The sequence below is a fragment of the Emys orbicularis genome, chromosome 7 (genome assembly GCF_028017835.1).
Source record: "Emys orbicularis isolate rEmyOrb1 chromosome 7, rEmyOrb1.hap1, whole genome shotgun sequence".
Taxonomy (NCBI): Eukaryota; Metazoa; Chordata; order Testudines; family Emydidae; genus Emys; species Emys orbicularis.
In genome coordinates this window covers 55,601,597-55,852,500 of record NC_088689.1, presented here as the reverse complement: position 1 = coordinate 55,852,500, position 250,904 = coordinate 55,601,597, and the positions used below count along the sequence as shown (strand labels likewise).

The 250,904-nt window shown below is 41.1% G+C and overlaps 5 protein-coding genes and 1 non-coding gene across 9 annotated transcripts; 2 read left to right on the top strand and 4 right to left on the bottom strand.

The window, feature by feature from the left end:
- Positions 1-8,172: 8,172 nt before the first annotated feature.
- On the bottom strand, positions 8,173-134,479 carry PARG (poly(ADP-ribose) glycohydrolase). 2 transcript variants are annotated; one of them, XM_065407576.1, is made up of 18 exons: positions 134,269-134,479; positions 131,635-131,701; positions 128,227-129,240; positions 122,475-122,661; positions 119,453-119,575; positions 117,503-117,586; positions 111,053-111,127; positions 80,992-81,084; positions 68,113-68,270; positions 46,341-46,420; positions 42,524-42,584; positions 39,088-39,163; positions 32,949-33,096; positions 22,208-22,286; positions 21,244-21,352; positions 16,230-16,335; positions 9,528-9,656; positions 8,173-8,615 (listed from the first exon to the last, which is right to left on the bottom strand). In XM_065407576.1, exons 1-18 carry the CDS (start codon positions 134,477-134,479, stop codon positions 8,455-8,457), a joined length of 2,961 nt encoding a protein of 986 aa, XP_065263648.1. In that variant the 3' UTR covers positions 8,173-8,454. The 2 variants fall into 2 exon arrangements, with proteins under 2 accessions (XP_065263648.1, XP_065263650.1); XM_065407578.1 differs by lacking the exons at positions 131,635-131,701; positions 134,269-134,479 and having other exon boundaries at positions 122,475-122,658; positions 128,227-129,026.
- Positions 134,480-134,931: 452 nt separating this feature from the next.
- TIMM23B (translocase of inner mitochondrial membrane 23 homolog B) lies at positions 134,932-175,282 on the top strand. The gene is made up of 7 exons (XM_065408606.1): positions 134,932-135,079; positions 136,332-136,390; positions 144,210-144,303; positions 144,567-144,651; positions 154,222-154,280; positions 161,978-162,088; positions 174,683-175,282. The coding sequence occupies exons 1-7, from the start codon at positions 134,971-134,973 to the stop codon at positions 174,796-174,798; spliced, it is 633 nt and encodes a 210-aa protein (XP_065264678.1). The 5' UTR covers positions 134,932-134,970; the 3' UTR covers positions 174,799-175,282.
- On the top strand, positions 149,437-149,637 carry LOC135882009 (small nucleolar RNA SNORA74). The gene has a single exon (XR_010561567.1). It is a non-coding gene; the product is annotated as a small nucleolar RNA SNORA74 (small nucleolar RNA).
- Positions 175,283-180,046: 4,764 nt separating the features above from the next.
- NCOA4 (nuclear receptor coactivator 4) lies at positions 180,047-203,859 on the bottom strand. Of its 3 annotated transcripts, XM_065408603.1 has the most exons (11): positions 203,774-203,859; positions 192,767-192,830; positions 188,890-189,044; positions 187,175-187,315; positions 186,895-186,983; positions 186,130-186,238; positions 185,174-185,245; positions 184,042-184,188; positions 182,835-183,848; positions 182,462-182,551; positions 180,047-182,012 (listed from the first exon to the last, which is right to left on the bottom strand). In XM_065408603.1, exons 3-11 carry the CDS (start codon positions 189,028-189,030, stop codon positions 182,007-182,009), a joined length of 1,809 nt encoding a protein of 602 aa, XP_065264675.1. In that variant the 5' UTR covers positions 189,031-189,044; positions 192,767-192,830; positions 203,774-203,859; the 3' UTR covers positions 180,047-182,006. The 3 variants fall into 3 exon arrangements, with proteins under 3 accessions (XP_065264675.1, XP_065264677.1, XP_065264676.1); XM_065408605.1 differs by lacking the exon at positions 192,767-192,830; XM_065408604.1 differs by lacking the exon at positions 203,774-203,859 and having other exon boundaries at positions 192,767-192,856.
- A 2,970-nt stretch (positions 203,860-206,829) lies between these two features.
- LOC135880912 (elastase-1-like) lies at positions 206,830-217,014 on the bottom strand. Its single transcript, XM_065407301.1, has 6 exons — positions 216,918-217,014; positions 215,548-215,657; positions 213,869-213,963; positions 211,112-211,392; positions 209,867-210,030; positions 206,830-207,006 (listed from the first exon to the last, which is right to left on the bottom strand). Exons 1-6 carry the CDS (start codon positions 217,012-217,014, stop codon positions 206,830-206,832), a joined length of 924 nt encoding a protein of 307 aa, XP_065263373.1.
- Positions 217,015-223,402: 6,388 nt separating this feature from the next.
- On the bottom strand, positions 223,403-225,208 carry GPRIN2 (G protein regulated inducer of neurite outgrowth 2). The gene has a single exon (XM_065407096.1). It carries the CDS (start codon positions 225,206-225,208, stop codon positions 223,403-223,405), a length of 1,806 nt encoding a protein of 601 aa, XP_065263168.1.
- Between the last annotated feature and the right edge of the window lie 25,696 nt (positions 225,209-250,904).

Genomic DNA, 250,904 nt, shown 5'->3' with positions numbered 1-250,904 from the left:
TATCCCCACTAACAGGGTGGTCTGCCCCTTTAAGGGCCAGGAGTCCACGCCTCCCATTCAGAGACAGACTCCCTTTAAGAACAGGTATTTGGGCCTGCTAGAGGGGATTATAAAACCCATCTGGGAAGGGATTGGGTGATTTCTATAAAGAGCTGAAAGAACTCAGTTAAAAGGGGAGCTGTTGGAAGCATCCTGTGATAGGCAGACTGTGGAGCAGTGGGGAGAAATGTAAGAGGAAAGGCCTTTAAGCCCCTGCTGCTGATTTTAGTCAGGGCAATACCTTTGTGTTACTTTTTGAGTTTTGTGTTTGAAGAATAAACTGGCCTTGAAAGGAAGGTCTGAATAGACTTTGGGCTTCACATTTAATCCTTCCTGGAGTGGAGACAGGCCAGCAACACACCAACTTAATTCTGAAAGACCTGAATGTTAGATAATAAAGGAGAGGGTGCTCTGGAAATAAACCAAAAGAAGGAAGACAGTTGAGAGAAATCTAAACACACATACACAGAGAATACAACAGTATATTCCCATGCTAAAATCTAGACATATTGATGGTGTCACTCTGGTTCAGAACTCTACACTCCATTACAGCAACACGTGAAAACCTTTTTATTGTATTACTAATAATTTGACAAACTTTAAAAAAAAGACAAGGAATCTAAATTTTCCAGGCCCAGGAAAGGAGTGGAAAAGAAAGGTGAGGATGTATTTGGAACCTATGGAGAAGGTTCAAGCTTTCCCTTTTCCGCTTCCTTGGTATGGCCATTAACTCTGCTCAAGCCACTGTGCTAAAACAGGCAGTCTGGCCACAGCAACACAAGTAGCAGCTCAGCTAGCAGCCTGAGTACAATCACGCCCAGCTCTTTGGGTATTTACTTAAGCACTTAGCTTGAGCCAGTGTGTGTGCTGCTGTGAGCACAGTGCTCTTTTTAGCATGCTAGCTCCAGGAGAGCTACTGCATATATGTCTACCCGAGCTGGGAATTACACCTCCCAGCTGTTGTGTAGACATACCCTTCGACAAAAATTTCCCTGCTACATTCAGGCAAGACATAAAAAAAGTAACACTTTAAGGAAATATTAAGAGAAAGTGATTAGTTACCTACCTACAAAAAAGTCTTTAGAACGGCAGTTCTGAGCTACTACATGATTACCACCCCTCGTTTGTCTGTTTTAAATATAGTGAAAAATGGCAGTATCTCAGATGCTGCTGTGTGCTGACTCTTGGTAAATGTGGACTTTTTGACAACCACTTTACCTGTCTCTATTTCATGGTCTCCAGCCACTGAATGGGATATTTTTGTCTCTTAGTGCAGGATGCCGTTTTGGTGACTCTTCTCTGTATAGTAAGTGGCACAATGCTAATAAGTTCCAAACAGTAGATGGCATCTCTTCAGTAGTAGCTTTTTTAGTTCATTAGACACGGCCGCCTGCTGGGAAGCAAACTGAGAACAAGATAGAGAAAGTCACCATTGAAAATACAAATAAATCAACAAGGTGGCTATGTGGACATCTACACATGTTCTCCAAGCACTACAGGTGAGGTGTACAGGCTTCAGAAGATGCCACCTGTGGTAGAAGGGTGCCATGCACTGTGGTGCCTCAGTCACCTTTGTCATTCAGGCTCTTCTTTTCTATCTTTGTGCATAGTTATGGGAGCCCTCCCTTGTGGTTCCACTGCTCTAAGAACTTGATTGTTGGAATGGTGAGCCTGAAAGGAGACAAATCACTAGATAACAAATCTCCTATTTTACAGTCCAGTTTTCCCTTTCATTTGTTCCATCCATGGTAGGGACAATACTGGGGCAGGAGTTTTGTAGATTAGACCAGCTTCATCATTCTTTTTCATAATCTGTTTTTGAAATTAAATCCTTTGTCTGTCTGGCAGGTAGGACAGGTGGGATTTCTAAAACGCATAGTAAGATTTAGAGAATATAGACAACTTTAAAGAGAGCCAGGTAGTAAATTCAGGTCAGCCAAAGATACTACAATGAAATGGTTATTGTATATAGGAACCACTGCCCTCTACTAGATGGAATTACAACTGATCAGATGTAGACCATATACCTAGTACTGCTAACCGCTTGTGGCAATTCTTGTTTAGCTTTTGGAATAGATCTAATGTATCCCCACTGATACCAAGCAGCCACGGATGTTAATGATCGTTGTGTGTCCAAGGACCTGTCACAATACCATATCAAGTATGCTTAGAACATACTGTGGCTTCCTTTAACCGTGTACCAAGTGTCACTTATCAGAACCACATAGTTTTGTATCTCCAGCTGACAGCTCATTTAACCAGGAATTGATGTCTTACTGTAATGGAGTTATCAATGAGCGACACCTCCTACATAGCTTCCAGGTCACACTCACTTAAGCAATGATAAAGGAGTATGAAATACCGTTAATCACAAAACAAGACCATAAGTATACAGTTTTTAGTTTGCGAATCTTCAGACAGTTACAGTATCTGAGAGCCTTCTAAGGTTTTATGGAGGTTTTTAATCCTGTTAAAAACATGCCAGATAGTATCGGGTGGAAAATGCTGTTATAAACATTTTTGAAACATTTTACTACAGATATTCATAGCAAGTATTAGAGCTTGCCTGTTTTGGGGTGATAAAAACATTAAGCTGGTAAACATGAAAGTGTTTATTGCAGCTTGTTGGTATCCCAACGTCTACATAACTCCATCCTTAATCCCGTTCCAAAGCCCAAGCAAAGCTCTGTGAAATGGAAAAACACTTGGAGCGTAAATGTTGGCAGTTGTGAAATCTGTTTGCCTGAGGTTCCTATGAATAACGACAGATACATTGACTGGGAAACTGGAGGCTTGCATTTAAGCAAGAGTCAAAACCTGACTAAATCCATGGGAAAGTAGCTCTGCAACTCAGGTTAGTCCCCAGTGTTATTTACATAAATTCCTTTCTTGGAATCTTAATTTCTAGTAAGAATTAGCTGACCTTACTTCCCAAGGCTGCTGCCCCAGGGTACCATAGCATTACATCACTCTGTGACAGGGAGTGATGGCTACTTTAGGTCTTAAGATGTTGCAGGAGCAGAGTGGAAGAGTTCCTTCTCTCATACATACATGCCCGTCTAAAGTTTGCAGCATATTTCTCCCAGCTAGTCATGGACTGTCTAGGGCCCATGGGGCTGCGGCAGCTATCAATCTAGTAATCTATTCTGCTTTTTAGTTGGATGGCCAACACCAATCAGCTCCAGGTGATCTCCTCTGGTATGCTGCAGTTAGAAAGCTGGGGTAAATGATATTTGACATTTGCAAGCAATAATATGCTTTAGTGGCCATTTGCAGAAAAAATAAGTGTCCAAAGAAAACAAGAATGATAAACTGTGTCATGTGTGCTTGCAGATAAACCGAGACCACAGTATGGGGGAATTGACACAAATGGTAACTGGTGAGAGAAGGTGGAGGGCTCTCAATTGAGCATCCTGCATGTTTATGACTAGGCTCTTTTTTAAAATAGCAATGCATCCAAAGAAAAACACAAAACAAGTTTTCAGCTACCAGTGGATTTTCCATGTTAGTGTTTGCCACTACAGGTTAGCTGTGTCATCATGCAAATAGTACTACCATCGGAGAGAGCAGATGCTTCCTTTAATAAAAATATGATGAATGAAAGGGTGAATTTCTTTGAGTTACATTTGATACACATGGCCGCCGGGCTATGGCATTTACTTTTTTTAAAAGGTCATAAATAAACAAGGAAGTAGGGGGCAATTCTAGAGAGGAGCAACCACTGATAGCATCCTGACATGTAGGAGCTGCGCTGAGGGGCAGCCACTTCAACCTGCCTTTGATGCTATCTGGTTTTAAAAGATCAACTCTGCATGAATATTTACATATGCAAAATAGGAATCCAAGTTCATATGTGACAGGCTGAAGACAAGCTACAGCAAAATATTTTACCATTCAATTAAAAGGCAAATTGTCATTCACTTTCAGCAAGCTTAATCTTTGGTCCCTCATCACCCAGATAATCAAACACTTTTTCAGATGCTGTGATTTGCTGGCTACTTCCTGCTTTAATTTGGAATCACATTCCTATTTCTGCCATAGCACTTCTTAAAAGCAAGCAATAAAAACTAAGATTCCATTGCTACATCTATAAGAAAATAACCTCCCTATATGTACAGGACCATTCCAGACTGATCAATTGGGGTAAGACTTAGATGAACAGCTACATGTAATAGTAATACATTTGGGCTTGATTGATGCAGATCTTAAAACAAGTTCTAGATAGATAGACAGACAAGTTCTGCAGGGATGGTTGTTGCCTGCTAGATTAGAGTCTAAACCATTTTATATCAAACACTAAGCCTTGATGACAACATATATATATATATTCTTCTGTAATGAAGAAAATTGATTTTAAAATTCATTTAAAAGACGACTTTACAATAATCATATAGTTCTCACAGCTTTCATCTAGTGGGAATCTCAAAGTGCTTTTACAAATTGATTGGGCACACATAGGACATACACAGCATTTGCTATTTACATTTTTTCAGTTTTTTAAAATTAATGCTACTGTAGTATTTCCTACACTCGTTTTAAAGCAATGTTGTGAATACCATAATACTGTTAATTGCTTGCCAATGGAAATTAAAGAATTTAATAGCCACCTGTAAGTGCACTTGCACACTAACACACACTATTTATTCAGTTAGACGCCTATACAAAATCACTTAGCTCATCCTTGAAATGTATAGTAATCATCTTTTTAAAAAAATGTAGCAATTGTTCAACACTGCTTAGCAACAGCACACAACAGGCAAAGAAGGTTTAGCTGGACTACTTTTTGCTACAATTTAATTTAAGTCTGTTACACTACCTGGTAATTAGTTCTACATAGCCAATATTATACAATGCAAACATACTAGAAACCTCAACCCATCTCAAATTTACCTAACATGATACATCAAGATTGTAAATAATGAAGAGGACAAAGTTCTGATCATCAGATTTTTTTTTATATTTTATTCCTACAAAAATCATGTAAACATTAGCATCCAGAAAAATCAAAATATGATGCATCAACTGCAAGTTTAAGAATGTGTCAAGAATATTTCAGCAATCTGTAAATTAATATATTCAGCTATTGGTACACATAACTGGATAAAAGCACCTCCTGACTGAGGAATTTAGGTGTAAGAGCTGTAAAGTGAACAGAGGCACTCCGTCCCCCTAACCGGATTATAAAACCACACTCCAATCTAATAGACTGCCCACCATTGTTACATATTGATCATTCTATTTTGCAGCTAAAACACAGTATAAAACAGTTGTTGGGGTAGGAAGTTTAATACTTCTGTTTATTTGAACATATGTAGCAAACACTCCTATAAGAATGAAGAGAAGAGAGCATTCCACAAACAGGTTTCTAGAAGAGTAAAATTCTAACTTCCCTGACTGCAACATTAGTCCATCAGCACTCTCCATTTCTCAATATTTTGAATTCAGCACCAGAAGCGCCTCTGGCTAGATAGCGTGCTCCAGAAAGTATGGATGATGCTGATTGGGTGGGAAAGAAATTAAGATGTAGAGTGAATATTACACTGACCTAAAATTATCCTTTTGGCTTTGATGGAACATCCTGGACAGTTTAGTTTTCTCTCAGATTAGAAAGATCCTGGGAATATAATGCTCTTAACAACTTCTTAACCATGTGCTATGTTACTTCAAATCTGTACAACTAAATATAATCTTTATGCTGCACTCAACATTACATTGCAAGTGCCCTCACAGTATTCCCCTTCAAAGACCAAGTACATAAGGATACAGGAGATATTACTTCAAATTTTTCAGATGACTATATATAAATTAAATGAATTCTGTATCAACCGGTGAAAAAGCAGACAATAGTTTATTAACTACATTTTAAAAAAATATGGAGGAACATACATTAAAGAACTGAGCTTGAATAGGTTGCTCTCTCTGCTCCACCATTATTTAATTCTCCAGGATTTTAAGAAAAAAAAATCATCATAGATGTGATCACATGGATTGTCCTGGAAACATCTTATTCTCTGAATTGAATACACTATGGTACAGTCAGAAAATGAACTTGAGAAAATCATCCTATAGTTACAAATATTCTCCATTTTCATGGCTGAAGTAGACTTTCTTGTAATGACAAGACATTCATTTGGTAGAGTTTGATCTACAAAACTGATATTTCCCCCCCAAAGATGAACACAATGCTTGTTTTCATTAAGACTTATTTATTTAAAAAAGTGGGAAGTTATGCCCAACTACAGGACTTGCTGCTATATTTTCTTCCAGTTGTTTAGGCCAAATCCTGTTCACCTTTGCTATAAGTAGTAAAGTGAACAGGATTTGACATTTAGCTTCAATTTTCTGTACACATGTATGATCAGGTTGTGTTTATTATCAGCAATGCATTTGAAGTCAAATCCCAAAACATGATCCTTAGAACAAAATGCCTGGAATAAGAGTTCACTATGAGCATTAACATCTTATAGTCAGAATCTGAGCAATTCCTGGAACAGACACATTTCCTTTAGCTCTAAAGCCACAGGTATAAACAAAATAAAGGTGCTGAAATGCTATTCCAAGTCTCTTTATCAAGATTTCTTTTTCAATTTGCTCTTCAATGGATTTGGATGGACAGAAAGTACAACAGTTGGAAACTGCAGGGTTAAATCACCTGTGCCATAATGTATTAAATTACAAGGAATGCTGATGTTTCCTATTTGAACTATTAGCATAACTGTGAAGATGTTTTTACAGAGCCTCTGCACTAATCTTTTTTCAAGTCCCAAATTCCCCACTAGTTCAGCTCCAACAGTACGAGCAGCAGCAGGAGCTTTAATGTAGGCTGGACTCTGAACGTGCACCAGTATTTAAGCACCATGTTGTCTAAGCCCACTCAGAGGAGATCTACCAGACATCATGCTGAAAATGTTGGTGGCCAACAGTGCTTTATCTACTCTACAGCTTTCAGTATTACTACCACCTGTGGAGCTTAATTGGTAGCAGCAGCAGCAATAATGAGATTGGACAAAAAAAGCCTAATGGAGAGAAGGCCATACTTTCCAACTTGGGACTAAATTGCAGACTGCTTACCAGAGGCAAAACTTCCACTGAAATCAATAGAGTTTGGCCAGTATACATTCCTGGGATGTTATGCTACAGTTATGTTCCTGAAGCCTTGAAACTCATTCGTACATTTCTTTAATGTACAGCAGCAGTATGCATTTTGGACTCATGAAGATGGTAATAGCACAGTTTCTACACTACTTCCTATGACATACCCTCCATTGTTATCGCTTCCATACTTCAAAAGGCGCGCGTGCACACCCCTCCCCCCAACAGTTGCTGTTTTAATGTGGTTTTTTTTTGTTTTTTTTTTTTAGGATGGAAAGATTACTTGCCCACTGATGCCTAAGTAATTATCATATCCTCGTTTAATTTCTATTGTGTGCACATTTATACACACCTACGTGCGTATATCTGTATATATTCTAGGTAGGGGATCATTGATATGCTGTTGTAAATCTAACAAATAGCTGAATTCCAGCAATATTACAAATCACTGCAGCAAACCTTGAGTAATTTTAGATACATCATCAAGTTTAAGAACTTGTTCACTGTTTTATATAATACTTGGGTCCTACTATAGATTTTTAAGAATGTAAGTAAACGATCTGAACTTGTTCCCTCTGCTTCCTCTAGTTTTAATGTTGTTTCTTTTTTTCCTTATAACTCAGCCCCTCTTTTCCCTTTCCCAGTCTAACTTCCTGTTATCCTGCTCTCCTCAGAGTGCCAACACCAGAAGAGTAGTTGTGAGTGCTGCTTTAATTTTTGCTTCCCCATAATCCTTGCAGTTTTTAAACTTTTACTTTTTATTTAAAACATATTTAAAATTGTGAAGTTTTTAAAGCTGCAGAAATTAAGAAGTGAAAATTAAAGGCAAAAAGTACCATGGCAGTTTCTGGGATGGTCTGGAACTGTTAGAATTTCCAATAAAATGGATAATTACAGGCTTTCCTAACATCACGCCCATGAGTTACATGGCTGTGGGTTTACTAGTAATCACTTTATGTTGGAAATCGGTATATTTTATAGGTTCTCTTAAAGAGAGTTCGTACTCCTGTTCTTTTCACATAAACTGGTATTTGTTGATTCCAAAGGGTAACAAATATAGACCAAAATCTGCCGATGAACAAGAAGACATGCAAATAGGATTTACAAAACAACTCTTTATATATGTGGATGGATGGGGTTTACATTGTATAAACAGAAAATCTCACCTCTGAAAGTTTGGTTTTAGGTTGGGAGAGTTTATAGGATTACAAATGCAGTATTATATACATTGATATTAAGTTAAGCCAGTCCATATTTTACACCCAGCAATTCAAACAATATATTAGAAGGAAAGGAAAAAAATCCTCCTCATAAATTTTTATTTTAGTCATCAAAGCACAATCCTTTCTCATCTTCATCGGTGGAATCTGCATAGGATTCAAGGGTATTATATATGAAAGGGTAAAGCTTCACATCTGGTCCTGGAGTAGAACAGCTTCTGCATTCTTCATTATAATATCTGAGCAACAGCCTGTAAACATCCCCTTGAAAAGGAAAAGAAATAAAACCAATGCACGTTTCTAAAATTACTGCATCATACTATAAGTATGTATATATTCACAACCAACAACTGTGTACTGGGTGCAGGCCAGAGGATCTGCATTTACATGGATTTCAATGGCAAGGAACATTGTTTAGGGGAAGTGAAGGGACAGCAGCTCTTATTTCAGTGTGTAGGCTGGAAGTGCAGACCAAGAGGGACTGTGCCATAACCTGTGGTTTGCGAGCTAGTTGAAAACAAGGGTTTGGGTCCCCCTCAACTTCTCAGTTCCTTGCACGAAATCCATTGCTTGCACAACTCCTTGCACAAAATTACCTGAGCTCTGAGCAAGGAGTGGTGAATTTCACAGTAACTGTATGTATATACACTTTATAATTTTAAACTACAAAACCATTACAGAATGGGTTATTTTTTCAACTGATTTGGAAAGACCTAAATTTAGAGTTCTGTTTCCCACAAAAAGTTAGAGACACTACTATCAGCAGGGCAATGAATGTAGCTTCTCCTGTACTGCAAGTCCCAATGACTTCAAATCTGGCTACTTAGGTGTATCAGGGCTTGTAGGATAGGGATCATAATACCATAACAGAATAGTACGAGGGACAAAAATGTAGGTCTTATTTTTTTAAAAAGACAGAAAAGCATTTCAAATTCTATTTAGAGCTCTGGCAGGCCTTTAGTTACCATAAACTAACTTATATGATGGCACATGTTTATTATCTACCACTTTTTCAGGAATAGCTTCTTGCATAGACCTGTAATGTTGAGGTTTCCTTTACTTAAATTCAGCACTTGTAGACACTAGGATCATAAATTTCTTACTGTTCAACTTTCACTGGAAATGGATTTATTCCTCTTCGTATTTCACAGGGGAGAGAGATTGTTTTATGCTTACCTACAGTTTGGCCCTTCTCAGTGAGAAAGGTGTGCATGCTGTAAATCTCTCTCATCAGCTCAGCATCTCCAAATGTAAAATAAACCACATCTCGCCCAGCCTCCGCAGCTGCAAGGATTTGTATTAAGGCTGCAGCACATAAATAAATAAATAAATAAATAAATAAATAAATAATAAAAAAAGAGGTAAATATAGCATAAGACAATTTATTAAAGAAGTAGAGTAATTTGTGCTCTAAATTTAAGGTTGGGAGCTTTCACAACTAATAATCACACCATATAGTATTCTTCATCTGGAGATCTTAAAGCCCACTTTTTGTAAAATTGCAAGCATCATTCCACTTAAAACAAAATACAACCAGAAACTGAAGCTCAAAGCAGGTTTTTTCATATGGAAAATAGGGAAAATACTTCCTTCTGAAGAGTAAAATGTGTAAGTATTCATGTTAAGAAACCTTACTTAGCTAGTAGTGTGATAGGCACTTTACGTATTATTTAATCACATGTTTAGCTCAATCAGCCTACAATGTTCCAAAGGATGGATCTCTGTCAACTGCTGAATCTATGGAGGGTTACCATTATTTCTTGTCTCTGGACATATACTTGTCTGAATGCTAATCTTTCCATTCACAATGTCTGTCAGGGAGATTATCCACTCTATGCTCACCAGGTGGAAGGTGATGAAGAATTTTATGTTAAACAAAAATATGACATAGGGAATTGTCCTTGCATTCACACCTGGCAGGGCAAAGCACATTAGTAAGGTATTCATTGTTCAACTAGGAGGAGGAATCTTTCCCATTTTATTTAATACAGACAAATTTAACATAGTATGCTCTTTAATCAAAGGGCCCTTTTAAACCCAGAACTAAATTATTCATTACACTCATCACATACACGATCAATCTCAATTTGGGGATGATATTTTAATTTAAATACTTAACCAACAGCCTATGGATTTGGAAACACTTCAGTAGTTCTGTTTTATAAAGGGCCTAATGAACTAACCCGCATAGGAGAACTGAATCTAATGAATCTTCACATTTAGGCCAAACGAACTATGCAACTGCACGTTGCACTAGAAGCATGAGAAGGTACTCTGTAAACTGCTTTCCACCCGAGTTTTTACTTTTAATTGCTAAAAATCTGTAAATTTGACACTCATGAAAGCGAGGGACAAACAGCGGTGACTTCAGTCAGACTTCCCACCATGCAAGCCTTCCCTTTCCCTTCTCTCACCTCTACTAGGGCCTGATCCAATGTCCTTTGAAGCTAATGGAAAAAACCTCCCTTTGGTTTCTCACTTTATTTTTTTGAACAGATTTTTTCAGGTTAGAGAACTTTTTATAAAAACACTGATCTGGGTAGTTGAGAAGTACCTCATTAAATAACATACCCCATTAAAATACATTTTCATAACACTATGAAGGTACTGAACATTTAGCATTTATTTTAGTTATCTCAGACCTTGCTCTTCCCTTTTAACTGGAACATACTGGAAAACTGGGTAAGTATTTTAAAACAATCAGGAAAGAATTCCTTTCTATACAAGAAGCATCACTTCAGATTATTCCCCCCAAAGTAGCACAATGGAACCATGAATCCTAAATCGAACCTTTTGGCAGTACTGCAATATAGGATTATGATTTTCTATTAGATTTTTCTAAAGAAAAAACTAAGTTGGCCTGGATAAAGTGTTCCAGTAGGAATCTACAGAATTAAGGGCAGATCTGCTTCATGGAACTATAGAAAAGAGTGTACAGGCCAAACAGCTCTTGTGCAAAGAAATGTATAGGACATGGGAACAACGCTGATGACTATGGCTGTTAGACTGTAGTAAGTCAGAGATCCACAGGATAATTGTGGATTATCCTGTGGATATCCTTAACGCTAATTGTGGATAATTGTGGATATCCTTAACGCTTTCCAGTGCAAACAGTACATAAAATGAACAAAAGAAAATTAGAGAATGGAAGCATGCAAATCCTCTGTGAGAAAGAATCTCAGCATTATGTGCCACACAGTGCAGTTCAGAAAGATAAACAAACAAAGCCCACTTCACAATATTAAAGCAGAATTTTTTGAAGGAGACAAAAAAGGGGCATTTCTATGAACAGCCAATTCTGTGGTGACTTTAAATCAGTTATAGCCCCACCTCAGGCTGATCACGTTTGATACAAAGTAGAAATTAATCCAAATCAAAACCTTGCCTCCAAGCACCCCAATCTTTGGGAAGATTTAGATGTAGATCCAAACTTTGTAGCTCAGTTGTATCTCTAGCTGATAGACAGACCGATATTACCACATATGTGTACACAGCCAGAAAAGCTCACCTTTTAAATATTCAAAATATCTATGCTCATAGCTTAAGATCACTGAAAAAAGTCACAAACAAGCTGAAATCTACTTCAAAAAGTCTTATTTAGCCAACATAGTATTCCTCTATTTATAATCGGGATAATTTTCTTTCTTTATACTGCAGTTTGTTGAGTTCTTAGGTCATTCACTGTGACCTTGATTCAGACTGTATTTTCAATACAATAGCTTTTCTTTAATGCGTGACACTCAATCATGCTGGAGTGTGATTAAGGCTTCTAGAACAAATGTACTATTTTGTTTTTAAAAAAATATAAAATAACCAAGTTGTCCTGAAACATCTGCAGAATCTCTTGGTAGAACATTTGGAGATGAAGACTATTTTCTTTTTTAATCATCTGTGAAAATGAATTCATATCTCAAACTTGAATCTTTGCATTTCTGAACACACATAAAAACACTGGTCAACACCAGACTAAAAAGGGTTATAAAAATACATATACAAAATATAGCCAAAAATGTCATATCAGTACACAAGTTCCTCATTTCTAAAGTTGCTTTCTCACTGCCATATATTGTCAGATTTAAGACAGCCTGTAAAGTCTATAATATCAGTTTCTTTTAGTTAATGAAAATTACAGATGACACTGATAATCTTACATGTATATAATTCCTTCCATCATGAAGGATCCTAAAGCTCTTTACAAACTTTAACCAATAGACTTTTCCCCACCACTAAAAACTGAGCTACTATTGGGATAAAACCATTCCCAAATTTCATAGTGCAAACAATGGTACATAACATTTTAGAACAAGAGGAGAAAATATATTTTGCACTTGAAATCATATAGGGAATTTGCCCAGGCAGAATGTAATAAGTAGTTTGAATTTGGCCAGGAATTACCACTTCAATTCTCAAGAAGAAAATCATGGGATTTTAAATGACCAGAAGTTGGTCAAGTTCTTAGTTTTGCCCCATTTTTTATTCAAAAAGGCTGTTTTAACCCTTCAAGTATCATATCAGCACTGACTCAGAGGAAAAAAAAAACGTCACATACTGAATCATAATACCTCTTGTGCATCACCTAGCTGTTCCCTAATTCTACCAACCAAGTACTGACACAGCCAAACCCTGGTTAGAGCCTGATCCAACTCTAATTGATGTCTTTCCACCAATTTCAGTGGATCAGCCCCAAAGTTTATAATATCTGATGGAAGCACAGCATAAGATTAGAGCAGTGGTTCTTAAACCGTGGGTCAGGACCCCAAGTGGGTCACGACTCCCTTTGAATGGGGTTGCCAGGGCTGGCTTAGACTTGCTGGGGCCCGGGGCCGAAGCCAAAGCCTGAGGGCTTCAGCCCTGGATGGCAGGACTCAGGTTGCAGGCCCCCTGCCAGGGGCTGAAGCCCTTGAGCTTCAGCTTTGCCCTCCCCCCCCCCCACCTGGAGTAGTGGGCTCAGGCTTTGCCCCCCTCCCCCTCAGGGCAGTGGGGCTTGGGCGGGCTCAGGTTGTGAGGGTGGTGAAGTAATTTTTGTTGTCAGAAGGAGGTTGCGGTGCAGATTAGAAGATACATGTGTATATTCTGATCTATATTCTCAACACAGTAGCAGCAGCAAAACTTGTTTTCAAGTGGTACTAAACTGAGAATCTCAGCTCTGAAAAATCATAGATGGACACAGAAAGTAAGGCAAATTCCACCAGTAGGTAGAGAAAGTGGCTAGTTTTCTCTTGCCAGACTAGAGATAATTATAGCACTTGGCTTACTGGAGATCAGGTTATAAACATTTTCTAACATCAAAAGGCCACAACATTAGTGAACAAAAGCCAAATAAAATTAAACTTCTGTGCATATATTGTAACTGAAGAAAAGCTTATTTATGCTTCATAACATAATTTATATTTGTTTAAACACACACACTTATAATTCTGCCATGCCCTTATACTCTCACTCTCTCTGATGTCCTCCTCTAATTTTCATCTACTAAAACACTGGATTTTTTTTTTTTTTTTAGATAATGCTTCTCTCCTCAACAAATCTGCTGGGACAGTCCTGCTTAGCCATCCCCAGACTGGACCTCTGCATGACTAGAAGAAAGGTATTTTCAATAAAGGACCATCAATTGTAAAGTTCATGTCCACTGTTGGTCCAATCATGCCTTAGTCAAGCAATCATTATTTCTAGCAGAAACCCATACATTTTGGGATTACACTGGGATATTGCATTTCAGACTAAAAAGAGCTCTTATTCAAATTAAAACATTTATTAAAACTCCGTAACTTGAACTGTCCATCAAAGATGATCACAGATTGCAGCAGATTTGGCTCTTTGTATTGATGGCCTGAACCTGGTAATCTATTTTATTTAATGGAAAACAAAAAACAGTTGTCACGAAATCAATGAGCACGGAGTGAAAAATAGGCTCTCGCTGAGTAACACACATTTGGAAAGAAAACTAATGAAGCTGGCAGCCTGAAGATCATGATGCTTACATTTAGTTTCTAACATAACCACTTAAATATTCACTAGGCCATAGTTATAAAACTAACTTTTGAAAATATTTTTTCACCCCAAACACTTGACAATAAGCAGCAAAATATGCCAATTTCTGTTTAGATTTAAATTATGTTAAATTATAACTATGCAGAACTAGATTTGGGGATTTACTAATCCAGAATCCAAACGAGTGCTTGATTTGCAGGTACCCACAAAGTGGGAAGCAGTCCCAAATTAATCCAGGACTTTGGGGTCTGCTACAGGCTGAGTGCCTTGATTAAGGGCAGTGCAAGAGAAATTGAGGGATTTGGTTGCAAGGAAGGAGAAATTTAAGAGACTCCAGGTCCCAAGAATACACGTCGCCTTTTAGGAAGGCAGAGATCAGGAGGCATTTATAGAGGCTTCAAAGGAAGCTATGTTTCCTGTCCTTTTTTGAAGATATCAAATACGTTGCACTGGCAATTGGTACCCTGTGATGAGGCAGAACCCCCCGCACCAGCCCCAGCAGCGTCAGGCTGGTAGCACTGACAGTGGAAGTCCCGCCCCGTCCATACTGAGCATGCTCCAAGTGCTCTGGGAGTATAAAAGGAGGGAGCCCAGCTTAGTCTGGGCTGGCGGCCGCAGGGGAAGGACCTGACTGGGAAGCGGGGAGGCGATTGACCTGGAGGCCCGCAGGGAACCTAGAGACTCGTGGGAGACCTCAATGCTCAAGCCGGTAGGAAGCGACCCGGGGGTGGGGTGACGGACTGGTACCTTGCCCCCGGCAAGCGTCAGCGTGTTTTGGCAGGAGAACCCCCTCCCCCGCCCCCCGGCTGAGCCAGGGGCAAGGTCCTACGCTGCAGTTAGGGCCGGAGGCTGGGACCCGATGGAGTGGGAGGGACTCTGGCCAATAGGCCATACTACCCTGCAACCCAGGGTGACCCTAGAGACTCTGGCCACTAGGCCGCATAGCCCTGCACCCAGGGGCAATTCTATGGACTCTGGCCACTAGGCCATACTGCCCTGCACCCCGGGGCGATTCTATGGACTCTGGCCAACAGGCCGTATTGCCCAGTAACCAAAGGCACAAACACATACCCTCAAAGTGGTAGGGGAGAAAATGGGGCATAAGTTCTCCTAGAATGCAACTCATTCTTATCAGCCAACAATCTCCAATATCATACTTAACATTGTACATCTTCAGAGTGCTATACAGACATTAACCCTCGTGTGGGGTAGATGGGCAGGTATCAACCCTGTTTTGCTCAGATTAGGAGTTTGCTTAAGGCAGGGGCCACTAATGCTTTTCCTGTAAAAATCGGTGCAAACATACACTGGATAAGCAAGAAAAGAATGAGAATAACTTGTAACAGATGGAAGAAACTGAGGGCGAGGCAAACTGCTTGCAAATAACTGCAGGCACTATTTTGCAACCAAAATTATTTGCACCTGCATTTTAGGTCATTTTAGTATCTAAGCACTGTACCTGCTTTGTGAGTACAACTAGGTAATTAAGACAGCTTTGTGGGCCCATAAATAAAGGTCCACTTAAGATCGGGCTCAAAGTTTGGCCCAGAGAGGTTTGGCTCAAAGCCACAGAGTGTGCCAGTGGCAGCAACGATTTAAAACTCAAATTCTTGGCTCCCACTCCCATGCTCATTCCATTTGACCTTTCCTGTCAAAATAGAATTACACCCTCCTCCCACTATAATGTGCAAAATACATGAATTTAAGATGGTTAGTACTACTCCAGCTCTTTGCTATGAAAGCTCATTTCAATTTTCGGGACTTTTTAAGAGGGAGGAATAAAAACTTATTTCCTTCTAAACCAAAGTGTCCAAGCACCTAAAACAGAAAACTTACTCCAACCTGACATTTGATTCATTCGGTCCTTAAAACATTGCTATTATTTACCTTTCAATCTGGAATCGCCACCAAAGGCACCACATCCCCAGTTTCCTGTGGCTACTGCTGAAAGATGCTGAGGGGGAACAGCAGGTCGAGCGAAGCCACAGTATGCCTGCAGGCAGACACAAGGCACATCACAGGAGGTTTTTGACAGTAGTTCTGATGCTATATTCTTAAGCTTAGATAACAGTAATCTGCATTTTTATTCTACTGTTTTCTGGTAACCTAAAATTCAATATATCTTCAGGCTGGCTTAAAAGTGAAAGTTAACACACTAGTTTGTTGGCAAATGAGCAACGATAGGCAATGGAAACATTTAAAGTGAAAATTAGATAGGAAAACAAAATCCTAGTTATTTCCCCAGCACTAATGAGGAGCAGGGAATCCCTCATGCCCTAGGTAAAATTCCAAGAATATCTGTAAAACAACACTTTACATATTTAAACGTAATGTGTACTCTATATTTAGCGAAAGCTCACTTGGTCCACTTGAAACCTTTCCGGTGAAATAGCCACACTATGCTACAATTTAGCAAAGAAAGAGGATACTTGTACTCAGTTGAAACTGGAGGGCCTATTTAGGTAAATGGGAAATAATTTCTTAAACGGAATGTGGCTGAGACACTGGGATTAACCCTACTTGTATGGAAAATGCCATGGTCTCTTTAAATTACCATACTGGTCAGGGCCTAGTTTTCGTGTCTCATCTGAAAGCAGTACAGTACTAGTACACGCCATGCTGGGGCTTCAGTTCAATATCTACTCAGAGGGAAGAGTACCACCTCCCAAACTATTATGCAGGTTCCTTAGAGGGCTTCCATCCAAGCACAGGTATTTGTAGTTTTTCTGCATAATCCCCTTTATCCTATGCAACGCCTGCTGCCCTAGGCCCTGCATAATTGTCACCTTTCAAGGATAAGGAAGTATTTCATTTCTGGTTTTCAAAAAACTAAAGGTTAGATTAGCTATAGGTTTAAAATGGTAGAATCCTTTCTTACTATGCCTCTCTCATATACCAGTACTGTAAAGTTAATACAAATTATGTCCTTTTTATTTTTTAAGGTTTTTGTTTGTTTGGGTCTTTTGACCACCCAATTGTTTCTCATAAAGGTGTAAAATCTCTTCTCATCAGAATTTAGAGAGCATGACCAAAAAAGGACCAACTTGTGATTTGCCAGCTACCATAGCAATCGAAGACAAAAGAAACTCATCTGAGCCAAGGAAACAGAATGACCTTACAAGAAAAGGAGACAAATTTTCCCAGCACTAAATTAAATGTAATGAAGCATTTTTGTGATTGCTTGTGAAGTGAAAACTTGAAAAGCCTATCACTGATCCACACATGGAATATTATGAGACCATTACAGTAGGTTAAACCACTATGTAATAGCAGGACTAATTTGTCCCATGTTCTTTAAAGCCCTGAAACTGAAAATAAAATACACAAAGCCATCTTAAAATACAGGTCTTATATAATATTAAGTGAGGGAAAGAGGGGAAAAACCTGACAGTCACTCACAAATCTTGGATAAAGTAAGATGCACCTACAAAAGACCCAGGGGAGAAAAAGGGCAAATCTCTCCATGAAATTTTTACGAAGGTACAAAATTTATTGAACACATTGTCTGGTACGGATTAGTAAACCTGGTTTTTTCGCCCCCAAGTAGTCTGTAAATTCTGACAGATATTAGTTATGATTTGGCAGTACACCATTATTCAAAGTTTACAACAGAGAGCTTACACAACAGTTCACAAATTACCTGTTCCATCAGATGCATGTGGCTTTTTAAAGTCTCTCTCAAGTCAGAAATATTGGTGTGCTCAATGACTGGAGCAGGTTTGTGAAAAATGACAGCACCTAGCAAACTATTACACAGCTGTGTGGAAAATAAATCTCCCCAGCTGAAAGAACTGGATCTGGATTGGAACAAGACAGCCATTTTGTTTCTGTGTTTGTTTGTTTATTTGCGGGAAGGAGTGGGACATGTATTTTTGAAGTACACAGAGAGAATACACGGAGAACATAGAAACTGCCTTTATATTCTCTCTCACTCTCCTATCTAACAACAGATTGAAGCGCTCCAGAAGTAGCAAACTGAGTGCCTGGAATACCTCTTATTGCTCCACAATGACCCTTATAGCCAATATAAGAGGGAACTGTCTTGGTCATAAAATATCTCAAATTTCTAAACAATGCTAAGTGATGCTCTGCTGGAAATTAAAAAGATCAAGTTGCATCTTGATAATTAAGCTATAAAGTATCACCAGGAATAGACTATTATTAACTAGCACTATTCTCAAGGGAATCATGATGATAATGCAGTAGCCCTGTGTACTATCTTACTATTACATTTCTTACATTGTATATTTGCAAATCTTAATATTGAAATCAGGCACAATGGATGCCTTAGAATTCTAAACAGCTGATCTCGGACAACATTAATCAGTTTTTTCAGGGATGGGTTAAACCAGGTGTACAGCCAGTTATATTATAGTTATCTTAAGTTTGGTTAAAAAATAATATATTTGCTTTATAGTTTGTGGCTAGTAAGCAGAAAAAGACCCTAATCAGCAAATAAAGGAAGGCTGTGAGAATAATTAGTAGTAGTAGTTGTAGTGTAGGAAGGATGTATGGTTCAAAAATAACTAATAAGCTGCAGTAGCAAGAAAAACTGCCTTAAAACCTTTTCTCTTCAAAAGAAACAAGCACAAACTTTCCCACTGTTCTGCTGGTAAGCAAGGAGATGGGAGTATACAAGAAAGGAAGGAAAAAAGGAAGGATAAATTGCTTCAAACTAGGCTTTTGCTACAGCTACCAAGTTAGCTGATGGGTATAAAGAGAGCCATGAATCTGAAAGTTCTTTGTCAGACCCTACCTGATCATTCTGGAGCACACTAGGATGAGACGGTTTTCCCTAGGTCTGACCTGTTTTTAAATATACTGATTGCATGCTTATGAACAATTTGTTACTGTATTGGTGTAGTGACTGCTTATCTTTAGGCTGTTAGGCATGTTTTGAGCAATTGTATAAATACCATTTGTCCTTTGGACTTAATAAAGAAATTTATGGTTGAATTAGTGTTTGGTGATCTCCCATATTAATATTAATTTCAAATAATATGAATAATTCCAACACCATGAGTAGGTGTCAGTCCCAACAAACTGCCTCTTGGGAAAACTGACTGACAACTAACATCTGGTCCCACCGAGATAAGTGCAGCTTAAAAAGGAGATACAATACCAACTTTTAAGATAGGCTCCTTTTAAAAGATAAAACCACTCCATTAAATGTCTCTCTCAATTATTTCCTAATGCTTAATAACAGAATAGAAGTATAACAGAACTGCAGGAGTCAATGGATACTGATCCCTATCCTATGATGGGGCGCCATTCTTGCATAAACAGATATTTGATGGCCTAAATAAATGGTCTAATTAATTAAATCATAATACATTTTAGATAAGAAGAAATTGTAACACTTATTGTTTGTTTCCACACCACACCAAAAATTAACTCTCTTTTAGATAAACTGACTGAAAACCAATGTAGACAAATACTGTTGTATAGTCTAGCAATATGTTGTCTTCAGAAGGCATGGTGATTTCTAGTATGATTTAGTATAGAATTCCTCCTTACATTTGAGTTTACCTTACTTAATGGAATGTAAAATCTATTTCACTCAGCAGTTGGCTTAGCATTTTCTTCAGATATGATTAACCTGTTCATGTTGAACTACCGCTGCCTAACAGGAGTTCTAAACAGAAGAAAATTCATGCATTTATCCTAATATATGAAAGGATTTGCATCTATCAATATGATTGATAAGTTTACTCTGATCTCAAATGCACTGGGGTGGGCGATTTAGTTTTCCAATTAAACTGTCACTGAAGTTTACTAAATTCATTTACTGTCTTTTTCAGGGCTTATTTCATTACCATCAGTGATGGAATGATGTGATGTATGTTACTTTATACAGGAAACACAGGTTTTTAAACTAAAATTAGTCTTGATTTTTTGGAAAAATTACCTTAAAAGTGGTATTTCCTTTTCAGTTGGAAGATTAATGAAAAGCTTCCTATACTTGCTTGAATTTACTTACATATCCACAATAGGACCTGATCCTGAAAGGTGCTGAATGCTTCAATTCCCACTGAAGTAAAATGGAAACTGAGGTTTCCCAGTACCTTTCACAGTAGGGCCTATACAGTACATATGTACACCTGCTAAAGATTAATTACAAGGCATAGAAATTAATGAAAAACCTGCCATGTTTATTTAAAAAAAAAAAAAAAAAAAAAAAAGAAGAGTTGCAGCTAAAGATACCTGTAGCAGGAAAGGTATACCAATAATGTAGAGTATCATCAGAATTCAATGTTTACTTGGTTTCTAGATGGGGCTAGGATCTGATCCATAATAAAGCAAGAGACTTCCCTCTCCAGTGTTTGATTGAAAATAGAAACTTAAGTTGGATACTCATTTAGAAGAGAAAAAATTAGTCCAGAATTTGGCCATGAATTAGAAACTGCGGTCAGGGGTGGGGGAGGAGGGGGAAGAGAAGGAAACAATATCAGTATTGTTAACCATCAATCTATAGAAATATGAGGTACTGTACTTTTTTTTGTTTGTTTCTTTAAAATCATAGGGTAGACTAGATTCATTACAGCTAACCAATCTTAAATATAAATTGCAGGAAATATTGGTAGTGGTAACTTTTTAGTTCTGGCCTTAGAATTTTTGAAAAACATTATTGGGAAGATTTGGACAGACCTATTAGTTTCCATTTAGAAAATTAAAAAATGTATGCCAAGACAGAAACCATTTTCCAACAAGCATTCTATCTGGCATGCTTAAACTTTCATCTTACTATTGCAAAATATGAAGGATACCTATTATGAAACGATACTGCAATTAAACAAGATGTCCCCTTCAAAGGAGTTGCTGATGCTGCAAGAACTATGGGAAAGCATAACTCCAACATTAATGAAATGGCTGTAAATAATGGGCCTTAGAAATTACTGGCCTTGTTGAGTTCTCTTCTAATTTTCTCAGGAACAAACTGATCAAGAAAACGTCTGAAGTGAAATGCATCGATAGCAACAATTTCAGTGCAGCGCCTCTGCCATTCATCCCTACATTGGGAAAAGGAGGACAGCAAAATTTTGTGTAGTCAATAATATATCGTCAAAGAAACAATTCCAAGAATTGAAGTGTGACTCAAAGCTTTATAACTCATTCAGCAGGTTAACTCTTTCAGTAAGCTAAGCTACAATTACCTGTTCTGAAATGCAAACATGGCGGAGATAATAGCACCACCTTACCTCACACTAATGTGAAAATACATTCATTATGTCTGTGAAGCACTGATATCATGGTGATGAAGGCCATAAAAAAGCCCCTTCAATGTGTTACAGATATTTTTGTACTGCAGACTCATAACTACACTGTAGAAGTTATGAGAGTATAAAATGAAGTCATAGGTAGCTGTGGCTTTTGGCACCTAACAAGGTAATGCTCAGCAGTGAAACAGTAAAATAAACTGTCATCTGATTTCAGAGTTAGCACCTTTTCTGAATAGATGCAATTTATGCCTCTCAGAACTACTGTTGCAAGCTGTACAGGCTAAGGAAGACAATACTGTTACAGTTTGCACTTGGTTCCTCTTTGAAAGGTTTTCTTTGGAACCATAACAGCTTTAAATTAATGAATAATTAGTTTATTACCTTAAACTATCCTGTTGCAAAGAACAGATTCTGTAGTAAATTGCCCCTGCCATAAAATATATGGGCCTTATCTATAACAAAGCACCTACATGTTTTCTAGCAGTTTTTAAAAACCCAATTGGTCAGATCTGTAAAAGAGAAGCTAAAAAGTACCCGAGAGCCGCAGTTCAACATTCGTGATTATTTCTGAAAAAAGAGTAAGGAAACTAAGGCTAAACTTTAATGGTAAAAATGATCTCAGCTACTCAACAGTGAATGCATTACCTTGGGGTATCATCTTCATGGCTTCTCGCCCATCGGTATGTTTCTGCATAGCCTGTATAGTCACTGTATTGCTCAGTACCTGAAATAAATCATTTGTCATGTTACACACGCAATTTGCAGATGTTTCTCTTCTTAATACATCACCTCCTCCAAGGAGTCTTCACTCCTCTGAATATATGTGCAACTTATGTTAACACTAATGGGAGCTACATATGAACATTACGAGGCAAACCAAACCCTATGTAATCAATATGAGTCTCTTTTCCATAGGGGGTAGTAAGTGTCCAACACAGGCAGTCACAACTGCAAGTCTCTTTTACCTGTGTCCACAAGTCCTAACATACATTTCTGTGTCCACAAGTCCTAACATACATTTAACTACCTGCAGTTCTCAACCTCCCCAGTCCAGAGTGAAATTCAACAGGAAAGACACCAGGCTGATGGCTAAGGATGCAGATCTTGGGAGTAGCAAGTTATTTTTTGGGGGGTGGGAGGGAAGAATGGAAGGACATGAGTTAATCCAACACAGAATTTTTCCAATAAACTATTTTTCCTTCAACTTTTACTGGTAAATGTCTATTTAACAAAGAGATCAGATGCCTTACTGACACAGGGTTTTTTTGTTTGAGACACAAAAAGAAAATTAGCTTGCAAAATTTAGTAGAGAGAAAAGACTGAGATAAGTGTCTGATTAGCATTACTGTAATGCACTGACAGCGTTATTATAAGGAAGGGAGCTGTCATGCTTGATCAACACAGAAGACCAAAATAAGGGAGCATCATCTCTGTCACTTTTCTCTGTGATGGGCACAGAATAGTTAACTATTCTTTCATACGAGCAAGAATATTTTCCCTAATTTTAATAATCGGACAATGATTTCTAATCTATATTGTTCAAAAGATCAGAAATTCCATGTCAAACTTTTCTTTATATTATATATATATATATATATATAAAAAAAAACAAGGTTTAACATATTAGAACCCATTAATATATAGTTCAACTCCTTAACATGACATGAATTATTAATTCATTTAGACCAGGACCTACATGGGCAGTAGGTTCACAGGTACATAGACATTGAAACAAGTTGACTCGCATACATATTACAATGACAATAAAATACTCCACTATTCAGAATACGTATTAAGCACCATTCACTGAAAGACTAGAATATACCCCAATGAAGGAAACATAATAAGAGGAGGAAAATGAGATCTTAGGCCTGGTCTACACTGGGGTGGGGGGGAAATCAACCTAAGATACGCAACTTCAGCTACGAGAATAGCGTAGCTGCAGTCGACGTATCTTAGTTCGACTTACGTCGCGTCCTCACGGTTCAGGGTCGATTGCCGCGGCTCCCCCGTCGACTTTGCTTCCGCCTCTCGCCGAGCTGGAGTTCAGCAGTCGACAGGAGAGCGATTGGGGATTGATTTATCGCGTCTACACTACACGCGATAAATCGATCCCCGATCTATCGATCGCTACCCGGCGGGTAGTGTAGACATACCCTCAGAGAGAAGTACATTTTCACAGGGCAACATACATTTCTCTGAAAGAAAGTCTAGAAAATGCATGAAGGTGTAAGGGCCAGAATGAAGCAATTCTTATTGCCCTGTGCCAGGAGTGGTGCAGAGCTGCATCACCCCAACAGGAGCCTTGGGCATCTAGATTGCACACCTTAAAATCAATACATCTGGTCTAGGGCTGTCTTTCACTGGATGTTTGTCATCTTGGACCTCAGAGACCCCTGACTGCTACTCCCGCTATGCCCTTACCCCCACTTGCACTCTGAGGGCACATCTTCACTAGTAATGTTAAAGCGCTCCCAGCATTCAATGGCTTCCTCTTCCACACTGCCTGGTTGCCGGCAGGGGGTCACTGACAGCATAGAAGAGAGAGTTTCCCTGCTGTCAGTTCTGGTGCCTGGCCCCACCTCAGCTCAGAGCAGCTGGGAGCAAATTACAGAAAAAGTCCTTGTGAGACCCTCAGTCTGGAGCTGGAGCATGCTCATTTCACTCTGGGGGGGAAGGCAAATAAGCAGTCCAGATAGCAGACAAGACACCCTCTGCAAAATTTCAAATCACTGCACCAAAGCATGGGGGCATTACAGCCTTTCAAGAAAAGGTCTCAAGAATTTTTTTTAACATGTGCAAAACAACATTTTTTCCTGGCTACTTTCTCTAAAATGACAATCTTTTTGGACAAACATTTTCAAAAAATCAGCCTGAGACAGACACCCCCATGGAAAATTTCAGCCCAAGTGGTTAAAGTTTGTCAAAGTTATAAGCATTTGAACTGGGTCTTATAACGGTAAATGTTGGACAACCTTTATAATAGCCAGTATTACTAGCCCCGCCCATAATAAAGCCACAGAAAATGAGATTACTAAGTAAACTGTAGTCCTCTATGCAGTTAGGTACATCAATTCACACTTGAGTACTTCCTTATATGAACCTAGACCAGGGGTGGGCAAACATTTTGGCCCAAGGGCCACATCTGGGTATGAAAATTGTATGGCAGGCCACAAATGCTCACGAAATTGGGGGCTGGGGTGCTGGGGGGGTGAGGGCTCCGGCGGGGGGGGGGGGGGGTGCGGGCTCTGGGGTGGGGTTGGGCATGAGGGGTTGGGGGTGCAGGAGGGTGCTCTGGGCTGGGACCGAGGAGTTCGGAGGGCGGAAGGGGGATCAGGGCTTGAGCAGGGGGTTGAGGCACGGGAGGAGGTCAGGGGTGCAGGCTCTGGGCGGCGCTTACCTCAAGCAGTGGCATGTCCCCCCTCCAGCTCCTACACAAAGGTGCAGCCAGGCGGCTCTACGTGCTGCCCCATCAGCAGGCCCCACCCCTGCAGCTCCCTTTGGCTGTGGTTCCCGGCCAATGGGCGCTGCGGGGGTGGCAATTGGGACGGGGCAGCGTGCTGATCCCCCTGGCTGCCCCTATATGTAGGAGCCAGAGGGGGGACATGCCGCTGCTTCTGTGAGCCGTGCGGAGCAGGGCAAGCCCCCGACCCTGCTCCCCGGCAGGAGCTTGAGGGCCGGATTAAAACGTCTGGAGGGCCGGATGTGGCCCCCGGGCTGTAGCTTGCCCACCCCTGACCTACACTGTGATCCATCCATACACCCCCACATAAATAGAGCCCGGCAAATCCGCAGATATCCACTTTATATCTGCAGATGGATGGATGCGGATCCACATTTTATATCTAAAGCCCTGCAAATCTGCAGATATCTGCTTTATATCCTCAGATGTCCTCCTCCGTGGACGCGGATATCTGCGGATCATTTTTGTGAATCATGGATCAGATGCAGATACAAATTTTGTATCCGCGCAGGGCTCTATTCATAAGTACATTGTATGGCAATCAAGCCCACAATCCTGCCAAGCACTGAACCCTGCCCCCCAAATTAATTAGCCCCTTTCCCCCCCCAAACACACACTTAGAGGTACTACCTCCTCTCTTCCATTGGGCCATGCAAGTCCATAATGTGGGAGCACAAAGCACCCGACTTCTGTCGCCTGGGTGCCTCCAGCTCCAGCTGTGGAAGGTGCCCTTTCTGGCTGAGTATACGGCTTCAGTGACCCCTCGCTGTCATAGCTCCATTCAGGGAGAAATGACTCACCTCTGGCTTCACAAAGATTGTGAAGAGCACAGCAAGCCACAGTAATGAGGACAGTACTGATGACACTGTAGACACCTCCAACAGAATTTTAATCTGCCTGATGCACATTCAACCATCATTCTACACCTGCTGAGAGTGTAATTAAACTGTGTTTTGCCAAGGCCTCTGAAATCAGGGTATGGTTTCATAAGCCAAGGAAAAAGAGGGTGCGTGAGGTCCCCCAGAATAATGGTGGGGACAGTGACCCCATTTATGACAATGTCATTTGTTGAAAATAGTGTCCCAGACTGTCCATCAACGTAGACTCCCAATCGGTGAAAAACTCAGGGATCATGAACGTTTCCAGTGTACCCACGTTGACATTCATAAATCAGCTTCTGTGGTCCACCAGTGCCTGCATAACAATGGAATAGTCCCCTTTCTGGTTTATGTACTGATGTGCTCCCTTACGAGGACAAACAATGGGTACGAGTCCCATCAATGGCCCCAGCGCAGTTAGGAAACCCAATAGTCTCAAAGCTAGCAAATACTTCAGGAATATCTTTAATGCCTGCCACTTTGGGGTAAACCACATGCCTGATTGCCTCAGAAACCACCATCACCACTTTACCCACAGTCAACTTTCCAACACCAAACTGGTTGGCAACAGGCCTGTAGCAGTCTGGGGTAGCCAGCTTCTAGATAGTTATAGTGACCCGCTTCTGGACTGGCCAGGGTGACCTCATTCATGTCTCTTTATGCTGGAGGGAGGCAAGCCGCTCACAAATCTCCAAGAATGTTGCTTTCTTCATGTGAAAGCTCTGGACCCACTGCTGGTCATCCCAGGTCTGCATGACAACATGATCCCTACAGTCTGTGCTTATGGCCCTGCGCTAGAAGCAGCAGTCTATGTAGGGGGCATCAGCGGCTATGCCAAGTGTATTGAGCAGCATAAGGGAGTGCGAGTCTGCCATGCCAGGGTACTCCCCCTCCTCCATCATGGAATCAGTCAGGTACCTTTGGTGGGTCAGAAAATGCTGTCAAAACGTCAACAAGTGCCTCACGGAAGCTTTGCCCATTTCTTGACACATGAGTGAAGAGTGCAAGCAAGAGAAGTTCTTCAAAAGGCACCTCCTCCATGTTACTGGCTCTTAGCTGGGAGCATACAGACCAAAATCACTCCTCAACAGGCTGTGTTGGTAGGCTGTTCAAACATCCTGTAACATGCAGGGTAGGCAGTAAAGTTTTCCCATAGCGCATCATGGTGAAAGGGCTAGAGAAGTCACAATTCAGAAGGACACTAGGGACTCTAGGATATGACTGGTTTGACTCGGGTGTGGATGCCAGAGCCCCAGGTTCAAGCCTGGGTTTGAAAGTCTTAACTCAGGTTTAAGAATCAGTGTAGACGCTCAGGCCCAGGAGTTTCTCCCACAGGTCAGCTAACTCAAGTCCCATTAACCCTAGGCTTACACTGAAGTTTAGACAGATCTTAAGAGTACGCTTACCATTAAAAACGCTAAGTGAATCTGGCACAGACAGTGCATTCAGTCATTCATATACACACAAATGCACACAGAAAAGACATAGCTGTGTACGGTTTATAAAGTATTAAATACAAAAGACAAACCTTATTTTGAAACATACAGACTATCAGCTTTCAATACAGGCTGTTCTTGACTCGCTTAAAATTAATATTTATTGATATGCCTGGAGAAAATGTCTGCACAAACAACAAGAAAAGCAAATGAGAGCTGACAGCTCTCTGGCAGGACAGCCTAGGAAGCCTTCAACTTTGAGAAGAACATGTTCCCTTCAGGTATAGCAGTTAGAAGGAAAGCACTGGGTTATCAGGAATGAGAAACTATACCATATCAGGATGGTTTAAAGAGTGTAGAAGTATTAGTTTTGTTTTTTAAAGGGTCATTTTCATTTGCTTTTTATGAAAATGCAACTTCTGATGACCAAAGTATGAAGAGATGAATTAATCATCAAGAGGCTCACAGAAATCACACAAAATTTAAACTCGTGTCCCAGAAACCCAGCATTAATGAAAACCATTGATTTTCATAAATGAAACTCTGGAAAGATAGACAAAAATTATTACTTGACAGGCAGTAGTCTCGCCTGTGACTCTCAGGCTTCCAAGCTGCGGTTGGAAAAAGAATCGGATCTGCAAACATTTCTGGAGAATTTCAGAGGCTACTTTATCTTCTGCCCTATTTTTTGGGTTAATTGATTAGCGTTTCCAACATCTGAATTCAAATGAAAGTATACACAATAGCACACTGCAGAACATAAGGGAAAACAACAAGCAGAGAAATGCAGGAGGCTAATTTGCCATTTACAAAGCAGAAAACAACCAAGAAAATGAGAGCAAAGAAAGAAACAAAACATGTAGGCAGAGTGCCAAGATTCAGAGGACAAGCTACAAAATAAGATGAAGGTGGTGCTTATAAAAGGAGGAAAAAAATAGATACAATACAGTAGCAAAGAATATTTCTTTAGCACTTCTATGAATTACAGAAGTCGAGGAAAACTCTGCTTGCCATATGCTAGAGCCTCTAAAAAGAACTGTGTAGGTTACTAGAAACAACATAAGGACTCAGGATCTTACTATTCTTAAGATCTAGCCATGTAAATTAAATCACTGAGCTATAGGGGAGGAGGAAAAGGGCATTGCCCCACCTTTTTTCCCCATAGTGTCTGAATGGAAGAGGATAGAACATCATACCCTCTGAGGGAAGAAGGTTAGTACCACTCGTAACCAGTAAAGCAGCAGAATAAGCAGCCTGTTTTTACTTTGGTTGAACATACTTGGTCTCACATGGTAAAGAGGCTGAATTCAGAGTATCAGGACTTGTTCACAATCTGAGTAGAAACCATAGTCTGTTAGCGGCAATCGTGGTATATAAGCTAAACAAGAAAACATAGTAGAAATATCTCACGGGAATCTCTAGCATTCCCTCTAACATTTCTGTAGGCAGACAATTCTGTGTGTGTTGAAGAACTACTTTGTTTGCATGACCAATTTCATATTAATTACAGTGATGATCTCAACCAGATGTTGCACAATCAGAACAAATTTAATTTCTTTCCAATTTCTCAGACTCTTCTGCAAATTTGAGTAGCACAGTTACATCCATTAGGCCACTGCGTCAAGATGCATCATAAAAAAAATGTAATTTATCAGGAAGATAGTGGCATACAGTGCAGACTTGCCTAAGAACCAAGATGGAAGAAAGCCAGGGATCAAATGAGGATGATGAAATGGCCATTTCCATTAAGGGAGCAGAACATCACAGATATTAATTAGAAGGCACTATAATAAAGTAAAGTGGATTGAAAAAAAAATTGGGAGAATACTGGCTGAATGAAAAAGTCACGCTTGTTTGACCCTAGCAACAAATGCTTGCATTTTTGAAGGTGAATGGCTAGCTGCCCCAACATTTTGTTTACTGTATCCAGAGATGTAGACTTCTCTTGGGAGGACTCTTTCTTTACGATCTCTTTTAGTAACCTTAACCTGGAAGAGCTAACCCTTTCCGGAGGGGAAGTAATTTAGTGCTTTAATCTTGTTAGTGCCTAACACAGGGCATTTGACTGAGAATCTGAAACTCATATCACCTTACAGCAAATGTGTTATGGCACATGAACTATATTCCTGAAGATATTTACCTACTGACACAACTATATACAAGATAATCAAATTTAAAATGAGTAACAAAACAAAGCTTCAGAGTACAACAGAACCTGAAAAATGGATATTGTACTAAACTATCTTTTGTATGAGTACATTCTTTCATTAAGTATTCTTTCAGAGGGTTTTATCAAATATGTGTTTAGATGTATTATAAACTGATAAAAAAAAAAATGTATCACCTCTGGTCTGAATTAAAATTAAAGGGAAGCTGGGTTCCATTAAACTGTAGACCTCTCACACCAACTTTGATTTCTTCTCTGCCCAAAAGAGATTCTTCCTTCCTTCCCCATCCCCAGATCCCCGACAGACTCATCTTCTACTCCTGAGTTGTCAGTCTACCTTTCCAATGATGCAGATCACCCAAGCCATCAGTTGAGCACATCATCATTGCGGGAACCCCTTCATAACTCAAAGCCCCATCTCAGCCTTCCTTCAACTCTTTGGGGCTCAAAAACCTGATTTTATCCATCCTGGTTTGGTGCTAGAAACTGTATTAACATGAGTAACAGTAAACTCCAAATTCTAAAAGGTGTAAGAGATTGCACATTTCTGTAAACAGCCTCAAAACAACATATTCCAGGCACTGTGCAGACCCTGAGCATATTCTGTCTAAATAACTTGCAAAATCAACAGTCTGAGAGGGACTTCTTGGATTGCCTTGTCTTGCTCTGCTCTTTGTGTTGATTGATTTTTTTCTTTTTGTGGTGACTATAAGCCAATTTCTTTCTTCAGACTGAGTTTTCAATCTCCCACTTTAATCAGGTTAAATGTAGCTGATTCCAGGAAGGAATTGGAAAACTGTTTTTTGACAAAATAGAAGTATTTGCTAATGCTGACTGATTGTGGCTTTTACTTACTGACTCTTCTTTGCAGTGCTCTTTAGTTAAATCTTAAAAATAGCCATGGAGACTGTTTAGGAGTCTCCAGAGACCTGTGTGTAATAAATGAGTTTTATTTCTTTTGTAGGCCTGCTGTTGGTCACTTTTTTAGTAGCTCATTCACAAAAATATTCTATGATGTATACTGGCCTTTTTCTCTGGAAATGCATAATGTGTTTTTTTTAAAAACACATGCACTATGGTACCATTTTAAAACTTCAACTTGAAATATAAACCTAAGTGAAATATTTTCAAATCAACATTCAAATGTAAAAAAAATTAAAAACATTGCAAACTATTAATTCATTTTGTTTCCACTGCTCTTTGTCTCATACAGTGACAGATGAAGAAATTTGAGATTAGGCCATAGAAAAAGAAATAGTAGTAGGGAAAAATATTGCAGGCTATAGATAGTTTAGTCTCTCCTACCAGTAATAATAAAAGCTGCATTATATTTAGTCCATGTCTAAGGCCTGGTCCACCTCCCTGTGAAGTCAATGGGAGCTGTTCAACAGACTTCAGTAAGAACCGAGACCCTAAATTAATAACTTAAGTATAAATATTCTCCTTTTATCCCTGATATCTTGGCCAATACAAATTTGGGAAACTATATTCCTGTATAGTTTTAGATCTATTTATGTATTCATATTGTGTTCTTCACAGGTATATTTAATCCAGAAAAACAGTTAACTCTTAAAGTCCTTTCCTAAATTGTTGCATACATTTCTGTGTGCTATTAAAACAACTCTGCAAACATTAAAACAGCTGTAATTTTCCAGCCCAGATGTAGCAGCACTTCAAACGACAGATGAAGTGAGGAGTGCTTTTAAAGACAGTGAAGTGCTTTGGACTCCTTCAGGATGAATGTCACAATTTCACTAAAAATATAAAGGCTTAATATGAAAAACACACAAGTTGTTAATCTGCATATCAGTTAATCATAGAATACCAGGGTTGCAAGGGACCTCAAGAAGTCATCTAGTCCAGTGGTTCTCAAACTTTTGTACTGGTGACCCCCCTCTGAGCTAGCCTCTGAGCGCGACCCCGCTTATAAATGAAAAACACTTTTTTATATATTTAAAAGCATTAAAAATGCTCGATGCAAAGTGGGGTTTGGGGTGGAGGCTGACAGCTTGCGACCCCCCCATGTCATACCCTGGCGACCCCATGAGGGGTCCCGCCCCCCAGTTTGAGAACCCCTGATCTAGTCCAACCTCCTGCTCAAAGCAGGACCAATCTCCAACTAAATCATCTCAGCCAGGGCTTTGTCAAGCCTGACCTTAAAAATCTCTAAGGAAGGAGATTCCACCACCTCCCTAGGTAACCCATTCCAGTGCTTCACCACCCTCCTAGTGAAAACGTTTTTCCTAATATCCAACCTAAACCTCCCCCACTGCAACTTGAGACCATTACTTCTTGTTCTGTCATCTGCTACCACTGAGAACAGTCTAGATGAATCCTCTTTGGAACCCCATTTCAGGTAGTTGAAAGCAGCTATCAAATCCCCCCTCATTCTTCTCTTCTGCAGACTAAATAATCCCAGTTCCCTCAGCCTCTCCTCATAAGTTATGTGCTCCAGCCCCCTAATCATTTTTGTTGCCCTCCACTGGACTCTTTCCAATTTTTCCATATCCTTCTTGTAGTGTGGGGCCCAAAACTGGACACAGTACTCCAGATGAGGCCTCACCAATGCCGAATAGAGGGGAATGATCACATCCTTCAATCTCCTGGCAATGCTCCTACTTATACAGCCCAAAATGCCGTTAGCCTTCTTGGCAACAAGGGCACACTGTTGACTCATATGTTGAATCCTATGGATCTCCTAGATATGCTAATAATGGAACCATCCTGATAAGAGCCACTCTATTCTTGACCACAATACTAACAACCAAAAATAGAGACTACCTCCAAAAGAAGCCATTTCAAGTTTTACACTGGGCTCACTGATTTACTAAGATGGAACTTTGTGAGCATAGTGAATATTCTGTACATAACTGTGCAGTGTAGACATCTCCAATAAACTTCATAACTACTAACTTCAATATCAAATCTTAGAATTTTAGTTCAAGAAACCCAGAGTAAACTGAGACATTATGTAGACTGAGTATTAATGTAGGTATTATAGCCAAGTTACAGCAGACCCTAAGAGGAATTTACAATCAGACCATTAGACTCAAAAGAGGTTGGCTTTTACTATAAAGCCTGTTCCTGAGTTATTTGAAGTCAGTGCAATTTTTAGCATAAACTCACACTGGGACATAATTAGGCAATTAATCTCTTATCACAATAATTACTCATTTAAGAACTGTCTACAAAGAGAAATATCAACAAACAGCATTGCAGTGAGTGTGAAGACTAGGAGATAGGTACACAGGACGCTTTTAAAATTTGTGATCTAAAAGAAAAATGGCATGAATAAATCAGGGTATGTATATGACTGTTGACAATGCTTCAGCTTCTATGATGTTGGAGATGTCAATTGAAATCTCTTGGCACCACACTGATTCCATATATAATAGGAAGATAAGTATTTGAAACTTTCTGCACAGAGTTAACAAAGACTAACCTGTGATTATAAGACATTCATTGTGGTCCAGGACTTCAGTGATGAGCCGAGATACTATCAGCTCTGGATTGATTAAAAAACGAATTTCTTCTTGTACCAGTCCTGCACCAGTGACGCCACCTCCAACGAAACGATTTGCAAAATCAACCTAGTAGAAAAAATGTCCTAGATGATTACAGAATAGGCAAACATCTTTACATCCTTTCTTTAATAAGATAAATAAATGCAGCGTGAGATTCATCTTTCTGTTCAGCCTTTGTTTTGTTTGCCCACTTGCATTTAGAAATGCAACTAGCAGGACTGAGCCACCTTGCCCTCACTGCATATTAAGTGGTGGGGACCTTTGTCCAGCTTGACAAAGAAAGTAAGTTGCCCCTGTTTAATTGCAAAGGTGGCTTGTCCAGCAGGCTGATAGGAAAGAGGTTGTTGCCTCTTTATGCCTCGCCCCCCGGTTACCTTCTTCACCTAAGAAGCAGAAAGCAGTTAGTAGATCATGTGGGGTGGGGTTTATTATTTGACAAAATGCTCTCAGCCCAAGATTCTTAAAAGGAACACTTCCTTTCCAAACATTTATTGGAGTAAAATATAGTTGTTTCCATTTTTACATCCCTTTATAATTTTCCCATTCTATATTTTACAGAAGTTAGAAAAATTACACATTATTAAACATTTGGCCATCAGCTGCATGTCCTAAATCATTTATAGATTGGTAATGCAACTGTACCAGCAGTTCTCTACCTACTGAGATTCACTGTTAACTATGGCTGAGGACACCTGAATGGATGAGACTTTTTGTTCAAATCAGACTGACACACTGTTTGAAATAGATAAGCTTTAAGCTCTTGTGTTTTTTGCAGGAGTAGCTTGTATTTCACTTTAAAAAAAGTCTCCATCCACAGAAATAAAGGTGGTGAACTAACACCTGTATATTAATCATGAGGTAGACTGTAAAGAAATTAAAAGTGATGGAATGGATAAAATAGAATCTATTTGGGTCAAAAGCACTTCGGGGAAAAAGGTTACCAGAGGTTCCTCTGGGTTAGTGCTTGGGGTATGCTATGGACCTCTCAGAATCTGATGTGGATATGGATAGAGACATCGTTAATATTTCTAATGAAATAAATATTACTGGGAATTGTGTGATTATGGGAGACTTTAATTTCCCAGATATAGACTGGAGAACAAGTGTTATAATAATGGTAGGGTCCAGATTCTCCTGGATGCGACAGCCGACAGATTTCTCCACCAAATAGTCACCAAACAAACAAGAGGTGATGCCATTTTAGATTTAGTATTGGTGAGTAATGAGGATCTCATAGAAGAACTGGTTGTAAGGGACAACCTTGGTTCGAGCGATCATGAGCTAATTCAGTTTAAACTAAATGGAAAGATAAACAAAAACAGATCTACAACTAGGGTCCCTGATTTCAAAAGGGCAAACTTTCAAAAATTAAGGGAATTAGTTAGGGAAGTGGACTGAACTGAAGAACTCATGGATGTGAATGTGGAGGAGGCTTGGAATTACTTTAAGTCAAGGTTGCAGAAGCTATCAGAAGTCTACATCCAAGCAAGGGAAAAAAATTCATAGGGAAGACCAAACTGGATGAGCAAGCATCTCAAACAGGTTACTAAGAGAAAGCCAAAAGCCAAAATGGAATGGAAGATAGGATGGATCAGAAAGGAAAGCTACCTTTTGGAGGTCAGAAAGTATATGGATAAAGTGAGAACTGCCAAAAGCCTAGCAGAGTTAGACCTTACAAAGGAAATTAAAACCAATAGTAAGGCTCTACAGCCGTATAAATAAAAAGAAAACAAGGAAAGAAGTGGGACTGCTAAACACTGAGGATGGGGTGAAGATTAAAGATAATCTAGGCATGGTTCAACACCTAAACGAACACTTTGCCTCAGTTTTTAATAAGGATAATGAGGAGTTTAGAGGTTGTGGCAGAGTGGCTAATAGAAATGTTGATTTGGAAGAAGAACTTATCACATCCGAGATAGAAGTCAAACTCAAACAACTTAATGGAACCAAATCAGAGGGCCCAAATAATCTCCATCCAAGAATATTAAAGGAACTGGCACATGAAATTGCAAGCCCTATTGCAAGGATTTTTAATGAATCTGTAAACTCAGGAGTCATACCCTACAAATGGAGAATAGGTAATATATTACCTATTTTTAAGAAAGGGAAAAACAGTGATCTGGGAAACTACAGGCCTGTTAGTTTGACCTTAATTGTATGCAAGGTCTTAGAACAAATTTTGAAAGAGAAAGTAAAGGACACAGAGATAAACAGTAATTGGGAGAAAATACAACATGATTTTACAAAAGGTAGATCGTGCCAGACCAACCTGATCTCTTTTTTTGAGAAGATAACTGATTTTTTAGACAAAGGAAATGCAGTAGATCTAATCTACCTGGATTTCAGTAAAACATTTGATACAGTTCCACATGGGAAATTAGTTAAATTAAATAAAATGGGGATTAATATGAGAACTGAAAGGTGGATAAGGAACTGGTTAAAAGGGAGACTAGCATGGGTCATACTGAAAGGTGAATTGTCAGGCTGAGAGAGGTTACTAGTGGAATTCCTCAGGGATTGGTTTTGGGATTAATCTTATTTAACATTTTCATTAATGACTTTGGCGCAAAAAGTGGGAATGTGATAATAAAATTTGCAGACGACAAAAGTTGGGAGGTACTGCCAATATAAGATGAGACTCAGGGAGCTCGACTTAGTTGACCTAACCAAAAGAAGGCTGAGGGGCGATACGATTGCTCTCTATAAATACAATCGGGGGATAAATACTAGGGAGGAGAAGAGTTATTTAACAGCCAATGTGGTCACAAGAACAAATGGATACAAACTGGCAATCAACAAGTTTAGGCTTGAAATTAGACAGGATTTCTAACCATCACAGGAGTGAAGTTCTGGAACAGCCTTCCACGGGGAGCAGTAGGGGCAAAAAACCTAACTGGCTTCAAGACTGAGCTTGATAAGTTTATGGAGGAGATGGTATGATGAGACTGCCTACAATAGCATGTAACCCATCTGCAACTGCCAGTAGCAAATATCCCCGAAGGCCAGAGATGGGACACTAGATGGGGAAGGCTCTGAGTTACAATAGAGAATTCTATCCCAGGTGTCTGGATGGTGGGGCTTGCCACTATTTGGGGTCAGGAAGGAATTTCCCCCCAGGTCAGATTGGCAGAGACCCTGGGGTTTTTCACCTTCCTCTGCAGCATGGGGCACAGGTCACTTGCAGGTTTAAACTAGAGCAAATGGTGGGTTCTCTGTAACTTGAAGTCTTTAAATCATGATTTGAGGACTTCAGTAACTCAGCCACAGGTTATGAATCTATTACAGGTGTGGGTGGGTGAAGTTCTGTGGCCTGCAGTGTGCAGGTCAGACTGAATGATCATGATGGTCCCCCCTGGCCTTAAAGTCTATGAGTCTACATTATAACTTAGTGACCAGCATATAATTTATAGTTTTGTTCTTTTTATAAAAAAAAAAAGGATGCTATTCCATCCTAATCTTTCAAATGCCATTATATTTTTCCACATCTCTCTTAAGATAACTGAATTCATAATAGATAATAAGAGTTCAACCAAAATGAGAGGGTGGCAGAAGAAATAAATCCCCTTGGACCACAAACTCATATTAAGTGTCAAGTCTAAAATGATTTTTAACCTCTAAAAGGCAAGGCTCTGAAACAACTAGCCAAAATAACAACAAATCCCTACCGAAACTTATGATGAAAATGTTGATAGACATTTAGTGCTTGAGGTGTTGCTAAAAGTGACTGTGGTATATAAAACTCAGATGAAAATTCTCCAAAATGTTTTGTCAGAGTTCTTAATCCAAGCAGAGGGATTACCTGCTCTGTTTATTCAGACTTAAAAAGCTAAATAGTTAAAAAAAAGGGAATATCACCACCCCTCAGAGTATATTTGTTTTAGCTGAGTTTAATGTAAATTTATACAATACATAAAAGGCATTATAAAAGTATCAGCATAATTTCCTCCTCCCTCCTGGGATTACAGAATGGGTGACTAAGGAGAGGAAGAAAAATTAATATTTCTGTGTAGTTTTTAAGTTTATCATCTCCATGCAGATTCTGGCTGCTCGGATTTAATGAAGGTACGAAGGGCTTCAAGGAGAAGAATTTTCCTCATGTTAAAATATCAGCAATCTACTTGTGGTGATGCTCTCACTTGAGACATAGGATATGCCGTGCTGGGTCACATCATTGGGTCCAGTATCGTGTGTCTGCTTGTGGCTAATATTGGAGCAGCACTAATGCCTACTGGTTATCAACTAAAATATCTTAGAGCTGCCTGGAATAACTAGTTAATTTACTATTATTATTGATAATTTGAAGAAGAATAGTATTATGTGCATACTGTGGTAGCACCCAAAGACCCCCAGTCAGGATCAGGGGCCCATTGTCCTAGCTGCTGTACAAGCAAAAAGGTAGAACATGGTCTCTCCCTACTCTGAAGAGCCTAACAGTTTAAATTCAAGACAAGACACAAAAAATAGGAGGGAGGTGAGGAGAGATAAGGGTAACACTAATAAGTTCATATGGTTACACAGGGAATTTATAGAAGTATAAATGTTTGGGAACCATCCTGTTGTGCATTTGTTAACCTATCAAACCATTATCTTCTGTGCACTCTTAATATATGCTGTCCCGTAGAAAGAGTAACCCTGGGCACATACCGTTTTATATTTATATATTTCATCTCCCCCCTTCTACTTTGCATTATTGATTCCTGTTTATTATATTTTTATGTGTGAGTGTATATATATATGTACGTATATGCACGCAAGATTTTATATACAGTAAACAGTGTGTACACACACACACACTGGATATTAGCCAGGATGGGCAGGGATGGTGTCCCTAGCCTCTGTTAGCCACAAGTTGGGAGTGGGCAACAGGGGATGGATCACTTGATGATTACCTGTTCTGTTCATTCCATCTGGGGCACCTGGCATTGGCCACTGTCGGAAGACAGGATACTGAGCTAGATGGACCTTTGGTCTGACCCAATATGGCTGTTCTTATGTTCTTGCACAATTTTCATAATGCACTCAGACAACACATGTAATAATGCCTCCTTCCTCCTGGGAGGCCACTGGGGCCCGGAGGGTTTCCTAAACTCTGCAGGAATGCATCACTGCAGGTGTCAGGTGTGAATCAGCATGGAACAGCTGACAACCCTGGAGCCTCTGAGGCGATAAAGGCACCACCTCCCTAGCACTGCTCCACAGGAGCAGGACAGACTTTCCAGACTCCATCTGGCCACTAGTGCCGGTAAGCAGGAGATGCTAGGATCTTCTTAAAGGGTCACTCCCCGTGGAAAATTCTGTGGAGGACTCCAAACCACATGGAGCTCCCCCGTTGAACACATTCCCAGATATTATCCAGCAACCTTGTAGTTCCAGTTACAAACTTTATGGATCTATTTCTCCCCTAGACAAGGACTGTATTTCCCCTTTTCAAGTGGGATTGCAAGAACGAAAAGCAACTTCAAATGACAGGATAATGTAAGCTGATAAAAGGGACAGAACACAAAGTTTTATACTAAACTATAAAAGCTAAACTTGTCACCCCTTCAAACAAAACTAAATATTTCTTTATGGATATGGAGGAGACATTCTCCTTATCAATCAGTTTTAGCTGACTGGCTCTCAGACCAAAACAACTATGCTGGCAGCAGAAAGAGCCTCTTGAACTACTGAACTGGTCACCAGATGGGGCACAGCAACAGCTTTTAAAAAATAAACTGAAAACTGACACCCTGTCAAGATCATACCCTGGAAACTCCTCTCCTGTCAATCTTCAATCCATGTCTGAACTGAAGGACCTGAAGCTGTCCAGGTCTTGTGATTTTCTGTCAAATGGTTTTGGAAACAGGGACACTTGTGAAAAACAAGGTGAGCTGGGGAATATTGACACTACTAAGGCTTTCAAAATGATCAGTTTTGTTGTTTCTTTTATCCGGTATAATATCACTACTTAAACAAAAAAACAAAAACCAAGGAGGTATATGAATAGCTTTGCTAAACTACCCAGTCATCAAAAGCGGGGCCAAAAGCACAGCATAAAGCCATATTTTTATTACTTACCTGTAGCATACCACGTCCATTGCTTTCTATAGTGCCCTCATATGTGACATACAATCTGGTCAGTTTTTTATGAGATCTATAATTTTAAAATATATATAGATACAGTGTTACCTTACAGAGAATCAATTAACTACATCACCAAATGTAAAAGTCTCCATTATAAAAATCTGCAAAAAAATAAATGAACAAAATTATGTTCTCAGTTACATTAGTGTAAATCCAAAGTAACTCCATTGACTTCAATGAAAAGCTTTGTTTGCTTTCCAAAGGGATACTCCAGATATACAACTAAGACCAGAATAACTTAGAGCAGAATTTGGCACAACGTGACAAAAGTCAGATATGAGTTAGGGAAGTGGGAGGTGAAGAAAATGAATACTCTGCATTTACATAGTACTTTCCATCCAATGATATCCGCTCCCTATGATCACATCAGTCAATCCTCACTACCACTTGGTGAATTGGGTTTTATTATTCCCATTTTATAGATGGTGAAACGGAAGTTAGGTTCCTCGCCCAAGGCCACAGAACAAGAGAATAGCAGATCTGGGCCTAGAATTCTGATACTCCTAGATGTCACTGAGTGCAGGGGCACCACCTGTGCCCCAGTACACAAAAGATTAACTACAGCTTCCCTTTTCCTTTTTGTTATACAGTAACTCATGTGAACAGCTACATAAGCAGGAATGCTGGAAAGACAGAAGAGAGGAATGTCTGTTGGAAAGCAGGACTCCACACACAGGTACTGAGGCTATGGCTACACTAGAGAGCTTACAGCGGCTGCAATAAACAATATGTGTAGCCGCTCTAAGGCGACGGGAGAGAGCTTTCCCATCAGTTTAATTACTCCAGTCTCCATGAGTGGCGACAGTTCTGTTGGCAAGAAAGCTTCTCCCATAGACATAGTACTGTCCACACCAGCACTTAAATCGGCATAAATTATGTCACTTGGTGTGTGTGTGGCTAATTCACACCCCTGAGCAACATAATTTATGTCGATTTAAGCTGGAGTATAGCCTTAGCCTGAGTGAACCCCACCTGGGGGGATCTTTTTGTTGTTGTTTTATGCTAATGGTAACTTATTTTGATCTATGCTGATAAAGATTTGCTGCTGTTGAAAAATCCTGTTGCTCGCTGCCATTTTATTTCTGCTGAACTACACTCTCCAGCTCACAACTACTCTTTGGGCTTTCACAAATTTGGACTTATTTTGATCAGAATGATCATTTTTGATCATTAATTTCCATCCAGAATTGTAAAATTAAAATAATCACTTAATTTTATGGATTGATCACCAGTGTTGTGGACAGAATATTCTAATCTACCATATACTTTTATTAACGGTATTAAATCTTTTGACTTACTGAAGAAAGTCACTGACATTTAACCATAATATAGTGGAATTTAAAAAAAAAAAAAAAAGAGAGAGGTTTAAATTAAGCTGTATTAGTTACAATCATCCATTAATAGATTTACAAGGGACATAAATCTACTCTCTACTTGAGCAGGATATTAAGAAACAGAATATTCTGTACGAGAAGCTAGTACATAAACTGAAGTAAATTCATATCAGTGATGGCTTAGATTCCTCACTTTAGCAAACAAGAAATAAAATGATGTTTCACCTTTCTGTTAAAAAAAAAAAATTAGCCATTCAGCTCCCATTGAGGTTAATGTGAAACATGTCTATATCCTCAATCACCAATTTTAAAACCTTTAATAGCATACAATTACATATTTTATACCCCTAAATAGTAGTTACACAGATAGAGCAAAGAAGCACTATGTTAATATGACAAAATCATTTAGACAGATTAGGAAAAATAATTTGGGGTCAGATCCTCATCTGAGTACATTGGCAAAGCACCAGTCAATGTCAATGGAGGTAAACTGATTTACACCAGCTGAAGATCTGACCCTTGACATATACAATTGTAAGGGTATGCAGTTTCCTGGAAGACTAGGAGAGGCATGTGTACTCTGTTATTACTAAACATGCATGAATTGATGTACTCTGAGACTTATACTAATAGATTTTTAAAAAATGTTTTGGACCCCAAAATGCCAGCATCTTTTCTGCCCAGCACATATATACCTGTTTACTTCTGCAATTCAAGGATTCTGCATTCTGAATTCTGAATTGACTCATCTTTTTTAAATGGTGGCTTAATTCTCCTTTGTCATACCTCAAAGTCTTTCTCAGTAATCATTGCATATTTATCCTGAAACCAGAGCAAGCTGAGTGCTTTTTCCTTACAATTCACTGTGCCACCATCACCTCAAGAAACCAATCTCTTTGCAAGAGACAGCACAATAACTTTTGTTGTATGCCCTTTAGGGCTTGGGGATCCATTTATCATATACTAACTATAGTATATTTAAGAACTGGTAAAACTAACAAGAAATCCATGACATGCTATTTGCAAGACACAGTATCAGACCTTTCATTCTACTATGTGTCTAACAAGGGTGCATTTTTTAGATTATAGTTAATATGCATTGTATAGCAAGTAAATTAAAAGTGAATGTACACACTAGTTATTTTAGCACATTTTAGGGGTAGTAACTATTATAACTACTACAGTTATAAGATTTTTCTTTTTTAATAAACACCAATTATTAAAGTAAGTCTAAAAAAAGAAAGAGCATGGAATAGCCAGTAAGTCTACACTGTGCTATTTAGAGTCTTGGATACAAATGTAATATATAATGTTAAATCTTAACTAGTATTTATATCTATAATCCTAAATCTACAGATTTTGATTCTAGGGTTACACACCCAATTCCCCAATTTCTTGCCTCTCTTCCCAGCCCCAAAACTCCAACATCCAAAAACTTCGCTTAAATCTAAAACTTCACATTCCCAGACAAGCAGCCACCATCTTATTTGGACTGTTTGCTAATGACATGGCACTAGCCAATGAAAAAGCTAACAAATCAAATTTTTCATGCTGGCTGTCAGCCATATTGCATTCGAGTTCCTGTCATTGCTGCTTCAGATGAACCATCACACCCAGGCTAACCTCATCCCCACATATATACTTGCAAATTTTCATGGAAATATCACTGTTTAAATATTCATTTAAATCATGAACAAACAAAATGAAATGAGGTAACTGAAGCACATAAATATGCTCAAGTTAGAAATTTATTTTACAAAATTTTAGCACTTTTGACAAAATTATCAACTTCTACAGAAGACTGAAACAACTCCCTTTTTGCTTTTGCATCGGTTCAGCTGATATTTTTTCTAGACTTGATGAATAAAAATAACAAAGATCCATAAAAAATAGTGTCCCTTGTAATGATTAAGAGCCTGACCCAACTCCCAATGAAGTCACTAGGAGTCTATGACTTTATTGGGAGTTGCATAAGGCCTTAAGTCATCACAACCAAGTAAAACAATTACTCACACTGAGAGATGTGTTTAACTTACCTTTCCCAGTCTGGAAGGTCTGGAAGACTTTGTCTTGTAAACGTCACTAATCCAGTCGGTTCTATTTAAAAAAAATAACAAAAAACAGTAAAACATATACAGCTGATAATGTATTTCAAGTTTTAAAAGCTCACCACTTAAAATCATTCAGAAACTAAGGCTACAACACATGTGGTTCTTACTCAGGAATATTTAAAACCAATTTAAAATAAAAATGATAGTTAAAATAAATGTTTGTTTCTCCTAAAAGAAAAACTGAAGTTTGATTTCCTCACTGACAGGGCCAGTGTTCAAACTGAAGGAAATATATATGATGATCAAACTTTCACCTCCTTGTCTCCGCTTCTTTTTACATCTATTTCTCTTTTTATCAGCCAGCAGAAGTAAAGTGGGGGTATGACATGTTGTTTCTCAGCTATTCCACTTAAGCTTTAATCATCATCAGACTGGCTTGGTAGCTCAGGTGAGAGCAGAATGTGTTGCCATAGGAAAAAATCAGACTTCAGACCCTGAGCAGGCTTCAGTGAGCAGGTCATGAAGCACTACATGTAGTAGTAGGGCAGCATCCTATGTTTTCAACCAAGAACCGTAGCTAATTAACATGAAGGACTGATGGATTCCAGAGGAAGGAAGTTCATTATCTCTTGAAGCATATGAGAGAGGAAATAGGAAGATTCCTGGAGGGGTCCAGCCCTCAACAGAAAAAAAGATGTGTCACAAATAGATGCATATTATAAGAGATTACCTCTATTTCTGTGACTTCCTTTTATTTCACTAAAAATGTGTTTTAGTTGCAGCAACAAAAAAAATCAGTTTTTGAATATTTGGAAGAAACTTATTTTATTCAATCTGTTCTTTGTCCAGAAAGAAATTCCCTCTTTTCTATGGAAAAGCATTTTTAGAGTAAGAGACATTAGAAACTATTAGAGACAATGGTGGTGTCATCTCAATAAAAACATATTTTAAAACTTCTATTCTCTAAGAACTCTTACTTTTGTGCAAAGCATAACATATTCCTCAGAAAGTGTTAAATATTCCTGTAATACTGTTAGAAATTTTATGAGGCTATAAAGACTTTTACAAAAATTTTTTTAGAGAGAAGGTCTTGTATTAATCAAGTGTTTCCCCACAAGGGTTCTGTGATATTATGGAGGTGACGTTTCAGAAATTAAGCATACACTTTGAGTACTAAGCTTTGGTTTACATATACTCCAATGTATTCTGTTACAAGGAACTCAATTACTATTTATAATAAAAGGGCTGGGGAATTAAACATTTAATTTCCACTCATTTCCAGAGCTAAATTACTTTAGTCTTAAATCACTATACAGAGAGAAAAAAAAAAGGGGGGGGGGGAGAGGAGACAGGGTCTGTTAGTAACTTGTATTTCACTTTCAAATTCAAGGAAGAACATTTGAGAATCCCATTAAATATTATTTGGAATTATATTGTAAAAAATTCCAATTCACCAGTTACATAGAACATAATCCCAACTGATTTTAAGTATATAAAAAGAGGCGGAGCAGCTGTATAACTTAGAAGTAGGAGGTTGCTGTAATTCAGTTTGCATGTAAACATCTTTTCACTCATGTGTAAAAATGCAATAAGCTATACACAAAGTTACATGCATGGGTCACATTCTACTCTTGACCTGTGTGAACAACATCTATTGACATCAATGAGACTTTGGTGGGTATATTAAGGATAGGATGTGATTCTACTAGTTTGCATGGTGGAAGAATAAGTCAAAAGAATGACTGAGTCAGATAAAACGGGAACCTTTTTTAGGCCCAAGTATGGGAGTAGTTTTTTAAATGCCATTTTGCACCAGAATACCTTAAAAATGTCTTTTTAAAAAAACAAATGCTTCTGACTTGGTATGAGTTAGTTATGAAGGAAAATTAGTATTCTTTACATGTTAGAACAAATGATTTTCTAAAATAAAGTTTTAAGAGTAGAAAACATCATGATGTTTATATGGAGTATGCCATCAGAAAAAACACCAGACCAAGATATGATACTTCAGATATAATTAAGATATATATTATATGAATGATTACTAAGGCTCCGTGTTTGTTATGGAGGTCGCAGAAGTCAGGGATTCCATGACTTCCTGAGACCTCCGTGACTTCTGCAGCAGCTGGTGTGGCTGACCCCAGGGCTACTCGAGCAACTGGCCCTGGGGCCAGTTGCTTGGGTGGCCTCGGGGATAGCCACACCGTCCACTGCTGGAGCAGCTCTGCAGCTAGCTGCTCGGATGGCCCTGCAGGCAGTCGCACCAGACGCTGCTGTGGCGGCCCCGGGCAGTGGCTGATGCGGCTGGCCCCGGGGACCACCTGAGCAGCAGTCCCACAGCTCAGGGGCTCCCAGCAGTGATCCTGGGGCAGCCGGAGCTACCGCTAGCTGCCCAGGACTTTCCTCCCTCCCCCAGCAGTGGCCAGAGCTGCCACTGGCTGCCCAAGGCTTTCCTCCCCCCCTAGATTTAATCAGAGGTATTTACGGTATCAGTCATGGACAGGTCACAGGCTGTGATTTTTTGGTTTTTGCCCCTGACCTGTCCATGACTTTTACTAAAAATACCCATGATTAAATCTTGGCCTTAATGATTATGCATACAACTAGAGCATCATAGGTACATGTTTATTACAATGAGTGCTCAGCCATATATATGTATTTTTACAAGTTTATGTGAATGTGCAACCCCATGACAATGTAAGAAGCTTCGATTAAGTACACTTGGTATATTAACTTGAATCTCAGATAGCTTATATAATCTTACTGGAGTGTCCAGCTACACAAATGCATTCTGAGCATCATCCTGCCAGGCGTCTGAATGCCTTAAAATCCAATTAAGTTCCACGGGAGTTGAGGGAGCCCAATATCTCGCTGGGTCGCTCATTTAGTGGGTTTATTTTAAACGTGGGTCAGCTCTCTTATGAGCTTTTGGGGAAGAAGGGGATAGAAGTGTTTGGGGAAAAAATGAAAAAAGCTGCATTATTGCAATATCAGAGCTGAGATTTTGGACGCACTTAAGCCAGTAAATTCAAAGTTATAGTTCCCTGGAAACCATTATTTTGACAGTGAGTGTGTATTTATATGCTTCTAACTGCTGCTATGTGCGTGAGTGCTCTCTCTTTCTCTTTTTATGGACAAGAAAGAGAATGGCAGTTAGCAGCATATGGAATAATTAAGATAATATATATATTTTAATTACTGAATATTCTACTAACTGCCATGCTCTCGCATATTAGAGAAACAAAGTGGCTGAGGTAAAAATCTTTTATTGGACCAACTTCTGTTGGTGAGAGAGACAAGCTTTCGAGCCACACAGAGCTCTTCTTCAGGTGTGGGAAAGGTACTCCTAGCTGAAGAAATGCTCTGTGTGGCTCAAAAGCTTGTCTTTCTTACCAACAGAATTTTATCGAATAAAAATTATTACCTCACCTACTTTGTCTTTCTAATATCCTGGAACTGACACAGCTACAACTATACTGCATCCTCTAACATACACATATACAAAGTGTTAAAGTACGTGTGTGTGAGAAAGAGAGAGCACGCGCGCGCGTGTGCATGGCAGTTAGAATCTTACATAATAATTCAACACTTTATATATTCTGTACCTCAGGGCAAAGCTACAGTTCCTGTGGGAACCAGTATTTTCAATTTCTTGACTTCTTTGTTCAAAACCTTCACCATGACATTGTATTGCTATAGGTTTTTCCATTTATTATACATTCTTTATGTGTTTGCTTTGCAGCTCAGACTAAGCTGCATTTTTCACAGCATTCAAAAGAAATGAACTAATAAGAGGATATACTTTTTTCTGTGACTCTTCTAAAGTAGCAGAAAAGGGTTTTAAGCTTCTCAGGCTTCCTTGGTGACCGCCCTTCAAACAATCTGAATAAAAAGAAAGATATAAAAGTGATTGAATTAGTTTCAATGGCACACAGAGTAATAATTAAGCTGTTTAATAACAGTGATCTGATTGGATTTTGAAAGTAATAGAGGCTTCTCTAGATGTTTAATAAGATAAAAGTGTCACAATCATTTAAGTTGAAAAGTAACATGGAAAACAAATGTGATTTCTCTGTTCAAAGAGGGCTGTAAATCAGAGGTTAGTTACATAATTTTCTCTCCTTATCAATTAGTACTACTTACACACTCTAGTTAAAATCCACTTTGCCTGCATAAAGCCCAAATACGTAAGCCGTAAGCAGATGAAGTAGAGAGACTGAGGAGAAAAAAATCCATCCAACAACTAAGTGTCAGGTTCCAAGGCCCCTCCACAGCCATTATTCCAGCCTACAAGCTCGAAACCACAGACCTTCCACAGCATTTGTATGGGGTGTGGATATACAGCCTTCCCCTGGCCTGCCCTCAGTGTTGTATTTACATGCTGGTCTATGCAGGCTGAGTGCAGAGACCTTTTCAGTAGCACCTTGGGGGCATGAGGCATACTTGCATGGTTGCTCAGCCAGTGGACAGCCTTGGGGAACCTCTACAGGGTTTAAGTGGTGCAGATAGCCTTGCACTAGCCCTCCAGAGTGGGGTTAATTTAATCCCACTAGTATTAAGTGGCTGAAACAAAAAATTATTTTGGTTGATTAATTAAATGCAAGAATACTACCATCCTTATTTTAAAGGGAAAAAAATCCTTAATGAGATAATGGTACCCAACTAAAGCTTCAGATCTCCTTGTAATCTTCAGTCCTCCAAGACACTAAACCTTTTAATATGTTATCAGTTTCCTTAGAAATAGGTGCCCTTAGAATTAGAAGTTCAGAGAAATCTGTTAAAAAACCTATAAATATATTTTCCTGTTTTTCCTCCACTTATCCTCCATTACATTATTATTTATATTGCAAAAGCACACAAAATATACCAGGAGTTGTAAAGACATACAGGAAGACAGTTCCTGCCCCTAGAAACATCTCTAATTTTTCTCAGAGAAGTATTCCCCATAGATTTTAGTAGGACTATTCAGGTGAGAAAAGTTACATGTTTGTTTGCAGGATTGGGTCCTAAAACGACAAAAGGCAGATGACAAGTGAGGAAAAGGCATACAAAATACAAACAAACTGGTCAATGTGACAAAGGGCATATGTTTCACTAGTTCTTTTTCATTCTATTTGGTTTGTAATATACAGATCATCTACAACTACTCCTCAACCTAGCCATGGTTAGTTCCTTCAAAATGCAATACAATATACATAAACTACCCCAATTGCTCTAGCATTGGTAAGTTTATAACAGCAGCTTGTAAGAGGACAGTTGTGGATAACAAATCACTTATATGATAATAAATAAAAAGTAAGTTATCCTCAACTGCCAAACTAGCTACTCATCTATGCATGACTCACTCATTCCCTAACCTGGGTTAATTAGAACCACATGTCCCACTGCCTCCCACTCCTCAAATGCCCCCTTGTGCTACAGTGGACCACAAAATGAAAGAAAGGACTAATATATAAAAAATAACATATGGAGATATACCTATCTCATAGAACTGGAAGGGACCCTGAGAGGTCATCAAGTCCAGCCCCCTGCCTTCACTAGCAGGACCAAGTACTGATTTTGCCCCAGATCCCTAAGTGGTCCCATCAAGGCTTGAACTCACAACCCTGGGTTTAAGGAGGCCAATGCTCAAACCACTGAGCTATCCCTCCCCACAGTAGAAGGCCTTGGGGCTTAAGATCTCATTTCTGAAAACCATTCTTAAAGTATAGCAAAATTGGTTGGGAATGGGAATGCAAAGTGACTGAAATAAACTTCTCCTTATTTGCTTCTGGCAACCAGAATCTGCCATCTCCGTGTTTCCTTACTGCTAACTAAAAACTGGCACCAAGGCCAATGTTTGTTCCACAGAAAAGCTGGTAAAGCATTTCTTGGACAACCACCTCATCCCTACAAGACTAAATACACCATTGCATAAAGAGACAGATCTAAGCTCATGTACATCTACAAATTCAGAAAATGGCAAACCCAACACAAACTCAATATTTTAAATTAGAGATGAATGAACTCACCAAAATGTTTTAAGAGACCATAAATTTGGGGAATTTTTTATTTATTTATTTATTATTTTTGAGAACTGAAAAACCAGAAGTTTCCAATATATCATTCTGCACCTGGAGCCACGTGGGTGGACACAGGGGCTTGTGCAGAATCCCATTGGAGTCAATCTGATTCCACACAAACACAATGGTCTACCCATACAGATCCAACAGCAGGACTGGGACCAATATTAGCACACACTTGTCCCTTGCACTTAAAACGCAGAATTTAAAAGCAGCATAAATTATGGAGTCTACCTTCTTTTCTCCAAGCTCAGGATTGACAAATATTGATGGGAGAAGTTTACACTGATATTGATATTACTTTGCTTGTTCATTTCAAAATTCTTTCATGAACTTAGTGCTCATGAAAGGTACCAGACTGACAATCGTGGAAACTAGAATCTATCTACAGAAGAGCTACAGCATGGGCAGCAGGAGTGCAAGCTTCTCTATGTTATACCACTAATACTTTTGAACTCTGAATTGTAGAGATCACGTCTGGGGTGAAAAATTCATTTGCTTGTTATATCTATTCCAGGCTTGGGATGTCTGATGAGATTGCCAACAAAAACACCAATTAGTCCTATTTACAGGGATTTTGTAATGTTAAAAAAAGAAACCTGTCCTTTGGGAATTGCAGCTGAAACTACTAACTCATTACATACTGGCTGCCTGGACAAGCAGATATTAAAGAGGGTTGGTTTTTGTTTTGTTACTGATCTGGACTGGACTGGCACTAGGAACCAAGAAGTGAAAAGCTGCAAATCCAAATCCCAATACCCTCAGCCATCCAACTCCTCCAGACAAAACTGAATTTTATCTACTTACACTTGTAATAATCATGTTAGGAACGAAAATAATGTAACATTGTCCTTCAGAAATTTCATTGCATGCGGAAGACACCACCAGCTACCCTTTCTTCTGGATTAAGAAACAAAAGAAAACCAAGAAAAGCTCTACTTTAAATTACCTAGAGGGCTACTACTGACATATAGAAATCCATTTATGAAAATCTAAGTTATAAAAAGAAACTTCCTTACTTTTAGCTATTAAGTGAATGCATTCTTTCAGTGTTAACCAAAATACTATTTTTACTGAATCATCTAGCTTCCAATAACCTGCACTTGTATTGCTTAATTTGGTTTCCTATAAAATGACATGGCATTGTTATTGGTAACACATAATGCAATTTGTCTGGAGGGAAGAACATAGGGGGCTTTGGAAGCAATATGCCTTGAGTAAGAAGTTCACTAAAGGATGTCGGATACAGTAGAACCCCTTGGGGCTTAAGATCTCATTTCTGAAAACCATTCTTAAAGTATAGCAAAATTGGCTGGGAATGGGAATGCAAAGTGACAGAATGTTATTCATCTACTTCCATGTAGCGCAAAGACAATCCTGCTTCAAAAGCAGAAAGCTTTAGGTGAATTCAGCCTTCTAGTATTGAAATAGGTTAGATTTTTCATATTTAGAAAAGACTTACATAAGAACTATGTGAAGAGGGCGTATTCAATGTGAACAGATTAATTTTACTGGGAAATTATTATTCAATAAAAAAATTAATTGGGATAGGGGGAAGAGAAGGGAAGGTTAGTCTAGTCCTGGTTTCACTAATCTTGGGGGGGGGGGGGGGGGAGGGGAGAGAAACCTGTAAACAAGGACTTCAGGAAAACAAATTTTACTTGTACCCTCCATTTTAAAATGGTATTAGCGCAGGCACTAATAAAGTACAGAGCTTGCAGAGCTAAGGAGGCAAGTTGAAGCAGCAAATCAAAGCAGCAAAATAAAAATAAATTAGGTATGTGTTAAAAGTTTTTCCTCTAAAACCTTGTGATTTTATTTTAATGTTTGTGCCCTTTATCTGAGACAGTTTATACACAAGACTAATAATGCGCACACTAGTCTTTTTCTTCTTCTTCAATTTAAATTGAAATAATGTTTAGGTTGCAAATAAATTTGTTAATCTCAACCAAATGTTCAATGGAGGCTGTCCACCTCACAAAGCCAACAATGATTCAGCATAACAGACAGCTCCTGTATAGAAAAAGCCAAGAACTGGAATAGCAGTCCTCAGTGTTGGCCTAACTTTCCCACTGAAGTAAATGGGATTTTTATCATTGATTTCAATGGAGTGGAGTTCAGGCCAACACAGAGCATCTTTTCAGAAGTATTTGGGTGGATTTCCTAAACATGAGAGACTTGCTAATCATCAAATGGACCCTTTTGGGCTTAGAATCTATGAACTGATTTCCTATTTCCTTCTCCCAGTTCCAGTATTTTTTTCCATTCTTAAAGCAATGGAGAGTTATATTTACAATCAAGAAGTTCATTTATATAAAATATTTTTTTCTTTGACAGTTTCCAATCTAATTGTTTATATTTAAGATAAAGCCTTCATTATTAGAGCTTTTTTCCATGGCGATAAGTGGAAAAAAGGATTTCATGGGCAAAGGCTAGTTAGATGAGAATGTAAATCAGTGCATCTCCCTAAGCCAGTGGTCCCATACTTACTTGTGAATAAAGATGTAACCCTGACACTAGCCCCAAATCCATGCCCACTCCAATCAGAATAATTCTGAATTCATCACAATTAATGTTGGTTCAAATCAAAGAGTTTCACAAAATGAAGTCTTGGAGTGGCAATTTAAGTGGGGGGGGGGAACCACAATGAGTGAAAATACTGGATGAATATGCTATGATTCATTTCATAATCTTGTAGGCTTATTATTAGTGAGTTTGTCAGTACAGATCTAAAATATGGTATAGCAGCCATACTTTTTAAAATCACTTAGCAATACAAAACATAGAATGAAAGAAACATTTTGGTTCTTTGCAATGTTGAGACAGTTAGAACAGGAAACTTCTATTCATCTGAGGCTCAAACATCTCTAGAAACTCAGGGCCTGATTCAAAGGCCATGGAAGTGAGTGAAAAGGTTCCTATTGATTATAGTGGTCCTCGGATAAGCCCCTAAACCAGGGGTCGGCAACCTTTCAGAAGTGGTGTGCGGAGTCTTCATTTATTCACTCTAATTTAAGGTTTCGCGTGTCAGTAATACATTTTAACGTTTTTAGACGGTCTCTTTCTATAGGTCTATAATATATAACTAAACTATTGTTGTATGTAAAGTAAATAAGGTTTTTAAAATGTTTAAGAAGCTTTATTTAAAATTAAAATTAAAATGCAGAGCCCCCCAGACTGGTGGCCAGGACCCAGGCAGTGTGAGTGCCACTGAAAATCAGCTTGCGTGCCGCCTTTGGCACGCATGCCATAGGTTGCTAACCTCTGCCCTAAACCCTTACATTTATCAGTTTATGAAAATGCATCCAAATGTAATCTTAGTATGCAGTTTAGTTCATTTTTTTTTTCAGTGTCCAAAGAGATTAAATGATCAATTTAGAAGACTTCCAAACTGCATTAAAGTTGAGCTGCACGCAGAAGGGAGGAACAGGGGAGGGAAGGAGATTTTATATATAATTTTTTTTTGCGACATTGTGATGAATGAAGATCTGAAAGATTGTTGGGGTTTTAAAGTGTTTCACATTTAAAAAGAAATTACATTGCTGGAGGGTTCCTTGAATGACTACAGAACTAGCTGGATTATAATATCAAAAGCAAGCATGAAATCTTCATGAAAAAAACCCCAAACAAATGTACAAACAACCTTTCAGGCCTTCCCTATAAATCATAAAGCAGCAGGTCATTTTTATGGCTGTAAGCTTATTACCATAGTAATAGAGAGTGAGCGTTTCAACAGCACACACCATTGCCCTAACCAAGCTTCCACTGAAGTTGGTGGGAGTTTTACAATGAACTTCAATTGGAGTAGAATTAGGACAATGATGAATGCTTGTGAAAATCCTGCCCAAAAATGTATTGGAGAGCTAAATCTCAAATTACATCTATATTAATATGTACACCCAAATCTTAACATACACTAAACAGTCTCAGTTTATTAATTAGTTTCCAAAACCAATTTAAATCCACCTACTTTTTCTTCCCACACCAGACTAGGCTGCAAAGTGCTCAAAAGGGCTGTAAGGTCAGCCACCTTCCACACATGACAAGCCAAAGGCCCTATTTTCAGAGGTGCAGAGATCCACATTTTCCCATTGACTTCAATCTGAGTTTTAGGTGCTTAGAACCTCTGAAAAAAAATAATCAGACCCTAGAGTTCTATTCTCTGTCTGAGAACGCGAACCTATTCCAGAGCCAAGTTTTCAATTGCAAGAGCAGAGCTTTTTTTCCCTGAAGGCAGGGGATAGGAAATGGACTAAAAACGCACACAAAGATTTTATCTAAATAAACACAACATTCCCTACTAAGTCCAAACAACACATGAACAAATCATGTCTCAATTGTATGATGCATATACACTTAAGTATCTTTCAAATCTCCAACATGGAGACAAAGCATTAATAGAAATTACTAGGACACTGGGAAAACATTAAGACATTTGTACAACAACCTTGAGCATCAACTGTCTCTACACAGAACCAAAAATATCAAATATTAATTTAATGGTGAGGACTCATTAATATCTGTACTTGCTAACATGAAGCTTTAAGTGAATTGGTCAATATGCAACATTATGGAAACATTTATTTCAAATACAAAGTTTTGTAGTTTTAAAAAGAATAGGTTTAGTTACGGCATGATGCATATTAACTGGATTTTTTCTTGAGCTCTTTATGACAAGATCACAAAAAAGCAATTCCCTGAGTGGAATGTAGATTATCAATTACCAATATAAGAATCCAAGGCAAGAAACCATTAATACAAATTTTAAGAATTCATCCAACTAAACTGCACTGTAAATCAAACTCAAAGCACTGCAAGCCCCATTTTAAATTGAAGTAATTGATAAATTACTTGCAACTGCATATTTTCATCCAGTAAGCCACTTTTGCTTTGTGCAAGAGTTCTGTCACGCTGCCACACAGCTACTTCAATTTAGTGAGGAGACAGATGCAAAAAGTCTGCTGAGCTGACCACTGAGGCAACCTACAATTTATCTTTGACCTCCTAGCTTCTAAGCAAATGCAGCAGGATTGCTAATCAAATTGAAGCCCTTTATATGGATATTTAGGTATTCTGAGGAACCAAAGAACAGGCAGGAGTGAAGGTCAGTAATAAAAGTAAGCAGACTTGTGGGAGCAATATAACAAAGATATTCAGTTAACAATAGCAGCCAAACAAAATGTTCTTTCTGATTTAATCTTCAACTGTTTTCAGTGTTTATGTTCTGAATATAAATCCTACACTTGATAAGAAAAAACAAAAAATTACAGTGGTTATGTTCCAACTAGGGCTGTCAAGCAATTAAAAAAATTAATCGCGATTAATCGCACAAATAAAATTAATCATGATTAATGACTGTTAAATAATAGAATACCATTTATTTAAATATTTTTGGATGTTTTCTACATTTTTCAAATATACTGATTTCAACTACAACACAGAACACAAAGTATACAGTGCTCACTTTACATTTATTTTTGATTACAAGTATTTGCACTGTAAAAAAAACCCAACACAGCAAAAGGTTGATTTTCTTTTTTGGTGGTTCAGTTCTGTAGTTTCCGCATCAGAGTGTTGCTCTTTTAAAACTTCTGAAAGCATGCTCCACACCTTGTCCCTCTCAGCTTTTGGAAAGCACTTCAGATTCTGAGGTCAAATGCTGTAGCTATCTTTAGAAATCTCACATTGGTAGCTTCTTTGCGTTTTGTCAAATCTGCAGTGAAAGTGTCCTTAAAATGGACAACATGTGCTGGGTCATCATCCAAGATTACTATAACATGAAATATAGGGCAGAATGCGGGTAAAACAGAGCAGGGGACATACAATTCTCCCCCAAGGAGTTCAGTCACAAATTTAATTAACACTTTTTTTTTTTTTTGTAACGATCATCATCAACATGGAAGCATGTCCACTGGAATGGTGACCGAAGCATGAAAGGGCATACGAATGTTTAGCCTATCTGGCATGTAAATACCTTGCAATGCCGGCTACAAAAGTGCCATGCAAACGCCTGTTCTCACTTTCTGGTGACATTGTAAATAAGAGGGCAGCATTATCATCTGTAAATGTAAATTTGTTTGTCTAAGTGATTGACTGAACAAGAAGTAGGACCGAGTGGACTTATGTAGGCTCTGAAGTTTTACATTATTTTGTTTCTGAGTGCAGTTATGTAACAAAAAAATTACATTTGTAAGTTGCACTTTCACAACAAAGACAGTATTTGTCTGAGGTGAATTGAAAAATACTATTTCTTTTATCATTTTTACAGTGCAAATATTTATAATAAAAAACAATATACACTTTGATTTCAATTACAACATATAACATAATATGTATGAAAATGTAGAAAAACATCCAAAATATTTAATAAATTTCAATTGGTATTCTATTGTTTAACAGTGAGATTAAAATTGCGATTAATCATGATTAATTTTTTGTTAATTGCATGAGTTAACTGCGATTAAACAGCCCTAGTTCCAATATTAGTTTGCCACAAAAATATATAATATGACAGAGTACGTGGCGGGATAACGATAGTGGTGAGGAGTATTTAAAATAAACAATTTCAATATTATATGGTTAGAAACAAAGAATATTTTAAAAACTGTCTTTAATTCTACACTTCGCTTAAAATTTTGATTTGACTATGAGAAAAATTAAACATGACATCACGAGATTTCGTGTTTATTGTGCAATTACTTCTACATAGAATTTACAACTTTACAATTTGTTTACAAGTAAACTTCTCCCACACCCCAACTGTTAGGTCTGCAAACTGCAGCCCCAGTTCAGGAAAAGTACTTAGAATGTGCTTAATGCAAGCAGTGGACAAAGCAGGCGGCTGCCAAACAATGTTATAAGGGAGCACTGCGCAACTTTACAAGAGCATTTTCCCTAATTGATCAGCAACGTAACAATGAAAAACGTTAACCGTGACGACTTTAAGTGAGGAGTTACTGTATCATGGTTCAGTTTCCTGACATCATATTTTATAGACCTTCATGGCAAAAATATTTGAAATATAGTGGGTCATCATGTCAATATAAGTATATTAATGTTGTAACATTACATTATTTGCTACAAAAAACTGACAGGGCATGGATTTTGTCTAATGGAAAGAAGCTGAACCTTTGAAGTAAATGGTTCTGAAAATGTTGTCTGTTTCATCAAATCAGAACAAAATCATTTAATTTTGAAACTTGGAATTCAGGCAACTCCATTATTCCTGTAAGTTTTTTCCAAAAACTGGGTCCAAATTCATAGATTTTTTTAAGGCCAGAAGGGACCCTTTTGATCATCTATTCCAATCTGACTTCCTACATAACAAAGGCCATAGAATTTCATCCAGTAATCTCTGCATCAAGATCATATCTTGTGGCTAAACTACAGTATATTTTTTAGAAAGATATCCAATATTCATTGGAGTAATGCAGATTCCACCACATCCAGAGGTGAAAGTAAGCCAGTCCAGTCTGGTGTACCGGCAAGAGCTGGTGCGCCGTACCAGACCGGCTTCCCCAGGCCGGCGATTTAAAGGGCCTGGGGCTCCCAGCAGCGGCCAGAGCCCCAGGCCCTTCAAATTGCCACTAGAGCCCCGCTGCTGGAGCCCCTGGGTAGCGGAGGCGGCCGGGAGCCCCAGGACTCGGGCAGTGATTTAAAGTGCCTGGGGCTCCATTGAGGTAGTGGTGGCCGGGAGCCCCGGGCCCTTTAAATCACCACCCAAGCCAGACTGCCAGAGCCCTGAGGTAGCAGTGGTGGGGTGCCGGCGGTGATTTAAAGGGCCAGGGGCTCCCAGCTGCGCTACCGCAGTGGAGACCCAGGCCCTTTAAATCTCCACCAGAGCCCTGAGGTAGCAGCAGCAGCCAGGAGCCCCTGGGGCTCTGGTGGCGATTTAAAGGGCCCAGCGCTCCGCTGCAGTAGCGGTGGCTGGGAGCCCGGGGCCCTTTAAATCACCACCGGAGCCCCGGGGCGCCACTGCTACCCCAGGGGCTCTGGTAGCGGGGCTCGGGCAGCGATTTAAAGGGCCCGGGGCTCTGGCTGCTGCAGAGAGCCCTGGGCCCTTTAAATCACTGCCCGAGCCCCAGGGCTCCCAGCCACCTCTGCAGCTGGTAGCTCCGGGCGTGATTTAAAGGCCCTGCCTCTTGCAGTTGAGGCCACACCCCTTCTGGTTTAGGCCCCGCCCCCTGCTCAGGACTCAGGTGTACTGGTAAGTCCTTTAAGTTACTTTCACCCTTGACCACATCCCTTGGTAAATTGTTCCAGTGGTTAATTACCCTTATAGTTAAGAGATTTGCATTTTATGGCAAGAATGGCTCAAACATAAAATCTCAATATAAAATTTCCCATTCACAGATACATGGCATTGATTGTAATTCCATGAGATTTACATGTATCCAAACACACCTGTTATGGTTCCAAACAACCTCAATCTGTAAAGTTATCAGACAGTGCAATTTAAATTCTGCAGTCAACCTTATTAATCAAGAAAAAAAATTGATCTCTGCTGATGCAGTTGAATATGAAATCAGATTACTCATGCTGTTTCCTGGATTTTAACATGCTCTCACAGTGGATGATAACATTTACTCCTGTCCAGAGGGGCAGCACATGGGGTATGTACCACCAAAGTCCTACTTAAGCCCTTAAAATAGTTTAAAATTAGATTTAAAATATAGGTCTTAAATGGAGCTGGCCATCTGCATAAAGATCCATTTCATCCTTTGAGAATAATGTGTTATTGGGACAAAGAAAGCAGCCATGCACATAAGGAATATTCACTTTTCCATTTCAAAAATATCAGAAGGATACAACACATCTTTAAGCAAAAGTTCATTTGAATGCGCAGGCTGACCAATTACTTGAACCCCAAATAATAAGCTATTAGTTTTCATAGTCCAGCTTATTGGGTGGATCTGCTTAGGAGGTAAACTATTATGCTTGTATGTACTTCGTGAAGACTGATTTAAGTCTACATAGAGATACAAGGTGGGGTAGGTAATATCTTTTATTGGACCAACTTCTGTTGGTGAGCGAGACAAACTTTCGAGCCATATAGAGCTCTTCTGTGTGTTTCAAAAGCTTCTCTCTTTCACCAACAGTTGGTCCAATAAAAGATACTACCTCATCCACCTTGTCTCTCTAACACCCTGAGACCAACATGGCTACAATGACACTTAAGTCTACATAGGTATTAAGGGCCTTATCCTTTACTATGCTAAGCACACTCAGATCCTACTGATGTCAGTGGGAGATGTGGACACTCCACTCCACTCCACAAGGCCCTAAGAGAAAAACCAGGGGTCAAATGGGAAAACACTAACAATTTATAGACTAGGCTAACTAGTGAGCATAGAAGCACTTGCTTTCAACTATCATTGCCTATTTCTTTGAACCATGCAACTTGACTTCCGGTTCTTCCTCCCTCCCCGTCCCCCTGCCCCCAACAGAATTGCTTAAGGAAAACAGAAGTGTTTTCTCTTTTCAAAACCATCTTTTCTTTCACTCATTAAAGATTTGCTAGACTTCAATTTGCATTGCTATAAACATTTGCCTGAAACCTTTCAATAAGTATTCTGTCACATCAATAGCATTATCTGACCTTTTCATTCAATTGTACTCCAAGCAACTTTAATCACATGCATCTCCAAGACCAGGGGTTCTCAACCTTTTTCTTCCTGAGGCCCCCCGCAACATGCTATAAAAACTCCACGGCCCACCTGTGTCACAATCGCAGGTTTTCTGCACATAAAAGTCAGGGCCAGCGTTAGGGGGTAGCAAGCAGGGCATCGCCTGGGGCCTGATGCCACAGGAGCCCCCGCAAAGCTACATTGCTCAGGCTTCGGCTTCAGCCTCGGGTAGCGGGGCTCAGGGTCTGGGCTTCAAACCCATGCGGCAGGGCTTCAGCTTTCTGCCCTGGGCCCTGCGGGGCAGCCCCCTAGGGGGCCTCGGACCCCTGGTTGAGAACCACAGTCCAAGACCACATACGGTTGTAAGGTTTTTGTATCAAATGTTTGGGAAAGTCAGGAGAATCTCTCTACAGAGTATTTGCAGATTGCAATATTTCTTTATATCAGTGCAGCAACTACCTTTGAAACGCTTCAGGCTAATAATAAAAGCAGTTAATTAGTATAGTATTATCATTCTAGTCACCCTTAGGCAATAGGGGTTTATTTTTTTAAACAAATATTTTCTATTTACATTTTAACATATTTTGTGTTCCATCACAGATATTGATCAAGTTCTGTAAGATGAAATTGTGCTGGAATCAGTTATTGGTCAAAGCCATCATGAACAAACAGTTACAATAAGTGTTTGCTACTGTTATTTATATTCCTATCATCAAGTGAAATGGCCTCCACAACATTCTACTAGGGCTTTTGTGGACAACAGTATGTTGGACAGCTCTGAAGTTAAGTGTCAACTACAGAGCATAGGATGGCAGTCTATAGAGATCTTCAGAAATGTAAAGAAATTTAGAATTGGAAATTCTAATCTCCAATAAAAAAGATAAAACACAGCCATACTTGCTAGCATATGTGTAAGTTCTAGAGCCACCGTAAACACTTAAAAAATGGTAACTACAAAATAATGTAGCTGAATAAAATATTTTAAAAAAGCATCCAAGTGACTTGTAAACCTAAGTCTCACTGAAAAATCAGGCTCCTAAATTTCTTAAAGAGTAAAATATTCAGTAGTATTAATGTACAAGCTGATACAGATTTTAGTAAATCACCAATACAAGGTTTTTGTGGAAAAACAGGTCTCAAATGGATTAATGATAAGAATGTTCTTTTACAGTGTCAAAATTTTACCCAACTAATTGATCTCTAATAATCCAGGTGATAATTCTGAGAAAACCTGTCATGATGAGTATCAACCAGACTGCAAATTATCACTCTTGTGGTAATGCAAGAGGAAATGCAATTATCTAACGATATTATGTTTTCTAGTGAGGAAAAACCTCAGAGCAGACTTATACAAGTCAAACACACAAGGCACTGTGAAATAAATAGATTTGGTGCTGCTGTATTTTTTTCCAGTTAATTAAGTAAATCCCACCTTTCTACATTAAAACCTGTCTTCTATTCCTCTCTTTACATAGAAAGTAGCTTAGAGGTTTGGGATTCCCTTTGGCCTCAAAGAGAAGAAACATACTATACTTCAACAATTTAACCTCACAGGCAATTTCTTCTCTTATTTACTGCAGACTATTAACTGTTACAGGTGTAAAATACTGTCAACAAAACAGACAAAACCAGAGCACTGAACAACCTGATGCATAATTAGAAATGTATCTTTAAAACAAAGATTTTTCCCCACTAAGGTTTGTTTGAACATATATACATGGAGCAATGTAATTTTTGTTGGTCAATCCAATTGCAAACACTACCCTCCCTTACTACACCCCCAAAGAAGAGGCATTTCTTATTTCTGGGTTTTTCCCATGTTGGGTAAGTAAATTGGATCAAAGAAAATAATAGCAACTGGGGATCTTTTTTTAGTCTTAAGACCCTCAAATTTACACTAAGGAGCAAATCTTGCTCTTCCTGAAGTCAGAGGGAACTGTGGGAGCTCAGTAACTGAACGTCAGGCTCTAGGTCATAAGTTAGGCACCCAAAAATTGAGGCTTTCAAAATTAGTAGATACTTGAAAATTCTGGACTAAAGGGATGTCTACACAGGAAAGAAAGACCTGCGGCTCGCCCAGGCCAGCCGACTCGGGCTGACGGGGCTTGGGTTGCAGAGGTGCTTCAGTGCTTTGTAGACTTCCGGGCTTGGGCTGGAGTCCGAGCTCTGGGACCCTCCCACAACGCAGGACCCTAGAGCCCAGGCTCCAACCCATGCCTGGAAGTCTACAAAGCAAAGAAACAGCCCCACAGCCCAAGTCTCACAAGCCCGAGTCAGCTAGTATGGGCCAGCCGCAGGTGTCTAGCTGCTGTGAAGACATACTCTAAGTGACTTAACTCACTGTATCACCCTGGGTTATAGGAAAACCAGGAATAGAACCCAGAACTCAGTTTTTAAGCTTTAAGCATTAAACCAAATTCCCATTATCCAAATATTAGTTTGCTCTACTGATCATTATAAATAATATAATAAAGAACTGATCAATATAGTTTTAGACTTTATAATAAAGAATACAAGACTTTTCATTTTAAAATTTAGACCACATTTTATAACCCAAATTCACATGTATATTTGTAAGTTGTACAGAAAATTACACATTTAAAAATAAACATTTCCATCCACAGTGAAGGTTAATAGAATACACAGCCACCATCCTAAAGGGGCAAAAAAATACTTAAAAGCAATATTCAGTTCTTTGCAATGAAATGTTGATGGTTAGGAGGTAACTGGAGCCACTTTTTATAGAAACAATATATATTCCTATTCCCTAACCAGATCACCTCAAATACACTGGATAATTTACTCCACAGAGAATACTCAATGCTATGAAATTGATGTTGTTTATGGTAAGAGACAATTGCATTATTGCTAAATCAGATTTCAGTTCCCCTGTATAAGTCTCTGTACAGTTTGTCCATTTCCTTTCCTATATTAAAAAAATCCATAAAAGATGCATACATCTTAACTAGTGTAAATTTTTTCCTATTTCAATTCACTAAAATAATTAGCTTAAAGATCCTGCCTGACATGGCTGGAGTTAAATTTAGGATACATATTGGCGGTATCAGTATTTTATATTGTCACTATTGAAAAAGTGCACCATAATTTAGATGCATTTTTTATATAACTTCATTTTACCCTCTTACTTGTGTGTCAAAAAATCTCTAGGTTTATGCTGTGTATGTACTGCTTTAAAATATGAAACTGAAGCCTATGATCTGAGCTAAGCCTATTTATGACTGGGGGCCATGCGCTTTTAATGTGCTTAGTCTCTTGTTACAGGAAAACAGGGAAGGAACTACTGTAGCAGCATACCATAGCTAAGGCCAGGTCTACACTACCGCGGTAGTTCGACAGCTGGCAATCGAACTTCCGGGTTCGATTTATCGCGTCTGGTCTGGACGCGATAAATCGATCCCGGAAGCGCTCGCCGTCGACTGCGGTACTCCAGCTCGGCGAGAGGAGTACCGCGGAGTCGACGGGGAGCCCGCCTGCCGCGTGTGGACCGCGTCTGAACCGCGGTAAGTTCGAACTAAGGTACGTCGACTTCAGCTACGTTATTCACGTAGCTGAAGTTGCGTACCTTAGTTCGAATTTGGGGGTTAGTGTAGACCAGGCCTTAGAGTCAACAGCTGCTAGCAGATCAGAACCACATAAGTAAAGTGTATGAGCTCTTGACAAGCCACTCAACCCCTCTCACAGTTATCCGGAAAACTAATTTGAGAAGAAAGCGTATTTTACCTTCATAACCTGCTTCAAACTCCATTATATTTGGGCAGTTTTTAAATAAAATTAAGGGGCTTCCCAAAGTATAGGAATTTAAGAGGCAAGTCTGATAACTCTCAATAGGAACAACAGGCAAACTCAACAGTATCACAAGCACTACAAACCCTCGTGACAAAGACCATTCTCATCTACAATCCTCACACAAAAGTAGTGAAACTGAAGAACAAAAGGTTCAGCCATACATATTTTATTTATTTATTTTACAAGAGAGTGAACGAGGAGGAATATTTTGTTCCCCAAAAGGTGCTAGATCAGGGGTGAGCAAACTACGGACCGTGGGCCAGAACCAGCCCCTCATGGCTTTGGATCCGGCCCACAGGATTGCCACCCCCGTGGCGCCGCTCCCGGAAGTGGCCAGCACCACGTCCCTGTGGCCCCTGGGGGATGGGGCGGGAGAACAAAGGGCTCCACACGCTGCCCTCTGCCCCAGGGGCCGCAGGGACATAGTGCCAGCTGTTTCCAGGAGCAGCGGCGCAGGGCAACGGCAGGCAGCGAGCCTGCCTTAGCAGTGTGGCGCTGCTGCCACCCCGGAGCCGCTCCAGGTAAGTGGCGCCAGGCCGGAGCCCACACCCCGAACCCCTCCTGCACCCCTCACCCCAACCCCCTGCACTGAGCCCCCTGCTGCACCCCTCCTGCACCCCAACCCCCTTCCCTGATCCCCCTCCTGCACCCCAACCTCCTGCCCTGAGCCCCCTCCCGCACTCTGCACCTCCTTCTGCACCCCAACCCCCTACCCTGATCCCCCTTCCTGCACCCCAAACCCCTGCCCTGAGCCCCCAACCCCCCCTCAGGCCCCTCCTGCACTCCGCACCTCTCCTTGCACCCCAACCCCTTGCCCTGAGCCCCTTCCGGCACACCGCACCCCCTACACACACACCCCACACTCCCTCCCTCCTGCACTCCAACCCCTTGCCTCAGCCCTGCGTGCAATTTCCCCACCCAGATGTGGCCCTCAGGCCAAAAAGTTTGCCCACCCCTGTGCTAGATAGATAAGCCCTGGACACAACTCAGATTCTCTATCTATTCACAGAACAGATACACCATGAGTAGAAGCAGCATAAGTTTCTTCAGCTACCCTAACAATGTGCCTCAACTATGTTCTAGAAGGATCACCTTTAGGACTGAAAAATGCAGATCATTCTCTAAGCACAGTCAGTGCTTGACCTCTCTGCAGAGTCTATCAACAAGGGTGTCACACAATAACAAACTTAATAACTATTTATTTTGTGATGGCATTTCAACCATAACACCTAAATTCCCCAATTGTCTCTCTTTAATTCAGACAAGTTAAAATGCATCTTTTCCATGTCAACTTCATCTCTCTCTCCCTTCTAAAATATTGCTTACAATATTTTTATTCACATTTTAAACGTTTTGAAAAGAAGCAGCATAGACATTGTCCTAATTACAATTCTAAGGCAACATTTTAGCATCGTAATCCTAAATGAGTCTTAGAGACAATTCCATTTTATCAGATATACTTCTAATTTATATATTATACTATTAACAACTTTAAAAGCCCACAAAGGCACATCCTTGCCAGGTTTAAAAGGGATGTATTTAATCACATTGGCAAGTGTTTTACTACTTTATTATATTATTACTTAATGGCCTCTCAGTTTGTAGGAGGAAGTACAATCTACATTTACATGAAAATGTTACAATGTACTATAAAATTAAGCACCACAAAATCAAAGATGTACTGACACATGTATATTTATTTTAGGTGACAATAGCAAGAGTTGGATTGGAAAGGACAAAGTGTAAAATGGCTTATGTTACGCTGACGTATAAGCGGTCTCCCTTCCAGATGACCATAAAGTTGTCAGCATGCACAAAAGCACTCAGGAAACTTGCCTTCATCACCACATTTGAGATGGTTTACAGGAAATAAAATAAATGGTATGTTCTCAATCTCTTGTACCAAGTATGGCTTGTTTGATAAAACAAATTGATAGCCTTGTCAAATCACAGTAGGCAAACAGTGACAATTTTTATTTAATATGTACATACCAAGTGTACCATTTCATTTTATTACCTGAAATGGCCAAGCCCTAGAGTGGAAAAGGGGGACATTTTCTGACAGCAGATTTAAAGTGTTCTAAATTAGACTTAAGACCTTTCTCAGTTTAATCATCTATGAAGTACCAATTTTTAAATGTGTTTAAAATGAATAGAGGTGAAAGGGGCATGGTTCATTCTGCAATTTGACATAAAAGCGAAATCCACACAACTATGAGGGTACAGATCATTTTTACTTTGAAACAAAAGTCCATCATTGTTAACTATGAGGGATGGATACTGTGAGGTGCATAGCACCATCAACTCCCATAGACTCCAGTGAGATACAAGATTGAATAGTAAATCATAGCATCAGGTCCTAAAATTAACAGGGTTGAAAAATACCTATATTTGGCCCATGATTCTATAGTCCTTTCCAAAACAATCACTGAGCATGTGCATACCTAGTCATTTCTTTGTAGAATAAAACAAATTAATAATAAAAGATTAGGAACATGACTGTTGTATGAAGTTAAAGACATTTGATTAAGAAATTTCTTATGCACGTGTATTTTTTACCTTAAGCTACAAATTTTATTATTTAAAGATTTGGTAGGAAGAAAAATGTGTATTATACAAATGTTGGGAAGACGGAAAGTCAGTTTAATTATGGAATAATGCATTTGTTAAAGAAAAAAAATCACAAAAATTTGCTAATATGCACACAATTATTCTGCTTCATTAAAGGAGTATAGTACATGAATTTCTACAAGCAATGGAAGTAATTCATTCAGTTATACAGAAAATAAAATGTAGTAGTTTCCACACAGTTTAAGTCTCGATGCCCTAGCATATTGCTGTGGGAAAGCAGGGTTGCTGCAGCAGAACAACTTCTAATATAGCGTTCTCTAACCACATTAGGAAAAAAGCCCCTAATATTCCTCAAAAGTGGAGTGCATTGTTATAACAATCACAAATTATGATTTTGGACACTGCCCAGTACATTTTGTACATATGCTGCCAGCTCATGAATGCTTGTTTGTATTTTCGAGTCTTAGAGAATGTAATGGGACAAATTCTGTCCTAATTACAAGCATGCAATACCACTAATGACTAAGGACATTTATTTTATTGCCCTTTCCTTCCTACCTTCAAAAAACAGGAAATGTGGAAAGAAGATGACATTGGCATTGAGGGTAGGAAGAAAATGGTGCAGACTCTGCCCTTTTCTTCCCCACCACTCCCCCTTTTCAAAATACAAACGGGGCCACGTTACAGTTAAAGGTGAGGTAGGAAACAGTGTTTCTCCTCTCGGTCAGTTTCTCCCACTGCTCATTGCTGAATGCCTCCATCCTTCAATCTGCTTTTTGCATCCTTTCCTCCGCAGCTCTTACCTTATTAATCTTTCCCTGTCTCTGCAATATTTATTCACTCTCTCCTTATGCACTGTCAGCTGCTTGTCTTCCCTCCACACCAGGTGCCCTTCCCCAGTCTATTCTTTACTGGTGCAAGGGAGATAGGAAGAAGAGTTCATGGTGGCCTAGGATATGACTACAACTGCAAGCAAATGGCTGCAGTACAGCTGATCTTTCTGTAGACATGTCACTCACAGCACTGCCTGGAGTAAGAGTGAGACAGCGACTCCATGTGGATTGGACTCTAATGCAATGGAGGAGTAGCCCAAGGACTTATGAAGGATTGCATACCCATGGTTCCACTATGTAACAAAACTAGTGGGGATAGTGGTGGGATACCTGTTCAGCCAGTCTGATGTTAATTGCACCAGCTTCAGTGGTCAAAATTTGCAAGTGTTTACCAAAACCATGACAAAACATGTTTTTTGTAAAAATCAACAGGGACTCTGATAAGCCCTGAGAACAAAGACAGTTCCACTTTTCAGGGACACTGTATATTCTCTTCCTTTCCCAAGCATAGCATCAGTAGCCTTGCATGCATGCATGCATGCATGCAAGTAAGGGCAACATTCTGTCCTCTGTAAATAAAGGGATTAGTTTGTTTTAGGGTATGACCTGAGCAGGAGGTTCGAGATACTTTGATTTAAAAAGTGGTGATGAAACAATGTAGGAATTTATATTGGTTGATGGGCAGAGAGTTTAAAGAGAAAAACGAGGGACAGGCAGGCATTAGAGGCAGACAACATGGCATAGACCAATATAATATTTAACAAAAGGTGTGAATTAAAATCAATTTAATTATTTCAGTGCAAGTTTGAGCCCATGAAGGGGAGAATAAAGGCTTGTCTACACTCAGAATTCCACTGGTTTTAGCTAAAGGTTCAATTTTAACTGACATAGCTAAACCAGTGCACAAAAGGCTGTGTGGACACACTCAGTTTAAGCCAGATTTATTTCAGTTTCACTTAAGTCTACTAGGAACAGGTTGAAGCTAAAAAGTAGTAAGGCACTCTTTAATAACAATAATTATACCTAGCTCTTATATACAGGGCTGCTCAGAGGGGGGGGGGGTCAAGTGGGGCAATTTGCCCCAGGCCCTGGGCCTCACAGGGGCCCCCAGGAGTATGTCAGAGGCTTCCCTCTGCCCCCGCCTTCCCACATCCCCCGGCGTCTCAGCTGGTAAGGGGGCGGGGCTGTGAGCTGCAGCTGAGTGGCGGGAGCTCAGGCCCCGCTGGAAACACCACGCCGCTGCAGTGCTGGACGTGGTGCACTCAGGCTCCAGGAGAGGGGGTAAGCAGCATGGAGAGGGGCCGGGCACCCCCCCGATCCCATCCCCCACAGCCCTGACCCCCAGCTCCGAGCCCAGCCCCTCTGAGCTGGACTCCCCCCGACCCCATCCCCCCACAGCCCTGACCCCAGCTCTGAGCCCAGCCCCTCTGAACCGGACACCCCCCAACCCCATCCCCCCACAGCCCTGACCCCCAGCTCCGAGCCCAGCCCCTCTGAGCCGGACTCCCCCCGACCCCATCCCCCCACAGCCCTGACCCCAGCTCTGAGCCCAGCCCCTCTGAACCGGACACCCCCCAACCCCATCCCCCCACAGCCCTGACCCCCAGCTCCGAGCCCAGCCCCTCTGAGCCGGGGGCCCCCCGACCCCATCCCCCCCCCAGTCCTGACCCCCAGTCCGAGCCCAGCCCCTCTGAGCCGGGGGCCCCCCGACCCCACCCCCCCCCCAGTCCTGACCCCCAGTCCGAGCCCAGCCCCTCTGAACCGGACACCCCCCGACCCCATCCCCCCACAGCCCTGACCCCCAGCTCCGAGCCCAGCCCCTCTGAGCCGGGGGCCCCCCGACCCCATCCCCCCCCCAGTCCTGACCCCCAGTCCGAGCCCAGCCCCTCTGAACCGGACACCCCCCGACCCCATCCCCCCACAGCCCTGACCCCCAGCTCCGAGCCCAGACCCTCTGAGCCGGACACCCCCTTGACCCCATCTCCCCACAGCCCTGAGTCCAGCCCCTGTGAGCCGGGCACCCCCCAACCCAGAGCCCAGCTCCCCACCCAGCCCTGGGCAACAGCAGCAGCACCCATCCCCATCACCCAGCAACAGCCCATTATGTAATTGCAAATGTATACATACATATATTTATACATATTTAATGTTTTTAAATAATGTATTTAGTGTATTTTCAAATTATTACAAATTAATTTTTGAATGTATTTCATTAGTTATTTTTTACATTTCCAAATACGTTATTATAGTATTGCAACTTTTTTTTAAATGGAAGGGGCCCCCAAAATTGCTTTGCCCCAGGCCCCCTGAATCCTCTGGGCGGCCCTGCTTATATAGCACTTTTCATTAAGCTTATAAATGTTCATAAATGGAAATAAGAGTGTCCACCCAGGGGGTTGCACTCATTTAATTAAACCAGTGCGTGTTTGTGAATAGATTGGGGTAGGTCAGCCTTGTTATCAAGCATTTTTTCATCCACAAGACCCTCATATTTCCCATGGATAATGTGATTAAATTGTTTCCTGTTTTTTCCTTATAATTTTAGAAGAAACCAACTACTGAATTGGTGTTAATTGCCTTTTAATTATGTGAAAGAAAAAACAGGATTCTCCCCTAAGTGACTACAATATTTTCCTTGAAGGGTCATCTGCTCCATTTATTCAAAAATGCCATACCTGTTGAAGTTAATGTCTGGATAACTAGAATACTCAGACTTCATCTTGGCATTGCGTCGTGGAAAAGTGCAGAAAAAAGCATTGGCTAGAAAACTAGCGATCTGCTCCTGTGACATTGTGATGGAGTGATTCATCTTTTGTTTCAGTAAAGGTATTGGCTACCAGAAGGGAATGAAGAAAAAAAAAAAAAAAGAGAGAGAAAGAGAAATAATTAGTTTAGCAATTCAAAAAAAACCAGGAGCACAAAATTACATTTGCTAAATTAGAGCAAGAGTAATTTAGGGCCATTGGTTGGTCCTTAAATCAGCAGCACCATTAAAGTCAAGGGTTGTTCAACTAAGATGATTGGGAACAAGCTTGTTTGACAAATAGCAGATTTCTAATCAGTAACAATAAGGCCAACAAAGCACAACTTATCAGAGAAAAAACAGGCTCCAGAGGTGGAAACAGATGGAATGTAGTAATAACCGGGCAATCTTAAAATCAAGTAAGATATATTATATTTTATTTATTCCAGCAGCTGGATTCTAAAGTTATTCTTGTGGGTAGTTCACTACTGTCTCAGCAACTCTTGTCAGGCCTGACATACTCTCTTTACCCCACACTTTGGTGTCATGATCTGTATCTAAAAGGTGTTATGTAAGATATCTATACAAACTGGTAACATACTTGTCCCAAAATCATTGCATGGTGTATGTAAGAGGTGTATACAAAGGGTAATAAATATGTTCCAGAATTATGTTCTTAAAATGTATTTGGCAAGCAATGTTTAAGCTACAACTGTTCCAAAGAAATACAATTCTGATTGCTTGAATGTCTCCCCGCTGAAAAGTAGGCAAGATGTGACCAAAGACAAAGAAAAGCACATTGACGTGCAAGATAAACAAAGCCATCAGGAGAGCAAGTGGAGAGAGAGAACCATTTAACAATCTCAATGGGGGATGAAGACTGCACCCCAGGAAGCCTGCCTATCTCTTGAAGCAGAGTCAATGAACTTTGGAAAGATATAAGCAGAGAGAAAAGGCCATTTTGGCATCCTTCACCTGAAGGGACAAAGGAACTGAGCAGTTTGAGATCTATGGCCTGGTCTACACTAGGCTTTTATGTCGAATTTAGCGCCGTTACATCGAATTAACCCTGCACCCGTCCACACCACGAAGCTATTTAGTTCGACATAGAGCTCTCTTAAATTCGACTTCTGTACTCCTCCAAAACGAGAGGAGTAGCGCTAAATTCGAAATGGCCATATCGAATTAGGCTAGGTGTGGATGGAAATCGACGGTAATAGCTCCGGGAGCTATCCCACAGTGCACCACTCTGTTGACGCTCTGGACAGCAGTCCGAGCTCGGATGCTCTGATCAGCCACACAGGAAAAGCCCCGGGAAAATTTGAATTCCTTTTCCTGTCTGGCCAGTTTGAATCTCATTCCCTGTTTGGACAGCGTGGCGAGCTCAGCAGCAGTGGCAACGATGCAGAGCTCTCCAGCAGAGATGGCCATGCAATCTAATAGAAGGAGGGCCCCAGCATGGACTGATCGGGAAGTCTTGGATCTCATCGCTGTGTGGGGCGATGAGTCCGTGCTTTCAGAGCTGCGCTCCAAAAGACGGAATGCAAAGATCTACGAGAAGATCTCTAAAGCCATGGCAGAGAGAGGATACAGCCGGGATGCAACGCAGTGCCGCGTGAAAATCAAGGAGCTGAGACAAGGCTACCAAAAAACCAAAGAGGCAAACGGACGCTCCGGATCCCATCCCCACACATCCCGTTTCTACGAGGCACTGCATTCCATCCTAGGTGCGGCCGCCACCACTACCCCACCACTGACCGTGGACTCTGAGGATGGGATATTGTCCGCGGCAGGTTCCTCGTCGGACATGTTAGCGGACGGGGAAGATGAAGAAGGAGATGAGGAGGACGAGGCAGTCGACAGCGCTGGCACCGCTGATTTCCCCGACAGCCAGGAGCTCTTCATCACCCTTACCGAGATCCCCTACCAACCGTCCCCATCCCTTACCCCGGAGACAGAATCAGGGGAAGGATCAAGCAGTGAGTGCTTTAAATATCTAAACATTTATTTTTACAAGAACTAGAATATTTATAATATTAACAATGGCTGTTTATTAAAGTGCTTAAACATGTAAACAATTAACTGCAAAAAAACTGGAATATTTACAATCGTAACAAAGGGTTTTTCATGATTTGTCTGCCTTAGGCTCTTCACAATTTAGTCCCAAGTATTTAAAATTTTTTTTACAATGTCCGGTAAGTCATGATTATGCTGCCCAAGACGCTCCACTCTTTAGTCCCAGTGCACCTATGCGAAAATCCGGTCAATATGGCCGGGGATGGAGGCGAAATCCTCATAGGAGAACTCCTCGTAGGTCTCAAGAAGGTACATTTCCAGCCTGTTCATCAGGTTCCTGGGTAGGGCGATCTTATTGGGCCCTCCGTGGTAGGACACGTTACCGCGCCACGACACCATCAGATAGTCTGGTATCATCGCCCTGCAGAGCATAGCGGCAAACGGCCCTGGTTTCTGAAGGCTTTCTCGAAACATCCTTTCCCTCTGGGACTCCGAGATCCTCAGCAGGGTGATGTCGCTCATTACGCCCTGCTTTGAATTAGGGAGGGGAATGTTAGTATTGGGACTGCTTTACAGCCACGCGGTGGAGGGAGAGGGGCAGCATACAGGGATCTTTCCCTGGAACAGCCGCGAGGGGGTGGGACAGGGGCATAGTTCATGCTGTCCTGATTGCTGGCAGCAGAGACTGGCATTGCTTTCAATGTGAAAGGAGGCCAGTGCTACTAGTACAGTTTTAAGCAGCCAGAAGTCTACGGCTTACCATGATTGCACGCTACAGAAGTTCAGGTGTCCTGCCACGCTTCTCAGATAACTGCAAGACCACTGCAGGACCCCAGGCACTGAAGGCGATGGCCGAAAATTCGACCTTGTCCTGAGTGCGCATGTGAGAGGTGCAGTGCATGGTCTTGTTCACAGAGAAAGACTAGGTTCTTTGTACACAACTTCATTTATCTGTCTCAGAAATTCACTCCATTTTTCCCATTCACACAGACACATCTGCGACTGTCTCCCAACCCAGCCTGTCAGCACACTCCCAGAGGCTAGCGCAGATTAGGAGGAGGAAGAAGAAGACGCGGGAGGACATGTTCTCAGAACTAATGAGCTGTTCCCGAGCCCAGGCAGCCCAGCAGACACAGTGGAGGGAGAACTTGTCCCAAATGCACCGAGCAGTCATGGAACGGGAGGAGAGGTGGCGTCAGGAGGACCAGCAGGCTACTGAAAAGCTGCTTGGACTTCTGAGGGAGCAAACGGACACGCTCCGGCGCCTTGTGGATGTTCTGCAAGACCTGAGGCAGGAGGACAGAGCCCCGCTGCGGTCTATCTCTAACCGCCCTCCCCCGCCACCAAGTCCCACACCCCCCTCACCCAAAGTACAAAGAAGGAGGGGCGGCAAGGGCCGTTAAAACTTTCAGTCAACCCCTGCAGACTGCTCTAGCACTAGAAGGCTCTCATTCCCCAAAATTTTAAAAGTCCTTTCCTACACACCTCACAGAAGCCCCCGTGCAAGTTTCAACCCCCACGTTTCATGTGTGGTTCATAATAAAATATTCGTTTCTGTTAATTACTGTTTCCATGATTTTATTTTGGAGGAGAGTCTGTCTGAACGAGGGGAAGGGGCATGGTAATTGGACAGGACAGTCACCTTTACCAGGGTACAGAGGCGGGGTCAGGTCCAGGATCAGGACACATACCCAGTGCAGTGACTAGTGACCCTGTTCAATCTGGGAGGTGGTTTTCGTGTTCTGGGGGGGGGGGGGGGTTGCTCTGTGACTTTGTGGCGGGGGAGGGCAGTTACAGATCTAATGCATCACAGAGCCCCGCAGCAGGGGAGCTGTAACCCTCCTCCCCCTGCCAGACAGTCACATAGCCGACACATACACGCTGTCCCGCCCAGGAGGGCTGGCAGGCTCTGTTGAAACAACCAGTCCACCACTGCGGAACCCGTCATTCCTGGAGTTTAGAAGCATCATTTGCATCACAACAGTAAACCCGCACCCCGCCACAGTCTGCGTCCCAGGTTTAAAACATTCCCGCGAAAACAGTAATAAAGACAACGGTGTTCATTAACAAAACAGAACAGATTTTATTATTTGGGAAGGGGGTGAAGGGGGTATGTAACTGGAGAGGATAGTCAACGGTAACTGGGTAAAGAAACGGTGGCAAGTTCAGGTTCTGAGTCCACAAACTTAAAATTCACTGGTGACCCTGCTCAGTCTGGAAACTGTCTTTCAAAGCCTCCCGGATGCACAGTGCGTCCCGCTGGGCTCTTCTAATCTCCCGGCTGTCTGGCTGGGAGTAATCAGCAGCCAGGCGATTTGCCTCAACCTCCCACCCCACCATAAAGGTCTCCCCCTTGCTCTCACAGAGATTGTGGAGCACACAGCAAGCTGCAATAACAATGGGGATATTGGTTTCGCTGAGATCACAGCGAGTCAGTAAGCTTCTCCATCTCCCCTTGAGACGGCCAAAAGCACACTCCACCACCATTCTGCACTTGCTGAGCCGGTAGTTGAACAGTTCTTTTTCTGTGTCCAGGGCGCCAGTATAGGGCTTCATGAGCCAGGGCATTAGCGGGTATGCTGGGTCCCCGAGGATCACTGTAGGCATCTCCACATCCCCAAGAGTTATTTTGTGGTCCGGGAAGTAAATACCTTCCTGCAGCCTTCTAAACAGACCAGAGTTCCTGAACACGCGAGCGTCATGAACCTTGCCCGGCCATCCAACGTTGATGTTAGTAAAACGTCCCTTATGGTCCACCAGTGCTTGCAGCACCATTGAAAAGTAGCCCTTTCGGTTGATGTACTGGCTGGCCTGGTGGTCCGGTCCCAGGATAGGGATGTGAGTCCCATCTATAGCCCCACCGCAGTTTGGGAATCCCATCGCGGCGAAGCCATCTATGATGGCCTGCGCGTTTCCCAGGGTCACTACCTTTGACAGCAGTACCTTCACGATTGCCTTGGCTACTTGCATGACAACAACCCCCACGGTAGACTTGCCCACGCCAAACTGGTTCGCGACTGACCGGTAGCTGTCCGGCGTTGCGAGCTTCCAGAGGGCTATGGCCACTCGCTTCTGGACAGTCAGGGCTGCTCGCATCCGGGTGTCCTTGCGCTTCAGGGCAGGGGACAGCAACTCACAAAGTTCGAGGAAAGTCCCCTTCCGCATGCGAAAGTTTCGCAGCCACTGGGATTCATCCCAGACCTGAAGCACTATGCGGTCCCACCAGTCCGTGCTTGTTTCACGGGCCCAGAATCGCCGTTCCACAGTATCCACAAGACCCATTGCCACCGTGATGTCCTCGGCACTGGGTGTCGTGGTTTCAGACAGGCGTGTGCTACTCTCGGAGTTCAGGTCCTGACCCCGGTGCCGTAGCCTCCTCGCCTGATTTCTCTCTATCTGCCTCAGTGAAAGGTCGATGATGAGCTGCGATGCGTTGACAACGGCCACAACTGCAGCGATGGTCACAGCGGGCTCCATGCTCGCAGTGCTGTGGCGTCCGCGCTGTCACTGACCAGAAAAGTGCGCGAACTGATTTCCCGCCGGCGCTTTCAGGGAGGGAGGGCGGGAGTGACGGTTGGATGACGACAGTTACCCAAAAGCACCCTCGACACATTTTTTTACCCAGAAGGCAATGGCGGCTCGACCCAGAATTCCAATGGGCAGCGGGGACTGCGGGAACTGTGGGATAGCTGCCCACAGTGCACCGCTTCCAATGTCGACGCTTGCCCCGTTAGTGTGGACTGACAAAGTCGAATTACTGTCCTTAGTGTGGACACACACGTTCGACTTTGTAATATCGACTCCACATATTCGATTTAACTAAAATCGAACTACTCTCGTAGTGTAGACATACCCTATGAAGGGTCCTGGCCAGAGTGTCTGGTCAGCCATGCTGGAAAAGAGACTTGAGAAACACTTCTTTGAACAAGAAAGTCTAGTTTGTTGAATCAGGTTTTAGTCTTAGAAGTGTATTTTTACTTTTGTTTATTTGTTTGTTTGTAACAGTTCATCCTTATTCCTTATACTTAGCATCATTCAATCCACTGCCCCTTTTGTTAAATAAATTTGCTCTGCTTTTACTATAAAACAATTCAGTGCACTGTTTGAAGGGAAAGGAGTGTTAAACCCACTTAAGCTAACAGGCTGCAGTATACTGTCTCCTTAAAGGAGCAACAAATTTAACTTCTGTTTGTTCACTAAGGAGACTGGATATTACAGGGAGATGTCTCTGGGGAAGTTTGTTACCTGCAAGGCAAGATTTGGACTGACAGAGTCCTGAAGTTTACTGGGAAGGCTGACAAGCTGGTGTGTCAGGGAGTTGTCACACTTCTTAGCAATAGCAAAACTCTCACCTGCTGAGGCTGAGAGGGTTAACACTAACTCTCAATTCTGGGAACCCCAGCATATTGTCACAATGGTGTTGCACAATTTAAAGAAAATGTATGATTACAGCAATCACCCATTTACAGCTGTAAAATGAGGGGACAAATGTCACCTTAACTATAAAAGATTTAATTACTCGACGATTTATTTTGACTCCCCCGTCCAATTTTGTGTTTTAGATAACTAGAAAAGACTCAAATATAATTTGAATTAAAGAACAAACACAACAAGCACCATTATTATTATATATTTATTTTATTACTGGCTTATCAATTTGAAAGCTTTCTTTCTGTCTCCCCACCCTATAAAATATGTGCAGTACATAAACTAGAATTTCTGTCTCTTTATGATATGCCTGAGGAGGAAGATGTTGGAGGGAGTGGAGGAGTTGGAAGGAACTTAGTTCACCATTTTTGCTGTGAGGAATCACTGTTCAAATCTTATTTGACCACAAGTGGAAACCAATTTGGAGAATCTCATTCTAAATGGGCATCTCTCCACAGCACAAAAAGCAGTCCATGATATAAAAAGGACCACACTTGGCAATACATTTACAGGACAAGACTAAAGTAAATTAGCAGAGCTGTGAATAGGCCTGGGATGAGATCAGGAATGACATGCACTGGCAAGAATGAATCGAGAAGGTTGTACAGAGCCTAGTTACAAACTATCCACATTTGTAACTTGTGTGAGTAAACCTTCATTGACACCATTTGTTACCACTTATATTCAATCCACCTTAATCTCACAATTCCATGCCACGTCCTCAGGTTGAAGATGCCTCTCTCCAAAGAATTTACAAGTCCACATAATGAATGTTATGAAGACCAGGACACCATAAATAAAGATTTAATACTTTAAGGGAAGTATAATTAGCCAGAGTGGAATAGTAACTTTTTTTTTATTATTAAAATACCCCTAATGAAGACCAAAACAAAAAAGTTTGGGGGCCAGAAAATGAAAAGAAATACTGAAAATATGAGCCACCAACTTTCAAAGTTATCCATGAAAAACCAGAAAGTCTTAAATAAAGACTAATAAAGAACAGTGTCTTACAAAGAATAATTCCCCCCCCCTCCCTAGCTATAAGCTCTCATCAAGCAAAACTAGCCTTTGGGGTTGTCCACTACAGTGGCAAAGCTGCACCACGGTAGCACGTCAGTGTAGACACTACCTACTCCGACAGGAAGGGTTCTTCTATCACTGTAGGTAATCCACCTCCCTGAGACGCAGTAGCGAGGTTGACAGAAGAATTCTTCTGTTGACGTAGTGCTGTCTATATGGGGACTTAGGTCATCTTAACAACGCCACTCAGGAGTATGGATTTTTCACACCCCAGCCTACGTAGTTAAATCAACCTAATTTTCTAGTGTTCACCGGGTCTTTGAGTCCGCTCACTATTCTGACAAGGCACTTGCTCATTAGTAATGAAACATCTATGGCCACTGAAGATGGTCCCTCCTCCTTATCTGAACACCAAACATGGCTTTTAAACTCATGGGAGTAATGTTAACAGATGCACTAAGCATATTCTGCAAGTTTTCCCCTCCACAAAATGTTCTATAGTGAACAGGAGAGAGCCTCATGGATGTCAGCTAAAGAAGAGACTAAAAAGGGGCTATAGCCCAAAGCAGACTCTCCTTGCTTGGCAGCTCCATTTGGGTGTTCTGCCAACAAATTAACAGGGGTCATACACTACAAAGAATCTTCAGTATTTGGTTTTATAATCATCATGAGCTGCATCTATGAGTTCTCTACAAGATCTGGAGAGGGGAGCAGGTTTCTGCCCCTTTATAGAAATGCTACCCTGCCCCAGACAGCAGCTACAGATTTAGGGTATGTCTATACTGCAGTCACAGGGTGTGACTGCAATTTCAGTAGACACATACTATATTAAAGCTAGCTTGGGTCCTGGAGCAACGAAGACATGACAGCACATGTTTCAGCATGAGCTGTATGAGCCCAAGAACCTGAAGTGCACACTGTTGTGGCTTCACTACTTCAGGACCCAAGCTAACTAGTTTAAAGTTAGCACAAGTATGTCTACTTGAACTGCCACCACACCTTGTGGCTGCAATACACACACACACTTAATGGAAGCATCTCTGAAAGGGTATCTTCTTTCCCTACTCCCTGCAAGCAACACACCTACAGTGAGAGGGAGATAGCTGGAAGTGTGAGGGGTGGTCTTCATCCCAGCTGGCAGCTAGGCGGGACAGCCATTTTACTGGGAGGGCTGTAGGAATTCCAGAAGGCTTGAGTGGGTAAAAGGAGAGAACCCGGGTAAGCATATTGGAGCCACTGCAGAGACTGAAGGACAGATATAGATATAGATATAAAAAACAGCTTCCCTCTCCCTAAATTATTTGGCAATATGGAGCTGCAGTAAGTGGGAAGTGGGTGTTTTTATTTGTTTGGTGGGGGGAGGGTTGAGGGAGGTTGTCTCCTCTTGATAAGTAAACCTACTGCAAAATGAGCATCCGGTTTGCACAGTGCAATTAGAAGTTTACACAAAGCTCAAAGGTGGACTATAACATTTATATAAAAACTAAGCTTTTAGTTATTACTGTTCATTATTTTATCATTAAATTCCACACCATTCAGTGAAAAAAAATGCTTTCCATTAGAACCACACCCATTTTTGCTTTGTGTTACTTCCTCCTCTATTTTCCTGTTTTTCTCCCTCCTCCTGTCTTTCCTCTTTTCTTCAATGCACATTTCCCTCCTTGTGTTAATTTCCAGTTCTCATCTCCCACGAGCTTCACTCCCAAACTCTTCCCCATTCAGTCCATGAAAATGATCAGCAATTAAGTAGTTAATGCTCACATTTAAAGCATCATCACTAGGTGTTCGAGTTAACCAATCAATTAGATGAATGGGGGTGAGGGAGTTCACACTTCTCCAAGCTATTGTTTCAAGTTCTGTGCAAAGTGATCCGTGTTTTCAATGTCTACTTTCTAACAATGAGAAACCAACTTTCCTCTTCCCCAGTAGAAGTTCAGATTCTGCAGGATGTGAACATGCCATCTCTCTCACACACACACACACACACACACACACACACTAGGAAGGCTGAATCCATGCCAGGGGCTATGTTTTTGACATTTCTGATTTAGAGTAATTATTCAGCATTAACTAGGAAATACTGCTGCAGAGCTATAAAAATGTCTTGAAAAGTTTTAGAGGGTCCTGTGGCACCTTTAAGACTAACAGAAGTATTGGGAGCATAAGCTTTCATGGGTAAGAACCTCACTTCTTCAGATGCAAGTAATGGAAATCTCCAGAGGCAGGTATAAATCAGTATGGAGATAACGAGGTTAGTTCAATCAGGGAGGGTGAGGTGCTCTGCTAGCAGTTGAGGTGTGAACACCAAGGGAGGAGAAACGGCTTCTGTAGTTGGATAGCCATTCACAGTCTTTGTTTAATCCTGATCTGATGGTGTCAAATTTGCAAATGAACTGGAGCTCAGCAGTTTCTCTTTGGAGTCTGGTCCAGAAGTTTTTTTGCTGTAAGATGGCTACCTTTACATCTGCTATTGTGTGGCCAGGGAGGTTGAAGTGTTCTCCTACAGGTTTTTGTATATTGCCATTCCTGATATCTGACTTGTGTCCATTTATCCTCTTGCATAGTGACTGTCCAGTTCACCAGCAACCATGCACCGCACCATAACAACTCTAACTCAGGAACCAACCCATGCAACAAACCTCGATGCCAACTCTGCCTACATATCTACACCAGCAACACCATCACAGGACCTAACCAGATCAGCTACAACATCACTGGCTCATTCACCTGCACGTCCACCAATGTTATATATGCCATCATGTGCCAGCAATGCCCCTCTGCTATGTACATTGGCCAAACTGGACAGTCACTATGCAAGAGGATAAATGGACACAAGTCAGATATCAGGAAATTTGACACCATCAGATCAGGATTAAACAAAGACTGTGAATGGCTATCCAACTACAGAAGCAGTTTCTCCTCCCTTGGTGTTCACACCTCAACTGCTAGCAGAGCACCTCACCCTCCCTGATTGAACTAACCTCGTTATCTCCATACTGATTTATACCTGCCTCTGGAAATTTCCATTACTTGCATCTGAAGAAGTGAGGTTCTTACCCACAAAAGCTTATGATCCCAATACTTCTGTCAGTCTTAAAGGTGCCACAGGACCCTCTGTTGCTTTTTACAGATTCAGACTAACACGGCTACCCCTCTGATACTTGAAAAGTTTTGTTAAAGAGGAGAAACTGTGCATTGGCAGAATAGAATGTGTTAGAATAAAAAGTATCAGAGATGTATCACTTTAGACAACACAAGAGAAAGCAAACCCTCAGATGTATGCAGCATTTTCACTAATGTATTAGCAGATCAATAATCTCTGCATTAAGTCCTTGGCTATCATTCTTAGTTTATAAGGAGACCTCCAAAAAGGGGCACAGATTCCCATTCATCTCTAGTAAATTGACCATTTTGTATTTTTACTAATCTATTGGCATGTCTACTATAATATTAGGAAACTAAATTGGCCCTCATCTACCATTTTGGTTTGGTAACTTGACTTCAGGAGATGCAGATTTTGCAAAGCCACATTTTCATTCGAGCAAAAGCAATTACATATCTGAAAATCAGGATGAAATTAATTATCTTAAATTTTAGAAACTGAAATCAAACTAGCAGACCCTGCTATCCTTTAATCATAGTTGACAGCATGAAAAATTTAACTGCATTAAAAGAAGTCTGAAAAATTTCCTTGATTGAGTTTTTCCCATGACACTCAAGGGATTTTATTTTAAGAACCACTTTTATATCTGATAAATAATTTTAACTTATTTTGTAATATTGTAAGTAATGGGCTAGTAGCTATTGTAATAGTCATTTAAAAAAATAATCAAATGAAAATACATTTCTTCATCCCTTCTTCTAGCTCCTCCCTCCCAATTAAACAATTGCCATCTTTGCTTCTGGTTCTCCGCAATGCAACAAGAACAGCTTCAGTGGAGCTGGGTCATTATATTTTAGCACTAGCTGTGAAGATAAATTTCCTGTGTGAACAGTGCAATAAGTAAAATTATTGGACATACAACTCTAAGAGACATGTAGTAAATGAAATCTTCATTAAGAATGTTTTGATATATTTTTATAAAATGTGAAGTTATTAAATTTATAATCACTTAATTTAGATATCTCTTTTGGCCACAGGTTTTTCTTTCTCCATATATTCATCTGTCAATCTATATTAGGGCTTTGTAAGACTGGGTTACCATATCACAGAAGAAAAAATGGAAGAAAAAGATTGAAAAATCCTGTTTCACAGAATTCAGTTTATTTAGCTAAACTATACTGCTGTTGTAGATTAAGTCATTTCGGTGTATAAAACAGATTTCAGTACTGCATCTTAAGTTCAGCTACATCTAAACTCAAAGAGTGACCTAGAGATAGTATACAACGGTCAATAACTCATCTCTCAAATAGAAACATTTCAAGGCAGTAAAACTCCTTTAAAATATGCACAATTTAATCATCTTGGTGTCCTGTGCATGCTGTACTCACTTTTAAAAGCTTTGTAGCTGTCAGAAAAGTTTTTCCAGCCAACTGACTGGTAAAAAGATCAGAAAATATTTCAATTTTCTGCAATTGTGTCCTCTGTAAACATCCTCTTTAGCATAACTAAGCAGGGCAATGCTTTTCTATTCCAATACAACCCCCTTACTTTTGAAAAAACTATTTAAAAAGTTGAGACAGTCGTGCTTACAAATCAGAGGCTCTATCCTGCAAATGCTTACTCATCTAAATAGTCTTTACTCACATGAACAGTCCTATTGAATTTGAGGTGACTATTCCCAGCAGTAAGCATAATACCAACTAAGAAGTACCTGCAGGATTTGGCCCTATTACAATAAAGTAAAACATTCATGATCATTATTGAGAACAGTATATTCGCAGATACTGTGGAGATGTAAATATAATCATGTATTTTTATAAGTAAAAGAAACAAGCCTTATCAGAAGCATTATTCACATATGATTAAAATAGCTTTAAAAGTGGTTTCAAAGCCAAAAGGGTATAAATCCACTAAAATATTTTGAACGGGGGAATTAATTCAAAGTTTAAAAATTTCATGGTCATTTCATTAGAAAGAACAACAAGACATTCCAGTATATATAGAATTTTGATTGATGGCTTAAATTAAGGTTCAGAAATGGGACAGTGAGTTTTTAATGTTCTTTTGTACAATTATGGATGTGTATTGTCCTCCCTGTTCCCTAGGCCTCAGCTAAATGTGACAGAACCACCACAGCGTTCAATAAGAAACATAACATGGCTATGTCATTTTGACCCCTGCGATTAGTTATAGTTTATATGAAATTAATCTGCCCTGGGGGTGTACCTATCTGCGCTTACTTACCTGAGTGCAGATACTAGGAAGACAAAGTGCTAGCTTCACCATATCAGGCAAGATGGACTGGAACAAATGCTGAGACTCTGCATCTTCGAGCACCTACAAAAAGAAAGATTTCTTTTGCACCAAAAATATGATTGATATTAACAAGATAAAGACTGCACAGGTCCACTTTTCACATTGGAAAATAGTTAACATTAGGCAAATTAATCTTAAAAACTATTTTGTTTAATAATTTCTGCATTCCTATAGCATCTGTAATCCAAAGTTTTCAATTAACTTTACAAACTAATTATCTTTCTCAATAATCTGTAAGGTACAGAGTAGGTAACCATTATCCACCCATTTATATGTATGATGAGAGGAGAGGTTAAGTGACTTGTCCAAGACAAAATAAGAAGTCAATGACAAGGTGAACATAGAATCCAATTAGCCACTAATTGCTCTCTAATGTAATAAAAGACAAAAAAATGGTTATCCAAAGACACTTTATAGAGTTAAATAATAAAGTTACTAAGAAATAAGAGCCAAAGGATAGAGAGACCCAAGATGTATAGGCAAGGGAGAAGAGATGTTTCTAGCTGTAATTTAAAATGAAATGAATTGCTGATGGAACATCCTTCCTCTTTCTCTCTCTCCAAGACCTCCCAACTGTCCTGGGTTTAGCTGGACGGTCCTGCTTTGATTCCAAAAACCCTCTGTCCTGGTTGAAGTGAACATTTCCTCCATTCAGGGCTGCCCAGAGGATGGAGTTTGCCCTGGACCCCCCTTTGAGAGGGGCCCCAAACCTAGTGGTGGTGGGGTGACCTGGCACACAGGGTCTCACAGCACCACTCACATTTGGTCTGTCTGCTTCTCCATCTCCGCTTCTCCACTAAATGTGATTGGTGTTGCAACCCCATGTGCTAGGTTGCAACATCAATCAAATCTTGCCAGTCTGCCCTTCCATCTCTATGTGGATGGACCAAAACCTGAATGGTGCTGCATCCCGCTTTAGCCACTTGAAATGTTGGGAGGTATATGTTCCAGAGGGAAAAACCTTCAGCAGAGAAAAACTAACACTGGCTAGACTGTGTGGAAGCTTAAAGGGGGGGGGGGGGGGCAGGGAAATCCCAGGAACTTTTCACTCAAGATAACCAATTCCCCAGTTGGTAGAAACTGGTAAAGCTCAACTGAAGTCAATAGAGCTACACTAATTTACAGCAGCTGAGGCTGTGGCCTACAATCTTTGAGGGGAAGAGGCAGGTCTGAATACATCTGGTAGTTATTCTCTGCTTTTTTTTTGCTCAGCCACTCCATCCATGTACATTTTTATTCTAGTTTAACACAAGGCGCTGAAGGAATCTGAGAGCAAGATGGTTGGGTCCCTCCAACAGGCAATTAAGATCATTACCTTCACCAACAACAATCCCCAAAATCTGGAGATCTAGTATTCTATAGTTTTGAAGCCAAACTGTCAATTTATAACATCCAGAATTGCTTTCTAAATATTTTAAATATTGTACGCACCAAAAATATGTATAGTAGCTAGTGGACTTAATATGAAAAACACTGATGAGTGTTATTTACTTTAGATATGCATAAGAGTTCAAAGATTAAATAATCAAAAGTTACAAAGAAAATATTTCTTTTTAGTCATATATTCAGTGCTTTTCCTGCTTCAAGTGTTCATTATATGATTTCACTACACAGTCTCTTTGAAACTTTGCCGATAGATTTCTTGCAAAGGAGACACTTTAGCTTCCACTGTTCCACAATATACTGCTTCAGTTCTTCTCCTTTGTGGCTTGTTTTTCCCCTTAATTTGGAGAAAACTGAAGGCAGAAGTTTTATTTCTACAGCAACTCTTATTTTAGAGTCTCCCTCACTCCTTCATGTACAGAAGATATGAAGGAATGAATATAAGTGCTTGGGAAGTTAAAGGAACTTATGGAACAAACTGAATATGCGAAAGAAAGGAGGATAATAACCTTAAAACATACATAGTGTGGTTCTAGTTTATTATTTATAACTAGGTGAAAGTCCGTGCTGTCATTCAGGTGTAAATTTGTAAAGTGTAAAAAAGCCAAAAATGGCTGAAAACTTAAAAATTGGACATAAAAGTCCATGAATTCCAGTAATGATTGAGCCTGATAATATTCTAGACAAAAAGAGCGCTCAACCATCCTTGAAGCTTTTTCCTTTGCTTTGCACTGACTCAGACATTCTAGGCTTCAGAGTGAGACACAGACAGAATGAAAATCCTGGAATCTTATAACAAGATGTTCATGGGGAAAAAAAAAAAAGATGATGTAGAGTTTTAAATTTCCATTTAACACTCTGAATTAAAGCTCTTGTTTTGCAAAGAAAGTAGAAATCTGAAGGAAATTTGGCTGCAGTGGAGCAACTGAGTCCAAGCTATACATCATAATCTATTAACAATACAGTATATTTTCAGAAATGGGACATTTACTAATAAAAATTGAATAAGGCACTTATTTCTCTGCAGTGGCTGGCTGTTGGCTGCATGTACATTTGCATTTTTGTGCAGTAAAAAACCTGGATATCAAAGATAACATCTAAAATCTAGTACCCTTCTATTTTACCAGGAAACTTTAAAGATGTTGGCTTGTTCTCCCACAGCACAAACACCCCCAAGTAATGAGATAAACAAAAAAAGTGTTGCAAGCCTGGAATTTCAGACTTCAACCCATAAAATAAAATGAATACATATATAAATTAAATCTATTCAAAAGAAGACATTTAACCTTAAGTGTCTACCAGGCTGTCAAATTCTGATATTCGCTCTCCTTTGGGTAACACTTCCTGTCTTTTAAAACTGACACATGAATAGTGGCCGCCATGCTTTGCTGACTGCCACAAACTATACAGTATCAGTTATCGGGTGACACACTATGGTACTGAACTTTGTCATAGCTGTCAACATTTCAACCTTTTGTTTATGCTCCTTTGCAAAAAAATGTAATGATAGTATGACACATATCCTTTCTGAAACAGAACCAAGGCCAGCAACTTCACAAGTCTGATGGCAAATGCATAATTAAATGAATATAAGTGCACATTTTAAACTCTGAAATTCTGCTTTCCTTTCTCCCTTTCTTTTCCCTCCTTATGCCCCTACAAGAGTATCTTCCTCCGTCTCTCTTACCTACCTATAAGTTTGATTAGGAATCCTCCTTGTACAAATCGTGGGGCGAAGTACAGACATTTATGCGCAGGAGTACTTTCACTGGGACTACTCACGTGCATAAAGTTAAGCATGGAGTAAGTGTTACCAGCATCAGGACCTAAAGGCCTAATCCTGCAGCACCTACACAGGTGAATAATTCCACTGATTATTTTAATGGAACTCATTTACTTGAGTAAGGGCTACAAGGCTGGGTGCTAAATCCACAAGCATAGGATCTCCCACCTTTTTCTCTAGGTATCATCATTGCTTTCAACCCTCTCCTTTTTACAAGGCAGAGTTCCCTAAATAGTTTTCATTATGGATGCACCGTGCTTTTTACCTAGAAAAGGGAGAGAAGGGGGGGGTGATGAAGGGGGTACTTCCCCTTTTTCCCCAGCCCACACTAGATCTTCTCAATAACATTTCTTAACTAAACCATCAAGTTTTCAGGAGGAAATAAAACACGCTAATGGGACTGTTGCAGGATGCAGACCAAGAGCACACCCCCTTATGGCCTGCCAAGGCATTGCAAATACTGTGACTCAGTTTCTCTCCTAGTTCTACCAATAATTCTCTTGGCCATCAGCACAATTCCACTGCTGAGGTGACTTAACCCTCTGGCCAAGTCACAAGAACCCCTTCTGGGCTCTCAAAGTCCAAATACACACAAAAATCTTCCACCTTGGTCCCTAGGCATAGCCATTCCTTCCCGAGGGTCTGTCTTCTCGTCACCTTAATTCCAGCCCTTCCTTCCCAGGCTCAGCAACAAGACATCCAGGGCTCTATTCAGTCCAGTCTTCCCACTTATATAAAGGGGACATTGGAGGGTGGGAGAGTGCAGAGTGGCACTACAAGTGGAACTGACACCCACCCTCTATGGGTTCCTGGCCCGGGGAACACTAAATAATTGGACTGACTGTCCCACATAACCACTACCTGTCTTGCTTCTCTTTCCCAGGGTTTCTTCTATACTACCAGCCTTCCTGACTGCCCTCCTAATTTTTTTATAGAGCACAGACTCCCAAGATTCCTCTCCCTGGAATTCCTCTCTACTTGGCTCTCTTCTCCTCTCACTGAGATACTGCCTTTAGATCTCCCAGTGCACCCAGCTCCTAGTCATCTGATTGTCACATGATTTTATTCATTTCTTCCACCTGGGGACATGGGGTAGGGCGGCCTCAGGTGTAGATGAACTCTAACCTCCTTACAGATCCACTCACTCTGTGACAGTGGCAATGAGAAAAAGTGATACAATACTTCAATTATAATAATATTGTGATCAGATTCAAATGATGAAAATCTATTCTTCTTGAGTGCAGATGCCCAAATTTTGGAACATTAAGCCATGCTCATTTGTGGATACATTTACATTATTTCCTCTTTTTCTAACTTAAGGTACAGAAGCATAAAAATTGTTGCCAACATTTTTCTTGATAGAGGGAAATAAAGAACATTAGCAATAAAAACCTATAGTTGACCAGTTAGGTCCTTACTTTTTAAATATGTACTTACCCTTTGTGGCATCTTTTGGGCAACTGGATTTGAAACTAAGTTATATAACTGAAAGAAATCTACAGTATATTTTACCTATCAAAAATTTTGAAGGAATATTTAAAACTTTAAGATCTTTTTAGGAGGGTTTCATTTCCCAGGAACGCTCCAGGGATTATTATTTACAAAACATCGGCTGCTATTTGCCAAATATAATTTGGTAATTTCATCAAGGTTTGTACCTGAGTGGTTGACTAAATGACTATGACTTAGTGATGCAAATGGTTCAATGAGTTGTAGCAGAGGTAAGAGCTCCTGGCCAAGCATACTTGACTTGCAATTTAGCAAAATGAACATTTATACTGCAGCAAAAGAAGCTTGACTAAACACTGCCATAAGTAATGACTGCTTGTCAATATAAACTGGTCCTCCAAATATAACGAACAAATGTGCCTGACAGCCCAAATGAGAAGAGGCTGAGGTAGCATGTGGTGGTAGTGATGGTACAAAGTTTAAAATCTAAATCTGACAGCCCATCAAACCAAACAAACGAAACATGCACTTAGACAACTCTATCCATCACATAAGAAGGCCAAAAAGGCAAAAACAACATGCAGAGACAGCAATAGCTTAACATTTTCTACTCGGTTGTTTTCTCTTTCCCATATTAACTTGCTGTGACAGGATGCTGACTGACTGAACAACACTTCAGTAACAAAATGAATCCTTCCTTCAGACCTGATGAAATCTGTTTCCCAACTGTAATGTATTTTGGCCATTTTATTCTTTTCTGCTCCTCAAACTGCAGTGGTATTGTTTGCAAAAAAACATTTTTCCTGTTTTAAAACATATTTTTTCATATTTGGAATCACTTTCCACAATAGTAGTTACTGTCATGACCTGCCTTTCCAGCTAAGCAGTTTCCCTAACTATTGTAACAGTAGATGCAATATAGATGGAGGTGGTAACCACCCTACAGCTGAAAAAATTATTGTGGATTTTATGTGACATTTTAATATTATGTCTACTGCATTCAACTTAAGGAGTTTTATGTTTAAATTTAGCAGACTATAATATTTCCCCCTAAACAAAATGCCCCCAATATTCCTAGTGCCTAATAAAAATCAATATAATATTCATTTCTGGATTTTACGTCTCTCTAAATAAATAAAATAAATAAAAGCGCACACTCAGTAGCCACACATACATTCTGAAGCCAGCATCAGAGAGATTTTGAATCAATAATGTAGTTCCAAGAATGAACAAAAAATATGAATGAAGCAGATTTTATTCTTGTATTTACAAAGTAAAAGACTGAAATTCTGGGTTAAAGAAGTTTAATATGAATTTTATCCCCATAAGAGAAAGTGCAGAGAGGTCATTTGAATATTAAGTCACATTCATAAAATTCAGTCCCTTTTTGTGTATCGAAGGGATAAGGGCATGGAAAATAAAATAAAGCAGAGCAATAATAATTAAAAGTAATACACATCTTTCCCATTTGTGGAAGGGACAATAAGCATTTAATTTGTCACAATCTTGTCCTGCTTATATCCATTCAAAATGCTGCTGCAAAGCTCATTTTCTTAGCTCATCGCTTCGACCATGTCACTCCTCTTTGCATCCCTTCACGAGTTCCCCTTTCTCCATCAGCTAAAATATAAGCTGCTTGTCTTCATTTTCAAGCCCTATTCCCAAAGTTACCTAATCATGTCTCATACATTACTGAGATGCTGACTCTCGCCTCCCTTCAGCCAATGATGCCAACCTTCAACATGCACTTGTTAAGCTTCCAAAAGAGTACCTTTCTTGTGCTTCGGAAGAGTTCCTTGTATACATCTGTAAAGCTACCTCGTTGTCCTCCTTCAAATACCTCCTTAAAACTATTTTTTGCAATGAAGCCTACAAAAAAAACTTGAAAATGGTTACACAGCTGGAGTCCTATGAGAACTGCCTATCACATTAACCAATACTGTCTCCTTGTTTTCTTGTGCTTCGCCTATCTGTTGTCTTTTGTCTTATACTTCAGGCCCTACTTAACTTTCGATATAGCAGAAATTGCAGATTCACAATATTAGACTTCCACAATTTTGACAGGGGGAGCCCCCGCTCTCAGACCCAAGAGGCTGACAATGGGAGCCCCAGGCACCCAACAGTGCAAAATCGAGGAAAAGTAATAATGGACTTTTCCGCAATTTTCCATGGCTTGTCCACAACTCGGCTGCAATTGTTTGACAATCATCCTGCAGTTTAAGTTGGGCCTTACTTAGACTGTAATCCCTTTGGGGGCATCGACCATCTTTTTGTTGTGTGTTTGTACAGCACCTAACACAGTTGGGTCCAGTCCATGACTGACAGTCCTAGGTGCTACCACAAAATAAACAAAACAACAATTTTCTATCATATATAAATATTTTACCAGAAAGAATAACCACCTCATCGATAACCATTCAGGACTCCCCAAGAGGCAGATGATAAATGCTAAAACAGAAGTGATTCAAAACACTGGGGATTCCTAAAAGTACTTGTGCCTATGAGTTTATTTGTAAGAACTAAAAAACATCAGACAAACTCTTCTAAGTAAATTTTTATAAACTACATATTAATCTAATCTGTTCCTGGTTTGACTGAGAAGAGATCCTTAGGACACTTTATAAACAGTGATTTAACTCAAACTGCTGTCAGTATCACATAACCCTGGCTTCTTGATTGGGAGATGATTATGATTCCACTTTGACTGCATTGTGCCAGCACACACCTACACATTTTATCAATGGTTTGTGTCAGAGACTGATGCACAGATATGAGGGTGCAGTTCTCTAATAAGTATAGATATATATCCTTGTATCATGTAAAACAAACTATTAATCATTGTCTTTACCCAAAACACTGTAGAAAGCATGACAAGAAAGCCTACAGCCTGGCAACAAAAATACAGTAAGTGTTCAACAACACTTAAAGTAAGAATAAAAATAAAAGCCTAATGAACTTCCAACACTATAGGAAAACAAAACAAAAAACAGCCAAACAAATGAACTCTCTCCTCTCCCTTTTTAAGTTATCACATGAAACTAATTAAGTAGGAAACACACTCAGCTGTCAAATTCATCCCATTACTCAGATACTTTTCTGATGAGAAACCATAGGAAGGACAAAGTAATCTTTGGAGGGATGAGAAAAAAAATCACAACACAGGATTATACAGAGAATTTTATTTGAGAAAAAGAAATGTTTCTGACATTTATCAAAACCACAAACTGACACTTTGAAAAGAGAAAGGAAGACAGGTTACAAGAGAAGTTAATTCATTTTTGTTTAATTTTTTTGAAGGCTCATATGTGTCTCCTGCCAACTGAACCCTGAAATGCTCTCTCAGGTGTATCAACCTTGACAACTGCAGCCTCATTTTTACAGTTTTTCAAATTTTTAAATAAAGTCTAAATGGTTAATGAGAAATAATTATAAAAAGTACTAAATTTATTTTTAGGACTCATTTTAATGTCCTTTTAAAAAAAACAGTTTATATTTCACCACAGTACTGGAAAGATACCATTTCCCTCATAGGTATGGACAGGATTATCATCATCAATCTGGGTGTGGGGAATGACATACTATACTTTTTACATCTCAATAACCGGTCTACGTCAGTAATGATTGAAAGTCATTGACATCTGAAGGTCACTTCTGTTAAATGACCAGCCATCTTTCTAGCTATGAAGGATTGTTCACATCAGTACTTTCCTTTGTCCAAGTGATGGGGCTTCCAATACTTACTTGGAGACTAGTCAAAAGCCTAACAGATTTCATCATCAGGCACTCTGATATTCAGTCTATATTTCCCCCCCCACTGATTTTGGTTCCATTATCCTTAAAATGTTTAATGACTTCTTTCTTTAATATATGGCCCATGAGTGGATACTAAATTTACTCAAGAAGCTTTTCTGTCATTATGAAATTGTGAGAGTAGAACTCAATCATTTTATGAGCACCAGCAGAGCCCTATGAGTGAAGCCCAAGTAATTATGTACTACATTTGAAAGATACTGGATTGAAATCATGGAGTCCGAAGTCATTATCCGAAATGAGTTGCAGCATGGGTAGCAGCAACAACGCAAGCGTCCCAACATTGACCATCCAATGTGCTCCAACCCTCACCAGAGCAGATCTCTAGAAGTCAGCTTCCATTTCTACTCAAATATTTGACACGTGTACTACTGAAACTGCCAAGAAAGCTGAGATACATCCTCTCCCACTGGCAGGAATAGTAGGTTCAACCTATTACCCTTTTGACTGTAGAATCTCAGCAATAATATTGGCTACCAGATAAGCGTGGGCCAGTTTCGCTAGAAATGTTAAATTCTATTTCTTCTCACACATTCATGCTGTACTTGGGTCAATCGTTGTTGAAAACTGACAAGAAACCATTAATGGGTAGAGTGGATGGGTAAGGGGACAATTTGGGTGTCTCAGTTGATCGCAGAGATCAGTTTCTCTTATTCGAAGAACTCCAACACTGCAATCTATTTGGTCCAGCTGCATGACATTACCTGCAACTTACGCATCTCTTTAAGGACATTTGACCCTGATGTGCTTGGAAGGACCAGAGACTTCAGAATTGTTGTTGATGTGGTGAGAGCTTAGTAAGTTCACCCAACCAACTGGAGTCCATTATGTATTTAATACTTAGTCCTGCCTTGAGTGCAGGGGACTGGACTAGATGACCTCTCGAGGTCCCTTCCAGTTCTATGATTCTATAACTTACAGGCCCTAAAGACCCTCCCTAATTTAATTGCCTGCACCATGCCAGGAACAAAGATTTGTGTATATCCTTGAACACTAGCCAATGGGGAAGTGCCTTGCAAAACATTAAAAACTCTATCCAGCAGAGAATTAGATTTCATTGATACTGGTCCCCATATAGGTTACTGTGGACAGGCCTTGCCAAAACAGACTCCGGCTGGAAATGTGGGTTTCAAAAGTTTTGCAACTGATACAATCCTTTTGGCTAGAAGTAAGTAGGAAGATTAATATGATAATAGATATCTCCTTAAAAATTACTTCCCAGCACCGTGTTTAGTAATTTATCCCTTCATCTTGGAAAATCTCCATCTCACAGAAAGCTTGGTTTTCCAGAGCAGTGCTTGAAACCAAACAACTACCTCACACCTGAGATACATTTGAAAAGATTTGCTCTAACTTTTTAGAATCTTTGATTAATCTCTACAAAATAGAAACCTATGTCACTTTTTTGCTTCCCCTCCTCCCTTTAACTGCTTTGCTCTTTTGTCTTTATTCTCTGTTCTTCTCTCATGGGGGTGGGTGGAAGCCAATAAAATAAATTTTTTTGAAAGGGTGTTAGAAAGCATTGTAATGGTGTAGTTTTTCAGAAGTCTACCAAGTACAGGCTTGACACCACAAACTTGATTTGTGGATGCCACGAAAAAGGCAATCTATATTAACAAATTTCATTCACTATTGACATGGTCCATTTTTGAATCAGTGTTCCCAGCTGCCAGCACTGGACACCTAACATGACAGAGAGCCCTCCTTGAACAATATCTCCAGTAATAAAGATGGCATGTGCCTAATCAGAACCTCTAACACCTGGTGCAAACTCACTGCCTTCAGTAAGTAGACAGCTCTTGGTAAGCAATTCTGTTGAGGATACTATAAGGAATAGAATCCAACTCACTTTCTAAGATGAAACAGCAGGAGTAAAAAAGCAATTAAAAACCTTCAGTTACAAGACTAAGCAGATAGGACTTTGAAGACAGCCTGAAATATCTGTAAACGGCACGGCCATTTTCCCCACAGCCACTTTTCAAGGTAGCACTGCACTTCAAAGTTTTGAAAGATTTTACCTTTCAAAGTTTTTCAGTGGCACAACTACTCCTGACACCTATTATCTGGAGACACTATGAAATAAAGCAAGAAGAGGAATGTTCTGATGAAAGAGCATGTAGCTCACTCATTTGTGACAAGGAATTGCTGTGGATAATGGCATAGTTTTCATACAACCTAATGATTACAGTAAAATCTGCCTAAAGCAACCACTCAAAAGAGCTGACAAAAATCTGACTGATGAGCAGAGGTGGCTTTCAAATGAAGGTTGCATATATAGGTACCTTCAAATTAATTAGATATCTAATAGGAGCAGTATCTTGCATAGTTTCACTGCATTTTAAAAATCTAAAATACACCTTTCCATATGGCTCAATGCATATGTACAAACTTTATGCACACACAACATAATTATAACTCCACATCTGTTACAAGTGAATAGCCTAATTTCCTCCACACTCCACCTAAGGCAAATCTATTTCTATGCCAGGCTCATCACCATGGTGCCTGCATATGCCATTTTTAAATAATCAGATAGATATGGAAAAATCACCTATATGCCTGTAATTCAATCCTTATTGCTATTGTCTAAAATATTTAGCCTCTACATTTTAAATCTGTACATTTCAGATAAATGCACTTCAATATTTGAGGTAACTTTTCTCAGTTCTTCACATATTAGAGATGTTTATATTTTGTTCAGTATGAGGAAAAATTCATTTCTGCTACTCTGAACAGAAAACCCTCCACCGCACATTCACAAAACCATTTCAGTTTAGATTACTCTTTTTTAATCTGATGTAATGAAATTTTTTCAAAACATCTGGACTAAAATGAAATCCAGACTGGAGCAATGGATAGGTTATTTCAGGCCTTAGGACATGTTGTTTCTTGCTTAAAAAGCTTACATTTGTAGTGCTGACCTCTCTCAACAATGCTTACTTCTGTTAGCACTGTCCAGCCAATTACGAAGATAACTTATCAAAAACCCAGTCATCAGTACAACAAGCCTGTACTTCAGATTTTCCTTTATTCTGGTTTCATTGATTACAGCACTCATTTATTCAAGCAGTCGGTTCAAACAAAAAACATATCAAGGACTATTCCAGTCTTCCCTATGTGAAGGCCTGTAGTTATACAGAAAAGTAACAGCATGAACTCTCTCTCTCTACACACACACACACACACACACACACACGTAAACAGACACTTAACTAATATTCGGTACATTTATCTTGCAAGAATGATTTGTGTGTTCTTAAGACGTACATCTTTCAAAACTAGAGTATAGTCTAGAAAATAGGACTGCTGTCAGAAGTTCTAGGTTCTAACTAGACTCTGGTACTGAATGACCATGTGACCTTTAGGCTTGTTGTTTAACTTGAGTCTCCATTTCATCATGTGTAAAGTGAGGAATTTAACACTTGTATAAGGATAAATGAGATGGGGGAGGTGGGAGAATTAATTATTTAAGGTTTGTGAAGCTCTTGGTAATCTTCCAGTGAAAGACTATAGAAGTATTCAGTATCAGGGGGTTGCCGTGTTAGTCTGTATCCACAAAAACAACAAGGAGTCCGGTGGCACCTTAAAGACTAACAGATTTATGCCCAAATAAATCTGTTAGTCTTTAAGGTGCCACCGGACTCCTTGTTGTTTTTATAGAAGTATTGTTATTACCTGGACAGGACTGTATTAATTTCATCCATATAAAGGAGGAAGCAGCTCACTGATATTTTTGACCAGACCATTCCTCTAACAGAAGAGCCATGCTAATTTGACCTTTGCTAGTCTGCATACCATCATCATTTGCACACAAGATTTGCTCCTTACTTCTAAAAGAGTTGATGGAGTGATGGCTACTAGTTGTTTAAAATATTACTACTGAAACATCAGCACTTCTACAAAATATACTGTCACATGTACTAGTACATTATGTAGCAGTATAAATCAAATGAAACTATCCTTTATCAAATATATGAACAAAGTAAATTTAGTAATGCATTATCTTGGATTGTGTGTTTTTTGTCACTAAATTAGCCAACTCAGTAACAGGTTTCCCAGAAAGTGTGAATTCGCAAAGATCTACCTCAATAATAAAATTATGCCATATTTTACATTTGTAAATAATTCTGGAGTGCAAAATATTGAATAATGGAATCAGAGGCTCATTGCAGTGGGTTCCACCACAATGAACTTGAACTTACATGGAGTCTACACAGAAAACTAAAAGAAATCTTTCTACAAGCTTGTTGTAAACAAGTACTTTGTGCACATATCTGCATAAGTATTGCAAAGCCAAAATTTAGATATTGAGATCTGTGTAAATGCAAAATGTTTGCTAGTATGATACAACATATGCTATAATTAAAACTGCTAATAATAAAGAACAAATATTAATGAAGAAAAACATGTACAGTATTTGCAGTAAAGCAATTAATTGTAATTCTTGAAAATAGGATGTATGCAATGATGTTCTAGTGAAAATTCACAGACACAGAGCTGCATGTAGAGAAAGAAAACCAGGAACATTACACCATGACAGATCCATACTTTTCATAAAGATCCAGTCGCCAGAACTAAAAGATGAGCAGGTGAGGATTAAAAGAAAAAAGAACGAATTCTTTCTTCAATCTGAACGACCAACAGGACAGGTCATTTGCTTCTGCTGCTATAGCTACTTAAAGATTTACCTATTTCCATTAACCTTTGACAAATTATGCCATATTGTTTTAGTCTGACAGCTGACACACAGTTTTCTATAGATTTTACCAGAAATTATATAATGGTGCAGCCCTTGACTGATACTAAAAATAAATTAATAAGAACAGCAGATTTTAGCATCTTAAAGCCATAAAAAAGTACATCCGAGCTGCACAGGGTCAGGAAAGAGGGAGGATTGGTTTTATGGCATGATCCTCCTTTCCCTTGACTCCAAAGATTGAGCTCTGCAGCTGGGAAGGGATGGGCCAGAAGGTTAGCCCATATCTGGGGCAATGTCACTGTCCCCAGCCTCATAAGGAATACCCAAGTAAGTGATGAATGAGTCAACATTCATTTATGCAGCTTCCCCCACACAAAAAAGGGAAACCCTATCAAAGAGGAGGATTGGGAGCCATAGAGTCCCTCCTAAAGGAACTGTGTTTAAATGGAAACTGAGAGCAAGAATAGAGGCACCTGGTCTTGAACAAATTTCCTGAGACTCTAGGCATCAGGCACAGAAATCCTCCCTTCCTAATCTGCATAACCAAATCCAGGGCTTGGAAACAGCTGGTATGTGCCCATACACCATATTGGCATCTCTCTGAAAAACCATGAGTAGCAGCAAAATCTCTCTTTTTTTTTTTTTTTAAAGGTTTCTAGCTTTTATAGTTGCTAAGAAAGCCTTAAAAATTTGAACTGAGTATAGCAGATGTGAGCTGTAGAGAGCCTGGAACAAGAGAGGTGTGAGCTGCCCACTCATCTCAACTCAGATGCCCAGTGATAGTAAACCATGTTGACATTTAAATTATTTCATTCCTCATAAGAAAGGAGAGGGTAGATCACAGGTCTTCTCAGTTTCTTGAGTGACATCATTTTGGTTCTAAAAGGGGCATTGGGGTGAACCCACCACTTCCCTTCTGAAACATCAAGAAGGAGCCCACCAAAACATGTACAAGCCCCACCAAGGGGAGCCAAGCTCAAGGAGTCTGAGCTACACTCATTTTGATTACTCACACGGGAGAAGTTTCATTTTTGTGGATGAGCTTAGAATAGTATCACCACCACTTCCACTCCCCACCTCAGTCTGACTGCTGGCCAGTTCCCACTTCTCATCTCTTTTCTCCTCAGAAAATCAGTCAGGAACTTCATGAGTCCAGACTTTCTATTTACAACCCCCTATGTAGGAATAACCTACAAAGGTTTCAATTTGTCCTTTAATGGCATGTTTACATATGAACGTTTAACCCTTTTTTTTACCGAATGATGTAACACAAACATCAATCCATTAAGTGTGCTTACTCAGTGCAACTAGACCAGGAGTAGGCAACCTATGGCACGCGTGCCAAAGGTGGCACACAAGCTGATTTTCAGTGGCACTCACACTGCCCGGGTCCTGGCCACCAGTCCGGGGGGCTCTGCATTTTAATTTAATTTTAAATGAAGCTTCTTAAACATTTTAAAAACCTTATTAACTTTACATACAACAATAGTTTACTCATATATTATAGACTTCTAGAAAGAGACCTTCTAAAAACGTTACAATATATTTCTGGCACATGAAACCTTAAATTAGAGTGAATAAATGAAGACTCGGCACACCACTTCTGAAAGGTTGCCGACCCCTGAACTAGACATTTGGCAGGTCCTGAAGTACATATACTCATTGCCTGCATGTATAGAATGACAAGACCACAGCAGACAACTGGTGTTTCACACTTCGCCCCACTCTGCAGTAGGTGATAAAGCAAGATATGATCACTGGGTCTTTTGGTTTTGATTCCTTCCTTTCATTTAAGTATAATAGGCAAGTACATTACTTATATTACTTAGCAGTTAATTTAGTCTGCAGCAAACTTTAGCAGTGGTGACACTTATTTTCTACTACTAAAAATCAAAATTAAAACCTGTAGACTTCCTTCTCAAGGAAGGAAGCCGATTCTGACTCCAGTGCTGAGCTGTTTCACCGGCGGCTTTACTGTTAGTTTAAATACTGCTGCTATGGTTGCTCAGTTTTATACAGAGGCCAGAAGCCTCTGAGCTTGACAACTCCCCTGCACAATCAGTGTAACGAGAACTTACAACTAACTCTGTGCCAACTCTTCTGCTGGTTACTCTGGGAGAGGTTCCAATGATTTTACTGAAGACTGGGTTCTGAAGCTGGAGAAAGCCTCCAATTTGTGAAATCAATGGAGCGCCAATTTGGCCCTCCTCGTTTAAATCTCTGCTACATTCTATATAACCAAAACTAAATTTGCAAGCTGGATTTTGTTTTTGCACTGGTCACTCCAACAGTTTGTACAATGGTGCCATGTCTATTTAAAATTCAAAAGTTTCTCCAACTCTTCAAAGAACAGCGCAGCCACAGGCAACAAAAGAGCAATTCACAAAGCAGCATCAGCAGTATGCTTAAGCTCAAAAAGTTTAAAAATTGTAGGAAGTAACAAAGGATGTCTTTAGAAGATATAACCCTCTTTGTCCTTTGAATTAACTTCCAATTGCTTCTGCTTTGTCTCAGGAGGTGGAGCCTTTCACAGATCTTGGGATTTTGGCTCAGGCAATCCCTTGCCCACTCAGAGAATGACAATTTGAAGTGGGATGGTAAATATACACCAAAGGAAAGGAAAAAAAAGTTACAAAAAATAAACAGAGCACTGTTTATAGGGGACCATTAAATAAAACCCACTGATTTGTTGTCATATAGTCAAGCCCCACCACCATTAGGTTATCATCTCACCTGGGGACTGCAACAGCCCCAACCCCAGCAACGTCCCCCCTTTCCACCGTCTACTCTTCACCCTTACTTTCATTGCCTACTTTTTTCCTATCACTTCGGAACTTTTCCATTTCTGTTCCTTGCCATCTGATTAGAGCCCAGCATGATTTTCAAGCAGCAAGAATTTCATGATCTAGATGACAATATTAGCAATGACATGCAAACAAATCACACACGAAGTTATCAGCCACTGTTAGAAAACAAAAGAAAACTGTGTGTCAATTCCATACACGTCAACAGAATTGTCCACCTACCAGATATCGATCCCAGGTAGCATCCATTAGGGACAAGTGAGCCATCTTGACTTAACAGGAATTCTGTGCAATACTACTTACTTATGTTTAAAAAACTTAACTTTTCATTGTAACTTAGTTTCTTACAAAATGTTTTAAGATAATGTTCCTTATTTCTGGAATGTGAGTTTTGCATTCACATATTAAATTGCATCCTGAAAGAGACTATTCCTAAAACAGTGTATGAGCTCCCTCTTGTGTTGGAAAAAACACTCGAGCTACTTGGAACATTTTGTCAAAACCAAAATGTTTCAAGGAGACTTGAGACACTAGGTGGATGAGGGAATATCTGGATGAGAGAGACAAGCGTTCAAGCTTACACAGAACTCTTCTTCAGGTCATATTACCTCACACACCTTGTCTCTCTAATATCCTGGTACCGACACGGCTACAACAATCACAGAGACTTATCAGTTTCAACAAAATTTTTGTCAGGAAAGCTGAGAGAGGGAGACTGACAGCTATAGCCTGGCGGGTAGGGGACTGGCTTGACACTTGGGAGACCCCAGAGTGATCTGGAATAAAAAATTCTGCTCTGAATCAGGCAAATCAGTAACTTGAATCTGAGTCTCTCACGTCCCAGGCCAGTTCCCTAATCATCAATCCTCTCTTCCCCACTCACTTCCAAATCCAAAAGCTCATGTTTCAAGCCAAAAGTGGAAAATTCAACACAATTCTATTTTTAGGGGACGGGGGGACGGGGACGACATTCAAAAGATTTCTTTTGATGTGGAACAAAATCAAATGTCAAAGCCTTGAAAGTTGCCACAAAATGGAATAACCATCCTCTGGCCAGCTCTAAAAACAAACAAACAAAAAACAGTCTCATTCTCAACACCTGCAGACACTCAATATGCAATTTATTTGGATTTAAACCACTTTTTCTTAGCCAGTGATATGGCAAAAAACACAAGTTAAGAACATAAGAATGGGCCTACTGGGTCAGACCAAAGGTCCATCTAGCCCAGTATCCTGTCTTCCAACAGTGGACAGTGCCCCAGAGGGAATGAACAGAACAGATAATCATCAAGTGATTCATCCCCTGTCACTCATTCCCAGCTTCTGGCAAACAGAGGCTAGGGACTCCATTCCTGCCCATCCTGGCTAATAGCCATTGATGGACCTATCCTCCATGAATTTATCTAGTTCTTTTTTGAACCCTGTTATGGTTGGCCTTCACAACATCCTCTGGCAAGGAGTTTCACAGGTTGACTGTGCGTTGTGTGAAGAAATACTTCCTTTTATTTGTTTTAAGCCTGCTGCCTATTAATTTCATTTGGTGACCCCTAGTTCTTGTGTTATGAGAAGTAGTAAACAACACTTCCTTATCTACTTTCTCTACACCAGTCATGATTTTATAGACCTCAATCATATCTTCCCTTAGCCGTCTCTTTTCCAAGCTGAAAAGTCCCAGTCTTATTAATCTCTCCTCATACGGAAGCCGTTCCATACCCCTAATAATTTTTGTTGCCCTTTTCTGAACCTTTTCCAATTCCAATATATCTTTTTTGAGATGGGGCGACCACATCTGCACATAGTATTCAAGATGTGGGCGTACCCATGGATTTATAGAGAGGCAACATGATATTTTCTGTCCTATTATCTGTCCCTTTCTTAACGATTCCCAGCATTCTGTTCGCTTTTTTTGACTGCCGCTGCACATTGAGTGGATGTTTTCAGAGAACTATCCACAATGACTCCAAGATCTCTTTCGTGAGTGGTAACAGCTAATTTAGACCCCATCATTTTATATGTATAGTTGGGATTATGCTTTCCAATGTGCATTACTTTGCATTTATCAACATTAAATTTCATCTGCCATTTTGTTGCCCAGTCACCCAGTTTTGAGAGATCTTTTTGTGGCTCTTCATAGTCTGCCTGGGTCTTGACTATCTTTAGGAATTTTGTATCATCTGCAAATTTTGCCACCTCACTATTAACCCCTTTCCCCAGATCATTTATGAATATGTTGAATAGGACTGGTCCCAGGACAGACCCCTAGGAGACACCACTATTTACCTCTCTCCATTCTGAAAACTGACCATTTATACCTACCCTTTGTTTCCTATCTTTTAACCAGTTACCAATCCATGAGAGCACTTTCCCTCTTATCCAATGGCAGCTTACTTTGCGTAAGAGCCTTTGGTGAGGGACCTTGTCAAGGGCTTTCTGAAAATCTAAGTACACTATATCCACTGGATCCCCTTGGTCCACATGCTTGTTGACCCCCTCAAATAATTCTAGTAGATTGATGAGGTATGATTTCCCTTTACTAAAACCATGTTGACTCTTCCTCAACAAATTATGTTCATCTATATGTCTGACAATATTGTTCTTTATTATAGTTTCAACCAGTTTGCCCGGTACTGAAGTCAGGCTTACAGGCCTTACAGTTATGCCCCTGAAACCACAATTTAAGAGCTGTACATGACAAAACTGAATTAACTGCATATAATATCCCATCTCCTAGAACTGGAAAGGACCTTGAAAGGTCATCGAGTCCAGCCCCCTGCCTTCACAAGCAGGACCAAGTACTGATTTTGCCCCAGATTCCCAAGTGGCCCCCTCAAGGATTGAACTCACAACCCTGAGTTTAGCAGGCCAATGCTCAAACCACTGAGCTATCCCTCCAGTCAGTCAATTAATGACTTTTTACTTTCTGGTGGCTAGAAACTACAAAATATTCATCTTTGTTTTTGTCTTAGATGTAGTTCAAAGCTGCTGTAGGAGGTTAAAAAATTTAAACTCTAAGGATCAAGTTCGTAAATAGTGTGATCAATATGACAAAGCAAAATAGTTTGTACTATATAAACCTAATGAAACATGCTCAGTGTGTATTAAAGCATGGCAATATATCAAAACGAGACAGTGAATAAGCTGCCAAGAAAGGCTGTGGAATTACTATCACTGGGGATAATCAAAACTAGACTGTACACTACCCATCCATCAGAGTAGTTAAGGGATAATTAAATTGATCCTGCCAGGATGCAGGGGAATAATTCTAGGAGAAATGGCTAACACAAATTGATGTGCATATGGATGTGTTTAATTAATATTATGGAAAAGGGGTGTTTGTTTCTTCTAGTGGATATATTTTCCAGTTGAATGCTATGGGTTCAGTGACAGAGTTCACAAGTAGGGGCTGGTCTGGGCTAGTGGAGTACTGTCCAATATGTTAAAACTCGTACTTCTAAAGTTCTGTATTTGAACAGTTCAAATGAAACACACCACTGGGTAGACGGTACATACATGTACGGCCCTCCACACAGCAAAAGTCTTTTGGTACATAGGCAAGAGAAAGTGGCATTTGGGAGGAGGTGGGTACAACAACACAGACTTGACTCTATGCTGGCTCAAAACAGACTAACATGGCATTGAGCAATCAGGAGTAAGCCACAGAAAGAGGTCACTACACTGCATTTTTGAGGAGTCAGTGGTTGTAAGACCCTGGATTTCTAACACAGGAACATGGAAAGGCAACAATTGCTATTCCAGCCTCCAGGCTGGAGCAGAACAGCCACAGAGATAGTTTCTAGGTTGCCCCCCGCCCAAAAAATAAAATAATCCAACGCTGCTTAGTCCTCCCACAAAGCCAGCAGGCTTTGTGCAAAAGAGGGAAGGGGGAAAAGCACTAAATCTCCCCCTTTGTAAACAGTAACTCCCTTCAAAGCAAATATGAATTACACAGATGCATTGAAAGCGCAACCTATATCTGTACTTAACCTATGAAACAGTGCATGCCCAAAGAAGACACATACACCATCATGCAGCTCCATGGGCGCCGCCTGCCTTAAAAAGCGTGGCACTCAAGGAGTGAAGATCCAAGGAATCAAAAGGTACCAAGAGCACTTAAATATCAAGTTGTCACTTCTTCAGCTTATATCACAGTTCAGATTTTTTAGAATAGTACAAGTAATATATAGCAGTCTCAAATAAAATGCCTCAACTGTTTTAATAAAACACACACAAAACGTAAATGTCATGCTTCGTTAGGTCTAGCTCATCTTATCTAATGGCTCTGATTAGCTCCCTTGTGGTTTAAACAGTCCTTTTTAATTAAATTAGACTGAGCTGTAAAATAATGCAGGCTGTACTGATTAAAAAACCCTATGATTCATGCTGGGAAGGAGTCCAGAAAGAGTGAGAATTTCCATTAAATTTTAAATCTGAGATTCTAAAGCACGAAGAGAAAACAAACATCAGGTGGAATCTTGTAAAAGTATGTAATATATTTGCAGTACGGACTACATTCAAAATATCTGGTTTGCAGTCATGCCTGAGGCTGTAATAAGTTTAAGAGACCACAAAACTTGCAGAATACACACCTGAAAAGGCACATTTCGATACACACACACACAAAAAATCATCAATCTTAAGCATGATAAGTCATACAAGACTGATATTTGATAACGTGCTTCCACAGCTTTACTCGCAAACAATATAAACAGCGCCCCAAGCATACATGTAAAAATCCAGTCTTTTTATTAGCATGTCTGTACTGTATATCAGTTAATTGTCACACACATATATAATGCATAAAATAGAATTCTGTAGCCCCAATCCTGCTATTCTATAGTCCCAGTCAGTCCATTAAAGGCACCAGGATTCTTCCCACACTAGCACTTGCAGAACCTTCTCCAGGATTAGGGGCTCACAATGTTGTATAGGCTTTTTGTCAATGTGTGCTGATTGACTGATCTGCATTACTTGTCTTAGGCTTTGGTGACATGCATTTCATCCGGATAGTTGAGAAAATAGTCTTTCAAAGAAAAACACCACCACTTTTTGTACTTAAAACTATTAATCAAATAAAGAACCTTAAGAGAAAATTAAACGTAAGTTTTAATGACAATAATTAGCTCTTATATTATGCACTTAAAATGTACAGACGTGCCAGGCAAACATTACTTACACCTGTCTTTTTGTGAAAGTGAAATAACTTAAACAGTTAATAGGTCAGTTTTCCTCTGAGCATGAAATCCAAGTCTCAGCTAAGTTTATTTAAATTTAAAAATGCCCTCACAGGAGCCTATTGCATAAGTATACAGAACACCAATAAAATAATAATAATGGACTGATCATCCCACCTTAACAGAAATTGGGATAATAAAATAAATCCAATCCTTCGCCCACTCAAACACTTGATGGGAGAAAAAAGACGGACTTTGCAGCATGCCCAGAAGCTTCATATATTTGGGATGGCTCCAGAGAGTGGAAGACTGCTAGAGCAAGGTCCGAGGGCCTTCCTGAAGAGTCCCCAGATAGAATCCCCCTCCCATTTACAATAAGGAAGCTGTACTGCTATCACTGGTTTCAACTGTGATAGTATAGTACAGGAAGAGAAGCATCAAACAGGACCTTAGGCATGAAATGTTCAAGTAGTCATCACAAGAGACACAATAAGGATATTTATCTAAGCAAAAATACTGAAACAGTGAATAGGTATGTCAAAATATTGCATGGATTAATTATATAGTGAACTTTATATGCTTGAAAGATATTACACTTTAATTATCTAAAGTCAACTATGAGGTTTATAAGCAGCTTGATCACACATTCATTATCTTATGAACAATAGAACCTAGGTGCTGCTAAATGATTGCTTTAAAAACAAAACAAACAAAAAACAACACAAATTTGATGTCCAGTTTATTAAAAGAAAAAATAAAATAATTCACCTGAGCTAGAACACCCAACAAAACAGAAACAGATATTAAGGAAACAGATGTCCCAATGGATTTACCTGGGGAAAATAAACATTGGATCCCCCAGTGACACATGAAAGGCAGCACTAAGTATCTCCTTCCAGTGCACATAGGTGAATTCAACAGTACATTGTTCCCCTTGCTAGTCCTACTCACTGTCAAGAGATATGTGCAAAAGTATATGCATATGCAAACGTATTTTTGTTTCTGCTATCAAATCAGTGTTTCTCAGAGCTTTACGTACGGCTACAAATTGTAATTAAGTGTTAACTCTTACTCTGTAGGTCATCTGCCATTAAGAGAAATAAATAAGCTAGAAATATTCAGGAATTCATACCACACAAGCATCTTTGTGTGTCTTTTAAAATTAGCCAGGGCTTTTATAAAATAATCTGAAAATAAAGTACAAAAATGAAGGCACCTTTATTCTTGATGAGTTGGAAAAACATCTTACTACACACTTTTCCAGATGGTCATATAATGCCAGCCATAACATAACAGATGTTTTATGCTTCAGTCCAAAATAATTAAAAAGAAACAAATCTACATAACTTCTGAGGTTAGTATCTCAGCCTTTCATGCTTACATGTGCAATTAGTGCTGTGCCTCTCAAAAGCATTTTTGACTTCTTACAAAAAACATGAGTAAAAAAATCATTCTAATTTCACCTTCAACATTTCACTATTTATGACTTGCTTTCTATCTTTCATTGTCTTTTTTTCTTTGCCCCTCACTCTACCGCTCCTTTTAGCTGTACGATACTGCAAACAATTCCATTAGACAGGAGCATCCCTTGTGGATCAGTCAGGACATAGAGGAAATGTAATTCCTACCAAACCACTTCCTCCCCAGACCAAATATATACTTTAACATGGGTTCTACTTTCCCTCACCTCAAACCACAAAAATTTATTTTAGAACTGCAGCCTCCCAAAAAGAATCCAATACATAGATTAGGAAAAGTGTGTTATGCTCAAGATTTGTTTCAATGGTTTTAAAGATAAATCCAAAACACATTACATTTTTTCTTAGAAATCCAAATAAGGTAAATCCAGGAACGCTGTGAGGAAGAAAATCCTCTATTTGGAATCAGACAGTGTTAATTCAGGTTAACTGTTTTTTAGAAGCGGTCTGATATAGAGCATTATTTCAACAATGTAAATTTCACTTTCAAATGTACTAGGCATGCAATAAGTGGTAAAATCAAAAGGACTGTCTTAAAACACAAGCTTCCAAAAGCACCCTGAATGCATTAGCACAGGCGACCTTCATTCTGTAATGTATTGTCACATATTCCTGTGAAAAATTGCCACATTAAGCATATTGATTCATTGAGAATATAAGTTATTAGGCAAGTGTTTTAGATTTAATTTAGTGGAACGCTACACAGGAGAGCCATAAAACAAAGCATATTAGTTTCTGCTGTTTTCAGCAGCTGGCAGAGAGGAAGACCAACATTAGCACTTAAAATGCAAAAAACACTAAATATTGCCACTTCAGCTCAGCACCATTTTCAATTTTCTAATCCTAGACAGAATGATAAATTGCAGTTAATATGTTCACCTTTACTTTATTCTGATAGAAATATGATTAAATCCATTACAACACACAGTCATCATTGTTTTATCTAGATAAATACTTCCTCCCTAATCCCTTTTCACTTTCTAACAACACATGAAACTGCTGAAGATTTCAACCTATAGCACTTTACAGAGTTTGGAAGGCTGGAGGGCAGTATTTTTATTTTTTAAATTCATCCACCCCTCCCTAAAAGACATCTGTATTTATAATATTAAACTAACTATCAGGATCAGATAATAAGCCTACTATACTGATCCTACACCACAGACAGGGATACAAAACAGCTCAGCTGACATACAAGCCACAATGAACCACAAAGAAAACTGCTGCTTATGTAGAATAAAATAGCTATTTTATATCCTCAAGACTTATTTATGTCTCTAAGGAGATAACTTTGGGAGTTACCTAACTGCATGCCACAAGTTCTACTTATAGGAGGCTTACTTCCTACAAATTTCCTTGTTTTTCTACATTTAAGCAAGTTCCTCTTAGCGCTGATTGCCAGGATTCTTAAATAATGTAGATACTTATATTTTTTGTTATTGGTTTTACAACTGTGTAACGAATGTTGAGAGTATAAGACACTCCCTATCTTGAAGAATTTAAATTATACTTTAAGTCAAATCCCACAAGTATAAATGAGGAAGTATGAGGGTTAACTGCAATATCTAGTCCATGTAAACATGTATTCCTACATCCAAAAACTATATAATCTCAACTTTTTTGCTTTAAAAAAATTAATACTTAGTAATACTCTTTAACAACTTTTAAGAAAAATCCTTCTATCCAAACAGATGTGAGCAAAAGAATACTAGAAATTCAAAAAACAAAAGGGATTAAAAGACTAGGTGAATATGGCAGAAGAGACACTACCTCTGTCAAAGATTGATTCAATAGAAAAAAATAAAACCCACCATATTCCCTAGTTTGAAAGATTTAAAAAAAAAAAAAAAAAAAAGTTCTCTCTCTGTGTTAAACCTTACTAACCAGCAAAATATGTTTAGCAATGCCAGGCTAATAAACAACACATCCCTGCATTGGCCTTTCAGGACATCAGTTGTCAATGGCCTTAATCCCAGAACAAAGGTTGCCTGTGCAAACTTAAACTACCTCCATTGTGTGTATGTATATATGTATTATAAACTCAAATTATAATCTGTTTTACAGGGCCCCTGAGTCATTCAGTGTGCAGAATGGACAAAGAATGAGGCAGAAAGTTTCAAGTAGAGAAAAAAGATGTTCTCTTGTGTTTAAAGCACTGGACTGGGACACAGCTGAGCTGGGACTCTGCTACTTCTGTCAGACTTTCAATATGATGTTGGCCCAGTCTATAAAAAAATACACACTATGGGGCCAATTTAAGGTTGCACAAGGAACTTAAGTTCTGCCATTTCTTAACTTTCAAGTGCTTGACTTTGCAACCTTAACATTCTTATAAATGTATTTTATATATTCTCAATGAAGGCACACACACATCTCGCAGAATCTTATCCATCTGCTTAGGGCCACCAAGTAGTAAGCTCTTGCTCCTGTCCAAGGCCCACAACTAGACTGCGTAATTTAGCCCTATAATCAGGTAAGAGACCAAGAATAGTCAATTCAAAAATACTTGGGTATTTTTTGAGGGCACCACCAAGCCACATAGATCTGATCACTTAAACACATTTCAGGCTACATATTGTACCCCCATGTACTTTTCTACAAAGTAACCATCATCCCCATCTTTTACTGTTATTTAACTGCAACAAATGATCTCCAAAAATTAAGTAGCTGTATACAGGTTGAGCTGACAGAATTATAAAATGTCAATGGACCACCTGTGCATTATCATTCTGATAGCCAACAGGGGAAGTCCCTTTAGACCTTGCCCTCCTTATATCACGCAGCCTTTGACATTAGCAACACTTTTGGCAAACTAGAACTTTGAAATTTTCCCACACAAGAATGATGAGACACTGGGCCACGTACAGGAATCTGTTTCTAAACCAGTTAAAAAAGCCAAAAGGTCTTTAATATTTAAAAACACTCATCCAAAGGTTTAATAACTGTCTTAAGTATTGTTGTTACAAGGAAAATTAATTTGGATTTTACATTTAAAAATTTAAAGAATTACCCTGTATTTTGACTATATAACTCAATTAAGAAAATCACAAGCAGATGCACAAGACAAGGATATATATGAAACAAACTAGTGGGTGAGGTGCACCGAGCACACACAAGATGCATCGGGAGATTGCAATGCCAACATTCTTTGGAATAATATTGTTAAATATTTGTTATATACAGATATGGTCTAAAAGTTACACCCAGATACAAACGGGGCCCAATGTGCCATTACAGCAGACCGGACTATCCAGAAGACAATAGTGGAATACAGTTAGAATTGTGGAGGCTCAGCTCTTCTGCAAATCAGACTGTACATGACTTGGTTAAAAACACACAGAAAGTAAGCAGTGGCTGTGAATGAAAACAAAGGTTCTTGTCTCAGTCTCCAGCTCTAACAACAAAATCACAATTTTATACTTTTTTGTGACCACTGTTCAGCAAATTATTTCCTCTTCTTAGTCAAGTGACTTGCCACCCTCTGGACTTTTATTACTACAGCTAGTTTTACTTTCATCCCATCCTCTCAAATGGACTTAGTAAATAGGAGAAAGCATCAGTCATCAGTAAAACTGTAAGTGCTAGCTCCCGAAGTCCATAGGTTCAAACTCTGCACTTCACTCCAGCTGGCATGTTTAGGTCAATCTGCAATCATCTCCACTGAGTGCCCACAGAAGCTCAGCTTTTCATTCAATAGCTCATGTGTTCTGGTACTGCAAAGTAAGCAAAAGAAGAGGTTTTGATAATTTATGGAACCTTTCAAAGTTTTCGTGTTCCTTATTCCAAAACTGATTTAAAATAATTTCTCTATCTAAAATATATAGGTTTTTTTTGTTTGCAGTGTTGTTGTAGCTGTTTTGGCCCCCGGATATTAGAGAGACAAGGTGGATGAGGTAATATAATTTACTGGACCAACCTCTCATAGTAAAAGAGACAAGCTTTTGAGCTTACTCAGAGTTCTTCTTCAGACTTGTAAGCTCAAAAGCTTGAATCTTTAACCACAAGAAGTTGGTCCAATAAACTTTATTACCTCACTCACCTATGTTTTTGGGGGAATTCAACATTTTAACATATATGAATACATGCATTTCCATGAAGTGATTTAGTTATTAAAGGAATGGGAAAGTTAGAAAGTTTGGAGAGAGAAATTTCCCTGTTCCCTAGCTCTAGACATTTAATTTCTGAACCAGGGTATAGATTTATTCCCTTCTTGTACAATGTGATTTTCATTATTCTTTGTTTAATATACCAACACACACTATTCAAGCCTGGTCTGCAGCTCAGACTTTGGTACAGCTTTCCTCAATTTCTCTGGGAATCTCACAAATAAATCACTGTTACTGTGTGACAAACTGCCTTCCGACCTTTGGATGGATTAATGCCCACTGTAGTTTATTTCCCTATTGTTCCTATCTTCTCTAGTAGCAGCTTACTGTCTCTGGCTGATGATCTCTCAGTCTGATCATCCACAGTTTTTTTTTTTTTTTTTTTTGGTAACTCCCACAGCATCACTTGCATGCATTATGACAAGCTCAGAAACAATTGTAGCTGTGCAGTATCAGTTTCAAACATTCAAGTGTATTCTTCAATAGTACTTTTGATAAAAAACATTGGGGATTGAAACAGGGTGATACTGGCCCTTTAAGAGGGAAGAGGCCAGGTCATCTGTGACTGGTCAGTTGACCCCAGTTGGGCTTAAAGGAAGGCACGTGGGCCATATATTTGGGTAGAGACAAAGACAGTGAAGGAGTCAGTCAGAAAATGGGCAGCTGAGAGCTGCCAGAGACTGCAGGAATTCCCTGAAGGAAGCTATAGGTTTCTGGGGGAAGGCTGTCAGGAGAGACGTAAGAGGGGTTTGATGACTGACCACTTAGGATGGAGAGCTAGGGCTAATGGCTGAGAGCAAGAGAGGGAGTTGCCTGCTGACTTGAAAGCGGGGCAGCCATGGCCAGAAAAGGATGAACGCAAGAAAGCAGTAAAAGGGTTTGCCAGCTGACCTCCCCAAGCCAGACAGCCAGGGCCAAAGAGCTGGAGAGGGATGAAGACAAGAAACATAGCAGAGGAAGTTGCCGGCTGACTCCCAAGCTGGAGTTGAAGGCCAAAGAGGGATGATGGGAAATAAGCAGCAGAGGAGCTTACCTGATGGCCTGTCTGAAATGAGAGGTTAATGGAACAGGGGAAGTCATGGATGCTTCCTGGATGAGGATGAATTTCCAGCAGAGAGGCTTTGTAGGGGGGAGAAGGGTGTGTTCTCTCCACTGGGAAGAACAGGGTTACATTCCTGCTGGAAGGGCTGGGATAGCTGTCCTGGCAGCACGTCAGTAGAAGACTAATGAAAGACCCAGGTGTGGTAGAACACACTGGAGTGTGGTATGTGCCAAATCAATGGACTAGAAGTCATGGAATTTTTAAAGAACTATATACACCATGGGCAAGTAATAGATGATGTTTTAAGCCTTTTGTTATGGACTAAATTGCACTAGATTTGGTAATAAACTGGCCCCAATGAGGATATTAGTGAGTAAAGAAAGCTTGTACGGAGTTGCAGGTCACTAAAGGAGGGAAACGGAGGCCAGCAGGGTTGCCCTATGTCAGGGGTTTTCCCACCCCTTTTTTATAAGTTGTTATATTTGTTGAAATATTATATTGTTTGACAATATTATAGGGAGCACCTTCAACAGACCAGATTAATTTCTGGTGGTGCAGCCAAGGTTGCAAGCCCTGAGTGGTGGAAAGCCCACCAGGAGCAAGAATGCAAAAAAAATACCCACAACAACTGCTAAGCTAGTGGCGTGAAAGCTAGCCAATGCAGCCCCAAAAGCAGATGAACTAGGACTAGGAGGGGGCAGCTCCAGAGAGACCTGAAGACAGACTGATTCAGCACCTCTTCCAGACAAACTTGACAAGGAGGGCTCCCTATGAAACCATAAGCAGTTTTTATAGCTGCCCTCCTGCAGCAGTGCCACCGCCATGTTGTCCCAGAACCAAATTCCACTCCAATCCAGCTGTCCCTATGAGCATAAGAGAGGTATTACAAAGAACAGCCTGCTTTCCCACACGGATCAAGTTGACCACACGTTTTTACACACATGTACTGTATGAGCTTACAAAAAAGCAAACACATGAACTATGAAGAAAACTACTAAACACCAATTGTTTAAATTCACAGCTACTTTTGGATACTTACTGTTTCTCCTATGAAATTTTTGCTTGTGCACATGTAAAAATTGGTCAACAAAAGAAAATACATTTTCTTCTATATTTTATAGTAAAGCAGGCATATTTCAAATTTTCTGGTATATCTTTGTAATAACTACCAAAACCTTCCCAACAAATCCATACCGGGGGGGAGAGCTCAGTGATTAGAGCATTGGCCTACTAAACCCAGGGTTGAGAGTTCAATCCTTAAGGGGGCCATTTAAGGATCTGGGGCAAAAATCTGTCTGGGCATTAGTCCTGCTTGGAGCAGGAGGTTGGACTAGATGACCTCCTAAGGTCCCTTCCAACCCTGATATTCTATGATTCTATATTAAAAATTCTTCTTTATAAAATTTATTTTTATTATAACATTCAATACAAATCAAATTCAATTTCAACCATACCTGAATTACCTACTGGAGAAGCCCCTGGCTGGAGACCCATGCATTATTTTTATCACCAAAACAAAGGTAGTCTTGTGTATTTTCTAAATACATTTCTTCCTCTCTTTCCAACTCAGAACCTGTCTTTTGTGGAGCTCTTAAACTCAAGATACAAACCCTTTCTTTGTAGTCTATTTAAGTTCTTGTACTGCCTTCATCAACATGGCATCTGAGCACTTTGCAGAAGTGCATTAAGCAATGTTACTAGCATCTGTCACCTGTAGCTCTTTCCCCCCCATCCTCTTGCCAGGGGGAAAGTCTGAAGATAGAGCAATTGCCCCAGCTTCACAAGGGTTTGTCTAAAGTTTAAAAATCAAGACCTCCCATACCTTAAAAGAAAAATATACTGCTAGACTTATAACCAGTCTATGTGTCAGGGAATGACACTGGGGAGAAACATAAAAATAACGAGTTTCTTTTTAATATAATGTTTCTTTACAAAAACACAATAGAGTTTACTAACAAATCTAGCAGCATAGCAGGATGATCACAGGTTTTTTCCTGGAAATAAAAGGTTCAGGAATGCTCTAAAACTTCTGAGCTAGTCATGCAAAATCTAGAATGAAGCAAAAGCCTAGTATGCACTAACCACTGTAGCTACCATTGCCAACCAAAGTATTACATTAGGGCCTCTTATAGATATGGGCAGCTCGTGATTCTTGATAGAAGGGAAAATGAAACAAAAAAAGTTACACAAGATATATAGTAAATATAGCCAGAATTCATTGAATTATCTTTTATATTTTCGGTTTTGAAGTAAACTTTCTTTACCTTATCACAGAAGTCAGTAAGAGCAGTAAAGTCCCACTTCTTGGCATAAGCAACATTATATCTCAATATAGCCTCCTATGGAAGAAAAACACACATACTGGAATAATAAATACAGATCCTTGGTTGGCATATGACAATTCACTGAAGTTTATCTTTTTGAAGAAACAGCACCATCTACTGGCAGAAAAGTATCTTAATACACAACAAACTTGCTATCTTGGGGCCTCACCTGCAGGCTTTATATAGGCAAAAAACGCCCCTTGTAATTGACAGGAGCTTTTGCCTGTATAGGGGACTAGAGAATCAGAAGCATAGCAAGGTTAAGCAGAACAATTAAAAACACAGAAACAAGGACCAGGCCTAAACATAATCTTACCAAAAATAATTCCAAGGAAAACTGGCTTAGTTCTTAATTTACAATATTCTCTCTCTCTCTCTCTCTCTCTCTGTGTATCTGACTTTCTTTAAGACCTCTTTTTGTCTAATCTAACTTTTTTTTTTATAACAAAGAACAATGTTTTAAAATATCAATTTTACACTGCTTCAAGAAATTGGTCAGCCACAAAACACACGCTAGGAATTGTTGACAAAAAAATAATTTAATAGTTGCTATGTCATTCATGAAACACAAAAATTGAGCATTTTCTTTAGTCATCACAGGGCATAGAGGCTTTTTTTTAAAAGTTGTTTTTAAAAAAAGGTTTAAAGCCTTCCCAGCCGCCTGAATTTTTGTGAAATAGAAATAGAAGCAGGAATTCCTGACAGCCCTGAGCTCCAACAGATTAATGTGGAGATTGGTTTTCGGAGCTGTCCATTTGCCCTGAGGCATAAGAGCATTGAGATGAGTTCCCCATCCCAACAGCGATGCATATGTTGTTTAAGTCAGTGATCTAATTGGGCAACAGAAGAGAATGCCCATGCAGATGTTGAATTGATCTTTCCACCAACCCAGGGAGTTCCTCACTTATAGAGGAACAATCACCTGTCTGTCCAAAGGTGTTTCTGAGTTTCTGACTTGAGGCATAGCCTTACATGATTAGTCACAAAAGTGCAAGCTGTTATGTATCGCAGGAGCTGAAGACAGTTCCTTATAGAGGTTCAAGGATTCCCCTGAATTGTCCATATCAAATCTGACAAGGTTATGAACTTGTCTAAGGGAGGGTAGGCCCTGGCTGTTGACAAATCCACAGAAGCCCCTATAAACAATCTTCCTTGTGGGGATTAACAGGGATTTCCTTACTTTTAGCTAAAGACCCAACTCTTGGAACAGAGCAAGGGCCAGGAGGCTGGAAGACAGCACTACTTCATAGGAATGGCCCTTGGAAGACCAGGATTGCCTCTGTCAGAGGTCAACAGCCACGACCTTGGAGAACACCCTTGGGGCAGAGGAGATACTGAAGGGAAGTACTTTGGAAATGATCCTGGTCTATAGTGATTCATAAATATTTCCTGTGCGAAGGGTGTATATGGGAATAGGCATCTTGTAGGTCGAGGGCTGAAAACCAATCTCTCTTCTCCAGTGAAGTAATTATAGCTGCCAGAATCGCCATCCTGAACTTCTGAGGCTTTACAAACTTGTTTAGAAGTCTTAGATCAAAGATCAGTCTCTGCCCTCCATCCTTCTTTTGTATGAGGAAATACTTAAGAGTAAAACCTCTTGCCCCTCTGAGGGGCAAGGACTGGCTCTATTGCTCCTAAACAGAGGGGTTCACCTTCCATCTTAATAAAAGCTCATGAAAGGGGTCCCTAAAGAGGAATGGGGAAGGGGAATTGAAAGGAGGGTGTGATGTACAATGGATGATCTAGTGTGATGTTGTGACCTCTATAACCCACTTGTCTGTAGTAATACGCCTCCAGGCATGCTGGAAATCAGAAAGGCAGTCCCCAAAGAGAGGGTGGAGGGCAAAGAGTTGCAACTGTAAAACCAGAGATGCAGGAGGATACCAACCCTCAACCAGCCTTTCAAAATTGCTGCTTAGGAGATGGTTGAGTGGTCATGGAGGGCAGGTGGGCTGTCCTTTTTCTCTGAAACTTGTGTCTTTTCCTGCGGGGTTCGGTGGACCTATGGAATCCAGAGAACTGATCAGGACGTGATCTCCAGGCAGTTTGTGACCTACTAAACTATCTCTTATTAGTAGGTGTATATATGCCCAGGGAATATGGCTCCAGAGTCCTTCAGTGTATGCAAGGACTCATCTGTGGTCCCCAAGAAAAGCCTACAATCATTGAAAGGGAGGGCCGCAACAGTTTTCAGTACTTCTCTTGGAAATCCCAAGAGCTGGAGCCATCATGCCCTGTGCATAACTACCACCATGGACATGGACCTGGCAGCAGTGTCCACAGCAACTAAGGATGTTCGAAGAGCAGTTCTGGCCAATAATTGCCCCTTTGAAATAGACTGGAATTGCTCCCTATGTTCCTATGCCATGTGTTAAATAAAAGCCATCAATTTATTATAGTTTCTGAAACGGACTGCCTGATAGTTCATGATCCTGAACTGCAGGATTGCTGATGAATAGGACTTCTGTCTAAAAAGATCAAGTCTCTTATGGTCCTTGTCATGTGTAATAGACATGGAGAAGTGCTGCCTGCCCTACTTGTTTACTGCATCCACTACTAGGGAGTTTGGTGGAGGGTGGGAGAAAAAGAAATCAGAGTCCTTAGGGGGAATATTATATTTTTTTGTCTGTCCTTTTACACATGGGTGAAATAGTAGGTGTTTGCCATACAGTCTTAGCAGGATCCAGGAGTGCCTCACTGATAGGTAATGCCACCTGGAGGGTGTTGTTGACAGTAGAATATCTAACATCTTATGATGTGTTGTGAATCCCTGACCTCTTCAAGTGGAATTTGAAGAGTGTCAGCTTTATGAGGTCTTCAAATTGCCAAAAATCAGTAGCCATGGAAGACGGTGGAGGCAAAACTGCTTCGCCTGGAGAAGAGGATGAAATTGGTGTTTGAGGGTGATTTCTGTATCTGCCCTCGACTCCTGTTCCTAAAAAGTGTCTCTTCCTGGGGTGGGGAGGTGGCTGGTTGAGGAGGAGGACAGGACTGAACAACCCTACTCTCCCTTTGAGACGGCAGTTGTAGTCTGGAGAATTGCTGTCAGTAAGCAGACCAGGGATCCTAGTATGCCCATTGAGGGGGCCCATACAGGAGTGGGGGTGGGATACAGGGTTAGTTTCACCACCCTCGATGACGGCTGCACTCTTCCCTATGACTGTCAAAGAATGGGTTCCTGAGAGTCTATGTTGGGGAACCCTGGATTCAAATAGAAGAGACCAACCAGAAGTCCCCTTCATCCTCCTCAACATTGTCCGATGGAGGAGCATAGAAAAGGATGGCGAATCCTGCGGTACCAAGGGACAACAACAGTCTGGAGACGGAGGTCTCAGTACTGAGAGACACTCAGTATCCACGAGGAACTGGGATTCCAGCTCATGTTATGGATAGGGCTCTACCAAATTCACGGTCCACTTTGGTCAATTTCATGGTCATAGGATTTTAAAAATCGTAAATTTCACAATTTCAGCTATTTAAATCTGAAATTTCACGGTGTTGTAATTGTAGGGATCCTGACCCAAAAAGGAGTTGGGGGGGGGTGTCCCAAGGTTATTGTAGGGGGGGTTGTGGTACTGCTACCCTTACCTCCCCACTTCTGCAGGTGGCGGCACTGCCCAGCTTTGAAGGCAGAACCACTGCCTGCAGAAGCGGGGAAGTAAAGATGGCATGGCATAGTATTGCCACACTTACTTCTGTGCTGCTGCCTGCGGAGCTGGGCCATCAGTCAGCAGCCGCCACTCTCCGGCCGCCCAGCTCTGAAGGCAGCAGCGCAGAAGCAAGGGTGGCATGGTATGGTATTGCCACACTTACTTCTGTGCTGCTGCTGGCAGGGCGCTGCTTTCAGAGCTGGGCACCTGGCCAACAGCCACCACTCTGGCCGCCCAGCTCTGAAGGTAGCGCAGAAGTAAGGTGGCAATACCATGACCCCCCTAAAATAACCTTGCAACCCCCCTGCAACTTCCTTTTGGGCCAGGACCCCCAATTTGAGAAACACTGGTCTCCCCCATGAAATCTGTATAGTACAGGGTAAAAGCACACAAAAGACCAGATACCGTGGTGGGAGACCAGATTTCACGGTCCGTGATGCATTTTTCATGGCCATGAATTTGGTAGGGCCCTAGTTATGGGCAAGTCCCTCACATATCTGAACTCTTGTGGTACCGATTAGGGAACCTGTACCAATGTGGTAGCCATGGACATGGTAGCCAAGGCTGACAGTATCATCGATGGCAGGCATACCAATGTAGACACTGATGGAGTCTGGCACCATTTCTTGCTCAGTACCGAGGGTGCCAAATGGGTAGGTGCCAACATGGGTCTGGACCTGACAGTACCGGACCATGGTGTTTATGCTTGCCGTCCTTCTCCATGGTAGAAGGTACCAAAGCCGTCAGAGCCATGTCTCTCCCTCGAGCTCCAGGGCTTTCTGACTCTACCAGTACCGGATGAGGAGTCTTTCAACTCAATGGTACCGAGCCAAGAGATCAAGGCTTTGGAGACTGTAGCTCTTCAAAGGGGACTGGGATTTTCTGGAGCAGGCTCTTTCAGATGAGAGTCCACACTCCTTTTTTTAGAAGCCCTTTCAGAAGCCTTCAACAACATCCACTTCTTAAGGGGAGCCTGTGCGAAGGTGGAAGGGGCCCTGGATCTGTCTGGACACAGATGTACGGGGGGGGATCTCCTGACTTGACTCAGACACTGAAGTGAGCACTAAACCATTAACAGTCTGAGCTTAATCTTCTTGTTCTTCATTATCCTCAACTTGAGGAATAGGCAGAAATTGCACTCCCCCAAACAATGGACACCCTTAGAGTGGCTATTGCTCACAGGTATTGCTCTCGGAAGGAAAGGCAACATTTGAAGCCTGGAGAGCCAGGCATGTCCTGCCAGAAAGACAAGGCTCCCCAAGGAAAAAGAGAAAAGGGGGGGAAAAACCCATCCCCTCACTACTAACACTTACTAAGTAACTGTAACTACTAACAACGACCTACGCTCACAAAACTTAAGCTATAAATAGAATTTGAAATAACCGAGGCAAGCTGAAGGAGTGCATGCAAGACCTCCACCTGAGGTAAAAAAGGAAACGAGGGCGGTTTTTCCACACATCCATCTATAGCTTCAGTGTCTGGCACAAGGAGGCATATGGTGTACATGAAGGCTGAATGAGTACTGCTACTGGAAAAATCTCCAATCAAGGGCTTGAGAAGCAAATGTGCAAGGAGGAACGTTTGGGGAAGTTACAGTGCAGCTTGCTGAGGAAAAGGCACTAGAGAAAATATTTATGAGAATTTAGAAGAAAACCACTTAAGTCTCTTACTCATTTTCAGTATCTCCATTTGCATCTGCAAACTCTTACACAAGGCCTGCTACTAGTGAGTGAAAAGCAATTCAGAGTGTTAAAAATGCCATGCTGCTCACTGAGGACTCAGAGTGGAATCTGCTCTCTGCTTGGTCCAAAATAGCCCAAATTTGGGGACCATCTTGGTACTCTGCATGTGTCCTCTGTTGACTGGGGTTTTGGAGAGGGCTGAAGACGTGCTTCCTACAACAGTGAAGGGGAAGAAAGGAATTTTTGTAGGTAGCTGATGACATGTTGAAATTATTATTTAACACTGCTGGGATTTTATTGTGTTATGGCATCTAGAGACTTGAACTAGCGTCTTTATTAGGATTTAAATAAATACAAATAACCGCATTAAAAAGAGAAACTGCCTGATCTGTGTTGTGGACCTACCTCATACAAAACAAACCAGAAAATGAAGGAAGGCGCACACACAAGCTAAATCTGACCTAAATACTAATTTTTCCAGCTTTCTTTCATGTTCGAATGGTCTAGCCTACTAAAACAATTAGATGGTAGGTTAAGATTCTGTATTCAAATTTCAAACCCATGGGCAGGTAGGATTGTTTCTTTTTAAATTGCTAAATCAAAAGTTCCTTTAAAAAGGAAAAACAAAACAAAAAACAAAAAGTGACTTAAGGATAACGCTGTTTAACCGGGTAGTGAGGAAAACAGCTCTGCTACTACACTACATAAAGGGACACCATCATTTAAAAAAAAAAAAAATTATCACATTCCTGCCTGCTATGTTTCTTTACACTAATGTTATCAAACACACCTAAGGGAACAAAGTGATTAGAGAAAAATATCTATTTTTCCAGGATCTTTACTTGGTGAATTTGACAGCACATTTTGCAGAATGAGTTTCACATTTCCCCCTGTATGGTCACTTTCTTCAGTTGTTTATGTGGGTCCATCCCTCAGCAGAGGAAAAAAAAGAAAGAAAGAAAACCGGGATTGGCAAGGGCACTCCTAGACAGATATAGGACCTGAAACTACTTATAACTCATTTTTAAATTGACTTTATTTTAGATTGCCGGCCTTACCTTCAAATCATGTGAGCTGGTGAACTTGTTAAGTAGTGCAGTCTGGATTAGCTCCCATCGGCTTCCAGCAGTCCTATCACCATTCTTTAAAAAATAAAATGAAAACACGAACAAAGCAAAGAAATCTGAAAACACTTCAGCTAATAAAATTGTATTCGACCCCCCCAAGTCAAAAAGCATGTAGCAGTAAAATATTCAGTGTCATTGACTGTATACCACAGTACAATTGTAGAGGGGAGAAAAGGAAAAGAGGTTCTCTATTTGCCTACTTTTAGAAAGAACTTATGCTTGGAGCACTTGTGTAATTTGCTAATTAATGTCTCAAATCACACTGCATTTTGCTTTAAAGAGTTTTTTTTTTTAAATTAGGACATTTGTTAAATGATATATAAAGTGCTCTCCTTCATACTAACCACACTCTTTCCTATACTACCCCATCAGCCATAAATAATGCATTAATGGTCCTTAATGCAGGAAATGGTTGACCAAAACATTATTAAAGGAGACCACTGTTGGAGGAAGTGAGCTTAATAGCTGAAGACCCTCCACCAGAAACAGTCTGCCTCTAGACCCAAAGGTTGCACATCCATGAACAGTAGGCAAAAGTGCCTCATATGCTCTCAACCACCAAAATGGTAAAGTGGCAAAGAGAAAGTCCCTAAATGAGCCAAGTCCCAAACCATGTAGGGCTTTACAGATTACAAATACCACCGTCAATCACACTCAGAATCAGAGGGGAAGCCAATAAAATTCACAAAAACAGAGGTATTCTATGCTCATTATACTGGGCAAGGAAAGGTGGTATGATCAAAGCAGTAGGAGACAAAATTGTTAGCGAAGATCTGGACCATATTGAAACGGAGGTGAGAAATGGGAGAGTTATAATTAGCAAGGAGAGAGAGATGACCAAGACTTGAACAAAGGTTTCTGCAGTAAGGATAAAGTAGATATTTGATTATGACATAATATGGCTAGAGTTATAAAATCCCCCCAAAATCTCCTTTCGCACTCAGAATATTAATTCAACAATTCATAGGGGGATTAAGGTACAGAAAAGTCTGACTCATTCTTCCACATACTCAAATTAAGGCCATATGCCTAAAGAGAGAAAAAGATATTGGGAAAAACTCCAATGCTTACTCTGTGGAAACAGGCAATTTTCATGAGACTGGTATGAGAGGGCTGAACAAGATAGTTTACCTCTTCAGAGTCATGCTAATGCTCTTGTCTAACTGGCGCCATAGGGTTTTCATGAATCCTTTTCCTATGAAGCACCAATTCATCAGTTATTAATTTTTCAGCTGCAGCAAAAATACCACAGCTGAGAAAGTCAAAAAGCCTTTAGGCTATAAAGGTGTGCACCAGCTGTCAAGAGGCAATACAATTTGGTCTCCACACAGGTAAATCTCCAAAAATGTGTTTACCTATAACTAAGGGATCTCAATCACAAGTCTCCCAAGTGGCAACATGATACTCGTATCAAAAAATCTTTAACCTAGCAAGACTAGGCCATTTATGGTTTAGCCAGTAACATAATAAAGAAGGAAAAGAAGATACACTTGAAACCTTTGAAAACTGAATACATGCACACTGAGTGACAAACTATAACTGAACCAATCATTCTGCAAGGTGTAATGATCATCCCCAATAGGATCGGGGGGGGAAAATGTCTCTCCTTTTTTCCACGCCCAACCTGCCCCTCTTTTTCCTTACCATGTATAGTATTCATCACACAGATTGCTAAATGAATTATTGGCTGGCAGAAGAGTTCTCTTCTTCCGTCTGATGTTTAGCTACCAGACCAGATAGACCAGTGTTCTAATTCAGTATGGCAAACTGAACATCTAAAACTACAGCAGAAGGCAGGGTCACAACTCCTTATTGTATCTGTCTCAGTTTTATTGCCCAAACTTTCATTCATATTTGTAAGGAAATTTTTTTTTGTCTTACCTCATCCTCTACAGGGTATAAGTTTTGTTCTGAACAGGGCATTTTAACATGTTTATTATCCCACAAATCTTTATAATGAGTTGGGAAAGGTTTTGGCACCTCTCCTTCCCTCAATAGATCTACCTGCAACAGAGAATAGAAAGAAAATTCATGCTATGCAAAGTGCTTGTGAAACCTACATAAACAATAAGAAACAGAAATCCTCTTAAAAAGTGAATGCACAGCCAAATTTTGGCCACAAATCCTTTTCCACACGTTCCATCAAGTTTAACAGCAACTATACCCAAACATCTCAGAGCAGGCAATGGCCCATATTATATAGTCTTAGACTTAGGCCTGGTCTACACTAACCCCCAAATTCGAACTAAGGTACGCAACTTCAGCTACGTGAATAACGTAGCTGAAGTCGACATACCTTAGTTCGAACTTACCGCGGTTCAGACGCGGTCCACACGCGGCAGGCAGGCTCCCCGTCGACTCCGCGGTACTCCTCTCGCCGAGCTGGAGTACCGCAGTCGACGGCGAGCACTTCCAGGATCGATTTATCGCGTCCAGACCAGACGCGATAAATCGAACCCGGAAGTTCGATTGCCAGCTGTCGAACTACCGCGGTAGTGTAGACCTGGCCTAACTCTTACCGCAGTAGTGTACACATAGCCAGTCAACCTAAGTTACGCAACTCCAGCTAGTGAATAACGACGTAGTGGCGTCGACGTAGCTTAGGTCGACTTACTGTGGTGTCGACTCCGTGCTGGGTCGATGGGAGACACTCTTCCATCGACTTACCTTACTCTTCTTGTTCCCAGTGGAGTACCAGGGTCGATCAGAGAGTGCTCTGCCGTCAATTTAGCAGGTCCTTCACCAGACCTGTTAAATCGACCCCCGGTGCATCAATCCAGCAGGAGTGTAGACATAGCCTCAGATACTCACATGCTTGTGTAACACTGCTCCTGCCTGGGCAGTCTGTGAGGATTGAACCCAGGACCTCTGGATCTAAAACAGAGTGCAGCTACTGCTTGAGCTAAAGCACCTGCTCAATTAGGTCAGCAGTAGACGACTCGAACTTCTCTAGTCTAGCCACCAGAAGGGGACAAAAAGCCACACTGTGCTGGTGTGGGTTATACTTGTTTTCAGTCTAAGACACTAGGATATTAGAGTAACAAAACAATCATTTTGGTGGAGAAGACACTTTCATTACAAGATGATCATTTTCAGGTATTTATATAACATTTTCTGAAATTATTTCTTTTTGGGCTGTAAGAGCATACTTCCTCCCCCTTTAAGAGGCAGGCTTGAGCCTACAACCAAGACAGCCTGGGTGTAATAAAGGAGGCCCCTGCCCACCTTAGGGCTTGGTAATCTAAACAGGAACAGAAAACTGAGCAGGAGGAATGGGTCTAGAAGCCATCCAGGCTGCAAAGGATAGTAGTCTCTCCCTCACTCTCCAGAGGGCTAGCCTAACCCAGCCAGAGGATTTCTTTGTCGACTTTTAGTTTGGAAATTCTGAAACAGGGTCATCCGGTAAGGGCCTATGAACTTCTGTTACAAATGCTCCCTCCCCAAGACCTTATTAAAGGGGATATACGTATGTTGTTTCAGCTTACCCTTGTCTGGATTCTTTACAGTGGATTTACTGATGGATACAGTTGGAAACATTAAGGCAGGGTCTATCTGCTGTACATACCCAGTCACAAGGGGCACATAGGGGAAGCACACACCGTTTACAGGTGAAAAGCTACTCATTTTTATACACAGCCCAAAAGTGGATTTTTTTTTTTTTTTTAATTGTACAATTTAGTTTGGCTTTTTTTGAGCCATTAAAACTCAGAAAATTATTTTTTTCGTGCTTTTACAAAATGTATTATATACTGTTCTGCTTTCTAATAACTCAAACATGGATATATTTAAAAAACTCCAGGCATAGCACATTTGTAATTCTCCATGCTGATATTACTGGGAGAGCTTCTATGGCCTGTGTTATTCAGGAGGTCAGACTATATGATCATAATGGTTCCTTCTAGCCTAACATTCTAAAATATAAAAATAAATATAAAATAAAGTGTCATCAATTTAACTTTTACTGCACTTTGAAATAAATGTAATATATGCAATCATTCCAATGTCTGATCACCTGCTAGGGATTTTTTTCCTCTAAAAATAAAAAATACTGAAAGCTATTCTAAGCCAACATGGCTGGAAATTTACATACACAAAAGTCACACAATTATGGTTCCAAATGTAGCCATATTTATGTGCATGAATAACACACTATTATTGCACATAGTGATAACTAGTTGTGGATACAGTGGGAACCATATTTAAAATTCCTGACTTTTCTGATAGTAAATTCTATTTATAACATTGCATTAACAGTTGAACACCTTATAGACCACATGCCTTTTAAGCAACATGTAAGTCAAATAAATGTCAGTTTATTGAGAATGAATGTGATTTTCTTTAGCTGTGCTTTTGTGACATGCTGCCAGTTTATCATATATTTCACTTTAACAATTATTTTACTGTACATTATTTCAAAGAGAGCGAGAGAGAGACAGACACACACATATGTGCCAGGTTAGTATGGGATGCAAGGCTAAGATTCCTTTAGACTCCTCTTCACTCATTCACTTTTATCTTTTATACCTTGAGTCCAAAATGGAGAAATTTTGAAAACAGAAAACATCGACCAATTCTGGCTACAGATATACATGCTGCAGCTCCCAAAACTTGAAGTCAAATGGTGAGGCACAAACCTATCTAAAAGAAAAGTTTGTCCCATAAGGGCCAGAATCAAAATCTTAATCATATTTCTGAAGTCCTACTCAACCAAATTATAAGACCGCTGTATCACAGAAGGCAAGTCATCTTTAAGCATATTAGATACTCTAGCTAGCTTCCTGAGAAGTCAAAAGTTTCCACAATCAGGTAAAGCTGCAAAACTGATAAATGGCAGGATATCAGTCTTATGCCATCAATTTAATAAGAAGGTTGTGTTTTCAAATATTAATTTGAATCATCATACTCTGATGGTCACTGTGTGATTGGTTGATGGTCTCAAATGAGGAAGACGAGCCCCACACATAGGCATTCTCCTCATCTCTTCAATAGGTGTCCCAAAGCATTTCTTATTAGTTGGAAGCGAAGGTGGGATATATTTAGGAATCTTCCTTCCTGGCCTTTGGTGTTTGAATTCACAAGGTTCTTTCCTGCTGTTAAAATAAAAGGAATACATTGAAGCACATCTTATTTACAGTGGAATACTCTACAGCTAAACGTATGTATTAACATTAGATTTCAAACTAAATTTGTGTCACTTAAGCAGTTTCTTTTCTTTAATCCTTTTTAACTGCATCCAAAACACAGCAAAAGCTGAATCCAGAAACACCTTGTTTTCAGCAACATGCAGTTTTCCATAGTGTTCAACAGCAGAAAAGCCATCCTCAAAACTGCTCCAAATATTGTAAACTTTATGGAATGGAACACAATCCTTAGCCAGAGGCTTTGGTCCCATTATGGTCCCCATTAACAGGAGTCTCTAAGTATCAGTTTAATCATTAACTGTACATGTTCAATGCAATATTCTATTTATACATGATGAAAAGTGCTTTTACCATATGAGCCCATCAGGACACTGTAGCGGATAACAGCTTTCTCAAGATGACGTTTACCCGTACCACCAGCTCCCCAGACACTACCGGGGGAATGGAACATATTGACTTCTAAGTCAGTAGTTTGAACAGCCTTTATATTTGTCCTCAAACAGCAGCAAAACAGTTCCAGTGTATTCCATCTGTATAGTATGGCTTAAGCAGACATTGTAGAGACCTGGTACAAATCACCAGTTGTAGAACTTCAGAGTGATTATAGATCTCAGTATAACATACAAGCAATATCCTATCTGAATACAAAAAAAAGGTATCAAAGTGGAGGCACAGACTTCAATCAGAAGTAGAGATGGATATTCAGAAGTGTTTGAGCATTCACAGCTGACATTAAAATTAATGGGAGCAGCAAATGCTCTTACACATTTCAAAATCCAGCTTTGCCTTTCTCCTTATATAGTCATTTACAGGTAATGATTTACACCCACTTTGCATGTGCGTAAGTAACTAGACAAGCTGTAGGGCAATAGTGAATTGGGCCTAACACACAAGGAAAGATTATAGAAACAAGCCCAAATTTTGTTCTCTGTTACACTGGTATTACTTCAGACTTACACAGGTAATTTAGAACAATAATTTAACTCGATTTCTTGAAGCTGGCAGGGGCTAAACTAACCAAAGAGTCACCACAAACAAGACTGATTTTGTTGAACACTTCATTATTTATTAACTCAGTGCCCAGAAGTCTGCTCAGTGCCCAACAGATACAAGAGATAGTGTCCTGAAGCTTTGTTTGAATCTAGATTTACTAATTATAACTATAATAAATTATATATAATATATACATTAACTTGTGAGGAAATTCCCCTTGTGCAAGACTTATTTGTTACGGCAAGGTGAGCATCTCTACCAGACTATACACTGAAATATAGACTATCCAGAGGTTTCTGTGCTAACCTATTTCATATAAAATCAACAGTTGTAATGGATGGATGGCCATTTATTCCATGTTCTCATTAAAATCTGGTGTACTCATTCATTATCAGCCACTGAGGCAAAAAAAATAAAATCCCAGTTTGAACTTTCTTCAGAAGTCAAAAGATCAGCATAACAATTTTGACAAACTATATTACTAATTTCTTCTGTTAGATTAGACCTCCAAGAAATTAACTAGTTCGGTTTATCAGATTTTAGCCAAGGAAATTGTTACAAATAAGCAAATGCTACCCGAAGAATGGATTTCTATATCTAGTAACTTGAATCAAAGACTAAGTACAGAAAATTTCAGAAGTTTGAGAAAGTCCTGAAAAGTAAGGGCATGTCTACACTGAGAGGTAGAGTAAAATAGAAACCGGGACTCAACCTTAAGTACAATGTGTACCATGAAGTATTGACACGATAATAAAAGTGTGCACACAGTTGTTAGATACATACTGAAGAGCCAAGCCAGAAAGCAAAGTCTTGAATTACACCTCTACCCCGATATAACGCTGTCCTCGGGAGCCAAAAAATCTTACCGCGTTATAGGTGAATCCTCATTATATCGAACTTGCTTTGATCTGCCAGAGTGCGCAGCCCTGCCCCCCCCGGAGCGCTGTTTTACCACGTTATATTTGAATTCCTGTTATATCGGGTCGCGTTATATCGGGGTAGAGGTGCATATTGTTACTCAGTAAAAAAGTCAGAAGATGTCAAGTATTCTGTTTCCACAGAATAGGCATAGCATAAAATACTCTAGTGAAGCAAGGTTACTGCTGCTTAAAAAATTAAGAGCTACTTCATTAAAAACTTACATTTCTAGTTGCACAAGTGATTTTTACCAATTGCTGCTCTTTGCTATTGAGAACAGATGCAGTGCCACTGGCAAAGATGTAGCTTAATATCTAGCTATAACAGAATATGTCATATAGTCAAGCAAAAAACACTTCTCTGAACACAAATTGCTAGTTTGTCCACTTTGTTACTCAGAATTTACACTGGTGAAGCTGAAATCAGAATCTGGCCCAAATTCATTCACTGTCCTCTCTGATCTAATTTCAACACAGTGTACAAAATCTTTTGGTTAAAGGGATCTGTTCTTCCCTCAACTCCATTAATACCAATGGGAGTTACCTGCACTTGTTAAGGAGAAACAGACTCTTTTGAAAATGCTGAATTTCTATCACATCCTGTCTTTCATGTCTGTTGTCAGTGCAAGGTACACATTGGAATTAATAGCACATTTATGACACAACCCTGCAGAATGCAAATTCACAGACCAATTGTTTACTTTGTTTTCCATTTCCTTCTTACTTTTTAAATTCTACAAGTAATAAAAAATTAGATCCATATGATGAAATAATTATGGCAATACACCATCAGCTCTGTACTGTAAGTTTTCAGCATTCATTTGCACATCTTGAGGATAGCTAAAAACCCAATTACTACAGACCTGAGCAATAAATGAGCATGCTACTAATACAGCTTTTAAAAAAAATTATAGAACTGTGGAAATAACATTTACTTTGGGAACATATGAAAGTACAATTCATTGTTTGAAGTAGAGACCAGATTTATTAAGAAGGATATGCTGCAATTCCACTTAGCCAGAATTGTTGAACAGCAAACTCAACAAGTCTCTCTATAATTTACTAACACAGTTCAGTAACCCTAAAGGTTTGAAAAATAGCTATACAAATAGCCACTTTGCCAACCTCTTTGTGTCTGCATGAGATCCATTCGCCTTCACAACCTACTACTTCTCCAAATGTTACTTTATGAACAAGAGAATTTCAAGTTGGCAGCTATTTCTGAAGAAATTGATTTATGGCCAGAATACCCACGACTCTCATATTCAGTTTCTTTTTTTAATAGAAAAAAATATTGATTAAAGGTCATTTTAGACAACATTGTTCAAGATTTCAGCTCTCCTATATTTTTAGCCACAGCATAACACCGGAATGCTGCATTCTGCAAGTACTTTTCTAAAAGAACAGAGGATATGTCCCCACATAAAGTGAAGAGTTTGCAACCTATATGCCTTATCAGGGATCAGAGTCTGCACAATGAACACCCTCAACTCACACTGATTTCAATAAGGAGGCACAGATGCCCACTATTTCTTCAACTCAGACCCCACTACCATGAGAAATAAAGACAGAGCCAGCAGTCTTTGAATTTCAATTTTCGTAACTTTGGATCTGAAACTCAAATACTTTTTTTAAAAATGTAGTTCTTTCATCCTTAGCAGTGACTGGATGACTAGCAAAGAACATCATTGTAAATAGGGAAGGAGCGGAGGCTAAAACGGGGGGGGGAGGGAGAAATAAGTTAAGAATTACTTAGGGCTTGTCTACACTTACAGCGCTGCACCAGTGCAGCTGCGCTGTTGTAGCACTTAGTGGATTTTCCATACCCCTCAGCAACACAGTTATATCAACATAAGTTTGCAGTGTAGCCCAGGGCTTAGAAAAGTTAGATGTCTTCAAGTTGGCTGGGCCTGATGTAATACATCCTAGAATACTTAGGAATTGGCTGAAGAGATCTCTCAGCCATTAGTTATCTTTGAGAATTCATGGAAGAGAGGAGAGAGATGAGAGAACTGGAAAAGGGCAAGTACAGTATCTATAAAAAGGGGAATAAGGACAACCCAGGGAATTATAGACCAGTCAGCTTAACTTGGTTGTCCAGAAAGATAATGGAGCAAACAATCAATTTGTAAGCACCTAGAACAAAATAAGGTAGTAAGTAACAGTCAACATGGATTTGTCAAGAACAATTCACGTCAAACCAACCTAATAGTCTTCTGACTGGATAAGCAGCCTTGTGGATGGGGGTGGGGAGAAGCACTAGATGTCATACATCTTGACTTTAAAAAGGCTTTTGATACTGTCTCACATGACCTCCTCAAAAACAAACTAGAGAAATATAACCTAGACAAATCTATTATAAAGCTTGTACATCTCTTTGGGGCAGCTTGTGTTTTTGCTGTATTTTTATAGCACCTAGCACAATGAGGTCTTGATCCATGACTAGGACTTCTATGCTTTATGGTAATACAAACAAAAAACAAACAGCAAGCACCATCATCACTACATTTCCCAATTATGAATATCTTTCTCAATGTTTTCTGGAATGAAATTTTCCATATTGGTTTCAACCCAAAGGTGGATATTTTGGTAAGTTTGAGCAAAACTAAGTCAGGTTTGTTTGTTTTTTAGCTGAGTAATGCAAGCACTGAAAAAACAAATAAAAAAAACAAACAAAAAACACAAAAAAACAAAAGCTCCCTTCCCCCATGTATTCTGATTGAATTTTGTAGCTTCTGCCTTCTTTGCATTAGACGAATGCACATACAAAAATCTAACATCTTTTTTTTTAATATTGATCATTGACAAAGGAACAATTGAAGTTTGAAGGAAATCTTCTTGATCAGTGGCTTACATTCTTTACCCAAAAACACCTCAAAAATAGATTATCAGTGTATTTAAGGAATGGTCCACTGGATCTCTTTAAAAGCAGATAAGAGCTACTAAATTGTATTAGATTGTGTTATAGCTCAGTAGGCCAGATTCATCCTTGCTATAAATCTATTGACTTCAATGGAATTACATTAGGAATTTAATTTGGTCCTATGATCATACTAATTCTTTAGAAAGAAAAATTTCACTTGTATTCAAGCTCATATATGTAACATTCAGAAGTCATTCCACAATTCACAGTACTCGTTTGCTAAGATATATCAAAAGAAAATACGTACCACCTCTTTATTTTAGAAGAACCCTGCTATTACAATTTACTAAACAATGAATAGTAAAGCTATTCTTTGTCAAAGATGTCCTGTGCCATCATGTGTTTCCATGTATTAAAATCTAATTATTCTAAACAATTTCTTGACAAGATATACAGAGAAGCACTTTGCATTACTCTGGCTTTAGAAGGTCAGTATTAATTCCTGACCTTAATATTTCTTCTGTGTTCTAGAAATGGCACAAGACAAGCTGTTATTGTGTAACCTTGAAATAAGGTTATATAAATATTTTTGAAATTATCTGCTGTTTTTATAGCAATGGTTTCTTCACTTTTATGTAAATTTTGCAAATCTGCTTAGAGGATAATAAAACAACTACTGTGTTATTATTGAAGAGAAATATATTTAAAAGGGAAAGAAGGAAGAGAACAAACAATGGTTACCTTTTCTCCTCTGTTCTGGGTATCCTCATGAAATGGGCAGTGATTTTCGAGTCCTTCTTCCCACAGTGTTTTGCACCTTTGCATTCTGATGAAAGAGTGGGAGAGATCCCATATGACTTTGTATGCAATTCATCCTCTTTGACAGAGTCATCCGTCCCCTCAAAATGGAGGTTATATCGAATACCTTCACAACATTTGGAAGAAAACGGTGACCTTCTCAACTCTGGGTCAGCATTCCCTTGCTGAAACCTGGAAGATTTGCTTGCAGCTTTTGATGTGTCAACATCCTCTTGCTCATCAAGAAATTGACTTGTTTCTTCATCAGCTTCTGAGCCCTGGCAGCTATTCTTGGAATTATCTACATCCATTGGTGACTCCGGTTCACTTTCTTTCTCAAAAGCACGCGAATCTCCTGAACTACTTTGATATTTGTTCAGTTTTCCTGGACCTCTGATATCAGATACACAAGTATCACTGCAAACATCTGAAAGTGGGCTTTCTGGAACTACATCCACCTCATCTTGCTCACTAGTCACACAGACTACATGGACAGGATTGCAGCTCTTTAGCTGCTGTGGATTACATGAAGTTACTTTTCCTTCTGTTTCACTGTCTTTTGATGGATGTTTGGTATTTGCCATCTTCACAGACCTGCCTGATGATAATTTCCTGTGAGTCCAATTGTCACTATTTTCTTCACTACCTCTGTGAACCTGCTTGCCAGTTTTGTGCATGTGATCAATATTGGCATTTTTAAACTGATCTCCAGACCGGGTCCCTTTAACAGGCTCTATGTCTGATGACTGATCTCTGCATGGCCCCTCTGCCTCCCATTTACACAGGTTGCCAGTCTGAGGCAGATTTACAAGTTTCGTACTCATTTCCACAGATTTTGTTGGATAGCTTTGTGGACAAATATTCTCTAGCTTTTTAACATCATGCTCACACAAGTTATCCTTTTTAACAGAAGTCATCTTGGGATCTGCTCCCGTGCTATTAGTTTTGCTCTGCAAACTGTGGAAGAAAAGATTTGAAAAGCTGGGTTTAACTGTTTTTTGCAAAATGAAATTCTTATTTGTAGATTTAAAGGCCAGAGGGACTACTACAACCACGTAAGACAAACCACAGAATTTTACCCCAGTAACATCAGCAGTAAAGTCCAATAACTTACAGCTAAACTAGAGTATATCTTTTTAAAAGATAACATGTCTCCCTTTAAAGGTTCAAAGTGAGATGATGAATTAGTTACTTCTCTCAGTCATCTGTTCCAGTGGTTGATTATCCTCACAGTTAAAATGTCACATCTTACTTCCAAATAAATTTTTCTATCTTCACTTTCCAGCCACTGAATCTTGTTATGTCTTTTCTGCCATCTTAAAGACCCTCCTAAATGAGGTCTCTTTTCTGTCAATATAGGTCATTCGAGGCCATGATCAACTCATCTCTTAACCGTGTTTTTGATAATCTAAATACAATATGATTTAGCTAGCTCAATTGAAGCTATGTTTCCCAGACCTCAAATCATTTTTGTAGCTTGTCTCTGAACATTCAGCAATTTTGCTACACCCGTTTAAAAGTATGGACACCAGAACTGGACATAATAATTTAGTTATTTTCTCACCAATGTCATATATACCTCTACTCCTACTCCACATACATCCAATTTATACATTTATGCATAATAATTCTTGGATGTAGCAGTCCTAAACAGTCTGCAGTTTAATAAAAAGTGATATTTACTAAATGTGTTGTTATTTTACAGCTAAGTTAGTTCTAGACTAAATATTACACTAAGAGTGAACAGAGACATGATCTGCTGATTAAATATCAGGTCTGTGATTCAAAAGATTTAATTTATATTCCCAGCATGCACCCAAGCAGCAATGAGCAAGTCACTTCACCTTTCTGTGCCTACATGTACTCATCTGTAAATCTGTATAAAAATACATATCTATAGCAAAGAGACGTTGTAAAACTAAACAAATGTTTATACAGAACTTTAAGATCTTCATATAGAAGGTTCTATTATAGAATTGTCTATAAGTAACATAGATCAAATGTTAGACAGTAGTTTGTTAGGTTTTTCCTTAAGCTTTCATCATCTAAAAGATAAAAAAGGGAAATTACTGATTGTTACAGTTTATAAACTCTTTGACTAAACTAATTTTGATAAGCTACTGAAAGTCAGCAGCCCCCTCAATAAATGATAATATTCTGCTGTTCTTAGAAGATACTATGGATGAATAAATGGATTACTTGTTGTGTACTATGAACTAAGCAATCCAAATAAACAGGATAAATGGGCCACTGCTAAAGACCTGACACTGAAAGCGCAGAAGCTACAAGAACACTAGTTACAACTAAAAAGAGTTTGGTGGCTTTCATCTTACAATATTCACATCTACGTCCATTAATCTGTATACCTACATCAGTTTCTCTACTCATTGAGCACTGCTTTACCGCGTTATATCCGAATTCGTGTTATATCAGGTAGAGGTGTATTTGTAATAGTGATACTGTCACACCAGCCTATGAATAAGTTTATGAAAGCAAGATTGGGCATTCATACTCAGCAAGGAGAGTATGCTCCAAACTAAACCCAGATGTGAGCAGCTACAACTTGATCACAGTCAATGGAGATGCACCACCTTATATCAGAACTAAATATGATCCTAAAAGCTGTAGGAACAGCAAAACTATTTGCTGAAAACAGGATTACACCAAGAGCTTTGATTTATTAATGCTCTATGTCAGGGGTCAGCAACCGGCGGCACGCGAGCCGATTTTTAGTGGCACTCTGCTGCCAGCCAGGGTCCCGGCCGCCGGCCCCACTCAGCCTGCTGCCGGCCTGGATGAACGGAACCCCAGGCCGGCAGCAGGCTGAGCGGGGCCGGCAGCTGAGACTCCGTCTGGCAGGAGCTGGCAGAAAGAAGGGGTCCCGGCCTCTGGCCCCGTTCAGCCCGCTGCAAGTCTGGGGTCCTGGCCACCAGCCCCCTGCCAGCTGGCTGCCGGCCTGGGATACCAGCTGCCAGCCCCACTCACCTCACTGCACTATTATTTACTTTACATACAACAATAGTTTAGTTATATAATATAGACTTATAGAGAGAGACCTTCTAAAAACGTTAAAATGTATTACTGGCACGTAAAACCTTAAATTACAGTGAATAAATGAAGTCTTGGCACCCCACTTCTGAAAGGTTGCCAACCCCTGCTCTATGTTATACCAAAATGAAAGCAGAGCCATATCTACAATAGTCCTACTTCTATTCCGGAATAAAATGATTATGTTAGTAAGTTATAATAAATCTTCTGACACAAATCTTCTTTAGAGACCGTTAAAAGAATTGTTCCATTAATTTAAAAAAAAAAAAAAATCTTTCAAGCAGTTTATAGTATAGCTTTTACCTCTTTAACTCAGTTGTCTTGGGTCCTTTATTCTCCATCCAAGTGGTAATTGTCCTTTGTTTGTAAACTGAAAAACCATAATATGTATATTAGGACACAAATTGCAATATTACCAAAAACTATGAAGTTTACATTTTGTATCAGCTACAAGTAAAACATCTAAATTAAGTTTTCATTACCATAACTGCTTCAGGCATCATCCAGACTAATGATGCAATATTACATCACATATAGATTTCACATCTGTAATTAGTTCTTGTATTCCCTATAAACTCCAGTTTTGCTTTTAGGATACAGTCACAGGTTTCTTTCCTCCCCATCCCAGGATTATCTGCAAAGCAGGGTAAGTGCATTGGCTACTTAGTATTCACAATGAATACAAAGTAATTGGCTGGACTCAATGGAATGGGTTGGAAAATTACCTTACCCATACTGCGGCTCTTGATGTATTCACTTCTCAGACATGAAAATTAGATGCTTCTGTATCTTTAGCTATTGATGCCAACATACGCCTTTAGTATATGGGGAAAAAGACACGCTCTGGATCCTTACATAGCAAAATGAAGATAGTCAGTCTTGCTTCTCTTCTGCCACCACTGCTCCAAATAAAACTATGATCAATGGCTAGGTTTAGTCTACTCTTGAAAATTATATTGGCATAGCTCTATCAGGGGTATAAAAAAACCACGTAGCTATGGCATAGAAAATTACATAGCTATACCGACATAATCCCCAAAGCAGACGCAGCTACATTGAGAGAAGAGAGTTTCTGACAACTCAGCTAACATTTTGAGGGAGGCCTACCCTAACAGGAAAACCTCTTCTGTCAGTGCAGGCTGCGTCTACTGTATGGGGCTATGCTGACGCAGTCTGTGTCGTGCACACATACCCATAAGCAGTGAACACTGACAGACACATTCTAGCCACTGAACTTTCAGAATGTGTGGGGCAGGGAGAGAAGTCAAGAAGGGGTGGAACAAGATCCTCAACACCCCCACTAAGTTGAACTTCCCTTGCTCTTACTAAAATTGTATGATCATATTATACTTGACTGATAAAGCCAATTTGTAAACATTGTACAATGAAACTTGGGCCTTGTAATACTGAGAGTATTAAAAATGAGCTGGAGCAGCTTTAGTTTATGCACTCAGTCATTCCAAAGTTCAAAATAGAGAATGCATGTAACTTGCTCATTTCTTTTTTCCTTTGTGAACGTGCAACCCATGCATCCTTTCATACCAGAAAATTTCTTGAAATGTATGTCCAGTTTTAGGAGGGACAGAATTTAAAATTTGTACTTTCAAGTGTATGTAACTGAATGCTACCATTTTTATTGTTATTTTATATTTTATATTTTAGTATTATGCAGATAAGATAGCACATAAGGAAAGGTAGAAGAGAATCTGTTTTATTAACCAAAATCTTCCAACAAAAATCAGATTTCTAAATCTGAAGTAGAATTTTAAGTTCAAAATATATTAAGGTAATTGACAATCTATATATTTGTCATAACTGGATTGCTGCTGAAAAGCCCCAAATATGATGGTACAAACCAGCAAGATTTAAATCTTCACCTTGATACAATCCACTGCATAAAGCATTTAGTTGAAGCCTTTTAACTAACTGGGCTACTCCAGTAAACAATCTGAAGTTCTGGAGGAATAAAAACCTGCAGAGCAGCCAAGAAACTCAGCAAGTTGCAAGTCACAAAGTTCTTAATTTGTTGGGGTGTAGTACTTTCCCTCCTCTGGCTTCATTTCTACTCTGTCTGTATCCCTGTCTTTTTCTTTTCATTCACCTCTACAACAACCAAATCTCATCACTGCAATGGCCTCCAATGTTTAAGTCTGACAGTCATTACTTCCTGTAATCCCCATGGATGAACATGATTTGGATGATCAGATCTGGATGAACATGAGAAACTTTTGGCTATTTAAACAGATGAATTCCTTATAATTTAACATAAGCATTGCTCTCCATTAAATTCATCACGCAGATAGCACTTTAAATATTTGAAAAGTGGTCAGTTTTCTAACTAGGTTAACTGATGCTCTCAATGTACATCTAGCAAAACTATTTTATGAAAGATTATAAAAAGTATCAAATCTTAACAAGTCTAACTCCACCAAAAAAGGGGGAAATTAACTGTTTCTATAGGCAAAATGGTGACAAGTAGGAAGTAGTAGTGAAGACACCATTTGCCCTGTTTATTTAAAGTACACCGCTACCTCGATATAACGTGACCCGATATAACACGAATTCGGATATAACAAGGTAAAGCAGTGCTCCGGGGAGGGTGCGGGGCTGCGCACTCCAGTGGATCAAAGCAAGTTCAATATAACACGGTTTCACCTATAACGCGGTAAGATTTTTTAGTTCCTGAGGACAGCGTTATATCGAGGTAGAGGTGTACATGAAAGCAAACAAAACAATCAGAAGAGTGAACAACATACTTGTCTCTGTGCACTTAGTACAATCTTGGCTTCTCCGATGGACATGGGGGTGGGGGAAATCACAGTTACACACACATACAGGGAAAGGCTTCTCCCCCCACACCAAGTCAAACAGGAGACGAAAAACAGCCACAGAAAGAGATACACAGAAGAAGGTTAAAAGGAGGCGGGTGGCACAAACCTTTGTTCCCCACCGTGGCTGCCAAGCTTTGACTACTACCGCTGCTTCTGGGCCCTCGTTCCCGTGGGGGAGGGGGAGGAGGCGGAGGCTGCAGTGTCCCTTTTCTGTCCAAGGAAGGGGGCTGCTCTTCCTCCGAGCCGCGGCTGGGGGAGGCGGGGGGGCCCAACCTGACTCTCTTCCTGGGGGTTTCACACTCAGCCCCTGCACTCATGCTTAGGAGACCCCCCGCTCCGCGCACCCCAAACGCGCTGCGGCGCTGGGCTCACCAGGGAGGAGAGGCAGCCCCCAAAGGAGAGACGGCAGGGGTCCTTCCCCTCCACATCCTCCTGCTGCTGAAGGCGCGTGGGGGGGCGAGAGCAGCTCGCCCGGCTCTCCCGCACCCCAAACCTTCCGGGAGCAGGGAGCGGACAAGGAACAGGGACCCACACGGGGGCTGGACTCAGGCCAATGGGGGAGCAGGGGCCGCGGCCACACACCTCAAAATGTCTCCCCCTCTCCCCATAGCAACAGTTCCTCCGTCGCCCCGCCTCCTTGGGCCGTAAAGCAACATGTCCCTGTCCGTCGTAAAGCGGAACAGGAGACGTGAAAGCTGCGGCGCTAAGTACTCGCTTTACGGCAGCAGTAGCAGCGGGCGAGGGAGGGGGCGCCGGGGAGGTTGTTCGTTGACTCGGTCAGGGCCAGGCCCTGTCCAAAGGCGGCTACATGGAGGGCGGCGGTGGCAACTCGAAGGGCTCAGGCCTCGGCGGCCTGTTCGGTGCTGGAGGAGCCGGGGGCCCGGGCTATTCCCACGCGGACCTGGCCGGGGTGCCGTGTGAGTATCCGCCGGCCGGGCCCGGCCTCCTGCCCTTCCCGCCACGCTCGGCCGGGGGCTCCCGCAGCCCGTGCGCCCAGCGGAGCTCTTATATCCCCGGGGACGGGCGGGACTCGAGGCCACGGGGCAGAACCGGGGCACGCGGGCGGGGATAGAGGAGGACTCTAGTAAGGGGGAAATGGGGAAGCTGGCGGTGCAGTAACCGCGAGAACATCCGCAGTAACCCTCCCGCGGGGGGCCGCCCGCACCGGTACCTGAAACTGACTCGAGCCCTGAGAAGCAGCTAGCACCAGTCACGCGGGTTGCACGGGTACCGGGCGGGGTGAGCGGCCCTCTGCGGAATCCGAGCCTTGTGCAATCGCAGAGGAGCCAGTGCCTGTGTAGGGGGGGGCGTCAAGAGCCGGCACGCAATCGAGGGTATGAGCTGAGGCCCTGGCCACTTTGACTATCTCTCAGTGTTTCCATCCGCTATTACTAGCATGGTGCCTGAGCGGGTGGCCAGTATTTATTCATACAAGCTGCTTTTGGCACAGAAACATGAAAGTGATCACATCCTTGCTGGGAGTGATAAGCAGATCACTTTCTTAGTTTAAGAAAAATTTCAGTTTGAGCTGACCTATACAAGACTTTATATATAGTTGAATGAATTTGACAGTTAACTATGACTTAAGCAATTGGCTCTATAGTAAACTTTTAATTACTTATTTTAGGGAGTCCACAGGTTGATTTTTGGACAAAATATCATCCTGCCCATCTCAGCCTGGCTGTAGATTTAAAGAATAAAATAAATGTGTAATGTTTGCACTTAAGAATAATCTATACAACTTGTACCAGTCTGTCTATAGATAAATTGATTTACAAAAATGTTTACAAAGGTAGGTAAGTATCATCATCCCATTTCACAGATGGGGAAATGGAGGCAGAAGTTAAGTGACTTTCTAAGGTCACACCGTATGTCAGTGGTGGAGTAGAGAATAGAACCCAGGTTTCCCAACAACCACTTCCTTGATCATGGTGTTTGTCTCCTCCATGTCATGCAGTATATTATTACTGTAGAAATGTGTATGTACTAGAGAGATCAAATAATAGTGATGACAGTTTTAATTAACTGAAACATGGATTTTAAATGACCGGATCAAAATAACTACTACCCTCTTTCCTCAACCATCTTCCCATCACCGTTTCTGCCTCAGTCTTGGAGATATTGCTCATACTGATTTCAGTAACAAAGTTCTTTTTCTTCCTCATTCAGTAACTGGAATGAGCCCTTTGTCTCCTTATTTAAATGTGGATCCCAGATATTTAATACAGGTAAGAAGCATGTTTCTATTTTGATCCTATTAAGTCAGTTATCTTAAATGAGTCACTGTTTCCCTTGTGCAGAGCTGCTTTTCCTAAAGTAAAGAGGTCTGATTTTTCTCTTCTGTATCAGCGACAAATTGAACTAAGCAGAAAACTTAAAACTTAATATGGTTCCATACAAATTTTATACTATTGATCACTTGAAGTCTGAGAACTGCGTTTCAGCACAGTACTTAGTACAACTTCTTGATGTCATAGTGCCTGAGAGGAGAAATCCAGTTTAGGGACAGAGTGTGAATTAGTCCAAATTAGAAATGGAATTTCTAGAATCTTAAGTCATGCTTCCTTCCAGGTCAAGATCTAGTACCCCACAAGGGATGTATCAGTTGTGAAACTGATACTACACTTAATCATTGCCCTTTGCTGGATCCTACACCCAAGAGGAGAGAGCACCTACATCAGAATTAGTTTAGTTTAAAAGTATCCCTTATAAAATAACTCACAGCTGACTTATGAAACAATAGTGTTTATAAGAAAAATGTTTTGGGAATATCCAAATATTTTAGTGTACAAGGGCAGTGTAGACTTGATGTCACCTCAAAATGCTCATCTGAGTACAACATACTTCTCAACTAAAACCACTAATATTACTAAATTAAATATAGCTTTAAGAAAGCAGGATTATTTTTAAACTAAAAATTGTCTGCAAAATTAATCTTGCAGAAAGTTAACATAAGAATGGCCATACTGGGTCAGACCAAAGGTCCATTAAGCCCAGTATCCTGTCTTTGGACAGTAGCCAATGCCAGGTGGTTCAGAGGGAATGAACAGAACAGGTAATCATCATCAAGCGATCCATCCCCTGTTGCCCGTTCCCAGCTTCGCTATTATATTTAATCTGCCCGAGATTTAGGTAATATGCAAATTCTGTAGACCATCAGAAGATAAAATCAAACTAAACAATTACAGAAAACCTCATTTGCTTCCCAGTTTCACCCAGTTGTATTCAATATGGCAAAAATATCCCAAAGAAGATAGCTGCGTCTTTATGTCCTCAATTTTGAACAGATGTTTAGTACAAATAGCTTGTAGTATGATCTTAATAAAGACACTTTGTCACATCTAAAATAGCTAGGAGCTTTGCTGGGTCAGGGGAGGGAACTGCTACTTAAGGAAATCTGTTTGGCTAAACAAGTACAGCAGTATGTGTTACTCTTCTGATCTAGCACCAGTCTTTTATTTTGCATGAGTGTTAACACGTGCTCACTCTTAAGATAGCAAAAGTAACAACTCTCTTCAAAAGAGCTTCCATTCAGTGAGTTTGGGAATTGCAAAGGTTTCAGGAGGCACACAATAAATGTTCTGTAACCTCAGTGGTGAATCAAACTTAATTTAAGTAAGAGAAAACAACACTTGTATTCTATTCAAAGATTTTATTTAAAAGTAAAAACCTGTAGTGTATAAACCAATAGAAATAGTACTTGACTTCTTACTTCCTCTTCATCTGTTATATCGACATATCTGGGGTAGTCAGTCATCTTGAATTTGGAAAATCCTAGAAGCCTTTACACCTACTGCCAGGCCCACGACTGGCAGATTTGCCTTGGTTATCTGCTCCTGGGGGAATTCTGCGCCACTGTGGATGCGCAGAATTCATGTCCCCTACATATTTCCTTGCTTCCCCGCAGAAAAATTACTTTGACAGGGAAGCCACAAGAGCGGTCATGCGACTCTCCCCAGCAGTATGTTTTGGGTGCCCAGGGCAGCTGGCAGAGAGGTAAATCACTGTGGGGCAGGGGTTGGGACTGGGGAAGACCCGGCTGGTGGCTCCTACCCTGCCCTGGGCTCAACTGCTAGTCCTGGCTGGACTGGGGAGGATGGGAATTCCTCTTCCCCTGCACAGCATCCAGGGCAGGGTCAGACCCACCCCCAGATTTCTCCCCAGGCTGCAGGAAGCTCTGAAAACTCCCTCTTCCCTGCACCCATTGCTCCTCAGCTGCAGGGGGAGGGATCACTGTATGGGGAGCTGCTCCCCCATCCGCCTAGCCCCCATGCATCCAGACCCTCTCCTACCTAGATTCTCCTGCCAAGCCTCACTGCACCCAGAACCTCTCTGCAGAGCCCCAGTCCCCCTGCACCACCTCTACGAGCCACCTGCACCGGGATCCCCACCCCACTGAGCCCCAAACAGCTGTACCTGGATCCCCACCCCACTGAGTCCCACTCCCCCAGCATTTGGGCCCCCCCACTGAACCCTCTACACCCAGACCCCCCCGCTGAGCCCCAACCACCTTCACCTGGACCCCCCTGCAGCGACCCTTTACCATTGCACCCAGAACCCCCCACCCCCCCGTACGCCCCTGTGCACCTGGATCCCCCACTGAGCCACCTACATCCAGATTGCCCCACACAGAACCCTTTCAACCCACACGTGGATCCCTCCCTACACTAAGTCCCTCCACACTTGGATCCTGCCTGCTCACACCTGGTGCACCTGGCACAGAGGGGCAGGGCCCTGGGGTGTTTCTGGGGCAGGCCCGGTCCTTGCACTGTGTCAGGGTTGGGTGCAGCCTCACCGCTGAGCCAGTGTCTGGGGAGGGGGAAGCTGCAGAGTGATCTCCCACCTCTATGCAGCTAGTAGCCTGTGCTCCCCAATGCTATGCTGGAGCCTCCACATTTATTTGACAAATAAAATTTGCAGAATTTTAAATTTTTGCGCATATTTATTTTTTTGGTGCATAAGTTTTAATTTTTTGGTGCAGAATGCCCTCAGGAGTAGTTATCAGTCCATATTGTGTTGCAGAAACTCACTTCAGAAAACTCAATTCAAAGTGTTGATGCAAAGATTCAGCAAAGAAGGAAGAAATGTTTTCTTCAGATGTCCTCTTCTCTCCCCTTTCCCTTGAAAAGTAAGGATTCTACACTGACTTCCTTAGTTCTCAACAAATGTTGCTTTGATATAACAAACAATATTAATTGAGAGAGTAGCATCATGAATCCACTGGATTGGTGCTATGCCCCCAGCTTTGGAACAGTCTCTTGGAGGAATCCCTTCAGTATGCCAGACCCCCCAAGGAGACTCATTCTTCCTTCAGAGTAAGCCACCGGGCCTCACCACCTCCTAAGACTGAACATCTGTGGCTCCAGCACTCATGTTTCACGCTGTGAGCTCTGTTCAGCAAATCCAACTGCGATAGACTCCTGGTAGAGACTTGTATATTCAGGGATTAACACACCTCACCAAGCATCTGCAGTGACCCTCAAATGGCATTGTCAAAGCAGTAGGGTTTATTAGTCAACTGGAACACAGCATAGGAAGCCCTTAGGGAGGGGGGAGGGATAGCTCAGTGGTTTGAGCATTGGCCTGCTAAACCCAGGGTTGTGAGTTCAATCCTTGAGGGGGCCACTTAGGGATCTGGGGCAATCAGTACTTGGTCCTGCTAGTGAAGGCAGGGGGCATAGTGAGCCCCATGTTCAGACTCTGGGCTTGTCTGCACTGGCGATTTACAGGGCTGCAACTTTCTCGCTCGGGGTGTGAAAAAACACGCCCCTGAGTACAGCACGTTTCAGCACTGTAAAGCACTAGTGTAGACAGTGCACCAGTGCTGGGAACTATGCCCCTTGTGGAGGTGGGTTTTTTAGAGCACTGGGAGAGCTGTCTCCCAGCGCTCTGCTGCAGCAGCGCTTTAGCGTTGCCAGTTTAGACTAGCCCTCTGTCTCTCTCTCTCTCTCTGTCTGACCTTGATCTGTTCCCAGGTGAGAGCCCAGACTCCTTCCAGCAGCTAGCTCTTATCCTCTCACTTCACACCTTCTCGGTCCTTTGTTCTCAAGATGGGGGATTCTGCTCAGCTTTCCTGTTGAGAGGTGGGAAGATCCATTTCCCTCTGGGTCATTGGTTGCTAGGTGTTAACATCCTGGTGATTTGGCTTTGCCATTGTCTTTCCAGATTCTCTATTGATAAAGGGTCTGCCTGACCAATCTTTTTTTAAATGATCCATTCAAACTCAGGGTACATCTTCACTACCCGCCGTATTGGCGGGTAGCAATCGATTTATCTGGGATCGATATATCGCGTCTCGTTAAGACGCGATATATCGATCCCCGAACGCGCTCACCGTTGACTCCGGAACTCCACCAAAGTGAGCAGCGGTAGCGCAGTCAACGGGGGAGCCACGGCCGTCGATCCCGCGCCGTGTGGACCCCAGATAATTCGATCCAAGATACTTCGACTTCAGCTACGCTATTCGCGTAGCTGAAGTTGCGTATCTTGGATCGATCCCCCCCCTAGTGTAGACCAGCCCTCAGACAGGTAGGCATATTCATACCCATCTCTTAGGCTATGGCTACACTGGCGCTTTACAGCGCTGCAACTTTCTTGCTCAGGGGTGTGAAAAAACACCCCTCTGAGCGCAGCAAGTTACAGCGCTGTAAAGCGCCAGTGTAAACAGTGCCCCAGCGCTGGGCTGTAAACTAATCCCCTCGTGGAGGTGGAGTACCTGCAGTGCTGGGAGAGCTCTCTCCAAGCACTGGCGCGCGACCACACTCGCACTTCAAAGCGCAGCTGTGGGAGCGCACCCGCCGCAGCGCTTTGAAGTTTCGAGTGTAGCCACGGCCTTAGCCTGCACTGAGAGCAAACAGTCCTCTTTCCACCACTGGGTAGCCAGCACAATATAGGGGAAACCGAGATACACATAGGATTAATAAAAATATAGAAGATTCCCACTTTGTCACAAGTAGAAGCTAGCCTACCCTAACTCTGAAGTAAAAGACCATACTTCATTTAGATATTCAGAAAGCAAAGTTAAAACATCTAAACTGCAGCAAAATAAAAGATTTTTACTAAAATATTTATGCTGAGAGCAGAATGAACATTTGGAAATCTCAGAAAAGTAGCATCTAAGCGACTGCACTAAACAAACACCATCACCTCACATGGCCAAAAAGGGGAGAGGGAGGGAAAAATCACAATTCAAAACCCAGAGAGCGCATTGGTTATTTGGCATCTGCAATTTGGATGCCTTTGACTTCATGTCAGTATAGATACTGGGTCAGCACCAGTTTAAAAAAAATTAATTGAAAAGCTCTGAATAAAGCTTAACTTTGCTATGGATTGAAAGTTTGTCAATTTTCCACTTTCATTGTAGATATTTTATTTACTGAAATGTGATTAACTATGAGCTGTTGCAGGAAGAGATTACAGGACAACATTGTTACAGCAATAGTACACAAGGGATATTTTCTAGTATGATCTTGACAAACTAGCACGCTGCATCTTCTCTACTCTTTTGTATCATTTTGTTCTTCAGTTCTTATAACGCAGAACTAAAACTGAAGGATTATGGAGACTGCCTTTGCTAAAATACCACAAAAATTAAGTGAATGCAGTATGATCTGAGATTGTAGAAAACCTAGACAATATGCTTTGTTTATAAACTATAAAGTTGAGTGCCAGGATATTGCTTACCTCTTTAGACCATTCTTAATTCAGCCACAAACTGATGCAGCTTGCTGCCCAAAAATGTCCTCTTCATCTGAATTATTATATTAAAAATCAGTAGGCTGGGCCTAGCCTCTGAGCTTACAGGTAGGTTTATTGAAACTATATTTCAAGATAATTGGTTAAATATTCTACAATATCAGTATGGCAAATTAATAATGGCTAACATGCCTAATTGCTTAAGAAATGAGAGCCTACTCTTAGAAATTAGTAGGGAAAAATGAATTTAAACACACTTATACTATTTAGGTGTCATGGTGTATGGGTGTGGCTATCTTTCATTTTGTAATTCATAGTGCGCTCAATAACATGACTGTCAGAATTTTCTAGAATTTCATCCAATGTCCCCAGTGATTTTAGGGAATAGTGAAGTTGAGAATTGTTTGGATTCCAACAGAATAGACAGGGGAAGGAGATAGTTGTTTTTTTTTAATGTTGCTTTCTGACATAAGATTTAGCAGAGACTAATCTATACAGAGAAGTTGAACTAGAGGTGTGACATTAAACTGATTAAGTTACCCAGTGCAATTATGTGTGGATGATTACGGCAGTTTGTCTGGTTTATCTGTGTAGTTTGCACCTATGCATTTCAGGTGCAAGCTAAATGGATATAAACAAAGTTTAAATTAGTGTAAGAGTGTCCAATCACAAAATGGCGCTGGTTTAACTAAATCAATTTAATGTCACATCTTTAGTTGAACTGGTGCAATTTTATGCATGGACCAGGCCTGAAGTCTGTTTTTGTTTTTTGTTTTTTTGCCAAGTCTACCCATTCTGATTGAACTAACTGACAAATTAATAAACTTCTGGAGTACAGATATCTTTGAACCAAGCAAGACATTTTCTTTCGGACAAGTCATAATGCTGGAAAAAGACAAAAGAAAATTTCCATAGATTTTGTACAAACAGTACATTTAATATCAAATGCTACAGCCACACTGTTAGGGAATATTGTGAATTCCAAACCAGAATCACCTTATGATCTATCTTTGGCAAAGGAGGAGTTTGCTAGAAAAAATATGCAGATGTTGATTGCTTTGCTCTCCCACATCTGATGTGTTGAGAACAAAAGTGGAAGCTGTTAGATGCCACATCTAGTGTCTAGAGTGAAGAAGGAAACTTCTACCTTAAAGAAAAACTTACCACGGAAAATATAAATTACCAAGGAAGATGCAATATTGACTCTCAAAAAATACAGAACTGTGAAACTACAATTTTCCTTTTTCAAATGTTAATTGGATATAGGGTAGATATTGTGCTAGACTTGTAAACTGCATAACAAATTATAAAAAAAATCTATCTTCTGAATTCTTTTATTATTGATGTGCGTGCTCCAGAGAAGCAGCTGTCATGTTGCTTTCTTCTTCCATCTCACCTTGGCAGGTCTGCATGATAAAGCCAAACAAACACTGTAATTGACCTACCTACACCCACATTTTGGCCAGGGCCAGCTCCAGGGTTTTGGCCGCCCCAAGCAGCCAAACAAAAAAACAAAAACAAAAAAGTCGCGATCTGTGGCGGCAATTCGGCAGGAGGTCCTTTGCTCCGAGCAGGAGTGAGGGACTGTCCGCCGAATTGCCACCGAACAGCCGGATGTGCCGCCCCTCTCCGAAGTGGCCGCCCCAAGCACCTGCTTGGTAAGCTGGTGCCTGGAGCAGGCCCTGATTTTGGCATTACAATTGGTTGCCATTGATGTACAGCAGATTCATCTGGAAAGATAATCAGAAACACCTCTGTGGAAAGACTTGTGGATTTCTTTGTGCATCACTCTTTGCACATTTTTAATGCTTAACCACCAATAGCTTTGTATTCCTTGCCCCTTAGCATCCTCAGAATAGATCTCTTATACTGGTCTAAGGGATTCTTTATAGTAACTGTAAAAGTAGTAGAAAAAGAAAATGAACGCTGTATTATGTTGGTATGCATTTAATCGGAGAATGCATAGGTGCTTTCAGAGGCATAAGTAATAAACATCGTACAAATGATTAATGAATGCATACTGAGTTTCTTGACTTTTTCACTTCATATTGAGTTAGCTGGAAATACTAGTTTAGGAAGAGAATCTCATCCACTTGCATATTTAAAATATCCCTTTTTTAGAATTTGTAACTAATCTATTCCATCTGAATACTTTTCTGTAACATAATTCGTGAGAAGCAAGAGTATTACTGATTTTTTTCCTCTGTGGTGTTCAGCAGCATTTATGTGGAAGTGTTTTTGTTTTTTAACCTTAGTATAGTTAAGCCAACAGAGAGAATTTGAGATGTGTCTGAAACCATGCCTATTTGGAAAGTACAAATGTATAAACACTTACCTTTTCTTCTGTTTCAGGATACAGATGAGTTTATCTTACCTACAGGAGCAAACAAAACTCGGGGAAGGTTTGAGCTGGCCTTTTTTACCATTGGAGGGTGTTGTATGACAGGTATATGGGACTATTTACTGTATATCTTAATGCAAGATTGATGTTACTGTATTAAATCCCAAGTACATGAGACACAATAAAACTGAAGAGATGTTGTCCTATAGTTTTTTTTGTTTGTTTTTTCCCCCCTGCAGACTGTATATGTATTTACATATGCAATGGCTACCTGACTCTTGTCTGTAGACTTACAAGATTGGGAATTAATGTGTTTGTCCATTTACTGTATTGTTGATAAAGTAATGGCTAGTGTTATGATTCACTAGGGGCTGCATTTGGTGCACTGAATGGTCTGCGGCTGGGATTGAAGGAGACACACAGCATGGCCTGGTCCAAACCTAGAAATGTACAGTAAGTATATAAATGTACCCACAAATGTATACTTTCACCCCATCGTTATTAGAATGGCTCAAAGCTAACTTTGAGTATATTACAATAACAAAACTAAAGTACATTTGCTTCTTCTGCGGGGCAAGTTGTACAAAGAGTAAATACAGTATTAGGTTAATTGAGTTGTGAAATGTCTTGGTTAATCTGTTAAGTGCTGATTTTACTTTTTTAATGAGCTTTGGTGGTGGTGTTTGACCCTTCTCAAAGGGGTATGGAAAGAGAATAAGTGAAGCATTAATCATTCCCGGGATGCTTATTGAAAACCCACCTATTTGTTTGTTTTTCCTCTTATCTGGAACAGAGTACTCTTTCTTCAGTACTCCCAGCCTTTGCAGGATCAGGCAGGGAGAGAGTTAGGCTATGGCCTTGGCTACACTGGCGCTGTACAGCGCTGCAACTTGCTGCGCTCAGGGGTGTGAAAACGCGCCCCCCCCCCCCTCCCCCCCAGTGCACCGCTGCAGCGCTGTGAATTGCCAAGTGTAGCCAAGGCCTATGTCTACACTACAGAGACTATGTTAGCATAGCTATGCTGGCATAGCGCCCAAGTGTAGAGACAGCCTATGCCAAAAGGAGCAGTTTTTCTTCCGGTGTAGGAACACCACCACTCCAAGTGACGTTATCTATGTAGACAGAAAGAACAGGAATACTTGTGGCACCTTAGAGACTAACAAATTTATTAGAGCATAAGCTTTCGTGGGCTACAGCCCACTTCTTCGCATGCATATAGAATGGAACATATATTGAGGAGATATATATGCACACATACAGAGAGCATGAACAGGTGGGAGTTGTCTTACCAACTCTGAGAGGCCAATTAAGTAAGTGGAAAAAAAACTTTTGAAGTGATAATCAAGATAGCCCAGTACAGACAGTTTGATAAGAAGTGTGAGAATACTTACAAGGGGAGATAGATTCAATGTTTGTAATGGCTCAGCCATTCCCAGTCCTATCAAGCATTCTTAAAACTACAATACCCACCTGCTGAAGTGAAAAAACAGATTGACAGAGCCAGACGAGTACCCAGAAGTCACCTCCTACAAGAAAGGCCCAACAAAGAAAATAACAGAACACCACTAGCTGTCACCTTCAGCCCCCAACTAAAACCTCTCCAGCGCATCATCAAAGATCTACAAACTATCCTGAAAGATGATTCCTCACTCTCACAGATCTTGGGAGACAGACCTGTCCTCGCTTACAGACAACCCCCCAACCTAAAGCAAATACTCATCAGCAACCACACATCACTGAACAAAAACACTGACCCAGGAACCTATCCTTGTAACAAAGCCCGATGCCAACTCTGTCCACATATCTATTCAAGTGACATCATCATAGGACCTAATCACATCAGCCATACCATCAGGGGCTCGTTCACCTGCACACCTACCAATGTGATATATGCCATCATGTGCCAGCAATGCCCCTCTGCCATGTACATTGGCCAAACCAGACAGTCTCTACGCAAAAGAATTAATGGACACAAATCTGACATCAGGAATCATAATACTCAAAAACCAGTGGGAGAACACTTTAACCTGTCTGGCCATTCAATGACAGACCTGCGGGTGGCTATCTTACAACAGAAAAACTTCAAAAACAGACTCCAAGGAGATACTGCTGAGCTGGAATTGATATGCAAACTAGATACAATCAATTTAGGATTGAATAAGGACTGGGAATGGCTGAGCCATTACAAACATTGAATCTATCTCCCCTTGTAAGTATTCTCACACTTCTTATCAAACTGTCTGTACTGGGCTATCTTGATTATCACTTCAAAAGTTTTTTTTCTCTTACTTAATTGGCCTCTCAGAGTTGGTAAGACAACTCCCACCTGTTCATGCTCTCTGTATGTGTGTGTATATATATCTCCTCAATATATGTTCCATTCTATATGCATGCGAAGAAGTGGGCTGTAGCCCACGAAAGCTTATGCTCTAATAAATTTGTTAGTCTCTAAGGTGCCACAAGTACTCCTGTTCTTTTTGTGGATACAGACTAACACGGCTGCTACTCTGAAATATGTAGACAGAAGTGCTCTTCAGTCAGCATAGCTGCATCTATGCTGGGATTTTTATTGGCATCATTATGTTGGTCAGGGATATGTCTTTTTTCACCCTCCTGACAGACATAGCTGTCCCATTATAAGTTTTAAGTGTAGACCAGCCTCAGAATAGAATCAGTCTCCATGCCAGCACAGAAAGCAAACAGCTGAGTCCACCTAGATTATTTTTTTTTCTGCGGGGGCAGGAGGAAGTTCCACTGTGGGAAAGTCCAAGGCACAAAATTTGTTCTGGGGTGCTGTTACTCCTGAGATCCCTGGCACTCATCTCACCTTACAGTGTGGCACATGCTATATTCTTTCCAAGTCTCTAGATTAAACTCCAGAGGCAGGGGAGGGAGGGGGAGCCTGCACGCCGAGTCCTCGCTCCTCCCCTGCCTCCTGCCCGCAGCAATCATCTGGCTTGCGAAGTTTTGGGGGCAGGAGCGAGGGGGGAGGAGCGAGGACGCAGCGTGGGAAGTAAGGGGGGAAGAGGTGGGAGGGGAGAAGAGGCAGGTCAAGGATAGGGACTTGGGGGAAAGGGGGAGAGTGGGTGGGTTGAGGGTTGAGCCCCCCGCCCCTGGTGCGTGCATAGTAGGGGAAGCTGCTGCTGCTGCGCAACGTGCTTCTAGCCTACAGCGCCTTCAGCCTCCTTGCCTGCCTCATCTCCAGTGCCAGTGGGCTGTGCCTGTGTAGGATAAGGCAGGGGCACCTCCCAACTATAGTACAGTACCTGTATTAAATTGCTTGTTTAAAATGTATATAATGCCTTTTGTCTGGCAAAAAAAAAATTTCCCTGGAACCTAATCCCCCCTATTTACATTAATTCTTATGGGGAAACTGGATTCACTTAACATCGTTTCACTTAGTCACATTTTTCAGGAACATAACTACAACGTTAAGTGAGGAGTTACTGTATTGAAAAACATCATTTTAAGTTGGCTATAGTACCTCTTCTTGAAATTAAGTCATCTGTGGGAGGAAATTAGCACTCACTAGTGATTTCCCCCCCCCCCATTGACTGCTCATGTTTGAGCATTGTTTGTGTATTCTTTTCCTTCTTTCTTCAGTGTATAAAATGAAAACATATAAACCAAATATCCTATAGTATAAATCTAAAGTTATTTTCATAATGTTTTAGAAAAGTCTAAATTTATCTAAATGATTGATTTTTAGATAAATTTTCCTTACTTTATAGATTGGGGGGGAGGAGGGCACAGTGAGCAAACTGAGGCAAGAAAATTATTTACTTTTCTTAATTGAGACTGTCATATGAAAAACTTTTACCAAGTTGAGCCAGCAGAGGGCAACAGACACACAGACTCCACCTAAGTTTGTCCTTTTATGCAAGTCCAGTGAAATAGTGTGCTCAGTTTCACCCTTTCATATTCAGCGGCAAGGGTAGACACTCCTCACACTTCTCTTTTATAAGCTGAAACTTAGTTTCATTTTGTTACATCCCCTTCAAACTACATTTTCTATTAGGTAATCACTAAGATTAAGATTCTGTCACAGATATTTTTTAGAAAAAGTCAGGGACAGGTCACGGGCAATAAAAAAAAAAAAAAAAAATCACAGAAGCCTGTCCCTGACTTTTACTAAAAATCCCCAAGGGGAGGGGGGAACTAACAGTTGGAGCACTGCCAGGGGCTGACTTCTGGTAGCTGCTCCAGCCATGCCACAGCTCAGATGGGCTGACCACTCCGGAAGAAGTCACAGAGGTCCTGGACAGTCATGGAATCCATGACCTCCGTGATAATCATATCCTTAATAATCACCATCACAAAGAATGTGAACGAACTTTTGAAAGATGTCAGAAATATCTTCTATTACTAATGTATGCCAGGAGCGTCTGTCTGTTTCTCAGGCAACACAGTCCTCTCCCACTGAAGTTGATGGAAGTTTTGACACTAGTGTCATTAGGAGCAGGACTGAGCCTGATGCCTCTGATGACTCTACACTGAAAGGTCTTTGCTTAATTTAATCTTGCTAAAATCAAATTTAATTGCTGCCAATCACTGTTTGAATGAACTACAAAGGCTTTTTCATAAATTTCTGTTCGTTGCCTGTAGTTTATTAATCTCTCTCTTTATACTGTTATCTGGTTATAACATAGACTTAAATCAAACCATACCTTATTTATGAAAGCAAGATGACCAGTGAAGGCTCCAGACATGGTCAGGGCAGACCAGTGCTGTACAGAAATATTTAGTTAGATAAGCTCACCTAACTGATTGCTTTTTTTTTGTTTAAGCAATCTACATTCTTAACTTTAAATTTATATTTATGTAAATATTTAAAAAAATAACTCAGTAATACAGCTAGAGACTTAATTTAACATTGCAGCTATTCGAAACATGTATGCAATGTATCCCAATTAACATTGCTATTCTTGTTTAATTTCCTGACTCTTTAAATTCTCAAACTTGATGTAAAATGGATAAATTGGGAAAATGGAGGGTGTTGATGTTTCAGATAGATGGATATTACTTGAGCATCTCTTCTCTATTGTACTACACCTGATAGTTTCAGCATGAACTTCTCCATACCCTTTCAACTCATTTAAATCTAGCAGCATTCAGTGTTGTCTTGTGTCTTTCAGTGAAAAGTAAGTGTAGTGTTACAAAGGAAAGTAATGGGGAAACAAGCTTGATAATTCAGAAACAAATGCATGTAAAACATGTTTTCATAGTTTGACACTGAATTCCAGTGGCAGTAAGCTGTCCAGGGCAGTACCATGCCTGTGACAGTGTTGCACTGCTGGGAGATAAAATACTGGCCATTTCATGTGTCTGTCATCACACTTCTGAAGGCAGCTGCCACCAGTGTGGAACAGTGCTGTGCTTCCCTGAGTGTGCACTAAGCATTTGCCTTCACTCTTTAATGCTAGTCTGGAACCACACACGAAATATTAAATTTCTTAAGCTTCTGTAGTGTACATGATTCTAGGGGCAACTGAATATGTAAAATTATTTCCTTTAATCTTCTAAATATACTGCAATTTTCTTTTAACCAAATATTTCCCGGCACTATCCATTGTTACTATAACATAAGTGTCAAGCCATTTCAAATGCCTCTATTTGGTAAAATAGTTTTTGTTCAAACCAGCCACCCTTCTTTCAGTCTTCACCATACTGCCTAAAGTTTGGGCATTGGTTCAGTGTTGACCTCAGCAGGAAGAGTGCCATCTGCTGGGTCCACCAGCTTCAGCTCTTGGAACACTCTGGTTTCCTGGAAGGTCTCTCGTCCAATTATTGTCAGCCTGACTATGTTTATTGTCTCGTAAGCTACAAGTGAGCACATTAAGTCAGTAATTGGATCAGAGATACCCAGTGTACTGCAGTAGTTGGTGCTGGTGATTCAGTAGGTAATGGTCTTTGAGTCAGTAATGAATAAATACCAGAGGGAGTTGAGGGCACTGGGCTACCATCATTCAGAACTGATGTAAAACCTAACCAAAGGTTCCGACAACTTGATGATTATAAAGATATCATGGCCGTTCTCGCAAGAATATGGTGTTAACTCCAGTGTCATGTCCAGAGTCTGACTTGGGGAATTACATTTCCTACCTACCATAAATCCTTCCTGTAACTTTAGCTGGATATGATAGTGTATTCTGGGGCTCAACGTTTACCAGATCCTTATTAGTCAGAGGTTGATATGAAAGGTGGGGGAACAGAAGCAAGCACCAACCAGGTTCAGAGAGCAATCTTAGCTGCTGATCAGGGGGAGAGTTTGTAGGGTTTCTACAAGTTGGTTATACCTGGAGCCAGCTTAAAATTTTATTTTTTTGTATCAGATTCTGAGGTGATAGGGTCTGAGAAAATTGAAACTTCATTCGTTTGCTGAAAGGGAGACTTTTCTTAAGCTTAGGCTACATCTACACAACAGCCAGGATCAACGCTCTGAGATTGATCCACCGGCGATCAATTTAGCAGGTCTAGTGAAGACCCGCCAAATCGACAGCAGATCGCTCTCCAGTTGACCCCTGTATTCTATCCCCAACGAGAAGAGTAAGGTAAGTCAATGGGAGAGTTTCTCCCGTTGACCCCCCACGGTACAGACCCCATGGTAACTCAACCTAAGCTACGTCGACTTCAGCTATGTTATTCACATAGCTGGAATTGGGTAGAATAGGTCGACTTACTGCAGTAGTTTAGACGTAGCCTTAGAAAGTAATCCTGGTGTTCTGCCCAGTTTTTCTTGTTAGTAACAATGGCTGCATCATTCAAGCCTGTTGGAGGTATTATATGGTGCATAATGGCTGTTGTATCTAGCTACATAATCACAGCCCTCCCAATGCATACCACACTAATTTCTAAAGATTGTTGTATTAACTATCATGAAGAAATGTCACTCATTGTACTTACAAGATTTTTTTTCAATTTTGAGTGCCTTGGTATGTTCTGTGTGGCTGGTTTGCAGCTACTGTATATTGACAGTCATGATTTTCACTGGAAAGAGCACAAATTACCCAGTGCAACTAATATTGCTATAACTAAGCTAGCAAGTCACTCACAGCTGTAGTATACTAGTGTTTTGAAACTGAGAAGTTGGATTACTTGGAGAGATACAAGCCAGATGGATGGGAATTGGAAGAAAGCTATTTTCCATTTTGTTTAGGACTTGACAGGGGCAAATACTTGAACAGTAACTCCTCACTTAAAGTCGTCCCAGTTAACGTTGTTTTGTTGCTGATCAATTAGGGAACATGCTTGTTTAAAGTTAGTGCAATGCTCCCTTCTAACGTTGTTTGGCAGCCGCCTGCTTTGTCCACTGCTTGCAGGAAGAGCAGCCTGGTGGAGCTAGCTGGTGGGTGGTTGGCACCAGGGTGAACTGGCAGCCCCCCATCAGCTCCCCTAAGTTCCCTGTGCAGCAGCTTCCCAGCAGGCTAGCAGTTGCAGCTGTCCCTCCCCCCACTGCCATGTGCTGCTCCTGCTCTCTGCTTTGGAGCTGAGACTCCTGCTTGCTGTGTGTGTGGAGGGGGGGCTAATGTCAGGGTGTCCCCCTGCTCCTGCACCCCGCTTACCCCATCTTCCATAGAGCAGGGGGGACACACGACAGAGGGAGCTTCCAGGAAGCTGCAGTCCGGTCTCAGCTTGCTGATCTAATTAACATGGCAGTGTACTTCTGACACCACTCTTCATACTTAAAGGGGAAATGTGCCACACACACACACACCGTGTGTGTCTCTGTCTGCCCTCCCTCCTTTCCTGCTGCCTTGTAGAGTGAGAGAGTTAACCCTTGAGGGCTCAGCCAATTGCTAGTTCATCATTTAGCAGTAAGGCATTCCCTGGAAAATATCCCACCCTCTGACTCCTCCACCTCAAACAAGCTTCACAATCATCATCACTGTGTACCAGTATTAAATTGTTTGTTTAAAATTTATACTGTGTGTGTGCGTGTATGTGTACACACACACACACACACATCGTCTTTTATCTGGTGAAAAAAATTTCCCTGGAACCGAACCCCCTCATTTACATTAATTCTTATGGGGAAATTGGATTCGCTTAACATAGTTTCGCTTAAAGTTGCATTTTTCAGTAACATAACTACAACGTTAAGTGAAGAGTTACTGTACTCAGTATTGAGTGGCTAATTTTTCATTTGTAGCATTTAAGGTAGAAATGACACAGCAAGAGAAAAATTTATTGGCTTCCTTGTCTAATTTCCTCATCTCATCCCCACTTCTTAAGTCATTAGGGGAGTCTAAGGCTATGTCAACACTACAGTCCTTACAGCTGTACCACTGCAGTTGTGTCACTATAAGGTCTCCCGAGTAGCCGTTCTATGCCAGAGGGAGAGCTAATTAAAACATTCCTAATGAGCGGCAGTAACTACACCAAGAGCTTCTCCTGCGACATGGCACTGAAGCTTATTTCTGTCAGGGAGGTGGGGGGTTTTTTTCCACATCCCTGACTGATAAAATTTTTACCGACAAAAGTGCTAGTATAGCCAAAGCCTAATATACCTTATGTGACTAGAAGAGGATTATTATGGTATCATTTGGAAGCATTCTAGTACAGTGTTTTTCAAACCGGGGGTTGTGACCCAGTACTGGGTCGCGGCACATAAGGCACTAGGTTACCTTGCTCCGGTCAGCACCGCTGACCGGGGCGTTAAAAGTACCGTCGACGATGCTGCCCAGCTAAGGCAGGCTAGTGCCTACCTTTTCCAACACCGTGCTGTGCCCCAGAAGCAGCCAGCAGCAGGTCTGGCTTCTAAGCACGGGGGGCCATGGGGCTCCGCGCACTGCCCCTACCCCAAGCACCAGCTCCGCACTCCTGTTAGCCGGAAACCAGCCAATGGGAGCTGAGGGGAGGCAGTATCTGCGGGCGAGAGTTGCGTGGAGCTGCTTGCGTGCCTCTGCCTAGGAGTTGGACCTGCTGCTGGGTGTTTCTGGGGTGCAGCACGCTCCACGGTGCCAGGACAGGCTGGAAGCCTGCCTCTGCACCCCGGCTGCACTGCTGACTGGGAGCCACCGGAGGTAAGTCTGTGCCCCAGCCCTGAGCCCCCCCAAACCTGGAACCCCTTCCTGCACCCCAAACTCCTCATCCCCAGCCCCACCCTAGAGCCTGCACAACCATCCCAGAGCCCTGTCCCTCTCCCGCACCCTGTCCTAGCCCTGAGGACCCCCAAACCTCTAATCCCTTTCTGCACCCCAAACTCCTCATCCCCAGCCCTGAACCCCAACTCCCAGCCCAGAGCCCTCTCCCACAACCTGAACCCCTCATTCCTGGCCCCACCCCGCAGCCCTCACCCCCGCACTCCAACCCTCTGAGGCCCCCCAAACCCGTAATCCCTTTCTGCACCCCAAGCCCCTCATTCCCAGCCCAGAGCCCCGACCCCCTCCCAAACCCCCCAAGCCCCTCATTCCCAGCCCAGAGCCCCTTCCGACACCCCAAACTCCTCATCCCCAGCTCCATTGGGTCACGGGCATCAACAATTCTCTTCAACTGGGTCCACAGAAAAAAGTTTGAAAACCACTGCACTAGTAGATGGTCATTTTCCATTTGACTGTCATTTTGCGTTTCCCAGAAGTGGAAAGCAGCATTTTTAAGTAAAGAAACAATGTTTTGAACTGAACAGCAGCACCAGAGGTCAAACCTAAGAACCTGTTTTAAACGGTCTCCAGACATGAAGACTGGCATCAGGGATGTATCATTTAAACTTGAGGCGGGCTTGTAGGAAGTCATATACATGTCTCTCTAGAGAAAAAAAAGTTTTAAGAATACATGATCTCCTCTGATGAGGGACAGGGCTCTGGGATGGTTGTGCAGGCTCTAGGGTGGGGATGGGGATGAGGGAATGGTCCTCATACTATAGTTATTACCATACTAAATATATAGAATTAAATGTGTATTCTATTGTGCTTAGTACCATGCAATCCTCATCTTGATTAGGGCCCATAGGCACCTGATTAATAAATAAGGTATTTAAGTTTTATTAAACAATGCTTTTTTTTTTTTTTTTTTTTTTTAAATCAGAATTTTAAATATGGTGACAAGGCAAGGAGCTGTATGGGCCAACACTCTGGGATCCTTGGGTAAGTCAAACTGTTATCTGAAACTAAACAATGTACAAAGGGTTTGAAGCAAATTAAAACACCTTTTGGTTTCTTGGCATAGTAAATGAGTTGATGTAGCCTATGGCTAAATTTTTCAGTCAGAGCTAGTGATTTTGGGTCTCAACTTTAAGGGTATGTGTACACTACGGGAGTAGTTCGATTTTACTTAAATCGAATATGTGGAATCGATATTACAAAGTCGAATGTGTGTGTCCACACTAAGGACAGTAATTCGACTTTGTGAGTCCACACTAACGGGGCAAGCGTCGACATTGGAAGCGGTGCACTGTGGGCAGCTATCCCACAGTTCCCGCAGTCCCCGCTGCCCATTGGAATTCTGGGTCGAGCCCCCAATGCCTTCTGGGGAAAAAAATGTGTCGAGGGTGCTTTTGGGTAACTGTCGTCATCCAACCGTCACTCCCGCCCTCCCTCCCTGAAAGCGCCGGCGGGAAATCAGTTCGCGCACTTTTCTGGTCATTGACAGCGCGGACGCCACAGCACTGCGAGCATGGAGCCCGCTGCGACCATTGCTGCAGTTATGGCCGTTGTCAACACCTCGCAGCTTATCATCCACCTTTCCCAGAGGCAGATGCTGAGAAATCGGGCGAGGAGGCTACGGCAGCGCGGTGAGGACCTGAAGTCTGAGAGTGGCACAGACCTGTCACAAAGCACGGGACCCCGCGCCGAGGACATCATGGTGGCAATGGGTCATGCTGATGTTGTGGAACGGCGATTCTGGGCCCGGGAAACAAGCACGGACTGGTGGGACCGCATAGTGCTGCAGGTCTGGGATGAATCACAGTGGCTGCGAAACTTTCGCATGTGGAAGGGGACTTTCCTCGAACTTTGTGAGTTGCTGTCCCCTGCCCTGAAGCGCAATGACACCCGGATGCGAGCAGCCCTGACTGTCCAGAAGCGAGTGGCCATAGAGACGCCGGACAGCTACTGGTCAGTCGCGAACCACTTTGGCGTGGGCAAATCTACCGTGGGGGTTGTTGTCATGCAAGTAGCCAACGCAATCGTTGAGCTACTGCTCTCAAAGGTAGTGACCCTGGGAAACGTGCAGGTCATCATAGATGGCTTCGCCGCGATGGGATTCCCAAACTGCGGTGGGGCTATAGATGGAACTCACATCCCTATCCTGGGACCGGAGCACCAGGCCAGCCAGTACATTAACCGAAAGGGCTACTTTTCAATGGTGCTGCAAGCACTGGTGGACCATAGGGGACGTTTTACAAACATCAACGTCGGATGGCCGGGCAAGGTTCATGATGCTCGTGTTTTCAGGAACTCTGGTCTGTTTAGACGGCTGCAGGAAGGTATTTACTTCCCGGACCACAAAATAACTCTTGGGGATGTGGAGATGCCTATAGTGATCCTCGGGGACCCAGCCTACCCGCTAATGCCCTGGCTCATGAAGCCCTATACAGGCGCCCTGGACAGTGAAAAAGAACTCTTCAACTACCATCTGAGCAAGTGCAGAATGGTGGTGGAGTGTGCTTTTGGACGTCTCAAGGGGAGATGGAGAAGCTTACTGACTCGCTCTGATCTCAGCGAAACCAATATCCCCATTGTTATTGCAGCTTGCTGTGTGCTCTACAATCTCTGTGAGACCAAGGGGGAGACCTTTATGGCGGGGTGGGAGGTTGAGGCAAATAGCCTGGCTGCTGATTACGCCCAGCCAGACAGCCGTGCGATTAGAAGAGCCCAGCGGGACGCGCTGTGCATCCGGGAGGCTTTGAAAGCTAGGTTCCTCAGTGAGCAGGGTAACCTGTGACTATTAAGTTTGTTTAAAGAGAAGCTGAACCTGCCCCCGTTTCTTTACCCAGTTAATGTTGACTATCCTGTCCAGTTACATACCCCGTTCCCCCCCTTCCAACACACATTTAAAAATAAAATAAATGGAACTTTGTTAATTAACACCGTTTTCTTTATTACGGATTTCGCGGTAAAGTGTTGAAACTGGGATGCAGACTGTGGTGGGGAGCGGGCTTAGTGATGGAAAGAACGCTTCTAAACTCGAGGAATGACAGGATCCTGCTCCTAGAGCGGTCCACAGTGGTGGACTGGTTGTTTCAACGGAGCCTGCCACCCCTCCTTTTCAGGACTCTGTGTGTGGGGGCTATGTGACTTTGTGGCAGTGGAGGACGGTTACAGATCCCTTGCTGCGTGGCTCTGTGATCCAGGCTAAGGACCGCTGCATAAGATCTCTAACCCCCCTCCCCCGCCACAAAGTCACATAGACACACACACACCTCACCCCCCCCCCCCCCCCCAGAACATGAAAACCACCTCCCAGTCTGACCAGGGTGCCTAGTGACTGCAATGTGTGTGTGACCTTCTGCTGAACCTGCCCCCGCCTCTGTACCCTGGTAAAGGTGACTGTCCTGTCCAATTACCAACCCCCTTCCCCCCCTTCAGACAGACTCTCCTCTAAAAGAACATGATGGAAACAGTAATTAACAGAAACGTATTTTTTATTAGCAACTACACATGAAACTGGGGGATGAAACTGGGACGGGGGCTTGGGTGAGGCGGGAAGGAAAGGACTTATCAAATTTTGGGGAATGAGAGCCTTCTGGTACTTGAGCAGTCTGCAGGGGTGGAGTGAGTTTTCACGGACTCTGCCGCCCCTCCTTCTTGGGACTTTGGGTGAGGGGGTATGGGACTTTGTGGCGGGGGAGGGCGGTTACTGATAGACTGCAGCGGGGCTCTGTCCTCCTGCCTCCGGTCCTGCAGAACATCCACAAGGCACCGGAGCGTGTCCGTTTGCTCCCTCATTAGTCCAAGCAGCGTTTGAGTCACCTGCTGGTCTTCCTGCCGCCACCTCTCCTCCCGTTCCATGTGTGATCGGTGCATTTGGGACAAGTTCTCCCTCCACTGGGTCTGCTGGGCTGCCTGGGCTCGGGAGCAGCCCATAAGTTCCGAGAACATGTCCTCCCGTGTCCTCTTCTTCCTACGCCTAATCTGCGCTAGCCTCTGGGAGTGTGATGCCAGGCTAGGTCGGGAGACAGTCGCAGCTGTGGGATGGGAAAAAGGGAGTGAATTCCTCAGATAAATATAGTTGTGAACAAAGAACATAGTCTTTCTCTGTGAACAAGACCATGCACAGCACCTATCACATGCGCACTCAGGACAAGGTCGAATTTTCGGCCTTCGCATTCAGTGCCTGGGGTCTTGCAGTGCAGATCAGAGAAGCGGGGCAGGACAGCGGAATTTGTGTAGCAGGCCGACATGGTAAGCCGTAGACTTGTGCTGCTTAAAACTTTAATAGCAGCACTGGCCTCCTTTCATGTTCAAAGCAATGCCAGTCCCTGCTGCCAGCAATCCGGCAAGCATGAACTCTGCCCCTGTCCCACCCCCTCGCGGCTGTCCCAGGGAAAGATCCCTGTATGCTGCCCCTCTCCTGCCTCCACCGTGTGGCTGTAAACTGCCGGTTACAGTTCTGTAAAGGAACAGGCAAGCAGTCCCAATACTAACATTCCCCTACCTAATTCAAAGCAGGTCACCGTGAGCGACATCACTCTGATGAGGATTTCAGAGACGGAGAAAGAAAGGATGCTTCGGGAAAGCATGCAAAGACCAGGGCCGTATGCTGCCATGCTCTGCAAGGCAATGATCCCGGAGTACTTGCTTGTCTCCTGGCGCGGAAACGTTTTCGTACCATGGAGGACCCAATAAGGCCGCTCTCCCCAGGAACCTGATGCAAAGGCTTTCCAATTACCTCCAGGAGAGCTTCGTGGAGATGTCCCAGGAGGATTTATGCTCTATCCCCGGACATATAGACCGGATTTTACTGTAGCTGCACTGGCAGGGACTAAACAGTAGAGCGCCTAGGGCAAAACAATCATGCTAAACCGGACATTGTTAGATTTTTTTTCAGTAGTTGCACTGCCAAGGACTGAAACGTGAAGCGTCTAGGGCAAACTAATCATGAAAAACCCATTGTTAATATTGTTAATATTCCTGTTCTGTTAAAAATAAATGTTTACATGTTTAAAACACTTACTGACTGATCCTTCCCCTGATTCTGTGTCCGGGTTAACGCCTGGGGACAGTTGGTAGGGGATCTCTGTAAGGGTGATGAAGAGATCCTGGCTGTTGGGGAAATCAGCATTGTAAGCGCTGTCGACTGCCTCGTCCTCCTCATCTTCCCAGTCCGCTAACATGTCCGAGGAAGCGGCCGTCGACAATATCCCATCCTCAGAGTCCACGGTCAGTGGTGGGGTAGTGGTGGCGGCCGCACCTAGGATGGAATGCAGTGCCTCGTAGAAACGGGATGTCTGGGGCTGGGATCCGGAGCGTCCGTTTGCCTCTTTGGTCTTCTGGTAGCCTTGTCTCAGCTCCTTGATTTTCACGCGGCACTGCGTTGCATCCCGGCTGTATCCTCTCTCTGCCATGGCTTTAGAGATCTTCTCGTAGATCTTTGCATTCCGTCTTTTCGATCGCAGCTCGGAAAGCACGGACTCATCGCCCCACACAGCGATCAGATCCAAGACTTCCCGATCAGTCCATGCTGGGGCCCTCTTTCTATTCTGAGATTGCATGGCCATCTCTGCTGGAGAGCTCTGCATCGTTGCCAGTGCTGCTGAGCGTGCCACGATGTCCAAACAGGAAATGAGATTCAAACTGCCCAGACAGGAAAAGGAATTCAAATTTTCCCAGGGCTTTTCCTGTGTGGCTGGTCAGAGCATCCGAGCTCGGACTGCTGTCCAGAGCGTCAACAGAGTGGTGCACTGTGGAATAGCTCCCGGAGCTATTACCGTCGATTTCCATCCACACCTAGCCTAATTCGACATGGCCATGTCGAATTTAGCGCTACTCCCCTCGTTGGGGAGGAGTACAGAAGTCGAATTTAAGAGACCTCTATGTCGAACTAAATAGCTTCGTGGTGTGGACGGGTGCAGAGTTAATTCGATGTAACGGTGCTAAATTCGACAAACTCCTAGTGTAGACCAGGCCTAAGACATCTAAAAGGCTCAGTTTTTCAGAGAGTGGTGCTCTGCACTGCCTGAAAACTAGGCCCCTTTCAGGTGTCTGAAGTTGGGCACCGAAATTCTCTAGTCCTCTGATCAGAGAGACGTTTGTAGAATTAGCTTGAACTTATTCTCTCAGCCTTTCATGTGTATTATGACAACTGCTTAGTCATTAGTCACCATTTTTTCTGTCTCTGAAAAATAAAGCAAACATTAAGTGAGAGAAATTTGAAAGTCCAAAATGGATTTTGAAGACCAAATAGCTAATAATGTAAAAATAACCAACTAAGGGGGGTTGTTTTAATATATCAGAAGTAAGAAGACTGAACAAAAATCAGTGGGCCAGCTGGATCAACAGGAGTAATTAAGGACAATAGACATCCTAAAAAGATTTCTTTGTATCGGTCTCTCTAGCATTGTAGATAGCAAAAGAAATTCAGTGTTGCTAAATGCAAAGTAGTAATGCACATTGGAGGGACATATATAGATTAGTTAATTTAGAACCCTGTATGGTGCAAAACTATGTCGGCCCAAGAAAGGGATTTAGGTGGTGTTGTAGGAAGCTCAGTGAAGACCTCCGCTTCAGCGCAGCTGCAGTTAAAGCTAACAAGATGTTAGGATGCATAAGGAATGGGATGGTGAGTAATAAAATAATGCTTTTATATAAATCAATTGTGCACCCTCATCTGGAATACTGTGTACAGTATTGGCTATCCAGTTTCTTAGGATATGTCTGCACTGCAGCTTGGAGCGATCCTCCTAACCCCGGGTAAATAGACTCAAGCTAGCAGGGCTCAGGCTGCAACTCAGGCTCTCAAGCGCACACAACCCCCTAAACTTGAAAGCCTGAGCTGTAATGTCCACATTGCTATTTTTAGCCTGCTATCACAAGTCTGTATTACCAGCTGAGAGGCTTACTCCCAGCTGCAGTGTAGACATACCCTAAAAGGACATTGCATAACTAAAAGGACTCCAGAGGAGAACAACAAGAATGATCAAGGGCCTCAAGAGAGATTGAAAAGATTGGGGTTGTTTACCTTAGAAATAAGACTAAAGTTGGGACATGATAAAAGTTGATAAAATGAGTGGTCTAGAAAAGGTAGATCAGGAACTTCTGTTCTCCCTGTTTCACACAAGAACAAGGGGATATTCAATTAAGTTGAAAGGTAGGAAATTCAAAAAAAACTGATCCAAGGGATTACTTTTCACAGAATGTGTAATTAAACTATGGAATTTGATGCCAGGAAGTTGATGCCAAGAATTTAAGATTCTAAAAAGGACTGGATAATTTTACAGATATCCAGAGTTATAATTTACACCAATTTTTGGCAGAGATATTGAACCTTAGGCTTAAATCCTGAAGCACATCTGTAACCATTAGAAATCTGGATGACACAATGTGGGGAGCAGATTATCCCACATCTGGTACTGGCCACTGTCAGACAGGATACTGGACTAGATGAACCTTGGGTCTTTTCCATTATGGCAGTTCTCTTTTAGGTTTACCTATTACCTGATTATAAAACAAAAACAATATAGATAAAAACACGTCTGAAAAAGGTGCTGCATGTTGCAGTTCAAGGTTCCAGTGTGATAAGTGATATATTAACAGATTCTTCACAGCTGTGTTTGTTTTCTTGAGTAATCTTCCTTCAGTGTTTGTTATATTGGCATGCATTCTAGTTTGCAAATTTCATATAGAACATGACCTTCCTACTTAGCATATTATAGTCCTTAAGGGTGCCAAGCAGGACATGAGTTGGTTCTGGCTTCTCCTGTGCTAGGTGCTGTAGAAGCTCCATGCTTTTTCTCCGTGTGGAGTGCTTTGTGTGTGTGTCAAAAATAAGGAGCAACCCTCTCCTCTTCCACCTTGCTGTTTGTGTTAATTTTCAAGAGTCTCTGCTAAACAGAGATGGTTCGGTAATGTTACAGTTGTCCATTCATGGAGTGATCCATTTTGAAGGATTCTGTTGAACAAGATTTTTTTCCTCTAATACTGCACATTTAAGGCCAGATTAATATCCTTGCTCATATTCAGTAGCATTTTAAGTGCGGTGGGTTTTGGAGGAGTAAAGTACAATCATGTGAGCAAAGGTATCATAATCTGGCTTTTAGAGCAGCAAGAATAACTAACAGTATTGTATCTATATTGTTTTGAGTGATATGAAGTTCTTTACTCGTCTTCGCCCTATATGAAGATTCTAGATACTGTTACGTTATACCAGGGATTAGTTTGTTTGCTGGCTTGGGCTCATGCACCCATACTATGAGTTCATAGATTCCCTTTTGCCACGGAGACAGTCCCTCAGACTGATGCTTTCCTGTTAACTAAGGGTGTAAGGTGGTGCAACACTTCAGCTTTAGGGACAAAATTATTATATGCAGACAGAAACAGAGCAGTTGAAAATTCTGAGAATCCTAATTTAGAATGAGGATAGACATAGATATCTTCCTTATAGAATAGAAGTGAGGTAATGTTAAAGACTGAAAAGGCATTAATAGCAGGAGTAAAGGGAAGTTGCAAAGACTCCACCAGAAATGGAAAAATATGAATGTAAGCTCAGGAGGGATAGCTTTGACGGCTGCATTGAGACCAGAATCCAAGGCCTGGTTAATCTTATCTCTTCTAGAACATGGATGGCAAGGTAATTTGGTGCAAATATTTTGATATTTTACCAATAACTTTAATTCCTCTTCCAGCATTGCTTTACAGCGCATTTGGAGTCATCGTAGAGAAAACACGAGGTGCCGAAGATGACCTGAACACAGTAGCTGCTGGGACCATGACAGGAATGTTATACAAATGCACAGGTAGACTGAGAAGATAATATAAATATTTTTGCCAAAGATATGTAAAGCATGAATGTAAACTTGGGTTTTTAAAGTGCAGTTCTGCTCTGAAGAGTGACTATATAAAAAGGGCATATTTGTACTCAGCAAAGTTGTTTCCACAGATACAACTCTGAGCACACACAGGACTTTAGTGTCAACCAACACAGCAAAGAATGTGAGCGGTTTTATTCCTTCATATATATTAGATTTGTTAAAAGCCTCTAAAAGACAATGTGGTACACAGGTGGCACTCAAGGCATAGTTTGGCTTGCAGAATCTATCAGTGCTGATGTATGAGAATGAAAGAAGCCATATGGAGTTTGTAGGACTGGAAAATTGCCTATGTAAACTGGGTAAATTTAACCTGGAAATCATTTAAACAGATATGAATCTCCACAGTGCTGTTTTTAAAGTCATTTTTCAGAGTAGACTTACACTTAAGAATTAGAGGATTTAGGATTTAAAAAGTATGGGAATGTTTATGGTGGAAAAATACATTCTGTGATATAGTAGATTCACAACCACTTAATTACATGTATTGTTATAATAATAACCCTAAAATCTCTGGTGCCTGTTAAGGCAAAATGAGGCCAAAGACTGAGTGTATCCTCAGCCACCTGAGAAGTAAAGATTGTTTAAGGGAACAAAGTGTTTTGGGGGGGTCTGACCTATAAAATTCTATTAGATAGACATACAGTACAAACTATTGTAGGCCTTGTTTTGGATTCCATCTTCACACAAAAAGATGACTCCTTAAATCAGCTGTTTCATGCTCCAGCATAAGTACCAGCGGTACCCCCACTCCCCCTCGATATGCCCTTCCAACTTGACAGTGAACCACTGATGATTACTCTCTGGGGACAGTTTTCCAACCAGTTATGCACCCACCTTATAGTAGCTTCATCTAGGCTATATTTCCCTAGTTTGTTTATGAGAAGATCACGCAAGACCGTATCAAAAGACTTACTAAAAATCAAGATATACCGCATCTCTTCCGCCCCCCCCAATCCACAAGGCTTGTTACATCTGTGTTGACATTACCATTACAGTACAACCCTAAGTATATATTGTTTATAATAGTAACCGAACCATTTCAAAGAAAAATGAAATTCTACAAAAATGAAAACCTAAGAATTTTAAGTAGCCTTTTTCCTTAGGCAACAGAGAATTTGGTATTGTAATTAGGAGGGTTATAAAATCACATTAGTAAACAATTAGTATATTGTAGGAGGTAAATTTTAGGAATATAATTACATCACCCTTTGTAGAGACCTTATACTGTTTCTTGTGTAACTTGTTTCCTAAGCCAGTAGGACTTTGAGTCAAACACCACTGTGAATTGCACACTGACAGTGAGCATTGGAAGATGATGGGATATTTCCTGCAGGAAGCACCACTAAGCAGGCAGGCTGGCATACTTTACACTAGCAGAAGTTTCACATTGGTTTTCAAGTGTAAAGCCATAAGAATGACCATAGTGAGTGAGACCAATGGTTCATCTAGCCCAGTCTCCTGTCTTCTGACAGTGACCAATGCCAGATGCTTCAAAGGGAATGAACAGCACAATTATCAAGTGATCCATCCTGTCATCCAGTCCCAGCATTTGGCAATCAGACGTTTAGGGATACCCAGAGCATGGGGCTGTACCTCTGGCTATCCTGGCTAATAGCCATTGAGGGACCTATCCTCCATGAATTTATCTAATTCTTTTTTTAGTCCAGTTATATTTTTGACCTTCACAACATCCCTAGGCAACAACTTTCATAGGTTGACTGGGCACTCTGTGAAGAAGTACTTCCTTTGGTTTGTTTTAAACCTGCTCTACCTATTTATTTCATCAGGTGATCCCTGATTCATATGTTGTGTGAAGGGGTAAACAACACTTCCTTATTCATTTTCTCCACACGATTCATGATTTTATAAACCTTTATCCATAGCCCCTCTCAGTCATGTCACGGAGAGTGCATTGCTTTAATCCAAATTTGGGGTGGCACAGGCATAGATAACTTGTAAGGTCACCTAGCCTTTCCCTTGCCAAGACAGGATTGTTCCTGCAGTATATCTTCAGTGTACTGATTTTCTTTAAAAAAAAAATACACACACACAGTATATACTCTTTCATTAGCCCGTTCGTTTATAAGCTGACCCCCCAAGATGGTTAGGTAAAAATATCCATAACTGTATGACCCTTTCATAAGACAACCCTATATTTCAGGGGCTGGCAAACTTTGGCTCCTGGCCCATTAGGGTAAGCCGCTAGCGGACCTGGACATTTTGTTTACCTGGAGCGTCTGCAGGCACGGAGCCCCTCAGCTCCCAGTGTCCGCAGTTTGCCGTTCCCAGCCAATGGGAGCTGCAGGAAGTGGTGCGCCACAGGGAGCTGAGGGGCTCCATGCCTGCAGATGCTCCAGGTAAACAAAACGACAGTGTATTAGATATTCAATTAAATGATTCCATAGAGTTTAAAATCATCAAATTTTGGTGTAGACCCATTTATAAGCCAACCCCCGCTCTTTGATGCGTCACTTTTTTACCAAAAATATTCTGCTTATGAATGAGTAGATACATTATATATTACTAAAAGACAAATAGGAAGAAAAAATGTTGTATTCCTTTAACTTCTAATGTCCAAAGCTACTGAGCTAATGGCAGTGTAGATAATGGTTTGCCTCTGTTCACAGCACTGTATGTACCAATATATCACTTCAGGTAATTTTTCTATACTTTGTTACATATGAAATGCCACATGCAAAAACCCCTAAGAACAATTGGGATATTAAACTCCGCTGGAGCTAGTTAAGTACAGTATTAACTGCTACACTATAGGTGTGATTGAAACTTTCCAAGGTTTATGATAAGTTTTGATTCCTTAAGTGAGAACTTCACAGATGATATTCACACTTGTTGAAGGGAATGATTTCCATCTTCACTTTCTAGGCTCTACATAGCTCTGACTCTTTCCCCTTCTCCTCCCCAGCAGTGCATGGATGTAGCACTGTGACTCAGTATCAGTGGTAGCCTTGCAGGATTGAAAATTTCTGTGTCTGCATTATGAAGCTTGCTTATTGACTGGATTTTTAAAACTGCATTGACTTAGCTTTTGATGAGGGGAAAACTGGTCAGAAATAGCTCACGGGAAGGCCATTGTTGGCATCTAGTGCATTATGCTGCTACTTAGAAAACTGATTCCCCAAGCTAACCCTTGATCTCACATTTTGCCCCTTATGAATGTTTTAAATGCACGTACAAAGATGTCACAAGGTTAAAATAGGGAACTATGTTGCAACAAAATCCTTTGCAGAATTTAGCTATTCCACACGGTCTAGATTAGCAAATGTTTAGAAATGACTAAGCAACAAAATGAATTGAACTTTGGCCAAAGAGTGCATGCTTCCACTCTGGAAAAAGTTATCTAAGCTTTTCTGTTTATGCTGTGGCATGAAGCTTAAGTGCTGTGATTAGAGATTTTTTTACAACTGGAGCTAGTTACGTGCAGTATTAACTGCTACACTACTCTTGCAGCTTGTTGGGACACATTTTGAGATCACACTTTACACTGAATGTTCTAAGTAGACGGTTAATGATAGACAAAAGGAAATCCTCTCCTGTTCCTTTTACCAGTATTATAAGGAGCAGGAGAATTGTTGGGAAAACGCTCTAGGTCATCAGGGAGCATATGCTGCTCAATTATAGACTGACTCCTCCTCCGCCCCCCCCCCCTTGTTGCCTGCCAAAAGTGGTCTTGTAAACTGATTTATAATCTCAGAAAAAGACAGGTCAACACTTCCTTCTTCCTGTTCTCTTCCCCCCCCCCCCCTTGGGTTGCATGATGTCATCATAATTTGCAGAGAAGTGGTTTAAATGAGTTCAAATTCAAAGTCTCACTTCTGTATAAACATTCCAAAGCAGAAAAGCCCGTAAACACAGTCAGGTGGTGGGTCTCTTTCTGCGCCCCTCTGTTTAAAAATCTACCTATTGGGTGTTTTGCCACTTATAAATAGGCAGAAATAAGAACTGATCTGTTATGGTCAGAATTACTGCAGTGGATGTTCTGATGCATACTGTGACAGGTTAGATCACAGTACCCCCCTTGGGAGCTGCCAACTGATGTGCCAAGACTAATTCTGCCCCTGCTTTCCTGCCCCGTCAGCTTAGGACTTCAGTGCCCTGCCTGGTTTGAGCCAGACTCGCTAGCCTGCTGCAAACCCAGACCCAGGTCTACAAAAAGAACAGGAGTACTTGTGGCACCTTAGAGACTAACAAATTTATTTGAGCATAAGCTTTCGTGGGTTACACTCCACTTCATTGGATGCATAGAATGGAACATATAGTAAGGAGATGTATATACACATATAGAGAACATGAAAAAGTGGGAGTTGTCCTACCAACTCTAAGAGGCTAATTAATTAAGAGAGAAAACTTTTGTAGTGATAATCAAGATAGCCCATTACAGACAGTTTGGCAAGAGGTGTGAAAATACTTAACATGGAGAAATAGATTCCATGTGTGTAATGGCTCAGCCATTCCCAGTCTCTATTCAAGCCTAACTTGATGGTGTCTAATTTGCATATTAATTCCAGTTCAGCAGTTTCTTGTTGGAGTCTGTTTTTGAAGCTTTTCTGTTGCAAAATTGCCACCTTTTAGTCTATTACTGAGTGGCCAGAGAGGTTGAAGTTTTTCTCCTACTGGTTTTTGAATGTTATGATTCCTGATGTCAGATTTGTGTCCATTTATTCTTTTGCGTAGAGACTGTCTGGTTTGGCCAATGTACATGGCAGAGGGGCATTGCTGGCACATATCACATTGGTAGATGTACAGGTGAACTAGCCCCTGATGGTGTGGCTGATGTGATTAGGTCTTATGATGATGTCACTTGAATAGATATGTGGACAGAGTTGGCAACGGGCTTTGTTGCAAGGATAGGTTCCTGGGTTAGTGTTTTTGTTCTGTGGTTGCATATCCCCTAACAGCTGTAGGCTTACCTGAAAGCAGCTAACAGAAGTGTTCTTGTCTTTAACACTCAGATGCCCAACACCTAATGGGGTCTAAACCCAAATAAATCCCTTTTACCCTGTGTAAGCTTTATACAGGGTAAACTCAAATTGTTCGCCCTCTATAACACGGATAGAGAGAGATGCACAGCTGTTTGCCTCCCCAGGTATTAATACATACTCTGAGTTAATTAATAAGTAAAAAGTGGTTTTTATTAAACACAGAAAGTAGGATTTAAGTGGTTTCAAGTAGTAACAGACAAAACAAAGTGAATTACCAAGCAAAATAAAATAAACACGCAAGTCTATGTCTAATACAGTGATACAACGGAGTACAGATAAGATCTCACCCTCAGAGATGTTTCAATAAGTTTCTTTCACAGACTGGATGCCTTCCTAGTCTGGGCACAATCCTTTCCCCTGGTACAGCCCTTGTTCCAGCTCAGGTAGTAGCTAGGGGATTTCTCATGATGGCTGCCACCTTTGATCTGTTCCACCCACTTATATAGCTTTTGCATAAGGCGGGAATCCTTTGTCCCTCTGGGTTCCCACCCCTCCTCACTGGAAAAGCACCAGGTTAAAGATGGATTCCAGTTCAGGTGATATGATCACATGTCACTGTAAGACCCCAGGCCTTCATTCCTCCCAGCCTGACTCACAGGAAGGCTTGCCTGCAAACAGAGCCATCCACAGTCAATTGTCCTGGTTGATGGGAGCCATCAAGATTCCAAACCACCATTAATTGCCCACACTTTGCATAATTACAATAGGCCCTCTGAGTTATATTTCATATTTCTAGTTTTAGATACAAGAGTGATACATTTATAGAAATAGGATGAACACACTCAGTAGATTGTAAGGTATCATTACAAAGCTTATAAAGACACCTTTTGCATGAAGCATATTCCGGTTACATTATATTCACTCATTAGCATATTTTTATAAAATCATATAGACTGCAACGTCACACATACATGTTCAGACTCAAGCTTATATTGAGCCTCTCTCTGTGTGGGCTCATTCATTCAGCAACATTTCTTTTGATTCAAAAACAAGGGTCACTGAAAACTTCAGTCAAGCTTAAAACAAGTTTGGCAGTTTTCAATTTACCTGTTTAGCTATAAAAGCAAAGCTCTTTGCACAGTGAATTGAGTCAGCAGGAAACTTAACCTTTAACATAAAACATGAGCCGAGTTTGTAAATGTCTTAGTGTATTTAGCTTTTTCTTTTGGGGAGGCAGCAAGGAGGCCACTAACATTTGGGAAAGGGACTCTTTCCATGTATGTGTACAACACCTAGTACAATGGGGCTGTGATCCTGATTAGAGTCTCTGGATCCTAAATCTATTGCAATAAATATATATTAATTTGTAGCAATCAGGAGGTCCATACATGTTAATAGCTAAAATGGACCAGTCATCATTTTAGAAATACAGGACACAACCCTGAAAGTCAACAAATCTTAAATTCATTAAACAGGACTAATCACTTTATTGCTACCAATACAAAGTCTGACCAGGCTAGATCTAGAGAGTAATTTGGTGTAGTTGTAATGGGCAGAAGTTCAGGCGAACTGGTCTAGCTGTAAAAGAAGCCACACAGACAAACCACAAGACAGTGAGCCCTGCAAACTGGGGCCCGATTTGTTACAGTTTCCTTGATCCAGGTCTTAGTTTTTTTGTTTTTTTTTTATAATTTAATTTATCTGCTAGGAAGTAGAGGTTCTCTTGTTTAATCCATTATGTTTCTTCAGGGAGAAACCCTTGAGGTATTTTGCAACCTGCTGCAGATACAGGCTCTGTGATATCTTGCTTGTCTTCAGAACATACATAAAATTTATTGTAGAAGATTTTGGTTCCTAGCTGTAAATTGAAATCCATTCAGATACTTTAGAAATATAATGAACAACTAGTGTGGTCTGCCTTCTTTATAGTGTCAGCATCTTGGATGCCACCTTGAGATGAGTTCTAAATGAATAAACTCAACTGAATTAGGTTGTGGACAGATTCACTCTTAATCATGCTTTGATCCAACAGATGTTCCACATCTGGTACAAGAAGGGAAGGGTATTTTTCACAAGGGAGGAGGTTCAAATACAACCCATTCAGGGGTTAAACAGTTGCCTCTGATTTATGCCTGATCTTAGTTCTCTCAAGTAGCAACAGCAGTGTAAAATAGAGCACCTTCTCAGTTTCACTGCTGCTTGCTGGGTTCTGAATATCACCAGTGGAAACACAGGAGCTAACAGACTCAGGAAGATAGCACCGCATTGGTTAATATATAGAAGGTGATGCTAACAACCATGCAGGGGCTGTAAAGTGGTTTTTGGGGGGGTTTTTTAATGAAAATTTAGTTTCTTTAGAAAATGAAGTCTGTCTCTCTTCCACCACTGCCACCAAACAAGGAGTTTCCTAGTTTCAAGTGCTGTAGCTGTGCTGTTGTAGTGTAGATACTTCCTATACTGACATAAGGGGTTTTCCCGTTGATGTAGGTAATCCAGCTACAGTGAGGAGGGAGGTCAACCTAGCTGCATTGCATTGTATAGGGTGTGAAATTGTTCACAGCCCTGAGAGATGTAACTAGGTCAACCTAAGGCTGTGTCTACACTAGCACTTTTGTCAGTAAAACTTGTCGGTCAGGGGAGTGGGAAAAACCCTCCCTGACCAATGTAAGTTTCACCGACAAAAGCACTGGTGCAGACAGCGCTATGCCAAGTCCACACAGAGCGGCTACGTGGGAGACCTTACAGCAGCACAGCTGCAGTGGTATGGCTGTGCGGTCTGTCGTGTGGACATAGCCTATGTTTTAAGTATAGACCATGCCTTAGCGTCTGGCTACAGCAGTCTGAAATCAGAGCTGTTTCTCTAGAACAGTTCATTTCTTCAGCTCTGCTTTCCCTCAGTAATTTCTATACCAACAGGCCTTTGCTACCCTGGAAACTTTTAAAAACTCCCAGGGGCAGTAGTGACCTTTTAGAAAATTTTCCTAGCATAGACCTACATTTAACTACACAAATGTGGGTTTTGTTTTGTTTTTTTTAAATGAAAAGCAGTGGGCCAGATTCAGAGATGCCAATTAACTACTGCTTCATTTTAAGTCTGTGGGAGTTGAAGGTGCTTATCACCTCTGGAAATCAGGCCCTTTAAAGCTATTTCTTCTACAGGCTGCAAAAGAAAAAAAGATTATTTCTCATTCTAAGTTCTTGGGAGGCAGATACTGGAAGCCATGAAATATTTAGATTTAACTATCTGCCTTGTTCTACTTGACATATTTTGTATGTCTAGATTTCTGGCTTAGTGTTTTTAATGTCTACCTTTTAAGGTAATAGGCAGCAGTTATCAATGTTGGCATTTTCTTCTCTTCAGCTCCTGACCCCTAGTTTTCTTTTTTAAACTTTCAGGAAATGAGGAATTAATGTTGCCTGAAACCCCTATATCTATTTGTCAGTGAAAACAATAGGCTAAAAATGTGCCTGTCCAGCTCTTTCAGCTTGAGCACATAATTTCCCCTGCTCTGTCAGCTCCACTTTTTGTGAAGAGGCAGTGAATTGGTATGAGAGTTGTGCTCTGAGTGCTGCAAGTATGCTGTGCAATAAATTGTAAGATGAACTGGGACAGAATGAGTATGCACGCTCACTGATATGGTAAGCAGACAGGATTCTTTGATAAGCTGTATCAAGCTAAAAGTATACATCAGACAACAGCTCATCTAACTTAAGGCATGGGAAATGTATCCTTAGAAACTTTGGCAATTTCCTTAAATAACTTTTGTTACTTGGCTATCCCTTAAAGATATGGTTTAATAGGATTCTAGTAAATTAAGCCCCTTTTTTGACTCTTTCAGCCTCACCTTGCACATGTCAAAGTGAGATAATTGCATAACTATGTATGTCTGAGGGGGTGTGCCAAAGCAACTTGCTATCAAGAGTAGCAGAAAGTGATTGTAGGGGAGGAGTGGGAATTCAGCCTATCACTTAGTTTGCACCCTGGGGGTGGGGGTGGGGTGATTTCTAAGCAAGGTCATCAGGTCAGAACACTTAGCATTTCCTGCCCAGTAACTTAGTTTTGTTTGGTGAAACTGCAGTTTGCTGGCTAGAGCAGAGCAGGAAGGGTTTAATGTCTTACTCAAATACAAGTCTACCCACTTGGTGGAGTGGGAGAATACTCCTTTATCATTGCGCTCCTGTGTGTGTGAATGCTTTGGATAGCAGAGGCAAATTGCACCAAACAAGTAAGCGTGAAATTGCAGAACTCAATAGTGATATCTGGAGGCTTAAGTATGCCCAGTTCCTGTGCTTTCCAGTTAGCAGGAAGGCTCATTGTACAAACCATATGCATCACTTTCCATTACATGAAACAAGCTGTTCTGCTGAAACATACTCTAAGGCTAGGTCTACACTACAACGGGGGTCCGACCTAAGATACGCAACTTCAGCTACGTGAATACCGTAGCTGAAGTTGCGTATTTTAGGTCGGCTTACCTGGCTGTGAGGACGGGGGAAAGTCGACCGCTGCCGCCGACTCCGCTGCCGCCTCTTGCCGTGGTGGATTTCCGGAGTCGACGGCAGAGCGATCAGGGATCGATTTTATCGCGTCTTCACTAGACGCGGTAAGTCGATCCCCGATAGACCGATTGCTACCCGCCGGATCGGCGGGTAGTGAAGACGTAGCCTAAATCTTTCAGCAAAGTACAAGGGGCACCAAGCTGCCCACAAATACCCACTCTGCACTGAAGCATGTGGTGGTTAGAGGATTGTAAAAGCTTGTGTGAGGCTTCGTTACTCAACTGCCTGACCTGCCTACATGAAAACTTTGGCTCTGCCTCAGATGCTCTAAGCAGTACATTGCCATGAGAATTGAAGAGTCCAAACCTGCACAAAAAAATAGCTAGACATGGCAAGTGACTCATGGCAACAACCAAATAAAATGTCTGTCTTTAAATAAATAGCTTCCTACTGTCAGAAATCAGCTCAGACCCTCTTGCAACCTCCCTCAATTGGGAGAATGGGATTTTTAGAAAGAGGAGTTACACTGTGGTTTAGCTTCTGTAGTATTTGTTCTGTGAATAGGTGAAACCTTGCAATGTCCTTTAATCTGCCTTTACACCTAACTGGTTAACGCCTTCCCTTGATTATTCTCCATGGCAAATCCTTTCCCACAGCATAAGCTAAGGTTTCATTTGGGTTTTTCCCTAGGATTGGGGGGGTGGGGGGATATTGTTCTTTCCCCGAGATGATTATTTTTGCACAAATGTCCTGTCAGCTCTTTACCTCCTCTTGTGCTATTTACCCAAGACAAATTTTCAAAAATAAGAGTCACTCCTAAATCCTGTTTTAGGTAAATAAGGATAACTTTTAATGCTGCTGAGCATTCGGCACCTCCCAAAGACTTCATTGGGAGCTGCTGGGGGCTCAGTACTTATTTAGGAGCCTAACTAGAATTGAGTTCTTGACCCACTTACCAACAAGAGATCTTGTAGCTAGGTAAGCACAGCTAGTCTGGCTGCAAAGTTATAGAAGGTAGGACTGGAAGTAAGGTTGGGTCACCGGTTATCCCCTTTGCTGTTTCCTTGTTTTATTACATGCCTAGGCCAATGCAAATAGATTTAAGACATAGCAGCTTCAGAGGGATTCTGCTTAATCTTAAAGCTCAAATAATGCCTCAATCTAGGTGAAACTAACAATTTGTCCCACTAAAAGTAACCTACAAAACCTTGAGCAGTTTAGGGGGAGACAGCTAATGACCTAGGAGGAACTAAGTATCAGAGGGGTAGCCATGTTAGTCTGTACCACAAAAACAACAAGGAGTCCAGTGGCATCTTAAAGACTAACATTTATTTGGGCATAAGCTTTCGTGGGTAAAAAAAGCCACTTCTTCAGACGCATGGAGTGAAAACTCCATGCGTCTGAAGAAGTGGATTTTTTTACCCACAAAAGCTTAGTTTTATTTGTGCATGTTAGTCTTTAAGGTGCCACCGGACTCCTTGTTGTTCTAGGAGGAACTGATTAATTGGTACAGATTACCGTGATACACATTCCTTTTTCTGTTTAAGGCTGAAGAATTTGTGAAATTCCCCTTGTACTTCTGCTAATTCCCATTTAGCAGGCAGTTCATATCTAGCTCTAAAACTGAAAGTGATCTATTTCTAAATGTCAGACTTGGTCTCTCACTTGGCTTGCTCCTGGTAAACACGGAAGGTTCCAATACTTAGTTTTCCCAACAGTTTAAGGTCATGGTCCCTAATACCATTGCATGTACAATGTGTTCCTGGAATTCTCCCAGGAAGCTTTAAGGTACTAGATATTGGAAACTGCAGAAGTCTCCATTTTACTGTTAGAATTCAGCTTTTGCCCATCTGACTGTGATTAACAGAGCAGGATGTTAAATAGGGCATAGAACTGAAATGCTAACTGTCAAATGACTGAAAACGTCATCTGATTATATTATGACCATTGAGTAGCTAAACCCACGTTTTACCATTAGTAGTAGAAATTTTTTACAATAAACTTGGCATAGGAGAGTCAATGGTTTTATTATATTTCTGTGTTACTATGTGGTGGCTAGATAAATTGTTTTTTCATTGCTTTTTCTTTGATCTCAACTGCCTGATACTAGTGAGAGTAGGGTGACCAGATGTCCTGATTTTATAGGGACAGTCCCGATTTTGGGGTCTTTTTCTTATATAGGCTCCTATTACCCCCCCACCCCCGTCCCGATTTTTCACACTTGGTGTCTGGTCACCCTAAGTGAGAGTGAAGTAAGTCAATTCAGTGATTCCCCTCAAATGCTTGATGACTGATCCTATTTCCCCAATTTATTCCAAATTACCAAAATTAGCTAAACTTTAAAAACCTAGATGCAGTCTTGTTTAACTCTCAATTTCTAATTAAAGGACTAGGGTCAGATATAAAAAAGTTCTGTTGCAGAAGTTCACATCTGTTTTTTCTGTTGTTTGCTTGTTCCCTCACCTATCTATCTATCTCATAGAACTGGAAGGGACCTTGCAAGGTCATTGAGTCCAGTCCCCTTTTTGCCCCAGATCCCTAAATGGCCCCCTCAAGGATTGAGCTCACAACAACCCTGGGTTTAGCAGGCCAATGCTCAAACCACTGAGCTATCCCTCCCCCACTTCCCCCTTAGTTACCTTATTTGACAGTCAGGATTAGGATTTCAGGTGAGCTAGAATAAACATGAGATTAATTCTAAAGCAGCAAAGGTCTCATCTGCATATCAACATCCAGTCATAAAGACAAGAGAAATATATAGAAGATATGACCTATGGAGAGTTTGTTTGCTTCAAAAGCTCTTTACCATCTGTTTAAAATAAGTAGTGCTAATAACAGTTGTATAGGCAGTTATAATGGGTCTTTCTGATTCTATCATACAGTCTAGTAAAACTACAAGTACTCTCTTTGGGAGAGCTTTGCTTTCATGAATAAGCTTACACTTTAAAGGGGGAAAAGATGCAGTCACATAGAGCATGTTGGATTTGAGATCCTCTTAGATTAAATGATGCCTAGCCAATTGCTCTAACTAAATACTTTCCCTGGGTATTATTTAATGCTATTTATTCTTCTTTTCCAGGTGGAGTGCGTGGAATAGCACGAGGAGGCCTTGCAGGCTTGATGCTTACTGGCCTCTATGCTCTCTATAACAACTGGGAGCATATGAAGGGCTCAGTACAACGACAATCCCTCTGAGCAGGGTCATGAGGACTGACTATAGGACATTTATGTAGTTCACCAATCAAATTGATTGCAAAATGTCTGGTGATGTCCCTTCATATTTTATCTACAATTAGTGTGAAACTGAATGGAAGCTATTGTACTGTGAGGAAGTTCATTGACACCATTTACCAGGACTGGCACATCTCTTCTAGCCAGCAGACTACTGGAGGCAGCAGTACCTGGTGGGTCTGCAAATGATTACAATGTGGCCATTAACTTCTCCTCAAAAGGCACAGATTGTCTCCCCAGCATCTCACTTTCTACTGGCCCTGGACATAAGCTCCAAGATCTGGTCCCCTAACTTGGCTCACGTAGACAGTGCTATGCCACCAGGTTCATTCGGTTATTTGTGTACTATGATTGTGCTACTTTCTAGCCAATAAAGTTTGAATCCCTAGAGCTAACTGCTGCAGTTCTAACATAAATAAAAATGGTTTTGTAAGCCAATGTTAATTCAGCTGGAGCAAGGTGGAGTTTGTCATTAGCAGTTAGCACAAGGCAAGGCTTGTGTTAATGGTAAAAGCACAGTGAAAACTGTTAATAGGTATATCAAGCAGTAAATAGAAGCATGGTACGAATGTGCTTTTTCTAAGCTGTCTTCTTTTACCCTGATAAGGCAAAGAAACACCCAGAGTCCCAGTGGTTTTTGTTTGATTATAAAATAGTTTTGTTCAGGAACATGTCTGGTAAAAATTGAGGGCTGTGGTAATTTTTCAAGAAATGCTGAATGACAATGCCATAACCCCCTTAATGTCCATCACTAAGTACAGTAATTTTGTCAAGTGGCCGCTGCCGTGCAACATGGTGATGCCAACCCCTGGTTTTGTTTGATGGGGCAATGTGATTAGGTCACAGAAGGACAATGCATAGGAATCGATGGAATAGAAAAGCCACAGGCCAACTGGCTCCTGCTGCTAGATAAATGGTATGGTGATAGCTTTAAAGAGGGGGTAACTGACTGGGTGTTGTATTTGTTTCTATTACAAATAGAGGGACTCATTTCTTCATGCAGGCTGTGGTGGGGATGGACACAGATCTGTGTTGTTGCAGAATATTTTCTCACTATTAAAACAGATGAGCGCTCCAGAATTAAGATGATGAGGAAACTGGTTTGGTCAGTAAATTGAAACCAAGCAACAGAACATCACTGTTTAGAAAGTAGTTTCTGTTAAACCATCTATTTCAATCTGGTAAAAATGTCTCTATGGGGTCAAGCAGGATAATGTTTATGCTTTTTGAAGAAATCTAAGCCTTTATCAGTAAAAGACAGTTTCTCTGAGAACAGTCTTCACTACACCCACACTGAGAAGCATGGGCCTGATTCTCTTCTCAGTTACACTAAAGTAAATCTGTGAGGTAACACTAGTGTGGAAAGAGGAATCATCGCTCGTATGAGTAGAACTTACAACTGGAATAGTGGATTCCTTACATTACTATACATTTACTGGTTACAAAAAATGTTACAGGAACAGCTGCAGTCTACACTTAACGTCACATGCTTACAGTTGAGTATATGCGTCAGTAAGCCACACTACAGAAGTGCATATTAATCCAGGGCATTTACAAATCCCAATATAGGACTAGGATTCTATTCCAACACACTTCCTTCTCTCCAAAATAAACCCTCTGCTTTCTCTTAACCCCATCCTCTGGCTGTTGAGATAGTCTACAGGAAGCCTCTTTACCACAGTAGTGCTCTTGCATAGTGCCAGGAAGTTATAACACAGAGAGTTGGCTCTCAGTGAAAAAGTAGTTGCTGCGAGTGGAAAGCATGGGAGGAGATTCACTGTAGGCAGCCGTCTTCTAGTTCTTCCTCTGGTGATTCTCCTACCTACCTTTACTGATAACTTTGCTGTAGCTACTCCCTGGTTCACATCCATCTGAGACCTAGTCAATTTCCTCAGGATTAAAACAAAACCCCCTATGCTATGGCAGTAAACCAGGATGAAAAAGGTACAGTAAAAGGTGACTTGAAGATATTGTGTTGTGTAGTAGCTTACCCCCCTTTTTTTTTTATAAAGTAGAGCTTGTGAATTAGTAAGCACCCCTTTGTACTGTTTGAAAACAAGAGAATCTCAAAAGCTTCCTCCTCACTTATGCAACCCCTGTGAAAGAGGTAGCTTTAAAAAAAAATACTCCCAGTTGAAACAAGAGTTCTGCATCCCAATTCATACCTCAATACAATAAGAGCAACAAAAGCAGGAAGCAGCCTCTCCCAGCTTGACTTTACCTTAGCTTCTTTCTACAAGAGGAGATGAAAGGGTGTGGCTTTTCACAGGCGTTTCTTCCCTTGAAAAGGGAGCCTCGCTTTGCCCCATAGCAAAGGTCTTTAGGACTAGCTTTTATCTAGATAGCTAACAAGCCTTATAATTGACACCAATTAACCTAAATTATCAGTCATTAGAGCACAGTACCAAGCAGGTGTTTAATACCAATGTACAACTGGCTCTAGCTGAGAGCCACAGAGCTCTGCTACTGGAGCTACTTAAAACTAGATTTTGTGTTTTTCCTTCTTGATAAGTACAGAGTAGAGTGAAAAGGAAGAGTAGCTGCTGCTGCTTCTCCCTAATTGCTCCTTTGTGATGGTGTATAAAGGAAATTTGAAATTTTGGGAGTGTTTGCTTGAAAAATATCAGGAATGTAAAGTTTCACATTTTGCTAGAGATTTTTTCAGGACTGAAATGTAAGCTCACAGATCTTAACTACAACAGAACAGGTTGTGAGGCTTTAACAAACAGCTGGACTCCTCCAGCAGCAGAGGGGCATGCAAGTTTGATAGCTGAAAAAAAAGTTTTGAAAGCAAGTGAAAATAGTTCCCCTCAATTAGATTTCAGATGCTTGATTTGTGATACCCTACTCTCTATCCAGTTAATTGGAATCCTCTTCCCCCAAAAAATTAAGACAAGGCCTCTTGTCTCCTTTGCAGGTCACCTGTAATTCATTAGATGCAAAATTAGTTACTAGCCTATATGATGTTCAAATTCACTAATGCCTTAAGGCCATAATTAAAGACTAGATTGACTGTAAATAATTTGGAGATATACCTATCTCATAGAGCTGGAAGGGACCTTGAAAGGTCCTCCAGTCCCCTGCCTTCACAGCAGGACCAAGAACCATCCCTGACAGATTTTTGCCCAGTATCCCTAAATGGCCCCCTTAAGGATTGAACTCAGAATGCTGGGTTTAGCAGGCCTATTCTCAAACCACTGATCTATCCCTCTAGTAAATCTAGCCTGCACAGAGTCTCAAACTACCTTGAAGTGGTGTCCCCACTAAAGCAAAGTAGGCTTGGGAGTTTAATTAATCAAACATACTGGAAAGGTGAAGGCTTCATATAAAATACAGGCCCTGAGACTTGACAAGGAGAGTAGTGGAGAGCAAGTGGTTTTATAGCAGCTCAAGCTGAATAATTCAAGGCAATGGTTTTAAACTGCTCACATGATTAAAGAAAGGTGGGTGATGGCTGGTAAGTGGAAAGGCAGGTGGGGGAAAACAAAAGCTTGGTTAGAGTGAAAGGGAAAAGGCCTAGAATCAGATGGCAGGCTCAGGGGTTTAAAAGCAGATGAGACCTGCTCTGTAGAAGGTGGTCATGGCAATCCTTGTTTATCTTCTCTTTGTCAAAGCTGTTTTGTCCTTTTGAAAGACGCTAATCATGCTGTCTACTTTTACTCTCCATCATAACAGAATGTGCAGAGCTGCCATCCCATGAGCAGCCAGCTCTCCGTACTCTAATCAGTTTAAGAACATTTACTTCAGCAGATTACATTTGGAATTTCCAGCCCCATAGTTCCTGGTGGAGGCAGAGTGCTTTTCTGAACCATAGGGGTATGTACATGAAAGCAGTGAAGGTGCTAACACTCCTAGCCTCTGGGCACTTGTAACTGTCAGCCCAGCTTCTCCCTGCACTAAAATGTGAGGAGGTACAGAATGATACCCCTTTTCAAAGGCCAGGTCGTTGCAAAAGATTGGACTGTGCTTCACAGCTTCTCTAGTCAAAGAGAAGGGAATTCTCACTTCAATCTATTCTGCAGGGAAGTTTAAAAGATTTGTACAGTGACTTTACAGAAGTGGGGTTTAGTACACCAATACACATGCAATTTCTAGACAGCTTAATAAGCAAAATGCAGAAAACTCCCCAGTGGCTTGCATTTTTACTCATCCCCAAGGAAGGTTTAACCTATAACCACAAGAGGCATCCCTCAGCTATGTCTTTTAAACTAATGGATTTCAAAGGTCTTGTCTATACTGCGGATTTGCCAAGATCAGACAAGCAGGGCTGACTATACCAGTGAAAGTTGCAGCTTATAGCATTTACCCTGTCTACACTAGGGCTTTTCACCACGGAATTCGTCATTGGAGTAAATGCAATGTAGACAAAGCCTCAGTAACCTTGTCTACAGCAGTGTTCTGAGTTCCATGAACCTGAGCTGCATCTTATATGAAAGATGGCTTACTTGCCGCGTGCTGATTAGAGTGGGTGGCCAGTAGATAGCCATCTTTATAAACAACTGATAAAGTAGCAAAGTAGCAGGGAGGTGAGCACCCTCTGAAATGCATTTGTAAAGGATGGGGGGGGAAAAAAAAAAAAAAAAAAAAGGATGAGCAGGCATTAAAGAAGCTTCTACCTAAAGCTGGCCTTAAGCTTTGCCCTGCCCAAGTGCCAGAATTTGGGAAGTGATGAGAAATAGCCAGGCCATGAATTGCTTTCTCTGTTTTTTTTCCACTGTCAGACAGGGGAAGAGGTCTGGTAGTGAGATGTTGTCCTCTCCCCCATGCCAAGCATGCTGTTCAAGAGGCAGCCAGGACCAGCCAACAAGTTATAATGCCTGCATGAAATAAAAGATCTTGAAGTGGCCAGTTGCTCTGCTTATGGCCATCCTTCGCTCCATCTTCCCCTCTGCAAGGGCCCTAGAACAGACCCCCCCCTTACAGCACCAGAAAGGACCTTCCAGTAGTACTCTTGAGGAGGCATTTGTTGCTGTTGCTGTGCCTCTTCTAAGTAGGTTCTGTATTAAAGAGCACCCACGTAGCCTACTGGATAGTCCCATATCAGTCAAAGGACAATATGCAAATCTGAAATGTTTGTGTTTAGAGCCTCAAATGATGAGGGTGGAGCCTGTAGGGAACAGTGAAATAATTCTAAATTACAGAAAGCTGAACAAAGTGTATAAAATTCCCCAAATACAGCTTTCCACAAAGAAATAAAAACCACCACACCCACTTTTGGCTGCAATATTTTTTAATGGAAAAGACTAATCAACACTTTACATAAATATTTATTAGTATTAACTAAATTGGGGTTCTGTGAAAAGCAAATGAATACACACCCAGAAAGTTTTAAGGGCATAATGAATTGAATATGAAGTTAGCACTCATTAACTAAGGTTAAAAGGATTTTAAAGGTGAGTTGCACATCAGACATCATTAAATTCAACTGCTAATCAAAATAGGCTATCATTGGAGTTAGTCATAGTGTAGTCTTTCCATGCAGCAACAGGCAATATGGTCCGGTAAAAACTGAAGTTCAAAAAACAATTTCTGATTTCAGTAGACAGCTCAAACTATTAAAAGAAAAGGTCTTAAGTGGTCTGCTAATCTAAAGCCCTTATAGAGTCTATTTTCAGTGTGCAAAGGGCCCAGATTTTTTTTATAAATCAGTTCACAGGCTATCTGAACATAGTGGTACACACAAATACTTTCATACTGTGTAGCACCAGGCAAGTGGTATTAAGTTTCAGTCCTTTGAACAAGATTTTCTTTCTGCACTGAAAAGCTGAGGCCATTTTTACGCCAGACAAACTTTAAGAAAACGTTATCTAAAAATCATCAGAAAAAAGTTAATGAAAATGAACAGGGGAAATTAACTGTGCAGATATTAAATAACTGCTAATTCTTCATGCAAGCTAGAAAACCTACTGCCCATTTGCACCTAGTACACCAATGGTTTCAGACAACTTATGCAGTTTCATAAGGGTTTAATAAAATGTTGTATACTAAAGGAGGTATATTCATGCTATGTCCACTGCTACAGTGATCAAAATTAATCTGACCCCACTTCCCAACTCTGATACCAAGGTGATAGTTACCTTAACTATCTAAAACAGATTGAAAAGGTGGTGGGATCCATGCAGGTCACCAGCTGGAAAACGTATTGAACAGGATTACATCATATTAGGAGGCTCTCAAGCATCCAAAGTTCCATTTTTGTTAAGCATTCTGAGAGGTTTCCATTTATAATTGTATTGGTCTATGAATTAGACAAGGAACATGACTACCAGCAGTTTATACAATATAAGTTAACTGCCAATTAGTCTAAAAATAGACATATTTGAGTCACTTTTTTGTACACCAAATTGTTTTAGTAAAATTGTAATTGTTACCTCATTAAATGCTGGGCACCTACTAGCTTCAGAGTGTATTGATTCACAAAGACTAACAGCTCTGAAAAGATTGTCAGTTCAAAAGCAATTTAAAAAGATCTGGGCCAAATCTGTCTCAGTTCTCACTAGCTGAAGATCTCATTCAAAGGAAAAATTTGACAGGAAGGTCTTCCTTTAAAAACACATCCAAGAGTTCTCATCATGTGTCAGGGGCCAAAAACAGTACATTTCTTTCAAAAACTAGAATACGTTTAACAGCCTTGGGCTGAGTTGTACATAGGATGCAAGCAATAACTGCCATCCTTCAAAGGTTAACAAAAATTTGCTTCCAACTAAGGAATAAGCTATCTTGAAAAAGATGGAATCCTTCTCAAGATAAAGTTCTAGAATTTGAAGGGCAACCTTTTGGGCAAGGAAACTGCAACACTATATAGTACAGTCCAAGCACCAGAGATGCAGATTTCACAGCAAAGACATTTCATTTTACAATTGCTCTGAGCTTCAACATGCTTGAAGTGACAACCCATAAAAGAAGCTTCACATAGGCCCATGAAAGATACAATCTTACAAATGCCTATTGTGTCAGTGTGCGTATATTCAGCAGGCCTGCTATATTCAGGAGTCATTTATAACACAAAGGCATTTTCTGCACCATAACTCAGTTACCTATAATTATAGTTTGTTTTTTAGCTAAAGCAGACTAGTCAGACACAAACACAATTATTCAGCAGACTGCAATGACATAGTATGTATGTGTGGCAATCAGCAGGAAGGTGACGTGGTTCTAATGCTTCAGGTTCTTCACTTCTAGAACAAAACAATTCAGAATGCAGAGTTATTTTATTTTGTTCTTTGGTAAAACAGAAAGTAACACTCTGTGAGAGAAGCGCGTACAAAAGGGATGTTGAAAATGCTTCACATAAAGATACTGCTTCTGAGGCTGAGTTTCTTGGTACTGATAGGTTTCTGTTCTGTAATTCACCATAAACCATACAAAGATTCAATATTTAATATCAATTTACTTAACAGTGGGAATGATTCCCTCAACCTCCCCTGGCAGAAGCGGATGAGGGAAAGAACAATGGAGGAGCAGGAGGGGTACGAATGGAGAAGAGGGAATAGGTTAAGCTGCTAAAGATAGATATAGAAAGGAAATCATATGTTGCTTTTAACATTTAAATGTAGATATCTTCAAGGATTATAGAATGCACAACTGTGTTTATTAGCAATGCATTTGTGTAATTGATTAATCTTACCTGTAAAGGAGTCTGGTACAGCCACTTTTCTCTATCTCCATTCAGTTTCATACAGGCAAAAAGTTCACAAACTGTAGGTAGGCCATAGTCCTGAAAAAGGGGACATAATTATTAAGGACATTCAAAATGCATCTAAGTTAGTTTTCCTGTGTGTCAGCAATCTTTTAAAGGGGTCAGATCAAAGAAAGTTACATCTAATATTTCTTATGAGATGAATCTTGGCTATATTTGCTTTACAAAGTTTGTTGGATTTCAATACTCTTAAAATAGTGGTTGAGCATTGAGGATTGCTGTAAACACAGGGCAAGAAGTAACACTGGTAATTATACTGTCTTAACACGTTATCTAGGAACAAACATTAAAAACTGCTCACTTGTGCCTTCTTGCGTAGAAGCCATTTATCTTCCACTGGAGGCTGGTTGACATTTTCTATATTCTTTGAAGACAACATCCAACTGTTGACATTCAGAGGAAGGTGGAATGGGGCCAGCAGGTCCAGAAAGGGACTCTTGAAGCTAACTTCTGCTTTCTCCCGGTTTGCCTTTTCTTCTGTGCTTGCTGCTTTGTGCACTGATTTGGCTAGCCAGGTTGTCAATGGACTCTCAAGCAATGCTTTTAGAGGTTCTACAACCTTCACTGAACTATCCAATTTCACTGTGGTAGTAGCTGACTCCTCTGGAAACTGCCTGGAGGGATGAAGCCAGATGTTGACAGCAGATTTAGGCTTCTCAGGCTCAGGGTTCACCACCGGTATCTGGTTTCCTGGCATGCCATTTTTATCCTTCCCCTCTTTCTTCAGGAGCCACTTACACAGAGCTTCCTTTTCACAGCTGTCATCACACACACACTCTGAAAAGCTAGTGCATGGCTCATTAGCTTTGCACACATCTTCCACTTTAAATGGAGTCTGGGGGTGCTGTAGAAGCCAGACATTGGTAGATACCGTGGGTGATTTCTTCACATCCTGATGCTCATTCAGGCACTTAAGATTTCCAAGGTTTTCTATCTCTACACTCTTGGCCTGACTGCCATGACAGTTAGTGCAGGAGTCAGCTTTGGGAAGCCAATCATTTATGTTATATTCCTCCCTAAAAGGTTTAAACACACATTTCCATTTCTCTTCTGAGGCACTACTTCCATTTTCTGGGTCAGAAGGAGTAAGCAGCCAGTCAGAAATGTCCATCTCTTCTTGCTCAAGGAACTCCAATTGATCCATCTTTTCAGTGGAAAAGAAGGAGCCGCTGGTGGAATAGGAGCTCTTGTGCTTATGGGAATCTGTTTTTTCAGAAGTTTCTTCTCTTTGCTGATTCTGCAGAAGCCAGTTTTCCAAATCTTTCAGATTTCCCCAGGCTTCCTCAAAATAACAGACTTTGGAAGAGTTTAAATCCTTAACAAACAAAAAAAATACTGTTTGTATAGTGACAGCTCAGAATATTTTGAGAATCAAGCAAGATGTAACAAGGGTAAGGCAGAGATGCAAGGAAAGTATAATGGATGTGCTCCCCACCCTTCCAATTTCAACTGCAGCATGATACCACATTCCTCTTTAATACATCTTATTTAGTATGTGAACAGCATACCTGGCTGGTCTCTGGCACATGCTTTTTCATAAGCCAGTCCTCAGGGTTGATGCTGGGAGCATATGGAGCCTGGCAATTGCTAGCAGACTTGCTTCCAAGTAGCCAGTCACTGAGTGGGGAACCCAACGTCCCAGACAATAGTTTCTTCTAAAAAAGAATGTAGGGTCTTCATGTTATAAAAATAACTATTTCATTGTGGAGGCAATTTACAGAGAATCTTAGAATGTACAGTGTGTCCAATGTATACCAATATTTATTAACCAAAAGAAGAACCACAGAAGTCCCTTCTCACACCATCTTCTCAAAAGCCTCACAGTCATCTATGTGGCAGAAAACCAGCTTACTGCTGTGTGGTTTGCTTTTCCAATTGTTTCTAATTACAGCTCTACCCCGATATAACACGAATTCGGATATAACGCAGTAAAGCAGCGCTCCAGGGGGTGGGGCTGCGCACTCCAGTGGATCAAAGCAAGTTCGATATAACGCGGTTTCACGTATAACGCGGTAAGATTTTTTGGCTCCCGAGGACAGCGTTATATTGGGGTAGAGGTGTATCTAGAAACTAGATTGAAAACAGTTGTGTGTGTAAAATTAATCGGTATGACCCACAGTAGTTCTGGGTCCTGTAAACACTGCAGCACTTTTGACTGTACAGTCTGTCAATCTACATGAAAAATACCTTGAACATAGCTGCATCTTTGTGCTGGACCCAACATGGTGCCTCCCAGCTGAACTGTTGCAATACAACTGGAATGGTTCCAAATCCCTGTCTGGCACACTTAGGACTCGACTCCATTTATCCTCTAGCATTTGGACTAGAAGAGCCAAGCTGGAGCCACCCCATTCCACCCCCATGGACAAATTAACCCAAGTTCATATTTAAGGAGCTGATGTAAGGGAAGATGGCAAAAGGAAACTAGAACATCCTCCCCAACAGGCATACTCAATTGCCACGTTGTTACTGGATACTCAACCTGCAATACACCTTGCCACATTATTACTGGATACTCAAACTGCAATACCGTAACAACTGCCATAAAAATTACCAGTTAGGAAAGCCGAGAGATAACAAGATTATGCTTATACTATCTTTAGTCAAATCCTATTTTCAGAAGACAAATATTCATTTTACCTGTTCATGTTGGGCCAGCGTGCAGTTCTGCACTGACATCCAAGGGGAGGCATTTTCTGTCTCAGGAGTTTGCTATTTAAAAAAAAAAAAAAAAAAAAAGTATGAACAATAATCACTTTCCTCATTTTTAAAACTCAACTCCATTTAATTAAAAAAACAAATGTTTAAATATTAAGACTATAATGAAGCAGCATTAAAAGCACAGTTACAACTGGTAAACTCCTTTTATACCCTGGAAACTTCAAGGTTACTGAACGGGGGAGGGGGGGGGGAAGAGGGAGGAGGAGAGAAGCCTTCAAAATAAAGATGTTATGGCAAATTTCAGGATAGAGCAATTAAGCAGAATTATTTCTGCTTTTATAAAGGTAAATGCTCCCAGAGGCTGGGGCATGTACTTTTTCCAATCGATATTGCCTACAACTGGCATCCGCTAAAGAAAGTCCCCACATTAAATTCCAACTGCTACAACAAAAAGCAAGAACACATACCCGCCGCCCTCCACCAGTCACCCTAACCTTCCAATCAACCTCTGCCAAAAACATACCTGTATGTTAATAAAATGCAGGTATACTTTAGGGAGGCTGCTGCACAAAGCTTTACATATAGACTGACTCCAAATGTAGCTGAGGAGATACTTTTGAAACTGACTTCTTGACATAGCTTGGGTTTTGTTATTGCTGTATATAAATATCACATCCCTCCCATGTGATCATAATTTATCTGATCAAGGAGTTCTACACTTTCTGAAGTTGAAAAAATGTTGAAATATGCAATGATTATTAGATTATGTGCCTAAAGCTGTAAAAATATTTGTGTATGTTTTATATTTCAACTAAAGATTTAAAATGAAACCAGTTAAATAAATGATGAGGGATCTGCAGACTCCCTCTCCCCTTAAAAATATCTGAATCAAGTACTTTCAACAGTGATCCTACTAGAAAAGCCTTGGTACTCACCATTGTTTTAATTGAGCCAAACGACGTGATGGCCTGGCGAAGGAAAGATGTATCAGCCTCAAAGTTCAGATTGGAAGACTCTTCTGGTTTGAGGGTCAGACTGCCTAGTCTAAAAGAATTAAGGAGATCTTTAATAAAAAATAAAGTTCACCCATACGTTCAGTTAAACCCTTCGCTAGCTTTAAGCTTATAAAACTGAGCCAATATTTGTATAAAAGGCTTTTAATTGGCTCTGCTGCAAACAGCCAAAAATGTAAACTAATTTGAATTATTTATTTAGCTTTTTACACAAAAATAAAAAGATATATGTCCATCCAAGGCTCTATGCAGTAAAAACAGAAAAAAGTGAAATATCCAGCAAAACAGCAATCTCCTCTCCCCACTTACTCTTCCTCCCAAATCAAATGACATCAAACCTTAACCTCTGCAGTAACCTGCACAAATAGTTGTGCTTGCATTACAACTGATGGTATCCTGACTTCTCTTTAAAGGATCAATTTAAAAATCTGACACTGAGATTTTCAAAGCAATCCTGGGTATTTAGCCATACTCGTCTTCTATCCGAGACTGTTTTGAAAATCTCACCATTAATTTTTTTTAGCAATTACCGAAAATAGCTCATAGTAAAGTATTATACATATGTCATAAAAGCTAACTATGTAGAAGAGATGGTCTACAGACATTATGACCAGAAAACAGTTTAAATTCAATGTAAAGTCAAAATGAATAGCACTCTCATTTATTCAGATTATGTAATATTTTTACCTCTCCAGGCACACAGAAATCTGATTGACTAGGTCATTACTATGGGGATGTTCCAGTTGGTGGATAAGACAATTGAACTGTCCCAGCAACTATATGAAAAATAAAACATTATTATTGCCTTAGCTCCAGTAAAGGCATCACATGTTCAAATTCATACTCTTATACTTGACACAGGATATACCTGTTCAAGATTTGTACTTTACCATGAATACATACTAGCAAGACCAGTGTATTTGAAAGGGCCAATATTGCTAAATTGAGTTAAACACACAAATCTTACCCAGTACAGTTGGTATGTTTGCTGTTGCAAGGTCTCCTCTTTGAGCTGCTGAATGAGATCTACCTGTTCAAGCAGCCAAACTTCACGACTGCGCAGACATTCCATATGACGACTTATGCAGCTGTGAATCTGAGCTTTGACCTGCAAGATAAATACCAGCTCCATTTAGTATTTCTGGAATGTCTGCTGAGTAGTTCAAAACAGAACATGCCCAATGTGTTGTGGGATTTTATTTTTTTTTGTGGGGGGGGGGGGACGAGGAGGGGGAAGAGAGAAAAAGAGAGGAAAACCCACCCACTGAAATTAAATACTAATATTTTTGTACTAAACGTAATCACCTCAAACCATAACCTGAAATTTCTTTGTTCACAGAACACACCGAAGTCACCAACCTTCACACATCACAACATACAATTCACACACAACTCGCTGGGTTAAGAAAGCTAATGCTATTGTACCCAAGTCTGAGTATTCTTTAGGACAAATGCAGATTCAATGATTAACAACAAACTTTCACAAAAGTCAAATGTGGCTACCCAATTCCACAGACAGATAATATTAAATAGTAATATTTGTCATTTATGCATACTACAGTAACACCCAGAGTCCCTTGTCAGAATATGGGCACCACCATGTATCACAGGCAACCAGAGGCAGCGGGGATAGGGGAGAAGGGGAGAAAATATATTGTGACACAAACAGACATTAGCTTTCAACCACCTTCTTCTCACCCCATAAAATACATTTAATCTACAAATACGAACCATTTTGAAATCTATGTCATTGCACGTTTATTCATCAAAGACGTGGGCTTTTACTCAACATACTTACCAGTTACCCCACTTCAAAGTTCCAAGACCATTCCCATTGAAGGAGTACCCAAACACAAAGGAGTATCAGTTTATTAAAACAGCTGTTCTACTACATATTATTTGTAGCACCTTTATATCTTTCAGTTTAAAGAAGTTATTTCCAGCAGCATAAATAGTGAATCACTAAAAAATCCCATTACAAATAAACTATTAATAAAACCCAGAGACTAACACAAAACATATGCTAGTGAGATGTTGAGAAACTGCACTTTTTATTTTACCTGGTGAGGTTAGCAATACTCAAATGCTTACGTTTTGTAAGGATTATAGTTGAGTAACAATGAGATAATGGTTAGGGCTCTGTGTCTGTCATGGATTCCATGACATTCTGCGACCTGACTTTCCACGACCTCCATCACTTCTGCAGCAGCCAGTGTGGCTAACCCCTGGCCCGCCCAAGCAGCTGGCTCCAGGGCCAGCTGCTCAGGTGGCCCCAGGGCCAGCCACACCAGCCGCTGCTGGAGCAGCTCTGCAGCCAGCCGCTTGGGCAGCCCCGCAGCAAGCCCTGGGCGGCTGGCCCTGGGGACCGCCCGAGCAGAGGCCTGTGCGGCTGGAATGGGTGCTGCTGGCCCACCTCCCAAGGCTCCCTCCCACCCCCCCAGATTTAGTCAGGGGTATTTATAGCATGAACAGGTCACGGGCCATGAATTTTTGTTAGTTGCCTGTGACCTGTCCATGACTTTTACTAAAAATACCCATGACTAAATTGTAGCCTTAATAATGGTGCTTCTAGGACAGATTGCTTATTGTTTCAGAAGACCAAGTATCTTGCAGAACTACCAATCAAAACTGTGGTCAAACACTGGCAAAACATTAGACTTTTAAAAAGTATATTTTAAATACCTCTCTCCAGTTGACTTCAATTTGTTGTTCAGCCTTGACAATTCCAGCAATAGCAGTCTCCAAGTCTTTCTTAGCTTGAAGGCACTTTACAAGGGGCTCCTTACTGCAGGAGCTTCCACTCCTATCCTGCGGTGGGCTCATTCTTGGCAGTGTTCCTAAACCACAAGGAAATTTTGTTTTAACAACAGTGAAACTTAAATATTTCCAAAAGTCCCTGAAAGGATAAGAATGAGGAGGGCATATTCTGAATAGTCATCTGCATCTGCTATCTCAGGAATACTAATTTGTTATTGAAAACACATTTGAAATGTAATTTTTCTAAAGGTCAAGAGACCAAATACTAAAAAAAGCTGGTATAAGAAAGTAATGTCCAGTAACTCTGTGGACAGCGTGTCTGAATATACCAATCTTTGCCTTGGTTGTTCTTCTCTGTTTACTTTTGGTACACAGCAATTTGCAATATCTGATGTGCTACAGAAAGCAAGTTGTCTGGAAAAATATTAATGAGGAGGTCACATCAAGGTCTTGCGATTCTTCTGGGTAATTTTTCAGCATAGTAATCTATCCACACTAACAATATAAAAAGAATATCAACATGCTGAAAACTTTCTCATTAGATTTCTGTTTTCCAATGCTTTTAAACTTTTTTCTAGCTAAGGAAGACATGGAGGATGGGAGAGGTCTCAGAGGACTGGAGAAGGGAAAATATACTACCTTTAAAAAGGGGAACAAAGAGGACCCGGGGGCTTACAGACCCATCAGCCTAACTTCGATACCTGGAAAGAACTCAAACAAATTATTAAATAATCAATTTGTAAACAACTAGAGGATAACAGTGTTATAAGAAATAGCCAGCATGGATTTGTCAAGAACAAATCATGCCAAACCAACCTAATTTCCATCTTTGACAGGGTTACTGGGCTAGCAGGTAGGGGCAAAGCTGTAGACTTGATAAAGCTTGACTGTAGTAAGGCTTTTGACACAGTCACATATGATATTCTTGTAAGCTAGCTAGAGAAACGTGGTCTAGATGAAATTACTATAAGATGGGTGCATAACTAATTGAAGACCATACTCAAGGAATAATTAAAACTGGGAGGACTTATCTATTGGGGACCCGCAGGGGTCTATCCTTGGTCCGATAATATTCAATACTTTCATTAACAATTTAGATAATGAAGTGGAGAGTATGCTTTTAAAATTTACAGATGACACCGAAGTGAGAGGGTTCACAAGCACTTTGGAAGACCAGAATTTGGAAGGACCTTGACAAATTGGAGAATTAGTCTGAAATGAATAAGACAAAATTCAATGAATGCAAAGTACTATACTTAGGAAGGAAATATTAAATGCAGATACAAAATGGGGAATGACTGGCTAGGCAGAAAAGAAAAAGATCTGGGGGTTATAGAGGATCACAAATTAAATATGAGTAAGGCTACAATTTTGTCACGGACAGGTCACGGGCAATTAACAAAAATTCACGGTTTCATGACCTGTCCCTGACTTTTACTAAAAATGTCCATGACAAGAAGGGGGAGGGAGGAGGGTCCAGCACCCTGCCCAGCTGTGGCTGGGAGCTGCAGCCTCTGCCCCATGGCTGGGAGGGACTCCCACCTGTGGTGGCTGGGCTCCCCTGCTGCTTGCAGCAGCTAGGGAGCTGCACGGGTCCCCTGCATCCACGGGAACTGGGGAGCTGCCGGGGGACCCCCCTCGCCGCCCGCAGCGGTTGTGGAGCTGATGGGAGGATTCTTGGTGGCCAGGGAGCTGACGGGGGACTCTTGGCCACCATGGGAGGTGGGGGTACCCCTACAGCTCCCAGCGGCTGCGGGCTGAAGTCACGGAGGTCTCCGGAAATCACAAATTCTGTGACTTCCGTGACCAAATCGTAGACTTAAATATAAGCCAACATGATGCTGTTGCAAAAAAGGCTAATGTAACTCTGGAGTGTACTAACAGGAGTGTTGTTTGTAAGACATAGAAGGTAAATGTGCACTCTACTTGGCACTGATGAGGCTTCAGCTGGAATAATGTGTCCAGTTCTGGGCGACACACATTATGTCTTTATGTAAGACCCTTTGTTTTTCTGGGGATAGGAGGAGGAAACTTTCTGTCACTGGTGGAGCTGAACCTATGTTTGCAGCATTAGGGAATTTTTAGAAAATGCTGTACTCTGAGAGGCCTAATTTAGAACAAGAGCTAACAGATTCTTCAGACCTGTGCTATAAAACATGAGAGTCACTTCAAAAGACTATCAGAAGAGTGCAGTATCTCTGGCCTTCTCTTGATTAGGAAAAGTGGTCACGTCTAGGCTGAGTTTAGGTAGGAAATGTTAGCTAACCCCAACTACATCCTACCTTTTTGCTAGTCAGGACAAACCCTAAATGAGGCACAGAACTACTCTGAAAGGTATGATTCCCTGCCTCCACTCACAACAGTTATCGCAGTGAGAATTCTGTTTGGTTGAAAGACTGAACTACACTGCTTCCAATACACATTTTTTTAAAATAAGACTAGTTTCCTCTTCCTATCCCCAAAACACAAAGAGTTTTACATAGATGTAAATAAGGAAACTCAAGACCTTTACACCAATGCAAATTTTCTTACAATAGAATGATAAACTATAAAATAATCTAGCAATACGTTTTCTTTCAGACTTCCTAATATGTGTAAGTTACACCATCAGACTCTCTTTGATAAGATGATATAAGTATAACGAAGTCTCATTACCAAGAGGTCTGAATGAGTCATGTTACACAAGCTCAGGGCTTGTCTACACTGGCAATTTACAGTGCTGCAACTTTCTCACTCAGGGGTGTGAAAAAACAGCCCCCGGAGCGCAGCAAGTTTCAGCATTGTAAAGCGCCAGTGTAGACAGTGCACCAGTGCAGGGAGCCGCGCTCCCAGCACTGGTAGCTACGCCCCTCGTGGGGGTGGGTTTTTTAGAGCACTGGGAGAGGACATTATCACTCCCTATCCCCATGCTCTCATTCAAAGGTAAATTGGCCTTAGTTCACGGTAGCTTAAGCTCTTTCTGCTCCAAGTAGCTGTTAAAGATCCAATGGCACTCTTCACAAACGTTCCTAGCCAAAAATTCCCTAGCTTAAGCTACAGCAAACTAAGGCCACTTTAGTATGGTATATGGAATATATTTCCCACTGTCTCAGTTGTATATCATAGGTACAAAGCCACTGAGTTGTTTTACAGATTTTATGTTTCAAAACTTTCTAGATTAAAAATACTAATTGCAATGTCTTTAAATATATGTATAGAAGACTGTTGATGTGAAACTGAAAATGATCAGGGAAAAGAGTCTGTACATCTTACAACTTGTACAATGAAAGCCCCTACATTAGTTAAAACTACACTTTCTTCATCCTGCATTTCTATTCAATGATGGAAATAGTTCAGCAGTGACTCTGGTTATTAACAAGCGTATAGTGTTTTCTCTTTCAGCATCCACTGATTCATACAGCTTTCTAGGAGTCACCCAAAACCTCTTTTAAACAAAATTGCAATCTTGTTCCAAATACATATCTGCTCAGGAATGCACCAAACAGTTTCTAGTGCAGAGGCAGGTACACACGAATTCTTCATACAAAAGAATGCAATTAAATTTTCTTCTAAAAAAAAAAAAAAAAAAAAAAAAGTCTGGAAACAAAAGACTTTGCTTGTGTCTAAGTTATTAGTCCCAGAAATGTTTAATCTTCTCATTATCGTCCTATTCTGAATATAACAAACACAACATACTAACAGAAATTCATGCGATCACAAGTCCCTGTGGTAAATATTTTATGCAAATCTTTAAACCATACACCCATACCGTTGATTTTATGTCACATCCCTGCAGTCTGAAAGCCAAGCCTGCTTGTCCTACCTGTTTACTGTTCGCCTTGTCTTCCCGTGCGACGATCCCAGGTTCTCGCGGTCTTGTGTAGCCCCTGCAAATTTATCAGCTGTGAGCGCTGAGCAGACTTTGGAATCTGCCAGCGCAGCTTACTTCCTAAACCCATCCCTCGAGCCCCACGTGGCCAGGGCAGCCACAGCCGATACTCAGTCTTGCACGTCTTCATAGAGAGGAGGGGTTTACGGGTGCACCAAACAGAGAAACGCCTGGAAACAACCGTGGCTGCAGAGAGCTCTGACTGGCCGGAACGCTCATACACAGAAACCCGAGGGAGGCTACAGCATAAAGCTGGGAGAAGAGGCCGGATTGCTAATACTGAGAGAGCGGGGGACTCGGGGAGGGTTTTGTGTTTTTTAAGATTTAATAAAAGTTTTATTAAAATAAGCTTCTAGAGAAGTGGAGTCTGTTAGGCTCTTTACTTTGCATGGCTGCTGCACAGAAAGAACACAGATCTGCTGCTGAACACATGATGTCCGCTCCCCACTTTACGCTTATGGACTTTAGTCTTCTAACCTCTGTCCAACAGGACAATGCAAAGGAGAAAGGCCACTTTAGGGGTCTTAAAAAACTGCAAGTATGGCACATGTTGGTCTCCAAACAATCCCCTTTTGGAAATTAAAAGATGGAATTTTGTTTGCCAAACCTGCACACTAACAGTTGTTTAGGGCTGAGCATGCAAACTGTGTATGTGGTTTGGCTAACAAATATGGGTCCATTTTCTCAGAAAGATCTGTAACTTAGCTCTTCAACCAAATCTTCCACACTTTACATAAGAGACAACCTGTCTACATCAAAATCTATTCAGCAAAGACAAAAATAATTGGCTTGAGATCTGGGACCTTATGACAGCTATTATTCTCATACCATTCATGTACTATTCCAAAGGCAACCCATTACTCTCAATAACAAACCCATGAAGTAAGTTCCTCCTAGGACAACTTTGCTTTTAGAATACTGTGCACTAGTGAATAATGCGCACACCATACTAACAGGTTTCAGAGTAGCAGCCGTGTTAGTCTGTATCCACAAAAAGAACAGGAGTACTTGTGGCACCTTAGAGACTAACAAATTTATTAGAGCATAAGCTTTCGTGGGCTACAGCCCACTTCTTCGGATGCATATAGAGTGAAACATATATTGAGATATATATACACACATACAGAGAGCATGAACAGGTGGGAGTTGTCTTACCAACTCTGAGAGGCCAATTAAGTAAGAGGAAAAAAAACTTTTGAAGTGATAATCTGTACTGATTTCAGAGTAGCAGCCGTGTTAGTCTGTATCCGACTGAGCTATCTTGATTATCACTTCAAAAGTTTTTTTCCTCTTACTTAATTGGCCTCTCAGAGTTGGTAAGACAACTCCCACCTGTTCATGCTCTCTGTATGTGTGTATATATATCTCCTCAATATATGTTTCACTCTATATGCATCCGAAGAAGTGGGCTGTAGCCCACAAAAGCTTATGCTCTAATAAATTTGTTAGTCTCTAAGGTGCCACAAGTACTCCAGTTCCTTTTACACCATACTAAGACACCTAGAGACATAGTATGCACAAGTATGGTCCAATTATTTTAATATGTGCCTAGTTTACAATGATTATTTTCAAACCACTGAAGTAATTGACTGTCAGCTGAATGGAATTAATGTTTTAAGATGTTTTGATATTATCCTTGCTCGTTTCAGGGAGTGGGTGTAAAATGCATAATTAGAAAATTCTATGTTTTAGTGTATGATTAACACCCATCTATTGATAATTATTTAGACTAGGTTAAACTGATAAAAAGAATTCAAGTGCCTAGAGTGTATGGCAAATCTGGTTAATTGGTACATAAAAGACCCTCCCTATAACTCCAACCCATTTTGTAAAAAAGAGTTATACTGAAGTGCTTTGTTGGATGCAGTTCCTGGAACAATTTTATAAAACACATAATATACACACACAGCTAACTAGCATTAGCCAGAAGCCTACACACCTAAGCTATGAAAATATTTTCTCTCTCATTGTTCTTTATAGTAATGATTCCTCTGGACAATCTTAGTAAATACCAACAATTACTGTATTTAGAAAACAAGTAATCTATTGCTTTCAGAATATAAATATAGGACTAAAAAAATACATCCAGGAGACAGGAGAGGAATCTTTTGAGCCAGAATTTTAAATGTATGGGTAAATATCTACTTCACCCTTCCAAGGGAATAATTCAAAATGTAACAATTTTTTCTATCATTAATTCTCAGATGGATTTGAGATGTGCTAAATTAAGATTTTTCCAAACAGGGAACAAATTTCAGATAAACTACGCTCTTCTTGTATTAAAGTCATCTGAAGTTATCCAAATACTCCTCCAGGACCAGAGACCTTTTGGGATTAAAAAAAATAGTTCTTTGAGCAGTTAGGAATGTACTGGTACTGACTGCCTCCAGGTAATACCCACTTAACCAACACATTACTCCTACTTAAACACAATAATAATACCTAGCTCTTATATAGTGCTTTTCATCAGTAAATCTCAAAGTTTAATGTACTTATCCTCACACAACCACTGTGAAATGGGGAAGTATTATTATTATCCCCAAGAAGGACCAAATAAATTTAGAAAATCAACTTCCTATTAAGGTCCAAAATCACAGAAAATGGGTAATGTTATTACATTTCTATTGCATGTTTTGACAGGAATTAATTCTTATATCAAAAGATTAAAATCTCATGTTGTCATAGGCAGTACTCAAAAACTACCTTAGACTATTTAAAAAGCAGTCCACATTAGCTAGGAAAGTATCTGAAATGCTTATATTAGGCTCTACTCAGCAATACAGGCGGTCAATTAGCTCATTCTAGGTTTAATAAGACTCTTTCCTAGCAAATGCATTTTAGTATCCACTTGTCAGTTTAAACCACAAAACCAGAAAGTGCTGTAATACATCCCACTATTTTGTCACAAATCTCTTCACTGGATGTGACAACGTGTGTTACATACTAAAAAGATACATAAAATATACTCAATGAGCATGTGGTTAGTAGCCCCTTTTACTTGTTGGGATGCAAGGAATAAAAAGCTGTAAACAACAATAGTCTCGTATAAGCTTTTCACTACTGTCAGTTTTCATTGATTCCCTGGGTCTTTCACACAGCAAGTGGGCAGGGGGGGGGGGGAGGAAATGTGCCACAAAAATTGGCAAGGCAGGATTGGGGGCAGATATAGCATCTGTTACTATTTTTGTAAATTGATGTTAATACTAAAGTAATTATTTTGTTTCCCAGCACCAGAACACACTGCTAAAGGCTTCAGAAAAGGAGTGTTTTACTAAGAACTCCTCTGCATGACTAACCAACAGAGTTAAAACTTGTCAGGTACAAAATGAAGACCATAATGCATGGCCTCAAGGTGATACAGTAACTCCTCACATAACTGTCCCAGTTAACGTTGTTACGTTGCTGATCTATTGTATTAGGGAACAAGCTTGTTTAATATTGTGCAATACTCCCTTATAACATCGTTTGCCAGCTGCCTGCTTTAACCACTGCTTGCAGGATTCTCTGTAAGAGTAGCCCCTCCTTGTGGGGATTAGAACTGGGGGGGGGGGCAGCAGCCCCCCTCCCCCATCAGCTCCCCTAAATTCCCTGTAAGGTATGTGGCTCAACAGCTGCCCAGCAGCAGTTCAGGTGGCCCTCCCCCCACTGCTGTGCTGCTCCTGCCCTGCCCTCTGCCTTGGAGCTGCTCCCCAGAGCTTCCTGCTTGCTGGAGGAGGAGGGGAGAGGGATGCTGATATCAAGATGTCCCCCTGCTCCTTCCTCCCCCCCCCCCGCTCCGTACCCCCTCTCCAAAAAGGGGAGGAGGGGGACAGGGCTCAGGAACAGAAAGGAGGGAGCTAGCTGTTGCTTCCTGTCTGAAATGGCTGAGCTGCTTAAAAGGGCAACTTAAACTGGGGTCAGCGTACTTAAAGGGGCAATGCACGTCTCTCTCTCACTCATGCACGCACCCCCCAGCACTTTGGAAAGTCAGTACCTGTGCAGCCATGCATGTGCTGTCAGGAGGAGGGAATGGTGCGCTCCAGCTGGATAGCGTGGGCTCATCATCATGTTCAGTTTCCGCAGGGAAGTATTTGCAGCTAGTGCCCTGCATCTATTATGTTTCCTCCCTCCTACCTCAGTCCATGCTGCCTTGTAGAGTGTGAGGCTATTAACAGCAGCGTATTAACCCTTGATGGCTCAGCCGAGTGCTAGTTCATCATTTAGCAGCAAGGCATTCCCTGGGAAATATTCCACCCTCTTACTCCACCACCTCAACCAAGCTTCACAATCATTCATTGCTGTGTACAATATTAAACTGTTTGTTTAAAATTGTTTAAAACTTATACTGTATATGTATATGTCTTTTGTCTGGCTAAAAAAATTTCCCTGGAACCTAACCTCCCCCATTTACATTAATTCTTATGGGGAAATTGGATTCGCTTAACATCGTTTTGCATAAAGTAGCATTTTTCAGGATCATAACTACAACGCTAAGTGAGGAGTTATTGTATGTCAGAATTTTCAGTGCTCAAACTGAGACCTTTTCCCCACCTCCCTAAAAGATTACTTTCTATATTCCTCAACTCTTGCATTTCTATTTTTTGGTCCAAATGCTCAGGGACTAAAGAATACTTTTGGTATAATGAAAAAGATCATATGCCAGGGGACGGAAGGGCAGATACAACAGAATAATGGTTGTACAAGCTTTTCATCTGCAACAGCATCATCTGATTTACTGCTTATATAGATTGTTTTCATACATTTCAAATGCAGATTGGGTCACAAACACCCATAAAACTGGTAATTTCTAAACATTAATTACCAAGTTAAGAGAACTTTTGGACACAAAAAACTTATTCTTGACAGAGTCTATCTATATTAGTAAAATGACTTCTTGTTGACTATGGTTGTCGCTAACTGGTCACCGTAATGATCCAAATGAGCTACAGTTGTAAACTGTTTAGGTTGCTAATGCTTGTCTATATTAAAAGACTGAGACGTTTCCCATTATAGTACCAATGAATCATGGTTCTCCTAAAGTACCTATCACAGAATGCAGGCCCCACAAATCCTCTTAACAGATGGAGAAGTGCTGTAGCAAAATGTAAAGTGTAATCCCTATTATAAGCATTTTTCAATCTAAAATAGCATGCATTTAATAAAACTTGGTGTCAGCATTCCCCTTCTCCAAAACACAGGTCTTTGTTGTATGCTGTACCTTATAAAACAGAAGCCATACATAGTTACAGAAGCTGCAGTAGGCTCAAAACAAGAGAGGAATCTGGAATTACCACCTTAATGAACAACAACAAAAAATGCTTCACATAATGCACTTTGCAAAACTGGAGATTAGACGTGCTCTTTATCTACCCATGCCATTTTGGAATTGTATCAAGTGAACTTGTGTTGCTGCACTTCCATCCACATTAACACTGGAATAGTTCAGACTGAACCAGTTACACCTCTACCCCGATATAACACGAATTCGAATATAACGCGGTAAAGCAGTGCTCCGGGGAGGGCGGGGCTGCGCACTCCGGCGGATCAAATCAAGTTCGATATAACGCGGTTTCACCTATAACGCGGTAAGACAGCGTTATATCGGGGTAGAGGTGTATAAGATTTGCTCAGAGTTAATGCAGTAGTATCAATACACACTTGAGAAACATTACAAACATTAGTGTGGAAAGTGTTTTAAATGTGTTCTAGATGTTTGAAATGGTTCTTTTAAGTGTTGGAAGTCTGTAATGTAGTTGGGACACAAAAGTTCAGCACCCTTCTTAAAGCCTGATTGTGGTTTTATGGCATTTAAATTAAAAGTAAAAGTACAGTACAGACCCATTTACACGCGAATCCGCTTAAAGCGCAGTAGTGCCATGCCTCCCAGTGCTACCTATTTAACATGCGAGATTCATTAACACGCGGTACAGGAACTTGCTATGTAGCGCTACAGATTTGCTCACTAACTCACTGACCTAGAAATCGACAGGAAGTGCGGAGTGGAAATGTGTTGTACGTCTTTACCGATATTGGTAAAGACGTATCACGCACGCTTAGTCATTGTCACGCTAGAGCTATATATAATATATACATTAGTACTGTAGTTATATAGTAATACAGTATATATACTACATTAGAAAATTTTAACCGTAGGCCTAATATAATGGCAGAGGGCAAGCGTCAGCGTTCCTACACTGTAGAAGAAAAGCTAACTGCAATAGATGGAGTAAATAGCGGAGAAACCCAGGCCAAAGTTTCAAAAGATATTGGGATTGCCGAATCTACTCTCCGAGGATGGCTAAAAAACTAATCTAAACTGAATGGCTTTGTACAAAATATCAGTTCTGCCGCAGGGCTTAAGCGAAAACGTGTGAGCTATTCAGCAAAACCCACAATAGACAAAGCCATGCGCACGTGGTTTGCTCAGGAAAGGCTGAAAGGAATGATGCTAAGTGGGCCAATTCTTCAAGCCCAAGCGACAAAATTTGGAAATTTAACGGGGGATGAATCATTCCAAGCCAGCAAGGGGTTTATAAGTCATTTTAAAAAGCGTCATGGCATAGCACAGGTATCGATTTCTGGAGAAAGCCGATCAGCCGATGAATCAGCCGCGTAGGCGTTTCCCACCGAGTTACAATCTATTTTACAAAATGAAGACTACCACGAAGAACAACTTTATAATTGTGATGAAACAGCTTTATTTGCAAAACTGCTACCTGATAAGACTTTAGCCTTTAATTACGAGACACAGAAAACAGTTGGATTTAAAAAGATAAAAGATTGTGTGACTCTTCTTTTTTGTAGTAAAAAGACGGGCAGCCATAAGCTTACCCCTCTTCTCACTGGCTGTTTTCATAACCCTCGCTGCTTTAATCACCTCAATAGAGCCAAACTGCCAGTAATATACGTTAACAGCAAAAATACTTGGATGACGAGACACATTTTCGATGACTGGTTCCACAACAGCATTGTTCCAGCTGTTCGTAAGCATCTGCGGTCGAAGAAACTCGAAGCCAAAGCACTTTTGCTACTTAGCAATTGTCCAGCCCATCCTCCAGCCGAATCACTGGTATCGAGAGATGGAAAAATTCGAGTGCTATACCTACCATTCAACACAACATCAAAAATTCAACCTTTAGACCAGGGCAGAATTTTAAAAACAATTATTGACGGGAGCTGATTTCAGCGATCATGTCATGCACATCTTCAGGCATTTCTGAATTCCTGAAACAGTTAAACATGAAGGAAATTATTTATTTAGTTAAAAAAGCTTGGGACGGAGTAAAACGAAAGTCCATTGAAAACTACTTGATGAAGGCTCTCAGTGATGCCTCTTCTGTCAAAGACAGCTCAGACTCGGAAAACTCCAGCAGTGGCACTGATTCAGAGCCAGACTTTGAAGGATTTTCGGAAGAAGATGTCCTACAAACACGCAAGCAAACAAAAGAGGATAAAAGTAAACTTCTCTTTCAAATGATAAAAGATTTTAGTTTGGATACATCGCCGGAAATCATTACCGAGTGGCTGGAGATGGATGAAGATTGCCCGACTTCAGAATTTCTGTCTGAGGGAGAAATATTAACGGGCTGCGAGGCTACGTCGGACCGCGAAAGTGATGGCGAGAATTCTAATAATGCAGGCCTAAATGACAATGATGACGATGACGAGGATGTCGTTGAAAAGGTCAAAATTTCGCCCACAGAAGCCCTTAGTGCTGTAGAAACTGTTGTAAGATTTATGGAGGAGCAAAATGCGGAAAATATCGAAATCATTCATCTGCGGCAAATGACAGACTTCATAAGAGAGAAAAAAACGTGAGCATGAAAGAGCAGAAAATAACGGCGTTTTTTTCTAAGTGAATCATAGACACTTTTTTCAGAATGGCCCTCTTAACCCGCGGTCATGATGGCTTGATCCCCGACATCCGCGCGTAAATGGGTCTGTACAGTAAACCTTTTTCAGTACCCCCCCCCAGAGGGGTAACTGTTGTTTATACTCATTATTAGCATGCAGTGTTATTGTAGTCATGTTTTATCCTGGAAGAATTCTGCATCGCTTCACACAAGCAGAATTCATGTGCCGCTCAGAATTTATTTATTTTTCCTCAGCAGAAAATTCATTCTGCCAAGAAGTGCTGCAGTTACACCTTTTGGCCACCAGGGGCCACTGTGAACATAAGAACCGCTATACTGGGTCAGACCAAAGGTCCATCTAGCCCAGTATCCTGTCTTCCAACAGTGGCCAATGCCAGGTACTTCAGAGGGAATGTACAGAACAGGTACTCATCAAGTGATCCATCCCCTGTCGCCCATTCCCAGCTTCTGGCAAACAGAGGCTAGGGCCACCATCCCTGCCCATCCTGGTTAACAGCCATTGGTGGACCTATCCTCTATGAATTCATCTAGTTCTTTTTTGAACCCTGTTATAGTCTTGGCCTTCACAACATCCTCTGGCAAAGAGTTCCAAGGGTTGACTGTGCGTTATATGAAGAAATACTTCCTTTTGTTTGTTTTAAATCTGCTGCCTGTTAATTTCATTTGGTAACCCCTAATTCTTGTGTTATGAGTAGGAATAAATGACACTTCCTTATTTACTTTCTCCACACCAGTGATGATTTTATAGACCTCTATCATATCCCCCCTTAGTTGTCTCTTTTCCAAGCTAAAAAGTCCCAGTCTTATTTATCTCTCCTCTTATGGAAGCTGTTCCATACCCCTAATTATTTTTGTTGCCCTTTTCTGAATCTTTTCCAATTTCAATGTATCATTTTTGAGATGGGGCAACCACATCTGCACACAGTATTCAAGATGTGGGCGTACCATGGATTTATATAGAGGCAATATGATATCTTGTCTTATTAGCTATCCCTTTCTTAATGATCCCCAACATTCTTTTTTGACTGCCGCTGCACACTGAGTGGATGTTTTCAGAGAACTATGCACAGTAACTCCAATATCTCTTTCTTGAGTGGTAACAGCTAATTTAGACCCTACCATTTTATACGTATAGTTGGGATGTTTTCCAATGTGCATTACTTTGCATTTATCAACATTGAATTTCATCTGCCATTTTGTTGCCCAGTCACCCAGTGTGGCACCAGAACAGAGAACAGACGCTCCCAGGTGGGAACAGCCCCAGCTGCGGCTAGGGAAGAGCAGAGGCTGCATTCCTCACAGCTCCCTGCCAGTGGGGTCAGGTCAGGAGGCATGGGATATGGGGGGACAGACAGCGTGGGGAACATGGAGCTGCTGGGGTGTCACAGACTGCGGTTCAGAAGGGCTAGTGGGGGACAGACTGGGGCAGAGGCTGAATAGGAGTGGGCGTGCAGGGACCCCACCGGCCCATCTCGCCCGCCCCATCGGGGAGGTGGAGCATGAGCGTACGGAGACGGGCGGAAGAGGGTGGCTGAGTGGGGGTGCAGGAACACATGGGGATGGGGGAAGAGGGTGGCTGACTGAGAGGCTAGGGGTCACCCAGGGTCTGCATGGAAGAGGCTCCCTAAAAATCCCTTCCCCCAACAAACTAAAAAAACTGTTCCATACTTCTCCCACCCACACCTAACAACCCTCCAAGTTCACTCTCAGTTTCCTTCCCTGCAATTACTTCCCTCTCCCTCAGCTCCTCTGATACCCCAACTCCCCCACGCCTTTGCACTGCTTCTGAGGGGTGCAGGAAATACATTTCTGTATTGTAGTGTAAATGAATTATTACTCAAAGTTCTGTATTAACATGCCTAGTAAGGAATCTATTTGTCAAAAAACTTTTTCTGAATCTTTTGTTTTTGTCTGTATTGTTACAGACATACTTGCTAACAGGTATTTTGAAATAAATTACCAAAATAATTGAAAGGTGTGACTATACTGTGTTATTTTGACAAATAAAATATGCTGAATTTTGCTGAATTTTAAAATACAGGGGTACACAGAAGTCTTCCAAGGGGCACATCAACTCAGCTAGATATTTGCCTAGTTTTACAAAAGACTACGTAAAAAGCACCAGGAAAGTCAGTACAAACTAAAACTTCATACAGACTTGTTTATACAGTTCTACATACTATACATTGACATTCAAAAACAATATTTATATTTTATTGATTTTATAATTATATGGTAACAATAAGAAAGTAAGCAATTTTTCAGTAATAGTCTGCTGTGACACTTTTGTGTTTTCAATGTCTGACTTTGTAAGCAAGTAATTTTTAAGTGGGGTGAAACTTGGGGGTATGCAAGACAAATAAGACTCCTGAAAGGCAGCAAAGAGTCCTGTGGCACCTTATAGACTAACAGACGTATTGGAGCATAAGCTTTTGTGGGTGATGCATCCGACGAAGTGGGTATTCACCCACGAAAGCTCATGCTCCAATACGTCTGTTAGACTATAAGGTGCCACAGGACTCTTTGCTGCTTTTACAAATCCAGACTAACCCGGCTACCCCTCTGATACTTGACTCCTGAAAGGGGTACAGTAGCCTAGAGAGGCCGAGAACCACTGATGTAGATTGCGGTAACCCCCAGCATGTGCTCTTCAAACAGAGGAAGCCCATCTATAGGCGCTGTCCCAAAGTCCTCCCGCACCCTCTGTCCCCACTCCACTCTCTGCCCCTGGCAGCCTCTGCTCCCCAACGTGGACAGGCAGCACCTCTCCGCCCGTCTGTCTGTCTGCTCGACTGCCCCACGCGTTACAGGAGTCACTGTCACCCGCCGTGACGCAGCCCCCGGGGGTAGCGCGGCCCGGAGCGGCCGCCCGCCCGTCAGTTACCGGCGCGCAAAGGGCGGGGGAAAGCTCCGTAGGCCCAGGCCGGAGCGGCGGCGCTGCGGTCCCTCCCCGGCGCACTCGAGGGCTGAGCCGGGCCGGCCGGGACGCGAGGCAGAGCCTCGGCTCTGGGCGTGCACGAGCCGGCGGGGTTTCCCCAGCGGGTGAGCGCGGGGAGGGGTGCCGTGTCCCGGGGCGCTCCGCACTTACCGGGCTGGGGGCGGGAGGGGTCCCAGAGACGCAGCGGTTTGACCTCACGGCCTGGAGGCTCAGCGCAAAACGGGAGAGGGGGAGCGAGCGGCAACTCTCGCGAGAACTGTGCCCGTCGTGAAGCCTCGCGTGGAGTAGTGTGCGTGTGCTGACCCGTAGCGGCAGAGAGGCGCCACTACCAGTGCGGGCACCTTGCCAGCCCGAGTTTCCTGCTGCGCTAGAACTGGGTCTGCGCATGCGCAAAACCCCTGCCCCTCCCGCCCCGCTTAGCGAGGGGGGGCAATGGGAGGGGGGGACTGGCCGAGGACGGCGGCCACCCGCGGGGGGGGGCGGGGTTGGGTGCTGCAGGAGCTGGTGCTGCTGAGCACCCTGAGGGCCGGGCCAGGGCATGGCCCACGAGCCGCCATGACTGGGGAAGCAGCTCCCCTCGGCCCAGCTGACGTTAGACTTACTGGTTTGTAATTGCCGGGATCACCTCTAGAGCCCTTTTTAAATACTGGCGTTACATTATCTATCTTCCAGGCATTGGGTGCAGAAGCTGATTTAAAGGACAGTTACAAACCATCGTTAATAGTTCCGCAATTTCACATTTGAGTTCTTTCAGAGCTCTTGGGTGAATGCCATCTGGTCCCGGTGACTTGTTACTGTTAAGTTTACCAATTAATTCCAAAACCACCTCTAATGTCAGACCCCCTGAGAGAGCAAGGCTGACCTAATCCTAGGCTGGGGTCGCACAGAGGGGTTGGGTTCCGTTGGCCTGGCAGTGTAGCACCTATGAGGTGCGCTCAGGTCGCCCTGGGGCTAGTAATATTAATTTTTTTTCTTTGCGTGAGAACCTCAGTTTTCACAAATCACGGGACTCCCGTGGCTGGGGCTTCAGGAACACACACACCCCCTCTGCTGGCATGAGACGAGCTAGCACCCCTACACACTTTCATACATGGGTTTGTGGGGGGGGGTGTCAAAAGAATTCATTGGCAGGTTTTTGGCATCCAAAAAAGAAAGAAAAATCCCAACTCAGTGCCCTAGGGCTCCTGGCATATGGGACACAAATGGAACTGGCAGCAGTGACCAGGAGAAAGCCCAGAAATGTCTCTTCGTCACTAACATTGCTTTTGCTAAGGCAGGGCTGTCGGGTGGCCAGGATCTCATTTGACTGCCCCATCATGTTTGTTCGCATCTCAGCCAGGATCTCATCTGGCTGAATTGTGGGCGAGAGCTGTAACTCTCCCACCTCTACAGCTTGCCTTTGTGCATAGCATCTGACTGAGCCTCTGGGTCTGACGGAGGGGGACCTGAGAAGGGATCAGGCGTGCTGCATTGAGTGTGGGGGAGGGGGGAGCAGCTGGCACAGCAAGTTTGGTCTAAGGCAGAGCTGTCAGACTGTCTCAAAGTAGGCCACAGCTTGAGGCATAGAACCCTATGGCCACTTACCTGCCAGTGCCAAGCCTCCCCAGCTACCCATCAGCACCAAATCTCCTCTCCCATTCACCATTGTCCAACCTTTCCAGCCACAAGCACCCAGCCTTGCCACCCCTCCCACTCTCCCTCATCCAGACTGCCTTACCTCATTTTTCTGTCCCCAGCCCATCTTGCTTTTTCACTCCCCTTCACCATCCAATAACATCCCCGTGGCAACTGCAGCACATACTTAGGTAGAAAAGTACCTTATTCAGAAATTTTTCACTAGCAAATTTTTCACTGGGTAGCTCCAGGTTCCAAGGGCAACTCCCCCATCCTCTCTGTCCACTGGTGGAGGAAGACTGGCTGTTTCCTCATACTTGTTTCAAGCTAATTTTTCAGGCCTTCATGCAAGAATATGCTGGATGTCTGTAGAAGTCACTGTGACTTGCCAGCTTTCTGTGACCCATAGATTGAGAACTACTACTGATTTAAAGAATAGATGCAGAGATGGAGGGGGCAGAGATGTTTCACCTCCTATCCCCTCAAGGAAACCCATCTCCCCCTAAACACCAGCATAGATAAAGGTGTGAACAATATCTCACCACTCCCTTTTCACTGCAGTGATGTTAATTTGCTTACTGGATGAGACTATATAAAGATTAATGTTTTAAAGCAGAAAAAGTCAAAGCTACACCCAGAACTGGAGACCAAGCACTTTGCAGAAACACCTCCATTGTCTTCCTGCTTTCTCCCCAACCTCCAAAATCTCCATTCACCTCTCCCCATCTTTTAATTATTTTAGAAGGAGCTCGCTCTCGCTCTCCAAAGCAACTTCAAGCCTATGCCCCATATATTATGGAAGGAGAAATGTTTTTCAAGTTTCTTAATTAAGAAAATTGCAATATGGTAGCTCATCAAATCCCCATAATAGCTACAGGGCTATTAATCACTGAACAAATCACCTGGCAAGGGACCAGGGCCGGCTCCAGGGTTTTGGCCGCCCCAAGCAGGCAAAAAAAAAAAAAAAAAAAAGCCGCGATCGCAATTGCGATCTGCAGCGGCAATTTGGCAGGAGGTCCTTCTCTCCGAGCGGAGTGAGGGACCGTCTGCCGAATTGCCGCCGAATAGCTGGACCTGCCGCCCCTCTCCGGAGCGGCCGCCCCAAGCACCAGCTTGCCAGGCTGGTGCCTGGAGCCGGCCCTGCAAGGGACACTGAACTGTTAAGTATCCTGAATTTCTTTTTTAAGGATGTCCAATAATTTGATGTTGCCTAGTGCAGCCTTCAGTATTGTCTGGTGTACATCCTATTCCTTTTGATCAGCACTTGCAGAAGAGAATAGAGGCATGGAGAATTAGAGTTTGGGGTCTAAGAAGAAAAAATGTCAGAAAGAAGATGGGGGACTGAGAAAGGAAAGACACAAAATGAGAAGGGAAAGCGTCTATGAAAGACAGCTAACAGAACTGTACACCACTGAAAATTTAACCTAGTGATCTGGTACTCAGGAAAGGGGAAACAAGTGAAGGGTACAGCAGATTCATCTATCTTGCCCTCTGCAAAGAGCCTAATTAACCTCAAAATTAGAAATGAAGACATTAATTTATTTATTTAAAATATTTTTATTTTTTCCCCACTTAAGTTGTATTTCATGTCTTTACAAAAAGAAGTCCCAGATTCTGGTTGCTTCAATCCAGGAAATGTAAGCAGAAGTCCTCGTAAAGACACTGGGTTTGTTCTCCACTTTGCATCCAATAGGCCCAAAGCTAACTACACCATGCACTTCCCACTTTTCTCTTCTAATCTGGCAAACCAGTGGTCCACCTGAATCTCCCTGAAAGAAACAACCATTAGATGGGACTTGGAATTGCAGGAAATTGCTATATATGCCAATCACTTTGTGCTCTTTAATAGCTCTATTAACAAACAGAACAAATCAGACTTTTTGCATGCTACATAATGCATAAAACACACCTAGATCTATTTTTAATGGGTGTCATTAAGGTATAGAAAAGGATGTAGCGCTACACTGGAGTTCTTAGCTCTGAGGCATCTTGCGGTAAGGTCTCCACTTACAAGAAGTGAGGAAAGCACCATGTTTTAGCACAGAGGTTCTCAGACTTTTGTACTGGTGATCCCTTTCCCATAGAAAGCCTCTGGGTGCGACCACCCTTATACATTAAAAACACTTTTTAATATATTTAACACCATTATAAATGCTGGAGGCAAAGCGGGTTTGGGGTGGAGGCTGACAGCTCGTGACCCCCCATGTAATAACCTTGCAACCCCCTGAGGGGTCCCGACCCCTAGTTTGAGAACCCCTGTTTTAGCAGGATACTCTTGATGAGATTTAGCTGTCAGGTTAGAGTCCTCTTTCGGATTACCTAAACTCCACATGGGTCACATGAACAGCATTTTCTGCCAAGCACATAAGGATATTAGATGCAGACTGAGTCAGCTCCTTGTTCTTTAAAGCTGTCTAATCATTTATTGGATTAAGAAGGTGGATGATTCAAAGATGTAGTAACAGTATACAGTGTGTTTCATCTCTTAAACCATAGGTCTGGATCAAGGCTAGGTTGGTCATTACTAACATCTGATGGGTGTTCAGTGGCCCACATGAAGTGAATTAGTGGTCTTGATCCGATTCCTACTAGAAAAAAGTACAGATCACAAAAACCATTTCAGCTGACACTAATATGCCCTATGGTTGGGCAGTCATAGCAGAGAGGTCAAGGACTGCATAGGCCAGGGGTGGGCATACTTTTTGGCCCGAGGACTCTGGTGGGGAAATTGCATGCAGGGCCATGAATGTAGGGCTGGGGCAAGGGGTTGGGGTGCAGGAGGGAGTGCAGGGTGTGGGAGGGGGTGCGGTGTGCAGGAAGGGGCTCAGGGCAAAGGACTGGGGCAGAGGAGGGGTGCGGGGTGTACGAGAGGGCTCAGGGAAGGGGGTTGGGGCAGAGGAGGGGTGCGAGGGGGCTCAGGGCAGGGGTGCAGGGAGGAGTCTAGGAACGGGCTCAGGGCATAGGGTTGGGGTGCAGGAAGGGTGCGGGATGCGGCAGGGGGCTCAGGGCAGGGGGTTGGGGTGCAGGAGGGGTGCGAGGTGCTGCAGGGGGTTGGGGTGCAGGCAGGGTGCAGCAGGGGGCTCAGGGCAGGGAGTTGGGATGCAGGGTGCAGGAGGGGTTCAGGGTACGGGCTCCGGCCCAGTGCCGCTTACCTGGAGTGGCTCTGGGGTAGCAGCAGCGCGCATTGGGGCCAGGACAGGCTCCCTGCCTGCCTGCCCTGGCCCCGCGCTGCTCCCGGAAGCAGATGGCACCATGTCCCTGCAGCCCCTGGGGGAGGGTGGGGCAGAGGGCTCCGCGCGCTGCTCTCGCCTGTGGGTACCTCCCCCGAAGCTCCCATTGGCCACAGGAGTTTCAGGGGAGGTATCCACAGGCGAAGGCAGCGCGCGGAGCCCTCTGCCTCCCCTTCCCCAGGGGCTGCAGGGATATGATGCCGGCTGCTTTCAGGAGCGGTGCGGGGCCCGCGGCGCCACGGGGGTGGCAATCTCATGGGCCGGATCCAAAGCTCTGATGGGCCGGATCTGGCCCATGGGCCTTAGTTTGCCCACCCCTGGCATAAGTCAATGAGCCAATTACTTTAGTAATTCTTGAAGGGATGCATCCAGAGAGGTTAAAGGGCATGTTGACAGCACTGTGTAGGGAAGTTTGCACTACAGCTGCTTGTGCTGTAGCTGATCTATGGGAAGTACAAAGAACTTCAGTATCCAGGGCTACCAATCAGTCACTTTTCACAAGCACTAAAAATTAACACGCCCCAAGTCTTCCCACATCTGAAAATAAAATAATTTTTTAATTCCCCTAAATAATGCCTGACCAAAAATCATCATAAAATATATTAAATAATATATTCCTAGAACTTACCTGGGAATTGGTACATATCTTTCACTCATTATAATACAAAGAGGTGGAAAAGTTAAATACCTTTAATTAGACTAGTCAAAAAGTGATAATACACAAGCTTTTGACAAGAGATTCCTTTGCAGCAGTTTTGGGCATTTTTTAGCAACCTTTTCTCTAAGGATATATACAGCTATGAACATTTTTCCATATACTGCAATGGGCTTAAAATAATCTCTTCCCGATTCTCACTCCCACTCCTTCCCCCCCGCCCCCTTGCTACTATTGAAATCAGGATACAGGACTAATTCTGAAAATCAGGACGATTTCCTGTAATTTGAGGCCTTTGACAATCCTAATCTATGCCACTGCTTTAAAACTATTTCTCTCCAATTGGATGAGGGATGTCCAAATTTTGTCCTACTAAGTACCATGTTTAATCATCTTAATTGCTTTTAACAGAGAAGCTACTGATTTAATGATGCCAATTTTCTGTTGAGAAAACAGCTGTGATTTCTCCTTGCTAAATAAATGTATTTAACAGGCAAAACAACAACAATAAACAGCCTTTATCCTGAACATGGAAGTATGCCCCTTGAAACTACATTTCCTAGCATGCAGTGTGGACCCTTGCATATGGAGATGTATAATCATCACAGGCCACACACACTTCTCTTTAAAGACAGGGGCAGCAACAGGCCATTTTTTAGAAAGCTACAAACTATGTTAGCTACCCCTGTACTGAACAGCCTGATGTTTTCATTCATAGTTGGAATTAACAGCTGATTTTTGTACCTGACAAGCAGCAGGAGGCTCCCCAGTGTCCATGAATCCAGCACAGAGCATTGACTGCCGAACTCTGTCTCCCCAGAACTTCTTTAGGCGACATGTACTGTAATCTATGACTGGTAACTTGGCCTGGTTCAAAACCTCAGACAAAGCCAGTTTTTCTTTCCCACCTTAAATAGATAAGAAAAGGGAACATGAAAAACATTTCCATTCTAAATATGAACATTTCAAGTGACATGGAATGCAATTTAACAGTATTCATGTACAAGTTACAAGAACTTGGGTCTACCATGTTCCAGATTAAAAGATTCCTACCATTCTATTTTTGTTTCCCATTTGTTAATTCTGATTTTGTTTGTTTGTTTTAAATAGTCAGATGTGTGTGTGTCTATTCCACAAGTATAGTCAACTATGAAACTGCATTTCCCCACAATCTATTGTCACAGTTTGCAGCTGGGAAAAAGGATCCAACTATTCATTCATCCCTGGGCTGGGTCATGGTATGTTGGCAGGGCAGTAGAGGGAGGTTTGTACTGCTGCTGTCCATGTTTTATCTGTTTTGCAGATAAGGAGACGTCAGCCTCCAGGACTAAAGAGTCTGGCACTTTTCATGGGCATTAGTTAGAATATAAACTCTTTGGGGCAAGGATTGTATCACAGATGTTTGTACAATGCTTAACACAATGGTGCTGTAATACCGATTGGAACCTCAAATGTGCTCCCCAAATATAAAATAAATAAATACATATGTACATTAACATGAAAACAGGGAAGAACCTCAGAATAAAATCGGAATGGTTGTTGAAAGATTTAGCTGTGCAAGTATTCAGACATGTGGTAGCATGGGCACTAACTGTTACCATATGTCACGTACGCTCTTTGGGGCAGGGACTGTTCTGTGTTTATACAGTACCTAGGGTTCTTGTCCTTGACTGGGACTCCTAGGTGCTATGGTTATACTGTTATAACAGTAACATTTAAAAGAATAAGTCAGTCACCTATTTCAGGAAGTGCTGTTATACTAGGTACTTGCACTTCAGAAGCAAGGGAAGCTATTTGGTTTTCTTGTGCCTCAGCACATAGGAAGGCATCCTGCCTATATTGCTATGTGTTTTTAAAAGAAGCCTCCTCTATATCATTGGAATTTCTAAGAGTAACTGGCTAAAAGTTGGTCTCTGATAGGCATGCACCTTCCACAGACTGGTGAAGTCTAACCCCTGAACTCATGCTACGGGAAGCACTCAGAAGTACCTCTTGTGTCCCCCCATCCAGTCACCCAACAGAATTGTCCTGGACGAAGAGTGCTGTCTCTCTTAGGCAGGCAGGCATAGTGAATAAAATGGTTTGTTAAAATGTCTTCTACAGGCTTGACCAAGGCAATGTCATAATCCAGCTCGTTTAGGTGAGGGTAGCGGAAACGCTCATGCCGATAAATTCGCTTCACACGGTAGACGCGCTCTGTGGATTCGGTACGATTAAGGTTATGCTTGCCCAGGAGAATTCGCCAATTTGCTGCATCTTCTACCTTTCCTCTAAAAAATTAAAATAACATAGGGTCTCATTATGTTGAACCTAATGCCCTCTTTTTAATGAGTTTTTTCCACCTGATTATTATGTGCAATACTCCCCACACTCACATAATTGACCAGAAGGCTGTTTACCCCAAACTAGCATGACAGTTATATCAAACGTTGTGAGTTTAAAATGACATTGTTTAGAAGTGCAAAATGGTAGCCTGCTGAAATGAGTGAAGGTGTGTTTATGATGAAAAATGAGATCCTGCCATAAAAGTAGATTAGAAATTAGTTTAGAGGGTTCTGCTGAGCAGAAGAGTAAAGAGCAGCTTGCCTAGTATTTAACAGCAGCAAAGATACAGTTTGACTCTTCACTGCAGGAGGAAACAATGCATCATTATTTACAGCAGGCCTCCATATACAGTGGGAATAAACATATTACAGATGTTTAGGAGGTATCTATAAAATACAACAATAAAAAGCAGGTTTAGAGGCTTAGTGCACTTGTCCTTCACCTTTGGACATTGCACATGAATGTATAACAAGGTTTTGCATCAAAGATTCAGTACCATTTCTAGTTGACTGGGAAAAAGGAATGAATTTTATACATTTCTTTAGGGTAAAATGCATTCCTCCTGAGTAAATGTGCTTTATACCAGAAACTTCGGCTCTGATTCAGCAAAGTATTTTTTGGGACTATTCCTGTGTTTAAAGATAGGTACATGCTTAAGTACCTTGCTGAGTTGAGGCCTAAATGAGGATTGGGGAGAATGGAATTCATTCCCTCACTGCTCTAATTATGGGCAGGACATAGGACTTGTAGCTTTACATGGGATTTCTAGCTACTGAATCTGTCAAGCTTTGCCACTGTGCAGCTTAAGTGGCATGACGAGCTTTACACAGGGTCTTTGAAATAGGGTGAATTTTAATCTTACACCAAATTACATACTGGCAAGGAGGTTGGCCAGATATTTTTCAGAAAGTTTGAAGTTTTCTTAGTTAGACTGTAACTTATTGAATAGTTGGAATGACTTATTGTTGAACAAGATCAATTGCATTAGTTTCTATTGTTACTTGTTTTACACTGTACTTCGCCTGCATGGTTTCTCTATAATGTATAAACTAAAAACTACATTACAATTATTTTAAAAGGGGAGTTACCAAATGTGTGACACAGTCACAGATTATTATCATGCATGGTACAAGAAAAGGAATACTAAATACAAAGAAAGTTTACCAAGTACAGAAAATAACTGCTTTCTGTATCATTATATGAAAGAATAATAGTGGTTTTTTGTTTGTTCAAAAACAAGTGTGGAATATTGATCACAGAAAGCAAGACATTTTAAGAACTGGGTAAATCCATATTTGCTTGATTTTATTCCTTTTTGCAATGGTATATTTCTCAATCCAAGTAATAAAACTAGAAGTTCTTTTGACCTCATTTATATGCTTTCTTTCAAAATATTTTCCTAAGCAATACCCCATGGTTATCATCTTTTGCATTTTGATGGATTTTTCTTTTGCTATTAACACCCTAATTTCTAGGTTATGTTCCCCAGTTTATATTCCTGGGGGAATTCTGCACCACTGCGCAATGCAGAATTTTGCAGAAATTAACATGCGCACATAATTTCGTTTGCCCCACAGAAATGGGCTCCAGTGCTGCTAGCCACCACTAGGGCTGCTGGACCTGGCAGTGCCCAGCTCACACATAGAAGACACTGCTGCGGGGGAGAGGGAGAGAGCTAGAGGGTTCCTGGCAATTGCAGTTCCCAGCATGCCCTGAGGGAAGGAGAGGGCAGTGTGCAGGAAACTCCATGAAAACCTGGGACAGAGCATCAGGCTGTTTCTTCCTCTGGATCCCTGGGCTTTAGGGGGTAGGGAGGCAGGTGTCTGGGCTAGGGGCCCCCACTGCTGGGCTCTGGGGAGGAGGGGGTTCGGATGTATTGGCTGGGGGGGCCCTGCAGCTATGCTCTGAGGGGGAGGGGTTGTGGGTTACCATCCCCCACCCCCTCCGCTGTGCTCTGGTGGGTGGGGAAGGGGACAGAGAAACAGGAACTGGGTTGTCATAGGGTTTCTTTACTCCTGGGGGAATTTTTGTGTGTCTGTATTGTTACAGACATACCTGCTGACAGGTATTTTGAAATAAATTATCAAAATAATTGAAACTGGCGTGATTATGTAGTGTTATTTTGACAAATAAAATTTGCAGAATTTTAAAATATTGTGCGCAGCATTTTTATTTTTTTTGGCATAGAATGCCCCAGGAGTAAGTTTAAGAACCACCCCACTAGTGTGCACAATTTCCCTTGATCAATTTCTATTAGTCTTTCTGATGTGTCTCTTTTCATGGTGGCTCTGAGTCACAATGGCTGAAGTACAGAATACATCTAATTCTGCACTTATTTCTCCTTTTAGTGGCAATAAGTTTACAAAAATATATTCCATAACCTCCAAGAACTCAAGCAAAAACTGCAAATGTAAAACTCACTTCTGGAAGCAGTGGGCAGCAGTGAGAACCCAGCTTTTGTGAATGAGAGTCCCTCCACAAACATGAATAAATTTGCTATTTGTTCTAGTCCAAACCTAGAAAGAAAAATAAAGTTAGAAAATAATAGAAATTTATGTCAGAGGAGATTTCATTCTTGGGCACATGAAAGGAATGGATGAACTAATGGTGGTGTAATAGTGCCCTCTACTGAGCAATATGTGTTACTAGCAGTTGTGGAAGAAATCTATTTATCCCAGCATTCTTTTTTCTGCGTGTAAAATGATGCTAAAGAATTGTTAAGAAAGACCTGTCTGCTAATGCCATTGTGGAATAAAGATGGGGTAGTGAAAACCACTGTTAACTAATAAGCAATAATTATGGAGATATTTGTATGTCCAGACTGCCAAGCCCTCATTATGTTTTACTACTGTAATTTGGTCTTGTCTAGCATTGAAGCCAGCCCTATTGCCCCACCCCTCAAGTCTATTCAAAACATTGTTGCAAGGATCATTTACCTTGTTTGTTGTTCTCATCACATCTCCCTCCTCTTTGCATCTCCCTATTGGTTCCTCTTCCAACATTGCAGTAAACACATGGAGGGTAACAATATTAATATGGAAGACAAGGATGGAAGAATCTTGCACTGAAAACTCCTTTGTGTTTTGTTTGTGAATCCTAACACAGCTAGTTATCTCTCATTTTATTTAAACCATAGGATATGATGTTACTTTTAACTTAATTTGCCCATGCATGTTATCCATTTCCACGTCCAAATTATCAGATGTCAGCCACACTTCAATTATTGATTCTTTATATATACATCCCATTCTCTTCCCTGACCGAGCTTTCTCCTGCAGAAATATAATCTACTTTGATGGCCAAGAAAAATGTATCAGTGGTGGAAAGTAGAGGACTATCTGAGTTAGAGGTTCTGGAGAAACCAGTTTATAAAAGACTCCTTCTGGATGAATGAGAACATGGTCTCCATTTTTTATCTTGGTGGAATAATTCAGTCACATACCAATCTACTTTGTTTAGATACAAAACAGATGATATTACTAATGATGAAAATGTGTTGTTGTCTTGAAGTTCTGTATTTTCACCAATGTCATACAGAGATACCCTCCATCCCTCTTCTTCCTATTTCATCCTTTTTGCCTGCATCTGTAATCAAGTCTTCATTATTTTCTAGGAAATTATTTTCCCATGAAGCTGCTATACAGTTCTTGGTTTTAGAATTTATTTTGAAAGTGGCCAGTCCTCCTACTGTTAAATATACAGGGCCGTTAAAGAGAGTTGGTTTGAGGGGGATTGGGGTGGCTAAAACCTAAATTAAATGTGCTTCCACCAACTTTTTGGAAAGTATACTTCAATTCAGGTTTGATGGCTACATATTGTAGCTCACAAATATTTTACAACTCCTTATATTATATATAAAATTATATAAATAGTTCTTAGACCACAATCCCTTTATTAAAAGCTATGTGAAAAGCATACTTTACATACATTTTACCACTGACTTCAGTAGGAGAAGCATGTGGCACAATATAGAGACACAAGTTACAGTCACTTGCTTGGTTGCACACACACTCTTAATAACTGTATTATTGACTTCAATAAAAATGTTGTATTGACGAAGGACAGCTAGGTTTGTTCCTCTGTCTAAAGGTCATTGTTACCTGTAATGAGACTTGCCAAGGCCAAGAATGTGGCCTTACTTCGTTGCCCGATATAATCCTCTCCACTGTGTTTGGTTGAAAATATGGAACACCACAGTTTGTTGGCCAATCTAAAATATACAGATAAATAAAGGAAGTCCGCAAGATCATATTCTAACAGTAGTAGGCTGATTCTGGAAAGATGGAGCATGCAACTCAAACATGCAGAGAATTTGGAAAAATGGGGTAAAATGACAATCATTAACAATGTACTGTATTCACCAGCCTTGTATTCATATTACTCTTTTTTGTACAATTATGCATGCATGTATAGGAATAGTAAAAAAGTTAATGGATTTTAAAACTTCAAATAGATCAATAAATACATGGAAGAGTTTATTGTGTGAGCTTATTAGTTTATACACCCACACCTGCTATTTTCAAATGTCTATGACTACTTTGCTTTTGGGCCACAATTCCTTTTGCTTCTTAATTTACAGATGATTGTTTCTCTGGAATGTTTGATCACTTTCTGTTTGACTACTTTGGAGATACAGTAGCTTGTTGTGAGAAGATTTTCAGATGTTTTACTGGTTTTATGTTACATATCATTAACTGGACACATTCTTGTAAATTTGCACTCAGATACCTCAAGCTACATCTTTCAGAAACTTCATATTTACCATGGATGCACCCAGCAATAGGGACCAATGCCCTTGACAGGTTTGAAGAAATGTGAATTAAAAGTACGAAGTTGGGTGTTTAAAAATAGCCCACCCTACATCAGGAGCCTGATCCTCCAATCTCTAGTCACACAATTGGTTCCATTGTGTAAATCAGGTGCATCCCTCAAACAATCTTGCCAGGTGTCAGTGCCGCGATTGGAGTCTCCAAGACTTCCCTTTTAAAATAGGGCTTTCAAAATATTAACAGAAATGGCAACTTCTGACCTAGGAGCAGAAGAAAATGACTTATTTGGGCTTTTAGGTGGGGTTGCTGAACACTTGACCAAAGAAATCCCCATGGAACCCAAATAGCTCCTTCTAATTTGACCCGAGGTGCCCATTTCACCTCATGGTATTAATTATTACTATTATTATCTGGTTGTTGTTTTTTTGCCAGTTTCTAGAGAGCAGCCATTAGGGTTTGGTATCATTAACAGCCAACAGTGTTATGGCACTAATAAAGTCATATTTATAGTAGATATCTTGCAGATGCAGAGAAAGGGGAACATTTGGCAACAGAGAGCACTATTAAGCAGGAAAGGAATGAGCTTATCAAACAAGTTTAAGCGTGTGCACAGGATCTGCTGAATTAAAATCCACTGGCTAATGGCATTAGGCTGTTTAATAGTTTTTTCAAAAAACAGAGATCATGTAGTGTCAACTTACCGATGTTCAGGAATTTGGGATGACGTGCATTCTGGAGTGAAGATGCTTGTGCTAAAGAAAGCACTAACAGCAGCATAAGCAAACCGTCTACAATCATTGCCAAGAACTTGATCAGACGAGTAAAGAAGAGAGACTGAATTTTTGTACTGCAGCACAAGTGTCATTACTGAACATGACACTGGAGGGACAGGACCATAAACGCCACTGCTTGTTGTTACTTTCATGATAAATACAGTAAAACAATGCAGGACAGATCAAAACACCAAGGTCTGGATGGTTCTGCCTGTGGTTAGCATTCTTGTTATGACTGGTTGTGGGAGGGTGGTTCTCATCAGCAGTTTTACACTGGAAGGTACAAACAAAACGAGCATTTCTGCAAGGTACTGTTGTATGTTTAGGGAATTTTGGTCCAACATCCACTTTATGATTAATGATTTACAAGCTCAAATGAAGGAAGCCATTGCATTTTTATTACTCGATAAAAATGAGTGGCAGATCCAACCACTGAGCAGCAGATGGGGCTAGGGAACCTATTTTCTATGAAGTAACACAAACACACTTTAATTCATTGAAAGCTCTTGACCCAGATTCATTAAATTACGCTACTTTAACCGCATAGGGGACAAAATCTCTTCTTATGAGGCTGAACAGCTTGCAACACCATGTGGTTAATTGTTGTGTAAATTTTGCCAGTAAGAAAACAGTATGTGGTTGGAAGAGGGTTAAGATTTGTTGGCATCATTTCCTCATTCGTGTTTATTCCCTTCCTTTTTAAAATTCCCTTGAAATGTTGTTTGAGCAATGTATTCTGTCATATATGGAAGGCTGATAATAAGATAGATGGCATCTGTTTAGGTCACATATTAGTTGGGATTAATGCTTCTAAAGACTTACAGACTGCAGCTTAGTACTCTGCTATCTGAATGCATTGACCCTTCTGCATGTGATGACTGTAAGCTCAAGACCCAGCATTTCTAGAGCTTTAGAGAGGCAGAAACTGTACATTTGAATAACTGCAGCAAAGCCTTCGAGTGTATTTCTTGATCTGATACAGACAAGAGTTAAATGTGTGACGAGATTGGACATCCAGCACTTCCCCGGAGAGGATGTTCCACAGTCTAACAGCTCTAACCATAAGAAAGCTTTTTCTGATATTCAACCTAAGTTTTTCTTTTATTAATTAAATCCCGTTATTCTTTGGGGCCTTCTTTTCCTAACAGGGGCTTCAGTTCTGCAAGCCCATGTCAGCCCTGAAAGGGGGTGACAGGAAGAGGAAATGAACCAGTTGTACAGTACTCCCCAGTGGCAGTTGGAATCTCTCTAGGCCAGGAGGCTGAATCTCTCATTTTATAAAGTGGTGGTGATGGTGAGGAGAACATTCATTCTTAAAACAACCAGTGTCTTTAGCTGCAAGACTGACATTTCATCTTTCCAAACGAGAAAAACACATAGATCTTGTTCATCTACAAATTACACTCTCTATGCAAAATGAACACACATCCTGTTACCTTTCTGCCCCATTGCAGAGCTAGCCTATTTAGAATCTCCAATTCAACACAGGGGGCTAGACAACACTACTCATTTTCATTGTCTGTAGTGATACAAGGGTGTGCAGTAGTTACAGGCATATTGAAAAAACAAGGGCTCTGCCCAGAGACACTTACAATCACCAGTTTCTTATCCTCAAATGATTAGATGGATCTAGCAACATGAACTATTAAGGGGGTGAGACTTTGAAAAGATGTGGGTCAGACATTGGTTTTTAATTGATCCCTTCATTTCAAAACTATTTTACTGAAGAAAGTGAAAAAAAATGTAATTTTTAAACCAAATAAACCCCATCATCTCTATCTTCCTACCCAAGAAAGCAGGACATAAATGACTGGTGTTATGAAGAGTTCTGTATGGTTATTCAGCCCACACTGTAAGGGTTTACTGAAAGGATTGATTTCCATCTAATAAACCATTCTTCTCCCACCCCTTTTGTCCAATTAACAATACTACTTAACACTAATATAGGATTTTTCATTTTCAAAGAGCTTTGAAACCATGAATTAATCACCTCAACATGGCTGCAAGGAACAGTTGCAAGTATTACCTTCACAGTTGGGAAAACTCATGAGAGCAGTGTCTTGCCCAAGTCACAGAGAACGTAAGGGTCAGTTCCAAGACTAGAACTCAGGAATTTCTGGCTCCCAATCTTGTAGTAAGACTGAGTGTCTACACTATGAAATTAGGTCAAATTTATAGAAGTCGATTTTTTAGGAAGCAATTTTATACAGTCGATTGTGTGTGTCCCCAATAAGCGCATTAAGTCGGCAGAGTGCGTCCACAGTACTGAGGCTAGCGTCGACTTTTGGAGCGTTACAACTCAGTTGTTTTCGAAGTGTAGACCTGCCCAAAGTACATATTGGACTTCAAGTGCCTGAAAGTGCACTGACTTCATCGGAGCTATGCCAATTTACACCAGCCACGAATCTGGCTCTACGTTTGTAACTCCTATTAATGTTTCCCTCTTTTTATTTCTCCTTCAGAGGACAGCACTCTCAACTCAGATGCACTGGCCAGGTAGACAGGAAAAGCCACGCGAACTTTTGAATTTCATTTCCTGTTTGGCCAGTGTGGCGAGCTGATCAGCACAGGTGACCGTGAGAGTGCTGTCCAGAGCGGTCACAATGGAGCACTCTGGGATAGCTCCCAGAGGCCAATACTGTTGAATTGCATCCACACTACCCCAAATTCGACCTGGCTATGTTGATTTCAGCGCTAATCCCCTCGTCAGGTAGGAGTACAGAAATCGATTTTAAGAGCCCTTTAAGTCGACAAAAATGGCTTCGTCGTGTGGACAGGTGCAGGGTTAAATCAATCTAACGCTGCTAAATTTGACCTAAACTCGTAGTGTAGACCAGGGCTAAGTAAAACTTAGCTGCACCCTCCCCCAAATTGTTTTTCCTACAAAGAACTACATGACTTTGTTCTATAGGTCTGTCGCATCTTACGCACATTTAACATGCACGATTTCAGCTTTACGCGATCGGCAAAAACAAAACAAAAACAAAAACAAAAGAGAAAAACAACAATTTTAATACTGTACCTGTAGTGCGGGTGATTCTGCCCGCCATTACACTCAATGTAATTTTGACTATATGCGATTTTCGCTTTACGCGCTGACTGCGGAACGTAACCCCAGCGTAAGATGCGACAGACCTGTAATTTTAACAAGGAACAACTTTCTGTCCCACCAAGGACCCCTTACCTCACCACACTTACTGGCAGATTTACAAAATCACACTATTTGCTTGGATTTACAAAAAAGCTAAATAATTGTCTGAGTAAGATGGTTTGTACTTGGGCCTGTCACCACAGAAATGATCCTTTCTTATTGCTTCGGATTATAAGAAGGGCAGGAAGAAATGCCTCCCCAAACACATACGGCTTTGAACAACTGGCTAGTTGCCTTATAGGGAGTAGGGATTCTTTTCCTCTGAAGCACCAGCAATTAGTCACACTGGGAGGCAGAATACCAGGTTCTATTGAGTTCATTGCCAGTTTGCATTCTTTCACATGAAGGCAAGTGGAGCCTCTGGGGATGAAAATTTTTATCTTGGCGTCCTGGAAGTTCCACATGCAGATCCTGGTGCACCAAGATCAGAGTATATGGTTTATAATCCCAGGGCCAGATTAAAAAAGATCAACAGGAATATTTTTTATTTTTATTATTTTAGTAAGTGCTGGTGTTATTTGTTGTCTCTCAAAAAAACTGGAGCCTGGTTAGTGCTCATGAAAGTCTTGGAGATCAAAGAACTCCAACCAAGAACAGGTACAGCACAGATGGTTATTTTGCAAGTTTCTTCTTCACTGCTCAGCCCAATGCATCTCTAATACTGATCTTCAGGGGCCACTTTCAATAGGTGAGAGAGGGGCTAATTCAGTTCTTGGCCTCTTCTCCAAGACTGCAAACAGCAGATTTAATGATATTGATACTTGTTTATTGGTAACTGGACTAAGATAACTCATTTCACACACGCTACCTAATAAACACCCACAACAGGCAATACCTATTCTCAGTCAACACCAATTTGGGCTAGATCTGAACCAGTGACTTAGAAGGGAACAGCTTTATAACTTACACTTTAAGCAAGCTGTGAGCCATCCAGAATCCATGTGTTCAGATACTAGTTGGTCCTTCTAGTGCTAAGTTACCATTCTCTAAAATTTATTAATTAGCCACTATTACTTTGTGACTAGGAGCTATCTTGATAGTTCCAACATGTCCTTCTCCCCAGCATCTAGACAGGTCAGCACCAATTGTTATCCAGAGTAGCATCTTCTGGTTTTTGGAACATAAATTTGGTGCCAAATCTCTTTCAAAAGCTGTTAGTTAAATTTTAAATGCAGACAAGCCTGAATCTACAGCATTCCAAGTCATTAGAACTCAGAAGTCAAAAACTACAGTTCTGTCTCTGATAAATCTAACCCCAGTTCCATGAACATTCACAACAATAATTTTGTACAGTGGTCAAAAACTGAAAAGATTCAATTAACGTGTTACCTGACAGGCATTTAGATTCAAAATGCCAAAAGTAACTTTCCAAAGACCACATCCAAAGTGAACCCAAAATTCTGTGCTATGATGCCTTTAAAAAAAAGAGGCAGTTGTCATATTTCATCCACAGAGTTAATATTCAGATGAATATTTTAGTTTTCCTAAATCCCCATTAAAAATCTCTTCTATTTTAATCCTTTCCAAAAGCAAAGGAAATCCTCAGAGGCACACGCTATATTTGTTAACAAGCCACAGTGACTCAATTAGAAGCCTAAAGACCTGAAATGCCCAAAATAAGGGAGCATCTGGGTTTTTTTTGATTAGCAAGACATTGACCTGATTGCCTTGCTTCATTTGCTGTTTATTTTTCTCCTACAGTGATGATCAGATATTGGTACTGTAGTAGCAAATCTGTGCCAGTACTGTACTATAGGTTTATTCACTGAAGTGGTTTATATAACCTAGTGGTTGTAGTACTAGCTTCTACATTGTATAGCAGAGTACCATTGTTTAAGAGACATTGAGCCTAATTGGTCTCTTCTTCTGCTTACAATTCTCTTCTAATCAATACCAATACTATTTTAGGACTTATTACAATTATTTTGAAAAAATTACAGTGATCAGAACTATCCCGTTATTTTCAAATGATTTCCCAGAATTTGTGTGTACACACACACACACACACACACACAAATTTTGGGAAGAGGGGATCCTACAGTTCACATGGCAAATCAATCATCTGGAAATTTTAACCTTATAGTTTAAGTTGCATTACATTAAAAGCAAATGAACAACAACCTGACTTTAGGAACATGTTTCACTCCAGCCAAATGAGGATACGAGGTTGGTGGAGGGCAAGTTGCCCAGGATGGCCCCTCCGCTAGTGTACTGTAAACATTCAAATGGGCATCCTTGTGACTATATATTTATCACTTATGCAATTTAAAAAAAAATCACAATTCAATGTAGATGCACATCCAGAAATCACTACAAATTACATTTAATGTCAGGAAACCAAACTGACCACTTATAATCTGTAATATAGACACAGTATGACAGACTAGCCTGAGATACTTTTTTTGTGTCGTGTTTGTAAGAAAGAGTTATTCAGGATAAAATTCACATTACACGAGTCATTCATGATTCAATAGGTATCTTTGGTAATATTGTACATTTATGTCTTAGTTACATTGCAAGCACTAAGTCCTTTGGATACTTATGTAATTCATTATAACTATATAGACTAATTTAAGTGATGTTGCAGTAGTGTCTTCTATCTATACATTGTCTGTGACATATGTGATGTATAGAATGAAGTCAGACTAGCAGAATTGAAGTTACTCTGCACATTTATATTACAGATCACTCTTATTCATTAACTATATAGCAATTACAGTGTAATTAATATTATGCCCTTTATATATTACTAAAGTGGTATTTATGGCTCTGTAAAGTCTAAAATGCAATTAAGTTATAGTTTTTAAAAACAGCATACTATTTCCCCAAAGAGTTTCAATGTAATGGGATGTTCACTAAGGAATGTAAGTTGTATTTTTAAAAAGTTTTCCTAACTGTAAATTATTAAAGTACAAAGTACAATAACATGACCTTAAAAGATCTGTCTTTTAGAAAAAAAATCTATCATTGCTTGTAATATTATTCACATCTAATACACAAGAACTAAGGAGTACTATAGTAAACAAAAAAGTCAAGGAGCTACAAATATACAAGGCTTCTGCTTTCTCAGGTAATAGATCTCCTTGGAGTTTCTTGTTGAGTTCTCAGGTAATAGATCTCCTTGGAGTTTCTTATTTTATGTCAACTGACAGTTTCCCACCCTATTCTAAAGTGACTGGATTGTCCACACGAGCTGCGTTAAGTCTTAAGATTCAATGTTTATTTACAAGACAGTTTAAATGTTGCAGGCATGTAGCTATGTTCACTCCACAACAGTATTGGAACGAGCACAGCAGCTTGGGTGTCTCAGAGAGTGCATCATTGTTCTAAATGGCCTTTTCTTTGCCTCTTTAGCTGGGGGTGACTCCTCAGTACTTTTCCTAGAGAGCTCTATAGGCTCTGTCTGGAATTGTTCTATTTGAATTTCAAGATGTTTTTGAATGGCTAATCCAAGAACTTCTGGGTCCACGGCTGCCCCATATACTTCCCATGTCATCCCTTCATCATCCCATCTCACTTCACGTACTGGAGACTTTGGGGCCTCTTGGTCATGTTCTAAATTAACCTCTGGGAACACATGAGAGTGACCTTCAGCTACAACAGATGGGCTTGTGGCCACAGACTTGCATTCCATTGTTGAAATGGTTTGTACCTCTGCATCTTTGCACTCAAAAGGAGATTTCAGTTCTTTGGTTAAGTCATTCATAGAGGTCATAGTCCATGTGTCTTTAGTCTTCATTATCATGTCTGCACACTGCTGGTCATGCAACACAATGTAAGAAGCCTTCATTTCCTGTTGAGCTCTGCTCTGTTGAATGCAGTGCTGAGCATGTGACAGATGCTCCTCGGGAACACTACAGCATTTCAGGATTTGCTTTGCATCCAGACCTGATTCACTAACAGATGACACCAGTTTAGGAAAGGTCATCATATCTGAAGTAGGCAAGGACTGACAATATCCAGGAGTTACCTGTTCTCTTCCCGATTCACTAACTGAGCATACCAACCTTGGAACAAGTTGAAGAGATGGTATTGGCAAAGGATGGCAATAGGCAGAAACAGTGCCGTCTATCTTCATAGCAGAATCCTGCCTTGCACTGCAGGGTAGGGCAGTGCTGTTGTGAATTGTCATCACTGTGGGAGAGTATATACTGCTTGATACATTATTGTAAGTCATGCCACCTTGACTAAGCCCAATTGATTGACTGCACATTGTCCTGTTTGGGAAACCACTTCCTGGCATGTGTGGTCCTAGAACAGCAGTGTGAAATGTTCCAGGATCTGTATAAATGGTTGTGTTATGTGTTATACCACCACTGTCAAAGCTGTTTGTGGGCACTTTTTGGTCTCTATGTGAAGTGGGAATCTGAGTCACCCAGTTTTGATAGTTAGGAGTATTTTCATACGTTCCAGAGCCATATCTCGGTCTTTGGAAAGACGTGTTATGCATTGATGTATCATAATTACTGCTAGAAGAACTTATAATAGAGTGTGTGGCACTGGTTTCCATGTGGGTGACAGAACTCTGCTGCTTGCAACTGCATGTTAGGTCAGAATGGCTTCTTTGGACTGCAGCTTCCAGTCCTTCCATTCTATTCATACTTTGCTGGTGTGTATCACAGACTGAAGAAATGTTCTCAACAGTGCTACTCTTGACATGCATCTTAGTGTCCTTTCCTTCCAGGGATATTGGAGTCTGGTCAACAGTCAGGAAGCGGTTTGTAGTCGTAGCTCTGTTCTGCACATTATCACCTGGTGACTGATCACTCGTTGTTCTGACAGCCGATGAACTTTCCACCATTCCAGACTGTGTGGAAGACCATTCAGAACTAGGGGTACTTCCAACATCGTTCTTGCTCACCTGTGTTTGGCAGACAGTGCTACTGAGGCTCTTCTTGAGATCTTGCTTGTTGCTCTGTCTTTCATCAGAACTCACTTGCCCAATGCACGCCAGACTTGAGGAGCTCTTAGACAGAGGGTGGCTGTTTAGATTCAGGGGACGGTGGCAAACAGAATTTAGTGTTTCCTGATGGGAATGGGTTTGGACCTGGTGGCTGTTGGCTGCCATGGCAAATAAGAGACCTGCAGGAAGGAAAGAGACTTTAAAAACAATTCAAGAAGGAATATGTAATTAGCGATACTCAAGATCAGGAAATACTCATCATCCCTATGGATCCACTGCTTAGGCTTCCCTTGCTTTTTATAGTCAAGAGCATGTGCCTCCAGAGATCAAAGTACAATATCTTTCTTTATCCTCAAGTGGATCAGCTTGTTTTTACCATTAAGATTGTTATACAAAGGATTTTTTCCCCAAATTGGGTTTGTACTTCATGATACAGAATGAGTTTTTACACATTATGAGTAAGTATCAGCAATGTCAAGTCTCTCCTGAGTTTACTGAAAAACACTTTTTACGGTGTCCAGAGACAGGCACTGTGACCGCCCACAACTTAACTGAAGGGAAGGCACATTTTTAAACAAAGATGAACACTCAGGAGAAAAGTTATTAGGAACCTAAGTTAAACAGGTGGTGTCACAAACAAAAAACAAAAATGTTTTCAACAGTCTGACTAAAAATTCTTTCCTCTCATAGCTGTTCAGCTTTTAGTTCCTTGTGATGTCATAATTTTCACAAATTATCCAGTCATCGAGTCTTAAAGCTTAAATTGGATTTAAGTTTCTAAATTGGAAAAAAAAATCTACTCTCTCTCCCCCCTCCCCCAAACAAGCAGTTATAGGATCCACCAGGTGAGTTAGCAGAAGAGCTCTAACGAGTTCACCCCTTCTTGTCAACTGCTGGGGATGGGCCACATCCACCCTGATTGAATTGGCCTCGTTAACACTGACCCGCCTCCCCCACTTGGTAAGGCAACTCCCATAGAATCATAGAATATCAGGGTTGGAAGGGATCTAGTCCAACCCCCTGCTTAAAGCAGGACCAATCCCCAGACAGATTTTTGTCCCAGATCCCTAAATGGCCACCTCAAGGATTGAACTCCCAACCCTGGGTTTAGGAGGCCAATGCTCAAACCACTGAGCTATCCCTCCCCCACATCTTTTCATGTGCTGTATATTTATACCTGCCTACTGTATTTTTCACTCCATGCATCTGATGAAGTGGGTTTTAGCCTACGAAAGCTTATGCCCAAGTGAATTTGGTAGTCTCTAAGGTGCCACAAGGACGCCTCGTTGTTTTTGCTGATACAAACTAACACGGCTACCCCTCTGAAACCAGAAGATCTCTGCATCCCAGAACAGGGTTTCCTTTTGCAAATTGCCTTAAGAACCCAGAAGTTCATATTAATTGTTGAAGCTAATATCCAACAGCAAGGAGGAAAATACTCATTTCCAAATGAAATATTACAACTCTTCTGTCTTTGACAAGAGAACTAGCTAACTTCTGTTAAGAACATACTTGCTTCTACTGCCTGGTATATAATTATTTGCCCCTATGACCCCTACAAATGTTATATTTATGTTACTATTTCCTCATTTAGGAGAAACTGTAATAGTAACAGTCTTGTTTTTAACCAGATTTAACAGGCCCCTAAGTAGCTTCTTCCAGTGGCTCTCTTTTTAATGTCACTTATTCTATTCTCCTGCTGTTGCAACATCTTGCATTGACTATTTGGCCTATTCACATTCCCTCCTCTCACCAGACACTTTGATGTATAATTGAAGTGAAGTTATTTGAACAGCTTTCTTCAACAACAGAGCACACTCCATTTTTCATTTTTTAAAATCTTCTACCCAACCAACATATAGTTAAATCAAGCTGCAGCATTTAATTTATTAGCATGCATTTAAGTGGCCAGCTCAAATAATACTAAGTAATTTTTTATATAGAAGTACAGATGAAAGTGTTTCTAAATTTCATGCCTCAGGACTTCAGGGGATTTTCAGTAGAGGTCCAGAAGGCAATATTTTCCCCCACTCAATGTATTTCAGGTTTGTTTCCCCGCCCATCCTCTGAAGCATCAAAAAGGGCCATGGCTGGAGATGGGACACTGAAAAGGACAGGCTGGAACTCTGAGATGGTACTGAGAATTCTCTCACTCAGATGTTGGCTGGTGGATCTTTCTTATGTGCTCAGTCAGCTCAGACTTGTACTGATCACCATTTTTGGGGTCAGGGAGGAACTCTGCCCCAGATCAGATTGGCAGGAACCTGGAGGGGGTTTTGTCTTTCTCTGTAGCGTGGGGCATTGGTTGCTTGCTAGGATAATCAGGGTGCAGCTCACCAAATCAATTGCTTGCCATTGCAGCAGCCTCTCGGGCATGTGTGTCCCTTGGTTTTTCCTATTCTCTACTGTAGCATACAATATTTTAGTCTCCTAAGGGCTGTAATACTGAGTCTAATCTAGGTTTTTGGGCTCCACACTGGGTAACTGGGTGGGGATTAACGGCCTGTGATGTCCAGGAGGTCGGACTAGATGATCTGGCAGTCCCTTCTGGCCTTAACCTTTGTGACTATGTAAGTCCCAATGTTTTTAAGAACTTTTAAGCAAATGCACACTGCATATTCTGGCTTTGCAGCAAGAAAGCATTCACAAATACATGATTGAAGCCATTAGAATGCATTTCAAAGAAGAACTTTAATTCTTGGGACAAGAAAGCTAGATGTAACTGATAAGTTCATCACACAAGAACAAAAATACGCTGTAAATAGATCAAAATACTCTGCTCATCTCTCCAGGAAATTGCCCAATCCCTGAACAGAAGGTGAGGGCATCTAATACAGCCACCTTTCTTCTGGCTGGCAGAGGAGGAGGAGAGTAACAGGAATAAGTTCATGTGCTTACATGGTTCCCAATCATTTACATATTGGGGTTTTAAAAGATCTTTTAAATGTCAATTTTAAGATGTTTGGGGAAAGGACTGCCCCGGTGTATGTACACAGCAGCTAGCACAACTGGAGAGTTGGGCTTTTCTAACTGTTCTTCTCAGTGTCCTGAAATACAAATAAATAATTGCCTATTATTTATTTTCATATTTTGTTTGCTTGTATCCCCCAATTCTATACAGACTAATGCCCCACTAATTAGCAGGATTAATTCCTTTCATATATATAATATTAATAAATGTAAACTGTCCCCTCAGATGATGCAGCCGGAAACACATGGGGCTGGGACACTACTGGAGCCCCAAAGGCTCCCCCACTCTCTCTGCTGCTGTCCAAGGATGGAATAACAGTGGAGAAAGTCCACTGATCAGTTATAGAGCTCATGCTCCACTGTCCTGCTGTCTGGACAGTGAGACCTGCCTGTTGCTTAACCCTTACTCAGTCACCCTTCTCTCCCACACCCAACGGTTAGTCTCCCAACTTCAGAGAAAAGCTCATACACCAGATTGCTGAGGGCATTAACCAGTGCTGCTGAATGGGGGGTGGCAAAGGCTGCAGGGGCCATGAACCCCTGGAGTCCTGGCTCCACAGAGATGTAAAGTGCTCAGGTAACTGCCTCTACCTAACCCCAGTGCTATATCCTTCATACTCTGATCATCTGTGACAGCAACATGATGTTCCCAATGACAAATCTGCTACAAAAGCAACATGTGATAGGTACTGGAGTGCACAGTCAGAAGGGAATGACGGACAACAACCACTTGCTGTCTGTATGAATAACTCATTCTGTACAACTCCACTGCTACCCCATAACTGAAAGTGTTTAGAAAATCCCATTCAGAGAGCACTTGAGAAGTGAAGCAAGTGACAGGAATGAGACCTAGTTTTTAAACACACTTCACTGGTCCAGCTCTCTCACAATGCACACATGGGCCCAGTCCTGTGTACAGATACACCAGCTAGCATATCTTTCCAAATGTACTCTAAATGAAGTGAATAGGATTAAATGCCAGAGTACAACTATATGCATGGGCATAACTGATTGCAAGGTCAGGGCTTTAGATTTAAACTGTTAGGGCAGGGATCTTGTCTTCCTACACATCTGTAAAGACCCTAAGACAACATTGGTGCTAACCCAGGGGTGGGCAAACTACGGCCTGCGGGCCGGATCCGACCCCTCAGGGCTTTGTATCCAGCCAGCAGCGCCGCCAGCACCACGTCCCTGTGGCCCCGGGCGGGGGGGCAGAGGGCTTCATGCATTGCCCTTGCCTCCAGGCACCGCCCCCCACCGCTCCTATTGTCTGGGAACGGGGAACCACAGCCAATGGGAGCTTCGGGGGAGGTACCTGGAGGCATGGCAAGGACAGCGCATGCAGAGCCCTCCGCCCCCCTCTTCCCCAGGGGCTGCAGCGCTTCCTGGAGCAGTGCGGGGCCAGGGACAGGGCAGGCAGGCAGGGAGCCTGCTCTGGCCTAAGTGTGCGCCGCTGCCAACCCGGAGCCACTTGAGGTAAGCGGCGCCGGACCGGAGCCCGAACCCCTTCTTTACCCCACCCCGCAACTCCCTGGCCTAAGCCCCCTGCCTGCACCTTGCACCCCTCCTGCACCCCAACCCCCTGCCCTGAGCCCCCTCATGCACCCCACACCCCTCCTACACCCCAACCCCCTGCCCTGAGCTCCCTGCTGCACCCTGCACCCCTGTGCACCCCAACCCCCTGCCCTGAGCCCCCTGCCGCACCCAACATCCCTCCTGCACCCCAACCCCCTGCCCTGAGCCCCCTCCCACAGTCCGCACCCCTCCTGAACCCTTGCCCTGAGCCCCCTCCTGCACTCTGCACCCCAACCCCCTTCCCTGAGCCCCCTCATACACCCCGCACCCCTCCTCTGCCCCAATCCCTTGCCCGGAGCCCCTTCCTGCACACCACACCCCCTCCCACACCCCGCACTCCCTCCCGCACCCCAACCCCCTGCCCTGCATACAATTTCCCCACCCGGATGTGTCCCTCGGCCCAAAAAATTTGCCCACCCCATGCTAACCAATATTTCACAATGGCCATTTCTTCAGCTACAGGATCTATAAGTCTCAGATGAGAGGAAGTCTCCAATACAGCAAAGAGAAGGTAGAGATATAGGGCTGATCCTACTCCCATTGAAGTCTATAGGAATTTTTCCAGGGACACAACTCATGAAACTTGTAAGACTTGGGAGGTAACGATCTGTTAACACATCAAAGTATGAACAAAACTTTTTACATTACAGTAAACAGTGCAACAGAGCCTGAGGGGGGATTTGAATGTCAAATTCAGGTGCAGAATCACTAATATGGCAGAAACACTTTTACATGAACTTATGATCTATTGCCATAACAACATCAGCTGAAAACTTCAAAGATTAAGTTTTCAATAGAACTCCAAAAAGGAACAACTACTTTATAAAATCGTGTTTGTCTCCCTTGATACTATCCACACGTACAGATAATTTTAAACAGAGCTACATTGAGTAACTGAACACCAGTGGATTAGGAAGCCAACCTCACATCTGTGGTTATTTCACTCTGTGGACAGCAAGTAAATTATTGCTTTACTGACTTAGCATTCTAAACTTGGTTATTGTTCAGATACATGTATATTCGATTCTGATACAAGATAAGTATTGCTCTTGGTACCCAGGACCATAGGACCTCAAAATAATGGAAACAGTCACTTTATTATTCCTTAAATTAAAAAAATTAAACATGATTATACAAAAAGGGAAATTCCCTAACAATAACTTTAAGATAGAGTTAAGGATGGTAAAAGATATACCTTCCAACAAGATGAACAAACCTCTATTAGAGCAATATACTTTACAAACATGTTCCCCCCACCAGGAACATGTTTAAAGTTTAGATTTAAACTGCTAGGGCAGGGATCTTGTCTTCCTACACATCTGTAAAGACCCTAAGACAACATTGGTGCTAACCCAGGGGTGGGCAAACTACGGCCTGCGGGCCGGATCCGACCCCTCAGGGCTTTGTATCCAGCCAGCAGCGCCGCCAGCACCACGTCCCTGTGGCCCCGGGCGGGGGGGGCAGAGGGCTTCATGCATTGCCCTTGCCTCCAGGCACCGCCCCCCACCGCTCCTATTGTCTGGGAACGGGGAACCACAGCCAATGGGAGCTTCGGGGGAGGTACCTGGAGGCATGGCAAGGACAGCGCATGCATATTAGAGCAATATACTTTACAAACATGTTCCCCCCACCCCCACCAATATCAGGAAATTCAAAGGAAAGTTTCCACAAACATCCTCATCTTTTCCCCCAATTCCACGACCTCTTTCTATCTGTAGATCCTATTCTCCTTGGTCCTTTGTAATAATCCATGAGCAATCACCCACCCACCAAATACTGGCCATAGCCTGAGTTCTCTTTCAGTCCATACACTCTATATGAGCCAGAATTAAGATATGTATGTCTGAGTTGATAATTAATATTTAGCTCTTACAAGGCACGTTCACCCATAGAACTCAAAGCACATTATTTCCACTTGTAAAATGAGGAACTAAGGATCCGTGATGTGAAGCGGCTTTCCCATGGTCACATGGCAAGTGAACAGTACACTGTTGTGTTACTTACACTATGATATACCTTTATTCCCAAGTGGAGGCAAGGGATGCTCACTCCTGCTTCTTAACCTTCCCTCTACTACCCTCCATCTTTCCTTCTAACAATCAGACCTGCCAACACTATGGGTTTCTGACCCTCCTATAGGCGGATGGGGGAAACCCAGTCATTCTACAGAGAAATCGCACATTGACTGGCTGCATTCTCAGTAAACAAGATAATGGGGAAGTACAGCCAGTCAATGCTGCTGCATATGCTGAGGAGCTGCCTCCTCCTCCTTCCCTCTGTCACTAACCCATACACAAAAGGCTGGGAGCACTACTGAAGCACCCAGCCCTTTCATCTCAGAGCCTCCTGAAGTGTAGACATGGGGCAGGGAGGTAGGTGCAGAACATATATGCATCCGAAGAAGTGGGTTGTAGCCCACGAAAGCTTATGCTCTAATAAATTTGTTAGTCTCTAAGGTGCCACAAGTACTCCTGTTATTTTTGCGGATACAGACTAACACGGCTGCTACTCTGAAACTAATTAAATGGCACTCCTGGGGATGGGTCTGCCATGCCATCAGGCAGTACTTTACACAAACCTAAAATGAAATGGCTTTGCATCACAAGGGATTGGCAGGTATGTAATTCAGATCACACACACTCACCCTCCCTCCAAAACTCTACATTCTAGCGACTAGCCTACAAAATGCTGCAGACTTGAACCTCCAAAGTCCAGAAAAACCCATCATCATCTCTCCATACACTGTGTCCTTATGGCATAGAGGCACCACTCTATATACCATTCATCCTTCCAATATACACCAGAGAGATTCTCTTCCACATACTGGGTTATGTGCAGTGTACCTACAAATTCTCCTTTTGAAGAGGGGAAAGGAGTGGGCACGCATCCCAGCAATTATGCCAAAATGTATATCTTCATAAAGGCCATACTGGTGTCATGAGAATGGTATGTATAAAAATGTGGATCACTGCTAAAGTAATTTACGTAGTCAATGGGGCACATTTACATTTTGTGAAGAAGCAGATCAGAAACTCGGATACACATATAGAGCATTGATAGGGATAAAGGTAGAGTTAAAGCTGGGGAACTTGAAGATCTGAAGTCCCTTTCTTTCAGTGTGTGGAGGGAGGAAATTGCTTTGTTTTATTTTAAAATCAACAAAACACCCGTGAGGTTCATTCTATTTAAAGATAGGTAGATTGTTTACATTGACTTTATGTGAAAGATTTTAGTTCGAAAACATGAAGATGTCTGCACTTGGATACAGGAACAAGAAAGCATGCCATTTGAGGTAGATATGTTATGGGCATATACAAAATTGTTAGACAAGCACAGAAAGGATTAGGATAGAAATGGAATTAACATCCACTATTTTTGGCTTAGCTTCAGATGGCTGCATGAGGGGATCTAGGATGCTTTCACTAATTCCACTGAACTACTTTACTTGAAAGCAACAAATTTGTGTGTTTTGCTATGACTTATGATTAAAGTTGTGACCTATTTAATGCATTAGTAAATTTAGTATAAGGATATTACATTTTGTGCATTTTACTAGTTGAGATTTAGTGACAAATTACTATGCCTAAATGAAGTTCTCAATTTTTTTTTATATTTCATGCATATGTTTTCAATTACAATTTTGAAAACAGAACATAAATGTATACAATCCAAAACAATCCATAAAACCATGTTGGCATCTGGATCAAGTTTTCAAAGCAAGTGGCATTACATATGCACAATACCAGCAATAATCTTTCTACATAGACTTGTTAGTACTATTCATTTTGCAAGTGATAATTCTGATGAAGACAAAACTTTGTCTTTCTTCCATGGTTTGAATCAGTTACCTGACACCTACTAGCTCCAGGATAATCCTACTAGGCAAAGTACAAAATGCCTGCATCCCCATGCACCCCAAAGCCATGTGCATCTGTAATTTAAATAAATTAAATATTTGTGTTTCATTTGCTATTGCTTAACTATAACCTTGCCAATCAATTTTCAGGTTAATTTTTTTAAAACATAATTTATCACTTGGGCTGACCAAATAACAGTAAAATATATTTGTCAAAGAGTTTTTACACATGTGTGTCAAATAGTATATACACCAAGAATTATTTGAGCAGTTACAAAGCTGGATGAATATCAGTCAGATACATTAAAAAATGCCACCCACCTGCATCAACAGGTGGGGGAAACTGATGGGGGGACAGTCCCAGTAGCGATGCGGAGAAGCACTTGCCAAGGAACAATAGCCTCCCATGGGAGTCTCTGGCACTCATTGGCCAGCTGGGGGAGAGGGGTGCTGACTGGCCAGCATTCCCCAGTTCCCAAGATTTAGCCCAGCACAGGGGCCATGCGGAGCCTTTTTCAGTTCCATTCCAGCAGAACACCCTACCCACCCAAACTAGGAATGGGAACCTGGCCTGACAGATGCTGCGGGTCTAGCCAATCGTCTGTTCGGGGGGTCAGGAAGGAATTTTTTCTTCCATGGGCCAAATTGGCGGAGGACCAGGGAGTTTTTTGCCTTCCTCACAGCACCTGCAAGCAACAGGGGGTTAAGTAAGAACATACATGTTACCTAACTGAGGTACTGGGGTGGTGTTGCTTACTCGTCACAACTTGCGGCCGGTTTTCAGTGTGGTTGAAAGAATAAAATGAACAGTTCTCAGAGGTAAAAGACCTGGGATTTTGGTGATGGGCCTTGGGGTCATATGCTAGGGTGAGACCTTGTGGCCCTCATGGGCCGAGGTCCCCAATCCTGCTATACCCTCTGTCCCCCTCGTGGAGGGAAGGGTGCTAGGTAGGATTCAGAGAGAGCTGAGTCCTGATGGAGCTGAGGAGAGCTTACCCCACGTTGTGGGTTATATATTAAGGAGCCCTGTAACCCTAGCACCAGTTATGGGTTATATGGAATGGAGCCTTGTAACACCTACATTGAAACCCATTAAATGCCTAGCATAGGCAAGTATGGGTAGTGAGCGGGTAGTACTCCCTTGTGCTAAAAGTTTAATAAAATTTGTGGGCTACCACTTAATTCCATGCATGTATCTGTCTTCATTTTGCCAGTTTTTCCACGTCAATTTACTCAATACTATTAAACCAACCCCTCAGTTGCTTTTGTTATAGCTCCCTCCTTTCCTGGCTTCACTACACATTATCTTTTCCATAACAGATGGATAGTGTATCTTTTCCTTGTCCCTCACTTATAGGGTCACTGTCCAGGGGCAACACGCAGGTGAGAAACCAACGAGTGCCCCCAAGCTGGTGGGGAAGAGGAAGAGATTCTTCCCATGGTACTACTCTTTCCCATTTTCTTACCCAGTGCTTGCTTCAGCAGCTCTTCAGAGTTTTCACATGCATTAATGATTCTTGTCAGTTTTCCTACTTCCCACAGGGGGTTCTAGTAGTAGGAGTGAAAATTAGTAAGAGCAGTTTTCAGTTTGCTATGGCTTTGGAAAGCTATGAGGAGCAGCAGGTGCTGTTTGTCTGCAAATCTGGGAAGACAACACTGCATCAGTGGGTCCCAACTCTGCACTCTCTGCACATGCCCAACTTCAAACAAAGTCAATAAAGAGAAAATATCTGACATACAATATTTGTTGATCTAGTTGCTTTTATAGCTCCATCATCCTAGCATCCAAGTGCCTATTAGCATTCTCATAACTGCGGTAATGGAGAGCTAACCAGTTTCTCAACTCTCGTCTGTTTATAAATAGCACACAAGTTTTAGTGTCAGAGCTTAATAGCTCTTTGAGTAGTTAGCTCTCTTCTCCCTTGAAAAATTGCTGTGTCTCAATTCATATATTGCATTGTTAAAGACATTAATAGACTCTTCTGGGATGCTTGTCACTATGATATCTGAACACCTCACAACAGCCCTGTGAGATAGGGAAGTATTATTGTGCACATTGTAGAGGAACTAAAACAGAAATTAAGCTGCAATTGTATAAACGCTTGCACTGGGGCTTCATTGTCATGCAGTCAATGACATCATTGATTCTACACACACCGGTGATGCTAACCATGTGAATTACTGTTTGCAAGATTGGGACCTAAAGGAAAATTTATTTTCCCTAGTGCTAAGTTCATGATTTAGAAAGCCCACCCAAAATCTGATTTATCCTATGTTTCATCCACTTATTGCCATGGCACTTTTAAGAAAGGGACACTATCTTGTTAAAATCTGAACTAATAATAGATTTGTGTGTGCCACTAATTGCACGTTAGATGATAAAAGTGAAAGTTTAAAAAAGAAAAAAAACCACTGATACTGTTTATTTTTTTCATCTTACTTATTTTCATTTTCTGGTTCTCATGAAGTAACACTGTGTAGCACTATTTGAATGGCTAAATGCTGCAGGAAAATATTTAGGTTCAGACAAAATAAAACCAATTTTACTGGAATATACTTTAAGCAATGGAAATTATTCCTTTTAAAAATACACTCTAGATTTTGGGCTTTAAGTCAACCCAACAGCATCCTTCTAACTAATTGAATATGTACATAACACAATGTCTAATGCTCTATACAGCATATACACACAGGTTTGTTACAGTAGCTGATTTCAGGTCTAGATTTGATTTGATTTTAGAATGTAACCCTGAAAAATACTCTCCAGCCCAAAGAACAATGATTATTTTTAGTTACTTGGCTTCGCAATCCCATCATTCTTGTACCAAGTCTGTGCAACAGCCACAACTGGCATGAAACCTCACATTACACAAATTAAATAAATAATCTCTTATCCCGTGAAAAGGAATTTGAATGATTACCCGACTCATTGAATTCTGCAGAACTTCCCATGAAACAGAATTCTACTACCGTCTGTGACAATGCACTATGTCTACCATTTCCTGCCACAAAAATGGGTGAGACACACAATTCTCACCAGATGGCAGTAATCTTGAAAGATCACTCCAGAAATTGTACCACTTTTGATCCATCCAGGGCCGCCGGGGTGGGGTGGGGGGGGGAGTGGGGCAATTTGCCCCAGGCCCCGGGCCCCACAGGGGCCCCGCGAGCCCTGGCCCGGCGGTGGTCCGGGTCTTCGGCGGCATTTCGACATCGGGTCCTTCAGGTCTGCAGAAGACGCGGAGCGACTGAAGGGCCCCCGCCACCGAAATGCTGCCGAAGACCTGGACCACTGCCGGGTGAGTACAAGCGCCGCAGCTCCCTCGCTTTGCCCCAGGCCCCCTGAATCCTCTGGGCGGCCCTGCCATGTTCTCTGCGTTTCACACTGAAACATTTGATTATGGGGATCCAAATATTTTGTACTAAGTTTCTAAATAGTATTAAGACTGAATATATATCTTGCTCTCTCTCTCTCTCCACACACACTTCATTTATGATAGTGATAACCTTGGGATAAATTGCATTCATCATACACGTTTGGTTGCCTCACCTGCACTTTGTCCCCTAGTCCATCTCTGTCAGAAAATATTCCAAATCTTATCATGAAGTCTATGGCATTCTAAGCTTCTAACAATTTTTTATAAAATCTGTCCCTAACACTTCTTATTGTCCCCTCCCCTACCAAAATATGGATTCGCTCCTCAAATTACATTGACACTAAACAAGTCAAATTCAGTTCTAGAGCAAGGGTTTAAAGTGCAATTTACTCTGAAGAATGACTATATATAAACAGCACCATCTTACTCAAAAAATCTGACTGTCAATACACACAGCTCATGTGCTGAGCTCTGACTGCTCTCTTTACTCTCATTGACATTGCAGAGCCGACATAGCTAAGAGAACCAAACATTCTTTTCCATTTAAAACACTATTGTTTTCTAAGTTATAATCAGTTACACCTGTGAAACCCTACTGAAGTGAGTAGGGCTGTATCAGTGTTACTAAACGTTTAATTTGACCGCAGCACCTTTATTATGGTGATAGTGCATGAGATGCAAAAAACCCAGTTTTGACTCTGAGCCCAGGTACAGATGCCATGTGGGGGTTGGGGTTAACATGTTAACGGAACACATTTGAAACAGAAGTACTCAAAGACATAACATACAGCCCTCTATTGTCATCAGTATAGTGTCACTTATCTGTCTTTCAAATATTGACCCACTCTGAGAACAAACTATCAGGGTTAGAAACAGGAACTTTCCACGAACAGAAAGCAAAGAATCTTTCTTTGCTAATAGAATGAGATTTGTTTGGGGGCTTGGGAAAAAACACACATAAGATACTGGACTTTTTAGAACACAACATACATAGAAAAGCTATTTTAGATCATTCCTAAGCTGCCTTTATTGCATTTTGTTTTGGGATGGGAGTTTTAAAAGAACTCAGTGTTAGCCTAACGCTCCTGCCACCGAAGCGGAGATTTTTACCACAACTTCCAGAGACAAGAGTTAGGTCAACACTGTGCCCTTTGGAAGTTCCCTCCCTTAGTTATTCCAAGATACCATACAGCTGGATATCTAATACTAAGAGAGCTTCTCTTTATGGATGGAGAGATGTGATGAATAGGACAGAAACAGAAAAAAAAACAACTTTTTTTGTACATTGTGACTTATACAGAAAATATGGTGCAATATAAAGGTTTGATACTAGTATATATGGAAAGGGTATGCTGACTAGAGATGTATGGATGTTTCCATTTCCTCCAGTAGGTGAAGGAAGCCTTGTGAAACAAGTGAAAGTGCCATAAAAGTTATATAACTGATTGTGTTTTAATCTTAGGGCAGAATCAATCTATTATTTTACAATGCTGTTATCTAGAAATCCGCAGCAGCTTTATTTAGCTAGTTATGTCACCCTGGTAGTGACTGATAGTTAGCTGTGCTCATTTTTAAACTCATTGTTGCTCTGTAAATTGGAAAAGCGTGCTGCTAACATTAAGTTCTCAAAAACAGATTAAATAGATACATTATGAATTCTCTGCAGAATTTGGCAGGAGGCAAGAAGAGAGTGCATTACAGATGCAACACAATCTCGTAAAAATTCCTGCACATTTCCAGTATCCCTAGTGATTACTTTTCATATTCTATATCAATAACTTTTTGTGGATTATTTATTCTACATAAATGTAATGTTCAACACAAAAACTGGCTATAATTCACATAATTAGAGAAAGAATAATGATGGCAGAGCCTACAACCTATTATAACAAATCCAGACAGCATTGGTTATGGGCATATGCTTGTAATGTGCATTCCTCTCCTCCAACTATTCTTAAAATCAGTCAGGAAAGTGGTATTTTATGAAGACCTTACAGCAGTGGTTCCCAAACTTGTTCCGCCACTTGTGCAGGGAAAGCTCCTGGTGGGCCGGGCCGGTTTGTTTACCTGCCGCGTCCGCAGGTTCGGCCGATCGCGGCTCCCAGTGTCCGCGGTTCGCTGCTCCAGACCAATGGGAGCTGCTGGAAGCGGTGGCCAGTATGTCCCTCGGCCCGCGCCGCTTCCAGCAGCTCCCATTGGCCTGGAGTGACGAACCGCAGCCCCTGGGAGCTGCGATCGGCCGAACCTGCGGACGCGGCAGGTAAACAAACCGGCCCAGCCCGCCAGGGGCTTTCCCTGCACAAGCGGCGGAACAAGTTTGGGAACCACTGCCTTACAGCAATGGATTGTTGTAAAATTTTGCTCCATGCCCTGATTACAGAGTAAATCTGTTAAAATTAGAACCACTCTTGCCACAAATGGAGAATATATACCTGGGAAATGAAAAGAAAGAGTTCTATAATAGATCTAGGCCAAGATTTTCAAAATGATGAATAATTTTGGGTCCCCAACTGGAGACAACTTAAAGGAGCCTGATTTTTAGAGGTTGGGTGCTCAGGAATTTTTGAAAATCAGGCACTGTTAAGGTGTCTCAACTTGGGCACCTAAAAATTACTAGTTAGTTTTTAAAATCTTGATTCCATTTTGTGTCAGCATTTATTAAAATATATTATGAAAGGCTTCATAAAGTCTGTCAGTAGATCATGCACAGCACTACAACTTCAGGGCACCGAACTCCTCTTTAACACCAGGACAGATGTATGTATGTTTTATACTAAGAGAGCAGTGTGATTTTAATTTACTTATAAGATTTATTCCAGTAGAAGGCTGCTATATCTAGGTTCTTAACTCTATTTAAGCCTATTAGAGACACCCTGACTGTAACCTGCAAATTCCCTGACATACTGCTCATGAAGAATTGCCTGAGAGAGGCTACAATTGTTATTAATGATATCATATGGCAAACATTCAAGAACTTTCATTGCAATCCAAGTGGCAGCAGTTGTGATCAGTTACTGACTGCATGGGGGGGAAATACCGTACATCAATATTAAAAGTGCAGAGTGCATCTTCACTACAAAGTTCTGTTGTAGTCACCCATGATAGAAAACTACTATACTTAAATGTTTAAAGAGATTCCCTTTTTCAAATATCTGACATTCCTTTATTTTAGAGCTGGGCGGATTAAGCAATTAAAATAAGGAGATAACAAAAATAAATTGGTATGAATTGATTTATCGTATCCTGAAATCATATAATAAAAGTTTGCCCATTTTTAACCATACTAATATTTACAGTTGCCTTACACAAGATAAGGAGGATCTATCTGAGGATTTACATTCTAATATTATGAGGCCTGGTAGCAATTTCCCCTCTCAAAAGAAACTGGTCATTAGCTGTAGTGATTAGCATCCATTACTGCCAGGGGATCAAAACCCCTAAAAGGCATTGACAAAACAGGATTAGCTATAGTAAAAAGCTTAGAGGCTCAGGTGCCTGGGACAAGGGCCTCTTGGGCAGGGGAAATTAAAGAGAGGAGACACTGGTGAAAATAACAGGAGTACTTGTGGCACCTTAGAGACTAACAAATTTATTAGAGCATAAGCTTTCGTGGGCTACAACCCACTTCTTCGGATGCATATAGAGTGAAACATATATTGAGGAGATATATATACACACATACAGAGAGCATGAACAGGTGGGAGTTGTCTTACCAAGTCTGAGAGGCCGGTAAGACAACTCCCACCTGTTCATGCTCTCTGTATGTGTGTATATATATCTCCTCAATATATGTTTCACTCTATATGCATCCGAAGAAGTGGGTTGCAGCCCACGAAAGCTTATGCTCTAATAAATTTGTTAGTCTCTAAGGTGCCACAAGTACTCCTGTTATTTTTGCGGATACAGACTAACACGGCTGCTACTCTGAGACACTGGTGAGGAATTTAGGGAGTCTCTGGATCACAGATGATCTCATACACGAATTTTCTTTGACAAGGCTTTTCCAAGTTCTGTAAGCAACCAGGACACATAGGTACCTGAGATGGTTGCAGAACTGGGCTAGAGACCCCAATTTTTAAATATTTAAGAACTTTTAAAAACAATCATAATTTAGGCTTTCACATACCGTATGGCACTTTGCACCGACTGTGCCTAGCCACAGCTGTAAGCTGGTAGTCCCTCTCTTTTAAATGCTTTGGCTCTTCTTAATAATACCCCTGATTATCAGACATAGGTCATCAAGTGGAGTGGACAAACAATGTCACAGGCATGTAATGAACACATACTGAGTATGCACTTCAATAAATAGGATTATTTTCAACTGTGCTAATTTGTAATACGAGTTCATCATTCTCAGTTATCTCAACTATCACTTTGCCCTGTAGTTCTGCAGAATCGGCACATGGCCAGTTCTGCAACTGATGGTCACTGTTTTGATTAATCAACCATATCATCCAGAATTAACAATAGCAAAGACACTAAAAAACTAAACCCACAAAACAAGAGTTTTGGAAGGACAGAAAACCCTTCAAGTTTTGAGGCATAAACTAGCCTCTAATGAGAGTTAGGAAGAAATGTTCCCCAGGCACAGTTTATTCCATAGCTGCTTATCCCAGCATTTCTTGCACCTTCCTCCAATGCAGCTACTACTTGCCATTGTCTGAGGCAGGATAATAGGCTAGACGGGCCAACCAGTATGATCTGGTACAACGTTTACTATGTTCCTATCCATTTTGCCTGTTTTTCCTCTGTGATCATTATGGGAGTGCAAGAAAAAACAAGTGCCCCACATTAGAGTTCTTTGCACAGAGCAAGAATGCTATAAAGGCACTCAATGAGTGCAATACAAAAGCCTAGTAAGTAACATAAGTAAGCTGATCAGCCGCATCTGTTACTTCTTATCAGCTATACAAGGGTTAACTCCAAGCAAGCTTGGTATGATTTCCAACACTAGCCTCCTGTTCCTCAGCCTGGCTAAAGTGTGGAATGTCAGACAGACATCTTGCTTACCCACTGACAGGGCGTCAAAGGAAGAAGCAGGAGTGCCTGAGTCATTCTATATCAAGTGAAGAAGTGTCTGGGAATACTCAAGGCTCCAGCAAGAGTCTCTCTCCTCCGACTGACTCCCCAAAACAATGACATATCAGGGAAACCCTGCTTATAGTTTTACCTTGCCATGACGTAACATGAAAATAGTTATTTTGTGGAAAAAATGAATGGGTTTCTATATTTACTGAGTTAATAAAAATATGCAATCAAATCAGGAAGACAAGTTCTGTACGTCCATAGTTTATTTGCCCAAAGCAAAACCACACAAATGGAGATGATATTCATGTGATAAATTAGCGTACGGACATTTGACCACCTTGCCTGACCTCTGCTCATGAATCCAGGGATGGCCTGTAATACTCACCTGGGGATTTACTACACATGGATATGACCAATACATTCTGCCATTTATGCCCCCCTCCCCACCATGCATACATACATTCCCACACACACCACACCCTGGAGCATTGCCAACCCTACGTGTTCAAAAATCATGAGTCAGGTCTCAAAAAATCATGATATATTTTAAATCTGATTATTCTGAAATCCAATAAAAGTTGCATTCTTTTTATTTGCCTCCTGCCTTTAGAGCATTTAGGGTTCATGTTTTCAAGCTTTTCTCCGCAACCATGAAGGCTAACAACTTTTTTTAAATAAAAGCTAGATGCTCATGTAATAAGCTGATTTCAGTAGATGAGGTTTTAAGAAAAACATGAAATATTGTGAGAGTGAGATGACCTAGTACTATACTCACAGTGAAAGCTCTGCTGTCTACAGAATTTACATATTAACATACAGTCTCTAGCCTGTCTAAACAATAGACTAAAGTTACACAAAGCAGAGACTTAATCTAATTGCCACATTTATTTAAGTAGGAATATCTTGCTACTGATATCCAGTTAAATGTCAGCACACAATAGCCCTTGTGGATATAGCATTTTGCTGTTTCTTAAGGATTTCAACTCTTTAATGCACAAACATGACAGTGACCAATACCTGGCTTCCCAACCACCATGCAGAATAATTAAAAAAAAAAAAATTACAACTCCTTAAAACTGGGTGCTACTTAAAATCCAACTGAGATTCAAAGTCAGCCATCAAAAATATAGCACAGCAAAAATGTATAGACAGATGCAAATTAAAGTGAAAGGCATCAACAAAGTTTGTAACCCTTGTCCTCCACACACCCCAGCCCCACCCCGGTCTTTCCAGGCTGACCTTGATGTAAGTTTGGACACTGCCCAGAGTTCAACACTCTGGCTCAGATCCTCTGATGAGCTCCACCTGGGTAAACCCCATTGCAAGGTCAGGGCCATAGGCCCCAGTTCCAAAAAGAGAACCACACAGATCAACCCCTGCACCTACTGACTTCAACTGAACTCTGTGCAGACACAACGATCCACCCATCTCAGTCTCTGCAGGATTGGGGACTTGCAAACTCTGAGTCAGGGACCTATGTTTTGAGATTGTCTGCAGGGCTGCTCCATGCACACAAAAAACCAATAGAAATAAACAATAATAAAAGTCATGACTTGCTGCTGATAGTGTAATGAAGAAAGCAGGAAGCCAAACTAATATAATTTGTTTACAGAAGGCTGCATACAACCACCCCATGTCTTGCATACCTAGCCCACTCCATTCCAAGAGGTTAGATGACTGAAACATTTAGATGCACGTGTAAACTAATATTATGCTTGCTTTAAAATACTCTGATAATCTTGCAGGGTTGTTTATTTTTCTGTTTGTTTTGCTGCTAGCTTGGAAGTTTAACAGCAACAGTAAAAATGGAAAGAAATAAATTTGATCTGGCCTAATGTCATGATCTATCAAAGTCCCAAGTTAACTTCAGGACTAGCATTTCTTTGGCTAGTTGAGCTTGAACACAACAGTGATAAGGTGGCAAACTAAGGGACAAGAGTGTGCCTGGCGTTCTATACATTTAGAGCTCTTTGTCACACAGTCCAGTGACAGTAGTCCTTGGAGAGGCTCACACGATATCATGCTGGGCAGAAGGACAGCAGTTGTTTTTATAAATTGCAATGGGTGGTGACAGCAATGACACTGGAAATATAAAGGAAAGAGATAGGTGGTGACCCAGAATTTCACCAGACAGCCGGGGAAGCCAATGCTTACTTGATTGAAAGATGCCCCATCAAATAGGTCAGTGGAGAAGCTGTTTATCCTCTTATGGATGAAAAAAGTCCTGTCTCTTTCACAAACCCAGTGTCATCAGTATTATAGGTGGCAGATGGACTAGATACCCCAACAGGCTCTCTCTCTCTCTCTCTCTGGCTCTCATATTTTCCCTCTCTAACTCCTATACCACAGTCTTTAATGGTCTACACACAAAAAAGAGGAGGAGGAAATGGCAGGTTTCCAGCATTCATGAGCAAGCCTCTATCAACAAGTCACTGTGCACAGTAAGAAAGATTCAGGACGCAACCCATTTAGACTTTGAGGTTCCAAAAGTTGCTTAAAGTTACTCTAAGCACCAACATGGAGCAAAAAGAAAATAGATTTTAAAATTATGAAAAGGGATGAGGATTGTGCAGTGATTAGAGAAAGGAAATGGGAGCCAGGACTACTGGTTTCTATCTCCATGTCTGGATCACTGACTCACTGTGCGACCTTGAACAAGTCACCCACTCTCTGTGAGACTCAGCTTACCTATCTGTAACATGGGGATAAGATAAATACATCACATGGGTTTCGCAAGGCTTAATTTATGCTTGCAAAATACTTTGAAATCCTTGGATGAAGGATGTTAGGAGACAAGTATTTTTATCTTTTTTTAAAAAGTACCTTGCTTGAAATAATTCAGTAGTTTCTTCCCTATAATGAACTTTCTGCCACATTCACAGAAAACAATCTGATCAGAAATGGTTAAATTCTATTCACTCCTTACACTAGCATCAGTGCAAACCATCCCCTTCCTCAGACTCCCAGTGTTAGGTCAGAGTGGTTAATCCAAAGGATTTCAAATAGGTAAAGCAAGGATTAGCTGAACAGTAATATTGTTTCATCATAGATGACAATTTCTCCAATAAGAAAGTGCCAGTATAAAAAACAGTTGTCTTCAAATGCCTTTCCCATCAGATGCCACGGAATAAGCATTTTACTTACTGCTGGGACTGACTTTTTAAAACAAACAAACAAACAAATAAAAACTTTTATCTGTGCTGGAATAACCTTGTTCCAGCAAATAAACCAGAGGCAGGATCTATTTGCTGTACATCATAATTATACTTGAATATAGGTCAGTTTTATGCTGCTTGCACCCTATTTCACAGCTACTTCCTCACTTGGTGACATGTAGCACTCCTGCTCAAGTATGCAAGGGTTTACCACGAACACACACTCTGGAACAAAGGGTGAACTATGATGTAATATTTTATCATAATTTGAGTCATGCTGAATTTATTGTCCATAAGAACAGAGCTGTGGAAAATCATCAGAATCTGGAGACTTACTTATAGAGATTCACTCACTTACTAGCTTTTATTCTAGTATGCTAAACTCTTCACAAGTACCGATAGCATGGCAGTACCTTTCTGCACTGGCAGAGACTGAGCAATCTCTGCCCAGAGGGGAGAAGTGAGTGTGCATCTGTGCAAGGGAATGTTAAACTGGTTTGAAAAGGAGTTATAAGAATAGTTATGTAAATATAGTTTAGTCTACCCAATTGATGTGCAGTATCATTCAAAGGGTTCGTTCCTCTGAAATGTTGTGAGTCACATGAAGTGACCTAACTATGTAAGTGTCTATGCTGCAAGATGTAAGTCACCCACTACATTGATACAATAACTCCACCTCCACGAGAGGCATAGTGCTTAGGTCAATGTAGTTAGGGCAATGCAGGGTCTGTGTAGACACTGCATTACTTACATCATTTGTTGTCTGTCAGCCCTGAGCGGGGCTGACAGCTGGAGCCCTACCTCCACCCCTCCCTGGCGCTGACAGCCCAAGCTGTCAACCATGCCGGGCTCACGCTGTCAGTGTCCCACTTCAGTCGGTGGAAGCGCTCCTGGTGAGGTTGTGCACCACCGACAGAAGGAGCATGTGTGGACCTGAACCACCCACTATAATTAGTGCAGTGGTTGTATGTCGACTTAACTTAAGTTGACTTAATTTTGTAATGTAGAGAAGCCCTAAGGCTCATTTGAGCTCCTAAGAACATAAAGGTTTTACTCTTTGGCTTAACTCAACTAGAACTACAACAATTTGACCTTTTCAGATGGGGTACATATCCAAACAGAGTAGGTATTTTATGCCTCTTACTTATGATTACTTTGAGTTCTTGTAATTAGATTTATTTGGGAAGTTACTGTGGACCATTTTCAGAGACAAGAACAATTAATCTGTTCTCCCGGAACAGAGAGAAGAAGGCAGTAGCGTGGCTAGGGGGGGTGCAGGGGAAGCAGCCGCTTCCCCTCAGCACATTTTCCAAAAGTGGTGCCTTAGTTAGGGGTTATCATAGCGCCAGCGGGCGGGGCCCACGCTCCGCTCTGAAGCTTGGCCTGCCGGACCGGCGCTGGGCTCCTGCAGGCAAGGGGGGGCAGCTCAGCCAGAGGAGCCATGGGGGGGGCCGCGGAGGTGGCACGGCATGGCCGGAGAAGCCATGGGGGCCCGCGGGGGTGGCACGGCATGGCCGGAGAAGCCATGGGGGCCCGCGGGGGTGGCACGGCATGGCCGGAGGAGCCATGGGGGGGGGGGGCGCAGCGCGGCTGGAGGAGCCAGCCAAGGGGGGGGCGTGGAGCGGCCGGAGGAGGAGCCAAAGGGGCGTGGCCAGAGGAGGAGCCAAGGGGGGGCGCCTGTTTAATGTTTGCTCCCCCTGCTCTTAGAACCTGGCTATGCCACTGGAAGAAGGGATGAAAAAATGTTTGTACTGGACCATTTAGCTGAAGCTGTGGGATGGAAGAGTGTCCATCCTCAAAATATCCTACAAAAGACTGCCTGTAATCAATCAAGAGCACTGAAAAAGCCTGAACGACAAGGTGTGGCAACAATTGGAGACCATAATTTGCAAGCATGGTATCAGCATTGTTCACAGGATGTCTAAGAAATTCTGAGGAGAAGCTACTGTATTTTAGGGATAAATATATCTCCCATTCTGTGGGAACAGGTGTGTTTCCCCACTGCTTGGCTGATCTGAAGACAATGGCTTATCTCAATTGATTGTTCGGTCAGTTACAGAATCCTCCACTTCTTTATTACCATCTGTTATTAACATCAGAAAAACAAATTATGAAGCATAATGATAGAAAGTGTTATGAGCCCTAAAGAAATTCATTCCAGCTCATGAAGATTAAACATTTCAAAATTAACATCAGCTTGGGTAAAAGAAGATACCTTGCCCACCTTTATTATATCAAATAACTATAGGTGACCATCTGAAGCATCTGCTATTAAGCACTGCTGGTGACAAGATACTGTTCCAGAGGAAAACTGGTCAATTCCACTATCACAATTCTTTGGATTTTAAGATATTTGAACTAGTATTTTCTTGTCTCCTTAATTTTGGGCCTTTGTCCAACATTTGGACAATGGCATGTTTGCCATTCATGATTTTATGTTGCTTCTTACCCCTAACGCTAAAATGGGATAATCTATACATGGGTTATTAACATTTTGTTTCATAAGTTAAATTTTTTTCTTTTGTTGGTAGAACTTGCACCACTTGTTGAAAAGGGTTAAGACCACAACCCCTAGATAATGCATTAACCAGAGGACTTCCCCCCTGCATTCTACATTAAGGTCAAGTCAACGCACACAAAAACAGTAAAGTCTAAGTGTGTCTTCCCAATTTGTCAGTAACACCCCAAAACCATATAGTTTGTTACTTCCATTATATTATGGACTTCAGTGTGATCATAGTCCAAATAATTCAGCAAGACAACTTTCAGGATACCACAACATTGTGCATCAGGTGTCAAAACCTCTCTTTGAAAGCAAGTGCTTTAAGAACTAAAGAACGGGGAGAAGGCCACCAATAGGAAAAGTCTTTTCCTCTGACAGAATTTAAAAAATACATTAAAGATACAGTACATTCACCTTACCCTAGTTAGACACATGTTTTGCAGAAAATGATGAGCAAAGATATCTTTTAGAGTAGGGTGCCATTTTACAAGTAACAAAAAATATCATGGTGGGGTTGCACATTTATCATCTCTGATTTCCAGGTCAAAAGTTGCTTAGCAGATAAGTAAAAAGATGTGATCCTGCCAATTCAAAACGGGCAAGCTAGGTTCTTTCACTACCATGCATTACTGATAGTAAAAGATTCTGCAGGCCAAATTAAGGCCTTATTTACCTCCATTCAACCCCATTCCATTCAGTTGATTACACAGGTGTAGAGTCACAGGAGTTTAATTGGTAAACATTTTGCACAAGGAGAAAGATTCCAGCTCATTCCTCTGTGCTGTTAGCGCTACAGCACAAACAGGAGTAACGCCATCTGTCTGAGCAGATGTGACTTTAAATACACACAAAGAAACATACTGGTTGAGTAAGAAGGTGCTATTTTTACAGTCCCTTTTCAATGCAGAACTGCGCTTTAATGCCTCAGCATTGCTCAGGCTGAGATGTCTGCTGGTGTCAACCTCATTTACACTTAGCTTGTCCCTAGTCCCATTTCCTAATTGAGTAAGGGATTACTTAAAACAGGTTCACAACATGGCTTCTGTTTAATTAATAGATGTTTCTGTTGCTGAAGGAGCTCTTTCTGAATGGAATTTTTCTAAGATCTAGCAATTTAAAAACAAATTGAAAACATTCTTCCTAGGTAATTCTTTGCTTAGAGCTGCACGCAATAGTGTTTGTCTATTAGGTTAATTTAGTCGTTTTAACTCATCCTTAAGAATTATGGCATCAATGGTCTCAGCCAAAGCGTGGTTTAACATCTTTCCACTCCACTGCCCCTTCAACATATCCCTCCCCATTCTCAAAAACAGTTGAGGTCACAGAAGTGTAAAATCAATGGTTGTCGGTTTTAGACAATTTTCTTGTTAAAAATATAGCTTGTCACTGAAATGACTCTTGTAAAAAACAAAAATAATATTTAGAGTTCATTGGGGATTCAAACCTTTCAGAATTTGCAAATTAAGTAAAACAGCTGAGCTACCAGGAAAAAACAAAAGCCCCTTTCACATAACTGGCACAGATTTGCTGTAATGTATGCAAGATTTATACATACACCTTTACGGTATACATCATAATAGCTTCAAAAGAACCAGCAGCGTACACTGTGAATCTACATTAGGACAGCTACATAAGATTAGTGACATGTTTCAGTCTATTATATGCCAAAATATTAAACCCCAGGCTTGATGATCACATGCAACTACTCCATATATACTCAATATCTAACTTCAAGGGAGACTGTCCACATGACCTCAAATCAATTTTAAAAATATGAAGTTGAAGGCAGTGTCAGGCACTATTTATTATCGTATGGTTTTCTAGAGTGGCCATCAGCATAATATCTAAGTCCACATTTCTACCCTTCAAAGTCCACCTGCCAATTTTCATAGTTTTACAATCACGTCTTTTTCTATTTTAGTGTCCCTTACTGCTGTGCAAAGCACTCACACAAAGGAGGAAACTGACTGTATAAGGAAAAATAAAACTGACTATACATGTACTGTTGTCAAATGCACCAAGCAAAATGAAAAAGAGAAATAGTTTTTCCTCTGACTTCTTACAATTACACTGATCTTGTGACAATAAGCAAAAAACCAAAACAAAACAAACCACAAATAAAAATACAATTTTTAATTCAAATGTATCCCTTAAACCAATAAAAACCAGGGGAAAACAAAACAGAGTTAAGACTTAAAATAGTATCTTCAATTCACCATGTTGTTTGTAATTACTGGAAGATGTCTCTGTGGATTGAGTGATCTCTCATGCCATGTATTATATAACATTTTGTAATGTTCAAGCACAAGAAGGTGGCCTTAGACTAAAGTTTTAGTTTTATCTCTGGAATCTCCCTGCTATAGTGGATTTAAGCGATGCTTTACATGTTGTGACTATAAGAGGTTTTGTTTTTAAGATTCTAACTACAGGGAACGGCAGCTGAGAATGCAACCTGTTTACGTAAAAAAAAAAAAAAAAAAAAAAAAGGAGTTATCAGAAAGGGAAAGAGGAGGAAACCCTTTGCTGTTCTGCACAGAACTAACCCAGCATGCAGACAGGTGTAATATCATATCATTAATGCACCAAATGCCTCTGCCCATCTGGACATTTTAAAGCTACACCTGATTTGTGCTATTTTATCATAGCTGCTGACAGAGGCAAAATTAAGCTTTAAACTGTACAGAGTGATAAGGAAGATTATTTATATTGCCTACTTTGCCGCCTCCCCCGCCCAGCTCTTATTTTTCAAATTGATTTTGATTATTTGAAAACAAAAACTTAGCTTACTATAAAAAGAGTAAATATGTTTCTGATGCTTTAACCTGGCACTATTATCTAATGAATGAATAATCTTATTAATAAGCACAAATAAAAAGCCCAAGGACATTATGTACAAGTGATTGCTCTTAATGTTTAAGCATTTGTATGCAATTATCAAATAAGAAATTAAACCTTAGCTACAATTCCCCTGAGAGTAGTAACAAAATACATCCTAATGAAAAGAACACACAGAGCTTTAAAAAGTCAACAAAAGCCAGAACATAAAAATTAAAAATTAAAAAGACACTTCTTAAATCCTGTTTTGTCTTATTGCAGAGGTCTTTGACCATTGGGCAAACTGTTGCCCTAATCCTGAAAATGTTTACCCAAATGATTAACTTCCAATGGGATTACACAAGTGCTTAAAGTTAAGTTTATGCCTAAATGTTCACAAGCTCAGGACCTTAACCATCACCTTTGCAGGTAGGCACAATACAAAAACTGGTGTTTTGCATCAAATGGTTACTTTGTTTAATACATAGATTATTGACAAATAGATTTTTTTTCTATTTACAGTATATGTTCTGCCTTGTTTATGTACCTCCCCATGTTTTAAAAATATAAGTTCTTATACAAT

Excerpts from the sequence above, each read along its gene's own strand:
- PARG (XM_065407576.1), bottom strand. The coding sequence starts at position 134,479 with ATGAGTGCAGGGGCTGAGTGTGAAACCCCCAGGAAGAGAGTCAGGTTG. Across the intron at positions 131,702-134,268 it reads AGCCACGGTGGGGAACAAAG|TTTACAAACAAAGGACAATT; the intron begins GTTTGTGCCACC and ends ATGGTTTTTCAG. Across the intron at positions 16,336-21,243 it reads TTAGAAGAGAACTCAACAAG|GCATACTGTGGCTTCGCTCG; the intron begins GCCAGTAATTTC and ends GTCTGCCTGCAG.
- TIMM23B (XM_065408606.1), top strand. The coding sequence starts at position 134,971 with ATGGAGGGCGGCGGTGGCAACTCGAAGGGCTCAGGCCTCGGCGGCCTG. Across the intron at positions 144,304-144,566 it reads TGGAGGGTGTTGTATGACAG|GGGCTGCATTTGGTGCACTG; the intron begins GTATATGGGACT and ends ATGATTCACTAG. Across the intron at positions 144,652-154,221 it reads TCCAAACCTAGAAATGTACA|AATTTTAAATATGGTGACAA; the intron begins GTAAGTATATAA and ends TTTTTAAATCAG.
- NCOA4 (XM_065408603.1), bottom strand. The coding sequence starts at position 189,030 with ATGAGCCCACCGCAGGATAGGAGTGGAAGCTCCTGCAGTAAGGAGCCC. Across the intron at positions 184,189-185,173 it reads CGCTGGCCCAACATGAACAG|AAGAAACTATTGTCTGGGAC; the intron begins GTAAAATGAATA and ends ATTCTTTTTTAG. Across the intron at positions 183,849-184,041 it reads ATGTGCCAGAGACCAGCCAG|GATTTAAACTCTTCCAAAGT; the intron begins GTATGCTGTTCA and ends TTGTTTGTTAAG.
- LOC135880912 (XM_065407301.1), bottom strand. The coding sequence starts at position 217,014 with ATGATTGTAGACGGTTTGCTTATGCTGCTGTTAGTGCTTTCTTTAGCA. Across the intron at positions 215,658-216,917 it reads TCCCAAATTCCTGAACATCG|ATTGGCCAACAAACTGTGGT; the intron begins GTAAGTTGACAC and ends TGTATATTTTAG. Across the intron at positions 211,393-213,868 it reads GCTGCCCACTGCTTCCAGAA|AGGAAAGGTAGAAGATGCAG; the intron begins GTGAGTTTTACA and ends TTAATTTTTTAG.
- GPRIN2 (XM_065407096.1), bottom strand. The coding sequence starts at position 225,208 with ATGGCAGCCAACAGCCACCAGGTCCAAACCCATTCCCATCAGGAAACA.